This window comes from Artibeus jamaicensis, unplaced genomic scaffold (assembly GCF_021234435.1).
Source record: "Artibeus jamaicensis isolate MK-2021 breed Jamaican fruit bat unplaced genomic scaffold, CSHL_Jam_final contig_354, whole genome shotgun sequence".
Classification (NCBI taxonomy): domain Eukaryota; kingdom Metazoa; phylum Chordata; class Mammalia; order Chiroptera; family Phyllostomidae; genus Artibeus; species Artibeus jamaicensis.
In genome coordinates this window covers 6,424,237-6,668,029 of record NW_026521803.1, presented here as the reverse complement: position 1 = coordinate 6,668,029, position 243,793 = coordinate 6,424,237, and the positions used below count along the sequence as shown (strand labels likewise).

General features: G+C 39.8%; 4 protein-coding genes, 1 long non-coding RNA gene, 1 other non-coding gene and 2 pseudogenes across 14 annotated transcripts; 4 read left to right on the top strand and 4 right to left on the bottom strand.

Moving 5' to 3' along the window:
- The first annotated feature begins 271 nt into the window (after positions 1 to 271).
- On the top strand, positions 272 to 33,441 carry CLUL1 (clusterin like 1). 2 transcript variants are annotated; one of them, XM_037156572.2, is made up of 8 exons: positions 272 to 359; positions 1,263 to 1,375; positions 2,483 to 2,631; positions 9,196 to 9,363; positions 11,188 to 11,620; positions 18,677 to 18,814; positions 28,377 to 28,591; positions 33,253 to 33,441. In XM_037156572.2, exons 2-8 carry the CDS (start codon positions 1,270 to 1,272, stop codon positions 33,439 to 33,441), a joined length of 1,398 nt encoding a protein of 465 aa, XP_037012467.2. In that variant the 5' UTR covers positions 272 to 359; positions 1,263 to 1,269. The 2 variants fall into 2 exon arrangements, with proteins under 2 accessions (XP_037012467.2, XP_037012468.2); XM_037156573.2 differs by having other exon boundaries at positions 280 to 352.
- LOC119057694 (uncharacterized) lies at positions 12,962 to 47,524 on the bottom strand. 2 transcript variants are annotated; one of them, XR_008391388.1, is made up of 5 exons: positions 47,075 to 47,524; positions 37,117 to 37,159; positions 34,694 to 34,787; positions 15,618 to 15,735; positions 12,962 to 14,363 (listed from the first exon to the last, which is right to left on the bottom strand). It is a non-coding gene; the product is annotated as an uncharacterized LOC119057694 (long non-coding RNA). The 2 variants fall into 2 exon arrangements; XR_008391387.1 differs by lacking the exon at positions 15,618 to 15,735.
- A 41-nt stretch (positions 47,525 to 47,565) lies between these two features.
- TYMS (thymidylate synthetase) lies at positions 47,566 to 56,140 on the top strand. Its single transcript, XM_053664150.1, has 7 exons — positions 47,566 to 47,986; positions 48,988 to 49,061; positions 50,022 to 50,196; positions 52,455 to 52,556; positions 53,279 to 53,454; positions 53,827 to 53,898; positions 55,539 to 56,140. Exons 1-7 carry the CDS (start codon positions 47,779 to 47,781, stop codon positions 55,674 to 55,676), a joined length of 945 nt encoding a protein of 314 aa, XP_053520125.1. The 5' UTR covers positions 47,566 to 47,778; the 3' UTR covers positions 55,677 to 56,140.
- A 738-nt stretch (positions 56,141 to 56,878) lies between these two features.
- Positions 56,879 to 91,321, bottom strand: ENOSF1 (enolase superfamily member 1). Of its 4 annotated transcripts, XM_037156565.2 has the most exons (16): positions 91,167 to 91,320; positions 86,273 to 86,381; positions 81,459 to 81,574; positions 75,889 to 75,975; positions 75,526 to 75,552; positions 73,707 to 73,779; positions 73,550 to 73,588; positions 72,242 to 72,324; positions 71,374 to 71,408; positions 68,598 to 68,685; positions 64,355 to 64,489; positions 61,394 to 61,435; positions 60,469 to 60,598; positions 60,103 to 60,202; positions 57,611 to 57,692; positions 56,879 to 57,014 (listed from the first exon to the last, which is right to left on the bottom strand). In XM_037156565.2, exons 1-16 carry the CDS (start codon positions 91,248 to 91,250, stop codon positions 56,913 to 56,915), a joined length of 1,332 nt encoding a protein of 443 aa, XP_037012460.2. In that variant the 5' UTR covers positions 91,251 to 91,320; the 3' UTR covers positions 56,879 to 56,912. The 4 variants fall into 4 exon arrangements, with proteins under 4 accessions (XP_037012460.2, XP_037012462.2, XP_037012465.2 ...); XM_037156567.2 differs by lacking the exon at positions 73,550 to 73,588 and having other exon boundaries at positions 91,167 to 91,321; XM_037156570.2 differs by lacking the exon at positions 86,273 to 86,381 and having other exon boundaries at positions 91,167 to 91,318.
- An 8,040-nt stretch (positions 91,322 to 99,361) lies between these two features.
- On the top strand, positions 99,362 to 99,514 carry LOC119057697 (small nucleolar RNA SNORA67). Its single transcript, XR_005084127.2, has one exon. It is a non-coding gene; the product is annotated as a small nucleolar RNA SNORA67 (small nucleolar RNA).
- A 14,230-nt stretch (positions 99,515 to 113,744) lies between these two features.
- On the bottom strand, positions 113,745 to 192,701 carry YES1 (YES proto-oncogene 1, Src family tyrosine kinase). Of its 4 annotated transcripts, XM_053664229.1 has the most exons (13): positions 192,236 to 192,463; positions 153,588 to 153,683; positions 142,214 to 142,486; positions 138,955 to 139,054; positions 132,036 to 132,134; positions 130,458 to 130,561; positions 130,217 to 130,366; positions 128,660 to 128,815; positions 128,312 to 128,491; positions 122,328 to 122,404; positions 120,580 to 120,733; positions 117,681 to 117,812; positions 113,745 to 116,714 (listed from the first exon to the last, which is right to left on the bottom strand). In XM_053664229.1, the coding sequence occupies exons 3-13, from the start codon at positions 142,476 to 142,478 to the stop codon at positions 116,506 to 116,508; spliced, it is 1,626 nt and encodes a 541-aa protein (XP_053520204.1). In that variant the 5' UTR covers positions 142,479 to 142,486; positions 153,588 to 153,683; positions 192,236 to 192,463; the 3' UTR covers positions 113,745 to 116,505. The 4 variants fall into 4 exon arrangements, with proteins under 4 accessions (XP_053520204.1, XP_053520205.1, XP_037012453.1 ...); XM_053664230.1 differs by lacking the exons at positions 153,588 to 153,683; positions 192,236 to 192,463 and adding an exon at positions 192,528 to 192,701; XM_037156558.2 differs by lacking the exon at positions 153,588 to 153,683.
- Positions 192,702 to 206,236: 13,535 nt separating this feature from the next.
- Positions 206,237 to 219,405, bottom strand: LOC128627264 (U6 snRNA-associated Sm-like protein LSm3; annotated as a pseudogene).
- A 14,087-nt stretch (positions 219,406 to 233,492) lies between these two features.
- LOC119057695 (calmodulin-1-like) lies at positions 233,493 to 233,940 on the top strand (annotated as a pseudogene).
- Positions 233,941 to 243,793: the final 9,853 nt, after the last annotated feature.

Here is a 243,793-nt window from a genome sequence, read left to right as displayed (position 1 = left end):
TCCAGTAAGATTGGTTTTTCTACCTAGGAATATACATATCATAAATTTCAGGTTAAAAATATTTTTAAGGCTTTCGTAAGTCCTACCAAAACGTTCCTGTAAATGAAATACCTAGAGGTCACTGCTTTTGACCATGCGCACAGTCTGCCCTCTAGTGTCTCTTTCTAAATCCTACCGAGTTTTAAACCACACTCTTAATCCCAAAATGCTAGGTTAACAGGATTAAGAACTGTGTCATCAAATTCAAAGAACAAGGTTAAATACCTGACACAGATTCAAATTAAATTAGAGAAAAGTGAAGGTCCTTCCAGCAGCTGGCGGTAACCTCTCCAGAGAGATACTGTACTGCGAAGTTAGTGGTAAATATATTTAAGTTTCATTTGGTAAACAGGGTCAGAATAGAGAGATAAGACTTAGTTCAAATGATAGACATAGATGTATGTAGAGTGTGATAACTTTGTAACTACTAGTACTGATGTGATTTTATTACTATATTAAAAAATTCCAAATGTTGATTAATTTTAAATATTGATGAAATAATGGAAGGTCTTATTTTCCAAAATGGCAAATATACATAAAATAGATAAATATCCCTTTTGGAAAAGTTAAGATAATCTAACAGTTTACGGATTTAAATTTATTACAGCATATAGTTACTTCACTTTTTTTTGCAAAGTTTCAAACATTTGTGCTTGAAATATTTATAATTAATGTATATGAAATTATATCTAAAAGGAAATTCATTATCTGAGAAGAAAAACATTTCACTGTAAACTATTTTTATATATTGACATGTTTTATAAGTATGAGAAAATGTGTGAGACTGCTTTGCTTTCATAAAAAAAATAAGTTTAAAAAAAGGTGTTTAACCATCTAGGTGAAAATTCACTTGAGGATTTAGAATTGGAGGGGGAAATCCCTCTGATTTATTTTAACTAATTCTGTGTTTGGTGATGTTCATTGTTGACAAGGAAATAAAATGAAATTTGAATTCTATGGGGTTGCAAGCTCTACTATTCATTACTTTAAATTTCAAGTACGTCAGATGGTAAACTTATTTACTGTCCTAAAGAACGTAAACAGAGACTTGAGTTGTCTTTTTAAAAAAACATTTATATCCCAGGCCTATGAATTTTCTAAAGTCATAAAGAAAACTTGACAGAAAAATGCTGTGAGTCACCATGTGTTTTCGGTTAATGCCAACAGAAACTGACCTGATGGCAGGAGTTTGATGCAGGTTTATTTTTCCTTTGCACTAACAGCGGGAACATGAAGCTGCCACTCCCGATGTTTATTGTGTATCTGCTGTGGTTGAAAGGCTGTCACTGTGCACCTACTTGGAAGGACAGAACTGCCATCCACGGAAACCTGAAGGGTGTGTTTAGCTTGCTTATCTGTGCCACGTCCTGTTTGCGTGTCCTGCTGGTGTATAGAGTGATTTACAGCTGTAAGATAACTGTATTCATTACAACCCTCTAGTTTCGCGGTGAGACGTTCTCTAGGCACTTAAACCAAGTAGACGTGACGCCAAACATCTGGATAAAAATAGAAAATTCCAATCGAGTATCTGAGAACATTCTCATATCCAGATGTTTGCTATCATGCAGATAGAACTTGCCAACATTTTGACTGCATTTCTTGGTATCATCCAGATGTTTGGTGTCCTCTAAGCAGTTTTAATGAACAGTGAAATTCTTTTCTAGCATTTGAAAAATTTAAACAATTAAAGTAATCTGTGCTGTTATTCTTGAGATAGTGAGAGAATGGGTTATAATGACATTGAATCTGGTTGGCCTGTGCTCATTAACTTCGGACCTTTGCTTGACAATATATGCTTTGGGTACTTAACACTTAGAAAAATAAGTTAGTTAAAATGCTGCTTTGCAAGAGTAGTCTGTAGTTAAATTTGGAGGCAAGAATAAGCTCCTTAGGAAGCCACCTTGGCTATTTTGGAGAGAATGACAATGATTTTATACCCACTAAGGGATCATTAAAAGTGTATAAGACAAGTCCAGTAGGTTATTAAAGAATCTTGCACTATATGAAATACTTTCTAGGTATGATGCATCCTAGGAAGGTAATTGAAGTTGAGAGAAAAGGAAATTGTTCACTGGGTTTGAGGTTCCTAGTTGAGTGTTTAATATAAATTGTGACAAAAATTCAAAACTTTCTATAATACAAACACAGGTAAATGAAAACAGGCCCAGAGAAAATGGCAAGAATGAGGTTCAATGAACAGCAACTTGCCTAGAAGCTCTGCAGTGAGGAACAGGAGGGATTGCCCGCATGGCCACTGAGTCCATGAAGGCAGCTGACAGCTAATTCATTATGATCTGCTTTCAGAGTCTGATGCTATAAAAGAACAACTAAGCTTCTATGTAGGAGACATAAAAATAACTGAATTCATTGTATTTTGATGCAGATACCAATACACTGTAATGTGATCAGATCTTCAAGGAAAAAATTGCAACATATCTTTTAGGTTTTGCCAAGACTGGGGAGATAGATGTTGATGAAGAGGTGAAGAAGGCTTTGGTTGGTATGAAGCAGATGAAGATCATGATGGACAGGAGAGAGGAGGAGCACGCACATCTAATGAAAACCCTGAAGAAATGCAGAGAAGAAAAACAGGTACAGGAACTGAAAATCATATCTGTTCTTGAACATATCCAGACCATAAATATTGTACTTATAAAGGCAATTGATTAATTACTTATTTTCCCTAGTAATAGATTTTTTTTGGAGACCAGCCCTTATTGAAGGAAAAGTTTGAAGGGCATTTTTAATTTCTTCACAGAACATGTAGAATCTGTTCTGGAAGCCTGTGCAAGGCTCCAAACCAGGGATTTGGGGGATTCAGTTCTGTTTGGGAATGCTGCTTTCTTAGAAATGCTGCATCCCTAGTTCCTTCTGCGTTAGGATATTGAGTCAAAAGTGTCCAGGGACTTTTTGGCTAAATCAGTGGTCTCCAGAGTTTCTGCTCTCTATCCCTATTACTGAAATATTTGTTAGCATTCACTCCTAAACATATGCATATTAATTTATTTATAAATTAGAAACATGACTTGCTACCACTAATAGCTCAAGGCACAAAATATACTTCGGATGAGGTTTGTGGTTAACTAGTATGGAGGTAATTATATTTCAAATATTCTAGATATTTTGAAATTTTTTAGCCCACTTACCAGATCTGATTTGATCATCATATTTTTTTTCCTCTGTCACCTGGCCAATAAAGAGCTTAGAATGAAGAATTGTCATTTCTGCCCTTCGCTGCTTGTCCTTCTGAGCTGAAATTATTCACAACCTGCTGGGGGGGGTATTTTTTATTTTTTTGCCTTTTGTCCATTTAGTGAGGACTACTTTAGTTAAAAGGAGGCATTAGGACTTCCGCCAAGATGGAGGCATAGGTGGATGTGCCGTGCCTTCTCACAAAACCAAGATTAGAGAAAACTAAATATTAGCAACAGAAAACACAGCCAGAACACGGAAAATTGAACTTTTCGGAAGTCCGTTAACAACAAATTCTTCAGCCTGACCAGTAAGGGGCGAAACCAACGGCTGGCGGAGCGGGGTTGCACAGGAAAACTCGTCCAGACGGACTCAGGCCCGCGGAATCCAGGCGCAGGGTCGGACTTAGTGAGCGACCAAGCGAGCGACCAGGCGACCGACCATGGGGGAGACAGCGGTGGAGCGGTGCTGCGTGTTGACTGTGATCACCCATTTGTGCGCGGGTGGACAGGCGAGGGAGTGGGCGGTTGGACCGGCCCGGCAGGTCCCCACGACAAGCGGCAGTCGAGGGCGCCGCCATTTCCCTGCTCTGACCCCACCTCCACATACAGCGTCATAACCCAGCGACTCTGAGTGGCCCGGCCCAGGTGAACCACCTAAGGCACTGCTCCTCCGCACCCAGCTGTGAGAAGCGGCAGAGGGGGTCGCCATTTCCCCGCTCTGGCCACGCCCCCACATATAGCGTCACAACCCAGCGACCTGGGAGTCCAAGGCACCGCTTCTCACACTTAAAGGGCCAGAACAGACCAAGAATGGTGCAGGAGGATCTCAGAGCCCCAGAGCCAATAGATCTAAGCGATGAAGAAATAGCAAAACTCACAGACGCACAGTTTAAAACATTGGTGATCAGGATCCTCACAGAGCTGGTTGATTATACCGACAAATTAGACAAATATATGAAGGCGAAACTAATTGAAATGAATGGAATTGCACAGGACACCAATAGCAATGAAAAGGAAACTGGGACTCAAATCAAAGGAGTGGACCAGAAGAAAGCAAATAATGGCCAAACAGAAAAGAGTCAAGGAGCAAGAATTCAAAGAAATGAGGAGAGTCTTAGGAACCTCCAGGACATCTTTAAATGCTCCAACATCCGAATTATAGGGGTACCAGAAGGGGGAAAGGCACAGCCATCAGTGGATAACTTATTTGAACAAATAATAAAGGAGAACTTCCCCAAGCTGGGAAAGGAAATAGACTTCCAGGAAATCCAGGAAGCTCAGAGAGTCCCAAAGAAGTTGGACCCAAGAAGGAACACACCAAGGCACATCATAATTACATTAGCCAAAATTAAAATGAAGGAGAGAATCCTAGAAGCAGCAAGAGCTAAGGGGACAGTCACCTACAAAGGAGTCCCCATCAGACTGTCAGCAGATTTCTCAAAAGAGACCTTACAGGCAAGAAGGGGCTGGAAAGAGATATTCCAAGTCATGAAATCTAAAGACCTACAACCAAGATTGCTCTATCCAGCAAAACTTTCATTTAGAATGGAAGGACAGATAAAGTGCTTCTCAGATAAGATCAAATTCAAGGAGTTCATCAACACCAAGCCCTTATGAAATGTTAACATATGAAATGTTAAAGGGACTTATCTAAGAAAAAGAAGTTAAAGAAACATGAACAGTGAAAGGACAGCAAACTCACAGTTATTAACAACCACACCTAAAACAAAAGCAAACTAAGAGGACAGCTAGATCAGGAGTGGAAACATAGAAATGAAGATCTCAAGGAGGGTTAGCAACAGGGGAGTGGGAGGAGGAGAAGGGGAGAGAAGGTACAGAAAATAAGTAGCATAGACAGTAGATAGAAAATAGATGGGGGGAGCAAGAATAGCATGGGAAATATAGAATCTAAAGGACTTGAGACACATGGTCATAAACTAAAGGGGGGTTAATGGTGGGGATGAGGGGTAGGGTGGAGGGGAATAAAGGGGGAATAGAACAACTGTAACAGCATAATCAATAAAAAAAATTAAAAATAAAAATTTTTAAAAAAGGAGGCATTAAAAACCATCATTTAACCAAGTCCTCCTAAATGCAATTCATTGCAATTGGCTGCAAATGACCAGAGAAAGAGGAAGCCGGTGTCAGTGCTTCTGGAATGTGGAGGCCGCGCTTCCCCAGGGTCCTCACAGGCCCTTGGCCTCATGCAATCACCTGACAAAAGTACAGTAGACCAGTGTCTATGAAATAGTACACTAACCTAATCATTTTTTAATTTAAATACCTTTACCTTACAGCTGTGGCTCTAACTATGTATCTTACCAACGGAGCATACACATTATATTCAAATGTTCATGGAAGATGTTAAAAATTGTTCATGGTCCCTGGCTGGTGTGGCTCAGTGGATTGAGTGCCGGCCTGTGAACCAAAGGGTCACCTGTTTGATTCCCAGTCAGGGCACAGGCCTGGGTTGCAGGCCAGGTCCTCTGTAGAGGGTGAGGAGCACGAGAGACAACCATACACTGATGTTTCTCTCCCTCTCTTTCTCCCTCCTTTCCCTCCCTCTAAAAACAAACAAATATAAAATATTTTTAAAAGATCAATAAACAAAACATTTTCTAAAAAATTGTTTATGTTACAATTATAAAGCTCAGCACATCTCTAAATCATAGACATTTCATGGCTCATAATTTAATAGCATTAACCATCAACATAATACTCAAAACAATGAAAAACATTTTTAATTTGTTTTCCAAAATTACCCTTAAATCAAATAGAAAATCAAAACTTTAACAAATAGAACTTGGAAAATATTTTAAAGTTTAGAAGTGAGAGTAAATTACTTTTAAAATTTGTTTTCATTAAACAAGTTTTAAAATTGTGGTAAAGTACATATAAAATTTACCATCTTAATTGTTTTTAAGTGTACAGTTCCTTAGAGTTAAGTACATTCACATGGCTGGGCAACCAACCTCCAGAATTCTTTACATCTTGCAAAACTGAAACTATTTACCCGGTAAACAACTCCCCATTTTATTTCCCCAGAGCCAATTTTTAAATTTAAATATACAGGTAGAATTTCTAATATTTCCTTCCTACACCTATAAATTTGGGGGCCACCAAGTTTCAGATGGCTACTAGAATTCTCTTCACTCTGAGCACTGTGGCCTCCTGACATCCAGTGAGCAAAGGAGGCGGGGCTGTGGGAGGGGCTGAGCACAAAGCTGTGGCGAGGCTGTCACCGCACTGGTTGATGTTTTGGCCACACCTACAACCCCCCCCCGCATCCTGCAGGGTCCCTAGCAAGGAGAGGAGATTGCCTGACCAGCAGCTAAAAGCTCTCTTTCCATTTGGCAGCAATCAAAAGATTTTTAGGAAATTAAGAATAGCTCCTCATGAGGAAAGTGTGGTAGCCTCTTGAGCTGCATTCTTCCTTGGTGGGCTTGTGAGCCTGGCCACTGAGATTAATGACACCATTAGTTTCATTTACAGATAGGGAAACTAAGGCTTGAGATGTTAGTGCATATGTTAACCCAATGCTTTCATGAATGACCACGGAGAAAGTCAGCCGGTGCTCTGCCTGTGGGACCAAGTGACTTTCTGTTTTTCTCCCTTTCCCCAGCCTTCTGGCAAGCCAAGAGTGCAGCACTATGAAAAGAATGCTCCAGCCCTGGCTGCTGTGGTTCAGTGGATTGAGTGCTAGTCTGTAAACCAAAGGGTCACTGATTCAATGACGCACATGCTGGGTTGCAGGCCAGGACACACGGACACATGCTGGGTTGCAGGCCAGGTCCCCAGTAGGGGGTGCTGGAGAGGCAACCACACATGGATGTTTCCCTCTCTTTCTCCCTCCCTTCCCCGCTCCCTAAAAATAAATAAATAAAATCTTTAAAAAAACAAACAAACTCTAGTTATGGATGGGTCAGGCAAGCAAGTGTTGGTTTCATTCTGGCCATGAAGAATCCTAGGACCCGTAGAATTTTAATTTTTGTTAAAAAGTACTTATTATTTAAGAGTTCATTGATTCACACTCTTAATATCTAGACACTCAATTAAAAAGTTAATTTAAAAAAATTAAGAGTCTCCCTCTCTAAAATTAAACCTAGAATAGGAGATACTTTAGACAAGCTATGAACCGGCAAATAAGGGATCGGCACCCCCAGTCTCCCGGGACAGAGAACCACCCACCCTCAGGTGACCCAACATCATCATGGACTGCCCCTCCTCAGCCCCTCCCTACTAATATTTAGTGAGAGCGTAGGAAACATACTGAACTGGGAAACCCTAGTGTGGCTTAACGTGATTTGCCCCACTCCAGGTTTATATAAACTACTCGAATTGATGTGAACATTTAGGGGGAAATGGAATGGGCATTCCTAAACCAGAGATCTACTTCCCCCATGGCGCCATTTCCCACCAAAACTTGGGACGTGTGATTTGGTGTGGTTTTGTTATGCTCTTGGGTGTGAGTGGAAGAAAATTGGGAACTACTACAAATCAGTGCTAAGGTGAGGCAACCTTTCTTGAGATGTATAAGGTTCCAAAGTTGTTCTGTAAAGCCCAAGGAGACAGGAAAATCCTGTCTGGGTCACAGGGCACATTTGGTGGGCTGCGGCCCTGCCCGTTTTCTTTTATAGCACATCACAAATGCCACCTGGCTTAGCCTCAGGAATCTGCCATGAAGGCTGCCGAACCAGGTGAGCCCCACCAAGGAGATGCAGATTTTCAGTGCCCAGGTGTTCTTGGGCTTAATATGCCAGGAAAGGATGAATTATTTTTTCCCACTAGGTGAAGATGCACACTAAATTGGTTTTAAGTACAGAAACTTTGCTCCCTCTGATAATATTCACTTAAGGGTGTGGTCATTAGTTCTGGCGCTGTCTTCTTATGGGTGGGTCCATTATACCCTGTAATTCCCCTGAACCACATCTTGAGCATGGAGGGAGCCTGTATTCAGAAGTTCAAACTTGTAGGGATGCCAGGGGTCTTGGCAGGGGTGCCAGCCTGAGGGGAGCTTAGGGGTCAAAGCTGAGGTTCTTAGGGACAGTGTCACTTATGCTGGGCTCCTTAGCGCTCTGAGTGGGACCTAGCCAAGTACCGCCAGTCGTCACAAGGGGGAGTGCTCGGAATATGGACCAGAAGAATGAAGGTGCTCAAAACAGAGCATGTTGGTAATTAGAATTATTTATAGGAAGATCTTATTTGATATACAAGAATCGTGCTTTTTTTGCACCTAAAAACATACAAAAATTAAAAGCAGTATAACTGAAGTAAATAAATGCATCAGCTTTCTAAGCCTTAAAACTGCTTTCCATATCCCTCAAGGACTAGATGCAAAGGCAGACAAGTGAACAGGCGAATTATAGTCACTCCCCAGAGTGGGGACTGTGTCTTCATTGCCAGTTCAGCTGCATCTAGCAATGCCTGTCCCATTGTATCTACTGAGCAAGCAGTCAATAGATACCCAGTGAGTGAATAAATGAACAAATGGGTAAGATTTGCACAGTCTTCAAAAGGGATCAATCAGTGCTCTCTTCTTTTTTTAGAGAGAGAGAAGGGAATTGATTTTCTTTTTATTTCTAAAAATATTTATTTATTTATTTTTAGAGAGAAGGGAGGGGAGGGAGGAAAAGGGGAAAGGAAACATTGATTGGTTGCCTCTCTCATGTGTCCCAACAGGGGACAGAACCCACAACCCAGGCATGTGCCCTGACCAGGAATCCAACTGGTGACATTTCACTTTGCCAGATAATATGCCCAACCAACTGAGCCACACCTGCAAGGGCTCAGTGCTCTTAATCAAAGAGAAAGCTTTCTTTGGGTAGATCTGTCAGATGCTGGGGACCTGAAGGAGTGAAGTAGCTTAGAATACACATATTCTTATAGAGTGAAATCAAATGAGGTACACCATACATTGAGTCATGAAATGCAAATAGGACGTTTGTTTTTGCCTTTTAATTAGGAGGCCCTGAAACTTATGAATGAAGTTCAAGAATACCTGGAAGAGGGAGAAAGGTTATGCCAGGAGTCTCTGGCAGATTTCTGGGACGAATGCAAGTCTTGCCTGGAAAGTGACTGCATGCGATTTCATGCAACCTGCCGACCTAGTTGGTCCTCTATGGAAAATATGGTAAGGAAATAAGAGAGCATAAGATTTCAAAGTTAAGTACCTACTTCAGCTTACTTTTAAAACATTAATTTATATTAATATTTAGAATATAGATGCCTGATCTGATACTGGCCTTTTGCCAGTTAACTTTATAAGTTAAAACAACCATTCAGTATTTGTCCCACCATTTAATGACACTGTATGTATCTCTCTTAGAAACACCCTGACTCTTTCTGTCTTGTATTTATTACTGGTGAACACATTCCCACTAGATTGTAAACTCTTTAAAGGCAGGGACCATATCTCATCTATCCTCATTAAAGCATTATAGATATCCAATAAATGTTTGCTGCATTGTATTCTGAATAATAGTCTTATAGTCTCTGATTTCAAGCTGCTTTAATTTTTTTCCCTGGAGGCCAGACATCTGAAGACATTCTTTGCCTCCTGAATCTTTTTCAATGGGTTTGCCCTCTATGGCAGCATGCACACAAGTATGCACGCACAGAAATTCGTGTCCCCTTTGGGCTGTCCATGCATGTCTTACAGGACTGGCATGTTTTCTTTTTTGTCCCCTTTGGCTATCTTCTGGACAGAGGAAATCACAGAGGGGGGTGACCTGAATAGGTTGAGCTCTGCCCTATAAAAGTCTCCTACTCTATTGGCCTGAATTTCCTTCCCCTTCAAGAAGTGAGCTGAATATGAAATGGAGTGAAATTTCCCTCTCCATATTAGAGCACGCACTAATTGGAGTATGCTTCTGGCTTGGCAGTACCATACCCAATTACAGAGTGAGCAACCCTTAGGATGTTTCATACGCCAAGTTAATTTGCCTCCCCTGTTAATTGCATCTGCTCTATTTTTATTGCCACTCTGTAATACACCAGAATATGGTTGAATAAGCACTGGCTGGAAGTCAGGAGGTTTGGGGACCATTCCTATCTGTGTCAGTTGTATGGCCTTATGAAAATTTCTTGGGGCTTTAAGGTTTTGCTTTTGTAAATGGATTCAGGTCAACAGAAGCTGGCAGAGGGAAAGGCAGATGATCCACCCAGATTACTTTTTGAGAAAGGCATGAGTTCTCTAAGAATTTCTGGAGAACTCTTTGAACAGCACCAGGAGGCTGTAGCAGTGATGTGTATGTTCCATAACGCGCAGTGTAACCATACCACTATCATGTAAGGGCAACTGTGTTCTGGCACAAACTTATGTGTCATAAAGATGAAGCAGAACATTGTGTAACTGCTGGAAAATCTGCTCCCAATGAGTAGAGAATTCCATAATTAGAGCTTCATTCCTTTCACTAGAGCCAAGAAGGTCTTTGATGACTGCAAATGAGTAACATCCTAAGTAACCTATTTAGCTGTAATAGGCATCTACAGTTTAGTGTAAACATTTTGATGAGATGAGAAAGAGCAGAGCATAGACCCCGATGCAGTGTGCTGAAGGGAAAAAAGAAGAACTAAGACACTAAGCAGAGGTGAAAGACAAGAGCCTTATTCATAGTTTTCAGTCAATTTACATAGTACCCTTTGGACCAGGGTATGCCAGCCACCACTAGTGCATTAGCCTGTGGCTTGTCAAAAATATTGAAAACTTGGTCTTTTTAGGCCTTTTATAGGCTAACATAAACCAAAAGGAATTACAGATCCTATGTCTATAGTCAAAGTCAAAGCCACTACAAGAGTGTTAATAAATTATCTTATATTGAATTACTTTTTCCTAGTTTGCCCAGAATTGTTCTTGATTTAGAATGACTACTGTAAGTTGACTTTAAAATTTCCAATAAAAAATAGAACAGAAAGATAATAAATTTCTTATTCCATTCTGTCCCTGACCCCACAGATTGAACAGTTTTTCAGGAAGATATATCAATTTCTGTTTTCTTTCCATGAAGATAATGAGAAAGCGCTCCCTTTTGGTGAAAAGGTCACGGAGGAAGATGCACGAGTGACCCAGATAGAGCACGTGTTCAGCCAGCTGGTGGTGGACGTGAGATTTCTCTTTAACAGGAGTTTTCACATCTTTAAACAGATGCAGCAAGAATTCGACCAGGCTTTTCAGTCATATTTCATGTCAGATACAGATGTACTGGAGCCTTACCTTTTTCCAGCTTTATTCAAAGAGCCAGTGAGAAAAGCAGGTCTCGTGCGAAGCTGGCATGTTCCCAGCTTCTTCCAGCTGTTCAGTGACTTCAGTCTCTCCGTTTATCAAAGTGTCCGCGCAGCAATTACTGAGACACTGAATGCCGTGGACGATTCACCCAAACAACACGAAGGCGAGTATTAAAAGATTATTTTTACTTAGATGTTCATACTAAAGTCGAGTTTTATTAGCTTTGGGGATAATAGACCATTCTACGTCATTGTGCAGAGTTTCTGAGAATGACAATTTATGGACAAAGTTTCAGAGGCTCGTAGAAGCTCTGACGTCTGCCAAGCACTGTCCCTCTTTTATTACTGTTGAGAGTTCGGTGGGCATGTTCCGTCATTAAAGCAAATTATCAAAGCTGAAAAGGAAAATGCGACTAGGGTGAGAACTTTTGTAGGAAAAATGTTGCCTCCTTCACTAAAATTCCCGTGGATGTTCAGCTCCATTCTGCTGGAACATCATGGAGTTTCTTTAAAATAATAAGATCCTCAACTCCCGGTAGGGAAGAAACCCGGCGTTGCATAAAAGCAGGTCACATGTGGTACCCCCACGGCCTCCTCTGTGTCACTACTTAATTCCTTAACTCATAACAGTTATGCAGGAAGCCACAGAAACTTCTCATAGACAAACCCAAAACTTCAGAAAGAAGAATTTCTGTAAAACATATGAATTGCCTTCTATCACTCCCACTCATGCCCACGTTTCAATATTTCATGTTGGAGAAACAATTCTGCTTTGTGTTTCCAGACGGAAGGAGAAAACGTCTTCAGGCTTCTGTAGAGTGGCCGGGACGCAGCATCTCAGAAATGAAAGTTGCCTGCGAGCCCGCTGTAGGGCCTGCTCTTCCTGGGCCTTCTTCCCCGTTGACCACTGAGGCTGTTCCCCTCTGACGCGGAAGATAAAATGGGCTCCTTCCAAAATCCCGTCATGTGTGACAATGTGGATGACCCTGGAGAATATGATGCTAAGTAAAATGAGTCGAGCGCAGAAGGACAAATACAATAAGCTCTCACTTTTATGAGGAATCTAAGTCAAACTCACAGAAGCAGAGAGGGGAATGGTGGTTGCCAGGTGCTGAAGGGAAGAGGATATGGGAAGGCGGTGGTCAAAGGGTACAAAGTGTCAGTTCTGTAAGATGAGTAAGTGCTGCAGACCTACTGCACAGTTACCATAGTTACCGACACTGTATGTCGCAGGTGGCAAACACAAGGCCTGCGTGCTGAATCCAGCCATCTGCCTTGTTCCTACCCAGCAGCAGCACCGAGCTCTCACTTAACGTTAAGGAGCAGTTACATTTACATAGTCCTAAAATGACATTCAGCCCTTTGAAGGCAACCGCGAGGCTGATGTGGCCCCTGGTGAAAATGAGTTTGATACCCTTGCTCTACTGGATGCTTAAAAAAATTACCAAGAGTATAGAGCTTATGTTAAGAGTTCTTGGCAATAATAATAGTAATAATAATGACAGAGCAGGAGGACATTTTTAGAGGTGATGGATAGTTTTATGGCATAAATTGTGAGAATGATTTTATGGGTATATACTTATTTCCAAACTCATCAATTTGTACATACTAATTGTATATAGATATTTTTGTATGCCAGGGGGAAAGAGGCTCCTTCTAAATATTTCCCAATCATATCAGCTGTAGTTGGCATTTGAATCAAATTCTTAAAATTCCCATGACATCACATAACAGGCCTCTGTGTAGGCGGGGCTCACCTCACACTGTCAGAAACTGAAGCCAGGAAATAATGCATTACACCCTTCCCGTCCAATTGTTCCATGAGTGGAACAGTCATCATTCCTGGAATTGTTGTTAGGTTCTATTTCAAGGCCTGGTGGACTTTTCTGGTAAGTCAGGTGTTTTGTCTGGTATTCCATTCTGAGATTCCAAGCTCACCAAATATTCAAGAAAAGCATAAGGGCAACAGATTAATTAGGTCTGGCACAAATAACACCCTTTTTTTAATACGAAAATCTTTTATTACAAAATCATAAGCATGACATTCTGTAACATAACAATATCACATTCGAGCACACCTTGTGACATTTTAGGTGAAATGTTCGAATTGAAACTATAAATTATTACACCCATACTATTACCCCACCAACCACACTCAAGCAGGCCTTACTTCTGCCAGATCCTGTATATCAATGTGGGCATGATATTGGATAATTTTTGCCTGAAATTGTAAGTAGATATCAATTGCCTTGGACTAGTATTCCAATAATAAAGAACATGTTCATTAAAACAAAATTATGCACCCTTCCCACACTATATAGCAATCTTACACATAATTTGCTACATTCAGATAGATGTGCACAGGAATACTAGTAACTCCCGAAGTTGAAATGGAAACAAATTTCCAACCATTGCAACTCCCTTCTCCCCGCTAACTCAGAATGTGCCTTCCGCCAGCCTGCCAGGGCCCACTCCCCATTCACACACTCTCGGACCAGACCCTACTCTCAGCCGGTTCCTGGATCCCCGCTCCCTGCCTCTTGTACCACTTTCACCTCGGTGATAACTTGGAGATCCAGAGTTCCCTATAAATGCAAAAATTAAAGACAAAAAACAAAATAGCAAACAAAAAGAGCCTGTGTTACACCTTTATATTCTTCTTTATCCAGTGCCTCTACCCTAACCAGATGGTACACAGCAAACTCAACAGAGGAGACATTCTCTTCGCAGATGAACACATGAGGATGATTTATCAAGAATAGACAGGTAGCCTCGGCTGATGTGGCTCCGGTTGGAGCGTTGTCTCGTAGCAGAAAGGTTGCAGGTTCGATCCCAGGTCCAGGCATGTACAAGACACAACTGACACTTCACTCGCATCAATGTTTCTCTCTCTCTCCTTTCCTCTCTCTAAAAGCAATGAAAAAAGGTCCCAGATGAGGATAAAAGAAAAAAATAGGCAGGCAGGAGTTAGAGGGTATTTACAAGCAGTTTCCATCACTTTTCTGGACAGGTGATAGGTGAAAAATGAGCCCATTGCCCCAGAAAATCCATCCAACGAGAAGACATTTTGAACTTTACTTCTTGTGGTTGGAAGAACAGCAGCTTCCCCCAAGACTTCAGAGCCCTGATCCCTACAGCCTGTGATTGTGTGAGGTCACATGGCGAGGGGAAAGTAAGATTGCAGGTGAAATTTGCTAATCAGCTGACCTTAAAATAGGGAGATTATTCCGGATTATTCGAGGGCTGGAGGATCCTTCTAAGTGGGGAAAGGAGACAGAGAAGAATCAAGAGACGCAGCCTGAGAAGGACTCGACCCCACCTGGCTGGCTGTGAAGGTAGAAAACAGGACCACGTCCAGGTGGGCTCCAGAAACTGGAAAGGTGTGGAAACGGATCCTCTCTCAGGGTCTCTAGGGAAAGCCAGCCTTGCCAACGCCTTGATTTTAGCCTGGTGAGACCCATTTCAAATTTCTGACCTACAGAACTGTAAGATCACGTGCTTTAAGCCACCAAATTTGTGGCAATTTGTTACAATAGTAACAGGAAACTATCGCAAATGTCTGGCTCTGCACGGTGGCCGACATTCACTGAGTGAGCCCTGAGCACAGGCAGCCTCACGAATGGGCTCTCTTTGTCATGATCATCCGAAAAGCAAAATTTGAAAAACAGCTAAAATTGGATAATGGATACTATTAAAAGAAGAGCGGCAATAACAAATGCAAGAATAGCTTGTTTCATACTATTTTTATTTTATCGAGTGTTGTTTCATTTTGATCTCCATATGGAAGAATTTCTTTTCTACTTTGGTCTCTCAAGACCTCAGTTCCTGAATGTGTTGTAAGATAATAAAATAGCTTTTTCAATTGTCCTCACTGGCCTTATAAATCCCTGTGAAACCAGAAAAGACACTGGAGTTCAGGCTGCCTGTCACTACCAAACCCAAAAAGCAGAGACAGGGAGTGAATCTTTATGGCACTTTATTCGGATAGCCAGCGATCTGAGAAGATGGCAGGTTCATACCCTAACAGACCATCTTGTCTTTTCTGGAATTCCAGGCCAAGGTTTTTATAGCAGGGAATAAACAAGGTGTGGTGAGGGGTTTTGAAATTCAGGGAGGAGTTTTTAATTAGATAAAAAAAAAAAGGAACTCCAGCATTCCCACCCTGGGCGGTGGTCTTAAGCTGTGCCCCAGGCAGTGGTCTTTAGCTGTGTCCTGGGCGTGGGCATCTCACCCTGGAGTACAATGGCTCAGATATCACCTTGAGTTGCTTGCAGTTCTTCTGAGAAACAAAGGTAGAAATGCTTATTGTCTTCTGGATTCAGGGTGGGTCATACCTTCAGTTACCAGAACAAAAGCTTTTATATGCATTGATTACTAAGCTTATTACCTATTACTTAAACTAAAATTTTCCGACTCTTAAGTCCCTTATCACCTGGAAAGAAGAGATGAGATCCTGTTGAATAAAATTGTTCTGTGTAGTAGCTTGACATCGTGCTGGGTGCTGGGAGATCTGGGTTCCAATCCTACTTCAGACAGTGTTTGCTGACCTTAATTTTCCCTTGTGGGAGGAGACAGATGCAGATAGGATAGTAGCTGGTGTGTATGAGGGACAGCTGCGTAGAAGGGGCCTGCAGCTCTGTCACAGCGAGACTGAAGTGAGGTGAGTTACTGCTGTGGGTCTAGGATGAGGAATCCGTGTTGGGAACCGCCCTGTCTGGTTTCAGGAATTGTAACTGCCTCCCATGGCTAAGACTGAGTGAGCAACCTCTGGAATGTGAGCCACTCAGAAGACAAAGCTCGTCTCTGATAGCAAACGCTGCCTCAGCTTATTCCTCTGCCCCCAAAGCAGGGTTGATATCCATGACGGGTAAGACTCCTCACATTAAGGAGCAACCTAAACCAGACATGATCGCTTGGGAGGCCATCATGGAAGGACTCAGGGGGTTGTGACAAAGAGGGAGCGATGGACCCTCACCCCCTGGCCATTGTGACATAGCCCAAGTCTCCATGTCCTCTGAGAGAAGCGCTTCCTGGCTCAAATCCACTTAAGCCTAAAAACCTATGATGGGGAAGATGGTGCAGCCTTGTGCTGGAAAGGACAGATTCCTGGGGTGATCAGGCCTAAGAAAGAATATGTAAAAATCCTGTGAAACCTGCTTTGTTTAGAATGCTCTCATTTAAATGATAAGGGTCCAAGCAAGAAGTTTGTTCCTTAAAGTTTTATGGCTCGTTAGCTATCTGACGCTGACTGAGAATAAGCCCTCATAGTTCTTTGAATGCTATTGTTTGACCCTGACCTGTATTCTTGTTCAAACAAACTCAATAAAAGCCCCTTGAGCAGGGGGCTCTTGGCCCTTCCCTTTTGAGGAATAGGCCACCTTTCCTCCCCAAGCAGATCATGTCTTGGTAGTTTCACTTTCATCCATGGCAGATGGAGGGACTTTGAGGGCAAAGTTGCCCCGACAAGTCCATGTCCTAGGGACCTGAAGTTTGCCGTTCCTGGTGTATATACCAGGTATTCATCCAGATGCTGGAAATATGACAATGATTATGACATAGCCCCTGATGTTTAGGAGCTCAGTCCAGAGAAAGAAAAACAGACAGACTAGTGTGCGATTACATTACTACATCACAAGTGAAATGATAGAAGAAGGTGTGGAAGAATAAAAAGATTAAAAGGATAAGACCAGCCCTGGCTGGTGTAGCTCATTGGATTGAGCGTGGGCCTGTGAAGCAAAGGATCACAGTTCGATTCCCAGTCAGGGCACATGCCTGGGTTGCAGGCCAGTTCCCAGTGGGGGACACATGAGGGGCAACCACACATTGATGTTTCTCTCCCTCTTTTCCTCCTTCCCTTCCCCTTTCTTTGAAAATAAATAAATAAAACATTAAAAAATAATAAAAGGATAAGACCAAATCCCATCCCTCGAGGGGGTCAGAGTCTAATAGAAAAGATAAGCAAGTGAGCAGTACACAGAGCAGGAACGACTTGCACAGCAGAACTGCCCGTAGAGGTCATGGGGGGCAAGAGGAGATGGGACGAAGTCTCGGGCTGGGAGCTGGGAGAAGTGACTTCCGTCCAGCAGAAGAGATGGTTTCCTCGCACACCACAGGGCCTAAACAAATGCCTTGTGGGTTTGTAAGCAGTGGATTAAACACTTCATCTCCAGATGAAATGCTTCATCTTTAAATGTTGAGAATTAAATATAACAGAAAATCAACAGGTTATAAATTAATGATTTTTTCTAAACACTCAGTTGGGAATGTCAGCGTGCTGTTGGAGTGACTTTTTTTTACATCATCATTTTTATATAATTAATTCTTCCAGAAAAAAGTTGATCTGCTTTAGATGCTTTCTTCTGAACAACCCACTGTTCATAACATTATATATATGAAATGCAAAAGAAAAAAGGTATTAAAGTAAATCCCTACCACCTAGTTTAAGAAACAGACATTTTCAATATCTTTGAAACTCTAATGACTTCTCAATTATAGCTTTAAAAATTACAATAATTATTTTTTTAAGATTTTTATTTATTTATCTTTAGAGGGGAAGGGAAGGAGAGAGGAAGAGAAATATCAATGTATGGTTGCCTCTCATGAGTCCCCTGCTGGGACCTGGCCTGCAACCCAGGCATGTGCCCTGACTGGGAATCGAACCACGAGCCTTTTGTTAGGAGGCCCATGCCCAGTCCACTGAGCTATACCAGCCAGGGCAAATTACAATAATTATTAAACTTTTAAAATACATGTCTAAAGAGAAAAATATCTTTAAATCTCCTGTTTAGTTAACCCTATTGACATCAGAAATAATAAGGATGAATATGACACACTAAATTTAAAATAATTCATATATACAAAGAATAAAATTAATGAAAGCTGCCCTCTCCTACACCATCCAATCTCTCTCTGAAAGGTAGTTAGCATTAATAATCCCTCATGATTCCTTCCAAAAAATAAAAGTCTTTCTGGAGGTGGGGCAAAGGGAGTGTACTAATAATGATGAGTAATAATAGCAACGAGATTGCTGAATTAAAGAATATATGCAATTTTTAATAGATGTCAAATTGTCTTAGCAAATGGTTGCACCAACATGCATGCCTGTGATTAAATCCAGGAAGATTTTGAAAGTACCAGTAAGAAAAAAAACAGCATTGTATCCACTGCCTTAAAGTACAGACTCCAATGACACTGATGTGTAAATGCTGTGTTGCCTGCAGACGCTGACCCTGGAAACCAGAGTTCAAAGACAGTGCCTGTGCAGGACAGAGGGCTGTGTGGAGAACGTGGCCAGAATTTGTCAGAATGTGTCCAAGTTCATGCAAGATGCCAAAAATGTCAGGATTACCTATGGGAAGGTAAATAATGGAATTATTTTCTCAGGGTTCCAATAGTATCCTGGTGAGAAGTCAGAACTGTCGCTTTTACAAGCTTTGTGGATTCATTCGCTTTTCTGCAAGTACTTTTTTTACAAGCTCATTTCCAGCTGGATGTGCTCAGTGCAGGTTTATAAACTTTTATTATTCAAAAGTAGGTGAAATCACGCTTTCCCTTTTTAAAATTCCCTACCTGTTCCTGTGAAAGTTTTTATGTTTGGAGACCAAACAAATACAAAGGTGTACAAAAGAGAACTATGAACAAATCAGGACACCTCCATCTTTCTTGCTGCAAAAGAAAAGGCAACCCACCAATGACAGCAATCTGCCTATTATGTAAGCAAATTCGTAGCCAAGTGAATTTCTTTTTTCTTTTTGAAAGTGGCATTAGACTTTTTCCAAGTAATGGGTTAACTACTAATTGGTATTTTAAAATGGAAATGCCTTCTCACACAAGCTCCAAGCAGACTTTTTCCCCAGATCTGACCATGGCCTTTGTTTCACCCCCAGGAGAGAATTCTCTCCACCAGACTTTTCCTACATTTCTTCCTCCCCTCCCTCACCTCCCTTTACTTCTGGTAACTAGAGTTGCTTTCCCCATCCACTATGGTCTGAACACAAAATTTCTTGCAAACATCAAGAACTTATGATTCTGGTGCTTCTGGGTTTTTTGTTTTTATTTTTGTTTTTGTTTTTACCTTGCCAAAGCCCTAGAGGAAGGAAATTGTAAAAAGTGCGGCTATGGGCTTGGAGTATGAGATTGAACATATGAGTGGTAAACTGGACCTTTTTGTTAGAGCGAGAAAGATCTTACTTCTCTTGCAGTGCTAACTGGGTTACTCTCTGCCCCTGTGCTTCATCATTTGGAAAATGGGATTAATATAGCTGCTTTCTACTGGGGTTTTGTGGGTTAAATAAAGTGTCTGAAGTATTAATGATGCTTCATTATACAAGTGCTTGTATTTTAAGTCACAGTTGTAAGGCTGTATACAGAAACAGCAGTTTTCATAAGAGAAAAATATACACTACTATACACCAACCACTTACAAAAATAGTCCCACTCACGTATCTCATCATTAACTTTTTTTCATCCACTTAGAAGCTTTAATGAATAATCTCTCTCTCATTGTCATAAAACAACACAGAAGATGGGGGAGGGGATTGGACAAAGGTGGTCAAAAGACACAAACTTCCAGGTATAACGTTGAATAAATGCTGGAGATCTAATGCTCAGCGTAATGACTGGCTGACAGTGCTGTGCGTCATATGTGAAAGAAGTTAAGAGAGTAAATCAATCCTAAGAAGTCTCACCACAAGAAAAATTTTCTTCTTCTTTTTATTGTGTCTATAAGAGATAATGGGTAGTAACTAACTCTAATGCAGGAATCATTTTACAATATATATACATAAACCAAACCATCATGCATTATATTGCATGATGTATACATTGCAATGATGTGCTGACTTATACATTGATACACATCAGTTACTTCTTAATAAAACTGGAAAAAAGATAAAACAGAAATTAGGTAATACAGCATGAACACAATCAGTGTACAGCACCAGATGAGACTACATTGGCTAATGCCTCAGAGACAGTGCACAACACATACCTCAGGATACATGAAACACAAACTGATGCATAACATGCTGCAAAGGCTACGCGTAAAGGAAAGGATGTCCTGATGCATTCCAATGCCATTTAAAACTTTTATTATAAAATGCATGTTATTTTGAATATATAAAGAATAAAATAATAAAACTTAATGTGTCTACCACCTAGACTGAGAAATAAAACATTACCAAACAGATGAAGTCCCCACTCTGCCTCTTCTACATCACAGCCACTCTGTGCAGCAAAAGCTAGTGGGTACATATTGTCACACTTCAAAAGAGACACCTGCTAAATGGGGGTTGTCTTTCTCCTTTCTCTCAAAACATTTATTCTTATGTCTATGTGGTAACTAAAAATGCCTTAAGGTGCTGTGGGTCCCACTGATCTTATGTTAAAAAATAACAGCTTTATTGAAATATGGTTGACATACCACAAAGCTCAACCTTTTAAAGGATACAATTCAGTGTTTCTTAGTGTATTAAAAAGGTTGTATTATCATCACCACTACCTAATCCTAGAATATATCTGCCTGCACAGATACACCATACTCATTAGCTACCACTTCCCCTCCCCCTACACCTTCTCCTCCCCAGCCCTGGCAACCACTAATCTGCTTTCCGTCTCTGTGAATTTGCTTATTTTGAGCATTTCGAATAAATGGAATTATACAATACATGATCTTTTGTGACTGACTTCTTTAACTTAGTACAATGGCTTCAAATTTCAACCACATTGTAGCATATATCAGAACTTTATTCCTTTTTATGATTACATAATATTCCATTGTATAGATATATCATATTTATCTATTCATCAGTTGATGACATTTGATTTGTTTCAACTTTATGGCTATTATAATATTTCTATGAACATTTGTGCACAAATTTTGTGTGAAAAAAATTTATTGTATTTTATTAATTATGCTATTATAGTTGTCCTGGTTTTTCCCCTTTGGTCCACCTCCACCCAGCACCCCTCACTTCCTCTGGCAATCCTCGTACCATTGTTCATGTCCATAGGTCATGCATATAAGTTCTTCGATGACTCCATTTCCTTTATTGTACTTTACTTCCCATGGCTATTCTATATGTACTTATGTGTACTTCTTAAGCCTCTCATCTCTTCACCCATTCCCTACACTGGCTCCCATCTGGCCACCATCAAAATGCTCTCCATATCCCTGATTCTGTTTCTGTTCTTGTTTGCTTAGTTTGTTTTTTAATTCAAGAGTTGATAGAAATGTATTTATTGTCCTTTATTATTCATAGTTTTGATCTTCTTTTTATTAAATAAGTCCCTTTAATATTTCATATAATAATGGTTTGGTGATGATGAACTCCTGTAGTTTATTCTTGTCTGAGAAGTTCTTTTTATCTGTCCTTTGATTCTAAATGATAGCTTTACTGGGCGGAGCAATAGCGGCTGTAGGTCCTTGCTTTTCATGACTTTGAATATTTCTTGCCAATCTCTTCTAGCTTTGAAGTTTCTTTTAAGAAATCCGCTGACAGTCTGATGGGAACTCCTTTTTAGGTGACTGTCCCCTTATCTCTTGCTGCTTCTAGAGTTCTCGCCTTCATTTTAGTCTTGGGAAATGTAATTATGATGTGCCTTGGTGTGTTCCTCCTTGGGCCCAACTTCTTTGGGACTCTCTGAGCTTCCTGGATTTCCTGGAAGTCTATTTCCTTTGCCAAATTGGGGAAATTCTCCTTTATTATTTGCTCGAATAAGTTTTCCACTTGTTACTGTTCCTCTTCCCCTTCTGGTACCCCTACAATTCGGATGTTGGAGCGTTTAAAGATGTCCTGGAGGTTCCTAAGCCTTTCCTCATTGTTTTGTATTCTTGTTTTTTTATTCTTTTCTATTTGGTTGTTTCTTTCTTCCTTCTGGTCCACTCCATTGATTTGAGTCCCAGTTTCCTTCCCATCACTGTTGGTTCCCTGTGCATTTTCCTTTACTTTACTTAGTGTAGCCTTGATTTTTTCATCTAATTTGTGACCAAAATCAACCAGTTCTGTGAGCATCCTGATCACTAGTGTTTTGAACTGTGCATCCAATAGGTTGGCTATCTTAGTCACTTAGAAGTATTGGCTCTGGGGATTTGATTTGTTCTTCTGTTTGAGCCATGATATTTTGGTCTGTTTGCACCTATTATGCATAAAGGAGCCTTGGGTGTCCACTAGGGTGGGGCAACCTAGTTGCTCAGTTGTGATGCTGTATGTGGGGGCAGGGTCAGAGAGGGAGCAATGCGCTTGTTTCATGCTCTCTGGGATTTCTGTCCCTTCTGCTGCTTCCCACAAGCAAATTGGGCCCTTCTGGTTCTGGTTCCCGGGTGAGTGGGCTTGTGAATGTTCTAGGACCCTGTGAGTCTCTCTAACGAACTCTCCTGTGAGGATGGGATCCTCTCCCAGTACCTCAACCCTGGAAAGTTTTTTCAATCGGTGCTTTTAGGCTTTATTTCCTGGCTCTGGGGCCCTGGGTTGCATGGTCTGTCTCACTGCCCTTTTTTTTCTGCCTGGTTTATCTGCGCGCGAATGTGTGTCCACGGTCAGCCAACAACCTTGCACACCTCACTAGGTTTGCTCATTTCCTCCCTGCACCCGGGTCTGCTAACCACCACCTCTTCCTACTGCAACCCCTCTCCACCAGCCTCGGACTCTGCTCTGCCCTTCTTACCCATCTGGATGAATGGTTCACTGCTGCCGGACTTTGGTACAGTTCAATTTTGTGTCTGTTCTGGTTATGTTTTTGTTTCTAAATCTTCGTTGTCCTTAAATGGTTGTGCAAGCAGGTATCATATTTCCACCTATGCCTCCATCTTGGCCCTACTCTTTGGCATTTTAATAATGTGTCTTGGAGTGGGCCTCTTAGCATCCATCTTGTTTGGGACTCTTTGTACTTCCTGGACTTACATGTCTATTTTCTTCAAATCAAATCAAATTAGGGAAGTTTTCTTTCATTATTTTTTCTAATAGATTTCTAACATTTTGCTCTTTCTCTTCTCCTCCTGGCACCCCTGTAATGGGCCTCTTGAAGTTGTGCAGGGGCTGCTTATACCATCCTCATTTCTTTGGATTATTTTTTCTTCTTGTTCTGATTGGTTGTTTTTTATTTTTGTTTCTTTCTTATGTTCCAAATCACTGATTTGATTCTTGGCTTTATCTACTCTACTGCTGTTTCCCTGGAAATTGTTCTTTATTTCAATTAGTGTATCCTTCATTTGTCAGTGGATCTTTTTTATGCTGCCGAGGTCCTCACAAAGTTCCCTGAGCATCCTTACAACCAGTTTTGAACTCTGCATCTGATAGGTTGCTTATCTCCATTTCATTTAGCTCTTTTTCTGGAGTTTTGATCTGTCCCTTTAATATGGACCATGTTTCTTTGTCTCCTCATCTTGACGGCATCCCTGTGTTTGTTTCTATGTATTAGGTAGAGCTGCTTTGACTCCATGTCTCGATGGTGTGGCCTAATGTAGGTGTCCTGTAGGGTCCAGTGGCCCAGCCTCTCCTATTACCCAGGCTGGAACTCCAGCGTGCCCTTCATGTGGACTGAGTATACCCTTCTCTTAGGAGCCTTAGGTGTAGTTGAGCCTTGGTTCCTGTTGGTAGGTCAATAAGAGGAATTTACCCAGGCCGGTCAGCTTCAAGGACTGGCTGTGACGACTGACCACAAACCTCTGCACTCATGGAGGATCAGCTATACAGGGGAAGAGTGATGGTACTCTGACATGGTCTGTAGCTGTACACTGGGTACCCTGGCCCTGGGGTTTCTTTGGTGCTGCAGGCCAAGGTCATCCTACACTTAGGTTTTTCCTGGGGCCACCCTGCCTGAGCTATAAAGCAATCTGAGATGGCTGCTACTTGTGCTGTGTTTGGAGATTTTCAGGTGGAGGCAAGCTGTGAACGTAGGCTGGCTGTTGCTAGTGCTGGGCCTTGGGCTCCCTGAGGCCAGCCCTTGCTTGTTTTAGAGGATTTAGGAAGTTGTGAAACATGAGCCAAGAGCAGCCGTTCATATAGAAAAGCAACTTTGGTGGCCTGGTAAGTTGGGTGGGGCAGAGTCTCTGGGGATCTCCTACACAGGTCAAAATGTGTTAGCCAGGTTGATGGAGTCTCAGATATGGCACCAGCTTGCCAGCTGTGGCTCTGTGGGGGAAGGGTTTACAAAAGGGACTATGGCCTCTGCTCTTCTTGATGCCAGACACTTAAGTCTCTCCCTATGTGCCACTGGTACCTTTCAAGCTGCCACCTTGGTGCTGGAGCTCAGAGGGAGTGAGTCTGAGTAGGTAAGTCTATATGTGGGTTTTTGAAGAGGAACTGCTTGGGGATTCAGAACTTTCTTCCACTGACTCAAACCCTACTGGTTTTTGCAGCCAGAAGGTGTGAGCACTTACCCTCCTGGCACTGGAACCCTGAGCTGGGGGGCCTGGTGTGGGGCTGGGACTCCTCTCTCCCAAAATTTCTCTCCCAAATTTTTATCCACCTCACGATAATGTGGGACCAGCCTGTTCTGCATCTGGCCCCTCCTACCAGTCCAAAAGAATGTGGTTTCTGTAATTCTGTAGTTTTCAGACTTCCATTCATTTCTGATGGTTCTGAGTGACAGTTGTTCCATATTTTAGTTGTAATTCTGATGTGGTTGTGCGAAGAGGTGAGCTATGTCTGCCTATGCTGCCATCTTGATCAGAAGTGGACATATATTTTCAACACTCTTGAGTGTATACCTAGGAGTAGAATTGCGACATCACATGGTTACTCTATATTAAACATTTTCAGGAACTTCCAAACTCTCTTCCAACCTAGGGCCACCATTTATATTCCTACAGAAATGCATGAGGGTTCTAATTCCTCCACATCCTTGCTAACACTTGTTACTGCTTAACAGTTTTTATTTAAGCCAATCTAGTGGTTGTAAAGTGGTATCTCATTGTGGATTGTTTTGTATTTTCCTAATCACTAATAATGTCAGGCATCTTTTCATGTGTTTATTGGTCACTTGTATATCTTCTTTGGAGAAATGTCTATTCAAATCCTTTGCCCATACTTGATTTTATTGTCTTTTTAATTGTTGCGTTGTGAGAGTTCTTTATATATTCTGAATACTAGACCCTTATCAGATATATTATTTGCAAATATTTTATCCTGTGTTCTGTCTTTTTACTTTCTTAATGGTACCTTTGAAGCATGAAAGTTTTTATTTTGAAGTCCTGTTTACCTACCTCTTTTCTTTTTTTGTATTTTGGTGTCTTACCTAAGAGAATATCATAATCCAAGATTGCACAGATTTATACCTATGTTTCTTCTAAGAGTTTTATAGATTTAGCTCTTGAATTTAAGTCTCTGATACATTTTGAGTTAGTTTTTATATATAGTGTTACGCAGGAGTCCCAAATTCTTTCTTTTGTACTCGAATATCCAGTCGTCTTTGTTCCACTTATTGAAAAGATTATTCATTCTTCCATAAAATTGTCTTGGCATTCTTGTTGAAAATCCATTGACAGAAAGTGTAAGGGCTCTTTTCTGGACCCTCAGTTCTGTTCCATTGAGCCTTAGGCCTAACACATGCCAATACCTCACTATCTTGATTGTTGTACTTTGCAGTAAGTCTTGAAATTCAGAAGTGTGAGTGCTCCATATTTGTTCTTTGTTTTCAAGATTGTGTTGGCTATTCTGTGCCTTTTGCATTTCCATGAATGGGATCAGCTTGTTGATTTCTGGATAGAACCACTGGGATTTTAATAGGGATTGCATTAAATCTGTGCATAAATTTGTGAAGTGTTGCTCTCTTAACAATATTAAATCTTTCATTCCATGAACATAAATATTTTTTCATTTAAGTCATTTGATTTCTTTCAAAGATGTTTTTATTTATTTATTTTTACTCATTGGTTTGACAGAACAAGGAGAGAGAGACAGTGAGACATCGATTTGTTGTTTCTCTTATCTGTGTATTCATTGGTTGACTCTTGTGTATGCCCTGATCAAGGATTGAACCTATAATTTTGGCATACAGGATAATGCTCTAACCATGAATACTAGTGGGGTTTTCTAGTTTTCGTGTACAAGTCTTGCACTTGTCTTTAAAAATTTGTTCATAAGCATTTTTTTTTTCTGATGCCATTGTAAATGGAACCGTTTTCTTTGATTCACAGGCCAGCTCCCAACCCACTGAGCCACAGCAGCTGGGTGGAACTGTTTTCTTAATTTCATTTTTAATTTGTTTATTTTTAGTGTATAAAATGCAATTGATTTTTATGTTAGTCATGTGTTGTACAACCTTGCAGAATTGTTTATTAGTTTTAATAGCATTTTTCATCTGCATGTATAACTTAGGACTTTCTATATACAATATCATGAAATCTGTGAATAAAGTTTTACTTTTTCCTTTCCAATATGATTGTGTTTTGCATGAAGTTCTACTTTCATCCTAGGGAAATCTTTTTACTGGGTAGCACTCTTAAAAAGAGTAAATGAGTGTCCCTTGTAGAATTCTGCTTGCCTAGAATCATGTAGGGTCATGAAGACAATCACCACCTTTCCCCTCATGATTTAAAAAAAAAAATCTTTAAATTCTATTCTAAAATTAAACAACTGTGAAGTTGCAAATAAAGATATTTTAAAAGGATATCTGCATCTTCTTTTAAATGTATACTGTATCATGTTAAGTATGACTACATTTGTTTTCTTTCTTTTTTAAAAGATTTTGTTTATTTGTTTTTAGAGAGAAGGTTAGTGAGGGAGAGAGTGAGGGAGAGAAACATCAATGTGTGAGAGAAACATTGATCAGCTGCCTCCTGAATGCACAGCTGACAGGGGACCAAACCCACAGCCCAGACATGTGCCCTGACTAGAATCAGACTGGTGACCTTTTAGTTTGCAGGACAATGCCCAGCGCACTGAGCCACACAAGTCAGGACAATTTCACGTTTTCTTGAGTTACTTTTCAAACATACATTATTGCAAATGTGTTTACTTGCAAGTACAAAGGTCTTCCTCTCCTGAAGATCCCAAAACAATCTCTGCAAAAGTTGAGGCCCCAAAGAACCTTGGGTCATGTCTATGTATCAAAAAAAAAAAAAAAACAACCAATAAGTGGTATTTAAGATCTGAGATGAGGTAGTCACCTGGCTTCTGGTTGTTATATTTGTTCCCACTTCTATCTCGCTAAAGGCATGGTTTTTTAGTAAGTAGCAAAAGACATGGTTTATAGTGGCTGTGGTCTTTCTCCACAGCAATGATCTCTTATGATTTCAGATGCTCTAACACATGGACACTTCCACAGTCTACAGATAATCTTTACATAATATCCAGCAGTTCATCAGCATACTTATATAAGTTCCTATTACCCTGATGCCATTTGGATGGGCTGATGGGCCAAAATAACAAAGAACTGGAGGATCTTAGTGGCTTGTAAACACAAAGCTTTAGTTCTCACTCTACAGAGTGTCAGAGTTTGAACCAGGGCTTTACCGCACATCTCCTCATCCAGGATGACAGAGCCTCCACCACGTGGAGCAAAACCAGTTCCACTGTCAGGGGGAAGGGGGCATGACGAATCCTAAACTCTTCTCAAAGGCTTCTTCCAGGAGTGAGACATTTCTTTGAAGAAGTTTGTGCTCAACAACAAGGGGGCAGGGAAGCATATTCCCTGATGTGTCCTGATCAGAGTATCAGTGAGTAGCTCTAATGACCTTCAGAGACAGCACAGAAATAAGAAAGAGGAAGAGTAACATTTGCTAAATCTATACAATGTGCGCTATATGATCAGGCACTTTACATTATTTCATTCCTGCCCATTTTACCTTATTGAAACTCACTCAAAGTCAAAAGGCTGAAAATAATGTAGTAAGCTAAAAAGCTGGGATTTAAAACCACATCACCCAGTTCCAAATTTCTTGGACCTTTTCCTTTACCAAATACCTTTCTTCTTTACTAGACTGTCCTGATGTTCCTGAACTACACACAAAAGTGGATGAGGCCCTTAAATTGGTCAACATATCCAATCAGCAGTACATCCAGATCCTCCAGATGACTCAGCATCATTTGGAGGATACTACATATCTGATGGAGAAGATGAGAAAGGAATTTGGCTGGGTGACTGAACTGGCAAACCAGACTCCAGGAACTGAGAACAACTTCAATTCCATGAAGGTAATGGAGGATCCAAGAACCGATGTGGAGATTACATGTGCATACGTTGAATTTTCTGTTAATTTATGTATTTGAAGAAAGCCGTAGGAGAATATTCATATTTCCGTTGTGATTGTATAGAGGCTGACTTGATATGATGTACTACATGGTCTTTAGAAAACAAAAATTTGTATAAACAAAACCTATTTAAAACACAAAATAGTTTCTAATCCAGAGATGGCTCATTCTGCTTAGAGCAAAAGTGTTCTACTGATACAGGCAACCCTGAAGAAACTTGGCCAATATAGACTTTAAGAGAGAAGAATTTTAGGTTAAACAACCTGAGTTCAAAAGCTAACTCTGAAACTTGCCAGCTGAGTAAGTTTGGAAAAGTTCCTCAATCTTTCTAGGCCTCAATTTTTCCACCTGGAAAATGGAACTAATAATAGCACTTTAAAATGTGTATCTGTAAAGTGATTAGTATATGTTTTTTACACAAGGACTCTGTAAATTATAGTTCTTACTAGTTTTAACAGTGACTGAATTTCTTTCCTGACCACCCCTTCCCCACCATACCATTACATTAATGGGCAAGCGAGCCAGGCTAGTAATTCCTGATAAGGTCAGTATTGATGAGTTTCTTTAAAAACCAGATACAAAAACCATTGCAGAAAGCAACTGAAGATGCAGCATGTAATGTTGGTGGCCTATCCTGATCCCTGGGGATCCAGCTACCATCTCCAGCTGGTGCTGCTACTCACCGCTCAGCCTTGCAACCTTCTCCAAAGTTTTGTGCTTGGGGCTACCTATGCTCCAGAGCTCCCAGAAAGATCAGACTGAGGCTGGAGGTCACCTGAGGCCACATCCTCGACTAGCTTCCGCCTCTTCTCAATCTTGCTTGCCTCATCCCCTTGAAAGTTTTACCTGAAGGCACCCTTAACAATAGCACTTGTGTTAAAGTCTCAGACTCTGCTTCTAGGGAATCTGACCTATTAAATTTCTTTAAGATAGTGTTTCACTCTCTTTGAAACTGCAAGGTTGTGGCTCATGTGTAGTTTAATAAATAAGTTTAGAGAGACACAATCAGCAAACTAAAACAACAAACAGAATAGTTCAGACTATAAGAGAAGATATTACACTTAATTACACTTAATGTCATATGCCTGTCATGGAATTTTCATTTCCATTATGTGTATGTTTATGTGTGTATACAAATATGTGTATATACATATATGTAGACATATGTGTGCTTTGAGTTATGATGTAAAATGTATTTGCTACTGCAGACCGCAGTCAAAAGGTTCTGAAAGCCACAGTTCTGGTCCCTACTTACTCTCGGGTTCTATTACTCACTAGGTTACACCCTAGGAGGACAAAATAATTTAAAATATTTGATCATCCTCACAAATATATACTTTAATGAGAAAAAAGTTTTGTCTTGAAGAATAAAAATTTAAGGAAACATTTATCAGTGCTTTCAATCTTGACATAGGAACAGCCAATATTTAACTATTCTTATCATAGTATTTTCCATTTCATGCTACACTTTGATTTCATTCTAGTGTTTTTGAGTAACACTAATAGATTTGTCAAAAATTCTTTATGTTGATAATAAGGCACTTCAGTATAAAAACCTCCATATGAAATAAATTGTGGTTTTTAATGATATGTTTTTATAATAATCATCACCAAAGAGCACCTACTATGTGTCAGGAAACGTTCTAAGAACTTCTCCATATATGAGATCATTTACTATCCTCAATGGTCCTATAAGATGAGTAATTTTCTTTTCCAAATTTTTAGAATGAGGCACAGAGAAATTGAACAACTAGTCTGAGATCACAGCCAGTAAATGGAAGAATGGGGATTCAAACCCAAGCAACATTTTCTCCAGAATCAGTGGCTTACCCCCTTTGCTGATCTGCCTGTAAAAGTTATTTTTCTCAAAACAGTTCTTAATTCATCATGTAAAATAAAAGTGCAAGGCCATGTAATAGCTAGTACTGAAAAGGAACTTTGTGTGAAAAACATACAAATTCTAGCAGGTGAAAAAAGGTATGCCCTTTGGTTTGTAGTTACATGGTGTTAGCTATATAATTATTTATTAAACTAGACATACATGCTTTATGCAGTTTTTATATGTATTATATTTGCCACAAGGGAAAACCTGTGTTAGCTATTCTCTTATAAGCTAGAATTAAGAAATTAACAATTTTAATTTGTCTTTTTAACACTTTGATTTAGTTTTCTTTATAAGGGTATTTATTTGAAAACATTTCAAAATAGTTCTCTTTAGGTTACATCAAGTTGCATGTCAAAACAATTTCATTTAAAGTATTAAAATCAAAGTATGGACTTCCGCCAAGATGGAGGTATAGGTGGATGTGCCGTGCCTTCTCACACAACCAAGTTTAGGGACAACTAAATATTAGCATCAGAAAACACAACCAGAACGTGGAAAATTGAACTTTTCGGAAGTCCGTTAACAACAAATTCTTCAGCCCGACCGGTAAGGGGCGAAACCGGCGTCTCGTGAGGGGTTGCACAGGAGGACTGGGTCGGACCCGGGACCCGGGCGCGGAATCCAGACGCGCGAATCCAGACGCACGGGTTCCAAACGCAGGATTGGACCTCGTGAGCGACCGAGCAACCCACCGGGTGAGCGACTGCAGAGGAGACAGTGGGGAGGCGGTGCTGCGTGTTGACTGCGGTTGCCTATTTGCGGGCGAGCAGACAGGTGAGGGAGTGGGCGGTTGGACCAGCCGCCGCCGCAGTAGAGGGCGCCGCCATTTCCCCGCTCTGACCACGCCCCCACATACAGCGTCACAACCCAGCGACCTGGGAGTCCAAGGCGCCACTTCTCACATTTAAAGGGCCAGAACAGACCAAAAATGTCGCAGGAAGACCTCAAAGCCCCAGAGATAAATCTAAGCGACGAAGAAATAGCAAAACTCTCAGACGCACAGTTTAAAACACTGGTCATCAGGATCCTCACAGATCTGGTTGATTATAGCCACAAATTAGAGAAACATATGAAGGCTAAACTAATGGAAATGAATGGAATTCCACAGGAAACCCATAGCAATGAAAAGGAAACTGGGACTCAAATCAATGGAGTGGACCAGAAGAAAGCAAATAATGGCCAAACAGAAAAGAGTCAAGAAGCAAGAATTCAAAGAAATGAGGAGAGTCTTAGGAACCTCCAGGACATCTTTAAATGCTCCAACATCCGAATTATAGGGGTACCAGAAGGGGGAAAGACACAGCCACCAGTGGAAAACTTATTTGAACAAATAATAAAAGAAAATTTCCCCAATCTGGCAAAGGAAATAGACTTCCAAGAAATCCAAGAAGCTCAGAGAGTACCAAAAAAGTTGGACTCAAGAAGAAACACACCAAGGCATATCATAATTACATTAGCCAAAATTAAAATGAAGGAGAGAATCCTAGAAGCAGCAAGAGCTAAGGGGACAGTCACCTACAAAGGAGTCCCCATCAGACTGTCAGTGGATTTCTCAAAAGAAACCTTACAGGCAAGAAGGGGCTGGAAAGAGGTATTCCAAGTCATGAAATCCAAAGACCTACAACCAAGATTGCTCTATCCAGCAAAACTTTCATTTAGAAAGAATGGAAGGACAGATAAGGTGCTTCTCAGATAAGATCAAATTCAAGGAGTTCATCATCACCAAGCCCTTATTATATGAAATGTTAAAGGGACTTATCTAAGAAAAAGAAGTTAAAGAAACATGAACAGTGAAAGGACAACAAACTCACAGTTATTAACAACCACACCTAAAACGAAAGCAAACTAAAAGGACAGCTAGATCAGGAGTGGAAACATAGAAATGAAGATCTCAAGGAGGGTTAGCAACAGGGGAGTGGGAGGAGGAGATGGGGGGAGAAGGTACAGAAAATAAGTAGCATAGACAGTAGATAGAAAATAGATGGGGGGGGGGCAAGAATAGCATGGGAAATATAGAATCTAAAGGACTTGAGACACATGGACATAAACTAAAGGGGGGGTAATGGTGGGGATGGGGGGGCAGGGTGGAGGGGAATGAAGGGGGGAATAGAACAACTGTAACAGCATAATCAATTTAAAAAAATAAAATAAAATAAAATAAATCAAAGTATGTGCACTTGAGAAGTCATTAAGAGGTAACTGTCACACATTTCAGATGACTGGTTCTTACAAAAATCATAACACAACCATAAATTGTAAATTTTGTAGGAAAACTTAGTATAAAACTTGGTACATTATGTTAATATTTGCTCACTTGAATTTTCCAGCTCCTCTTACAGTTAAGTGGTACCATGTGGCAAGCTCTGATCAATGAATATGAACAAAAATGACAAGGGTTATTTCTAAACTGGGATAGTGAAGAGCTGTGTGCTTACCCATTCTTTTTCTCTACTGAGGCTACAAAGAGAGCCATGTTTCCATGAGCTATAACCAAGACATGACTCTGTCAATGAGTCTTGAATGTCTAGGTGGTGCAGAGCCCTCAATAGATATATTACATGAGTGAGAAATAAATTTTTGTTGTATGAAACTACTGGACTGTTGGGGCAAGTTTGTTACCACAGCACAACCTAGCCTATCCTGACTAATGTGGTATTAAATTAATCCTGATTGTGCACTGGTATTTAGTAATTCTTTACTGTATAATCCTTCTTCTCAGGTAGTTCCAGGTGTTCACCAAGGAAATTTTTCCAAACAAGATGAAACAATGATGGACTTCAGCATTCTGCCTTCCCCCAATTTCACGCTCCAGATCCCTCTTGAAGAAAGTGCTGAGAGTTCTAACTTTGTAAGTTACATGCTGGAAAAAGCTGTACAGCATTTTAAGGAACATTTTAAAACTTGGTAAGCAGAGTGCCTGATTAGGAATGTTGACAGACATATGATTCATTAAAAAAAAAAACTGGTTTTAAAATACCTGAAAAATATGTTCAACCTCATTAATAATCAAATACATGAAAACTAAAAAGACAAAATAGAATTTTTTGCCTATCAAATTTGCAAATTAGAAAAAAAAATACAAAATCCTGACAGGAGTGTGATGAAATGGGCATTCTTATATGTTGTTGGGGTGGGGGTGGGGGGATATAAACTGTTTTTGCCTTTTTAAAAAGCTACATGATTATACATGTCCAGAGCCATAAAATTTCTTCTTGATAAAATAACTTTACTTCTGGAGTCAATCCTAAGGAATAAATCTAAATTTGATTAAAAGTCTCTCTCTACCCCAAGTCTACATTTGAAAAATTATTTAAGATAGTAAAATATTAAAAACAATCTGTCTAAAAACAAGAAAATGGTTAAGTGGGTTATGGCTAAATAACTTCTAAATTTGTGGCACAATTAAAACTGTATATAATATACTCCTTTGGTAATATGATCTATCTTAAAGAATAATTATGATTTAATTCTCAGTTATTATTCATAAAGGACCCTGTTAGTAGGTCGCCATCAATGTATAATTAAGCTAAAAATTACTGGGTTTGCTGCCTCCATCTTCACCTCTGAGTTCTAGAGGAATGTTTTTCAACTGATATCAAACAACCAATATCAGAGCCATCTACTAAGTGAAGACACAGGGTGCAGGCACTGTGGAGTGGATAGTAGTGAATTCAATAAGATCCTTTCTCAAATGAGCTTTTTTCCAGTGGCCAGTATGGGGTTGTAAAAGATACACACAGGAAATAGTAATGCAAACCATCCCATGAGTGCCCAAAGGTGAGGGCCTCTGGAAGTTGAGGGGAGGGTCACTTACTTTCCTGAAGGGGGAGAACTTTCTCAGTTGAACATATTTCTTTTTTCTCTTCCTTTCCCACTCACCTTCTCTCCTTTGCTGTTTTTCTTCCCTCCCTCCCTCCCTGTACCATTCTCCTTTCCTTTCTCAAAATAGCATTATACATATATAGTTATTTTATATATAAATACATGTAATTTTATTATATAGAATATATTTTTATTTTATATGTATAAAATTAAAATGTGGAGGTGGAAGGGAAGGACGTTTCAAAAACAATTCCAAAAAAGGGAAAGTGTGAGCAAACAGAGCAAGAGGAGTGGAGTGTTTTGGTACAAGAGATGTTAAGAAGTCCCCTTAAACCTACCTCTCCCAGCAGGGGCCTCTGTGCTTCCTGTGTTCAGGAACCTCCACCTATGTGAGTCTGGGTTCTTTTGTTGTAATAACCAAGACCAGCCCCGCTGAAAGAAATGGAAGAATGCTGTCTTACTCACAAAATCGAAGGGGAAGTCAGACAGCTATATACCTGGGACTTGAACTCTATAGGGCACAGCGAAACATGATAGGTTTTTGAGAAGAAAACAATGTGCCAGTGCTCAAATAGGTATTGACTATGCACTTATATCCAAATAAAAATATTTTTTAAAACTTTTTTCTTTTATTGATTCTACAGAGAGGGAAAGGGAGAGAGAAAGAGAGGGAGAGAAACACTGATGGGAGAGATGGACCAAACCTGCAACCCAGGCATGTTCCCTGACCAGGAATTGAACCTTCATCCTTTCACTTTGCAGGACAACACGCAACCAACTGATCCACACTGGCCACGGCCAAATAAAAATATTTTCAATAATATCATCTGTTTGCAGATTTTGTAATGATGAGGGTGTAATGACAATGTAAAATAAGATATTGAGAAATTGAGATACTGAGCACATTACTTACTAATAAGGCTCATAAGGTGATCTTTCACAAAAGCAATCTTAATGTTTTTCTTTTTAATTTATAGTTTTTGAATTCTAAAAGTAAAAAGATCACAAAATCCAAAAATTTAGAAGACAAAAATTACCCATAATTTCACCATTTCAAAAAAACCTTTATTATCATCTTACTATTTTTTTCTTATTCACATTTTCTGCTGATTTTTTTAGATGGATTCCAAGAAATGGAATTATTTATTTAAAGGTTAACATTTTATTTTCCTTGCCTATTTGATAGTGGTGATGTCTGAAGTACCACTTTTTCATATCCTAACTAGCATTTTAATTTTTAAAACTTTACTAATAAATGAAAATTTTACCTTACTGTTATAACTTGTATGTTTTTGATTACTCAAGAGAATGGACATTCTTCCAAGTTTGCTTACCAACTGAATTTCTTCTTTTGTGCATCCTATTCAATAGAGTGAATAAGATTTGTCAGTATTCAGATTATATCAACTCATGAGGGTCTCAAACCTACCAACAGTGAGAGAGAAAAACACTAAGAAAAAGATGAAGAATTACCTCATCATTTCCAATTATGTAAATATTTTTGTGGTGCTGTAGTTGCAAGTATGTAGCTTGCTAAAACGTGAATTCCAATTTTATAGGGTAGAGTGTATATCTAGAACCTTCTTTTGGAACTCTCATCAAGTAATCTAGCTTCTTGAGTGCCTGACTTTTTTGATTGGTTTGCAAAGTGTTTTATTTCCATATACCAACTTTCACAGTTGCCGGGACTGGGATCAACATTTACAGGTTGTAACAGAACTTCTCGCACATCCCAAGCAGTCAATATGTACTTGTTGATTGGTTCTTACCTACATGATCATCATGAAAGGCATACATAAAAAACTCCTTGAATAAAGGAATAGGTCATGTCAATAAAAAGTTGCTGCCACCAAGCCAATGCCAACAGGAGTGCCCAGTCTGAAGTGAAGTAAATGGACAAACTTTATTCAGGTGGACAGTTTGCAAACCAGAGAAATGCAGTCTCAGGTTGAAGCTGAATGTGTGCTCCTCAGATATATAGGGGAGGCCCACTTATATAAAGTACCTGCCCTGCACAGACCATTTGCATGAAAATGGTCCCTTATTGGGGGCCATTTTCATGCAAATGAAGAATCCAAATTTGCATCATTTATTTGCAAACGATCTGGTTGAAATTGTGCATCCTGATTGACTGTTATGGAACTACTCTAATTGGTCTATAAAGATGCAAATGAAGGTGTAGCTGCTCAGCTTCAATTGGACAGGGCAGGTCTCAGCCCATTGGTTGAAACAGGATTCTAGGAACTCCTTTGTATGGGTGGGCGCAAACTGCAGGAACACAGTGGTGAAGGCTTGGCCGCTCAGTCCATAGGTTTTCCTGGACATGTAGTGTGCTTGAGAGGTGTGTGTCAGCAATGGCTGCTAGACTGGTTAGGGATTTGGGCCCAGGTACCATCGGGAATCATTCTTGGCAGATATATTCCTTCTCCGGGTCAACAGTCACAAGCAACAGAAGTTTAAGAGCAAACATTGTGTATACGCAGAGTACAGAACAAACACTAGTTTCACATCAGAGGCAGGGTCAGAAGTTCAGCAAACTAGGGGAACTGTGAAGATTCCTTCAAATGGTGCCATTAAAATTATCCATACATAAGGGTTTTGTTATTTTGCTATGTGTTAATTTTTTTAGAAGCCAACAGTGTTTATTGTATTATTCATCTGCACTTTTATTCCAAGAAAAAATATACTCAGTCTATAAGTAACTTATTAATATTTTGATTATTGTTTTTTTTTAAAGATAAGAAGAGCTGATGCATCCTACCTCCAGCAAGTAGAATCACGGCCTTAGCTGAGACCTGAAAACCCTGAAACACATAGGATAACACAATAAATGTAGTTGCAGGGATGTTTGTCATTTACATATTATGAAATATTGTTAATTATCTTAGGTTGAATGACAATTTAAAAACTATTCACGTTGAGTTACAATAAAAATTCATTTTCAAAATACCAAATGTATGTATTACTGTGTTCTATGGTACATTAATAGTTCTTTACATGTATTTGTGTATTAAACATTAAATCACCAAGGTATCTGTGTTCTATCACTTCTACTGTGCATATCCCAATTTCTAATTAACAAGGAATTCTTTCAATTTGCTTTTGAATTTAATGTATAATAATTTACTTTTTGAAACAATCTATGATTCATGCCTTTGTTTAGTAAAGACCTATCTATGGCATAAGGTTTGTGTGTGTGTGTGTGGTAAAACATACATAACAAAATTTACTAATTTAACCATTTTAAGTGCACATTTCAGTGGCATTAAGTATATTCACAGTATTGTACAGCCAACTCCACCATTCATTGCCACAACTTTTTCATTTTCCCAAACTGAAACTGTTACAGTTAAACTACAACTCTCCATTTCTCCCTCCTCCCAGCCCTTTGAAACCACCATTATACTTCCTGTCTCTAAACATTTGACTACTCTAGGTACCTCATATAAATGGGATCATACAGTATTTGTTCTTTTGTGACAAGCTTATTTTGCTTAGCATAATGTCCTCAAGGTTTATTCATGTGGTCACATGTGTCACAATTCCCTTCTGCTTTAAAGCCGAATACTACTCCATTGTGTGTATGTATCACATTTTGTTTACCCATTCACCTTTTGACACTTGGATTGCTTCCACCTTTTGGACATTTTGAATAGTGCTACTATGAACATGGCTGTACTGCTTAGTTTCTTTTTAAAATACACACAATAGTACATTTTTTTGTCTATACAATATGTCATACATATTTTATGGAAAACACAAGGTGTTTTTGACTGACACTTGTATAACCTCAAAATTTGGGCCTTGATTCCATGTAATAAATAACAGGAGAGTCATTTGCCAGCATATGTTAATAAGAATTACATCAGGGACATATTTATAATTAGTATTTCAAATTATAAAAAGAAATATAATTAAAGAGTGGGCTCAAAACCTTTAAAGTGTTTTTCAACCTAGTTTTGGGTGATTTGATAGAAAGGCTTGTAAGAGAAAGAGTTCACAGGCAGTCCATTCGATATAATCAACTTCAAATAAAGATAAAACCTTACCAATCATAACTGAAGGCTATAAAAAATGAATACACTATTGATAGAACCCTGGATTTCTTAATGTACAATAAGTCTTAAATAAATAGAGTCTATTCAGTCATACATTTTATATATTTGTCAGAGAAGGTGCCAAAAAGTTGTAAAGAGAAACTAATGTATGGTCAGTCAAAAACTTGTAGAGTGAAGAGAAAAGGGAGAGGTCAGATTCAAAGCAGTGAGGTGGTAAAACGCCTTTGCAGGCAGGCTGACCTGGCTTTTAATCCTGACTGCTGTATTTTCTAGGTGTGTGATTGGACCAGATCCTTAATCTACTGTGGATGAAAAGGGGCAACATACTAAACGTTACAAATTCAAGGGGGCCTGATTAAGTCAGAGACCTAAAGTAACCACAAAGGATGGTCTGAAATGAAAACTTATTAAGTAAAAGCAGTTTATGGCAGGTAGTCATGTCCTGGGCTAGAATCTTCCCTGACAAAAGTCAATCTTTATTTACCTTAATTAAACTCATCTATTGCCTTTTTGCATCTATGGTAACATTCGTTTACAATGTCAAAATAATTTCCTTTTTCCAGAAACCTCAAAGCACACATGCAAGACAAAGCATGAACATGGAGACCACAAATCCCTTCATTGGTATTGAGTTAATTGTTGACTGGTAACTATCCTGTTCCACCTATTTAAAAGAAATGTGGTCTACCATATTACTTTTTACTCAATCCCAGAAGTTTCCCCACTTTGCCTTCTCCTGCCTCCCTGATCAATCACCAACGGATTTCACGTAACCACTAATGCCCTCTCTTCTGACTGTAATGCATAAAGATGTAGAACTGCCATTCTCTGAAGCATTTTCTCAGTCCGTTGAGGTTCCTGGCAATTGTCATCAGTTTGGCTCAAATAAACTCACAAAAAGATTCTTACAGGTTTGGATGTTTCTTAATGTTGACAGTCTCTAAACCTCAGTGACTTTATAAAGTGGTGCAAGTAAGAATTTTTGTCTTATAAAGTAGTTGTGAAAACTACAGTTAATCATAATAATAACTATCAATAATAGTAACTTTGCCTATGTAAAGAACACTCTTATGAAGTACCTGACTCTCAAAAATGTTAATTTCCTGCTTTCCTTTATCTAATTATATCAACATTTTTTGAGAGTTTGTCATGCAAAGAAAAGCAGAAGATATCCCTAAAGCAATAATATTCAAGTGTTTTTCTTCTGATTCATCCTATAATGAAACTAAAAAAGTTACATATGCTCTTGTGTTTGTCATTTTTCAATATAAACTGAAACAATAGCAACTTTTAATTTTCCTGTGTATTTAAAGTAATATTTTTAAAATGAAACTATTTGGACTTCCGCCAAGATGGAGGCATAGGTGGAAGTGCCGTGCCTTCTCACACAACCAAGTTTAGAGACAACTAAATATTAGCAACAGAAAACACAGCCAGAACACGAAAAATTGAACTTTTCGGAAGTCCGTTAACAAATTCTTCAGCCTGACCGGTAAGGGGCGAAACCAGCGCCTGGTGAAGCGGGGTTGCACAGGAAAACTTGGTCAGACGGACTCAGGCTCGAGGATCGCAGGCACAGGGTTAGACCTAGTGAGCGACCGAGCGAGCGACCAGGCGAGCGACCGCGGGGGAGACAGCGGGGGAGCGGTGCTGCGTGTTGACTGTGGTCGCGCATTTGTGCGCGGGTGGACAGGCAAGGGAGTGGGCGGTTGGACTGGGCCGGCGGATCCCCGCGGCAAGCGGCAGTGGAGGGCGCCGCCATTTCCCTGCTATGACCCCACCTCCACATACAGCATCATAACCCAGCGATTCTGAGTGGCCCGGCCCAGGTGAACCACCTAAGGCGCTGCTCCTCACCCAGCTGTGAGAAACAGCAGAGGGGGTCGCCATTTCCCTGCTCTGACCACGCCCCCACATACAGCATCACAAACCAGCGACCTGGGAGCCCAAGGCGCCACTTCTCACACTTAAAGGGCCAGAACAGACCAAAAATGGTGCAAGAAGATCTCAAAGCCCCAGAGCCCATAGATCTAAGCGATGAAGAAATAGCAAAACTCTCAGACGCACAGTTTAAAACATTGGTGATCAGGATCCTCACAGAACTGGTTGATTATAGCCACAAATTAGACAAATATATGAAGGCAAAACTAATTGAAATGAATGGAATTGCACAGGACACCAATAGCAATGAAAAGGAAACTGGGACTCAAATCAATGGAGTGGACCAGAAGAAAGCAAATAATGGCCAAACAGAAAAGAGTGAAGAAGCAAGAATTCAAAAAAATGAGGAGAGGCTTAGGAACCTCCAGGACATCTTTAAATGCTCCAACATCCGAATTATAGGGGTACCAGAAGGGGGAAAGGCACAGCCACCAGTGGAAAACTTATTTGAACAAATAATAAAGGAGAATTTCCGCAATCTGGCAAAGGAAATAGACTCCCAGGAAATCCAGGAAGCTCAGAGAGTCCCAAAGAAGTTGGACCCAAGAAGGAACACACCAAGACACATCATCATTACATTAGCCAAAATTAAAATGAAGGAGAGAATCCTAGAAGCAGCAAGAGCTAAGGGGACAGTCACCTACAAAGGAGTCCCCATCAGACTGTCAGTGGATTTCTCAAAAGAAACCTTACAGGCAAGAAGGGGCTGGAAAGAGGTATTCCAAGTCATGAAATCCAAAGACCTACAACCAAGATTGCTCTATCCAGCAAAACTTTCATTTAGAATGGAAGGACAGATAAGGTGCTTCTCAGATAAGATCAAATTCAAGGAGTTCATCATCACCAAGCCCTTATTATATGAAATGTTAAAGGGACTTATCTAAGAAAAAGAAGTTAAAGAAACATGAACAGTGAAAGGACAACAAACTCACAGTTATTAACAACCACACCTAAAACGAAAGCAAACTAAAAGGACAGCTAGATCAGGAGTGGAAACATAGAAATGAAGATTTCAAGGAGGGTTAGCAACAGGGGAGTGGGAGGAGGAGAAAGGGGGAGAAGGTACAAAAAATAAGTAGCATAGACAGTAGATAGAAAATAGATGAGGGGGCAAGAATAGCATGGGAAATATAGAATCTAAAGGACTTGAGACACTTGGTCATAAACTAAAGGGGGGGTAATGGTGGGGACGGGGGGGTAGGGTGGAGGGGAATGAAACGGGGAATAGAACAACTGTAACAGCATAATCAATAAAATTAAAAAAAATAAAATAAAAACACAAACTCAAAAAAATAAAAATAAACATAAAATGAAACTATTTCACCCTCTTTAAAATCTACCCAATGGAATCTAAATATGACAAATTGATACCCAGCATCATTCATGTAAGCAAATATCCAACCAAGTTTTTTCTTTAACAGTAAGAAATTTTATCTCATTACATTTTCTCTTTAAACTCTTATTTCCATTCTACTTTCCTCAGAGAACTTTATCCTAATGTAATATATTTTTGTGCTTAAGCATCTTTCACTGATCAATAAAATATAAATATTTTTCAATTTAAAAAATTAAAAATTTCCTGGGACACAAAAATCTAAGTATCACATATTCATGCTGAATTGAGTCACCATTATAATTACTATTTGCACATAATTGGTCAAAATAACCAAGTTATCACAAGTTTTTATGACTATTAAACATAAAGAAAATTCTAATATAAATAGATCTTTTAATGAGGAGGAGCTATTCCCTTAATAAGCTGACAATTATTATTTCTTACTAGAATGACAGGGCATCAATACCACCCTTATTTTTCATTTTTGTTTTCCTAAGTGCTGAGAAATCTGTTGGCACAGCGCACTCCAGGTTGCAATGCGCTTTCTCTGTATCTTCCCCTGCTGGCTTCTTCTGACTGTTCAGGCCTCAGCTCCAAGGTGGCCTCCTCAGCAAGGTCTTGTCTGGAGATGAGATCTAAGTAGTCCCTCTGTACCCTCTGAAGCCCTTTCCACAGTTAGAAACCCTCACAGTACCTGTCACTATCTGCGAGTGTTTCATGCAGGCACTTATGCATTGTTCTCTGCTAGAATATCAGTTCTGTGAAACCAGGGACCTCGTCTGCTCTTTGTTGACAGGTGGTAGGCACTTGACATAAGTGCTTATTGGATGAATAAATGAATGACATGCTGCCTGAGATCATTCATTCTACCCTACATTTATTTATGGAGCAGCTACCAGGAAAGGAGGCATTCTCTATTATCATCACTCTAGTACCTCCAAGTACTGCAGTGGAAGAGGAATCTCTTTGTGAGCAGGGAAGCCTACTCTTATGTCTTGAGATTAACCTTGGGGTACAACCAATCTTCCACTGGAATAATTAAACAATCAGTTCAAAACAACAAAAAGGTAATAGACACAGAACGTAACTTTAACTGGGCAATCTGTGATATTTTCAGCCTGAGATCCTCCAATGGTTGAAAATGTGTGGAGACACTATTTGGTACCTGTAGTGTTGTAGACCGCTCTGCCTGATTTTAGGAATTGTATCTCTACCCCTTGTGGCTAAGGGCGAGAGACAACCTTTGGAATGCCAGCCGCAGGAAACAAAGCTTGTCTCTGGTAGCAAATGCTGCCTCAGTTCCTCTCCCTGCCCCCAAAGCTTGGTTGGAAGTCAATGACAGGTAAGACCCCTCACAGCGGGGGGGGGAACCTAAGCCAGACTCGATCACTTGGGAGGCCTTCATGGAAGGACTGGGGGCGGGCTGCAACTAAGAGCAAGGAACTCTCGCCCCCCAGCTTTGACAAAGCCCAAGTTCCCATGTCCTCTGGCAGAAGCACTTCCTGGTTCTAATCCTCTTAAGCTTGAATACCTGTTAGGGAGAGGTGCAGCTCCTTGCCTTGCTAGAGCGTGTCCTGAGGAAAAAATCTGGCATCACAAAGACTTGCTGATAAACCTGTGAAATCTGCTAAGAGTGCTTTCATTCATATGATAAGGGTCCGAGAGGAAATGAGTACCTCTCCCAAAGTTTCTGCAACTCTCTCCCTCACAGGCACTGACTCAGACTCTGAAGCCCTCAGATCTCTTTGAAATGTTATCTACTGTTTGATCGTTGCCGCCCTGTGTTCCTGTGTATTACAACCCAGTAAAAGGCTATGGAAGAAGGAGCTCTGGGCCTTTTTCTCCTCGGAGAAACTGGCCGCTGCTGACCTTTGTCTCCCCTGAGAAACTGGCCACAGCCCACTCCTCCGCCCCTAAACAGATCCAGCATGTCTTGGCCATATTTACTCATTCACAAGTGTCCGTGGCACTGGTGGGACTTACGGAGAAGTCGCCCCCACAGTGTAGGGTTGGATGAATACCTGGCATTTAGTTGACTTTCTACATACATGTTGAAACCTTGCGATAACATGCAGGGCAATCTCATGCAGCGAAGAGCTCTATAGTTCCCGGCCCACCAGGACTGCACCTTCATGTTTACCTTCCTAAATCTAGGGACACTCTCAAGCTAGTGCAGACAACACGAGTTCCCATGCTTCTATAAAGTCTGCTGTCTGAGTTTAGATTTTCTGACCAAGCATGTCTCTTCACAAACCACCATCAAAGAGAACGCCCACACACCTGGAGACAGCCCACTGTCTCCTACCTCATCCGAACAGTACAACAAGACACAGGAGGGCCATCATTTCCAAAGGAGATGCAGGTAACTTTTTAAAACTATTATGTGGTTGGGGTGGTGAATATGTTAGAGGAGGAATAAAATGAATCTACACTGACCTAGGAAAGGCCAACCTAGTATTGTGATGGGTTAAATACACTGAAAAAATCTGCTATCCTGTAAACCGGGGGTGCCTAACCTTTTGGCATCTCTGGGCCACACTGGAATAAGAGTTGTCTTGGGCCACACATTAAATACATGAACACTAACGGAAACTGATGAGCAAAATAAAGGTCCATGCATAATTTTCATGATATCTGCCACCACAGATAAGGAAAACAGCCCTCACATAAAAACCCTAATTCTATAGTGGCCCTTTCCATAATCTTTTAAAATCATTGAGCAGGTCCCAAGTTTGTGATCATTAATATAGAAAATGTACATACCTAAGCAATAAAACTTAGTATGAAACTTCGTAATAAAACTAAATAAGGTTTTAAGTAAATTTATAATTTTGTGTTGGGCCGCATTCACAGCCATCCTGGGCTGCGTGCGGCCCTTGGGTCGGACCCCCTGCTGTAAACCGATGCATGTCAGTGTTCTGTGGCCTCTGTGGGCACTCGGACAACCAAATAGCAAAAAAATGGGCTTTCAAGTATGAGGCTTTTGAAATGTCCTCTGAAACAATTCTTTAGTCTGTTCTTAGGTTAGTTTCTTTTTCTCTCCAATGAACCTTTTTCTCTCCCAAATACCCGGGGAGCCAAGAATTTTGTAAAGTGTCTTTGAGGTTCAATCTACTTTGTATAGGCTTTCTGCCACAAAAAGGCATGCAGCACTGTTTTTTCTGAACAGATTAGTCAGAGCTGCCAGTGAAAAATACTATCTCCCCCCACTCTGTTTTCCTGTTAAAAATGGTAACATTGAGTTTGGGAGGTGCACTTTAGCAGAAAGAATCCAGAAACTTGTGAGATGGGGAAGGGGTAACACTCACTGGACTACCATCTTGACTAAAAGAATCCCATCTTGGAGGCCTATGACTCCCTACTTTCAATAAAATTCTGTAGTTAAAAGTAACCTAACCACATCTTTAAAGGAAAGAATGTATAATAATAACATCATTTTTAACATGTTGTTCTGCAAAATAGTCATTTTGTCAATTTAATGATAACCAGAATGTTTACGCAAGCATTATTTTGCAGGCTCTTTGGGTGGTCCACTGACCACAGAAAACATCTTGTAACTAACTACCCTGGGATCAACAGCTACCTGCTGTGGATCTTGGGACAACTGACCTCATCTGAATTCTCAAGCCCCTACACCCTACCCAGGGCCCCTGTGTAAGCCAGCCACAAGAACCCCTCGGGGAGCTCCACTTCTCTTTTCTGGTAGACTTCCTAGTGCACAAGCTCTTTCCAATAAACTATCTGCTTGATCTTGTACTGAGTTCAGTGCTCATGTCTATGGCACTGAGACTCAAGAACCTGGCATTCAAGTTCCATTAATACTTGCACAGATAACAAACTTGAGATTACAAACAAACAAAAACAAAAAGACAATAAAAACAAACCACTGACTATTGAATGGTGAGAAATAGTGTTTAAAATGTGTCAGACAGAGCCCACATCTTATTCTTCATTACCCCAGACACAGCAATAAATTATTGAACATCTACGTGCTCAATGAACACTTGGTGATTTAAAGACTGCTTGAGTTATAGAACAGATGGGGGGGTGAATGATATATTATTACCAAAAAGACCCCCCTTTTTTCCTCTGAGGGTTCCCCTCCCTGTACTAGGTTTACTTTGCTGGCTGCCAGAGGAAAGATGTCTCTCAATGCCAGAGGTTGGTCAAAAGGAGAGGAATTACTTATTTAAAAGTTATATAGACTTAGAGTAATGACTTAATGTCATTAAAATACTAAAGTTCTTTAGAATATCCACAAACACACAGTCCTTCCTTCTCCCCTTTGCCCAGACTGGGGTACTTTATCCCAGGAAAAGTAGAAGTCCATTATTCAGGCTCCCGGCACCATCAGCTGTGTCACCTCCACGATCTCCAGTTATTCCGAAGCCACTTTCTCATGGCCCACCAGCAAGAATCCTTTCACCCCTTTTGTTCCAGCCGAAGTCTCTCCAGCTGCCCAAGCCACGAGGCAAAAGGGAGCACCCCAGATCCCGTGCGGTCCTAACTCCCACCCAAGACGCGTGGTGTCATTCTTCCAAAGCCTCCTAGACCTGACCTGGGTATGGCTGCTGCACCTGGGTTTAAATCCTCCACCTTAATCTTCCTCTGTAGCCCCATTTTCTGACTCCTCCTACAGTCGGCTACACTTGCCAGCAATCCTTTATCCTTCTAGCTTTATTGGGCTGCCCTAGTAAGTCTAGGCAGGCATGGCCCCATGGCATGGAGCCAATCATCTCCAAGCTTTCATGCAGGGGCTGTAACCAGGGGAAGTTGCTTCCCAGTTACATCCAGGGTTAGAGTCATTCCCATCCCCCTGGCTCAAAGCCTGGCCACAGCTACTTAACATATCTATGAAACCAGTTAAAGGTTATAGATATGTTAAATGCCCATGCCAGAGGTTAGCTTTAATGCTGCTCCTCTACAAAACATCTCTCAATGGCCCCACTCCTTGTGTCCCATCCCCCAACTCAGACTGGTGGGGGGCGAGGACATCATACATATATTTTTCTCTAATATTTCCTGATCATTCTGAGTTCTTATCCCTATTTGCTGCCCCCCTTGGCTGCACCCTGTTATACTTGTATGTACTTCCATATTAGTACATTTTAAACTCATTATCAACCAGTTCCCACCCACCATGTTTATATTATAAACATTTCCCTAAAACTGCAATTTTTGTATTAAAAACTTACAAACTCCTGGTTGTCATCAACCATGTAAATACGCTGCCTTATTATACTTGCTCCAGCTGGGCCTTCAATGAGGACGGGGAAGAATTGAAAATGCAAATCCCCTGTTAGCACGCTCCCTCAGTTTTAAGAAATCAGCTCAGATAACAAGGTTTTGTTCTGTTCCAGTATTTCACCAATACTTGGACTCACCAATACTTGGAGACTGTTCCAAACTCCCCTTTAATCAGTGAACGTTGGGTTCGATCCCGAAACTTTCCAACCGAAACTTTCCAAGTAGAGCGGCCTTTCCGGGCAAGATACAGGTTTGGGCTTAAAGCTCTCATTTATATATTTAAGGATTTTGTTTATATAGAGGGAAAGAGGAGAATCATCACATGGACCCCACTGGGGAACCTGGCCTACAACCCCGGTCTGTGCCCTGACTGGGAATTAAACCTGCGACCCCTTGGCTGGTAGGCCTGCGCTCAATCCAATGAGCTAGCTATACCAGCCAAGCAAAGTTCTCAACTTTTAAAACCGGTTACATTTATGCGGCCGTGGTGGGAAGCTTGTGGCTTCCCAAGCCCCACCCCCGCGCCATGGCTCCGCGACCTCAGGGGCTGAAGGACCGGACGTTACTGAGCAGGAAGGGGCGGAGTCGCTGGAGGGTCGGCGGGAAAAAAAGGCGCTCGGAAGAGGTTTGTCCGTTTTGCGCACCGACCGTTTTGAGCACCGACCGGTTTGCAAACCGAACGTTTTGCGCACCGACCGTTTTGGGAACCGAACGTTTTGCGCACCGACCGTTTTGCGAACCGAACGTTTTGCGAACCGAACGTTTTGCGCACCGACCGTTTTGAGCACCGAACGTTTTGCCCGCCGACCGTTGTTTGTGTGCCTGCCGCTGCGCTGGCGACATGCCAGCCTCTGGCTCCGAGCAGCCGCAGCCGCTCCCGCCATCGCCGCCGGCCTCACGGGAGCAATGCGCCGAGCCGCAGCCCCACGGGGAGCTGCAGTACCTTGGGCAGATTGAGCATATTCTCCGTAGTGGCTTCCGAAAGGATGACCGCACCGGCACCGGTACCCTGTCGGTGTTCGGCATGCAGGCGCGCTACAGCCTGAGAGGTGACATTGGTCTCGCCAGGGACGGGCTGGAGGGCGCCCTAGTGGGCTTGGAGCTGCGGCTGGGAAACCTGGGGGGGGGGGGGGGGGGGGGGCGGGCTAGGTTTAGTCCCAGTCTCCCCAGACGCCAAAACTGAGACGTGGATTAGAGAGCTGGTTTGCGTAGGGTCTTACGGCCTTAAATGAACCACTGACCTAGTTTCAACTCCAGCTCCTATTTTTAGACCTGGGGCAACTTACTTCGTACTTGGAGTGGGGGAAATAATGTTCAGGCAATAATGATAAAATGAGGTGCTTGAAAAATTTATCCTGGTTACATGGATATCAACTGTACAGCTGAGTAGAGACAAGCTTTTACATTTTTATTTTTCTGTTTCTTGGTGCAAACTTCTGTATTCCTTCCTGGTGACTGTGAAATGGAGATCACAAAGATGCCTCTGGGAGGATTGTTTTGAAGAGTAAATAGGATCATGTATATGAAGTCTTGAAACAGTTACTGTTTAGGTACACCTAAAACATAGAGGTTAATTTGCTTTGCAGATCTTTAAGAACTGTTCTTCAGTTTTGACCAGGGTGATATATACTATCCCTGGCCCCTGAGCAAGTTTTCTTTGGCAGGATAATCATGGGATAGCCCAGGGAGCCTACAGGCTCTCCGGAGGCATGCTTTGTATGTTGTCCTCACACCTCTGCGAAGGAGTCTTGCCAGCAGGGTAGTGGATGGTGCTCCTTCCCTGTCCCCATCTCACTGTGTGGAACGTCTGTGTCTGGTGGGTGCAGGGCTCAGGAGGGCAGTCTCGGTCTGAATTGTGTTGCTGACTTGCCCTGCAGCCTGGGAGCTCCACCCAGATCAGGGCTTCCCCCTTGGCGGGAGTCGCAGTTTTCCAGTAGTTCCTATAGTCACTCCAGGGCCTAAGGTTCTGGGGAAGTTTTCTTCCACAGAGAAAGTTGGATGGCCCGTGCTGCTCTCCCATCTTGAAATTATATGGCAAACTGTTTTTCAGATGAATTTCCTCTGCTGACAACCAAACGTGTGTTCTGGAAGGGTATTTTGGAGGAGCTGTTGTGGTTTATCAAGGTAAAGAAGGGAAGTTAGAAAGCAGGCACAGAGCCCAGGTCGTGTGGTGCCATTGTCTTGCTTGTAACCATTATGGCACATTATACCTGAAGATACCAGGAGCCAGTGGTGTCTGTCCTTGACCTAGATGCACAATCAGGATACAGGTTAGGATGACAAGGACCAAATCTAATAGGATGAAATATAAGAAAAGTGAACATGAGGCCTGTACTTGGCAAAAACAAATCAACTAGGCAAGTATAGGTTGGGATAAACATAACTCGATAATGGCATATATAAGATATGTGACATCCATTTGCCAGAAAAGCTAGTGCTGATTCGGCCAGTCACTAGAAATATTCTATATACCAGATCTAAGTTACTCCCAACAGATTGCATGTGAAACATTAAATTCACTAGTTAAATTCTTTATTTTGGGTATCATCCTTGGACGGAGAACACATCTAGTTAAGAAACACAGAACCACTAGATGGTGTGGGAATAATTAAAGGATTTGGAGGTGTGTCGTCTAGGAAATTTCATCGAGAGGAACAGGAAAAAAATTTTTCAGGGGGTGGTTCCAGAGAAGGGATCAGACTGACCGGAAGGCCCTCCAAAGTTTGGGGTGGGACCAGCCTACTTAAGGATAGGACAGGCTGCCCTGGCTGGGTGGCTCAGTTGGTTGGAACGTTGTCCCGTACACAGAAAGGTTGTGGGTTTGAGTCCTGGTCACGGCACATATTTAGGTTGTGGGTTTGATCCCAGGTGGGGGCATGTATGGAAAGCAACCAATCGATGTTTCTCTCTCAAACCAATAAACATATCTTCAGGTGAGGGTTTTTTTTTTTTTAAAGGACAGGCTGGGTAGGGATGTACTGAGTGCCTGTCGGCAGCTTGGTAGGTGTTCTTGGTGGATAAGCCTGGATGGTTCCAAAGTCCGGGTGAGTGAATTCACCTGCTCTGCTCTCCCATCTCTTCCAGGGGTCCACGAACGCTAATGAACTGTCAGCCAGGGGAGTGAAAATCTGGGATGCCAACGGGTCCCGTGCCTTCCTGGACAGCCTGGGATTCTCTAGCAGAAAAGAGGGAGATTTAGGCCCAGTTTATGGCTTTCAGTGGAGGCATTTTGGGGCAGAATACAAAGATATGGATTCAGGTGAGGAGACTGAGCTGCCTCAGATATTTGAGCGCCCCTCATAGCTCCAAGGTTTCAGGTGAAGTGTGGGGGAAAAGAAGCCAGTGTCTGGCAAGCTGATACATAACTTGAACCTTGTGAGAAGCTATTTCAGGTTCAGAAAGCTGCAACTACACCTTTATGGAGGTGAGGTCACATTCTCAGTGATTAGCATTATCGGGTGCTCGGCACTTTCTGTGCCTTGTTTCATTAGCAAATAATGACACGGTTGGTTGCGGTCTCAGGGAATAAGGTAGGAAGGTTATCTGGGGGACTAAACACCCAGAGATTGCCTTGCATTGGCTTTGATCTCCCTTTTCAACACTGAGCCACCCTTCACTGTAGGTGGCGCTGATGTGGTAACTCATTTCTCTGTCTCCATCTCCTCTCCACCCTGGTGGTGGAGGAAGGTGAAACATATCACTACTGAGTGTCCACCTCCCCCTGTCACTCGCTGGTGCCACTTGCTGAGTCCAGCTCGAGTCTGCCCCTTTGTCCCACTTATCCCTAAGAGGTTACAAAAGCAAATGTGTCTCTCTATGTATACATAGTGTGTGCAGGAGGTGACAGTTTGCTGGCTGGGCAGAATCCTGCCACCTGGAGAGCATGAGTCTCACCCAAAGGGGGCAGTCACATCTCCAGCCAGCTGAAGAGATGTCAGCCTGATACTGTCATTAATTCTTCAGTTAAAGCCTAAACTGCATTTTCTGTGCTATCTTGAGAGCTGAATGTTGGCAACTTCATTAAGTTTTGAAGTGCTGGGCAGACCTGGAATAGGCAAATTCATAGGGATAGGATGGTGGTGGCCAGGGGCGGGGGCTGGTTAATCTTGAAAGGTATGGAGTTTCAGTTTAGGGAGATGAAAATCTGGAGGTGGAGGCTGGTGATGGTTGCGCAACATTGGGAATGTACTTCATACCACTGATTGCAAGCCTAAAAATGGTTAAAATTGAACATTTAATGTTATGTAAATTTTAAAGAGTGCTGTGTGGGCCAAACTATTTCTGTAGGTAAGTGGTCTGCAACCTCTGTCCAAGACACCTCAGGGTATGAAGCTGCTCCCCTGCCTAAATCGTGCCTTAAATCCTGCCTAGTGTTCAAGTCTTTATTGTCGCTTAAGGGGGCCTAATAAAATCATGGCCTCAGTTTAACTTTGCATGAATGCTCAGCTTTTGGACTTCAGTAGGAGTGTGTGTACTTTTAATTTTTAATCTTTAAATAGTTAGGACTTCAAGTACAGAGAGGTCCCTGTGCCCTTTACCCAGTTTACCCCAAAGGTAACATCTCGTACAAATTGACATGGGCAGAGTCCACAGGAGCTCATCCGATTTCTCTAGTTTCGTGTGTATTCATCAGCACGTGTGGGTATGCAGTTTTAGCATGTGGCGTGTAACCACCACTACAGTCAAGATACAGAGCTGTTCCATCGCAGTTCATCTTTTTAAATTTTTTGATGCTACCTTTGTCGGAACTGATTGTGTCCAGCTTTCCTCCAAAAAATTAAGAACTGCAGGACTAGAACAGTGTGACCCCAATGAGTGGAGATTTAACCAGAGGAGAATGTGAGATTCTGCATTTCGCAGCTTTTAGTTCTGCTTTAGAAGGTAGGCCAGAAATTAAAGTCCAGAGACCAGAAATGGGAGAAAAGTACAAAAGTGGTACAATAATTGTAGGGGTTTCCTGATATGTACAGATGACTTGGCATTTACCTACTAAGTTGTAATTTTAGGTGCAAGTGTTGGAAGGATACTGTCAAGGTCACAGAAAGGAATCCACAGTCCTCTGTTAGTCTTTACTGTGTACAGAATTGTATGTTCTATTTAAGACCTAGTACTTTCTGTGGGACACAGATAAACAAGATCATGTCCATGAGGCATGACGAAAATGGTTGATGGATATAGACACTAAGTCCTCTGGGGACCACTGGAAGAAAGTGTTGACATGGGGGAGGAGGTGACACCATGACCAATCAAATACTTAAAGGACTTTTATATAGGAAGAAAAATAGACTTTGTTGTGGCTCCAGAAGGCAGACCTAGAAGCCTAGACCAGGCGTTAAATTCAACATACTCAGATCTCAATCCCAGTGAGATCTGGGAAATTATGGAGCCCATTGGCTGCTTTATAACCATGAGCGGAGGGGGACTGTGGAAGGACAGTGTGATAGACAATGTGTAAAGCCATCTCACAAGATGTTGTGATAAACGTGTGCACATACTCTCTTTTTGGTAATTCTACAGATTATTCAGGTCAAGGAGTAGACCAACTGCAAAAGGTGATCGACACTATCAAAACCAACCCTGATGACAGAAGAATCATCCTGTGTGCTTGGAATCCAACAGGTGGAAAGCATCCTGGTCATCCTCTCATGTCCTCACTGTATGATTAGCACGTAGGGAGGCAACGAGGCCTTGTGCAGGGGCCTCCAGTGGGAGGCGGGTCCTGGGAACTGATCCAGCCCCATGGCTGCTTGGGTGACCCTGGGCACGTCACACTTGGCCATGTTTTCACCTTCAGATAGCCTATAAAAAAAATACTTGTAAGGTGTTAATATTTTAAATTGGGGTAGATGAAGTTTTAGATTCCTTTACCTTGATATTAATACTTTTAGCAATGGTATTTTAAAATTAAGCTTTACCATGGTGTAATAAAGACTCCAGGTGGAATATCTACATACACAATAGAGATTTGGAATATGGAAGGGTGTTTCCAACACCCTAGTTTTCTGCAGCCTCTGCAAATGAGTTCATGCTTGTAAAGGTAGCGCAAATAGTTCATTCAGCTCTGGTGGGAGGCTGTTGCTTCAGTTGCAAACACACATCACAGAAAGCTCCTGCTAATGGACAGGTCCCTGTTAGGTTTGTGCCATTCCTGGGACTGGAACAGCCTGCTTTTGCCATGAGGGGAAGGTGGGTCCTGGGGGGCACTATGGCCCAGTGTCTCTTTCTCATGACACCCCCCCTCTTATGAGTAGGCTTGTGCATTGCTCCTGTTTTACTTTGTCAATAGCTGTGTTCTTTAAAACCACCACCTCTCCTTATTTTTGTCCGTGCCGGCTCCTCAGATCTTCCTTTCATGGCCCTACCTCCGTGCCATGCCCTTTGCCAGTTCTATGTGGTGAATGGTGAGCTGTCCTGCCAGCTGTACCAGAGGTCAGCAGACATGGGCCTGGGCGTGCCCTTCAACATTGCCAGCTACTCCCTGCTCACCTACATGATTGCACACATCACAGGCCTAAAGGTGGGTGATGCTTAGGAAGGGAGGGTTGTTGCTTGCTTAATGTGCTGAGCTCTTGGATTCTTTAACATGAAAAAAACTAATTGCACAGAATTCTTATTAGTTTTAAATAAGAAATGAACTGACTGACTTTGTAAGTCTACATGGAACTTTCCTGTCCTTGTGGTCTGTATGAACAGGTTTATATAGGTTATTTATAATATAACTTTTATGAGTTAACTTTTCTTAAAAGCAACACTAGTTAAATTCTTTATTTTCTGAAAAGCTTTGGGATGTCTGCCCAGTCTATATAATGTTTTTAAATGATGTGATGATGTGTTGTAAAGGGATTAAAATGAGAACACTTACCGTTTTGCTTCCTCCTGTGTCATTCAGCCAGGTGACTTTGTACACACCTTGGGAGATGCACACATTTACCTGAATCACATTGAGCTGCTGAAAATGCAGGTAAGAATTATTTATCACACTTTGAAGACTGGTTGAGTTTCTTGATAAAAGGTTGAATTCTTCTCGGTGCTATGACAGAGATAAAGTGACCTGCTTCGACTGCAGGGGTTCAGTTTAGGGACAGGTGGGCGTCAGGTGGCCAGAGACAAGGCAGTGACATGTCTCAGCAATCAAAACACCTAATGTGACATACAGGATGGGGGACTAAGTACCGGTGTCAGGGAGGGAGAGCCACATTCAGACCAGGGAGTTTGGGACCTTCCCAGAGGTGGCATGCAACTCAGATTTTTACTTGAAGAATTTAAATGCAAACGTTCTGCCTAAATTTTATGCTAAATACAATATTTAGATCGGAACTTTCAAAAATCTGTTCAAATCTGTAAATTGTAGCAGCCAACAAATGATTTTTTTTAAGTTCATTTTATTTTATCTTTTTTTTTTAAGATTTTATTTATTTATCTTTAGAGGGGAAGGGGGAAGGAGAGAGGGAGAGAAACATCAATGTACGGTTGCCTTTCATGCATCCCCTGCTGGGAACTGGCCTGCAGGGAACCTGCCTGCAACCCAGGCATGTGCCCTGACTGGGAATCGAACTGCGATCGTGTGGTTCGCAGGCCTGCGCTCAATCCACTGAGCTACACCAGCCAGGGCCCCAACAGATGATTTGAAATAGCAATACAATGAGTATCTGTGCATAGAGACCCAAGATTAAAATTACAAACCAGTCCTGGCTGGTGTGGCTCAGTGGATTGAGTACTTGCCTGTGAAATAAAGGGTCACTGGTTCAATTCCCAGTCTAGGCCACATGCCTGGGTTGCAGGCCAGGCCCCCAGTAGGGGGTGCACAAGAGACAACCACACATTGATGTTTCTCTCCCCTCTTCTCCCTCACTTCCCCTCTAAAAAAATAAATTAATAAAATCTTTTTTTTTAATTGCAAAGCAAAACCATTTTAGGCCCTTTCAGTTTAGGTCCAGGCTTAGGAAGCTCCTTTGAGGAAATGTGTCTGCTTTGACTTGGAGGGTGACTTCAAGGCTTACCCAGATGCTTCTCTCTGGCTGTCCCTGTCATGCTGGACAGAATAACGTAAGGACACCTGTGTCCACACCCTCATCACCCCTGTGCATCCCTTTCTATTGTCAACAGATGTCACCTTTCCTTGCCCTTTCTGCCAGGGACCGTTGGAATGGGGATTATGGGACTCATATAAACCATTCTGAGTGCCTACCAAGAATTACAGATAAAAAGTACAAGACTGTGTCTCATCCTTCATAAATTTACCAAGAGCAATCAGTCATAAGGACTTAACACTTGGTGAGCTACCAGGCTCCTGACACTGAATGATTCCACAAAATACTCTCTCCATGTGTGTGAGGGCATCGCTTAGTTACGCTCCAGCAGTACTGCATAACCAAGGGAAAGACATCTCCAGTATTACACTGTGTAGATAAAATGCTGTATACTTATTTCATGAAGGGACATGGGGAGCAGAATTAAAGAAGCGGTAGATACAGCAAAATAATGGTCTTATGTTTTTATCTTTTCTTTTAGCTTTGTTTTTTTTAGATGATTCCTTTTCTTTCTTTTTAAGTTTATTTTGATTGTCCCCTTTGCCTATCTCCCCACTTATGTTGTTTTTAGCTTCAGCGAGAACCAAGGCCTTTCCCAAAGCTCAAAATCCTTCGAAAAGTTGAGACAATCGATGACTTCAGGGCTGAAGACTTTCAGATTGAAGGGTACAATCCTCATCCGACTATTAAAATGGAAATGGCCGTTTAGACTGCTTTTAAAGGAGATGTTTGAAGGATACTGTCAAGTCTTCTTAGGGGTTAGTTTGGATGCTTTGGTGGAAGTTTTTTTTGCTCTAAAAGTAAGAAGAAACTAGGTGCAAGATCAGTTGCTAACTTGTCAGTTATTCATTAACTTAAGACTGGTGCCCCTGGCAAATACAGGTTCTGCTAAGTGATAAAAGGCCTTGAGTTTGGTTAACAACCCAGTGAGGGTATATGCAAATGCTGAGACTATGAATGAAGTGAGAAGAGTGAAAATGCACACACTCCTAACAAATCTACATGCATTTCAATCCCATGTTTGCATAAGGGTTAATGATTTCAAGAATTAAAGTGCTTCTCTCAAATTTGAGCAAGCTAAATATCAGTCATGATAATGTATAGTTGGTATGGTTATCAGTGTATACAATTTTATTTGTTTTATATATTGTTATAATAAAGATTTTTTCTGCATTCCTCTGGGTTTTTTGTTTTTACTTCTCTATTGTCATTCTGCACAGTTCTACTTAAAACAGGAACTGAACCTTCCTAAATAAACATGCTGTGTTCTTGTCTGGATGCTGCTGAGAAGGTTAGTTAGCATGTGTCTTAGAAATGCTCACTAAACTATTTTAAATTTTTTTCTATGATTTATCTAATTCTCACTACATTTTATTAGTAAAAGTGATTTCAGATAAAGGCTTTTTTAAAGGTTATAAAAAACTGTATGAAATAGCACTTGGACCTCATTCGTTCGGTGTGGTGTGGGTTCTGTAACGGGCACAGACTGAGCTGGAAGAGATGCACTGCCACTTCAGGCGCGTCTCGGGGTGTGTGTGGCAACCAGATTCCCCACGGTGCTGCAGAACTATTTTTATTCTGCTAATTTTTGACATGTTAGATAGAATAAGGAATCGTTCCAACAAATTAAGCAGATTCTTATTTTCAAAGTACAATTTAATGCCTGGGTACCAGCATTCGATAGAAATCTTATAAGAGCATCTTCCTGGATTTCAAGTTAGTTAAATCTAAATTGGTTTAAGGATTAAGTAAAAGAGTATGTGTTTATTTGCTAAAAGAAGTAGTAATAATTGCTGAGCTGATTCCTGAGGTTAATGTGACTTTCAGCTGAATTTGTTTTCATTGGTGTGATGATTTTCTTCCCCAATTTTTGTAAAACCATACCCAAGAAATTTTAAGCCTTTTCATTAAAAAAAAAAACAACATGGGTGTGAGGGTAGAACACTTAATTTCCTTGAGCAGCAAGGAGTTTCTTCCAGACTTCACCATCTGGATATTGGTGTTTCTTTACAGATTCCTCCTTCATTTCTGTGGAATAACCAGCTTCCTATGAGACAAAAATGGCGCAGTGCCAGTAACCATTCTGGAACAAAAAGCATTTCCGTGTTTCTGCTGCTTCTATAAACACTTTTAAATCTATGCCAGAGACAACAATTAATATTTTTAGGATAAATTTTCTGGTTGTTTAAAATTGAGAGGGACACTGCATTGGCCACTTCTCAGAACTGGTGGCTGATCAAATTTCCTCTGATAGGTCAACCCCTGTGTGTGAAAATGAGACCTGATCTAGACAATGTTGAAGATAAATGGCCCAGATAACACAGCTGTAGTTAAAACTCGTCAGTTGACTAATCTGCTGGTCGGTGCCAGGTTTTTTGGGGTTTTTTGCACAAGGAGTGCACATTTTAAGGTCTCAGCCTGTGAGGAAAGGCTGACATTAGAGAAGGCTTGTCAGTGAAAATTTTACTGACCTTGACCTCACACCCTGACCCTTCAGGTCTTGGGAATTTGAGGTTGACAGACTAAAGAGCCATTTGTTTCTAGATATGAAAATAAACGTTTAAAAAGTAAAAGCTTTGTGCTCTAGGGTCTAGCTCATGTGAACCGATACAGCAGTGGCTTCCTCAGGGAGACCTTCCTCACCTCAGGAGGCATGTAGGAAGCATTCTTGATTATCACAGGATACTTGAAATGTTCGTGCAGGTGGTCGACATATTCGCACATCCTAGGAGGGAGAGATCAGGTGGGGCAATAATGCCTCAAGTTAGATAATTCACTTCGTGCCATCTATTAAAGCAGAAAGGGTAGCCCTGGCTGGTGTGGCTCAGTGGATTGAGTGCTGGTTTATAAACCAAAGGATCGCCAGTTCCCGGTCAGGGCACTTACATGCCTGGGTTGTGGCCCAGGTCCCCAGTAGGGGACACAGAGGCAACCACACGTTGATGTTTCCCTCTCTTCCTCCTTTCCACTCTAAAAATAAAATCTTTTAAGAAAAGAAAGGGTGGACTTGGTCAAGCCTTGGCTTATGTTTCCCTCAACCTCTGTGCCTCAGGTTCTCATCTATGAAATAAAGCAGTGTGGGGACTTGGATGAATTGAACTGTGAAGTCTTTTAACTAACTAAAGGTTTAATGACCCCAAAAGGAGTCAGTTTAGACTCCATGAAGATCTGGGATTATTTGGGTGATTCCATTAGGATCTGGGATTATGTGGGTGACTTTAGCCAAAATTTAGATGAATAGATTAAAGTGACTAAATGGGGTATTTAGAAGAGCACAGGTTTTAGGATGAGACCAACCTGTTCAAATTTGCTGTCAGCCACTTTCTGGTTTTGTGACCCGGTTAAGTGGCCTAACTCTGCTGCCTACCCATACTCATCAGCTGATGACAGCTGCTGTGAGGGGCAGGCATGTGCCTGTGTGGGGGCTAAACAAAGGAATTGGCTAGAGAGGGTCTCGTGGTTTCAGTGGACATATGTGCTGAGTCATCGACTCTACTGTTTGCTGCCTATAATCTGTAGACAGATGAAGAACTAGCCCCCTGGAAGAGACACTCAGGCCTTGAGGGCTGAACAGCGGACAGTGTCCCACACAGAAAATTACAAAGCAGAGTTGTGGAGATGTGACAGCACAGTGTCTGCCTGTGGCTCTCTACTTGCACACTGACATTCCTGAGCAGTGAGGTCTGCTTTCAGGAGTGGCACGAGCCACTTTCGCCCACTCCCTTTGGGGTCACGGTGCATGGTGGTTCAGGGCTGACCCTTTGTTTCTATCTCTCAAGACTGGAACCTTGCAAAGTTGGTTGGAACCCACCTTGGTTCTGTCTTCAGGAACTGAAATGAGGGGCAAAATCAGAATAACTTAGGGATTTCTAAAAATGTAATCTTTATTGTATTTTTTTCTACTACCATTTAGTCCCCTTCTCCTCCCAGCAGTCACCACACTGTTGTCCATGAGTCATTTGGGGATTTACCTTTTATAGTTTAAAATACTTCTGACAGCCCTGGCTGATGTGACTCTGGATTGAGTGCTGGCCTGTGAACCAAAGGGCTGCCGGTTCGATTCCCAGTCAAGGGCACATGCTTGAGTTGTGGGCCAGGTCCCCAATAGGGGGTGCATGAGAGGCAACCACACATTTATGGTTCTGTCCCTCTCTTTCTCCCTCCCTTACCTTTGCTCTAAAAATAAATAAATAAAATTCTTTAAAAAGTAAAATACTGCCCTGGCTGGTGTAGCTCAGTGGATTGAGTGTGGGCCTGCGAACCAGACAGTCGTGGTTCGATTCCCAGTCAGGGCACATGCCTAGGTTGCAGACCAGTTCCCTGCAGGCCAGTTCCCAGCAGGGGACGCATGAAAGGCAACCATACATTGATGTTTCTCTCCCTCTCTCCTTCCCTTCCCCTCTAAAGATAAATAAATAAAATATTTTTTAAAAAAAAAGACAACTTGCTTTAAAAAAAAAAAAGTAAAATACTTATATTAAAAGGCAGCATGTGCCTACTCACTATCCAGCGTAGAAAAGAAACCAGTACTTTACAGCTGAAGCTCCCTATATACCCTGACCAGCCTCATTCCTTTCTCACAATCCTAAATTGTTTGGTGTTTACCTTTGCTATGCATGTTCTCTTGCTTTCACTATATATTTCTAGTGATCTTTCTGTGACACCGCATTTAATTCCAAGAGAAAAAAGTATAATAAATCCATATGTGTATAGACAACTAAAAGGAGACTGTCTTAATTTAAAGCTCACCTGGGGCCTGTTGATAAATCAGATGGAACTAAATAATAATGATGTGACCAAATCAGGGAAGACTCAGGAAGAGGAGCTTGGACAGAGTGGGGAACACACCTATGATGAGAGCGGGGCTTCAGGAAGAAACAGGCGCTGGTTGGGGAAGGAGTTCCGGTTTTCATCCGGTTGAAAGCTTACCTCCTAAACAGTGATTCTGCTACCAAGAACCTACCCCTCTAAAAGAAAATACTTCACTGCTAGGTCTCCTTGTTGCTGCCCCACGTGGAGAAGTGGAAGCAAAATGAACTTGGCCTTTGTTCTTAGTGCCTCCGGTCACAAGAGCAGAGTTAAAAGATCTGGCCTGGAGGGAAGTACACAGCCGAAGTCAATGTCATATTACTCACCTGTTTGTGAGGCTTGCGGAGACTGATATGAAGTCAAATATAATCAGGTGCTGCACCAATTCACAGAGGCCGACTCCACCAGCGTGGGGGCAAACAGGAACTGAAACGAAGGCAGGTTTCTACTGAATGCCGAGAGTTGGGCAGAGAGAGGGAAGGGGTGCAAGCTTACAGTATTTCTTACTGCCTGCAAGTGATTAAATCATTTGTTACTGTTTAGGGATGAAATTCCAAGATAAAAATCATCAAAGATTCCCTGATTAGGCCTAAAAGATAGAAAAAAAAAAAAATGGCAAACTACATAGGGAACCACAGGTGTCTCATGGCTGGGGAAATGGAGGTTTGGTCTGCAGGCTGCTGTGCCCTTACTTCCGAACTTTTTGGCCATCAGCAGTACTGAGAGGTTCTCGTTGACACTTCCCAGCCTGCAGCTGTCAATCTGGAGGAACTTCAGGGCTTTTGCCTGTAGGAGCTGCTTAAATATCACTCTATTGTGGCACTGGAAATAGAATTACAATAAAACCAACAGAAGAATCAGCCTTGGCCTTCAGGATTTCTAAACCTGGCAACACACCAATTCTAAGTCACTCATTAGTGACCTTCAGAACGCCTGCCCTGTGTGTATTCTTTGTTCTCACTTGGCATTAGGCGTGCTCTGATTGCGCAGGTGGGGACTTCCCTCTCACTTCTTACAAGTCTGCTGGTGGAACCGCGTGAGTCATGTGAAGTCACACCACTTACAATCTTTTAAGGAATAACCACCATAGTGAAATGAGGCATCAGGATGAAATACGGTGATGGCCATGAGCAGATGGCACGGACATCAAAACAGAGCCACAGCAGAGCAGCATTGCTCCTTCTGCTGGAAAACCGAGACTCTGCTCCCTCTCCCTGCCTGGCTCGTGGGCCGGCTGCCACAGGTTTGGACACACACTTGTGCTTCATTTGTAAGCACAAAATGTGAACGCAATAATGTTTACTCAAGTTGGAAGCTGGCTTTCTTAGAACCACACAGTGCATTGTATGCCCTTGCAATAATAGCAAGTTTAAATTGCTGCCTTATAAATTTCCATTAGACACTTTGATAAGAATGACCTTAGTCATTGAATTTTAGAATAATCCAGAAACTTGTGACTATATCTGATTCTTCACTCTAATGAAGTGCTATAAAATGACCCAATTTCTAGGATTATGAAAATTTCCCAATTCAAGATACAACGAGTGATACAGCCTAACATGACAACGTCATCACTAGGTGGCCAGGGTGCACTGACCCCAAGGACATGTCACTTACCTGTTCTCCTGTGGCAACACCAATTCCTAATGGGGCCAATGCCTATAAAATACAAGGCAACCTGGTGTTATTTTCCTAAGCTTTTGAACTGAACATTCAGTGATTAAAAATTTAGAGCTATTTATTTAATGTTGAACTATTCAGAGCTGAAGAAACAATGTCCTGCCTCGGAGTGGCACGAGGCAGTCAAGGGGAAGTGCGAGCACACAGGAGGGGCTGCCTGCATCTGCGGAGGGGAGAGACGGCACTTGTCACGTGCTGCTCCTTTCCTGGCTCTGGCCCTGCAGGTTCTAGACACAAGCTACTTGTGTCCTGTCACAGACACAAGCAGTTCAGCCCCTGGCTGAGTCCTTCTCATAGGTCACCACTCTCTTTATTCCCATCTTATTCCCCCCTTCAGTGGTTATTCTAGAATCCTGTCCCTTCAAGCTCAGTGGGTGGCTATAGATCTTGCTTCATAGGTTGGGCTCAGCGGGTGAGGCACTGGAATCTTCGGGTGATGCTGCTCTTTCTGTCCTCCCCCCTGAAGCCGCTTCACTCCCCGCCACCTGGGCTCTCGGCCCACACCGCCCGCCCCAGGCTCCACTGGGACTGCACTGCCACGCACTGTCCTCAGGCATCTTTGGTTTATCCCTGGCCTGGCTTTCCCATTGTTTAGGGAACAGTATCAATGCTAATGGCTAACAGTTTCTGGGCTCTTATTACCTGGCTTTGTACAAAACCCTGACTGAACTGATTCCTCATCACAACCCAGCGGGATAGAAGCCATCATGATCCCAATTTCACAGATGAGAAAAGGCACACAGGTGTATTAACCGTCTTAGATCAAAGCTTAGAAAGTTGTGGAGCAGGGCTTGAAACTTCAGATGTCTCCAGAGCCAGAGGTAGGCTGACTTCCCTGCAGGAAAATTCTTAATTTAGGAACCAGGTGTCCCCAGTTCCACTCCCTGGCCTGTCTCTTACAAGATGTGTGGACTTGAGTGAGTCACAGACTACCCACAAGTTAGGAGTTATAGCAGCTGGTCACCAAGGTGCCATTAGCACCAACAGCTTATGGTTCCCGAAACTCCTAATTTAAGTAGGCTGGGTCCTTTATCTCAAAAGAAAATGGGGATGGAGAGGAAGGAGGAATGCCGGGGAGGAAAAGCCATCTGACTTATTCATCCTACCATCTTTAAAGCATGTTTCTAACTCTGGGCAGATACCAAATTCTATTTCTCCTTTAACTATTTCCTTGACCTGCCCTATTCTAGCTGCCCTCCACCCCCCTTAATGCGAAAGCCCCCTGGCCCCTATCCCAACCTCCATTTTCTTTCTGCCCATTCCTCACCTCTCCTAGCCCCCATGTCACCCATCCTACACACTGCTACCAGTCAAACCGTCTTTATTCCCATTCTCTCATTCAAGACTGTCAGGTGCCGTGCTATGTTCAGCTGCCTCTTCTGAGCACGTGGACCCATAACCTGGCCCCCCCGCACCTGCCATCTGCACAGCCCTCACCATGCACTCCCATTCCACTGGTCCCTCCATGGCCCCGCTGTGCTGGCTCGCTCAGCTCCCCCCAGCCTTAGTTCCTCTCCTCCCCTTCTTCAGATGCGTCCTGAGGGCACGGCCTCCCCCATGTAAACAAACACTTGGAGGGTTGAATCCCAGAAGAGCTTCTGAGGAGACTCTCCAGGTGGCAGAGGTTCGAACCTTCTTTCTACTGCCCTCAGCACTCAGAGCCCCAGCCAGGCTGTAAAGTGGGGAAACTGGAGGGCATTCCTTAAACACAGGTTTTCGTAGTGTCGAAAATATGGAGATCTTATGTTGATTTACTGAGAGAAATGGACCCCACATCCCAGTAGGACCTGCGACTTCATGCAGGTACATAATGAGGCGTCGGTCCTGGAACTGGGGACTAAGACTGGGCTCAGAGGGAAATTTTAAGAGCAGCACATGCAGGGGGAAGGTAGAGCAATGCCAAGTCACCTCAAGGAGAAAAAAACTGTTCCCAGGCTCCTAAGCCGCTGGGACTGGCCTCTAAGCCAAAGGAATGTACTGACCCAATGGCACAGCGTGGTGGGAAAAGGTTATCAGATGGAAAAATAAAAGTGGGGTCAGAGGTGTATGTTAGTGGGGCCTGCATAAGTACTGTCTGGGGAGGTTTAAGCCTCAGCATGGCTGGGGCCAGACAGAAGCAGGTATAGCTGCACTGCAAAGATGGATGTGTTGGGCCACCTCAGTCTGAGGTCACCACATGCTCGAACCCCATAACCAGTTCCCGCCCCGATTCCTCACTCATCCAGTAGCCTTCAATTGCATATGGCTACTCATGGAGCTTGCTCTGGTCAGAGGACACAAGATCTAGGTCTCTCAGAAGTTACAATTTTCCTTCTAAATTAACCAGCTGGCATCCTGGTTTTACATATCAGTGCTGTAAGCTGGGCTAACGGGAGACTCTCTGAGAGATAAGATGTTTCTCAGATGTTCTGACAAATCAGGTTCTTCCTAACCCTGGAAGGGAGAATGGCCAGCCCCCAGTTAGGGCGGGTTTGTGGAAGAAGAGCCCTGGTGCATGGCAAACAGGCAGACAGCCTTCTCCTGGGGAGGCCTGACCTTGGCACAGCTGAGCAAGCCTTTGCTTTTGAGTCATCCAGACGAATCCACATTTTTTGTTTTATTCTCAGTGAGTGAAATACTTAATGTCAATACTTCAGATTTCTATTTGTAGTCATGAGAACCATGTCAACACTGACAGGATAGTTGGTAGCCTTTCAACTTTTAGCCATTTACTTTCTCCAAAATAAATAGAAATAAGGGCAGTTGATAAACTGAAGTGAACAAATATTTTACCTACTTCATCAGAAAAGGTGAAGGGGCATAGGCAAAAGAATTTTAAGCTCTGTTGTGACCATTCTGGAAAACCAAACAGAAAATAACGTGGCAGTGACAGGACAGCAGCAGCTGCCCTTTTTCTACCTTGGAGATGGTGGCGTGTCCCAGAATGTCATCAGGGGAGGTTGGCTCCTCAATCCACAGTGGCTTGAACTCAGCCAGCTTTGACATCCACTCCACTGCCTCGGGCACATCCCAGCGCTGATTGGCATCCATCATCTGTAAGGAGAGACCTGGGAGGTGAGGTCTGCCAGGGGCTGACCTTGCTGCAGGGGTGTGGCTCCCAGAAAGGAAACACTGTCACTAGTACCACCAACTGATGAGCAAGACTCCCCTAGGGAGGCTGACATTCCATCTTTGGAGGACCAGCATGCAGCCACGCTCCCAGAATTTTGGCTCCTGATGCTACAAGTCCTCAAATTATGAGATGCTGCAGGAACTTAACTCTTGTTTATATCAATTAGCCTTTGGTAAAGTTGGTTTCCTTACACATCGTCTCACCCACAGTCACAGAACCTACCGACAACGTAAGTGAGGACTTACTGTACTGTCTGTCTTTGGAGGGGATGTCCAGAAGTGCCCTGGGCTGGGCCCACGCAAGTGCTCACTGGCCCTGGAGCTCTCACCCAGTCTGCATTTATTTATTTTTATTTTTATTTTTTTGTTGACTTCTTTTTATTTTTTTAATATATTTTTTTAATTTTATTGATTATGCCATTACATTTGTTCTATTCCCCCCCTCTGTTCCCTTCCACCATGCACACCCCCTCCCCCACCATTCCCCCCCTTTAGTTCATGAACACGTGTCTTAAGTTCTTTAGATTCTGTATTTCCCATACTATTCTTATCCTCCCCCCTACTTTCTACCTACAGTCTATGCTACTTATTTTCTGTACCTTCTCCCCTCTTCTCCTCCCACTCCCCTATTGCTAACCTTCCACATGATCTTCATATCTATGGTTCACTCCTGATCTAGCTGTCCTCTTAATTTGCTTTTGTTTTAGGTGTGGTTGTTGATAACTGTGAGTTTGCTGTCCTTTCACTGTTCATCTTTTTTATCTTCTTTTTCTTAGGTAAGTCTCTTTAACATTTCATATAATAAGGGCTTGGTGATGATGAACTCCTTGAATTTGATCTTATCTGAGAAGCACTTTATCTGCCCTTCAATTCTAAATGAAAGCTTTGCTGGATAGATCAATCTTGGTTGTAGGTCTTTGGTTTTCATGACTTGGAATACTTCTTTCCAGCCCCTTCTTGCCTGTAAGGTCTCTTTTGAGAAATCAGCTGACAGTCTGATGGGCACTCCTTTGTAGGTGACTGTCCCCTTAGCTCTTGCTGCTTCTAGGATTCTCTCCTTCATTTTAATCTTGGCTAATGTAATTATGATGTGCCTTGGTGTGTTCCTTCTTGGGTCCAACTTCTTTGGGACTCTCTGAGCTTCCTGGATTTCCTGGAAGTCTATTTCCTTTGCCCAAATGGGGAAGTTCTCTTTTATTATTTGTTCGGATAAGTTTTCCACTGGTGGCTGTTCCTCTTCCCCTTCTGGTACCCCTATAATTCTGATGTTGGAACGTTTAAAGATGTCCTGGAGGTTCCTAAGCCTCTCCTGATTTTTTAAAAATTCTTGTTTCTTCATTCTTTTCTGTTTGGTCATTTTTTTCCTTCCTTCTGGTCCACTCCCTTGATTCGAGTCCCAGTTTCCTTTCCATTACTATTGGTTTCCTGTGCATTACCCTTCATTTCAATTAGTTTAGCCTTCATATGTTCCTCTAATTTGTAACTAAAATCAACCAGTTCTGTGTGAGCATCCTGATCACCAGTGCTTCTGAAAGTTTGAACTGTGCTTCTGAAAGTTTGGCTATTTCTTCATCACTTAGATTTATTGGCTCTGGGGCTCTGTGTTGTTCTTGAGTCATGTTGTTATCTGTTTGTGCCTGTTATGTATGAGGAGAGGTGCCTTAGTTGTTAACCAGGGCGGGGCCACCCAGGTCACCGGTTTGTGATGCTGTATGTGGGAATGGGGTCAGAGAGGGAGCAATGGTGGTCCTCTCTGCTGTCCTAGTCCACCTCACCTCTAGCTCCCGCCTGTTTATCTGCACGCAAGTGCGTGACCGACCACAGATAGCCAATCGCGCCTCTTCCCTGTGTCCACCCGTAGCTAACCTGCACCTGGGATCCGCGCCCTCAGCTGCCTGCGCACCGCTCGGGTTGGGGGATCTTTTTTGCCTGACCCGCTCCACTGCTGGCTTCGCCCCTCTCACTAGTTTAGCTGAGCAGTTGGTTGTTTTCAGACTCCGTATTGTCAATTTTCTGTGCGGTTTGGTTTCGTTTATTGTTGTTAAAACTTTATTGTTTTTAGATTTGGTTGTGCGCAGACGCAATGTGTTTCCACCTATGCCTCCATCTTGGCAGAAGTCCCCAGTCTGCATTTAAAGATGCCACCCAAATACATTTGCATTGCAGTGTTCATTGTTTGTGAGAACTGTCTGACCACATTCTAAATCATACACAGCCAATACTGCGTTTGGTCAGTGGTCATTTATCGACTACTGCCTGTCATGTGTCTGGCATAGTGATAAATAACCAGACTCCACCATTAGTTTAGTATCTATGTCACTAGGCATTTTATGCATTTTTCTCATTTAATATTTATAATAATTCTATGAAACAGTTCATATGAACCCACTCTACAGCTAAAACTGACATGCAGAAAAGTAACTTGCCTACGAATAATAAGTCAAGTAAATGGTGAGTGAGTTCAAGTCTAGGCCCCTGACTCCAAGGCCCTAGCTCTCTTTGTGCAGAGACCCTGCCTGGGAGCCAGGTGCTGGGTCTGCAGAAACTAACGAAGGGCTGCTCCACCCCTGACATTATCACACTTCCTTCAGAGAGACTCAGCAACAGCCATCTCTTGTACAGCAATATCACACCTTTTCCATCTCAAGGCACACACAAACTAATTACTAAAATCCCATGGGACACCAAAAAATAGATATAATTTTGATTAACTTATGAAAAAAATAATAGTAATTACCTACGCTTTTTGCTCCAAAGTGACTTTTTAAAAAATCAGGTGTTGTCTTGGCTGATGTGGCTCAGTAAATTGAGTGCAGGCCTGCAAGCCAGGGGGTCACTGGTTTGGTTCCTGGTCAGGGCACATGCCTGAGGTACAGGCTGGACCCCTGGTTGGGGGTGTGCAAGAGGTAATGGATCAATATATCTCCTGCACATTGATTTTTCTCTCCCTGTCTTTCGCCTTCCCTTCCTCTCCCTAAAAATAAATAAGTAAAAGCTTTAAAAAACATCAGGTGCCAATACTTGTACATAAGTATTTCTGGCACCAAGAATTAACCAATTAGACACAACCTTATTATGCAACATGACCAATAAGATGCAACTCTATTATATGACCTATATATTTCTGGTTCAAGACAGGGTATTCACACTAGATGGCTATTGTTGTGTTGGCTGTTGTCATTTTAATTGCCATTATTTGACAATCTAAGGGAAAAGAGGCCAGTGCCCCTGACTAAACAGTCAGTACTGTTCTTGTGGCACACCGGCTGAAAGCTGCTGCTCTAGGAGAATGTGCTGTGTGGTAAGAGCGCCCCATAGAGCACTGTGAGAACCAGAGGACAGTGCTCTATGGGACAGTGCCCAGAATCAACTATTATAAATAATTTAGATGATGATGACCTCATAAGAAAAAAAAGTAGCATTAATTCACGTATCAATAATGGGACATCTGATCCTAGGTCAAGGACTCCAAAATTCTATTTTAACTTAGGAAACAAGTCTCTGAAACATCATAAAAACATCTTATTGTGACTTCCTTTTATGAAAATATTTTACACATAGTAATATTTTTTCAAAAGTACACAGTTAGGAATACTGATCCTTTCATATATCTCAGTCAAATTTCCAGCATTTCTTCAACAATGGCTCCCTGAGACCCACTTACCTGATGAGCTACATGTGGGACTTGTTAAGAAAAGAAATTAAATGATTTATCTCCCTGGGGCACAGTGGGGCACCCATGGGAGAAGTATTTGCTCAGGTGCATCCATATTAGCAAGAAGGAATTATACCTAATCCTGATCTTAACTAGTTCTGAAGAATAAAAAAAATTTTAACCATGAGCCCCTGCAACTGTTCATTTTTAAAAGAATTCTCCTGCTGTAACAAAACCACAAAGCTGTATTTCCTCCGGCATTCAGTTTTAAAACTCCTAATGCTTTTTAATCCTTATTTGAAATCTATAGTTTGGCCCTGGACAAAGACTTCCTGTGAGCCTGCTTATTTCTCAATGGGAGGAGAAAATATTTACCAAAGTCTTCTCAGGTCCAATTATGTCTCTGATGAGTCGGCACCTACGGATGTCATCCTGCAGATCAGCACCAACTTTTACCTTAAACCTGTAAAATTTCGTTTGATAGTTCATGTGCCCTGACTTAGCAAGGATACCTGGATTCTCTGCAGAAGTGACCGTCTCTGTCAATAATTCATAGATCATATGTTCTAGTAACTTCTTGCTCCTTCCCAATCTTCAGGCAAGTCACTTGAGAATAATCCTACAAATAGTATCTCTTTTCTCACTGTCACAGGGCAATGACTATAAATTACCTACTGACCTGAAGTTAAGAAACTGGAAAGAGCAATTAGACTTTAATAACATTAACTAAGTTTTTGCTGTGCCATGAAAAAAAATTAAGGATGACCCAGCTGGTGTAGCTCAGTGGACTGAGCACAGGCCTGCAAAGCAAAGGGTTGCTGGGTCAGTTCCCAGTCAGTGCACATGCCTGGGTTGCAGGCCAGGTCCCTAGTAGGGGGCATGCGAGAGGCAACCACACATTGATGTCACCCTCCCTCTCTTTATCCCTGTTTTATCCTCTAAAAATAAATAAATTCTTCTTACAAAAGAAGAATTAAGGATGAGAAAGCCACAGACTTAAAGAGGAGAGTGCGGACTGAGAAGGAGAGCTGAGTGAGCCTTCCTGTCACACTCTGAATGAAAAGAGTAGAGTTGATAAAATATCCCAGTCAGTACGGTCCTTTACCAGAGGACTTCATCCCAAATCAACTCAGCGAGTAGTCGGCCACAGGGACCCCGTGGTGCAGGGGCCTTGCTCACACAACTAGGGAGCAGCAGAGGTCTCCTTTACATCATAGCTGGCCACTGCAGGGGCTCCCTTAGTCTGTTTTGACACCCAGCTACTCTCCAGACCTGGGCCTCCACACTGTCCCCGTGACTGCTGAAGTTGCTTTGTTCATCAGAAGAGGTATGGTCGGCCTGACTATGACACTGCCACATGCGAGAAGTGCCACCACCATAGGCGACGCTGGCACCCTCTCCCTTGCTGACCAGCCGCTCTGCCATGCACACTCAACATCAAGTCTGCTGCTCCAGACAGAACCTGAGGTCCTCCCTCTACTTTGTGCCCACCCTCTGGGCCAACAAAAGAACCTGCAGAACACCACACACACTCAGGCACCTGCTGCCACTCTCTCCCCTCCGCTCAGCACGAAACACCTTTCCATCCCAGGTGAGAGCTTCAGCTTCTGGGTGCGGGCTTCCTGGGGTGGGAGACCTTTGCAATCTGCCCTCAGCCTTCTCTGACTCACCAGATACGGCTGTGCCGACCTTTCCTGGGTATGTGCGAGAGGGAAGGTGCCAGCATGTCCTGAGCACCTGCTATGAATCCTGACTGCTGGTCCTTTTCAGATAGCAACTTTGAGGGGAATCACGAGTTAGTATTATTCCCTATTTATAGAGAAAGAACACGAGGATCAGAGGGGTCGAGCAATTTCCCCATGATCACACAGCAAATACTAGCAGGCAATGAGGGGTAAGATTCAATTTCGAATCCATCACATGTGTAAGCCTCTTTCCACCTCATCATGCTGCCTCCTTCAAATTCTCGGTCACCACCCTGTATTTAGCTGAGGGGTTCATAAGAATTCCGCCCCCTCAAACACACACGCATCACCCAGGAGTTGTGTTAAAATGAAGATTCCGATGCAGCAGGTCTGGGGAGAGGCCTGAGAGTCTGCATTTCTGACCAGCTCCAGGGGATGCTGAGGCACCTGCTGCACAGACCAGACAGACTTAGAGTCGTGTACAGCCTGGTGACTTATCCCAGGCAAACGCACCGCCTTTAGCTGCACTGATGGATTCACACTGACTAGATGAAGAGATGATGGTCCCTTTGCGTCCTGTACTATGTCAGAACCCAGGGTCACTGACAACCAGTCTACCCAGAGGAAGACACCAGGATTCCCAGGGCTCAGTAACCACGCGGGAGGGAGGCAGCAGAAAAGGGCAGGTGGTTAGTCTGGAGAGAACACGGCCCAGAGGAAGAGATGGGCTGTCTCAAGAGCCTGGCTCTGGGAAACTCTGTGAAGATTTGGGACCAGTGACTGAAAGTTATATGAAAACAAAGGGCTTCAGACATTGAAGCTCTTTCCAGCACTTGAAGCCTTCCAACAATGCAGAAGTGCCTTATAAAGTTAAGCTCGCTGCTTCTGGAGGTTGTCAACTAAAAGCTCAATCAATGCTTGTTCCTGGTAGTAAAGAGTGGATTTCCAGTGGAATCTGCTTACACACTGTGGCGCTTGAAACCAGTGGTCTCCAAGGTCTCTTTCAACTCTGATGTTCTATGATTCTTAATTAGGACTCATGTCTATCCTTTTTTTAATCCTCACCCAAGGATGTGTTTATTGATTTCAGAAAAAGATGAAGGGAGAGAGAGAGAGAAACATCGATATGACAAATACTGATCAGGTGCCTCGCGTATGCTCCCCTACCAGGGACCAAATCCACAACCCAGGTATGTTTCCTGACCGGGATCAAACCTGCAACCTTTTTTTGGAGTATGGGACTTTGGCTCCGACCAACTGCACCACCTGGCCATCACCTCACATCTTATCTTTGGAAGAAGAGCCTGGCCTAAGCTGAAATGCCTCTTATGTATCTCTACACCCCAGACTGCTCGTGAAAGAATTTTGGCCTTCTTAGTGCCTCTTGATCCTGGTTCCTTTCCATTGCTGAGCCTCTCGTGCTGCCAGGTGGAAGAGTCAGGTTCATTATCACACAAATAACTTACCTGGTCCAGCCGCTCTTCAGGGCTTCGGTGCAGAGCTGCGGAGAGAGGAGCACAGCCATCAGCATACACTGAAAAGCTCTCTCAGTCTATTGAGCACCTCAGTCATTTCTGATCTGGTTTCACAAACACTGGATTTAGCAGGAACCAGAAGAATAGCCATGTGTTGTTGAAATTCAGAGCAGAAACAGCTTAGCCAACAAGCATAACTCTTTGTACTTGTAGGGTGACTTTTTCCCTCGTTTCTATGGTAACTGTTTCTTTAATTGTCACAACATTCTTGGAGGGGGAGTGGAGCCTTTCTATCCCTCTTTTTAAAGCTATATTCTGTGGCATCCACAGAACTAACGGATGTAAGAGTAAGAAACGGCATCTAGCCTCTCTCTGACCCAGCTGGGGGTGAGTCCAGTACGATGGAAAAGAGTGGTGAGTCAGCCACACGATGACTGGATGCCATGCACCAGCCACTGTGCTGCAAACGCCACACAGTTTACAGCATTTTTCTGAATCCTCATAACCAGCCATGAGGTAAGAGATTATTTCTCCTTTTCACAGTGAGGAATCTGAGACTCAGCTTGACGATGTGTAACCTGCACAATGTTACGTTGCTGCTTCTGCCTGGGAATCAAATCCTAGGCTGTCACCTTTCAGAACCCAAAGTGGGAGTCACTGGTCACAGAGTCCCAGTTGTCCTGTGTCAGAGTCCTATGTCCACAAAGCAGATGGCTTTGCTTTTGCTTGAGCAAAAGTACTTTCAGAGTGAGGCTTTGCAGCCATAAGGATTTAGAAAGGCTAATAAGAAAATATTAAAACTCTTCTGGGGAAACCAGGAATATAAAACCTATCTACCAGACTGGGTCCAAATGCCCACCTGCTTCAGCGTGTCATCTGAGTACCCCAGCCAGGCGCAGGACGTGGTGTAGGCAGGGTAGCCATGCATTAGCATCTGCTCTTCTGTGGAAACACAATGCTTGTCAACACTCTGTTCTTTCCAGGGGCCTTCAGAATTAGATTGCCTGTAGCTAAGCTGCTGCTCTGTTGTGGACCGCGTTTTAGAAATTGTAACTCTATACCCTCTGTGGCTAAAGATGAGTTAGTGACCTCTGGAATGCAAGCAGCAGGAGACAAAGCTTGTCTCTGGTTGCAAATGCTACCTCAGTTTCCTCCCTGCCCCCAAAGCATGGTCAGAAGTCTTTGATGGGTAAGACTCCTCAGAGGAGAGGCAACCTAGGCCAGACACGGCCACTTGGGAGGCTATCATGGAAGGACTCGGGAGGCTGCAACAAAGAGCAATGGCTTTCTTGCCCTCCCCTCCCCCCCCACCCCCTCCAACCCCAGCTTTGACATAGCCCGAGTCCCCATGCCCTCTGGGAGAAGCACTTCCTGGCTCTAATCCTCTTAAGCCTGAATACCTGATGGGGAGAGGTGCAGCTCCTTGCCTTGCTAGAGCGTGTCCTGGGGAAAAATTTGGTATCACAAAGACTTCCTGATAAACCTGTGAAATCTGCTCTGCTAAGAGTGCTTTCATTCATATGTTAAGGGTTTCAGCAGGAAACCCTAAAACTCTGTTCCTGACAGACTCTGACTCAGACTAAGCCCTCAGATTTCGTTGAAATGTTATCTGCTGTTTGATCCTTGCTGCCCTGTATTCCTGTGTACACAACCCAATAAAATCCTTTAGAGGAAGGGACTTAACGCCTTTTTCCCCTGAGAAACTGGCCACTGCTCAAGGCCTTTTTCCTCTAGGAAAATGGCCACCTTTCCTCCCCAAGCAGATTATAATAAGTTTCAGTCATGTTTACTCTCATCCGTGGCACATGGGGGGGGTGAGGAAAATCGCCCCCACACTGCTCCTCAGAAAATCTCTTTCTGATCCTGCACCCAGCCCCTAGTCCAGCTCTAGGATGCATTCAAGATCATGCACATTCTGAAGCTGTCAAACAGGGGGTGGGAGTTTGGGTGGGGGGATTACAGGATACCCTCTAGGACTGCCCACTAGCCAGGGGTCTCCCCACATAGTCAAACCACACTCAGGAGGCTTCTCCAGATTCAACTGGCTGTTGAGGACCTGGCTGCTAGGCATGAGGCATTTGGGAGGACAATGTGAACCCCAAAAGGACAGAGACAGTCAAAAGTAAACAATGATAAAAATAATGCAGGAAATTTCCTCAAAACCCACCTCTCTCTTTTTTACCAACTTGACTTTTCTGTAGTATTTCTGGAAAAAGTAAAAAGCATTGTCACTCTCTTAGACAACAAATGCTGCACGCACTATGTTGTTTACACATCAGCATGTACCAGAGAGCTTCCAATTCCATCACTTAACTAAGACTCACCATAGGCTTCCTCTTCAGTCAGGACGTCAGTGATATACCTGAAATCGATGCAGGACAGCAGCGTCCTGGGATCCTGGCAGTGCGACAGGAAGGGGAAATGGCTGGAATCAATTCACAAGTAGATTGTGTTTCTAAGAATCCACTCACACTGCTACATGGGGCTTATCCTTTTGAGGAAAGCACCTTTGAGATTTGTGTTATACTTTTTGATTCCATCACCCTTAGTGTACAGTCCTGAAGGTCATTGCCACCTCCTAATGAAATCCTTAGGCCCTCATGCTCTGACTGACCCCTTGCTTCCTCCCCATCTCTCCTCTCCCTCTAAACCTAGACTCCCCATTCCAGGCTCTGGAAAGGGGACGGAGTGTGAGGCTAGCACTTAGCACAAGTTAAGTGGGTAGATGAGCGCATGATGTCACTCTACGTCTCTGCCTCCACACTTCAGGGCTGACCATCATACTGGTGCAGCTTAGCAGGAGAGGAAAGAAGGCTGACCTCAGGGCCAGGCCACTCAGTGTCAACCCCGTGCCCACTGTCAACCAGCAGCAAAACCTTGGGCAACTACCTCTCCTCTCAACTAGGGATGATCACCTGGCTGACAGGAACAGAGTGGAATGAGGGTGAGCGAGCCCAGTGTGCTGACTCCCTGGATCATCACCGGCTATACTCTCCCTGCCCCTTCCTGCCCCAGGCTTGGGCTCTGGCCACACTGGGAGGAGGACTTTCAGTTAGGCCTCTGGCTGAGACCTCCCCGAATCCCAGTGAGCAGACACTTAGGAAGCAACCGGTAGCTTCCTCACTCAGGTTTTACTGTGACCAATAATACTCACTCTAGTCATTAAAAATCGTAAAAGCTCTTTCTATGTTGAGATTCTACTTCTTTTATGAGTACTAGCACTGAAAGAGGGAACAGAATCTAAAAGAATGAGAAGTCCACAGGTGGGATTTCAGGCACCTCAGTTCATTCAGTTTTGGGGGCTTCCTCTTGCATTTCTCTGAAAGGCTAACCTTGAGCCTGAAGGTGGCTCAAGAGGTCCCACCCTTCTCCTTCAGATGGCTCCCCCATGCCACACATAGCCACGTCAGAAATATGGTATCATGTTCTCCTGACTTCACTTTCCTCCAGAGAAGGAACAGTGTCTGATGGCCCAACTGTCTTTAGGGCCATGGTGTCCTCTTTTCTCCTTAATTGTGATGCCAAATAACAACAAGGACCTTCATTTGTTGACTTCGAGAATTTTAGCGACCATCTGAAACATCACCCTGAGGCAGCTGGTGCTCAGAGGTAAAGCAACTAGTCTAAGGTCACCCAGCCAGGAAGCAGCAGAACCCAGATTCAAAGCCAGGTCTGCCCAATGCTGCAGATACTCATCCCTGCTACAAATAGGTGGAGGGGAATGTAGAGCGAGGTGTGAATCTTTCAGAGTCCGTGTTTGGCTCCTGCCCTGATGGAATCATATAATGCAGACACAACATTCTCATCCATCACTTTCTTTCAAAATCAAAGTGACCAAATAGTATCTTAACAATGATATCTTGCTCTTCAGGGTTTGTAAATTGCTTCTCACATTTAGTCCTTGAACCAATTCTTCCAGGTTCTCAGAGAAGGAATGATCAACCCTTTTTCATAGTTAGAAACCAGAGGCTCTGAGAATAATATGAAAGGTCCACAGTGGTGGGGGGGGGGGGACCTAACTCCATGCTTCCCATGGGACCACCCAGTAAGCCACACAGTCCTGACTACATCTATTGATTATCAAAGGCAAGGAATCTATAAAACCCACTTAAAAACAATTATAATATGAAAGAATTTACTTACCATGTCAACAAGTAACTTCCACAGAGGCTTAAAGAAAAAGAGATTTGTAAACCATATGCATCAAGTGTGAAAGTAAGTGTAAACTCCTGCCATCAAACACCTGCCCCCCTGCCCACCTGTCTCTAACACTGCCCCCTGGCCCCTCACCTCTGCCTTCCTCCCCTACTTCCTCCTCAGTCCTTCCTAAACTACTTCTACAATCTCCTAACTACTGCCAATATCTCTAAGGGAGAAAAAAAATGAAACAATTGCCTGTTTCCTTTGGGGGCCTGCTGTGTATTGTCTTTCAGGCTGCGTGTAGAGGAAGTGTTTATTCCTCTGCACATGCTGTGCTGCTCCACAGAAATGCCCCTGGTGAGTTACCTTTCTCTCCTGCTTGGCCCACAGGTCCCACACAGCATTGAGAACGGCTGCCGTAGCCAGATGCACAACCCCTTTCTCTGGGCCGATCTAGTTAGGAAGCAAAACACACAGCACATCTTAGAAATGAAAAGGATGTTTGGTCTCCTGGCCAGGTCACATTTCAAGAATTAAAAGGCAGCAATTAAAACTCAGTGAAAATGCTAACTTTTATTTTGTTTTGTTTTTTTTAAAATAGTGACTACAGAAGAAGAGTTGCATGAATAGTACAAAAAAGCCCCTCCAGTATCTGCAGGGTCCGGCAGAAGTAAGGCCAGCTAGAGTGTGGTTGGTAGGGTAATAATATGGGTGTAATAGTTGATAGTTTCAATTTGAACATTCCACCTAAAATGTCATATGGTGTGCTTAAGTGTGGTAGTGTTATGTTACAGAATCACATGCTTATGATTTTATAATACAAGATTTTGTAATAAAAAAGGGGCGTTATTTGTGCTGGACCCCTGTATATTTCTTGTCTTTCAGTTGTTTATATAAAAAAGAATATACTAATTAATAAATAATAACATAAGAATAAACTGTTACATGTACTCACAACTGTAAACCTACTTTCTCCCCACTCTGTGTGCATATATATATATATATAACATATTTATAATACATATTTTATCCTTTATAAGTATATTATAAATAACATTTATTTTACTGAGCAATTTTTGAGTAAGTTGCAGGTATCATGCCTCTTTAACCCTAAATGTTTCAGTGGGTAGTTTCTAAAAACGAGGATATTTCTCTTACATAACCACAGCACGATGATCAAATGCGGGCACTAGAACACTGGTAGAATTCTAATACCTGAAAGATAGTTCATAACCAAATTCCACCAATGGCTCAAACAATGTACTTTACTTTATTCACATGTTCCATTTAGTTGCCATGTCTCTTCAGTCTCTTTTTATCTGGAACAACTTGTATTTTAAAAATGCTATTGACATTTTAATTTTTTTTAACTTATATTTTATTCATTATACTATTACAGTTGTCCTACTTTTTCCCCCTTTGCTCCCCTCCACCCAGCATCCTCCATTCCTCAGGCAATCCCCCCGCCTCTTGTTCATGTCTGTGGGTCACGGGCCTAAGTTCTGTGGCTACGCCACTTCCTGTACTGTACTTTACACCCCCATGGCTACTTTGTAACTACCTACTTCTACTTCTTATCCCCTCACCTCTCACCCACTCTCCCACCCCCTCTCGCATCTCTTTATCTTTAACCTTTGGCATTTTAATGATTATGTGACTTGGGGTGGGCCTTTTTGCATCCATCTTGTTTTGGATTCTGTGCTTTCTGGATTTGCACATCTAGTTCCTTTACCAAACTGGGGAAGTTTTCTTTCATTATCTTTTTCAAATAGCTTTTTAATTTCTTGCTCTTTCTCTTCTCCTTCTGGCACCCCTATGAAGTGAATGTTGGATTGCTTAAAGTTGTCCTACAGGCTGCTTACACCATCCCAATTTTTTTCTTTGATTTTTATTTCTTCTTGTTCTGATTGGTTGTTTTTTGCTTCCCTGTATTCCAAATCATTGATTTGATTCTTACCTTCATCTACTCTACTGTTTTTTCCCTGTAAATTTTCTTTATTTCCATTAGTGCAGTCTTCATTTCTGACTGGATCTTTTTTATGCTGCTGAGATCCTCACAAACTTCCCTGAATGTCCTTATAACCAGTGTTTTGAACTCTGCATCTGATGGGGGGCTTGAAAGTTGGAAAATTTTAGTTTAAATAATAGCTAATAGGTTTAGTAATCAATGCAAGTAAAAGCTATTGTTCCATGTACTGAAGGTATGATCCACCCTGACTCCAGGAGACCATAAGCAGTTCCACCTTTGTGCCTCAGGGGGACTTGCAAGCAATTCAAGATAGTATCTGAGCCACTGTACTCCAGGGTGAGATGACCACGGCCCAGGACACAGCAAAAGACCATTGCCCAGGGCAAGAATGCTGCAGTTTTTTAAAATCCAATTAACATTTCCCTGAATTCCAAACCCCTTACCTATAAGGAGATACTTTGTTCTCCTTATAAAAAGGGTCATTTTAAAATGGAATTTAAGATGGTCTGTTAGGGTACAAATCTGTCATCTTTTCAGCTCACTGGCCATCTGAAAAAAAACACCCGTAAAGATTCAATTGGGTCTGGTAGGTGACAGGCAGCATGAAAACCAACTTTTCCAGTTTTTAATCTGAAAGATTGCTTATCTGTATTTTGTTTAGTTCTTTTTCTGGAGTTTTGACCTGTTCTTTCACTTGGGCCATGTTTCTCTGTCTCCTCATTTTGACAGCCTCCCTGTGTTTGTTTCTATGTGTTAGGTAGAGGTGCTTTTGACTCCATGTCTTTGCGGTGTGGCCTAGGATAGTAGGTGTCCTGAGGATCCAGTGGCACGGCCTCCCCTACCACCCAAGCTGAGTACTTGAGGTGCACCCTTCATGTGGGCTGAGTACACCCTCCTCTTATATTTGAACCTTGATTGATGTTGGCAGGTCAATAGGAGGAATTTGCCCAGGCCAGTCAGGTGCAAGGACTTTGTGACCACTGACCTCCAACCTCTGCCCTTTACGGAGTATCAGCTGTGCAAGAGCAGCATGGTAGTGTTCCTTCCACCCTGGGTGGTCTGCAGCTGTCCTCTGGGTGCACAGGCTCTGGGTTTCTCTGGTGGTGCTGGCCAAGGTCAGCCCCCCCCCCCCTGTGTTTTTCCAGGGCCATCCTGCCTGAGCTATAAAGCAATCTGAGATGGCTGTTACTTGTGCTGTGCTTGGAGTTTCCCAGGCAAAGCCAAACTGTGAACTTAGGCCGGCTGCTGCTAGTGCCAGGCCTGGGGCCACTTAGCAAGATGTACATGGACTGGGGGTTCTCTGAGCTTAACTGTTGCTTGTTTGAGAGGATTTAGGAAGTTGTGAAGCATAAGCCTAGCCCAGCCTTTCACATGGAAAAGCCACTATTCACAGCTCAGGTCAGCTAGTAAGTTAGGTGGGATGGGGAGTCTCAGGGGATCTCCAGGGCAGGGCAACCAGTGTTAGGCAGGTTGATGGAGTCTCGGGTATGGCACCAGCCTGCCAGCTCCATGGCTCTGTGGGCACAGCGCTCAGAAAAGGGACAACAGCCTCTTCCTGTTTGCCTTTCTGTTTGGGAGAAAGCTGTCCCACATCTCTTGCCATGATGCCAGACACTTCAGTTCTTCCCTGTGTGCCACTAGTGGCTTTCAAGCTGCTACCCCAGGGCTGGAGCTCAGAGAGAGTGAGTCTGAGTAAGTCCATGTGTGGGTTCTTTAAGAGGAACTGCTAGGAACTCCAGGAGTTTCTTCTGCCAGCTCAGTACCTGCTGGTTTTTGCAGTTAGAAATTATGAGGACTTATCGTCCTGCCACTGGAACCCTGGGCTAGGAGGCCTTGTGTGGGGCTGGGGCTCTTTCCTCTGAAGATATCCCTCCCCAATTTTTTTAAACACTTTTTGAAAGAGATGACCCAGTTCTTTTTTTTTAAGATTTTAGAGAGGGGAAGGGAGAAAAAGAAGGAGAGAAACAACAATGTGTGCTTGTCCCTCACATTCCCCCTACTGGAGACCTGGCCTACAACCCAGGCATGTGCTCTGGGAATCAAACCAGTGACCCTCTGATTTGCAGTCTGGCATTCAGTCCACTGAGCCACACCAGCCAGGGCTTTCTCCCGAATTTTTATCCACTACATGTGGATGTGGGACTAACCTGTTCCATATCTCCATTCCCCCTACCAGTTTGGGTGGATGTGGTTCCTTTAATTCTGTAGTCATCAGACTTCCATTCAACTCAGTTTCTGATGGCTCTGAGTGCCGGTTGTTTGATAGTTGTAATTTTGATGTGGTTGTGCAAGGAGGAGAATTTTGTTTACTTATGCCTCCAGTTTAACCTGAAGTCTCAGGGCTTTTAACTTTTAGCACTTGGGTAATTTAGCATCCATTTGGCTTCTACACTATAAGGTTGCCATGTTCCCTTTCTAATAAGGAAATTAATGTTGCCACCAACATTTTGGTACTCACTGAAATTCTTGCCTCAAACAATTATAGTTATGATGGTTATAATATGGTGATTGTGCAATATTATCATTCCTTATATTATTTTGTGTTCTATTGACAAGCTTTCCCTTGTTGTTTGTGTACTATCTAAATGGAGTCATGGATTCCTACATTATTCAAGGAGTTATAAGCCATTGCTATCACATTTATTTTGATGCTTGAATTGTCCCAGATTTGGCCACTGAAAGCTTCTTCAGGAGGATTTCTTTAAAAGCAAGTTTAACTTTGCAGAAGTTAAAAATGAAATCTGCGACATTGTGAAAGAGCATTCTCTTGTGCCTTTCTCCATTCATAGACAGGAGACTGAGCAGAGTTGGAATAAGACAGAGCCAGTGTCAGCAGGCGAGGGCAAGGTCCTGGTTACCAGACTGATCTTAATGTGACAGAATTCTTTCTTTTCACACTTTTTTCATGCCTTGAACTTTGGGTTCAAATAAGATCTAAACACATAAAAGGTGCTCTGGTCTCTTCTTTTTAAAAATTCTCACCCAAGGATATGTTTATTGATTTTTAGGGGGGATGGCGCAGAGAGAAAGAGAAATATCAATGCAATACAGAAACATTGGTTGACTCCACTACATGCTCTCATTGGGTGTTAAACCCACAGCCTAGGTATGTACTCTCTCACCAGAGATGAAACCTGCAACTTTTTGGTGTATGGGATGAGGCCCCTGATATGGGAAACTTTGAAAAACCTCTGTTTAACCTTTATTTGCCCAGGCCCCAGGCACCCTAGGGAGAATGATGGGGCTGTCTAGAATAAGTAAACAACAGTGCATTAGCTAGGACTGAGATTAACACCCCTGCTGTTAAAAACTGACCTTCGAATTTAGCCTTTGTCCTCTGCTTCTGCCCCATAGCTAGAACTAACTTCTGCATTCCGCTTCTGTATCCCACTTTGCTACATAGACAAGAAGACCCTGTAAACTATAAAAACCCCAAGAATCCTTTATTCAGAGCTCAGAATTTGGACACTAACTCCTCTGGGCCCGTGCACGTTAAATAAACCTCGTACTCCAGAAACCCTCGGTGTCTGGTCACTTCATTTTCCTGCAACACCCCAACCAAATGAGTCACTCAATCAGGGCTGGTCTCTATCTTCTTTTCTCTTAGGTTTCTGTCCTTACTCTAATACTACTCACACGATCTCTCCACCAGGAAGTTTGCCCATTCAGTGCTTAATCCTCTAGAAGGTCAAGACCACTTCTACCTATTCCGGGAGTGGGGATGAAGTCCAGAAGGGCTGATCCAGCTGTCAGTATTCAAACACGTCCAGATTCAAGTCTTACAGAAAGGAATCAATTGCCTCAAAACACTGATTATCTAAATGGCTCAAATCCTAATTTATCTAAGGTAAAAACATTTTACCTTAAAATTGTAAACCTGTCCTCGTTTTTACATTTTTCACAAAGGACATCTCAGAGACCTTAGCAACATTATTAAGAGTAACATTTTACAAACTAGACCCCTTACCCATCTGAGCTGCCCATCACTCGTGAGCTGTCTGTAGAAGCCTCTGAAATCACCAATGATGTCTCTGAGGTCCTTGTTCAGTACGTGGTGGGCCAGGGCATTCACAGCACAGACAACTGTAAACGAGGATTTAATTCTTATGTACGTTTTGGTATGAAGTCAACAAATTAAGACATGCAAGCACCACAAGCAAACTAATGTTGGCATTTTATGAAAATAATTTTAAATACAAAAGGTCCATGCTTTTACAAATTGCCCCACACATGGCTTCTGTGATTATCATAGTAATATCACACAGGTGGAACAGCTGTAATCTGCATACTGAACTTCATTTATGAGGAGAGAAAACACATTTTGATTGGTTTCCATGTGAAAAACAGACCGCAGATGTGAACATTTAAATCACGTTCCCAAACTATTTTCTTATTTACTTTGTGAAGTGTCCCAACAGTCAGATCAAAAACCAACTTTGCTAGTTCATTGTTCCAAAGGAAGAAGAGGACTAACTTACAGAATTTTTTAAATTGCCTTTTCATTATTGTCAAGTATAGAAAATATCTTGAATTCACAACAGGACACGCTATTAAAGATGAAATAAAGTGAATTTGCAATTAGCCTAATAGATGTAAAATGTTCAAGTACATGAAAACACTATTCATAAACATTAAATTTCTTACTATTGACTTGTAATATACTATATTTTTCATAAGTAATTTGAAGTTAAATTTAATCTGGGTCAGCATTACCATCAAGTATTTATTTTTGGTGTTTTACTTAAGAAGGCTTTAATTGTTATTTCAGATGAAAAATAAGTAAAGTAACAAATTGAACAGGAATTTCTATTCCTGATATCCTTTGCCCAGGAAAACACTTTGTTTATATGTACATGGCCAAAATAATCAAATCACCAACTTACCCCAAAGCAATTATTTTATTGAAAAAAAAAGTTGATAAACTTGTTTTCTGGTGTTGCCATTGTTTCAATATTAAAATTCTCAGGTAATTTAATAGGATAATTGTTCAGGAGTCGTTTTACTACCAATCATATCCTAGGAGAGGGACCCTTGGAAGCATTTGAAACATGCTCTTAGAATGTGCGTAGCCTCTGGGTGAAATCGCTCTCAGACAAAAATGCACTTGCTCTCATATGGACCACTTAGGGCTATACCAACCACGCTGTGTCCTCTTGGGGGTTTGTTAATGAGATATGGAGTCATTACAGTTCAGATAGTCATACCTCAGAGCTGTGGGAAGACAAAATCCTCCTCAGTGTTTGATGGTTGGTGCTTGGATTAAAGCCATCTAAATAGGAAGTCAGCGACTCAGAGAGAGGCATATCATTATCTCCATCAAACCTTCATCTCGTGGATGAGATGGTTGCTAGAAATCGTTGACCGAAGCACACCTCTGATTTGTGTTGCAAGGGCAAATGTATTATCCAAAGTTAAGGATGATCTCATCTCATGTCTCTAAGAGACGCACAAGCCACAGTAATATTCATCTAGAGTAGTGATTCTCAATTTCTTTCTGCTCATGGCACACATAAACTAATTACTAAAATTCTGCAGCACAGCAAAAATATGTTAATTTTTTTGCCCATCTGATCAAAACAAGGTATAATTTTGATTCATTCACATCAGACAGCTATTGTTTTGGCTGTTGCCATTTTTTTTCTAAAGTCATTTTTAAATTTGACAATCTAAGGGAAAAAAAGTCAGTGCCCCTGACTACTGTATTTTACCATCTATAATGTGCACCCATGTTTTTGGCCCAAACTTTCAGGAAAAAAAATCTTTCATTTTAATTTTTTGATTCAATTTTTTATGTATTTATATTTATAAAGAAAACTGATTCTCGTACTCCAGAGTATTATTTTGTACATGGATATTGTCCTTGCTTTCTAGAGTCACACTTTTAATGCATAAGCATAAGCATAAATCAAAGAATTAAAAACATGTATATAGAGACAGAATTAGTACTACCCATGTATAATGTACTTCCTTATTTTTCCCTTAAAAATTTGGGCAAAAAAGTGTGCATTGTACATGGCAAAATGCAGGTAAATAGGCATTGTATGTTTTAAGCCACGGCACACCAGCCAAAAATCGCTGGTCTATAGAATGTGGGTTTTCCTTGCTCAAACCGAGGCCCCTGCAAGAAGTTAATTAACTTTTGTGCATTTGATAGAAATTTGGGTTGTCATGGTCTGATTCTGTGTGGAGACAAAGTCCACTTCAGGTTTGAATGTTTGACGTGATGGTTGGGAAATTCATCTGGGAAAAAACTGGCCCTTGAAGTCAGCTTCTTGCCGACTAAACCCAAATGTTCCCTCCTGTACTACATCCACCCAGGACTCAATTCTGGGACCCTCCACCACGGGCAGTGGGACAAGTCAGCAAAGTCTGTGGATGACCACAGTGTCTGAACCTCAGTGCTGGTGTGAATGCTTAAGACCATTTCTGGTCTCTTTACAGACTTTTTCTCTTTTTCTTTTCCCACTTAAAAAAACTACATCAGTGTACTCTACACATTTGAAAAACCCACAACCTACCCACCCACTCTCCCTTCCTTTCTCACTCCATCTCTCTCTCACACACACACAAAGCACTCTCTTCACAGTAATGAGGAAAGACTATTTTCTGTTTTTTTTTTGAATCATAAAAAAATGATTAGGTAAGTAACCTGATAAAAACTCTAGGGGAACAGTGATAAGCTAATGGGATTTTTTTCATCTTTAATGCGAAAGCCCTGTAACACATTCAGTGAGACTGCAGTGAGTCACCTGATATACGCAGCAAGGTTAATGTTAAAATGGATTCTGTCATGTTGTGGTCTGAAAAAGGCAGAAGCCAACAACATCACCACAAAAGAGCCACTTATTAAAGTCATAAAGAGATGGAAATGGACGTACCCCTGCCTGAGACTTGTATCCAGACAGCTGGGTGGGGTCGGGGGGAATGGAGGAGTGGAAGGGCCGTGAAGGCTGTAAAGCACTGACCTCAGCAACCAGCCCACAGAGCCTCCTATCTGTCTTGGGAGCATGCAGCATTTGCAGGGACCCTCCACTGTGAGTGAGTCAGCAAAGTTCAAAGTCTTGGCTCTTAACAGAGAGTAGTTACAACGGTCCATCCCATAATGAATCTGACCTTACTGAGTTTTTCACACCCTTTGTGGACCGTGCTGTATAGTTTGCAGTATGGAGAAAGCAGCTTAGTAAAGTGCTCAACTTAGACCAGACACAAATAAAGTCATAGGAGAAGCTCACAAACCTACGAGGTCAACGGTCACTGCCTTGGGGGAAACGTTACTAATAAACCATTGACTTGATGAAGACCGGGACAGGCAATCATGGCCGATTCTCCTTATTCTGCCTGGCAAAGTTCCTGCTCACCCTTCAACACTCATCTCAAAGCTTCACCTCTGCTCTGAAGCCATCCCTAACCATCCTGAACAATGAATTAATTCTTTCTCCATGTAACTTGTACCCACTTTTAATGAATAGTTATTTCCACCTGCACTATTATTTTTTTTATGTGTGTGACCCTGAGAAGTTTATTCATTCCTTCTTTTTGTACGTTGAACTCTGCCTTACTTCCTCTCCCTCTCTTTTTAATCCTCACTTGAGGATATGCTTTTTATTGATTTTTTTTAAGAGAGAGAGGAACGGAGAGAGGGAGACATTGATGTGAGAGAGCAACATCGATTGGTTGCCTCCCGAATGCACCCGACCAACAGGGGATCAAACCTGCAGCCTAGGCATGTGCCCTGATAGGGAATCGAACCTGCAGCCCTTTCTTTAGTGGGCTCCAAGTTGCTGGACGATGCTCCAAGCAACTGAGCCATATGGCCAGGGCTCCTTTCTCTGTCTTATTAAAATTATTATCTCCAGTGCCTGACAAAGTTTTTGATACACAGAAGCACTAAAGAGAAGTTGCTCTTCCTTTTTTCCCCTCTTTCCTTTTACCTGCTTGACAATGTTAAAATCTTTTAGTGGGGCAAGACTTTGATTCTACAACTAAGAGAGAGCTGACAGTACAAATATCAACAGGACAAACACTATCAAAGTTAGAGAGAGACACTGTGTCTGCCCTTGCCGGACCCTGACTCTTCAACTTATCACAAGTTGGTTTTGTCCCCAATGATCCATTGCAATTGACCTTGGGAAGGTCATTTTTTGGTACTTCTTGGATTTTGTATCCTGTGCATGAATTATGCATTTAGGTAAAAAAAACCAAATAATTTGCATTTAAATGTTCTGGAGAGAAAGCACTTTGGGCAGTCACAGTTCTGTGTGACTCTCTGGGCCTCAATTTCCTTATCTCTGAAAAATGAGGGCCCTGGGGCCACCACTGAGCTCTGGTCCAGCTCTGAGAGAAGAATGACTAATTAATTCACACCTCAGTGTGCATCCTACACAATCTGTTCTTCCCAGAAGAGAGCTCTGAAATTGGGCAGGGCCAAAGAATTTGAAGTCGACCCACTATGAAGTATTTTGGAAAGTTAGACACAGTGCACGTTACCATAAGCCTTGCTATGTGAGTGCATGTCTGCACATGTGAGTGCATGTCTGCCCCTCTTGTGTCCCTTAGTCACTCACCTATTGTAGGTCCTCAAAGCTCTGCAGAGAAGTGGGTTGAGTTCAAGGATTTTCCTGCAGTCTATGCATGACTACAAGGAGAGCGACCAAATATGGTCACTTTTTAATTTCACCCAGTGAAATACTCACTTTGAGCGGTAAATACTGAGAAAAATAAGGTCAGAACTGAAATCTAAAATGTAAGCATTCTGGAACTGTAAGAAAATGTCCAACTCACCCACTTCAGTGCCTTTTCCCAGAGTGAAAGTAATCCCATGCCCCTTGAGTCCATCCTCTGCATCAGTCTCTAAGACGACATAGGCAGCCGAGTAGTCAGGGTCTGTGTGCTGCAGGGAGAATGCCCCCCCCCCCCATACAACACATGTGAGAAATCTGAAACCTGACAATGACATCACTAAGAATAGAAACTGCAATGGGAGACATGCAAGAAAAGCTCCAATCGGATGGAACCCTGGATTTACCCCAAAGAAAATGTGGGCACTCTGAATGGACAAAAGGGACATTCTCCCAAAGGAGTCAAATACTTTTAACGAGTGCAATGTGTACATTTTTAATGCTGTTTAAATGTTCTGGAGAGAAAGCCAGCTCAGTGTTACACCCAGGACTTTCACCCACAGCTATTCGTCTTTACCCGTTCGTCTTTTCAAATTCTGAAACCTAAGGTTTAAGAAAGTTCTCTTGTAAAACTGGAAAAGACAAAGGCATAAATTCAGAGATTACTGAGGAAAAATGAAGAATTAAAACTTGAAGACAAATTAACCTGTTTCGTATTTTGTTCTTTAAAAACCACTTGCTATCAAATGGCATTTTGATAATAAACATTTACTAACTGATGATTATGAAACCCTACACCACTCATCAATACAGGGGATGCAGAAGTAAAAAAATGCAAATCTATTTCTAGAAACTCCTCATACACTGGAGAGAAAAAGCTAACATACAAGAATCAGGTGAGAACAGCTGCGATGATGGTACAAGGCTATGTGCTGATGTGTGGTCTGGTAGAAGTATCACGGAAGTTTAAGGAAGAAGAGCAAAGATGAAGAAGGGGACCGAGACCATTGTGTGGGCAAAGGGGCAGGTGAAGGCATGTGGAGAAGAGATCGATATGAAACTCAGAGGTCTTCTGAGACAGAGAAGTAAAAGGCCCGTGAGGGCACTCCTTCGCAAGTGACTGAAGACAAGATTGTATGGGTGGAGTGGGGGCAAATAATGAAGACCCCCCTAAACCAGGCAGCAGATCTGAATGTGTTAAAAAAAAAATAGAATGTAGGAATGTAGGATGATGTGATTATTGAAGAAATTTGCATTGGGATTATTTATTACTATTTTGTTATATAATATTTATTATTCTAGGCCCAGTACTCTGAGAGCTTTATATCATTTAACTTAATCCTCACAATAATGTTATAAAGTAGGTGCCATCATCCCTACCTTACAGATGAGGAAACTGAGTTCACGAGGTGGGATCGAAATCCCCGTGTTCAGGAGGGAGAGGAGGCGCACGTGACCACAGGAGGCCTGTGGCTGGCGTGGAGGGCCCAGGGGAGGGCAGTCGGTGCGACGGTGTTGGTGAGCACCAGCTGCATCTCGGAGACTGCAGTTAGGTTGCTGAGGGGCAAGACGTGTCTGCCCTTGAAGAAGTTCTGGTTTAGAAGTCACGGTTACAGAAACTTTAATACTGCGAGGCAGAACACGGTAAGCCTCTGGGTAAGAGTTGAAAGATGAAAGCCAGCCAGAGAACTGAATGTACTGGGAGCTAGAAGAGCTCTATTTTTTTTTATAAAAAAATTTTTTAAAGCTCTTCTCTAGAAGAGCTCTTTATTTATTTATTTTTAGAGAGAAGGGAAGGGAGAAAGAGAGGGAGAGAAACATCAATGTGTGGTTGCCTCTCGCACGCCCCCTACTGGGGACCTGGCCTGCAATGCAGGCATGTGCCCTGACTGGGAATTGAACCTGTGACCCTCTGGTTCTCAGGCCCGAGCTCAATCCACTAGTCAATCCACTGAGCTACACCAGCCAAGGCTAGAAGAGCTTTATGATGAAAGCAGAGTCTGGGTTGGGCAGTGGAGGATGGGGAGCTTTGCAGCAATGGGAAGGGGCATGAAAAATCTGGGAGGAAAGAATATCGTATGTCAGGTGAAGATAGGGAAGGCACGGAAAAGGGGAAGGCTGGAGTATATTTAAGAGTCCTTAAGCTTTTGAGTCCTTATAACTGGCAGAATGATCCAGAAGGATTAGGAGGAAGATCCAGGCAGAGTATGGAAGGTGATAACTTTGGATTTCAATGGATGATGTTTAGCATGAAGGTGAAAAATTCAACAGGAGGTGCCCAGTGGTAGCTGAACTTGAGGAAAAAGGAAAGATGCAGAAATGGGATGTGAGCATTTTTGGCATAAAAAACGGTACTGAAACTGTAAACATGGAGGGGATTTAGTGGAAGAGTGCAGTGAAATTGGAAAGGCTGAGACCTGAGCCCTGGAGAGGAAAGAAGGGGTTCTGTAGGGGAGAAGGAGCAGCCAGAAAGGCAGGCGGCCAGCGGGGCAGAGAGACGGCAGGAAGATGGGCAGCCGAGAGTGAACAAGGGGCCCTGGGAGCAGAAACAGCAAGAGGATTCAACAAGAGAAATAACAAAAGAAGGAAGGACACAGAAGGCGACTTCAGATTAAGGAGGAAGCAGATGTACAGGTCAACAGGAATGGACCAGCAATTTAGCTTCGGTAAGGAAGGGGCAGAAACAGAAGGGGGTGGAGAGGTGTTGGGATCAAGTAAAGTCTGTTCCACAAGTGGCAAGCCCTGTCCATATGGATGGGGAAGAAACCACTGGAAAAGGAGAGACTAAAGATAAAGATGAAAATGCTGGAGGTGGAGGTGATAAGAATGGGGGTCAGGGGGTCAAGAAGGGTGGCAATGGGGACAGAGAAGAATAGATTAGTTTGTGAGGACACAATTTACTGAATAAAGGGGAAGAGACTAGGATTGGTTTGGAGACTGATGTGTGGAGATGGTGCCAAGGGTGCATTGGTCTTCTTGATGATGCCGTGGGCAATGTCTTCTAACTGCTGGAGGTGTAGGACTGAAGGCCGGAGGAGGAAGACAAGGGTCTGAGACAGCCACTCCAGGAAGCCCAGCAGACCTTGGGGATAGGAGAGGAAAAGTATGGCTGGGAGGTGGAGGGAGTCAGCTGGAGCTGGGCTGTCAGCCCATAGCCCTGGGTCTCTCGAACCTTAGAAAGGGCCTGGACAAGCAAGCAATGTGTAAAAATACACTGCAGGCTTGAGCACACCATGTTTCTCAAAAGACTGATAAGAAATTATAACTGGAACCCTTTGCTTGAACAGATTTGGGGGACAGTTTCAAGGCTCCTCCATGAAAATAAACTGCTTGTGATCAGGAAGGCTCTGCTACCAAGTGCTGAATGCAGCTGAATCGCCAAGTGCAGCATGCCATGAGGGCACAGGAATCATGCAGTGCCACCGAGAACTGCAAAGGAGCACATTCTCTTAAGAAGGCACTTGAGAATCAGCATACAACATACACCATATCTCCAGGGGATATATATACTTACGGATTATAAGTTTGCAACACAGGTGTCAGATACTTCCTGACCTATGGATATAGATCACTCAAAAGCAGAGATAAATTCCAGTCTACAGTAAACCAGGCCCTTTAACACTTCACAAATTCAAAGTGGAGGAAAGGCTCAGTCGGAGCCTCTTCTGCTTCAGTTTCTGTGGCAGGCTCTTAACAGGTATCTCATTTACACATGTGAAGTGGATCTCCTCATACAGATGAGAAGACCAGGCTGGGCCAGACTGAGTTGCCTCTCAGCTGCTGCTAAACCTCAGAGAGGCAATGGCAGTTGCACTAGATCAGGCACTCACTCGGGTTTTACAAGCCAGCAACATTGTAAACATTTTTCTGGAGATCCACAAAGGATTGCCAACTGGGAATTTTTTATGTCATTTACCATAATGCCATATAAGAAAAGACACATAATGATTTTTAAAAGTCAGGAAAAACTTAATCTCAGAATAAAGGATTCTTTTAAATGTATAACTTTGTTTAGATAGCATTTTTAAACGAGGCCTATTTTTAGAAACTATTTCAGGTACACAAGAACACAGGTAAAGTAATGAACACCAGTGTGCCCTCCACCCTCTTAAGAAGCGCTGTATTACACTGTGAATCAGAGCCCTCAGGGACCCATTCTCCTTGACTCAGGTGTGTCAGTCACCATTATTGTAACAGGAATGTTTCTCACTTCCCAGCATGTGTTCACACATTCATAACCACGCAACTTTGTTTCTCTAATGTAGCCATCTCCTTGGTGGACTGAGTAGGGCAGTGGGGATCCAGTGGGTGACAGGCCTCATGATACCCTGCACAGAACTCACATGTTTGGGAACCACTGCACTAGACGGTGGGGGTAGGGGTGAGGGTCCCTTTAACACTCTCAGTAAGTGAAACGCCCATCAGTATTTAGGTAGAGTCATTGTTCCTGCCTTTGCTGCATCTCCAAAGACTGATATTTGCATAACTCTCTACAGTGACATGTCCTTTCTAACCACATTTTCAGGTAGTTTCATGACAGCCCCTTCTCCCGTGACTCAGAATTACCAGGAGCTTGTTTGGTTTCCCAGCCAGACTGTGTCTCTTTCATTTCATAGATGGGCCCAGGAGGCCCAGAGACATGAGGGTCTGCTCTCGGTCACACAGCAGGCTGTGGCAAAGACACTGGCTTCCTGGCCTCTTTCACCAAGAACCCCAGTACATAAGAAGCCAGTGTTGAATTCTAGGGTTTTGTTGGTGGAGCCCCAACAAAACTACTTTGCTTTTGTTGCTTATTTTGCATTCTACCCTTTTCAACAAAATGCGAATTATAATCGGAAAAACGGGAAATATTAAACGCCAGCAAAAGCGAAATAAACTTAAGAAGAAAAACGTAGGAGGGTGGGAAGCTTCTGTATACTTTTATTCCTTTTTCAGGCCTCCCTTTACAAAACTGTCGCGAAGCTGGCAGCCTCCCCAGGACTCGCAGGGCTCCCCAGGCCTAAGCGAGCCCTGGCATCCGAGAGGCTGGAGGGCACCCCAAGTCGGTCAGCACTTACCATAGCGTCCGAGCCGTGGGCTCCGAGTGATGTGGGAAAGCGCACGTCGTGGACCGAGAGCCGGGAGATCCTGCCCTGCACCATGTCGCTGTGGGCACCCGGGAGCGGCCAGTAGAGTAAACTCCGAACGGGATCCAGGGCGCGCAGCGGGAGGGCGAGGGAAGCGGGCAGAGCCCAGCACGGTGCACGTTCATTGGCTGTGCGGGGCGGGGCGGGGCGGAGTGGGGCGGGGCGGGGCGGGGCGGGGCGATGCTGCCGAAAAAGCCGGAAGGAGCTGCAGGTCCTGCTCCTGGGTCCCCGAAACCCACGGGCAACCCCTGCGGCGTTTGCGCTGCGTGCGGGCTAGCACTTCCCAAAGTGGAGCGCTCAGGGTCAAGGCAGACTCGGGCCAGAAATACCCGGCAGGTCTCCGATTTGTCTGGCCTGCAAAATCTCGAACTGACCTTCCGAGAAAAAGAAACAAGCAGATTCTGGCAACAAGCTCCGCCCTGGAGTCCGCAGGTCCGGGGCAGGGCAGCCAGGGAATCGTGGGCTAGAAAATCCTCAAGCAATTTAAGCTTCAGGTTGCCACCTGAAAAATTAAGAGGCAGGTCACCATCTCTTACACCCATGCTAATGCAGATTTAAATACATTACCTCTTATCTGTCCGACCCTTCAAGGTAGGTAAGTCATTTTCATTTTGTTGGTGAAGAAATGGGGGTTCCGAGAAATTAAATGATTTAAATGACTTGCCTAAGGCCACACAACTAAGTGGCAAAGTGTCCTGGCTGCAAACTCTGGGTTCTGTCCTCTGTGTTGCAGGGACTCATTTTCGGAGCTGTAGGATCCCCCTGAGAATATGGTGAAAGCTATGAATAGTCTCCGCCCCAGCCCCCAACCTCCCACTGTTACGCCAGGTTTGCGCACACCTAAGTTTTTATATTGTAGAGTGCTCACTGATTCTTTGCTTTGCACACGGACTTTCAGTTCCTACTTGTGGGGAATACTTTGAAGATTAAATACAATGGGAAACGGTGCTACAGAAGTTTTATTATTCTAGTAATACGTGTTCCTGTGGGCATGGCAGGGATGTTTTAGGGGCACCCAAGTCCCCTCTGCTGCTCCGGGATGAGTGTAATAATCCTGTTAGATGAGTTTTTCTGTTAAAGGCTGAGATGGTCTCAACTCAAAAGCACTAGAAAAAAAGGACCAGTTGACTGTGGTCTTGTAAGAATTAGAGCCTTGGTTTGCTGCATCTTTTCATTTTCCAAGAGAAGTCTGAAATTTAAATGTTCTTTGTTTTTCCCTCTCCTGCACTACTCACTTTGTCATATAGAGACATTTAACATAGGAATTAATATTAAGTTAATTGTAAACTTTACTCATTTGTTCATTGTTTTCTTGATTTTTTTCTTTTTTTCACGTGGCTGGAATATGTGCTCTATTCATTACCGCGCCCCCCTTTTCCAGAACTAGTTTCTGGCCTGGTTGATATATTGAGTACTTTGTGTTCTGGAGATGTCTCTGTTTTTCTTTCAGATTTGAATGTTGGTTTTATTGTATAGCATTCTTAGTTCAAATTAATACTTTTTAAATAAGTGTTAAGTCTCATTCTTTAAATAATAAACTGTTTTTTCCCCTCTCTGGGAAATGTTTGGATTTTCTCTTTACTTTTATGATGTTAAAATATTCTAATATTCTTAGGACTAATTAAAATATTAATCCTATTTCAGGACTGGGAACCAAAAGATCATGCACGGTTCGATTCCCAGTCAGGGCACATGCCAGGGTTGCAGGCCAGTTCCCAGCAGGGGGTGCACCAGAAGCAACCATACATTGATATTTCTCTCCTTTTCTCCTCCCTTCCCTTCTAAAGATAAATAAATAAAATTTTAAAAAAATAGTGTTTAAAAAAAATTAATCCTATTCTACAACTGTTGGATCCTTTAAACCAGAAACAAAATTTCTCTGGAAAGTGTTCTCTATTTCTTTTGTTGGTTTTCCCCTCTTTATTCTTCTGTTTTCTTCTTTCTGGAACTTATGTTGGGTTGATATTGAACCTCTGAATCTATCATTCATACCTTATTGTTAAAAGTTTTTTGATTGTTCTTTTAATCTCAGTTCCTTTTTCTTTAATATTCTAGCTCACTGATTTCAGATCTCCAACTGCGTTCATTCTTTTATTCAACCAAATTGTTTAATTTTTCTTTGGTGCTATTTTAAATTTCCAAGTTTTCTTTTCAAAGAACTGTAACAGGGTGAAGCCAAGAGGGGGGGCCCAAAAAGGGATTTGGAATGGGGTCCAGAACTCAAGGTGTCCAGGAGTCAGAAATGGGGCTGCAACGGAGGACTGACGCGGGGATTAAAATCCCAAACACGGAAGCCATTGGAGGAGTAACCATGCAGTTTTGGCCAGAGTGCAGACCCCTGCAACTTTGGTAAAAGAGGCCCATGCCACTTTGGGGTGCTCCCTTTGGCCACATGGCCTGGGAAGCAGGTGAGACTTTGCCTGGAAAATGGGTACAAAGAACTCTTACCAGTAGGCCTTGAGAAGGTGCCACATGGCTTTGGACTAATTAGATTCTGCCTGGACGGTGACGCAGCTGAGAGTGCCAGCAACCTGAAACACGGACATGTGTTTCTTTTCCTGAGATATGGTACCCTGAATTGGGGCAGGGGGGAAGGAAGCTGTGTATGATGTATGTGTGTGTCTGTAGGTATCCTAATGGACTTTGATATCTTAATGAAGACATTAGATCACTACTTTAAGTCTGTACAGCTTTAAATAAACATTTCCTTTCCTTTTCACAAATCTCTGGCATTGAGAGACTTCTTTCCTATAGGGTGATGGACATAACAAACCTGTGTGTGTGTGCAGTAACAGTTTTTGGTGTCCCTAGGTGGGCCAAATATTGCACCCCCCAACCCCCCGCTGGACCTCTGTTCTGTAATAGAACCATCACCTTTTTTGAAAAAAATGGATGCTGCATGGTGGTAAATAAAGGTTTTACTTGGTTCCTTTATTATATTTGGTTCCTCAAGTGTTAGTTCTTGGTCGTTGAGTTCTTTTCCTTCATGGTGCTGATTTTCTTCACATTAGTGTTCATGTCTGTTTATACTCGGTGTTAAGAATCCCGTTTTGTCTTTCTATGAAGTTAGGTTTTGAAACCTTGTTTCTGGTGATTGTCAAGGGGCGGTGGGCAGGCGGCTGCACAGCTGTGCTGGCACTTCTCTGTCTGGGTGAGGAGGCTTGTGTCCACCCTGAGCTTTCACTGTAGAGTCCTGTTCAGGGCTGGATTCTGGGAGGAAATGTCAGAATAAACTCCACTTTTTGTTTTCCTTGTGATAATCAGGATTTACTTTAGGATCTGCCCTGCTTTTACCACCAGCCCCCAGGTTCCATCTAGGAGTCTCCCAAGGCAAATTGTGAACAGTTTTGGGGAAAATTGTTACTAATTGTATTAGCTTACTAATAGCGACAGGCCTGACTTAGCCATTCCAAATACTGTCATTTAATTAAAATTTTTAAAAACTATAATTAATAGCACCATTATTTCTAGGAAACATAACATGACAGGGACAGGATTTATACTCCCACGTTATACAGGTAGAAAACCAGCTAAAATATTTGGGAGGACTTCAGACACTGAACCATACAGACAGTGGGACTGTGATCTCAGAGTGAGAAAACAAAGGACCCTGCAATGGCCTCAACTTACTGTCCAGGGGCTGTTTGCAGGCCAGAGTGCAAAAGAGGTGACCCAGACAGAGCCCAGCAGTTTTGCTGAATTGAAGAGACAAATAGTAATGTTTCGATATATTAGAGGAGGCCAATGTGGCTATAGTTTGAGAAGCAGAGAACAGAAGGACCCCTCCTAATCTTTGACTGAGTACTGATGTACACACGAATTAGAGGAAAGTATTCAACATTACTAAACATCAAGGAATAAAGTCAAAATCACAATGAGACATCACTTCATCCCTGTCAGAATGGCTATTATCAAAAAGACAAAACAACAGCAACAACAAATGTTGGTGAGGAGGCAGAAAAACGGGAACCCTCGTCGCTGTTTGTGGGAATGTAAATTGGTGCAGCCACTATAGAAAACAGGTTGGAGGTTTCTCAAAAAGTTGAAAATAAAACTACCATATGGTCCAGTAATCCCACTTCTGGGTATTTATCAGAAGAAAATGGTAACACTAAGTTGAAGATATATACACCCCAATGTTCATTGAGGTATTATTTACAATAGCCAAGATATGGAAATAACCAAAATGTTCATCAATGGATGAATGAATAAAGACGTCATGGTACATATCTACAATGAATAATTAGCTATAAAAAGAAATAAAACCTTGTCATTTGCCATGACATGGTTGGACCTTGGGGGTATTATGTTAAGTGAAAGAAGTCAGATGGATAAAAGACAAATACCACACCTCATATATGTGCGTGTGTGTAATGTATATATATATGTATATATACATGCATGTATAATATGTATATATGTATATGTGTGTATACACACACACACACACATAAAACACCAAAAACTGAGCTCACAGATACAGAGAACAAATTGATGAGTGCCAGGGGTGGGGCAGGGAGGAGTGGTGGGGGGAAGAGAATGGTGAAGGTGGTCAAAAAGTTAAAGCTTTGAGTTATAAAATAAATCATGGGGGTAAGGCATGGTGCCTATAGTTTATAACACTGTATTGCACATTTGAAAGTTGCTAAGAGAGTAAATCTTAAAAGTTCTCATCACAAGAAAGAATTTTGTAATTATATGTAGTAATGGACGTTAACTAGACTTATACTGGTGATCATTTTGCCATATATACAAACATCAAACCATTGTGTTGTATACCTGAAACTAATATGATGTTATATGTTAATTATAGCTCAGTAAGAGAAAAATTAAATAGTTCTACAGCTATGAAGAAATTTAATAATATAATTTAAACTCTAGTCCATTTCAGCTCACCAAAGACCAAACAATGAGAACTATTTACCAAACGATAAGAAACAATAGCAATTCTAAGTAAACTCCTCCAAAAATATAAGCTGGGAAATATAAGCTATTTCCCAGCTTTTTAAAAGAGGTTTGTTAGCGTTACTGCCAAAACAAAGATCTTACAAGAGAAAAAACCCTGCAGACCAATATTCCCCTCATGAACATAGACAGAAAAATCCCTTATAAAAATGAATGACACCAGCAGTATATAAAAAGGACAATATTGAGTGGAATTTATCCCAGTAATACAAGGTTAGTTTAATATTTAGAAAAATCGATCAATGCAATTCTTCCTATTAATAATGACCTAAAAAAGGAGAAACTGTTTGATCATTTTTATACAGGCTGAAAAAGCATTTGACAAAATTCAACACTGATTCATGATTTAAAGAATAAAAAAAACTCACCCTGGCTGGTATAGCTCAGAGGACTGAGCACGGGCTGCAGACCTAAGGGTCACTGGTTCAATTCCCAGTCAGGGCACATGCCTGGGTTGCAGGTCAGGTCCCCAGTGGGGACCATGTGAGAGGCAACCACACATTGATATTTCTCTCTTTTTCCCTCCCTTCCCCTCTCTCTATAAATAAATAAATAAATAAATAAATAAATAAATAAATAAATAAAAACCAACCCTCTTAGCAAAATAGCAAAAGGGAAAACTCTCTCAGCATTTCCCTGTTACATTCGAAGAAGTAACTCCTAGGTAGAAAAATTAAGACACAGGGAGAGAGTTTTGAAGTTAAAGATGGAAACCAGCACTGGCTGGTGTGGCTCAGTGGATTGAACACCAGCCAGGAAACCGAAAGGTCATTGGATCGATTCCGTGTCAGGGCACATGCCTGGGCTGCAGGCCAGGTTCCTGGTTGGGGACATGTGAGAGGTAACTGATCAACGGTATTTCTCTCCCTTTCTCTCTTCTTTCCTGTCTCTCTAAAAATAAATAAATAAAATCTTTAAACACTTAAAAAAAATAGATGGAAAACAGTCTAGGAAGAGTGGTCAGGGGAAGAGGTATCATGTGATCAGAGACCTGAATGGAGTAAGGGTAGAGACAGGCAAAGGTCAAAGAGAGGAGGGATCCAAGATGACAGAATAGGAGGTAGATGTTACACTCACCGCCTCCCAGGACCAAACTGGAATTACAACTAAGAGTAACCAACCTGAGTGACCAACTGAAGACTGGCTGAGAAGTCTTATAACCAAGGATTTACAGAAGCCATATTGAGACTGGGAGGAAGGGCCGAGATGTGAAAAGGGCTAGCCCTGCTCTGATGGGTGACAGCTGAGGTTCTGAAGGGATATTCCCTCCAGAGAAGGATTCTCCTGAGAAGCATGAGCTCTCAACCCCAAATGGGGCTCCCTAGCCCAGAGCACTAGAGCTGGAAGAGGCACACACATAACATCTGGCTGTGAAAATCAGTGGGGAGTCTGTCTATTAGGGAGAGACAGCAGTCTGCTAGAGACACACACATAGCCTCTTAAAGGGCCAATGCACCATTCACCCTGAGCTATGGTGGGGGAAGGGAGGAGTTGACTAGAGCTGTGTGAGGAGAGACTGGGGTTTGTGGCACTAGGGAGTGAGCTACAGGGACGGCGGCCAAGATCCCTGAGCTGAGTCCTCCCCTACACCACAGACTCCATCTTCCACTAGCCCCACTCTCTGGGCTTCTGGTGGCCCCATCTTCTCGACTCCTGGTGGATTCACACTGATTAGGTTTGGGCAGAATCCAGGACAGACTGAGTTGCATTACTCTGGGACTGGTGCTACTTGCTTCTTTCCCCCAAGCTTGATCAGCAACTCCCCTTCATGGGAGAGCCACTAGCCCCTCTTCTGGACTCCCAGCAACCCACCTTGCTGAGAACGGGCTCTAGAATCTGAGACAGACTGAGTAATGTGACTCTAAGACAGAGGACATTATTTCCCTGGCACACTTTCCTTTCACACGGTCAAATCTTGGGTCTGTTTGGACCTGCAAAACTGCTGGCTTTACCCTGACTACTCCCTGAGACCCCACCCAACCACAGAGGCGTATGAGGACCCAGCAGCAGGTGGCAACTAGGCATCATATAACCTGGGACGTTTGCTGAGTGGCCTAAGAACCACTGAAACCCAAATTGAACCTGTATCAACCTGGTGACCAGCACTCACTCCTGCCCATCGACTGAGAACCTACCTCATGGAATTTGAGTACTGCCAGAGGCTCTTTTAGTGACTGAGCCCCACAGGTAGCATACAAGTGGATGCCAATCTCTGGTGCCTTGAGACTTTTGCTGACCTGTCCCTAGTAAATGGGTAGGATGGTGTTGGTAAAAGTCATCCCTGGTGCACAGCTCATTCATTTCTATGCACATTGAGCCCCAGCAAAGGCAGTGATGAACTATGGATTACTTTGTAGCTGCAAACAAGTTGCCAAGGGCCAATCACAGGCAGTGTCTGGCATAGCCTTGTCTGAGATTCCCTCTCAAAAAGCCCCTGAACCAACATACCCAGTGGCCAGCTTCAAACAACATCAGAGCAGGATGCAAGTAGCTTAACAAGCAGCTTATCTAAAGGGAGAACTCAGCAGGCACCACGCCCTACTGAGGTGTATTCTGCTTCATGTGGTCAGCATCTGCAGAGCAGCACATATACTGAGGTATGAGTTGATCTTCAGTCAGTCAGCTTGAGAATCAACCCCATGCATGAGAAGGCCAATAGAAATCAAGACTCAATTACAACAGGAGGGCCCACATAGTCCACATAAGAGAAATTTCTGAAGCACCCATCTCAGGTGATCAAGGAGACTGCACCACGGGGTCCCACAGGACACCTATTACGTAAGTCCACCCTACCAAGACGGAAAGTCATAGCAGATCTACCTAATAAATAGAAACAAACACAAAGAGGCAGCCAAAAAAATGGGAGACAATGAAATATGTCACAAATGAAAATACAAGAGAAATCTCCAAAAAAGAGCTAAATGAAATTGAGGCAAGCAATTTATCAGATATAGAGTTCAAAAAAATGGTTATAAGGATGCTCGAGGAACTTAGTGAAAACTACAACAGCCTGAAAAGGGACATAGAAACCATAAAAAAGAACCAGTCAGAAATGAAGAACACACTAGAGGGAAGAAACGGTAGGTTGGATAAAGCAGAGGGTCAAATCAGTGATTTGAAAGACAAGGTGGCAGAAAATACCCAATCAGAACAGCAAAAAAACCCAAGGTGATTCCGTCTCCGGGGCGGGGGGGGGCTAATAGTTGCCCCTCTTCAGGAAAGTAGCAACTTGGAATAAAATTTGGCATGCCTCAGCTCTTCAGGGCAGGAGGTCATGTGCAATTTCCTTTGCCTTCCTTTGGCTGCCTACATGTAAAAAAAAGGAACAGCAAAAAAAAAAAAAAAAATGAGGATAGTTTAAGGGAACCTTGGGACAACATGCATCACAACGGTACCAGAAGGAGAAGAGAGAGCAAAGGGTCAAGGAACTCTTTGAAGAAATAATGACTGAAAACTTCCAAAACCTGGTGATAGAAAAAGACACACAGTCCAGGAGGTGTAGAGTTCCAAACAAGATGAACCCAAAGAGGTCCACACCAAAGACACATCATAATTAAAATGGCAAAGGTTAAAAACAGAGAAATAATCTTTAAAGCTGCAACAGAAAGACAGTTATTTACAAGGGAGCTCTTGTAAGACTGACAGCTGATTTCTCAACAGAAACATTTTAGGCCAGAAGTGACTGGCATGGAATATTCAAAGTGAAAAAATGCAAGGACTTAGAACACAGACTACTTTACCCAGCAAGGCTATTATTTAAAATTGAAGGAGAAATAAGGAGTTTCGGAAACAAGAAAAAGCAAAAGGAGTTGCCATCAAACCAGTACTATGAAAATGTGAAAGGGCTTGCAAGAAGAAAGAAAAAGGAGGAGGAGGAAACGACATAGGAACATAGTTAAGAAAGTAGGCAGGGAGGCTATATAACATGTTAATTAAACAATTAATGGATTAAGAATGAAATCAAGAAAGAAATCAAAAGATACCTTGAAATAAGTGAAAATGAGAACACAACAACCCAAAATCTATAGAACACAGCAAAAGCAGTCCAAAGAGGGAAATGTACAGCATTACAGGCCTAGCTCAAGAAACCAGAAAAATCTCAAATAAACAATCTAAACTTACACTTAAAGAAACTAGAAAAAGAGTGGCTCAAGATGGAGACGTAGGTGGAGGAACCACCTTGCCTCTGTGCACAACCAAATCTAAGAACAACTATTTTTAACAGCAGTCACAACCAAGCCACATGGAAAATCGACAACACGGAGTCCAAAGGACAACTAGATACTCAGTTGGACCGGTACGAGGAGCGAGGCCAGCAGCGGAGCAGGTTAGCAAGAAAAAATTCCCGGGGTGGTGTGCGGTGCGCGCAGGCAACCGAGGGCGCTGATCGCGAGTGAGCTGGCTGCTGGAGCGCACAGGGAAGAGGTGCGGCAGGCTGTCTCAGTCGGTCGCGCGCATCTGCGTGCGGAGAAACCAATGAGAAGGGAAGCCTGCGCGGGGCAGCAGGCTCGCACAATTCCGATCAGATAAACAAGCCCGAGGCGTGGAGTGACTGGACGGGCTGGGCTAGCGGAGAGGACCGCCATTGCTCCCTCTCTGACCACGCCCTCACACACAACGTCACAAACCAGCGACCTGGGTCTCCCCTTCCTGGTAAACAACTAAGGCTTCGCTCCGCTTACTTAATGGCACGAATAGACCAAAAATGGCTCTAGGACAACTCAGAGCCCCAGAACCGATAGATCTAAGTGATGAAGAAATAGCCAGTCTTTCAGATGCACAGTTCAAAACACTGGTTATCAGGATCCTTACAGAACTGGTTGATTTTAGTCACAAATTAGAGAAACATATGGAAGCTAAACTAATTGAAATGAATGGTGATACAAAGGATACCAATAGTAATGGAAAGAAAATTGGGACTCAAATCAAGGGAGTGGACCAGAAGGAAGAAAAAAATGATCAAACAGAAAGGAATGAAGAAATAAGAATTCAGAAAAATGAGGAGAAGCTTAGGAACCTCCAGAACATCTTTAAACGTTCCAACATCCGAATTATAGGGGTACCAGAAGGGGGAAAGGCACAGCCACCAGTGGAAAACTTATTTGAACAAATAATAAAGGAGAATTTCCCCAATCTGGCAAAGGAAATAGACTTCCAAGAAATCCAGGAAGCTCAGAGAGTCCCAAAGAAGTTGGACTCAAGAAGGAACACACCAAGGCATATCATCATTACATTAGCCAAGATTAAAATGAAGGAGAGAATCCCAGAAGCAGCAAGAGCTAAGGGGACAGTCACCTACAAAGGAGTTCCCATCAGACTGTCAGCTGATTTCTCAAAAGAGACCTTACAGGCAAGAAGGGGCTGGAAAGAAGTATTCCAAGTCATGAAAACCAAAGATCTACAACCAAGATTGCTCTACCCAGCAAAGTTCTCATTTAGAATGGAAGGACAGATAAAGTGCTTCTCAGATAAGACCAAATTCAAGGAGTTCATCATCACCAAGCCCTTATTATATGAAATGTTAAAGAGACTTACCTAAGAAAAAGAAGATAAAAAAGATGAACAGTGAAAGGACAGCAAACTCACAGTTAGTAACAACCACACCTAAAACAAAAGCAAACTAAGAGGACAGCTAGATCAGGAGCAGAACCATAGAAATGAAGATCACATGGAGGGTTAGCAACAGGGGAGTGGGAGGAGAGGAAGGGGGGAGAAGGTACAGAAAATAAGTAGCATAGACAGTAGATAGAAAATAGATAGGGGGGAGGGTAAGAATAGTAGGGGAAATACAGAATCTAAAGAATTTGAGACACGTGTTCATGAACTAAAGGGGGAAATGGTGGGGGAGGGGTATGCAGGGTGGAGGGGAATGGAGGGGGGAATAGAGCAAATGTAATGGCATAATCAATAAAAAAAGTTAAAAAAAAAGAAACTAGAAAAAGAACAATGAACAAAGCCCAAAGTGAGTAGAAAAAAGAAACAATAAAGATCAGAACAGAAATAAATGAAATAAAGTCCAAAGAAATAATATGAAAGATCAATGAAACCAAACAATGTTTCCTTAAAAAGATAAACAAGAATGACAAACTTTTAACCAGACTTACCAAGAAAAAAGAACTCAAATAAAATTAGAAATGAAAGTAACAAATGACACCAAAGAAATACAAAGAATTGTAAAATAATATTACTAACAACTATGTGCCAACAAATTGGACAATTTGGACGAAACAGATAAATTTGTAGAGAACATACATTATTCCACAATTGATTCAGGAAGAATCAGAAAACCTGAGTAGACAGATTATAACTAAGGAAATTAAGGCAGTAACCAAAAAATTCCCAGCAAACAAAAGTCCTGGACTAGGTACCTTAACAGGTGAATTTTACAAAACATTCAAAGAGGAACTAACATCAATCCTACTCAAACCCTTCCAAAAAATTCAAGAGGAGGGGATGATTCCTAAACTCATTTTATGATGCCAGCATTATCATAATTCTAAAAGCAGATAAAGACACTACAATGATAGAAAATTACAGGCCAATATCCCTGATGAACATAGATGCTAAAATCCTTAACAAAATATTAGGTAACAGGATCCAGCAATACATTAAAAAAAAAAATCATACAGCATGATGTGTGTGATTAATTCCTGCAACGGAAGGTTAGTACAATATCTGTGAATCAATAAATGTGACACACCATATAAACTAAATGAAGGATAAAAATCACATAATCATATCAATAGATGCAGAAAAAACATTTGATAAATACCAGTACTAGTCCAGAGACTTCTGGCCAAGATGGAGGTGTAGGTAGACACACTTTGCCTCCTTGCACAACCAAAGGACAACAAAACATTTAAAAACAAAAAACAATCAGAACTGCCAGAAAATTGAGCTGTATGGAAGTCCAACAACCAAAAAGTTAAAGAAGGAACATTCATCCAGACTGGGAGGGGGGCAGAGTTGGGTAGCCAAGGCAGACAGGACCCAGCAAGGCAGCAGCTGGAGGAACAGATGGGTGAGGCAGCAGCTGACAGACCAGGCTGTCCCACATTTGTGTGCGGATGAACTAGGAGGAACAACTAGGGAGCAAGAACAGACCACCTAACCCAGGGTTCCAGCGTGGGGAAAAAAACTCAGAAACTCTGGCTGTAAGAACCCGTGGGGGTTGCAGTGGCAGGAGAAACTCCCAGCCTCTGGGAGAGTTCACTGGGGAGAACCGTAGGGTTCTAGAATGTACAGGGAAACCCACCTACCCGGGAACCAGCACCAGAAGGGCCCAATTTACTTCTGGGAAGCAGAAGACATGACTGAAAGCTGGCAGAGCTGATCAAGTGCCATTGTTCCCTCTATGACCCTCCCCCACATATAGTGTCACAACACAGTAACGTGGGTTGCCCTGCCCTAGCGAACAGCTAAGGCTCTGCCCCTTACAATGTTAAAGGTGTGCTAAGACAAAGAAATATGGCCCAAATGAAAGAACAAATCAAAGCTCCAAAAATAGAACTAAGTGATGAAGAGATAGCCAACCTACCAGATGCAGAATTCAAAACACTGGTAAATCAGGATGCGCACAGAAATGAGGAAGAAGTGAAGGCTATGCAAAGTGAAATAAAAAATATATATACAGGGAACCAAACATGAAAAGAAGGAAAACCAGGACTCAAACCAACAATTTGGAGAAGAAAGAAGTATATATCCAACCACAACAGAATGAAGAAACGAGAATTTGAAAAAATGAGGAGAGGTTTAAGAACCTCCAAGACAACTTTAAACATCCCCACATCCGTATCATAAGGATGCCAGAAGGAGAAAAGGAAGAGCAAGAAATTGAAAACTTATCTGAAAAAATAATGAAGAACTTCCCCAATCTAGCAAAGGAAATGGACTTCCAGGAAGTCCAGGAAGCTCAGAAAGTCCCAAACAAGTTGGATCCAAAGAGGGCCATTGCACCAAGACACATCATAATTACATTACCCAAGATGAAAGATAAGGAAAGAATCTTAAAAGCAGCAAGAGAAAGGAAGACAGTTACCTAAAACGGAGTTCCCATAAGGGCTATCAGCTGATTTCTCAAAAGAAACCTTGCAGGCAGGAAGAAGCTGGAAGGAAGTATTCCAAGTCGTGAAAGGCAAGGACCTACATTCAAGATTACTCTATCCAACAAAGCTATTCTTTATAATGGAAGGGCAGATAAAGTGTTTCTCAGATAAGGTCAAGTTAAAGGAGTGCAACATCACCAAGCCCTTATTACACAAAATGTTAAAAGGGCTTATCTAAGAAAAAGATAAAAAATATGAAAAGTAAAATGACAGCAAACTCGCGATCATTAACAACCGCACCTAAAACAAAAGCAAAAGCAAACTAAGCAAACAACTAGAACAGGAACAGAAACACAGAAATCCATTTTCTGTGGATCCACAGAAATCACATGGAGGACTATCAATTAGGGGAGTGGGAAGAGGAGAGAGGGGGGAAAAGGTACAGAGAATAAGAAGCATAATTGGTAGGTAGGAAATAGACAGAGGGAGGGTAAGAATAGTATAGGAAATGTAGAAGCCAAAGAACTTATATGTAAGACCCATGGACATGAACTAAAGGAAGGGAATGTGGGTGGGAGGGGGTGTACAGAGTGGAGGGGATTAAAAAGGGGGAAAATGGGACAACTGTAATAGCATAATCAATAAAATATATTAAAAAAGAGAATAAAGAACTTAAACTGCATGATATTAAGACTTACTGTAAAACTACTCTAATCAAGTTACTATGATACTGGCATAATAATAGAACAGTGAATTCATGAGTCTTGATATAGACCTGCACACACATATTCAAGTGATTATTTAAAAAGGTTCCAGAAAAATTCAGTGGGTAAAAAGAAAGTCTTTTCAACACATGGTTCTGGAATATTTGGATATTCATTAGAAAAATAAACACAACCACCACCTTACCTTACCTTACCTCAGATGCAAAAATTATCTTGAAATGGAACATACAGCTAAATGTAAGAGCTAAAATTACCAAATGTTTAGAGAAAACAGGAGAAAAAATGTTTGTGAACTCTTATTTTCTTATGACACAGAAAGCATGAATCATAAAAGAAAACAAATTATAAATGTGACATCACCAAGATAAAAAAGTTTTGTCTTTGACAGACACCATTAAGGAAATGAAGAAGCTGCAGATTTGAGAAAACTATTTGCAAAACATGTATCTGATAAGATACTTGTATTGAGAATACTGAAAGAATTACAACTCAGTAAGAAGAAAACAATATATACAAACGTGGGTAAAGGATTTTAAAGACACTCCGCCAGAGAAGTTATATGAATTACAAATGTTTGTGAACTCTTAACATTAGTCACTAGGAAAACTACACTAAAATCTCAGTGAGACACTATCATTCACCAGAATGGTTCAAAATAACTGGCAATAACAAGTATTGCAAGGATGTGAAGCCACTGAAGCTCATACATTGCTGATGGGAGTATGAAATGATACAGCTTCTTTGGAAAACAGGTTGTTAGTTTCTTAGAAAGTTAAGTATTCATATACCACAGAACTCATTAATCCTAATCCTAGGTATCTTTCCAAGAGAATTTAAAGCCTGCATTTACTTGTACTTGAGTGTTCTCATAGCAGCTTTTTTCATGATAGCCCCAAACTGGAAACCACTCAAATGTTCACCAAGTGGTAAATGGACAAAACCAGATTGCAGTACATCCATACAATGGTATTTTCATAAGAAGATGAATCTCAAAAGCATTGTGCTTAGTAAAAAATGACAGACACAAGTGGCTACATACTGTATGATTCATGTGAAATTCTAGAAATATAAAACCATAGTAACAGAAAGCACCGTTTGCCAGCATCAGAAACGAATGGAAGGGACTGACTGTAAATGAGCATGAGGGAGCTTTTTGGAATGATGGAAGAGTTCTGTTAAACGAAAACCTTCGAGACTGATAGTTGTCCTGAGAGGAAGTGCTTATTGAGCCGTAAGATAGCCAGAGAAAAGAACAGGTCCTGGGGCATGAGGTCTAAACCAGCAGCAGGGTTAGATGAAAACTAATGTGTCCGCCATCCTGGGTCCTGGGGTTAACAGGGCTTGTTCATACAATGAGATTTACTTATTTTTTTTGAAGAAAAAAGTTGGAAATGGTTTTGAAAGAATTTACATTGGCTATAAGTGAGGGGTGGGGTGGAGAGGTGAATTAGGGAAAGTTCTGGAATATGTGAATAGTCCATAAAGAAGTACTAGCTGCTGGAGTGGTTGTAGGCAACAGTTTGGAAAGTACATGCATAAGGATGTGATGTCATCTGATAGTTAGCTGTTTTTTCTAGATAATTGCTGAAATAGTTGCCTGTGAATTAATTCTAAATTTCAACATTCAGAAATGTGGGCAATTTTTTGCTGGTTTCAGCCCATGGCTGTGGTTAACTTCCCTTGTTAACCACAACCCTTCCCTTCCTCCCAACCTCCAGCCTACCAAAATTTAATTTAGGACATCTCAGAATTTTTTTCTTGTCAGTTCTCTATCATGATTTTGATAGTGTCTTCATGACTGTATACATCCATCAGAACTCATCTAACTGTGCACTTAATGGTGAGTTTTATTGTATGTAAATAATGAAACAAACAAAAATGTGGCTTTGGATATCCCTCTTCCTCTTTGTATTTGAGTTTGAATTCTCTGAAATAGCACTGAAAACTTCCAGGAATTTTCTTTTGTATGTGTATGGGACTGGGTTTCTTCAAGTTCCAAGAATTTCTGCTAGACTGATGCCACCCTTTCTAACTTTCTAGCAATGATAAGGATTGAAAAACAGACAAAGGACCTTCTGATCTTTTCAGGGACACCGATAAAGAGACATAAAAGCATGCATTTATTTAGCTTGCTGTCTGATTCCCTAGGATAGTCGCTCAATGTTGCACGAGACCAAGGCTTTCCCTGAAAACAGTGCAATTTTTTTTGTCTTGAATTTTAAGAGAAATACTGACCAAGTCGTATTTACATTTTAAATGCAAATCACATAGAAAGATGACTGAGCACAATACCAAACACAATAGAAAATAAAGGTAACTTACAGGCTATAATATAGGCTGGGATTATAGAGACTGGAGCTCAGATGTCATGAAAGATAAAAATGCTACTTGTGAAAACCCTGCCTGAACATGACATTCCCTTCTTTATGTTGCACTGGTGGGTTGGGGTTTTCTCAACTGGCCCTGAAACCCCATTCCTGATCTGCAAGCAGGTGCCCTGGACATAACGCTGTGCAACAGCAGTAACTAAGACCCCAACAATTTCCCTCATAATCCCAAATCAACAGGCTCTCTCTTGTGTGAGCGAAGTGGAATAGGTTTTATTCCTGGGAAAAGAGTAGGAATTTGATAGCCATGAAGGGACGCACCACCTTAACTAATTCAGTTTTGTTAGGATCACTGATCAATCCTTTTGGTCAACTGCAAAGTTTTGCTTTTATTTCATTCATCCCTATTACCACTTAACACTGGAGGCAATTTTTTACTTTAGATTCTCAACCTCTAGCTTGCTCATTTTAACCTGACTTTTAAGATGTCAGCAAAGCTAGACTGAATTCCTATTTCTTGTATGTGAGAAATCTGGTGTATTCTTTGTAAAGACGTGGTACTTTTTCCTTCCACTCACCTAATTCAGTTTATTTGAATTACTGCATTTAAACTGTTGTGTGAAATCCACTTCTCTTTTTGTATCTTGCCAACCCTTCTGGACATTACCCTAATCTCTTTACTTCCCTGTATGCCACTGACCCACGCCTGTGTGTAGCAGATATGAAGGGAGGTTGGTGGTAACAGAGCTGGGTGAGCATCCTTACAAATGAGTATTAGACATGTTTCTTAAGGGTCTGTGGACCGTTCCTGCCACTAGGGAATTTTCACATTCTCTTTAACTTACCTGCCATTGTCTTACCATGTTCCTAGATATTTCATTTTCTACTATTTCCTCTTTTTCTTAGCTCAGCATCCTCATCCCCTCATTGCTATTCCTTTTTTAATCCAATTCATGAATGGCTCATTGAATTTTTAAATTGGGGTGTTACAAATAATCATTCCATTTAAAGTTATAGCACATATGGTTAAACCAATTTTTGAAAAACATAAATTTAGTTGAAAAACTCTTGATTCCAGTTTTGAAATGGAAGTTTTGAATATTAAAATTTGCTATGTTCTTTCCACAGTGAATAAGCTGTTATGGTAATTTTACATTTAATATAATATTGTATGTTGATATTTTACCAAAAACTACTGTGCTGTATAAACTGTCAGCTTGACATAATGATGTAAGTTTCCTATTTTCTACTGATCCACCAGAATTAATGCGGTATCCAGTGAGTAGAAGCATCCATAAGGCAGAAAGATAAGGGATGGGAGCTGTTATCAGTTCCAAAAGGCAAGAGGAAGCCATATAGAAAAGAACCTTTGGGCAAGGAACAGTTAGCCCAATTTCACAGGGAGAAAAACCAACCAGGGAGATAAATACCTTGATCACTTTTTCAGGTTTCTCTGTTCTTCTACTAGAGCTCAATGGCCTAACCCAACAAGAAACCAGACAGTCAGGGGAACTCATAGAGAAGCACAGCATGCCCTTCTAGCACAGTGTGAACGTGGAGGAGTAAAAGGATGGTAACAGCACGTGCTGCTTATTTTAATTAGAAGTATTCCTTTTGGTATTGACGATTTTAGTGTTGATCAGGACTCCAGTTATGATGATAGAAACTCAGCTTGATGTCATTTAAACCACACACACACACACACACACACACACACAAAGAGAAAGAAAAAACTGGAGGAAGAGTAGGGCAGGATATTTTAAGGAAATAAATGCTATTTACTGGGGCAAACCCTCTTCCTCATCTCTGCATGTTGTTTTCTTTTTTAACAAAGTGGGGACCTGGTCTCCAACAGCACTGGGGCATCTTTCTTTTTTTTTTAACTTTTTTATTGATTATGCCATTACATTTGTTCTATTCCCCCCTTCATTCCCCTCCACCCTGCATACCCCTCCCCCACCATTTCCCCCTTTAGTTCATGAACACGTGTCTCAAATTCTTTAGATTCTGTATTTCCCCTACTATTCTTGCCCTCCCCCTATTTTCTATCTACTGTCTATGCTACTTATTTTCTGTACCTTCTCCCCACTTCTCCTCCTCCCACTCCCCTGTTGCTAACCCTCCATGTGATCTTCATTTCTATGGTTCTGCTCCTGATCTAGCTGTCCTCTTAGTTTGCTTTTGTTTTAGGTGTGGTTGTTACTAACTGTGAGTTTGCTGTCCTTTCACTGTTCATCTTTTTTATCTTCTTTTTCTTAGGTAAGTCCCTTTAACGTTTCATATAATAAGGGCTTGGTGATGATGAACTCCTTGAATTTGGTCTTATCTGAGAAGCACTTTATCTGTCCTTCCATTCTAAATGAAAACTTTGTTGGATAGAGCAATCTTGGTTGTAGGTCTTTGGTTTTCGTGACTTGGAATACCTCTTTCCAGCCCCATCTTGCCTGTAAGGTCTCTTTTGAGAAATCCGCTGCCAGTCTGATGGGAACTCCTTTGTAGGTAACTGTCCCCTTAGCTCTTGCTGCTTCTAGGATTCTCTCCTTCATTTTAATCTTGGCTAATGTAATGATGATATGCCTTGGTGTGTTTCTTCTTGGGTCCAACTTCTTTGGAACTCTCTGAGCTTCCTGGATTTCCTGGAAGTCTATTTCCTCTGCCAGAATGGGGAAGTTCTCTGTTATTATTTGTTCAAATAAGGTTTCCACTCGTGACTCTTCCCCTTCTGGTACCCCTATAATTCGAATGTTGGAACGTTTAAAGATGTCCTGGAGGTTCCTAAGTCTCTCCTCATTTTTTTGAATTCTTGTTTCTTCATTCTTTTCTGTTTGATCATTTTTTTCTTCCTTCTGGTCCACTCCATTGATTTGAGTCCCAATCTCATTTCCATTACTATTGGTTTCCTTTGTATTACCATTCATTTCAATTAGTTTAGCTTCCATACGTTTCTCTAATTTGTGACTAAAATCAACCAGTTCTGTAAGGATCCTGATAACCAGTGTTTTGAACTGTGCATCTGAAAGATTGGCTATTTCTTCATTGCTTAGATCGATCGGTTCTGGGGGTCTGAGTTGTTCTAGAGCCATTTTTGGTCTATTCGCGCCGTTAAGTAAGCGGAGCGAAGCCTTAATTGTTTACCAGGATGGGGGGACCCAGGTAGCTGGTTTGTGATACTGTGTATGGGGGCGTGGTCAGAGAGGGAGCAATGGCGGTCCTCTCCGCTAGCCCAGTCCATCCAGTGTCACCATTCACCCCAGGCCTGTTTATCCGATCAGAACTGTGTAAGCCTGCTGCCCCGTGCAGGCTCCCCTCCTCACTGGTTTATCCGCACGCAGATGCGCGACCGACCGCAGACAGCCCGCCGCGCCTCTTCCCTGTGTGCTCCCGTGGCTAGCCCTCGATCTGCGCCTTCGGCTGCTCGCGCACCACCCGTTCGGGGATTTTTTCTTGCCAACCTGCTCCATTGCTGGCTTAGCTGAGCATTTAGTTGTCTTTGGACTCCGTATTGTCAATTTTCTGTGTGGCTTGGTTGTGTTTATTGTTGTTAAAAATAGTTGTTCTTAGATTTGGTTGTGCACAGAGGCAAGGTGGTTCCACCTATACCTCGATCTTGGCGGAAGTCCTCAGCACTGGGGAATCTTTAGAGCATTATCATCAGACAAGAAATAAGGCTCATCTAACTCCATACAGAAAAGCCTTGAAGATCTTTACCAAGAGATGTAAATAAAGATTTGCATAAACTGGATGGGGAGAATGATTTGAAAAATGTTAATTTTTACCAAGTTAATTTATAATCATAATGCAATCCTAACCAAATCTCACTTGAAATTTTTGGGAATATCAAAAATAAAGTCTTAACTTTAAGAATCTACATGAATACCAAGATCTTAAAAAAAAATCAAAGCAACTTGCTTCTTAATTATTAAAATGCATTATCAAGTAATTAATAATGAAAAGTGTTGTACTGTTAGAAGAATGGCAAATTAATTGGACAAAACAGATGTATAGAGATATGCATAAATAAAGGAAAGAACCCAAACCAATAGGAATGAATTAACCAGTAAATGGTGCTGGGAAAATTAACTATAGGGAAAAATATCATGCTAGAACCTTTAGTAACATTTTACACCTATATAACTTCCAAATGCATTAAAGAGAAATGTAAAAAAAAAAAAAAAAAGCATAGCTTCTGGCCAAGATAGAGGCATAGGTAGACAGACTGTGCCTCCTTGCACAACCAAAATAAGGACAACAATAATTTAGAAACAAAAAGCAACCAGAACTGACAGAAAATTGAACTGTATGGAAGTCTGACAACCAAGGAGGTTAAAGTAGACACATTCAACCAGACCAGTAGGAGGGATGAAGTTGGGCCGCTGAGTGGAGATGACTCTTGGCAAAAACAAAAAACAAAAAACAAACAAACAAACAAAAAAACCAGTGGCTGGTGAACCCTGGATGCCCAAGGTGGCAGCTGGCAGACCCAGTGAGGCAGCAGATTGCAGAGGAGTGTGGCACACAAGGCAGCTGGCAGACAGGACAGTCCCACATTCGTGCACAGATAAACCAGGCAAAACTGTGGAGCAACACAGATAGTGTAATCCAGGGTCCCGGCACAGGGAAATAAAGCCTCAAAGGAGAGTTTGTTGGAGAGGCCCACAGGGTCCTAGAAAGTACACAAACCCACCCACACGGGAATCAGCACCAGAAGGGCCCAATTTCCTTGGGGGAAGCGGGAGAAGTGACTGAAATCTGGCAAAGAGCAGAGTAAGCACCACTGTTCCCTCTTGGACCCCTGCCCCACATACAGCTTCACAACCCAGCAACTGGGTTGCCTCACCCTGATGGAACACCTAAGGCTCGGCCCCTCACACGTAACAGGCCCAAGACCAAAACAATACATGGCCCAAACAGAAGAACAAATCAAAGATCCACAGCAAATACAACTAAGCAAGGAAGAGATAGCCAACCCATCAGATGCACAGTTCAAAACACTGGTAATCAGGATGCTCACAGAATTGGTTCAATTTGGTTGCAAATTAGATGAAAAAATGAAGGCTATGCTAAGTGAAATAAAGGAAAATGTACAGGGAACCAATAACGATGGAAAGAAAACTGGGACTCAAATCAATGGAGTGGACCAGAAGGAAGAAAGAAACATTCAATCAGAAAAAAAGGAAGAAACAAGAATTCAAAAAAGTGAAGAGAGGTTTAGGAACCTCCAGGACATATTTAAACATTCCAATATCTGAATTATAGGGGTACCAGAAGGAGAAAAGGAAGAGCAACAAGTGGAAAACTTATTTGAACAAATAATAAAGGAGAACTTCCTCAATCTGGCAAAGGAAACAGACTTCCAGGAAGTCCAGGAAGCTCAGAGAGTCCCAAAGAAGTTGGACCCAAGGAGGAACACACCAAAGCACATAATAATTACATTACCCAAGATTAAAATGAAGGAGAGAATCCTAGAAGCAGCAAGAGATAAGGAGACAGTTACCTACAAAGGAGTTCCCATCAGACTGTCAGCTGATTTCCCAAAAGAGACCTTATAGGCAAGAAGGGGCTCGAAAGTATTCCAAGTCATGAAAGGCAAGGACCTACATCCAAGATTGCTCTATCCAGCAAAGCTCTCATTTAGAATTAAAGGGCAGATAAAGTGCTTCTCACATAAGGTCAAGTTAATAAAGGAGTTCATCATCACCAAGCCCTTATTATATGAAATGTTAAAGGGACTAATCTAAGAAAAAGAAGATAGAAAACATGTACAGTAAAATGACACCAAACTCACAATTATTGACCACCACACCTAAAACAAAAACAAACTAAGCAAATAACTAGAACAGAAACAGAACCATAGAAATGGAGATCACATGGAGGGTTAGGACCACGGGAGGGAGAGAGAAGGGGAAAAAGTACGGAGAATAATTAGCATAGATGGTAGGTAGAAAATAGACAGGGAGAGGGTAAGAATAGTATGGAAAATGTAGAATCTAAAGAACTTATAACACATGGACATGAACTAAAGGGGGGTTAATGTGGATGGGAGGGGGTGTGCAGGGTGGACAGGAGTGAAGGGGGAAAATGGGACAACTGTAATAGCATAATCAATAAATATATTAATAAAAAAGAAAAGCATAAAATTTAACATGAGGTATTTAATCTTGGGATGCAAAAGACTTTCCAAGCATAAAAAAAGACAACATACAGATACACAACTGAAATGTCAAAAAATTATTTGCAAAATTAAAAGGTAACTAGCAAGCTAGAAAAATATCAAGGGGCTACTACTATACTATAAAAAAATTGATAAATGTCTACTAACTTATGTTTTTAATTAAATGTTACTCTTCTGAAATCATTAGGGAAACCAAAGCTAATGATTTTAGATAATAATAAGAGGTAATATTTATTAACATCTTATTGAAAATAACAAATGCCTTTGATTGCCCATTCATAATTTAGTATAACTTTATTTTCATTATACATATAGAAATTAAAACACACACAGAAATAAGGCTCATGTGTTTTCATTAAAAAAAATTAAATTCCTTATGATCAAAAGTTGTTTTTCTAATTTATATCCTTCAACACAGATTCTCTATGAATAGCTTAAATCACTTCAGTTTCTCTGTACATCACCTGTAGTTGCTGGTTTAACTTAAAAAAAAAGTCACCTGGAAAACTAAGCACATAGAATGAGCTCAATAATGTTCTGAACTTAATAAAGGATTGACTTAATTCTGCTCAAGAGTTGTAACAGAACACTTGTTTTTCTAATGAAAAAAAACTCAGAATATACTTTGCTTTAAATACCCATTAAAAAATCTGCTGAGAAAGTATGAACAGTGGCAAAACAGATAAACGGGAACATTCAATGAGAATTATTTCAATTATCCACAAAACAGTATTATAATACTTTATAAAAATATTAAGTGTTAGGCTACCATTATTCATTTAAAAAACTGTTTGTGCTAAAAGGTTGTTTTACCAACTTTTTTCCAGGGGGGTAAGGGTCAGGTTTCACATTAAGATATTGAAGGTGAAAAGGTGTTGAAAAAAAAATCTTCAAATGTACAAAGCTGTTTATTTTTCTTGGCAATTTAAAAATACATAACCATTTAAATCGAATACACATTGAGTTAGTGTTATTTCCTTACTACACAAGTGATGTTATAAGGAACAGCTCCCTTCAGTTAAAACCCAATAAAAACCTGATGAATACAACTTTTCTTGGCTTATTTTTCTGAACAGAATTAGTACATAAACATATCATTTTGTTATACTTTTTTAATGCTAGAAAAAATAAACCATAGTTCACATGAAGCCCTTTAAAAATCTGATGTCACAGGATGCAGACATTAAGGGCAGTTTTCATTCGATGATCCTCTTGGAGAGGGATTCAATACTAAGCAGGTTACGTAAACATAAGAAACCACTACAATTTTTAGTACCAGAACTGTTGCCAATTTGCATGAAGTTCAACTGTCACATTTTAAAATGGTCTGAATTTCAACACAGATACCATAGCACGGGATGTTAAATTTAATGATCAGGTAAGTGATAGTAGTTAAAAATTATATTCCTAAAATATGGGGACTGAATGTATTGCTTTATGTAGAGTATAACTATAAAAGAGTACTTTAAAACATAAAATACTAGACTTTAATTTGTCAGGTTCAGTTCCTTGCTAGATCCTTAAGCTAGTAATCCTGCTATTCGAATTCATCTTTTGGAATTTCTGTTAGTCATAAAAATCAGTCTTATTTTATATGTTTTACTTGTGTACTTTAAATGGGCAAAAACTGTCCCCCCTTTTCACCACTGTTATTATTCTGAATAAGCTTTCCTCTATAAATCAACTAATTCTGAAAGAAAAAATGCAACACCATTAAGTATATTTAAAAAGTGAATGCAGATTCCAACACAAATTTGAAAACTGAATTTTAAAAAATATTTTGCATAAAAGCTGCATCATTGAAATTAGTGGGATGCCTTAACTTATTTTGAGGCTGTACCAGTCACTTAGTGTTTATGGTTAGATTAGTCTTATAATCATAGTTTATAATTCTTAAAATTTCAAAAAATAGATAAGTGAGAAGCTTTGAGTGCCAGCAAAGCCATTTTGTCACTCCATAAATCAACATTAAATATAACATTCCACCTCTTCTACCTGTAAAACTTTCACATTTTTCTTTTCTCATATTTCTTTTAAATACATTTTCCTCTCTGTTAGTCTATATGCAGTAAGAGCAAAAGTGCATTCAAGTCCCTGATCTAGTGATATTTTACATTTGTGGCACCCATCACCATAAATACATATTTAGCAGTATCTCACAATACCTATTTAAATGTTGGGACTTATTTTTTTCATGCTATTCTAAAGATTAAAAGATTTCCCCTTGGACTGGATAGTATAATTTCAATTATATATTGCCTTTTAAAAAATCAATGCACACTTACAAAAGATTAACTTGCTTTCTAGTTAACCTTCATTATTCTAAACTGAGCTTTTCAGAAAATAAAGTGTAAAAGTTCTACTTGCCAGTTCCATGAGTTTGAGTATTAACATAGTGCATTATACTTTCAAATCCCACTGCTGTTAGGTAACCATTAATCAAGCTTAAGGTGTTGTTTATATTCCTTTTTTCTTCTAAAAATCTTGCTCATTTCCATGAAAGGGAGGCATATATTAAAACTGCACATTAACTTCAACTTAGAAAAACTTTTGAGAAGAATGAATGCAAGAAAAATTTTAAAATGGAATGGAATCATTTGGTCCCATGAAGTTCCTTGATTTTGGATTTCATTATGATATAACTTCATTCTTTCCAAAGTTTTGTCTCTAATGATAAACAATTTTCTCTTAGCAATTCTGAGTTTGGGGACTAAAATAAAGGAAGTGGCTTATGAACAGTAGCTTTGTTGCTCTTCATTGTCATGCTATCACACTCACTATCATCGATATCTTAGCCATACTTTCTCTGGACCCTGAAATAAGTTGGAAAATTCATCACTGGTACTTTAGAGTTTAACACTTGGAACAACAAAAAAGTGGTTTTGTGCAACCATATCTGGAATTCCAGTTTACCATTAAAAACATGCAGAGTGAAGAGGAGTTCCTTCTTTTGATTCCTGTACGTAAGTGAGGAAGTCTATACAAGTTCTTTACATTTTGGCAGGTTTGTGCATATAAAATATTAGGCTACTTGGATTATAAATTTTCTCCTGGTTGGTACTGTGGCTCTGTAGCAGTGAAGTAGTCTTCCAAGAAGGACTGGATATATTCAAATGTTGGTCTTTCATCAGGGTCCTTCTTCCAACAAAGATTCATTAATTCATGTAGGGATTCTGGACAGCCCTGAGGACAAGGCATCCTATATCCTCGTTCCACCTGTTCCAGTACTTCACGGTTTACCATACCTAACACAATAAAAAAACATCAAACATTAAAAAACAACGATGCCAAACACCACTAATACAATGAACCAACTGTGGCAATCATTCCACAATACATGTAGTTCAAACCATCATGCTGTATGCCTTAAATTTATACAGTGATTTTTAAACTAGGGGAAAAAAAAGAACAAATTCTCTAACCACAAACTGATTCAAAGTATATTAAGTTTACTTAGTGAAACTATTATTTTAACAAAGAAATAAATTTTCACTGTCAAATTATACCAAGAAAAGCTTAGAAAATGCTGGACTGTTTCACAATGTCTCATTTTTTTCATTCCACTTAAAACGTTATTTTCAACATTAAAGGCCTTCAAAAGCCTATTCCAATTGATTAATGAAAATTTAGGGTGCTACTTCAAAGTTCTGATATTAACAGTATTCTTTACCAAACTTGGGCTAATGAGGAAAAGTGGCAAGATAGTGTTTGAAAGGACTTTCACTGTGACTTTATATCAAGTCACTTTCATGAAACACTTTCTTTATCTAGTACCACCTGTTTGACCTTCCTCCAGTTATTACAAAGTTCCTTTATTGTATTCCTTTGTAACCCCCCCCCCAAATCCTCACGTACAGTTAACCCTGTGTTATCACAACTTATAAGACAGGGCCTGGAAGAGTGGGATTATGGGTGTGGGAAAGATTACCCAAAACACTGAAGATATATTTATTATCTGAGAGAATAGTAGAGTAAATAGTCCTTTTGGAAAATACCCTAAGGGAGAAAGTTTAGCTCAATGTGGGGCACACCTCATGCTTGCCCTATCAGTTTGCTGTCCATCCAATGCCAAAACAAAGAGAGGAAGGGAGGGAAGAAAAAAGAAAGACAAAGAGAGGAAAAAAGACCTTTCGCCTTACATTTCTGATCCTAATAAATTCCAGTTAAAGTCACTAATGGAATAACCAAGAGCTAATAAAATGCAAGCTTACCTGGATATGGCACCCTGCCCTTTGTTACCAGTTCTGTCTGTAGAATTCCAAATGACCATACATCAGACTTTATTGTAAATCGACCATATAGTGCAGCCTCAGGAGCTGTCCATTTGATTGGAAATTTTGCACCTAAAACAGTATTGACAATTTTGCTTAAGTAAATTGTTTTTAAAAATCTATTTGTATAAATATGGCATAAAAAGGGCTAATTTTCTGGCAATATTCTCATTATATGTATCATCAGTGTTAAATTCTTCAAAAGTACAAGACACACAAGAAACATTTTAATATTTAAAATTGATATTAAAATAAGTCACATTTCTTCCTGATAAGATATTCAATGACATAAAAGGAATACTGTTGGTGGGTACAAATACTATTCTAGAAAATGGACGCAGAAACTCCAATAAGAAGAAAGCAAAAACATGTTATTATAGGACTTACAACTTTTAAGTAAGTCTAGTAGTTACAGCTAACCACTGGTTGAAGAGGGTATATTCTGTTGGGTTCTACTGTCTATTGGTTTTCAACCACAATCTCTTTTTAATTTTGATATTTCTCTGGAAAATTTTATTGTACTATCATTTTTAGAAGCCTATATTAATTAACTCAAATTTTTATCATATATTTTTTATGCACAAGGCATTATAATTGTTATGGAAAAGAAAAACATAGACTTTGTGCAGCTTTTATACTTACAGTGGCGACATTAGGAGTCTTACAAACTTCAGGTTATTTCTGTATGTATGTATATAGTGCTGTAACACAGTTCTTTAGATATCAAACAGAAGATCAATTTTCACTAGCACAATCACAAAAGGTTTAATTAGAAAGGGGGCAACTAAGTTAAAATTTAAAAAATGGTTAGAATTTTATAGGTAAAGATTACAAAGGGACAGGAAGATACTCTAGCTGGAGGGACCTGCACAGAGGTATGGAGGTTGAAAAGAAAGCACTGTGCTGAAGGAAGAGTTTCTCAAACTGGCACTACTGGCATTTCGGGCTGGATAATTCTTCGGTGGGGCCTACCTTCTACACTGTAGGGTGTTTAGCAGTATGCCTGGCCTCCACCCACTAGATGCCAATAGCAACTTCCCAGTTGTTACAACCCCAAAATGTCTCAAGATAGTGACACTGCCAAACATTCCCTATGGGGCAAAAATCACCAGTTGAGAACCTGTGGTTTAAGACAACAGTTCCCTATAGTTTGTGTACCAATATAGTCATTGACAAAAGATCACAGTCTGATGGGAAAAAAAGATTATACATCAATTCAAAAAGGCCAAAATTGTTAATTTATAGGCATGTCCTTTATTCTGAAATTATTGTGAACAACAAGGCATCTTTTGTTGTAGGTATGAAGCATCACGGAAGGTTTCATGCAGGATGGACAACCTCTGTGGTGATGAGCACTGGACCTTACTTTACTTAATCTCTGCCTAACTTAAACTCTGTGAGGCTCTGCTCTCAAGCCATCCCCTCTGTGATGTCTTTCTGGTTCTCTCTGCTTTCCCGAAGTATTTTCCACATAGTCTTTTGACATTAAATTATGGAATGTTTGCTTTATAGTTATTTATATATAGGTCTACCTTCCCCATTAAAATGTAAGCTCTAGTACTTACTGAGCACCTGCTATGTTAGATAATGCCAGGCACTATACATCTATTACTTCATTAAAGCTTCATGACAACCTTGAAATGTAAACATTACCACCTAATCTTTGTAAGTGAGGAGACGGAGGCTCAGTCAAAAAGGTTTAATAACTTGTTTGAAACCTCTGGGCTAGTGAGAGATGGAATTGGAATTAAAAAACCCATACTCTTTCCATATGCGTATGCATATGTGTGTTCATTAAGTGTGTACTGAATGAGAGTTTAGAGAGGCAGATGCCAAAGAGAACAATCGACTTAGGTTAACTTCCACAAGCTTCCTTCCCTCACCCTTTTACAGTGTTAATTTTCAAATGCTTTTTATTACAATGTTATATACAATAAACACTTACTGTAAATCTGGCATAAAAGTGGTTTCCAAAGCCTTTATAAAATTATATGTTATTTAATATATTAGCTTCAAATAGACCTTTTCCGATCCTTGGTATAATAAAATCTGGATAGTTTGAGGTGGTTACAAAAGGAATTTTAAAATGTTCATTTGTTGGTGTGCCAAAAGAAGTGTAAAGATAGTGTAAAGGGAGCTATATTTACAATGCAAAGAATACCCAGTCAAATTCTTCCTCAGGGAAACAATTACCAGAAAGCTGTGGTATCATGTACTGTATATAATTTTACGATTAAAACCAATGTTGGATGTGCCCGAGGGATCTAGAGCTATTCTTATTCTGTTAAACCCTGTATGTTCAAAAGAATGGTAACTAAGAACATCTGTTGAACGTAAGGTTACAAGCACTTATTAAAAAATAATTTTAGCCTGCCTGGCAGCCTCCTACCATGACTGCCTGAACACTGAGATGCTTGACGGCAGTTGGTTCTACTGCCATCAATGAAGCTGCATTACCAAGACATTATCTGGGTTAAACTTGGGAACTATAGATGGTGGCTATCAGTAGTTTGCCATCCCCAAAATGTTTCCCTAAATACCCCAAAATTAAGCATGAGGCTGAAGAATTCCTCATGTCTTCTGGGGATCTAAACATTATTACTGGATGCATCAGGCTTGAGTGTTCCCACATATGGAGAGGGACCAGGGTAGCTCCTACCAGGGGCCAGAGGAAAAAAACTATTTTAAATAATAGTAATTTTAGGAAACTTGACTTGGAGTAGTGAACACACAACACAGTACACAGATGATGTATTATAGAACTGTTCCCCTGAAGCCTATTTAATTTTATTAACCAATGTCACCCCAATAAATCCTACTAAAAATATAGTAATTTTACCTTGTCTTGCCGTATATTCATTGTCTTCAATTAATCTTGCTAAACCAAAATCTGCTATTTTGCACACAAGATTTTCTCCTACAAGAATATTAGCAGCTCGAAGATCTCGGTGAATATAGTTCATTCTTTCAATATATGCCATACCGTCAGCAATCTTGGGGGAAAACAAGACATATAAAAAGGGAAGGAGAGATAAAAACAATTCTGGTTTATGTTAAGATGATCACTGAAAACTGCTACATCTCTAAAGGAGATAATGGTTACATGTAGGAGACCGTTCTTCGGGGCGTAGGCCCAGCTCCCACTCAGAGATTCTTCGGGGCGTAGGCCCAGCTCCCACTCAGAGATGGACAGAACCCAAACCCACAGATAGGTTCTCCTGTGAGGAATCAGGCCTGCAATATGCCTAGGCCACTTTGAATCTTGCTTTTACTAAAAACTCCCTCAACAGGAAGCCCTGGCTGGTGTAGCTCAGTGGATTGAGCACGGGCCTGCGAACCAGACAATCCCGGTTCGATTCCCAGTCAGGGCACATACCGGGGTTGTAGGCCGGTTCCCTGCAGGCCACTTCCCAGCAGGGGATGCATGAAAGGCAACCATACATTGATGTTTCTCTCCCTCTCTCCTTCCCTTCCCCTCTAAAGATAAATAAATAAAATCTTAAAAAAAAAAAAAAAAAAAACTCCCTCAACAGGATTAGTGGCAAACATTGACTGCAAAGTAACTTCTGAAAATCCATGCTAAACCTTCCAAGAATGAGTGTAACAGATGAACCACTTTTGCCTTTTTATTTGCAAATATCCCTCTTCTGTGATGTGATTAGCGGCATTGGCTCCTTTGTTGTCTGTAAAAGGTAACCCCCTAAAGTGAACTTGTGCTTAGTAAATGCGGACCATCATGTAATGTGCCCAGAAACCCAATAAAGGACAGTCATGGCAAGGGACGAGGCTTTTGCTCCCTTCGAGAGAAAAGCCATGCCGTCCCTTTTCCTCCACTGGACTCAGTGGTCCGTGTGAATGTCTCATTTCATCCATAATGAGACATGCACGCTAGTGTCCGAATCAGCTACAGGGCATAATCTAGCAGATAATAGAAAAAAAAAACAAAACACTATAATTGAGGAGGATAGGAAGGGTGAATGAGAGGGAAGGGGAAGAGGGGGAAGGGGACAGGAGAGAAGGAAGAAGGGGAAGAGAAATGTATGTAGTCCATAAAACCTAAATTTCTGGTGTTTTACAAAAACAGTTTGCCAGCCTCTACTATGAAATGTCTATAAGCCCCGAATTCAGGAGTGTGGACTAGGGCTGGCATATGCTAAAGTCTTATACATACAGTTTCTTCGTATAAAATTTCTCCATATTGCATCATATACTTTAGATTTCCAAAACTACTATTTCCTTTGGAATAGCAATCATTCACTGTTTTAAAATTTACCTGTTAAAATATAAATACATATAGACTTTATGTTTGTGGATGTAGTATGCTTCTGAAAGGCCATGTGATTCAGGACAGCAGTATAATGGTAGTCACATACCTGGTTCTAATACTAATGTTACCTGAATTTCAGATACCTCTAGTTTTCAGATAGTACATTAACTATAACCAAGAGATCAGACTGGATTATGTCTCTTTCAACTCCAAAATGCCATGATTTCATTATATAAACAGTAGTATTCTACTAAAATTATTTTTCATTTTGAATGCACTTTCAATTCAAACTAATGACACATGTACAGATATACAAGTACCTGAGCAGCCATATCAACCAACTGTGGGAGCTTCAAATACTTCCCATCTCCCTCCTTCAGGAAATCTAGTAAGCTCCCTATAAGAAACAGCAAAACATTCATGGGAAATAATCAAATAAATCACATGATGATATAAAACTTCAACTTTTCATTTTTTAACCTTTTTTTATAGCTTTGGAATTTCTGAATAACTTATCTGTAAGATTCTAGAAGAGGTCCCTAAACTGAAATTTTATGAACTTCTCTTGATAACATTCAAAAAAAGGGAAAATGCAATAATCTTACCAGATTAGAGGCATTCATTCATTCCTCACTTTGATCAAGAACAATTCTAATTTTTATTCAAAAGGTAGTATTAGATTCTTACATATTTTTAAGACAATCTGAATCAAGAGTTAAGATAACTGTGAATATCTTGGGTTACTTAAAACTAATTCCAGCTAACTCTACTCAATTTTAGCAGATTTCAGATAAAAGCAAAGTACTATGAATGTCAACAGAGAAAAAGGCTAGAAAGGAAACATCTAGCTGCTATTCCTCTATTATTGGTTACAATTTGCCATGTACCTCACTTGAATAAGGAGAAAATATCAGATAAACCCAAATTCAGACACATTTTATTAAAAAAATGGTACTGTTGTCTTAAAAAATAACAATATTACGAAAAACAAGAAAGGAGCCCTGGCTGGTGTAGCTCAGTGGATTGAGCACGGGCCTGCGAACCAGACGATCGCGGTTCGATTCCCAGCCAGGGCACATGCCTGGGTTGCAGGCATGTTCCCTGCAGGCCAGTTCCCAGCAGGGGACGCACGAAAGGCAACCATACATTGATGTTTCTCTCCCTCTCTCCTTCCCTTCCCCTCTAAAGATAAATAAAATCTTAAAAACAAACAAACAAACAAACAAACAAACAAGAAAGGCTGAGGGACTTCTCCAGATTAAAGTAGACCAAATTACTGGATCAGAAAAATATTGCTATAATTAGGGACATCACTGGGATGACTGGTGAAATCAGAAAATGGACTGGTATTAGACAACAAAATTATATCCATGTTATAGTTCCTGAACTTGACCATTATACTGTGGTTATGTAAAATGCTGTTCTTGTCTGTAGGAAACAAATATTGATATATTTAGAGGTAAAGGGAGCTTAATGTCTGTAATGTACTCTTAAATGTTTCAGAAGAAAACCCTTATATTTTATATATTGATAATATATCTAGTTAACAACTGACAAATCTGGCTGAAATACAGGAATTCTTTATATTATTTTTGTAACTTTTCTAAAAGTTTAAACGTATTTCAAAATGAAACTAAAATAAAACAAAGAAAACATGTTACTGTGTTTGTCCATGTATCTGCCCACTCAAATATTTACTGAGGACCTACTACATGTGAAGTACTGTAAAAGGGTACAGAGGTACGTCATGGTCCCTGCTCTTGAAAAGATCTGATCTAGTATGAACGTATAGTATATATATAATATATATACAGCAGTATATATATTATGTGTATATATACATATTGTAATATATACACACACAATAGTATATATATTATAGCAAACAATAGTGCTCAGTAGATATTATAAAAGTTACACAGAAGGCAAAGCATAAACAGACTTTATTCTTTTATATAAAATTTTACACTGAGAAGCAATAAGATCAGATTTATGTTGAAAAAGCAGTATCTCCAATAGTAATATGAAGAATGAAATTGGGCCAAAGTTCATAAAAGGAATAAGTTTGTGTTTCCTGCAACAGTCTAGCATAGACTATTATGTTAAAATCTAACAAAGAAAGTGGAAATGACAAGAAGGAAAAAGTTATTAGAGAGATTTAACAAATGGGATGAACAGCCGTCAGTAGACTATTACATAGAGGGTAGGAAAGTGAAGATTGTGTTTCTAACAAGTTTCCAGGTGACATTGCAGGCTTTGCACTACAGGCTTTTTATGTGCAAAAGGAGCAAGTACAAGGATATTCCCTGCAGCATTGTATATACCAGTGACAAACTAAAAGCAGCCTAATAAATGTTCACTGGGAAAGGAATGAATAAACAATGGTACACTCATATAGAATCTTACACAACAGTTACAAGTATATGAACTGGATTTTTCCCTCATCCACATGAATAAATCTCAAGAACATATGTTGAATAAAAATAAAGCTGCATTGATGTAAGTTAAAAAATTAAAAACTGTCAGTAGGTAAATATTTTAGTAAAAGTACTGAGTTGGGCAAAAAGCTCATTTGTTTTTTCCATAATACGGCTCTAGTAGTGCTTCATTGTCTTTAACTTCACTTAAAACAATTTTGTTAGATTGTATTGTGACAGTGTACACTTAAAAAATAACACCAAAATTGGTGAATTTTTTGTGTAGCCATTTTAATATTAAAGGTGGAAGAAAATATGCAATATTTTCAGCCTGTTATGTTTTATTATTTCAAGAAAGGTATATGTGCAACTGAAACACACAACAAAGATTTGTGCAGTATATGAAGAAGGTGCTGTGACTGATCAAATGTGTTAAGTGGTTTGCAAAGTTTCAAGTTGGAGATTTCTCACTGGACAACACTCCCTGGTCAGGCAGACCAGGTGAAGTTGATATGGATCAAATCGAGACATTAATTGAGAACAATCAACATTATACCACACTAGAGATAGCCAACATATTCGAAATATCCAAATTAATTAAGTTATTGGTGAAAATGAAACATGTCATTTTATGGGAAAAACCCTACAGATATTTTGGCAAACCCCATATATCGACAGGGATAACACAGGTGGGAAAGGTAAGCACCAATTTTAAAAACAAGGCTCCCTTTGAAGGGAAATATGTACGAAGGGGCTAAAAAGAAGGGCTAAAAAAAGAATAGGTCTCAAGGAGGGTTAAAAACAAGGATTCAATCAGATCATTAATATGATGTTTCTTTAGTAGAAAGATCTGAAGCAAATATGGAAAAATGTAGACATTCATTAAATATGGATGGTAGGGACCTAGGTGTTATACAGTATCCTTTATATGTTTGAAACACTCCATAATTCTTAAAAAATACTATGAAAACTGTTGACATTAATTAATCTAGAATAGCTTTAAAAAGAGTATATGACTGGTTAGGAATTGGAGACCGGTACTGCCTGTTCTATAAAAAATCTTGGCTGTGAAGGGAGGCAAAAAAGAAAGTAGAGTAGTAGGTAAAAAGCAGATGTTAGGGATAAAGGGAGGGTTTTGTTCTTTAAAGTAAGTTAAGGATCGAGAAGCATCACGGATGCAGTAAAGGAGCTGTTCTTAAACAAAGGAAGGGATGCTTCTTTTGAATGCATCATTTATATGAATGATGTCATATAAATACATGATAATGCAGAGTACATAGAAGGAAGAAGAAAATAGAATTCTTTGATTCAATACACTAAGTGGAACATCATTCAGTGTAACAACAGATAAGTGCTAAAATAATGCAAAAGAGCATAGAAATACAGGGATTGCCCTGGTTGGTGTGGCACAGTGGACTGAGTGCTGGCCTGCAAACCAAAAGATCGCTGGTTCGAATCCTAGTCAGGGCACATGCCTGGGTTTTGGGCCAGGTCCCCAGTTGGGGGCATGTGAGAGGCAACCAATTGATGTATCTCCCCCACTTATAACGATGTTTCTCTCCCTTTCCTTTCCCTAAAAAATAATAAATAAAATCTCAGAAAGGAAGCTTTCTACATGTGACATATAAATATATTTTAAAAAGAAACCAAGGATTAGAAATTGTATCATTTTGATAATTCTTCTCCAATCATTACCCAATCACAAAAAAAACCCACCCCTTTAAATGTTTAAGAAACATTTAAATGTTTCTTATATCCATTTATCACACAACATTTTGGATCTTATCAGTGGTCCTTAACTTTTTTTGGTTCATAAGTTATTGGAGAATCTGATGAAAACTATATACTCTTTCCAGAAAACACACATAAGTATGAAAAAACTGACACACAACTTCAAAGGAAGTTCAAGTACCCTCTGAAGCTCATTAGGAGTCTGGCAGTGAATCATAAATAATAGTGAAATCGATTCGAAGTAATCCTTCAGCTTGTCTCATTAAAACCCCTCTAAGCCTTATTCCCAACTAGTTTCTTCCACTACTTCTGTCTTTCTACCAGCTATGGTTGTTCCCCATTTCCTTAGTCCTCGTAGCTCTTCCCTTTACACAGCCATATCCTTCATAACCTTACAGGACAGTTCAAGACTTGTCTTTTGTACTATGTTTTCTTGATTTATTCCAGCATATGTAAACTCTTCCTCAATTTCTATTATACTTACTGAAATTTCAGCCTGTAGCTTCATTTGTTTATAAAAAACTTACTTTTATACTAAAAACTAACTCTTCACAAGTTTAGGTATTTTCAAATTTAATCTAGTTATTTGGGTTTCTTTAGTTCTTTGAAATAATAAATAACAAAGTGTCATATAGATATGAAGCATTCACATTTTGGTTGTTAGTAATTTGTAGAGTAGTTGACCACAAAGATTTCAGAGGATATAATGATCATGACACATTGATAGATTAGTACAAGGCTTCTAACACCTGACTTAAGTACAACCTGAAGGAAGTAGAGTTGATGGACTGGTCAAGAAATAGAGAACCAAATTCCAGGTAAAGGAAATAACATGAATAAATTCTTGAAAACAAGAAGCAACAAGAAGACCTATCTGGCCAGAAAAGTGGATTTATGGGGACGCACTTAAAGCAATGAGTTTGGAAGGATTATAGAGGGTCAGCTGCTAAACACCTGATTACATGATGATGATGAGAGTTTTAAAAGCTAGAAGGGACATTTATAATCCTACATCCTGAATCTCCTATCTAGAAATAATCCTAACCCAGCAACCTGACAATACAGATTTCTACCATGTTACCCCCAATAAAATAACTCTTGAAATCAATACAAAGTTAATGGATCATTAGCTTTACCACCATTATATTGTTACGCTATCAATATCTTGATTTAAACTTCCTCTTTGTTGTCTCTTTTCTTCCTTTTCTAGTTCATCTAATGCACTCTGAAATGAGATATTTGGCAGTGGTTTGTAGGAGTTTCCTTCCAAAAAAGTGCCTTGTACTTTGGGGACTTAGGTATGTTTTGGCTATCAATTACTAGGCTGTATCAGTTCTTTTAACCTTTGGTTCCTCTGTCCCTTTTAGGGGGAACATTTCCTATGGCCAATGGGTAGCTTGTAGTTGAACCTGTCACCACTAGATGGAACTATGCAGTTGGCCAAGGTGCACTACTGGAAAAAGATAACATGATCAGTGTTAGCTATGGATGAGTGACTTATTAAGAGGAAAAAATGTAGCTGAAATTTAAGAGGGTAATAAGCAAGCCTAGTGTCTATTTTATGACTTGTTCCTCTTCTACAGCACATCAGCAAAGGGGAAATAAAGGGAAGAGCAACAATTTTGCCTACCCTTTACCCCGGCCCTAACTAATCCTGTAACTAAAGATCCCACCTTGAGGTCCAGGGTAATGAAGCCATTTCAGTTGACAGTAGAAAAACAACAAAGTTTCTAGGAGCCCTGAGTATGAAGATTATGCTTGTATTAAAATGTTATAAAAATTAACTTTACCTGATTCTTTGCTTTAGTACCAAAGATATAAATATCTGATTGCATAATCTTATTTCAACTTTATAAAGACTTTCTCTTTTACTTCCTAGCTATTCCATTTTCTTTAGTCAAGTGGAATAAAAGACTATTTACTTTCAAAATAAATTCACCTTGCTTATTTTCCTTTTAAACTTTGTAATATCCTTTGGAATAACTGGAGCTAGTCATCAACTATTCCATTAAACAAAACGTCAGGTTTTCTCTTTTCAAATATCTACATAAAAATCTTAGAAAACACTATACAACAGAAATCTGCATGCATAAAAGACTTGCTTTTTAAAAATTCAGTAACATGGACACCATAAGAGATACGTAATATACACATACCTTTTGACATAAATTCAGTGACAATGTAAATAGGCTCTTCAGAAACAACAGCGTATAGTGGAACAAGTTTATCATGTCTTAATTTTTTCATTATCTGAGCCTCTTGAAGAAAAGCTTCTGGCATCATTGTACCTGGTTTTAGTGTTTTGATTGCTACTTTTGTGGTTCCATTCCACGTTCCTAGAGAAACAACACTTTTACTATTTTGCTCTGTATTTTAAAAAGTTCACACCAAATTTCAATGAGCAGCAGTTACCTCAAATATTTCAATATATTTTATAAATTGTGGCATTTTGATCTATGGCTAAAAAATGACCAAAAAAAAAAAAAAACACTCAGAGTTCTTACCCATCCAAACTTCACCAAAACATCCTTGTCCTAGCTTAACTTCTAGTCGCAGAGATTCTCGAGGGATCTCCCAAGCATCTTTTGCTAGACCTTGAGTCTGGGGTTTCACAGTTGGACATACAGTTGTTAACTTATGGCATAAACCATCAGCATGCTCTAGATAAATGAATAAACTATACTGTAAAATGAACTACAAAAATTAAGGTACATGTAGTATATCAATGTTTTTAAAAGTTTCAATTATAAAAAACAAAAATATATGATCACATTTTTTACATAAAAGCACAACACATGAAAAGGGAATTGTACCTAAGAAGCAAAACACACAGGAAATGAAACATTTTGTTAATTACATTTAAAAGTTATTATTTATTATTTATGTCCAAGCTATTGTGCTAATTCAGCACTTTACAGGTATCTCATATAAACGAGTCTTAGAAAATTAAGCAACTTTCTCAAGGTTGTCCAGTTACTAAGTGATAAAGATGGGATTCAAACCCTAGGTCTGGCTGTCTCAAAAGTTCTGCTTGTGGCTACTATACTTTATTTTTTTCCAACAAGAGTGCTAACATTAACTGTTATGTTTAATAACCACTAATATAAGAGGCACACCAAAAATCAAGGAAAAACTTCTTTTATGGAGCTAATTTTTAGATAAAGGAGACAGAAAAACAGGGAATCCCAAATTCTTAAGTTTGATTTGTGAATCCTGCTTATACAATCTTTCTCATTGTAAGAAAGACATGATCCCTCCCATTCTTGACAAGTAACCAACCATGCAAACCCACTATTAACAAGTGAATTTACAAGTGATGCCACTGCTTGGCAACATGTTTCATGATCAATGTTAATTAACACCGGAGGCTGATTTGATGTACTTTGAACTGTCAAGTGAATAAACTGCTATGGGAAACTTCTCCTCCCCTAGCATTAATCATCTCAAGACTTTCAGAAGCATTCAAGTATCAAATTAGCAATAAAACTTTTTAAGACAGACGAATCTAACATGAAATACCTTTCAAAGCTGGAAAATCTGAAGAATATCTATAGTTGCTATAGGTTAATTTTGCAGGAAAAGAAAAATGCATCTTCATTGGATTTATTTTAATAAATCTCACTGCATTTATGTGTTCTGGAAGTCTTATGTAGTCCAGCCCATGAAGAGGAAAATAAACCAAAAGGACATGTGATACAGCTTTTTAAGTGCTTAGCTTTACCTTCTTAATAAATGTAAGTATTTGTTTGCCTTTTTATTTACTGTCACAATCTATCTTTGTATTTAGCTGTCATGAATGGAACTCTCATGTAAACACTATACCAGTAAGATATAAAGACTCAAATGATGATAATCTGATTTTAGCACATCATCCAAGAACTCAACTTAGGTAGTAAGTATTACCTGTTTCTCATTTTAAAGCCAGAATATACCAAACATCCAGTGAGCTGATGCTGTGTGTAAAGCAGCATGCTAAACCTTAAGGAACATGAAGACATGGATTCTGTCCTCGTAAACTACAACATGAGGAAATAATTTTCACCTTTGAAATATTTACATACCTGTGTAGTGTTTTACCAATTTCTGTAAAGTATCAAATTGTGCTCTAGTTGTGATATAGTATCCACCATTGTCAAGTTTCCTGATTTTGTAGTGTTTCACATTGTCACCCCTTACTTCATCCCAATCACGAATAGAGAGGGAATAAGCACCTGGGGGGCAGGAAGAAATAAAACCTTTTATTATATCTTTCTCAAAATACTGCCTAAGAAAATTATATTTATATTAGCACAATATTCATACCTTTAGTAGTTTCACTTTCTCTTACTAAGAAAATACCTCGTTGATTCCCAGGATTCAGAAGTAATCTTTCAGCATCTTTTCTTCCCATTTTGCCAAAATACCACCTGGAAAAAAATAGCACTCAAAGTTAGAAAGGTGTAGGTTAAAAAAAGTATATGTAAGTATTAATAAGAATAAAGTGGATGGGGTGGATGACAAAAAATCAGCTACAGAACATAGCTTAAAGTATATGTAGACACAATAAAAGACCTTTATTGAATAGAGCTGTTACAAATATTACTCTCAGAATATAATCTGTCATAGTATTTTCATGTATTGACTATTCAACATGTCCCTTAAACTCTACCTGGCAGTCACAGGAACAGTAAATGGAGAAGAAAATACAGTAACAGACACAGCCTTTCAATCAGTGACAGATGGAAATACTTTGATTACAGTAAGAAGAATAAAAGTGGTTTCTGGCAACAGTGTGATGATCATCTATCTATATTCAGTAAGATGCAAGTAAACCATATCCAAATCACAAACTTCATGTAGACTTGACTTAATGCAGTTTTGTGAGTAAAAAATGATAGTCTCTGCCATGGAGGATCTCAGGATAGTGGAAAAAAAGACAAAAGAACAAAAGAAAGTAACAAACATCAAAGCAGACCAGAGAGTTATGGAGACAAATGACATATTGTTAATAAAATCAAACACCAATAAAATACCTACTATGTACAAGGCACTGTGTTAAGTGTTGTGATATAAAAATGAGTAGTGTTTATGGATCCCAGGTAAACTTGGTTAGACCTAAAAGTAATGTCAGTGAAGGTGAACTTTTTAAAAGTTAACAAGAATAGTAAGTACTCCCATATACCCTCCACTAGGTTTCCCAACTCAACATTTTGTTTTATTATATTCTCTTTCCATGTGTGCATGTGTTTTTCTGAACTGAGTAAAAGCAAGTTGCAAGCATGCTGAATCATTATCCCTAAATCTCTCAGTGTGTACTTCCTAGAAGACAAGGATACTCTCCTACATAGGAGCAAGTACTTAAGTCAACAAATTAACATTGATAAAATAAACCCACTGAGGGTAAATTTTTGGAGTGCTCAATAAAAAAAAGGGTTAACCTGGCTGGTGTAGCTCAGTGGATTGAGTGCGAGCCTGTGAACCAGAGTATCACGGTTCAATTCCCAGTCAGGGCACATGCCTAGGTTGCAGGCCAGTTCCCAGCAGGGGACACACGAGAGGCAACCATACATTGATATTTCCCTATCTCTTTCCCTTCCCCTCTAAAGATAAATAAATTAAAAAAAAAATACTGTTTAAAAAAAAAAAAGGGTTAATGTAATTTTTTAAGTGAAAAAATAAAGGCATAACAACAGTTATTAATGCAGATTCATTTATGATCCTGCTGTAAGCAAGTATAGTGGCATTAATTATTAATTTTCAAGTAATATCCCCTATTAATATGATACATTAGCTGTATTAAGACTGATGTGTAACTGTGTGTGTAAAGCTGTGGCTAAGTAGAATGTGCATTAAAACATTTTGAAATCAAAACAATTAATAAAATATGAAGTAACACCATACTCTTCTGCCTGAATGGAATCTGCAGGGGCTACATAATTGCTAGGGATATAGCCATTCTTTCCTGTAGCAATTGATCTCGCTTCCCACCAGTCTCCTTCCCTGCAACACATAAAACAACAGTTACCACAAAGTAGACTTCTGATCAAAACAGGATCCACTGCAGTGTTGTCTTGTATCTGAAGTAGACAAGAGATATTACTTTTATTTTTGAATTATGCATTAGTTTGACTTAGAATCAACTCAAAGAATACTAAAAATCAGGTTACATGAATTAAGGGAATAAAGCTAAGTGAAAGGACAACTGCATTTATGCTCCAAACCAAACCCTGCCTCAACAAATACAATTTTAGTTAAAAGATCACCTTTTTACATGACTCTTTTAACCTAAGACAATAAATTACACTAAATAAAAGTATTTGGAAGGTAAATCTTTCATATTACTTGGTTTTAAAAGCTTTACTGAGATATAATTCACATACCATAAAATCCCCCCATTTAAGATGTACAATTTAATGGATTTTAATTTGTTCAGAGTTGTGCAACTATATCACAATGAATTTGAGAACGTTTTCATTACCTCCAAAAGAAACCCTACACACATTAAGAATCCGCCCCTAACACCCTTCTCTCCCATTCCTAACTAATAATCTGCTTTGTTTCTATGGATACATTATTGTGGGCATATCATATAAATGTAGTAATTCAATATGTGGGTCTCTTAGATTGGCTTCTTTCACGTAGCATACTTTTTCCAAAGTTCATATATGTTGTAGCATGTATCATTCTTTTTTATTTCTTTTTAACAGTGAATAAAATTATACTTTCTTTTTAGTCACTTTAGGAAGAAAATCAACATGCTTTAGAACTCCTATAGCCAAAATATTATCAACAAGCGATAATAAAAATTTTAATTCTTAGAATAAAATATATACAAAAATGTTATCCACAAATATCCAGATAAGACTAAAAGCAATTGAGAACACAAGAACTGTATGTAATTTCTAATGCATAAGCCTTGACTCTTCCAATATTAATGAGAAAGGAGTAAATATTATCAGTCTGTAGTAAGAAACATACATATGAGGTCTGTCCAAAAAGTATCCACCCATGTGATATGAAAAAGACATTTTGAAGAAGATACAAGCAACATTGCATATAGCACAATAATGCCCCAGTCCCCTTCAAAGTAGGCACCTTGGGACCTCACACAGTTCTCCCGGTTTATCTTCCACTGTTCAAAGCACTTCGAAATCCTTTGTTGGCATCTCCATTAGTTGCCCAGTTGTATTTTCCTGAATCTCACTGACAGTTTGAAATCTCTTCCCTTTCAAAGGTGATTTTAGTTTTGGAAAAAGCCAGAAGTCACAGGGCACCAAATCTGGGCTGTAGAGGGGCTGAGTCAACTGAGTGATTTGATGTTTTCCCAAAAAACTCTGCATGAGATGTCATGCATGAGCAGGCACACTGTTGTGATAAAGCTGCCAATCACCAGGTGCCCATAGCTGTGGCTGTTTTCATTATATTGCAGCTCTCAACCAAGGAGAACATTTACGTAGTATTTCCTACTAATTGTTTGGCCTGGAGGAGTGTTCTCATGAGGGGACAACACCTCCTCAATCAAACACACAGTTAACATGGTCTTGATCTTTCTACGACTTTGCTGCATCCTCTTGGGGCATGGAGAATGGCAATTTTCATTGGGACAACTGGGACTTCATTTCCAGATCATACTCATAGCCACAGACCCATGATTCATCTCCGGTGATGACCTACTCAAGGAAATCTGGTTCACTGGTAGCGGTTTGAATTAAGTCATTAGCAATTGCAGCAGGTATTCCTTCTGCTCTGGTAGCAGAAGCCAGTGAATGAATTTTGCCATGACACATTTTACTTCAAGATCCTGCATCAAAAATCTAGGACTAGTTTTGCAAATCCAGAGATCAGTTTCCAGTTCTTGCATTGTCAGTCACCAATCTTTGTTAACTGCAGCCCGTACATGTTCAACTTTCTCAGGTGTTCTGCTTGTTGCAGGCCTTCCAGAACATGGATCACTTTCAACAGATTCTCAACCATCTTGGAAATGTTTGTGCCACACTTTTATTTCCACTGCACTCATTCCATCACCCCTGAAAGCTTCCTGAGTCATCTGAATAGTTTCTGTGGAGGACTCTTCAAGCTTAACGCAAAATTTGATGCAGATTCATTGCTCTACTTGGTCAGTTATTTTTAATGTAACAACCACACAGTACATACACCCACTCAGTGGCATCAACTCCCCTCAATGACTAGCACAGTAAAGTCATCATTGTTTATGCATGTACATTCTAGTCCACTCTCCTTAGCTGCCAAGTTACATCGATGTCATGCAAACCATTCTCATTATATTAACAATGGCTGGATTCTTCAGACAGATCCCATATATGGATTCCACTACTAAAGATTAAATGCATGCTTTGCTTTACCATAAAGTACTGAAAATATTTAATCTAAATTAGAATATTATAAATGCTTGAGGTGCATTTGCTTTCTAGAAAATGAAATGGAAAATCCTTTGGTAATTTGAATATTTACAAGTTCATATGCTTGGTTTGTAGTCTCCTAGTAATATTAAATCTTGTACTTTCAGATATACAAATCGAAAAGTCTGCATCTGATTCTGTGAACCATTCATTGATTCATTCAAGCATTTACTGAATACATTTTAAGTGACAGACTTTATGATAAGGTATGCTAAAAATGAGTAAAAGACAGTCCTGAGGGGGGGTATACAAGTAGAAGAGGGTAAAGGGGATAAATGGTGATGGAAGAAGAAACCTGACTTGGGGTGGTAAACAAAGTACAATACACAGATGATGTACTATAGAATTGTATTGACTAATTTTATTAACAAGTGTCACCCTAATAAACTGAGTAATAAAGTTTTTAAAAAGATAGCTTCTTACCCTCAAGAAACTCACAATCCAGAGTAAAATTTCTCAACCTCAGCATTAACACTTTGGGCTAGATAGCTTTGTTATGGGGGCATGTGTTGTGCATTGCAGGATGCTGAGCAATATCCCTGCCCTCTACTCACTAGATGACAGTAGCAGTGACCTGACTATCAAGCAAAAATATCTCCAGACATTGTCAAATGTCCCCTGGATGATTCTGACCCAGGATGAAAACCACTGATTTGAAAGAATGATAAGCATGTGACAAATTAAGTTCAAAATTGTGATGGAAGCTATGATTGAGGTTTGCATATGATGTTATGCGAACATGTAAGAAGGACGCTTAATGCAGCAAAAGACAGGAACCTGGCCAGGCAGGAGAGAAAGAATGTCAAAAAGGCTTTCTTGAGAAAGGACACAGGAAGACACATTTTGAAGGATGAGTTGGGTTGGTCAGATAAAGAGAAAAAATAGAGAGGTAAGAAGTTACATTCCAGAAAAAAAAAATCATATATGCAAAGGCATGGAGTAGGTGAGAAACCACAGTACATTCAGAAAATTATAAGTAATTAAACATGGGTAGGCAGTACAGTGAAAGGGGGAAGAAGCTCAATGAATAACAGCTACTATTATTGTTATTTGTCTTTTATATTGATGAAAACTGGAACTACTGAAAGATTTTAAAGCAGAGAGACATAAAAATAATTCACGTTCTGGAACAGAAACTGGTTGCAAATGGGAGTAAGAATGGCAGGAAACATGACTGGAAGACCATAAATGAACAATTATGTAATCTCTTTTCCATAATTATCATTGGATTTTCTATGGTGGGCCAATAAATAACAAAAAGTCTAAGAGGCACATAAGGTAAAAATAACTCAAGTTGGTCAGTTTGTAAGGGCTTCTTACCAAGCCTATGTTTCTTTTCCTTCTTTTAAAATATATTTTTTACTTGATTGATTATGCCATTACATTTGTTCTATTTCCCCCCTTCATTCCCCTCCACCCTGCATACCCCTCCCCCACCATTCGCCCCCTTTAGTTCATGAACATGTGTCTCAAGTTCTTTAGATTCTGTATTTCCCCTACTATTCTTACCCTCCCCCCTGTTTTCTACCTGCCGTCTATGCTACTTATTTTCTGTACCTTCTCCCCCCTTCTCCTTCTCCCACTCCCCTGTTGCTAACCCTAAATGTGATCTTCATTTCTATGGTTCACTCCTGATCTAGCTGTCCTCTTAATTTGCTTTTGTTTTAGGTGTGGTTATTAATAACTGAGTTTGCTTTCCTTTCACTGTTCATCTTTTTTATCTTCTTTTTCTTAGGTAAGCCTCTTTAATATTTCATATAATAAGGGCTTGGTGATGATGAACTCCTTGAATTTGATCTTATCTGAGAAGCACTTTATCTGTCCTTCAATTCTAAATGAAAGCTTTGCTGGATAGAGCACTCTTGGTTGTAGGTCTTTGGATTTCATGACTTGGAATACTTCTTTTCAGCCCCTTCTTGCCTGTAAGGACTCTTTTGAGAAATGCGCTGACAGTCTGATGGGAACTCCTTTGTAAGTGACTGTCCCCTTATCTCCTGCTGCTTCTAGGATTGTCTCCTTCATTTTAATCTTGGCTAATGTAATTATGATGTGTCTTGGTATGTTCCCTCTAGGATCCAACTTCCTTGGGACTCTCTGAGCTTCCTGGATTTCCTGGAAGTCTATTTCCTTTGCCAGAATGGGGAAATTCTCCTTTATTATTTGTTCAAATAAGTTTTTCACTCATGGCTGTTCCTCTTCCCCTTCTGGTACCCGATAATTCGGATGTTGGAACGTTTAAAGATGTCCTGGAGGTTCCTAAGCCTCTCCTCCTTTTTTTGAATTCTTGTTTCTTCATCCTTTTCTGTTTGGCCATTTTTTTTCCTCCTTCTGGTCCAGTCCTTTGATTTGAGTCCCAGTTTCCTTTCCATTACTATTGGTTTCCTGTGCATTTCCATTCATTTCAATTAGTTTAGCCTTCATATGTTCCTCTAATTTGTGACTAAAATCAACTAGTTCTGTAAACATCCTGATCACCAGTGTTTTGAACTGTGCATCTGAAAGTTTGGCTATTTCTTTGTTGCTTAGATTTATTGGCTCTGGGGCTCTGAGTTGTTCTTGAGCCATGTTTTGATCTGTTTGTTCCTGTTATGTATGAGGAGAGGTGCCTTAGATGTTCACCAGGGTGGGGCCACCCAGGTCACTGGTTTGTGATGCTGTATGTGGGGGCGGGTCAGGGAGAGGCCCACTGCTCCACACCTGAGATCCGCCCACGGCTGCCTGTGCCTCTGCGTCTCGGGCCTGGGTTGTGCGCCTGGGTTGATCCAGTGGATCTTTCCTGCCCGACCCCGCTCTGCTGCTGGCTCTGCCCCTCTTACTGGTTTGGCTGAAGTGTTTGTTGTCATCAGACTTCCGTACAGTTCAATTTTCTGTGGTTTGGCTGCGTTTTTGTTGCTAAAACTTTGTTGTTTTTAAACTTGGTTGAGTGAGAAGGCACAGTGCTTCCACCTACACCTCTATGTTGGTGGAAATCTCACTCTCCTCATTTTTTTTGAATTCTTATTTCTTCTTTCTATTCCAGTTTACTGCTTATTTCTTCCTTTTATTCCAAATTGTTGAGTACTGGCTTCCTTCCCTTCAGTGTTGGTTACCTGTAGATTTTTCATTTCATTTTAGATAGCCTTCACATCTTCCTTTATTTTGCAGCCATAGTCCAGCATTTCTGTGAGCATCCTGATTACCAGTGTTTTGAACTCTGCATCTAATAGCTTGGTTATCCTCTTATCACTTAGTTCTTTTTCTGGAGTTTTGATCTGTTCTTTCATTTGGGCCATATGTCTTTGTCTCCTCATTTTATCAGTGTGTCTGTTACATTGTAAGGGGGTGGAGCTCTAGGTATTTGCCAGGGTAGGGACCCATATCACTGTACTGTGGCACCATATGTGGGGGAGGGGTCAGGGAGGAAACAATACTGCTTGCTCGGCTCTCACTCATCTTTCACTAACTTTTCCTGCTTCCCCCAAGCTATTGGCACCCTTCCACAGTTGCTTCCCTGGTGCTGATTCCATGTGGGTAGATCTCTCCTGAGAGACCAGCAGTTTCTTCTGTTGCTGCAACCACCAGAGGTTTTTACAGACAGAAATTATGTGGAGGCTCAGGGAAGAAACAATGCTGCTTGCTTGGCTCTTGACCCATTTTCAATCACTTCCCCTTCCTCCTGAAAGCAAATGTTGACATTCTGTGTGCTGCCCTGGTGCTGATTCCCAAATGGGTGGGCTTATCTCACGTTCTAGCACCCCATGGACCCCTCAAATTGACTCTCATCAAAGACTGGTAATTTCTTCCACTGCTACAACTCCCGCAGGTTTTTACAGCCAGAGATTACAAGAGGCTTTATTTTTCCAGCACCAGAGCCATGAGTTGTGTGATCTGTCCTGGGCTGTGATGGCTTGCTCCCCAGTTGTCCCTCCTGGTTTTTATCTGCACACGAATGTGAGACCACCCAGTCTGCCAGCCATGCGTCCTCTCTGCCCCTCCTACTACTGTAGATGTTTCTTCTTTAACTCCTTGGTTGTCAGACTTCCTTACAAGTCAATTTCTGGCAGTTCTGGTTGTTTTTTGTTTTTAGATTGGTTGTGCAAGGAGGCGGAAGTATATCTACCTGTGCTTCCACCTTGGCTGGAAGTCTAAGAAACAGACAAGATCTTTAAATCATCTAATACTTAGATAAAGAGGGATACAGAATTCTCTTTAGAGAGTTTTTTAAAGTAATGTACTTACATATACTCCCTCACTCTTCATTCTTAAATCTCTATTGTTTATGGCAGAACCACAGCAGACAATCTGTAAAAGTAACTTCTGGCTACATCAGTAGTATTCTGTCACATGTCTAAAGAAAACAAATGCACTGTCCAACCCTATGGGCAGCGACCCACACAGTATTTCTCATTTGTAACACTTACGTATTGTTAATTATTTGAAATCTTTCGCCTTTCTTAAATGAAAGGTCTTCTGTAGTTCTAGCTTCATAATCATATAAGGCCACAAATATAGTAACACCACCTATTAGAGAAAATAAAAGGTTGAGATAAATTACACAGATACGTTAACAAAAGAGAAATAAAAAAATATATACCACCAGCAAAAAAGCTTAGGCAGCTTTTTCTCCAGTCTCCAGAATCTACTTTAAAAGTTTGGGATTTGGGCAGTTGGCATTTTCAAGTTAGTAAGATACTCTCCTAAGACCTTCCATGAAACTAATACAGTCTATAAATTCTAAAATTCTACAGACACAGAAAAACAAATTTAATTTTGATTCCTAGTAGTAACATCTCTGGCTTGACATGGAGTCAAATTTCAAACACTTCTTTAGCAAAAAAGCATTAATGAGTAGTATAAACTACTGGCATTGTCTAAATTTCTTATAAACAGTGAGTGAACATTTTGAGCCTGAAGACTAATCATTAATGGCAATAACTAGAATTGTAGAAAGATAATTTATTATATTTACATTCAAATATAAAAATGGTATATTTTCTTAGCAATTAAATGGTATGGCTAATATAAATTATAAATTCCATAAATAGGCCTGACTGGTGTGGTTAAGCCGGTTGGGCATCCTCCTACAAACAAAAAGGTTGCTACTTTGATTCCCAGTCAGGGCACATGCCTGGGTTGTGGGCCAGGTCCCCACTTGGGGATGTGACAAGAGGCAACTCATTGATGTTTCTCTTGCACATTGATATTTTACTCCCTCTTTTTCTCCCTAAAAACAAACAAACAAACAAACAAAAGCAACTGTATCATATATAGCATTGTGTACAGATACTGAAGAGTTTAGCACACTTAAAGAGCCAAACTATTATCTACAAATAAAAGAAAGAATAAAATAGATTATCTCATTTATCTGGCTGCCAGTCATATATTACTATCTATCTGACATCTTGACTTGAATGTCTAACAAGCACTCAAAACTTATTACGTATAAAACAAAGGTGCTGACTTTTCTCCTCTAACCTGTTACCCAAGTCTTCCCTACCTAAGTAAATGGCATTACTAAGCAATCAGGTACTCCAGGCCAAGCCTATCACCAGCCTGTCAGTTCTAACTCTAAAACATCTACTTTCTTTTCCATTTCTACTGCTACCACCCTAATACAAGTCCAAGGCTACTACTGAGAGTAGTAGCCTCGTAACCCACTTCTGTATCTGCTTCCCCACATCCATTCTCCACACAGTTGGCAGAATGAGTTCCTTTAAAAGAGTAATTCAATCATGAAAATTCTTAAATGTCTTCAATAGCTTGTTTCTGGTTTGAAATAAAACCCAAACTTCTTACTAGAGTCTATGAGGTCCTGAGTAATCCTGACTCTTTAATCCCAAATCATATAATTCTACCCTCTGCCCATATGGGCTTCCTCACTAGTCCTCAAAAACTGCTAGGTTCATGGGTACACTTTAAACTTTGCATCTGTTATTCTTTCTCCCCAGAAGGCTCTTTTCCCAGTTTTGCATATGTTTAGGTTATTCTCATTAATCAAATCTCACCTCAGATGATTCTTCTCAAGATGCCTTTCTTTGATCTTTAGTGATCACCTGAAGGGCCTTCACCAATATTCTGGTTAGTTCTTTCTTAGCATTTAAGAACTATTAATCATACTGTTCAGTTGTTTATAATTATTGTCCAACCTTCACTATAATGTCAACTCCATTAGAACAGAAACCCTTTTTCTCTTGCTTACAACTCTCTATGCCTGGCACATAGACACCCCATAGTTATTAATAAATCAATATCCATGAACAGACTATTTCACATAAATAACTAAACTATGTAACTAAAGTATGTTTTTACATATCAATATTAAATCATTTGGGATTACTTTCTTTCCCAAACATAAAATCCTGAAAATAATTTAAACTTTTGCTGATGGCTGAGAACCACCATCACAACCATCTATTACTGAAGAATTAGTTAAGGGGTTGGAATTAGATTGTAATTGACTCTTGAGGTCCATAACTCCCCACATGAACAGTGTATTAGAATTAGTGTATGGCATTCCTCTGGCCTCTATTATTATTACAGAAGCAAGCAGACTTGAAGAGACAAATTTACAGCCCATGCTTATAGAAGAGACTCCTCTTTTTTCCCCATTGGCTGAGAATAAGGATTCACGTTGCTCAGTTTGATGCTGGCAACTGTTTTGTCATGTCTAAAGATAAAGTGGATACTCCAAGGGCTGCAGGAGAGAGATAAGAGAAACTTGAGTTGTTGATGGTATTAAGGAACTGCTAAATGAAAGAATCCTGGGGCTCACCCTACCTTTTAAGCCAGCTGTGTTTTGTTGCTCAAGGGAAAAGCATCCTGCTGTGGGACCCTTCATAACAGAACTCCCTCTCTTTTAAAAGTTTGACTACTTTTTTTAGAGCATTTTTGGTTCTATTAAAGGTTATCAGCTTTCACTTCTTGCTATTCTCTGAATGGATATGATGCTATAAATAATAAATGCAGCTCTGGAACAGGGTATTAAATCTGGGCTCCCCTGCTTATTATCTGTGACTCTGATAAAAATATTTTAAACTCTGAGCCTCAAAACTATTCTTAAATCATTAGTACCTACCTATAGAAAAATTTTATTATCATCACTACTTTGCGTGTAATTAACATTTATTAATTACTGTAATACTTTAATAGTGGATAGCATTTTACAATCCTGAAAACTTGTAACATCCTTGAGAGAGAAGTATGTTTTTAAAATTTATTTTTAAATAATAGGTAACATACAATATTACACTAGTTTTAGGCATACAACATAGTGATTAGACATTTATATACCTCACAAAGTGATCACCTCAATAAGTCTAGTGTCCATCTGACATCATACATTATTAAGATGATATTCCCTATGCTGTACCTTACATTGTTTCAAATCTTCATATTCCCCAGGGCCAGCCACACAGTAGGCACTCAATAATTATTTGAAAAATAAATCAATGAAATTCTAACCCAGTATTTAATCACCATCAAATTATCACCAGATTTCCCAGAAAATATCCATGTATACAATGAGACTTTGATTTTTATGTTAGAGACTTTAATTTTCACATTAACTTATTTTAAAAGGCCCCCAGTAAGTTATTTTTCTTACAGCAGGCAAACCTTATGTATATATTGCCCAAGGTCACGTTCTCAAACTTACAACAGAATTGTCCATTTAAATCTCACCTGTTAAACCAGCAGGATATGAACTTGGCACCACCGAGAATGAGGAAGATGCTCCTCCAAAAGGTGTCACCCCTGAGGATCCTCCAAATGGTGTTATGGAAAGACTGCTAAAATTAACAGATGTTCCCTTTGCTGAAGAGGATGATGTCGCTGCAGTGTGTTCTGCTCCATAATGACCGACACTTGTACTGACAGGTTCTGGAGAGTTTTCTGTTCTATATTTAATTGCTGGACTTTTGTTCTCTTTACTTTTAATGCAGCCCATTATCAAATCTACAAAAGTAGTAAGGTAAATAAATACTTTGAGAAGCAGTTATCATAAAAGATACTTCAAAAAGATGCAATTCAAAAGTTAAATTTAAACAAGGCATTTTTGTCCCGCAAAAAGTAACATTAACAAAACAAACAAAAATAAAAACCAGATAGCTGAAAGTGAAGTTTCTTCCCTTATTATGTGCTATAGTTTCATTCCAATGATGTCTTTGCCAACTTAACTACTGTTAATGGTCCAATGACAACATGCCAGAGTGTATAGGGAAAATCATGGGCTCTGAAGCCAGAGAGAACTAGGTTTGAATCCTGGCTTCCTACTTATTACCAGAGTGATTTAGGTATATTGTGTAACCTCTCTGAACCTCAGTTACTTGAAAAGGAAGGATAATAATATCACCTACTTCATAAGGTTTTCTATGAGGACTAAAATTTATTACAAGTTCTAGATAATATCTGGCACATAGTAGGTATTAGCAAATACTGGTTATACTCCTAACTGTATCAGCATTGTGTAACAGAAATATAACCTGAGCCACAATATAATTTTAAATTTTCTAGGAGTCATATAAAAAAATAAACAGGTAAAAATAATTCCAATAATATACTTTACTTAACTCAATACATCTAAAATATAATTACTTCAACATATCAATATACAGTTTTTTTTTTAAAAAAAGATCTTATTTATTTTTAGAGAGAGGGGAAGGGAAGGAGAAAGGACAAAAATATCAATGTGTGGTTGCCTCTCATGTGTCCCCTACTGAGGACCTGGCCCACAACCCAATCATGTGCCCTGACTGGGAATCAAACCAGTGACCCTTTGGTTCATAGGCTGGCACTCAACCCACTGACCCACACCAGCCAGGGCTCAATATACAGTTTTCAATGAGATGTTTTATGTTCTTTTTTTGTACTAAATCTTAGAGATCTGGCAAGTATTTTAAACTTAGAGAATATCTCAATTTGTACCAAGCACATTTCAAGTGCTCAACAGCTGTATGTAGCTAGTAGCTACCACAGAGGACAATGTATGTAGCTCCACATCTTTCCCCTTCTGTATCAACAGACACTCGCCCAATGTTTACCAAATTTGACCCCAATCTGGCCTTCCAACTTCATCTTCTATTTTTTCCCATACTTATCTCATCATGCCTGAGGACAACAACAACAACAAAATCCTATTTCCCCAAGACCCACACCCGGTGTCTTCCCAGTTTTGTGGGGTGTTTCCTCCTAAAAATGCCTCTGTTCATAATACTCTCCTTACATCTTACCTGCCAAAATTTATCAATTCTCTGTTAAGTATCACAAATGTTACTTTTCCATTTAGGCTCTCCCCATAATTGATAAAATTTTTGTATGAACTCTGAATTCTCACATTAATCCTTTTTTGTGTGTGCTTACTGGCCTAATTCTCACCCTACCCCCAAATTACTGACAGTACATATTTTAAAAGTTACTCATCCCTTACACACTATAAGGCCAACCAATATGACATGCATATAGTAGGTTTACTAATACTACAAAAATCTGGATTTTTTCACTTCCTGAAGAGCCACTAATGGAGATTTCATTAATTCACTTACTTTTAAAAGTCATTCTTATTTTACAATTTTTCCATTCTTATATGGCATTCAAAAGAAAACAGGTAAGTCATAAGATGTCTGCCTCCTAAATTCTGAAAACCTTAGCTATATAACATTAATTTAAAATGTAGCTATAAACATTAAAATAGAGACAGCTTCAGAATCTCGGAGCTGGAAGGTTTTCAGCTCACCATCTTAAATGGGTATAATCTGAAGATATGACAGTTAAGCACAACACTGAAACATGACTTGGACTGGAAATCTAAATATCTACTGAGAACACTATGAGAGAATTATAAGCTAAACACATAATAGGCAACTGCACTTCTAAAAGTTTTAGAAGAAAGCTAAGTTGTTTAGTAACTTAGTGTTGGAAAATTCTATTAAAGAATAATGTAAAAGTAGAAACGTGAAAAGAAAACGCTAATAGACATATGATTATTGAACTTCCATGTGGGAAGCAGGGGTAGGGACAGTTTTTATAAAAAATTTACTCTTTATTGTATTTTTTCCCATTACCATTTAGTCCCTTTATACCCCCTCCCCCCCAGCAAGCATCACACTGTTGTCCATGAGGGACAAACACCCTTAAGTGAAGCTAAAGATATGAGAAATAGGAAAAGTATCTTTGAACTTGCTCATACTTTTACTTGCTCTCTGAACACACACACAAATGTACATATAAGGAAACTAATTGATTGACACAGGCAAATTGACAGTTGCCTTAACATAGGCAACTCTTCTTAAGCATGGGAAAAAAAGATAATCTCTCAGAAAAATAGTAAAGGCTATCAATAGGCGAAACAAAACTGTCACTGTTTGCCAATGACATGATAGTGTACATGGAAAATCCTATAAACTCTACCCCAAAACGGCTCAAACTAATTAATGAATTTGGCAAAACAGCAGGTTACAAAGTCAATATCTGGAAATCAAAGGCATTTTTGTATACTAACAATGAATCAGCAGAAGCAGAAATCAAGGAAAAAGTCCCATGTGATATTAGCAAAAACAAAAATATAATATCTGGGAATAAACCTAACTAAAGAGGTAAAAGACCTGTATGCAGAAAACTACCCTGAAGAAAGAAATCAGGGAAGACACAAACAAATGAAAACATATACCTTGTTCATGGATTGGAAGAATTAACATCATCAAAATGTCCATACTACCCAAAGCAATTTACAGATTCAATGCAATACCTATTAAAGTACCAATGGCATATTTCACAGACATAGAACAAACACTTCAAAAATTTATATGGAACCATAAACAACCCCGAATAGCAGCTGCTATTTTGAGAAAGAAGAACAAACTAGGAGGGATCACAATACCTGATATTAAACTGTATTACAAGGCCACTGTAATCAAAACAGCCTGGTACTGGCATAAAAACAGGCACATAGACCAATGGAACAGAACGGAGAGCCGAGAAATAAACCCAACTCTCTACAGTCAATTAATATTCGACAAAGGGGGCAGTAACATAAAATGGAGTAAAGATAGCCTCTTTAACAAATGGTGTTGGGAGAACTGGACAGCTACCTGCAAAAAAATGAAACTTGAGCACCAACTTACACCATACACCAAAATAAATTCAAGGTGGATAAAAGACTTAAATATAAGCCTTGAAACCATTAACGTCCTAGAGGAGAACAATGGCAGGAAAATCTCAGATATTTCACGCAGCAACATTTTTATTGATATGTCCCCTAGCGCAAGGAATATAAAGGAAAGAATAAACAAATGGGATCTCATCAAAATAAAAAGCTTCTGCATGGCTAAAGAAAACAGTATTAAATTAAAAAGACAACCAACTGTATGGGAAAACATATTTGCCAATGATACCTCAGACAAAGGTTTAATCTCCAAAATATACAAAGAACTTACACCACTCCACTCTAAGAAGACAACCAACCCAACTAAAAAATGGGAAAAAAACTTGAACAGACACTTCTCCAAGGAGGACATACAGAATATCCAGAGACACATGAAGAGATGCTCAATATCGCTAGCTATCAGAGAGATGCAAATCAAAACCATAATGAGATACCACTTTACACCAGTCAGAATGGCTATCATAAACAAAGCAACCAACAACAAATGTTGGAGAGGTTGTGGGGAAAAGGGGACCTTAGTTCACTGTTGGTGGGATTGCAGACTGGTACAACCATTATGCAAAACAGTATGGAATTTTCTCAGAAAAATAAAAATCAACCTGCCTTTTGATCCAGCAATTCCACTGCTAGGATTATATCCTAAGAGCCCCAAAACATCAATTTCAAAGAACCTATGCACCACAATGTTCATAGGAGCACAATTCACAATAGCCAAGAGCTGGAAGCAACCTAGGTGCCCGTCAGTAAATGAATGGATCAAAAAATTGTGGTACATATACACAATGGAATTCTATGCTGCAGAGAGAAAGAAGGAACTACTACCCTTTGCAACAACATGGATGGAACTGGAAAGCATTATGTTGAGTGAAATAAGCCAGGCGGTGAAAGACAAATACCATATGATCTCACCTTTAACAGGAAGCTAAACAACAAAACAGACAAGCAAGCAAAATAAAAACAAAGACACTGAAATAGAGAACAAGGGGAGAGTGACCAGAGGGGAGAGGGGAGGGAATTTAAGGGGAAAAAATGGGAGGGATTTAGAGAAACAAGTATAAAGGACACACGGACAAAAACTAAGGGGGGTGGAAATGGGAGGGAGGTGGGGTGCATGGGACGGGGTGGGCTGGGATGGGAGAAATAAACAAAAATCTGTACTTGAAAAGTAACTAAATAAAAATTAAAAAAAAGACTGCCAAAAGGCAATTCACAAAAAATCAAAAGGACAATGAGCATATGAAGATACAGCCAACCTTTCCAGTCTTCTAATAAATGCAAACTTTAAAAGATACCAGATTGACAACTCTTGACTCAATACTGAAGACTGAAGGGTGTATTTTAACCAACAATCAATATATTACCTACAAAATATGCTAATTGAAAAAATATTTAAAAATCTATAAAGAATTTTCAGTTACCTATATCCAAAATCTAAATATTAACAGAATGCTATTAACAATTACATGAATTAGCCTTTGAAAAAACAGCAGTTATATGGAGAAAAAATTATGAAAACAGTGACTGCTAATTATTTTAAATTTGGTAACTGGTTAATTGAAATACATCAATTCATAACGGAGTTTACAACAATTATTTACCCAACCCCCATATCCATTCCTAGCTTCCATAATCACCTTTTCACCTTTTTGTCCACTCATGATCTTTGCTTAGGCCTTTTTCTCTGCAAGAAATACCCAACTTCTCTTCACTCCTGATTTCAAAAGTCATACCTTCCCCTGCTCACCCTACCAGTTTTCCATTGCTACGCTAAATTCCCCCAACCCAGTTTCTTAATCTTAGTCCAACTTTTAGTGCTACCCACTTACCCTTTCTAATAGAGTTCCAGGATAAACCATAATTTTCAGTCCAGTTCCACTAGCCCCAGTATCAAGCCATCACTGTCGCCCACCTCCTTTAGAAACCTCACTATGGGCCTGGCTGGTGTGGCTCAGTGGATTGAGTGCTAGCCTGCAAACCACAGTCCTGGGTTCAACTGCAGGTCAGGGTACGTGTCTGGGTCAGGACCCCAATAGGGGGTGTGCAAGAGGCAACTATACAATGAAGTTTCTCTCCCTTTCCCTCTAAAACTAAAAAATTAAATTTTAAAAAACATTATAATAAATGTAGGATATGATTTACATTTTAAAGTAAACTTCAGATGTAATGAGTTAAACAAATCTTTATTAACTGTCTTACAAATATAATTATCATTGAAAACAATGGGAAAGTTCCAAACTACTGACAGATACATCTATATCTATGTATAGATATAATATAGATATTAAAAACACATTTATTAGATACTATAAAGGGAGCTGGGGATTGCAAGAAATGGTCCCCTTTCTTTAAATAAACTTTCAGGTAAGTGTAGGAAACAAATACAGTCTTGTAAAATGCTGAAAATGCTGAGTAAAAGAAAAAAAAAAAAAAGCCAGAGTGGAGGTATATACAGAACACCATGGGAATACAACAGAAGTCCGCGGCTCTGCCTTGAGTGCTTGGGAAACAAAATTTTGTGAAGACAGTGGCATATTAGCTAGGTCATGAAAACATGGAGATTTAGGGAAGAAGAAATAGGATATTTCAGAAAGAAAGAAAAGTATGCAGAATGGCTCAGATGCTTCAAAAAGGATAATACACTGGGGGAACAGAAAACTTCTCTGTGATAGGCAGTGTTTTGAGATGGTGGGACAGATGGATAAAGTGGACAATTTCCAGATAAAGAGGATTATGTGCTGTGCAATAACTTTTAGACCTCATCCAGATAGCAATGGAAAGTTATTTAAGATTTTTTTAAAAAGGTGAATAGCAAAATATAAGCGTTTTAGAATAACTATGGCAGAAATATAAATTATAGACTGGAAAAAATAACAGCAGCAGAAAATTTACAAAACCACTCAGTGACCCATGTGAGAAAGGATAAAAGTTAAGAACACCGTAGGGACAAACACGAAGGGGTTAAGGGGATACGTATTAAGTAGAATAATCATGTTTATATGATCAGTTAAATAAGAGTAGAGGAGATACGAAGAAAAAGGAGTCATATATTCACTGTCCAGCATATTACTGAACACTTTAAAAGGAGTTACTATGTGTGTTAAGGGCTGGATAACCAGAAAGTTTCTAGTTAATTTCTCCCATAACTGAGGAAGAGAAGAGACAAACAGGTTTTTCTGGACCCACGAGTTCAGTTTCAGATGTTAGTTATAGACGGCTGTGGGACATCTTGTTGACAAGTCTAGTAAGGGGTTGATAATAAGTCTAAAGCTCAGAGAAAGGCACAAACCAGAGAATGATTAAACAAAAATATCCTCATAGTTTAACCACTCCTTTTGGAGATAAACTCATCCAAGGTACAGATTCAGAAGGGTGTGAATCTGCAGGACATCTATATATAAGGAATAGACAGGCAAAGAATTAGGAAGTAGCAATTTGAGTCAGGAATACTTTCATAAATATAAAAACATGGTTGGAAAAGATAATCATCAATTTAAAGACAGCAAAATGGGTTGGGGAAGAGTTCTAACTATACCTGTGGCGCTGTTTTTTCTTTTTTGTTTTTTGACTTTTATTTACTTTTAGAGAGGGGGGAAGGTAGGGAGAAAGAGAGGTAGAGAAATACCAATGTGTGGTTGCCTCTCATGTGTCCCCCTACCTGAGGACCTGGCCTGCAACCCAGGCATGTGCCCTGACCGGGAATCAAACTGGCAACCCTTTGGTTTGCAGGCTGGCACTCAATCCACTGAGCCATACCAGCCAGGGTGCATTGTTTTTTCTTAAAAGAAATATAAAGCAAGTAGAAAAAATATTAATGTGCTTAATGTGGATAATGATATAATTTTTTGGTTTGAAGTATTTTATAATTTAATACATTTTTAGAATAGTAGAGTAGGAATAAAGAGACAGACTTTCAGGAGGAAAATGGCTTATAATGCCGATACCAAAACAAAGGCAAGTAGCATTTAAAATTATTTTAAAAAGCCAAATACCAGTAATCAGGAGCTCACTAGCAACTATGGCAAGAGCATTTCTTAGCATCCTGAGGATAAAAGCTAGATCATATTAAGTTTAAAATAAATTAATGACTAGTTCATGAAAATATGGAGAATTTTTAGAATGCGACATTTTATAAGTTGGAAATATATACCTTTTACCAAGATCTTTTCTATGATTTATCTAGTTCACTGATCTTGTCCTTCACAGTCTTAGTGTAATCTAATACAGCACAGACTTAGTTTACTCAATAATTATTCTCCCCTGCTTTGATAAAGGAACCCCGATTTTGTTTACCTTCCTTCCATTTGCCAAGTCCTTCATCTGTTCGGCTCTAGGTAGTAAGTAATGATTGATTTAAGCCACTCATGGTCTTACTTCTTTTGCCAGTTAACTGTGTAAGCTATGAGCATGGGCTTCCAGGAAGTTTTCCTCACATACACATGTCCAAGGAATCCAAGACAGGAATGTTCCATTTTCTTTCCCTAGATGTTATTCACCTAAGATACTCAACTCTGAGGCAGTCATCTAGAGACTACAGAGCACCCATCTGAAAGGAGACCACCAACATACTGAGAGAATGATAGGAAAGAAAGATGAAAGGAACTTAGATGCTTGATGATGTTGCTCATCTATTAAGTTATATAACCTTAGCACACACTTTGCTCCAGAAATCTTATTATGTGGGATAACAAATATCTATTTTACATAAGGCAGTTTTAGTTTGGTTCTGTTACTTGCAGCTGAAAGGATCTTAAATAGTAAACTGCTTACTATCAGCATTCAACAGTTTAACAAAAATACAGTCATGCACTACATAATGTTTTGGTCAACAAGGAACTGCATATAACACAATGGTACCAAAACGGAGCTAAGAAATCCTAGTGATGTCTTAATGTTGCAGCACAAGGCATTTACACATGTGTTTGTGGTCATGCTGGTATAAACAAATCTACTGCCAGACATATAAAAATAAAGCACATATAATTACATGCTGTACATAATACTTGATAATGATGATAAGACTTATGTTACTGGCTTATACATATATTATGCTATACTTTCAGTAGTTAGAGTGTACTCTTTCTACTTAGAAAAAGTTTGCTGTAAAACAGTATACCATGTTACACCACTGGCAGCCTCATATACCCGGTGCTTATGGTGTCTCTTGAATGCATCATTTTCTCTCAAGTCTGATTTAATCTTGCGCTGTTTTGTATAGTAACATACTTTATAAGCCTGTAGCCTATGAGCAAAGCACTATACCATATAGCCTAGGTGTGCAGTAAGCTATACCATCAAGGTTTAAGTCATTCTATGATATGTTCACACAGCTACAAAATCACCTAATGATGAATTTATCAGAACATATACCTGCCATTAAGTGATGCATGACTATAGAACCAAACTTCCCTCAAAGTATATACAAAACTCTGAGATACCGTTAAGATCGTAAAATTTGTCACCTATAAAGAACTATTTCATACTGATATTCGGTGGAGCATAATGTGCATGAACATTTGCTGAAAAAAATGAGGGTTTTAACTCTTAATTTGAATATTACTGCTACTTCAAAATTTTTGAGAAAAATGAACTTGTTTAAAATTAAAATTAAGAAAACTTCTTTTCTAAGACACTTTCAGAAATACTTTCCTGAATTTTTTTTAAAGCAAACTTTGAGGTATAATTTACTTACAACAAAATGTAACCATTTAAAGTAGATAGATCAATGACTTTGAATATTTATTACTGTACAAACAGTACTACAATTCTAATACAGAATATTTTGATCACCCCCAAAACGTTCTGTTGTAGCATTTTCCCAAGCAATACTCAAACCCAGACCTATGCAACCACTGATTTGTTTTATGGATCTAAAAATTTATCTTTTCTAGAGTTTCATGTAAATAGAATTCATACTATATATTGTCTGACCTTTTTTTTGCTAAGCATTGTATATCTGAAACACTTCTATGTTGTTACATACATAGGTAGTTCATTAATTTTTATTGCTTAGTAGAATTCAATCATATGATTTACTACAATTTGTTTAGCCATTCACTTGTTGATAGGTATTTGAATTGCTCCAGTTTCGAGCTATTACAAATAAAGCAGTTATAAACGTTCCTGCACAAGTCTTTGGGTGGGCAGATATGCATTTCCCTGACATATACCTAGGAATGAAACTGCTTGATCATATGAAGTTAAGCATACCTTACCTAAGAAGCTATTAAACTGTTATTCATAGTGGCTGTACCATTTTGCATCTCCACCAGCAATGAATGTGAATTCCTGTTGCCCTGCATTCTCCACAACACTTCTAGGTCATTCACTTCCCCTCATAGAAACCCATCATGTGTTTACTTGTGATTGGATATAATCCAAATACTCTAATATAACTCTTTTTACATTTTATTCTATCTAAAGAGCTTTGACAATTACAATCTACTGATATCAAAAGGCAGTTCGCAATATAAAATGATATTGATGAACTGATGTTACACACATTTATAACATGAATATTATCAAAATCATTAGAACTGCAAATTAACCACTGACAGTTTATTGACTGAAATAATGGTCAGGACCTAGTTAACTGCCGAACACCTTTATCACCATTTAATTTACAAAAGTTATCAAGACCATTTCAACACCAAGTTTGTCCTCTATAGTCCAAAATTATTTCTACACTTAGAATAGGTTAGATTCAATGGCAATCTAAGTAAGACCACATAGTTAGTAAGACACCATGATGATTTTTTCACATCTGCAATGCTTCAATAAGTTGGTTTCTCACTCTTTTAAAATTTCACTTAAAAAATTAAAGCTAAATATACAAAATTCGCTCTTATTAAACAGGTCTGCATATTTTGGCAAATGTATACACTGTGCAACCACCTCCTCCATGAAAATAAAGAACAGTTCCATCACCCCCTATGAACCCAAAGAGACCCACACCAAAGACGTAATTAAAATGGCAAAGATCAAGAAACAATCTTGAAGGAAGCAAGGAGAAGACAACAAATTACATACAAAACACCCCTAAAGGGCTATCAGTTGATTTCTCAGCATCAACTCCGCAGGCCAGAACTGCAGATGTATTATTTATTTCAAGTGCAAATGAAACATCCAGGATAGATCACACATCAGGTCACAAAACAAGCCTCAATAAATTCAAGAAGACTGAAATCATACCAAGGCATCTTTTCTAACCACAATGCATAAAATTAGAAATCAACCACAGCTCTGACTGGTGTCACAGTTGGTTGGGTGTCATCAGCAAAGTGCAAGGTCACCCACTGGTCAAGGCACATGCCTGGGTTGCAAGCCTGGTCCATTTGGTCTATGGCTGGCGTGCATGTGAGAGGCAACTGTTCAATGTGGCTATCACACATTGATGTTTTTCCTTTCCCCTCTCTATAAAAATAAATAAAATCTTTATAAAAAATAAATAAATAAATCAACTACAGGAAAAAACAGAAATGGAGACTAAAACATTAGTTTTAGTGTGAAGACTAAACAGGGTACTGAACCAATGATCAAAGAAGAAATGAAACAGAAAATTAAAAATTTATCTGGAGACAAATGAAAATGTAAACTCAACTTTTCAAAATATGGGATGTAGCAAAAACGGTTCAAAAAGGAAAGTTCATAGCTATACAGAACTACCTTAAAAAAACAGGAAAAATCCCAATTAAGCAATCTAACTTCATACCTAAAGGAACCAGATAAAGAACAAACAAAACCAAAACAAAAAGTAAACAGGAGACAGTCAATGTAAGAGCAGAAATAATATAGAAATTAAGAAAACATCAGAGCCCTGATTGGTGTGGCTCAGGTGGTGGGAACATGATCCTGTAGCCAAATGATTGCGGGTTTTCAATTCCCAGTCAGGGCACATACCTAGGTTGTGGGTTCCATCCCCAGTCTGGGTGCATTCGGGAGGCAATCAATCGATGCTTCTTTCCTGCATCGATATTTCTCTCTCCCTTTTCCTCTCTAAAAGCAATGGAAAAAAAAGTGTCCTCGGGTGAGAATTAAAAAAAAAAAAAAAAGGAAAACAAAATTAACATTAATTAAGAGCTGTGTTCTTTAAAAAAGATAAATAAAATTGTCAAACCTTTAGCCAAACTCATAAATTAAAAAAGAGCCCAAATAAAATCATAACTGAAAGAAGTTACAATTAACAGCACATAAATTTAAAAAATCATTAAAGAATGAAACAATTATATGCCAATAAATTCAATGATCTAGAAGAATGTTTAAATTTCTAGAAATATACAACCATCTAAGACTGACTCAGGAAGAAATAAAAAATTATTTCAAGTAATGGAAGAGGACGAAACACTACCAAAACACATTCTACAAAGCCATCATTATCCTGATACCAAAAGCAGAAAAAACATTATAAGAAAAGGAAATTACAGGCCAATATCCTTGATGAGCATAGATTCAAGGATACCGAATGCTATGAGCATGGATTCAAGGATATTGAGTCTCAACAAAACTATTACCAAACTAGATTCAACTATACGTTAAAAATATTATATACCATGACCAAGTGAGACCAAGCACAGAGCTGCAAGGATGGATCAACATCTCTAAATCAATCAATGCATTACATCACATAAAAAAAATAAGGAATATGGGCCTTTGGCTGGTGTGGCTCAGTGGACTGAGTGCTGGCCTGTGAACCAAAGGATCACCAGTTCAATTCCCAGTCACAGAACATATAGGTGTTGCAGGCCCAGGTCCCAGTTGGGAGTGCGGAAGAGGCAACCACACGTTGATGTTTCTCTCCCTATTCCTCTCTCTAAAAACAATAAATTAAATATTTATTTAATAAATACTTAATATATTTATTAAATATTTGTCTCTAATAAATTAAATATTAAAAAACAAATAAGGAATAAAAACCATATGACCATCTCAGAAGATACAGAAAAAGCATTTGATAAAATTCAACATCCTTTTATGATTAAAAGCCTCACAACAGCTAATACTCCAGTCAATGGTGAAAAGCTGAAAGCTTGTCCTCTAAGATTAGGAACACATCAAGGATACACAGTATCACCATTTCTATTTAGTATTGAAAGTTCCAGCCACAGCAAACAAACAAAAAAACAAACAAAAGGCATCAAAGTCAGAAAGAAAAAAAAAAAGGAAAACATTATTTGCAGTGAACAAGATACTACTATACATAGAAAACCCTAAAGACTCTACAAAAAAAACAATTAAAAATAATAAATGACTTCTTAAAGTTGCAAGATATGGAATCAATATACAGAAATCTGCTTTTTCTATATACCAACAGCAAACAATCAGAAGGAAAAATTTAAAAAATAATCCCATTCACAATTGCACATACATGAAACAAAAACCATAAAATTCCCACAAATACTTGTAAATGATGAAAGACCTGTACTCTGAAAACTATAAGAGATTGCTGAGTGGCCCCAGGACTGGTACTTGTAATAGCCTCAGTTCAGTGTGGCATCTACCACCTGGCTCCAGGCCCAGAACATGCAGCTACCAACCACAGATCTGGAAGTCAATGTAGCAGAAAACTCCCAATCAGAACAGGAAAATGAAATAAGCATTTTAAAAAATGAGGATAGTTTAAGGGACTTCTGGGACTACATAAAGCACAATAACATTTGCATCATAGGAATGTCAGAAGAAGAGGAACATCAAGGGATTGAGAACCTATTTGAAAAGGTAAGAATGAAAACTTCCCTAACCAGACGAAACCATTTAAAACTGAAGAAGAGATAAAGAGATACCCAGACTAGAAGAAGTTAAAGGAGTTTATCACCACCAAACCAGTATTATAAGAAATGTTAAAGGAACTTCTTTAGGAGTAAAGGCAGCTGGGGGTGGGGGGTGGATGAAAAAATATGAATAATAAAATGGCAATAACGTACCCATCAATAATCACTTTAAATGTGAATAAATACTCCAATCAAAAGACATAGGGCAGCTGAATGGATAAAAATACAAAATCCATACAAATGCTGACTACAAGAGGTGACTTCAGATAGAAGGACACACATAGAGTTAAGTAAAGGGATAAAAAAAAAAGATGTTTCATGTAAATGGGAAAAAAAAAAAAAGCCCGAGTAGCAATATTTATATGAAATGAAATAAGACTTTAAAACAAAGGCTATATAATGAAAGACAAAAAAGGACATGACATAATGATAAAGAGATTGAGCCAATGAAAAGATATAAGCCTTGTAAACATTAAACAGGAACACCTGGAAAAATAAAATAGTAACAAACATAAAGGGAGAGATGGACAGTAAATAGTCATAGATGGAGACTTTAATATCCCATTGTCATCTACGCATGAATCTTCCAGACAGAAAATCAAAAAGAAAACAACAGCCTTAAACAATACACTATGTAAGATGTATTAATTGATATTTCAAAGCACTTCATTCCAAAGCAGCAGAAAATATCCTTTCAAGTACACATGGAATGTTTTCTACTATAAACTACATGTTAGGACACAAAAGAAATCTCAATAAATTTAAGAAGACTTAAATCATAACAAGCATCTTCTCCAACCACAATGGTATGAAAGTGGAAATCTACTATAAGAAAACAAAGTGAAAAACACAAACACAGAGGCAAAATAACACTCTACTGAACAATGACTGGGTTAACAATGAAGATCAAGGAAGAAATCAAAATGTACCTTGAGACAAATGCAAATAAAAATGCAGCAACCCAAAATCTAGGGAACACAGCGAAGGCTCCTAAGAGGGAAATTTACTGTAATACATGCCTACCCCAAGATAAAAGAAAATTATCAAATAACAATCTAACCTTACACCTAAAAGAATTATAAAAGAACAAGAAGCAAAGCCCAAAGTGAGTAGAAGGAAGGAATAATAAAGATCTGAGCACAAATAAACAAAATAGAGTCTAAAAGAACAATGCAAAAGATGAATGAAACTAAGACCTGGTTCTTTGAAAAAATATATAAAATTGATACACCTTTCACTAGACTCATGAGAGAGACTGCAAGAGTGAGAGGGGACCCAAATAAATAAAATCAGAAATGAAAGAGAAGTGACAACTGACACTACAGAAACACTAAGGATTGTAAGAAAATACTACAGGCAGTAATATGCCACAAAAGTAGACAACCTGGAAGAAATTAATAAATTCCTAGAAACATATACTTTTCCAAGACTAAATAAAGAAGAAACGAGCCCTGGCTAGTGTGTCTCACTGGACTGGGTGATGCCTGTGAACCACAAGGTTGCTGGTTAGATTCCCAGTCAGGATACACACCTGGGTTTTGGGGAGGGTCCTTGGGGAGGGGGTAAGGTGGGGCAGGGACATGCGAGAGGCAACCACACATTGATGCTTTTCTCCCTCTCTTCCTCCCTTCCCCTCTCTCTGAAAATAAATAAATAAAATCTTTTTTAAAAAAGAAGGAAACAAAATCTGATCAGACCAATTACTACCAATATAATCGAAACAATAATCTAAAATTCTCAATAAACATCCTAGACCAGATGGCTTCACAGGTGAGTTTTACAAAACAGTCACAGAATTAACACCTACATTCAAACTATTTTAAAAAATTCAAGAGAAGGGAAAGCTCCCAAACTCATTTTTCATAAGGCAACCACCACCCGATTCCAAAATAAGACAAAGACATTATTACAAAGAAAAGTATAAGCCAATATCCCCAAAGAACATAGATGCAAAAATATTAGCAAACTGGATTTAGCAATGTATTAAAAATATCATGCACCATGATCATCTGGTATTTATTTCAGAGACTGAAACTTGGCTGAACATCAGAAAACCAATTACTGTGATATACTACATAAACAAAATCATGTGATCTTATCATTAGATGGAGAAAAAGCATTTGACAAAATCCAGCATCCATTTATGATAAAAACTCAGCAAAGTGGGAATAGAGGGAATATACCTTAACACAACAAAGGCCATACAAGATGAACCCACAACTAACAACATACTTAATGGAGAAATGCTAAAACCATTTTCTTTAAGATCAGAAAGTAGACATGGATGTATATTTTCACACACCATTTTTATTCCACACAGTATTTGAAGTCCTAGGCACAGCAATCAAACAAGAAATAAAAGGCATTTAAAATTGAAAAGAAAGATGTAAAACTGTCATTCTTTACAGATGACACAATACAGAGAGAATACCAAAGATTCCACCAGAAATTACTAGAACTGATAAATGAATTCAATAAACTAGCAGGATACAAAATAAATATTTAGAAATCGGTTACGTTTTTATACAGAAATAATAAACTATCAGAAAAAGAAATTAAGAAAACAATCCCACTTATAATTTCATCAATAAAAAAATACCTAGGAATAAATTTAATCAAGGAGGCAAAACACCTGTGCTTAGAAAATTTTAAGTCAATGAAGAAACTGAAGAAGATATTAATAAATGGAAGCATATACCATGTTCATGGATAGGAAGAAAAAATGTCCACACTATGCAAAACAACCTACATATTCAATACAATACCTATCAAAATATCAATGACACACTTCACAGAAGTAGAATGAGTAATCCGAAAGTATATATGGAACCACAAGATTCAGAATAACCACTGCAATCTTAAGGAAGAAAAAAAAGTTGGAAGTATCATGCTACTTGTTATCAAAGTATACTACAAGGCTATAGTAATCAAATCAGCATGATACTGGCGAAAAAATAGAGAACATGGAATAAAATAGAGAACCCAGAAATAAATCCATGCATATGGTCAATTAATCTATGACACAGGAGGCAAGAATATACAATGGGCCCTGGCTAGTGTGGCTCAGTGGACTGAGCCTACAAAACCAAAGGGCTGCTGGTTTGATTCCCACTCCGGACACATGCCTGGGTTACAGGCCACATTCCCAGTATGGGGCATGCAAGAGACAACCACACATTGATGTTTCTCTCCCTCTCTTCCTCCCTCCCTTCCCCTCTATCTACAAATAAATAAGTAAAATCTTAAAAAAAAAAAAAAAAAAGAATATACAATGGAATATCAGTCTACTCAATAAATGGTGTTGGAAAAATTGTACAGATACATGCAAAAATATAAAACTAAGCCACCTTCTTACACCATATTCAAGAATAAACTCAAAATGTAAAGAGTTAAATGGCAGACCAAAAACCATAAAAATCCTAGAAGAAAACATTGGCAGTGAACTTGCTGACACTGCTCTTCGTAATAATTTTTCTGTTACACCTCTTCGGGCAAGGAAAACAAAAAAATAAACAACTGGGACTACATCAAACTAAGGTTTATCATAACACAAAGGAACCACCAACAAAATGAAAAGACAACGTACTGAATGGGAGAAGATATTTGCCAATGAAACCTCTGATGAGGGGTTAATACCCAAAATTTATAAAGAGCACACACAACTTAAAACTAAGAACTAAAAATCAACAACAAACAAGCCAATAAAAAATTGAATGGAGAATCTGAATAGATATTTTTTCCAAAGGACACACAGATGGCCAATAGACATATGAAAAGATGCTCAACACCACTAATCAGACAAATGTAAATCAAAACCACAATGAAGTATAACCTCACACCTGTCAAAATGGCTATCATGGATAAAAAAACATGTATTGGTAAGGATGCAAATAAAAGAGAATCCTTGAGCAGTGTTGGTAGGATTGCAAATTGGTCCAGAAACTGTGGAAAACAGTATGGAGGTTCCTCAAAAAGTTTAAAACAGAACTTACCTTATGAACCAACAATTCTACTCCTAGGCATTATCTCAAAGAAATCCAAAATACAAATTAAAAAAGATATATGTATCCCTAGGTTCACTGCAGTGTTATTTATAATAGTCAAAATGTGGAAGAAACCTAAGTTCCCAGATACTGCGGTATATATACACAATGGAATATGACTCAGCCATAAAAAAAACCTTACTATTTGCAACAAGGATGTAACAACATGAATGGACAACAGAGGTATTATGCTACGTGAAATAAATCAGAGAAAGAAATTTACTATATAATTTTACTTATATGTATAATGTAAAGAACAAAATAAACAGAAACAGAGTCAGATACAGAGAACAGACTGATGGTTGCCAGATGGGAGGGGGAATGAGGGTTCCAGTAAAAAAGGTGAAGGCATTAAGAAATATGAATTGGTAGTTACAAAATAGTTATGGGGATGTAAAGTACAGAATAGGCAATATAGTCAATAATTTTGTAATAACTGTGTATGTTGCCAGGTGGGTACTAGATTTACATCTTAAATTATATAAATGTCTAACCCACGGTGCAGTACATCTGAAACTAATATAAAATAATACTGAATGCCAACTGTAATTGACAAATAAAAATACAAAGCAGCAGACAGATCCATAGATATAAAGAACAAGCTGGAGGTTGCCAAAGGAGAGGGGCCAAAGCTAGGAATAAAAATAAATTAAAAACAAATTAAGCATCATTTTCTATGTACCTGCTTGGTAAGTCTAAAATTTCTACTCAGTTTAATGTCAGTTAAGCTTTCTTGGACTCAAGAAGTTTTATTCTTGAGATAAAAATGGTAATAGGGAAGAGAAAAAATATTAAAATCAGAATTGATATTTTAATAAACAGAACAATCTGATCATACAGAAAGGCTGGTGTTTAAGTTTGAATGCAGGTGTTGCTTTATTATTAGGAGTTTACTGCTTCCCTAGCATAACATGGATTCAGTATCTCTACCTCCATGTTCCTGGTGCTTTAACCTACTACCTCCCATCCTGGTAACGGCTACTTACTTATAATTTTGATTTACTTGTTCTATTCCAGGTTCCCTCAATCTTCCACAGCTACTATCTGATTTGCCTTTTTCTGGCATTAACAAGAGTAAAAACAACAGAATATAAAATGCTATCAATTATAATTGCCCTAACCAACTGCCATCAGTTACGGTTTAGCCATCAGGTACTACCTTATGATCTCCTTAAGAGACTGTAGGCCTAGATGGTACCATAATGACTGGCCTGTTTAGCAAAAGCTCTTGCTTTAATAGTTAGTATAGATACACATTTTTGCAACATGTACTAGAAGTAAAAATATTTCTAATTGAAACAAATTTCTGCATTAGACTTTTCTTCTTCAATGGATAAGTCAGAGATCTGGAAGATTAATGTTTAATGCTGATCTAGCCCCACTAAGTCACCTGCCATTACCAGAAGATAAAGTCAGGTTAACACAAGCAAAGTTTTACCCTAGATCCCTCAGCGCATCTGAACTACTTTCTCATCTTCCCTGGAAAATGAACAAGAGAAGGTAGAGTGGAACTAAAAATATCAAAAGAGCTTTGCTGATGGGACAAGGTCTCAGGAAAATGGTCTCTTTCCTATTTCTTATATGGCTGTCTTACCATCCCCAAAGAGAATAAATTTTTATACTTGAAAAATTAGACCATTACAGTCAATAATACTGCTAATAACTGTGTGATACCAGGTGGGTACTGGAAATATCTGGGGGAACACTTGTAAAATATATGATTGCATAACCACTATGCTACACACCCAAACTAATACAAAAATAATACTGAAACTAAACTGTAATTGAAAAAGAAAAGAAAACCTAGACTACTATGTTTAAGTTTCTTTCAAAATCATATAGGATATCAAGGATTAATAAGGTTCTGACAACAGGAAGAAATGCTACCAGCTATTTAAGAGAGTCGGTCATTCTCTTTTCAAACCTCTGGCCTTTCCACAATCCAGTCCATTTCAACTTCCCGCCTTTCTTTTTTCTTCTTCTTTTTAAAGATTTATTTATTTTTAGAGAGGGGAGAAAGGAGGGAAGAAAGAGAGGAAGAGAAACACCTATGTCTGATGGAAACATCAATCGTTGCCTCTTGCATGCCCCCAACTGGGGACCTGGCCTACAACCCAGGCATGTGCCCTGCCAAGGAATTGAACTGGCGACCTTTCAGTTTGCAGGGCAAAGTTCAACCCACTGAGCCATACTAGTCAGAGCCCCACTTCTTTTCTTTCCACATAACCTACTTACATTAGAAAAAATTATTCCAACTTCCTTGTGTTTCTCAAACTCACTTACAATATAATCTGGAATTCTTGATTTCTCACCTTGCTTCCCTGCTTCTACTGGATTAGAAGTGCCCATTATGATTCTCAGTTAATGCTAAATCCAATGGTCAATTTTCAGCCCGTATCTTACTTGACCCGTCAGCCACATTCAATACAGGAATCATCACTCCCTTTTCCTTAAAGTACTTTCTCCACCTGGTTTCTAAGACACACCCTGTTAATTTCCCCCCTTTCAGTCTCTTCTGCTGGTTCCTCCTCACCTCCCTGACATCTAAACACAGAATGCTATTGGAAGGACTTCTGTATCTACAGTCGTTTCTTTATCATCCACTCATATCTTTAAATATAACTTATATATCAGTGTTTACCAAATTTATATTTTTATAAATTTCTGGTCTTCTCACTTAAACTCCAGATTAGTTTTTTTAAAGTATCTACTCAATATCCCCACTTGCATGTCTAATTGCATCCCAAATCTCACATTTCTGAGACTACTAATCTTCCTCCTCAAACCAGCTTCTGCAACCTTCCCCATCTCAGTAAGTGTTAATACCATTCTTCCAGTTTGTCAGGTCAAAAACACTGATCTCATCCTTATAATCTCTTTATTTCACATCCTAAATCCAGTTTCTCGACAAATACCTTGGTACTATATATCCAGAACCTGAAAACTCTACACCTCCACTGCTATCCTGGTCTAAGTCACATCATCTCTCACTAATTCAATATTCAATTACTGCAATTAGCCTCAAAACTCTCACTGTTCTTGCTTTTGCACCTGTTATATACTCTTTTCAAAGTGTCAGAATTATCCTTTTAAAACACAGATCATTTCATATCATTCCTCTGCCAAAATCTGTCCAAAGACTTCCCACTCTATTTACAGTAAAAGTCACAGCTCTTACAAAGGCCTTTGAGATCTTAGTGTGCAGCACCCATTACTTCTCTAACCTCATCTCCTACTACTGTGCCCTTACTTGCTCCACTTCTGTCACATGGCCTTCTTACTATCCTTCAGACAGGCCCAGCACACTCCTGTCTCAGGCCACTGCACTTTCTTCTCTCTTCCTGAAAGGCTCTGCCAGATACCAGTATGGCCCATCCCCAGAAGCCCATCTGTGTGCTTCTTTAGGTCTCCGTATTATTATCACCTCCTCCTCAATGAGACCTTCTCTGACCATCCTATATAAAGCAGCACGCACCGTTCCGTGAGTGCTGCCTATTTTCCTTTAATCTACTTTATTGCTCTTGATACATTTATCACTATATGCAGCATAAGGCTTGAGAGTACAGGCTGTTTTTGTTGGATATACAGCATAGTGGTTAAGAACACAGACTTAAGATAATGTCTGGATTTAAAATCTGAGTCTACCACTCAGTAGCTGTGTGAGCTTGCTGAACTTACTGAACCTTTCTGTGCCTATTTCTCATCTGTAAAATGGCAATAATAAGAGAGTCAAGAACTGAGAAGATTAAATGAGTTAATATATATAAATGCAACTAAAATAGTACCTAGCATATATTAATCACTAATGTTTGCAATGATGGTGATGACTCTGATAATAATGATGGCTCTCTTTTGCAAACTGTAGGAAGGGACAACTTTTATTTTTTCCTTCTATTGAAGTACAACATATAGGTAGAGAAGTAAACCAAACAAACATATAGCTCAATGAATTAGCACAAAATGAACACCATTTTACTACCCACCACCTAGTTCAAGAAACACACTACTTCCAGCAACCATTCTACTGAAAATATACCTTGCAGAAGATTGTTGGCTCATGCAGTATGCACCACTAAACCATTTTCCAGGGAGGCTGTGCCAGGTTATACTCCCATCAGCAGAATATGAGTTATCACTGTTTCATGTCTTCACCAACACTTGGCATTTTCAATCTTTTAAAATTTATCTGTTCTGGTGAACTCATGGTTGTGTCTCTTTGTGATTTTAATTTTACGTTCATAATTACTAATGAAGTGAGCATCTTTACATATGTTTATTAGCTGCTTTCTTTTGTAAGATGAAGACACATTAACTTTTCATAAGGTTGTTTTTTTCTTACTGACTTTTTAAGGCTCTCTATACTTTATAAACATCAGAGTAGAATTTTCATCTCTTCACTCCTCTATCCCCAGAACCTAGAACAAAACTTGGAACATAGTAAGTATCAAGAAATATTTTTAAAATAAATGAATGCTTGATCAATTTTCTTCAGATCCTTATCATCCCTGCTTTGACAACTCTGCCTCATAATCTGACACTATATGGTGATTCTCAACCTCTAATCCAAACCAAGGTGGTTCTAACGTGCTGACTGTCCAATAATCTTTAGTCTGCAACATTAAGATAAATCTTTCAACAGCCTCCAACTACCTACAGAGTAAAATCCCAGCTTCTTAACCTGGTATATTTCAAGTTAACTTCCCCAATTTACTTTCCTAACCTTTTTTCCCTATCACCTGCTACTCTTCCAAAACATAGATTTGTGGTTGAGGAAGGAAAAAAAGCCAATTAGATATTAACTATGCAAATCAGGGCGGCAGAGATTATCTTTCAAGCAGAGATTAACAGGATCTTCAAAGCCATAGACAAGAGAGACCAAAGTGGGCTTTAAAAAACCCTATGTAACTACATATGTGTTCAAGTACAACATGGACGTATAAGAAGGAAAAGATGAGGCCAGAATACATAGATAGCAACAGGGAACAGAGCCTATGCCACAAAGATCTTGTATTTCTCCTTTAGATATATGAGCATTTGTTTAAATTTTGTTGAAATAACAAATCACTGACTTGTAACTTGATTCTAATTCTTTCCAACAACCTGCTTAACATTTGTTTCTCCCCCAAAAAGGTGAAACATAGCAAGATTTCGACAAATACTTGTAGGTTTTCCAACCATTTCTTAAATTTTCAATTCTGTAAGTCAAATGAAAGTTTTTCAACTTTTTATCAGTGGTCATATTAGAATTTCTTATACTGTATCAATATAGGATACTTTGTGACAGTATAGTTAGTAGAGCTGGGACAAATCTGATATAATTTTTTAAATGCATCTGGCTCAATCATTAGCTGATATTATTCTATACTGTATGGTGTGTTAAAAGTATTGTAATTTGTTTTAAAAATACTTTACACTTTAACAGTGCTTTGTTGCCAAAGTACTTTAAATACAGGTAAGCTCTACATATTTTATTTAATAAAGAACCTAAAGCCTGGGGAAGATTAAGTCACTTGCTCAAGGAGATGAGGTTTAAAATTGAGCACAACTGGGGAACTGGGTTTTCTGAGTTCTATGCTGCATTATTCCCATATGGCCTTGCCTATAACATTTTCTGTTCTTTGGTAAGCTGTTAAATATTAGCCCTTCAGATGTTATAGCCTGGTAACATTATTGGCACAACACAAATCTAACTGAAAACACTATCCTGCCTCTCTCTGAGATGACGATGTTGCCTTTTAAGTAGTAACAGTGATGAAAAATTCTCAAATGTTTAACATACTTTTGAACTCTTAAAAAAGCATTTAAATGTACATTATTTCTATGTATTAACTCTATCAAACTAACTGTGACTTTATATGCAATTTTCAACAGGGGAGAAAAGGCCTTAGTTAGGCATTTTGCCCAGATTGCTCCAATTTACTACTAAAGGTTTTAAATTTTTAAGAAATTCTAGAGAAATAATAAATTTGCAGACAATTTCATAAGACACAACATGATCACTCTCCATAGGTCACAGTGCTCTACAGGCCACAAACATAGCCAATGATTTTTCTCAAACTTTCATTTCTAAATCTCTTTAGCATAGAGCACAAAGGACATGCTGAACCATTAAAGAGTAAAACACAAAGCAAAGTGGAGGAAATAACAGAGTACTAAAGGGCGGTGTGCACTTTGTCTTGTATAAGCAAACAAAGAACTTAATTTTCCAAGAGTCAAATGAGTACAGAAAATGTGAGCAATGGAAAACAGCTTGCAGGGCTCACTGATAGTGATTTTCTACCATCATTCTCTTTCTTCTTTTCTTTCATTTTATGTATACAAACAACTGACCCTAAAGAAAAGGTAAGTCAACTCATTCTAAATTCCTTGGGGTTCCTCATAGTTTCTTCAATGAAATCTGGCATAAAATCAGCCATACTAAGTACAATACCTAGTATAAAATATGTAAAAAATTGTAAAGAATACCTAAAATTTATTGTTAGGAATTATAGTATAAAAAGTCACTTATATATCAACAGCCCCCATTTTCCTTTTTTTTAAATATGTATTTTGATTATGCCATTACAGTTGTTCGATTTCCCCCTTCCTTCCCCTCCACCCTGCACACTCCTCTCCCACCATTCCCCCCCTTTAGTTCATGAACATGTGTCTCAAGTTCTTTAGATTCTATATTTCCCATACTATTCTTACCCTCCACCCTATCTACTTTCTATCTACTGTCTACACTACTTATTTTCTGTACCATCTCCCCCCTTCTCCTTCTCCCACTCCCCTGTTGCTAACCCTCTACGTGATCCTCATTTCTATGGTTCACTCCTGATCTAGCTGTCCTCTTAATTTGCTTTTGTTTTAGGTGTGGTTGTTAATAACTGTGAGTTTGCTGTCCTTTCACTGTTCATCTTTTTTATCTTCTTTTTCTTAGGTAAGTCCCATTAACATTTCATAAAATAAGGGCTTGGTGATGATGAACTTCTTGAATTTGATCTTATCTGAGAAGCACTTTATCTGTCCTTCAATTCTAAATGAAAGCTTTGCTGGATAGAGCAGTCTGGAATATAGGTCTTTGGATTTCATGACTTGGAATACTTCTTTCCAGCCCCTTCTTTCCTGTAAGGTCTCTCTTGAGAAGTCAGCTGACAGTCTGATGGGAACTCCTTTGTAGGTGACTGTCCCCTTCTCTCTTGCTGCTTCTAGGATTCTCTCCTTCATTTTATTCTTGGCTAAGTAATGATGATGTGCCTTGGTGTGTTCCTTCTTGGGTCCAACTTCTTTGGGACTCTCTGAGCTTCCTGGATTTCCTGGAAGTCTATTTCCTTTGCCAGATTGGGGAAGTTATCTTTTATTATTTGTTCAAATAAGTTTTCCACTGGTGGCTGTTCCTCTTCCCCTTCTGGTACCCCTATAATTGAGATGTTGGAGCATTTAAAGATGTCCTGGAGGTTCCTAAGCCTCTCCTCATGTTTTTTGAATTCTTGTTTCTTCATATTTTTCTATTTGGTCATTTTTCCTTCCTTCTGGTCTGCTCCCTTGATTTGAGTCCCAGTTTCCTTTACATTACTATTGGTTTCCTGTGCATTTCCATTCATTTCAATTAGTTTAGCCTTCATATGTTTCTCTAATTTGTGACTAAAATCAACCATTTCTGCGAGCATCCTGATCACCAGTGTTTTGAACTGTGCATATGAGAGTTTGGCTATTTCTTCATTGCTCAGATTTATTGGCTCTGGGGCTCTGAGTTGTTCTTGAGCCATGTTTTGATCTGTTTGTTCCTGTTATGTATAAGGAAAGGCGCCTTAGCTGTTCACCGGGGGGGCCCCCAGGTTGCTGGTTTGTGATGCTGTATGTGGGGGCGGGGTCAGAGAGGGAGCAATGGCAGTCCTCTCAGCTTGCTGGGTCCACCTCACCGCTCGCCCTTGCCTGCTTATCCAAGCGCAAATGTGTGAGTCTGCCACCCTGCGCCGCTGGGGCCTGCACGATCTGTCTCAATGCTTGCCTCTTCACTGGTTTATCTGCGCGCAAATTCACAACCAACCGCAGACAGCCAGCTGCGCCTCTTCCCTGAGCCCGCCCGTAGCTAGCCTGCACCTGGGATCTGTGCCCTCGGCTGCCTGCACACTGCCCGGGTCTGGGGATCTTTTTTGCTTGACCTGTTCCACTGCTGGCTTCGCCCCTCTCACCAGTTTAGCTGAGTGGTTTGTTGTTTTCAGACTCCGTATTGTTCAATTTTCTGTGTGGTTTGGTTGCATTTATTATTGTTAAAACTTTGTTGTTTTTAGATTTGGTTGTCCAAGGACGCCAAGTGTTTCCACCTATGCCTCTGTCTTGGCAGAAGTCCCCCCCTTTTTCTTAAAGAGAGAGGTGAAGGGAGGGCAGAGAGAGACAGAAACACTGACCAGTGGCCCTGAGACCCGGAACCAAACTCACAACTTAGGCTTGTGCCCTGACCAGGAATTGAAGCTGAGACCTTTCAGTTTGCGGGAGGACACGCAACTAACTGAGCCACACCAGCCAGGGCAAGAAAGCCCACAATTTTAAAAACAAAATTACTAAATTCAACATATAACACATCTGAATAATGAAGATTCCCACGTAAAAGTCAATTACCTTTGGCCATGATAGGCAATTACTAAAAACTTTTTGTTTGTAGAAAGGCACCTGTGAAATATTTATTAAGCATCATTTTCTCTACAAATTTAGTCAATTGCTTGAAAAAATAAACTGATTTTATACCTATCTATAGAGTTTTTATCCTCTCAGATTTTCAAATTATGTACTTTCCTTTATCAAGATTTTTGACCTGTGGGGAAAAAGGGGGAGGGAGTTTGAGGAACAAGTATGAATGACACAGAGATGAGGACTGGGGGGGGGGGGAACGGGAGGGAGGGGGGAGACCGGGCGGGGGGGGGGGGAAGAGGAAAAAAAAATGTACTTGAAAAGTAACAAAAAAAAAAAGATTTTTGACCTGCAAATTACAGTAAACAATTAGATACTTTCAAGTCCTTATGTCTATTAAATGCTCCTCTGACACTGTATAGATGAGTTCTTCTTTAGTTTTAAATCTTAAAAACATATCACACAACTACTTCTATAATAATGCATATATCCCTTCTGTTTTTTAATATATTTAAGATTAAAGAGCAAAAGAAATAAGATTCACACATTTTTTAAAATGTCAACTTATAAATTCACCCTAGGCTCTTTGATTTTTTCCAAATTCCTGTGGTAACTACTTTATTTCCACCATATTTTTCTGTAACAATATCTTGAGTTTAAATGTATGTTTTAGTCAATAGATTTAAAATGTAAAAGTTTAATTGTTATATAAATCAAATACATAACCATAAGCATGAAATTAATGCAGAACATCTGGGTAGAGGGAGAATTTGGCAATATGAGCAACAAGCAAGGAATTAGGTGTGTTTCAGAAACTAAAATAAGCCACATGACGGGGAGCATGGCTGGAGAGAAATTTAGGGAAGCAAGACAAGAACTAAATCAGTTTAATCTGTTACAGCTCTCAGAGACTAGGAACCTTTCTGATTTTTGATACCTTTTGGTGCAGGTACTTTATAATATTGCTAGCCTTTTCTCAAGAACTATCAGAAGCAGTATCCTGTCGTAAGAGGGATAAAAAACAAAATTTAAGTGAATTATTACTGGTATCCAAGAATTTAACTGTAGCTTATAAATATTATGTTATGTTTAAAATCACTTTAAGATGGCAGCATAGAAAACCACAGCTCTCCTCCTCACAGCCACATCAAAATTACAACTAAAGTACAGAACCACCGTCAAAATCCACTCTCCCTTCTCTGGCACCATGTCTCTGAATGGTAAGTACAGTACTCCCATCCACCTTGCTGCCTTAGTCAGAGATCTGATAATCATGAACTCAAACCCCTTCTATGCCCCATATATCTAGTCAGTCACCAAGACCTGATTATACTACCCTATTATTTTCAAAATTTTTCCACTTCTGTCAACTAATTACTACTTCCCTCGACTACTAATCATTTATTGTCTAATTTATTGAAAAGGCTTCCTGAACTGATCTACAGCCCCAGTGTTACAGTTTTTCCAGTCTTTTCTGGGTGTAGTGTGAAGAATGTTTGTTTTCTAAAAAGAAAACCTGATTAGGAGCCTTCAGTGTCCCACCCCTTCCTGTTCCCAATATGAAGTCCAAACTCTTTAATATGAAATAGAAGGCCCCACATGACTCACTTTATTTCCCTGTCTTGGCTGGACTCTTTCCAATCATCTTCTTGCATTCTATGCTCTCTGCATAATGAATTACTTTGAGATCGTCAGCAGTGGTCCACAACCTTTATTGGCACCAGGGACCTATTTCACGGAAGACAATTTTTCCACAGATGGAGGAGGGGAGCATGTCAAAGGGATGGTTTGGGGATGATTCAAGGGCATTACATTCAAGCTCACCTCCTGCTAGGCAGGGCCAATTCCTAAAAGGCCCAGACCAGTAGGAGTCTGACCTCTCCCCATATGCACCATGTTCTTTTCAGTTAGCCCAGACGCCATTCTGCAACATCCGCTACATAAGAATATAATTACTAAATCTTCATTAAATGATTCCATATTTGAAAATTAGCCCACTTGCTGAGATTTGTAAATCCCTCCTCCCACTGCCAAATCAATGCTCATGGCACTTTTATGGTCATTTGCACAAAGTTATGAAAAATTTGAGTTGCTCGATCCACACTTCCCCAAGCTCAGGTCAAATAAGGCTTTCATATTGTAAACAAATGTCCATCCCATGAATGATCTATTGGGTTAGCGAAGAAGTTCATTTAGTTTTTTCCATACGATAGACTGAGTAGTGCTTATTTGTCTTTCACTTCACCCAAAACAATTTGTGTTAGACTGTATTGTGACAGCTGTCATATCAGCATGCATTAAAAAAAAATCAAAATTGGTGAATTTTTGTTCAGCCATCTTAATACTGAAGACGGAAGAAAATATCCAACAATTTACTACAGCAACAAGAAAAATAAAATACTTAGGGATAAACTTTAACCAAGCAGGTAAAAGACCTGTACTCTGAAAACTACACAACACTGAAGAAAGAAATTAAGGAAGACACAAATAAATGGAAGCATATACCGTGTTCATGGATTGGCATAATTAACATCATTACAATGTCCATACAACTGAAAACAATCTACAGATTCAATGCAATCCCTACCAAAACACCAATGACATATATCACAGATACAGAACAAATACTTCAAAAATGTTTATGGAACTATAAACAATCCTGAATAGCCTCAGCAATTTTGAGAAAGAATAACAAGTACGAGGGATCACAATACCTAATATCAAATCAAACTATATTACAAGACCACTGTAATCAAAACAGTCTGGTACTGGCATAAGAAAAGGCACATGGATCAATGGAACAGAATAGAGAACCCAGAAATCAAGCCATGTCAATACGGTCAGTTAATATTTGACAAAGGGGGCAGGAACATAAAATGGAGTAAAAAATAGCCTTTTCAATAACTGGTGTTGGTAGAACTGGACTGATACATGCAGAAAAGCGAAACTGGACCACCAACTTACACTGTGCACCATAATAAACTCAAAAGAGATAAAAGACAAAAAAAGTTTTGATATCATAAATATCATAGAGGAAAACATAGGCAGCAAAGTTTCAGATATCCCATGTAGCAATATATTTACTGATAAATCTCCTAGGGTAAGGGAAATAAAGGATAAAATAAACAAATGGGACTACATCAAATTAAAAAGCTTCTGTATGGCTAAAGAAAACATCATCAAAATGAAAAGGGAACTGACTGTATAGGAGAACATGCCAATGATTTATCGGACAAGGGTTTAATATCTAAAATATATAAAGAACTTGTAAAATGTAAACTAGGAAGACAAGCAATCCATTAAAAAATGGGTGAAAGTCCTGAATAGGTACTTATCCAAAGAGGACATACAAATAGCCTATAAACATATGAAAAGATGCTTAACATCACTAGCCAAAAGAGAGATGACCTCACACCTGTCAGAATGGCCATCATTAATAAATCAACAAACAACAAGTGCTGGCGAGGATGTGGAGAAAGGGGAACACTAGTGCACTGTTGGTAGAAATGAAGACTGGTGCAGGCACTATAGAAAACAGTATGGCATCTATTCACAAAATTAAATATGGAACTGCCTTTTGATTCAGCGATCTCACTGATGGGACTATACCCCAAGCCTGAATCACCAATTCAAAAGAACCTACTACATACCCCTATATCCATGGCAGTGTTATTTACAATAGCCAAATGCTAGAAACAGCCTAAGTGCCCATAAATAAGTGAGTTGATTAAAAAATAGTGGTACATTTACACAATGGAATACTGTGCAGCAGTTATAAAAAGAAAATTACTTTAATACTTTAAGATAAAAGGAAAACATTAGACAAAATAGAGAAAAACACATGGGGAAAATATTTGTAACAAAAAGATAAATGATTAATATCTGTACTATACAAAGGATCCCTACAAATCTGTAAGAAATAACCTAACAGCGAGACTTCCGCCAAGATGGAGGTGTAGGTGGAAGCACTGTGCCCTTTCGCAAAACCAAGTTTAAAAACAACAAAGTTTTAGCAACAAAAATGCAGCCAAGCCACAGAAAATTGAACTACACGGAAGTCTGACAACAACGAACCCTTCAGCCAAACCGGTAAAAGAGGCAGAGCCAGCAGCAGAGCGGGGTCGGGCAGGAAAGATTCCCCCCGACTGACCTGGGCGTGCGACCCAGGTGCACCAGCAGCTGTGGGCAGATCCCAGGTGTGGAGTAGCAGCAAATGGACCCACTGAGGGTGCAAGGCGGTGGACTCAATGAGGGCTGACCACAGTCACACATTCGTGTGCAGATAAACCGGCGAAGGAGCTAGCAGTGAGATGGACCACAAAGGCCCCAGTGGCAGGAAGCGGCAGAGGGGACCGCCATGATCCCTCTCTGACCCCACCCCCACATACAGTGTCACAAACCAGTGACCTGGGTGGCCCTGCCCTGGTGAACACCTAAGGCTCCCCTCCTCATACTTAACAGGCATGAACAGAGCAAAACATTATGGCTCAAGAAGAACTCAAAGCCCCAGAGCCCATAACTCTAAGCAACAAAGAAATAGCCAGATTTCAGATGCACAGTTCAAAATACTGGTGATCAGGATGCTCACAGAACTGGTTGATTTTAGTCACAAATTAGAGAAACATATGAAGGCTAAACTAATTGAAATGAAGGGAAATGCACAGGAAACCAACAGTGATGAAAAGGAAACTGGGACTCAAATCAAGGGAGTGGACCAGAAGGAAGAAAAAAATGATCAAACAGAAAAAAAGGAAGAAACAAGAATTCAAAAAAAAGGAGGAGAGGCTTAGGAACCTTCAGGACATCTTTAAACGCTCCAACATCCGAATTATAGAGGTACCAGAAGCGAAAGAGGAAGAGCAGCAAGTGGAAAACTTATTTGAACAAATAATAAAGGAGAACTTCCCCAATCTGGCAAAGGAAATAGACTTCCAGGAAGTTCAGGAAGCTCAGAGAGTCCCAAAGAAGGTGGACCCAAGAAGGAACACACCAAGGCACATCGTAATTACATTAGCCAAGATTAAAATGAAGGAGAGAATCCTAGAAGCAGCAAGAGATAAGGGGTCACCTACAAAGGAGTTCCCATCAGGCTGTCAGCACATTTCTCAAAAGAGACCTTACAGGCAAAGAGGGGCTGGAAAGAAGTATTCCAAGTCATGAAATCCAAAGACCTACAACCAAGATTGCTCTATCCAGCAAAGCTTTCATTTAGAATTGAAGGACAGATAAAGTGCTTCTCAGATAAGATCAAATTCAAGGAGTTCATCATCACCAAGCCCTTACTATATGAAATGTTAATGGGACTTACCTAAGAAAAAGAAGATAAAAAAAAATGAACAGTGAAAGGACAGCAAACTCACAGTTATTAACAACCACACCTAAAACAAAACAAACTAAGAGGACAGCTAGATCAGGAGTGGGCCAAAGAAATGAAGATCACATGGAGGGTTAGCAACAGGGGAGTGGGAGGAGGAGAAGGGGGGAGAAGGTACAGAAAATAAGTAGCATAGACAGTAGGTAGAAAATAGATAGGGGGGAGGGCAAGAATAGTAGGGGAAATATAGAATCTAAAGAACTTGAGACACGTGGTCATAAACTAAAGGGGGGAATGGTAGGGGAGGGGTATGTAGGGTGGAGGGGAACGAAGGGGGGAATAGAACAACTGTAATGGCATAATCAATAAAATATATTAAAAAAAAAAAGAAAAAAAGAAATAACCTAACAGCAAATTGGGAAAGGTTAGGTATAAGCAGTTCACCACATGGAAAAATGCATAGCAGCCTTCAATCAAAAAGCAAACTAAAATAATTTTAAGGTGTCTTTCTTCACATGTGTAACAAAAATAAAAAAATGTCTGCAGATATTATGGGCTAAATAGGCATGTTTATATATTTCCTGATTCAATCTTACTTGTAAAAAATTTGAAAATACATAAGGAGAACTTTGAACCTGTTAAAATCCCTGGTTCTGAGTATCATCAAAAAGATAAAGCAATGTCTGTTATGACATTAAAAGACAATTACAGAAAGGGGAAAATAAAACAGACCAGAAAAGAAGGTAGAAAAAGAACTCACTCACCCTTACTGTTGGAAGAAAGCTAAGCTTATCAGATCGGAACATTCAACCAGAGGAAGGTAACATTGACAGATCATCTTAATCCAGCATGTACTCAAACACCACAGATGGGAAAGGGGAGTTTAATGATTCAATAAAGCATACTGGACTATTAAAAATTACTTCTTCATAACCTCTACTATTTATAAATGGTAACTGATTAATACATTGTTACGATATTTTTTTCAGGAATCAAAGACAACTTTCAGTGTCTGCATTTCTTAAAACTCATCTTCTAAGGAAACGATTTTCAACCTTTTTCATTTCACGGCACATGTTAATTACTAAAATTCTGACAAACCAAAAAATACATTTTTTGCTGATCTAACAAAAAGTAGGCATAATATTGATTCATTCACACCAGACAGCTATTGTGTAGACAGTTGTCATTTTTTAAATTTGACAATCTAAGGCACAAGAGGTCACTGCCCCAGACTAAATAGTCAGAAATTGCATGTTTTAAAAAATTCTTGTGGCACACTCGTTGAAAATTGTTGTTCTAAGGCATCATTTAATCAATTTTCTTATTTTGAGATGTCTGTCTCCATGATTACTGGTGGCACCCAGGAGTACCAGAAAGTCTTACAGAACCTTCAGATAGAATTCTTCTAGACCAAGACGTTTAAAATTAGTGAAAGCTAGATGCTCTCTTATTATCTAGTATCTATTTTCTTATTCTTTTTATATATTTTCTAACTTAAAAAGCCTCCTCTTATATAGAAGTTAGAAGATAAAAAAGACACGCTACATGTTCCCTGTTATTTATTATTTCAACTTTCCTAGGCTGTGGATTGATTTGTGACTTCCTTCTCACTTCTAGATGTTAACTTATCTCTAGAAATCATCTATGAGATCATTAGTTTTTCCCACTTCTAAGCATCATTCTAAAAATCTCATTCATTCTCTGACAGTATCCAAAGAGCTCCCTGATGCTCTCTTTTACTTGACTTTTACTACACATTCCTCCTAAGTTCTATTCATTAACAACAACAGCAAAACAAAAACTAAGTCCTAGTAGGAGTGGCTAAGGGGGTATGGGGAAAGGGAGGTATGAAATGAGATAGAAGGGGGAGGGGCTTTAGTGCCATCATAATTTCCATCTCCACTGTTCCCACTAAATTCTTTTATTCCTTTAAAAGATTCTCCTGGCTGGCGTGGCTCAGTGGACTGAGCACTGGCATGTAAACAGAAAGGTCACCAGTTAGATTCCCAGTCAGAGCACGTGCCTACGTGGTGGGCCAGGTCCCCAGTAGGGGGCATGTAAGAGGCAACCAATCAATGTATCTCTCACACATTGATGTATTTCTGTCTCTCTTCCCCTTGTTCTCTCCCACCTTCTCCCTTTCTGAAAATAAGTAAATAAAATCTTTAAAATTTTTTTATTTATTTACCTTTAGAGAGAGGGGAAGGGAGGGAGAGAGGTAGAGAAACATCAAGTGTGTGAGAGTATAGATGCCTCTCACAAGGCCCCTAGTCAGAGCCTTGGCCTGCAACTCAAACATGTGCCCTTACTGGGAATAGAACCAGCAACCTTTCAAGTCACAGGCCAGTGCTCACTCCACTGAGCCATACCAGCTAGGGCCCCACCAAATTCTTTCACACCATCTTTTCTCAAGTACTAAAAGTGCTATGTAAATACAGGTACTATGATCCCCATTTTACCCTGACCCCTCCCCTAAAGAGTGCTTCCCAAGCTTTTTATAACAAAAGGTTTGAGGCATTTTTAGAAATTTTATTTCTTTAGGTGGCATATTATCCATTAGAACCTTAAACCACAGACTCTTTACAGTATGTTTCCTAAAGTCTAGGACATACATCTCCTTAAAGTTCAGAATTACCTTTCTTGTTAACTTTTAATATAAATCCAAGGGGGCAGGAACATAAAATGGAGTAAAAAATGGTAGAAATAGCAAATATTTTGTTTCTCTTGGTGGTGGTTCTCTCTCTTTTTATTAAAGTATAGTTGACATACATTATTACATTAGTTTCAAGTGCACAAAAGAGTCCTTCAACATCTACGAAGTCTGTCCAGAATGTATCCAGTCATGTAATATGAAAAATTGAGACATTTATTGAAGAACAATGACGCCTCAGTTCCCTTCAAGGTAGGCATCTCGGGGACCTCAAACAGTTCCGATAGCCATCAGCTACACTGTCACATTTTCTTGAATCTCATCAATGGTCTGAAATCTCTTCCCTTTCAAAGTTGATTTTAGTTTTGGGAAAAGCCAGAAGTTATAGGCACCAAATCTGGGCTGTAGGGGGGCTGAGTCATCTGGGTGATTTGATGTTTGGCCATCAGCGGGTATACTTCATGATGAAGCTGCCAATCACCAGCTGCTCATAGCTGTGGACTTCTGAATTATCTGAATAGTTTCCGCCAGAGGAATGTCCAAGCTTAATGCAAAATCTGATGCAGATTCACTGCTCTACTCGCTGTCATTCTGAATGACAGCCACATAGTACACATGCTCACCCGACAGTGTCTACCACCCTGATTGACTAGTAGAGTGTGAAGTCATTATTTTTCACGCAGGCTCATTCCAGTCCTCTCTTCTTGGCTGCCAGGTTACATCCATGTCTCACAATTCACAACAGCTGGACTTTTTCTGGACTGACCTTGTATACACCTTAAAAAGTGATCATCATAAGTCTAACAATCTTCTGTCACCACACAAAATTATTACAATATTACTGACTATCCTCCTGATAGTGTACATTACATCCCTGTGACTTATTTATTTTATAACTGGAAATCTGATCTTCTTTACCTTATTTGCCCAATCCCCTCCACCCCATCCACTCTGGCAACCATCTGTTCTGTTTCTATAAATCTGATTGTTTTGTTTTGTTTGTTTGCTTTGTCCTTCAGATTCCACACATAAATGAAATCATACAATATTTGTCTTCTCTAAGTTATTTCACTTAGCATAATACCCTCTAGATCCATCCATGTTGTCGCAAATGGCAAAGTTTTATTCTTTTTATGGCTGAGTAATATTTGACTGTATATACAAATACATACATATGCCACATCTTAATCCATTCATCTGTTGATGGACACCTAGGCTGCTTCCCTATTTTGGCTATTATAAATAATGCTGCTGGGGTGTGGGCATATCTTTTTGAATTAGCTTCTTTTTATTTCTATGGATAAATACCCAGAAATGGAATTGCTGGGTTGCATGGAAATTCTATTTTGAATTTTTGAGAAACCTCTACACTGTTTTTCACAGTGGCTGTACCAATTTACAATCTTATCAATGATGTATTAGGGTTCCCTAATACATGCCTAATTAGGGTTACTCCACATCCTCACCAACACTGTTTTACTTCTTGTCTTTTTGATAATAGCCATTCTGACATGTGTAAGGTGTTATCTCACTGTGCTTTTGATTTGCATTTCCCTGATGATTAATGATGCTGACCATCTTTTTATGTGTCTTTGGCCATTGTATGTCTTCTTTGGAGAAATGTCTATGGCAAATATGCTATAGCTTCCTTTACTGTTTAAAACACGAAATTAAATTTTTCCAGATACTCTGTTTATAAAAAACAAACTTCCAGAAGGTGGTGGGATATGGGACATTTTCCATTATAACTAGTTTGCCTATGGACAGATATTGTTGCCTTAAATTAAGAACTTACCATCAATGTCCATACAGTCAAATGGTCTAACCATGTTTATACAACCAAATAGTGTATTCCTATACACAATAAATGTCTAGCTTCTTTATTAGTAACTTCCTCTCCCTTTCTGTGGCAGAGACAGCTACCTTTCACCAAAAAGTCATCCTCCCCTTCTATGGTTGTCACAGTTGCCCTGCTAAGAACTATTTTCCCAGCTCTACTTACAATCAGCTACATTCATGGCTTGTTTATATCCATGCAATATAAGGAAAACTGACGTGTGCCCCAGTTTTTAAGAAATATGGTTGCTAGAGATATATTTACAGAATAACATATAAAGAAAAGGAACCCCCTTGCTATGAGTATGTACTTTTCTTAGTGCTCCTTAACATTTACAAGTCACTGCCAAACCTCAGTATCTCTACCATATTAAAGTAGAAATTTTATGTAATTTCATCCTAAGTGTTAATGCCACTAGTTTAGCACTAGGCCTGCCACTCCTTGGAGTCTTGAGGAAAAAATATGTGTGGTTACTACATGAATTTTTAGTGAGAAGCTAGCTATTTATTTGCTGACATTTCTTTCTTTCATGCCCATAGTAGGCAAATATTACTAACAAACTGCTGCATTTTCCTACATAATAGGCCCTTTTCAAGCTATTATTCTAGATGCTTGGAATTACCCCCATAACCAAAACAAAGACCCCTGCCTTCATGGACCTTACATTCAAGCAGCAGCCACTCCCATCATTCAGACTTGGCACAACAGTTTTAAAGAATCTGCCAACCATTCATTTTATAGACCAATAAAGGTAAGCAATGACAGAACTATTGGAGTTATGTGTGAAGGAGTTGTATTGTAGATATTCTATGGTGGGATAATAATGCTACAAAACCAAGCTAATATTCCCACTAGAAAACAACAATCCAGCTTATTAGAGGACAAAGGGTACATTCTTAGACATAACTGGGAAAAAAGGAAAAAAAGGAAGCCAAGAAGAAAAAGCTTCCAAAGTGATGAAGCAAATCATTGTTAATGGAACGTTACACAGTGACAAGAGTAGCCAACAAAATCTCCATTTGGAGCTTTGGATGAGGCTCTTCATGGAGTGAGAATTTCATGTAACAATAAGATTTATAGGAACATGCCAATATGGAAGAATCCTGTTTCCTCCAAAAGGAAGAGAAGCTATGAATGATTGCTGCATCTCTGCCAAGGTATAGGAAATTCCATCCCACTGAAAGGGCAAATTAGAAAGTATGCTCTCTTTCTGGTGCATGTATCTGAAATGTGATAGAGGACCATTTAGCCAATGCAAACCTTCCATCTATTTCTAACTCATCTAGGAATAAATTATGTAATTAGTAGAAGTGAAAAAAAATATTGTACAGAAGTTTGAGCCAGCCTTCGAGTCAGAAGACTCAAATTTGAGCATGGGGGGCTGACTATATATATATATATATATATGTGTGTGTGTATATATATATATATATATATATATATATATATATATATATGCAGCCTCTATGTACACTTTACAAACCCAAACTTTAAAGTTCTAAACTTACCTACAGTAACCCAAACTTGCTGTAATTTGCTACAGTTAGTATAATAATCCATCTTTTGTGTGTTCCTTTGTTCTTCTGAGGAACTAAATTTGGATAGAAAAAAAGAAACCTGACCGGAAAAAGATCCGAACATTGTGTCTATTAGTCTGGGATTGACATCTTATTTTATAAAAAGATAAAGAATACTTTGGAATTTGTATATCAATTTTCCATTACAAACCAAAACCTGAAAAAAAGAAAGTGTTTCCTACTGTTTAGTTAGTGTGATAATCCATCTTTTTCGGTTCATATAATATCTGACCTTGATACCTAACCAGAAAGTTACTTCCATTAAAAAGAAAAGTTTAAATGGCTAAAAATTCTTATCCCCAATACAAATGTACAGTTTAAGGAAGAAGGAAAATGTAAGAAATTCCCTTTTCCATCACTGTTCCTTATTCCTAAGAAAGGTGTCTTACAGAGAAGAGACTTACTGTCAGTTAGCCTTAGGCTCAAATTCAGTTCCACCCAATCATTTGGTCACAGAACCTTGGTAAAGTTATATATACCTTCTGATCCTCAGTCTCTTCATGTATAATAAGCACCTACCCCAGCCATGATTTTTCTGTGTATTTTGGAAAGGTATTTCAAAGATTTAAGTTAACTTGATAATGTATATAAATGTGTACCATAGCACTTGTCACAGAGTAGGCTTTTTTCCATAATCAATGTCTAAGAGAAGGAATGAATTGGGTAAGAAATAGAAAAAAGGACACAAAAGAAAAAATTACAAACTCCACATTATGTCCATTCCTTTTTCCCAAGTCCTTCTCTATTGTCCTCATTTTAATTTCTAATTCCTAATCTTTTGAAACTTTCCCATTCCTCACACTGTCCTATAGGGTTAGAGTAGGAAGAAGGCTTCAAAGTGCCCAGCAAGCAGGTGAGAGAAACTAGGGAACCTTCTGTACTTAAATTCAGCTTAACAGCAAGGCCTCATTAGGAAAGTTCTAGCATCCCAATATGGAACTCGTAACAGAATGATTAGAGTGAGGAGCTAGGAAGATGGGGAGGGATGGTGACTGAAAAGGCAATGGATTCACCCACTATATAGTTAAACCATCTTGTCTTATAGGCCAAATATTTCATCTGTTCAAGAGGTCAGCAAACTTTAAAGAAACAAAACAACACAAAACCTGAAAAATCAATTAGAATACCTTTACCAATGCAACACTGTTATACCAGTTAGGTTTTTATAGATAAACTGTAATGGGCTGCTAGAAATCTAACTCAAAAGGCTAACCTTAAAAAAAAAGACTTTCTCTGGGAAAAGATTTTGATTTTTAAGTGACTGACAAACTTTGGGAATACAATCTACTTATAATTTTAGTTTATTTTTACAAAATTATCTCACAAAACTTAAAAGCTAACCATTGCAGGTGTCCACACTTATTTTGTTCTAAATATTAACTATACATCTTAAAGAAAAAATATCCAGAACAATTACCCTGCACTTTTGTTGATTCAATTAAATGTTTTTATTTTGTGGAATTTATTTTTTTCCACATTTTTTATCGTTCAAGTATAGTTATCTCCATTTCGCCCCTCACCCCAGCCATCCTCACTTCCCATCCTTAATCTTACCACCCTTTGACTCTGTTCATGTGTCCTTTACACATGTTCCCAACCCTCACCCCTTTTGCCCCACTATCCCCTCCCACCTCCCTTCTGTTTACTTAATTTCCCTCCCTTCAGTGTGTTCTTAATTTCAATGCCTCTGGTTATATTTTGTTTGCTTGCTCGTCTGTTTAGTCAATTGGGTTCCACTTACAAGTCAGATCAAATGGTGTTTGTCTTTCGCCACCTGGCTTATTTATTTCACTTAGCATAATACTCTCCAGATCCATCCATGCTGTTGCAAAGGGTAGGAGATCCTTTCTTTCTGCTGTGTAGTATTCCATTGTGTAAATGTACCATAGTTTCTTGATCCACTCATTTACTGATGGGCACTTAGGCTGTTTACGGCACTTAGCTACTGTAAATAACACTGCAATGAACATTGGGGTGCATAGGTTCTTCTGAATTGGTGATTCAGGATTCTTGGGGTAGAGTCCCAGCAGTGGGAATGCTGAATTGAAAGACAGTCCTATTTTTAGTTTTTTAAGGAAATTCCACACTGTTTCCCACAGTGGCTGCTCCAGTCTGCATTCCCACCAATAGGGCACTAGGGCTCCCCTTTCTTCACAACCTCGCCAGCACTTGCCGCTTATTGTTTGTTGATTTGGTGATGATGGCCATTCTGACTGGTATGAATTGGTATCTCATTGTGGTTTTAATTTACACTTCTCTGATGACTAGTGATGCTGAGCAACCTTTCACGTATCTCTGGGCCCTGTGTATGTCCTCCTTGGAGAAATATTTCTTTAGGTCCTTTGACCATTTTTTAATTGGATTGTTTGTCTTCCTGGAGTGGAGTCGTGTAAGTTCTTTATATAATTTGGAGATCAAACCCTTGTCTGAGGTATCATTTGCAAATATATGTTTCCATACAGTTGGTTCCCTTTTCATTTTGCTGATGTTTTCATTAGCCATGCGGTAGCTTTTTCTTTTGATGAAGTCCCATTTGTTTATTCTTTCCTTTATGTCCCTTGCTCTACGGGATATATAGGTAAATATTATTGTGTGGAATATGAGATTTTCCTCCTTATGTTCTCTTCTAGAACTCTTATGGTGTTGTGACTTATATTTAAGTCTTTTATCCATCTTGAATTTATTTTGGTGTATGTCGTAAATTGGTGGTCTAGTTTCATTTTTTTTGCATGTAGCTGTCTAGCTCTCTCAATACCATTTGTTGAAGAGGCTAGTTTTACTCCATTTTATGCTTCTGCCTCCTTTGTGAAATATTAATGGACTGTACAGACTTGTGTTTATTTCTGGGCTCTCTATTCTGTTCCACTTATCTATGTGTCTGTTCTTATGCCAGTACCGGGCTGTTTTGATTACAGTATCCTTGTGATACTTTGGTATCAGGTATTGTGATCCCTCCTATTTTGTTCTTCTTTCTCAAAATTGCCGAGGCTATTTGGGGTCATTTATGGTTCCATATAAATTTCTGAAATGTTTATTCTGTAACTGTGAAACACGTCATTAGTAGTTTAATAGGGATTGTGTTGAATCTATAAATTGCTTTGGGTAGTGTGGACGTTTTAATGATGTTTATTATTCCAACCCATGAACATAGTATATGCTTCCAGTTGTTTGTGTCTTCCTTAATTTCTTTCTTCAGTGCTGTATAGTTTTTGGAGTATAGGTCTTTTACCTCCTTGGTTAGATTTATTGCTAGGTACTTTATTTCTCTTGTTGCTATAGCAAATGGGTTTTTTCCCCTGATTTCTGTTTCTGAGATTTTATTGTTGGTGTGTACAAAAATGCATTTAATTTCTGAATATTGACTTTGTAACCTGCTGTTTTGCCAAATTCACTTACTAGATTGAGTATTTTTTGGTGTAGTCTATAGGGGTTTCTATGTACACTATCATGTCATCTCTAAACAATGAGTTTTGCTTCCTCCTTTCCAATCTGGATGCCTTTTATTTCCTTTTCTTGTCTGACTGCTGTGGCTAGACTTCCAATACTATATTGAATAGAAGTGAGGAATGCAGACACTCTTGTCTTGTTCCTGATCATAGTGGGAAAGATTTTATGTTTTGCCCACTGAGTATGATGCTGGCTGTAGGTCTCTCGTATACGGCCTTTATTATGGTGAGGAATGCTCCCTCTCTTACCACTTTGCTGAGTGTTTTTATTATAAATGGGTTCTGTACCACATCAAATGCTTTTTCTGCATCTATTGATATGATCATGCAATTTTTGTCTTTTCTTTTGTTTATGTGATTATGTTTATTGATTTGCAAATAAAACAATTAAATGTTTTAATGTGGCTATTTTCCTGATACAATGTGGCAAAGCTGTCACCCAAACAGTCGTGATCACTATTAAATGACATCACAACTATCTGCTTCAATGAATAAATAAGTCCTTAGTTTTCCAATATTACTGCAAAAAATCTTGCTTTTGAATGTGTCTTCTTATAGTAAAACTTCTATACAGGTGTTGTGAAACCTGTGTATGTGAGCCACAAATGCCTGTAATACACTAATATCTAGAAAAACATCAAATCAAGTCTTCTTGCCTAAAGAATTAATTAAGTTTACTTGAGGCTAAACCTATCTAGTGCAAAAGGATTTATTAAAGTTTCAGAGGCATCACCAACTAATGTTAAAAACCAGAGAAGTACTGTAAGGGATTCACCCTAGAAAAAGTTACCAATTTACAAAAATTGTAATGGCCTCATAATCATAGCTACTTCTGCACAGTGTGAATTCCTAAAAGGCAGCAGTTTTTAATCTCACCTTAAGACATGCTTATTGATTTTAGAGAGAGGGGAACGGAGGGAGAAAACCATTGATCAGTTGCCTCAGACATGGGACCAAACCTGCAACCCAGGCATGGGTCCTGACTGGGATCGAAACCTGAGAGAGACCTTTTGGTTTGCAGAATGATGCCCAGCCAACTAAGCCACACCAGCCATGGTGGTGTGATCATTTTCATAACATCAAAACTAGCACAGTATTTGTCATACCACATGGTTAACACTGCATTTGCCTGAGAAAGTCCAATGCCAAGTCTATGTATCAGTTTCTTACTATAACCTTTCACCTAATTTTATTTCAAATTCTAGATTCTAAAACATTTCCTTAAATTGTTATCAATATAAAAACTAAAACTGTAGCAGAACCACACATTTATATAAGGCTTAAAAGATATTAGAAACCATCTGGTCAAACTGCCTCCTATTTCAAATAGTGAAACTAAAGCCTAGGGAGTTTACTGACCAGGGCTGAACTGACCAGGGCTACTTAGCTCTTCATTGTCAGAAGTGGAATTAATCCTTACAGGTGGCTCAGTTGGTTGGAGCATTGTCCCATAGACTGAAAGGTCACAGGTTTAATTCCTGGTCAAGGCACATACCCAGGTTGCAGTTTTGATCCTCGGTTGGGTAACGTACAAGAAGGCAACCCATCAGCCCTGGTTGCTGTGGCTCAGTGGACTGAGTGCTGGCCTGTGAACCAGAGGGTCCCTGGTTTGATTCCCAGTAGGGGCACATGCCTGGGTTGTGGGCCAGGTCCCCAGTAGGGTGTGTGTGCAAGGCAACTACACATTGATGTTTCTCTCTCTTCCTCTTCCTCCCTTCCCCCCTCTAAAAGTAAATAAATAAAATCTTTAAAAAAAGAAAACAACCAATTGATGTTTCTCTCTCACATCAACGTCTCTCTCCCTCTTGCCTGCTCTCTCTAAAAGCAATGAAAAACGATGTCTTTGGTGAAGATAAAAAAAAAAAATGGAATTAAAGTACAGATGATCTTCTACCTTTTAGTCTTTTCCTTATTACACTACAGTTGGGTTCTCTGCTCCTTTTCAAATGCCTATTATTTATAAAGTATCTTTATCCATAAAGTACTAACTGCATCAGAATAAAATTTAAAAATAATAAATGTGCCATGGAACAATTATATGTATTAACTTATGCGGCAAAAGCCACCCCACTTTCTATTTAATGCTAAAAAACAGAAAGTTACATTAAAATAATTAAGTGGTTAGCCTCCATAATTAGTTTAAGAAAACCTGGAGTTTACATACTGCTAGGAACAGAGGCTGAAACCAGGTAATTTTTAAATTTCAGTGGTCAGGCCTTTCCTGTCTCTGTCCCCAGCAGATACATTCTATGAACTACCCATTCTTTACATTACATCATGAAAACCAGAACTTCTTTTTCTTTTGTCCTTGGAAGATATGAACATAGAAGTTATAATTAGCCCTGGCTGGAGTAGTTCAGTGGACTGAGCGCAGGCCTGCGAACCAAAGGATCGCGGTTCAATTCCCAGTCAGGGCACATGCCTGGGTTGCAGGCCAGTTCCCAGCAGGAGACACATGAGAGGCAACCATACATTGATATTTCTCTCTCTCTCTCTCCTTCCCTTCCCCTGTAAAGATAAGTAAAATAAAAATCTGAAAAAAAAAACTCTGTCAAAATATAATTTTAAAAAAAGTTTTGTGTATGTGTGCACACAGGTAGGCCTTCTATATTCACTAAAATAGTGAAAACATTAAAAAAAATTTTATCAAGATGACTTTTAACTTCACACGTGCAAGCGTTTAAACAGTTCTATAAAATCATTTTCTAGAACAAAACTTTGAGGGTAAAAAATGTAAAGAATTTAACATTAGTTTATAAAAAAGCATTAAGATTGTTTTAGAAAATTTAAGTAGAGGTGTTATGTGTGGAAGAAGTCTGTATATGTAAAGCCATATGTGGAACCATATCCCTGGATACAATTAAAATTTTATTAAGTATTTATTCTACTAGGGACTGTTCAAAGATTCATATTGAGTCCCTTGCCACAGTGAGCACTAGATCAAGTAGATCAGTCATATAAAGACAAAATTATAATGCAAGGAGAAATGTACTTTTACATAGGAGTTTTGTGGGAGCACAAAGAAGGGTCAATACTTCCATGTCTTGCTAAGTATGTGCCATAATGACAATGTGTACCTGTTACTGTTCAAGAGTATACAGTCTTCTACACCTCTCTCTTTTGGTTACATTCCTTCTGGTTATACAAGTTTGAGTGCTGCTTCTCCCAATACCCTATTATTCTCCATCCAAAATTAGCCAAACCCTGAATCACCAAGTTTCAAAGCCAGGATCAGTATAAGAAGAAATTGTCTTTGTAGATTTTCCAACAGTACTGGTAAAAGAGAGGACAAGATGCTGAGGCTCTTGGCTTGACATGTTTTTAAACTTAGCAACATTTCAGAAACAGAAAAAATTGCCGACAGCATCTTTCAGTCTGGGGCTTTCCATATTTAGATGATACTGTATCTGTGTTTAATAATGTCCATCTTCTCATACCCCAGGAATAAAGGAAGAGCAACAGGAAAAAGAATCTAGGGTTGCTAACAGGCAAAATTCAGACAGCCACAGGGGATATGCCATGTGCAGCTAGTTCTAGATCTCTTGAAAGTCTTCCATCCATTTTCTAAAAAAAAGTCAGAAATCCAGAGACTTCCACCAAGATGGAGGCGTAGGTGGAAACACTATGCCTTCTCGCACAACCAAGTTTAAAGACAACAAAATTTTAGTAACAAAATATGCAGCCAAAACACAGAAAATTGAACTACTCGGAAGTCCGACAACAACGAACCATTCAGCTAGACGAGTAAGAGGGGCAAAGCCAACAGTGGAGTGGGATCAGGCGGGAAAGAGCCACCGGACCGACCCAGGTGCGCAACCCAGGCACTCGACCCAGGCACTTGACCCTGCCCAGGCCCGCAGGCAGACGTGGGCGGATCCCAGGTGTGGGGTAGCAACAGGTGGATCCACTGAGGACACAAGGTTGCAGGCTGACCCAGGTCACACATTTGCGCACAGATAAACCAGCAAAGGAGCAAGCAGTGAGACAGACCGCAAAGGCCCCAGAGGCGGGAAGCATCAGAGGGGACCACCATTGCCCCCCTTTGACACCGCCCCCACATAAAGCATCACAACCCAGCAACCTGGGTGGCCCCGCCCTAGTGAACACCACAGGCTCCTCTCCTCATACGTAACAGGTGCAAACAGATCAAAACATGGCTCAAGAACAACTCAGAGCCCCAGAGCCAATAAATCTAAGTGAACAAGAAATTGCCAACCGATCAAATGCACAGTTCAAAACACTGGTGATCAGGATGCTCACAGAAATGGTTGATTTCCGCCACAAATTAGAGAAACACTTGAAGGCTAAATTAACTGAAATGAAGGGAAAGGCACAGGAAAGCAATAGTGATGGAAAGGAAACTAGGACTCAAATCAAGGGAGTGGACCAGAAGGAAGAAAAAAATGATCAAACAGAAAAAATGAAGAAACAAGAATTCAAAAAAATGAGGAGAGGCTAAGGAACCTCCAGGACATCTTTAAACACTCCAACACCTGAATTATAGGGGTACCAGAAGGGGAAGAGAAAGAGCAAGTAGAAATCTTATTTGAACAAATAATAAGAGAACTTCCCCAATCTGGCAAAGGAAATAGACTTCCAGGAAATCCAGGAAGCTCAGAGAGTCCCAAAGAAGGTGGACCCAAGAAGGAACACACCAAGGCACATCATAATTACATTAGCCAAGATTAAAATGAAGGAGAGAATCCTAGAAGCAGCAAGAGATAAGGGGACAGTCACCTACAAAGGAGTTCCCATCCGGCTGCCAGCACATTTCTCAAAAGAGACCTTACAGGCAAGAAGGGGCTGGAAAGAAGTATTCCAAGTCATGAAATCCAAAGACCTACAACCAAGATTGCTCTATCCAGCAAAGCTTTCATTTACAATTGAAGGACAGATAAAGTGCTTCTCAGATAAGATCAAATTCAAGGAGTTCATCATCACCAAGCCCTTACTATATGAAATGTTAAAGGGGCTTATCTAAGAAAAAGAAGATAAAAATATGAACAGTGAAAGGACAGCAAACTCACAGTTATTAACAATCACACCTAAAACAAAAGCAGACTAAGAGGACAGCTAGATCAGGAGCAGAACCATAGAAATGAAGATCACATGAAGGGTTAGCAACAGGGGAGTGGGAGGAGGAGAAGGGGGGAGAAGGTACAGAAAATAAATAGCATAGACTGTAGGTAGAAAATAGATGGGGGGGAGGGCAAGAATAGTAGGGGAAATATAGAAGCTAAAGAACTTGAGACACGTCATAAACTAAAGGGGGGGGATGGTGGAGGAGGTGGTGTGCAGGGTGGAGGGGAATGAAGGGGGGGAATAGAACAACTGTAATGGCATAATCAATAAAATATATTTAAAAAATAAAAAGTAAAACAAATTTTAAAAAGTCAGAAATCCAAAGAACCTGCTTTATAAGCTTTCCTGCCACCCCCAAACAACAGTAAAAGCAGCAGCACTTCTAAGAGACACAGCTTAAAGCAGCATGTAGTATATGGCATATGCTTTATATATGCACTCAAACAGGGGGAAACTAAAGGGCACTGCTATCCTGGGCATAGAGGCTTATAACTCAGGGAACCACTACCTCGTTGATACATCATCCTACTCTCTGAAATTACTCTTTCCTGGAGTGAACTTCAAGATCTTAAAGAGTAACACCAAGTAAACCCAATCCAGGCCAGGATATGTTGCCATCAAGTCTGCCACTTCCAAGACAACAGTAGTGCTGCAGCAGCCAATGATTCCTTAGTATAGACAGGTTAAAATTATATTGGCAGTAGCATCGGCTCTTCTCTTTCACCCTGTGCTGTTACTATAGCTCCTTTTGCTAAATCTGCCTCTGAGTTTAGACAGGCACTGGATGGTTCATAATCACCCAGCAGCTGCAGCTGAGCAATACTCAGGCTAATTGTGGCGCTGCAGCAGCTGAGAGGAAGAAAAAAGATAATACATACCCTGCCACAGAAGCACACAAACTGTCTGTACACACTACCAATAAGATACCAAGATCCTTTAATACAAACGGATTATCTACTTTAAAGAAAGGCAATTGTACCTCGCTAGAGGAACTTGTATTTGTATCATAGACCCATTTAAATGTGAACCGAAGGTGACCTAAGCCCTGTAGGGTTTTGAACAATGGAAGATCCTAACTAAAACTTCCTGTAAATATTCATGTAACAAAACCAGCACCACAAACATCACCTTTACAATGACTGAAAGTTCCTGTGATATAAAAATTTGGCACAGATGTGATCTCTTCTTCAACTCTGCATTACAAAATGCAAAGAGACCAACAACTAAAACAGCAAGCCATTATTACTTAAAGCAAGAAAAGTAGCACAATGCAATGATTTTCAGCATTTTTAAAACTCCAGCACCATATGGTTATCTGCTTACTTTTGAAACAAAACATACTCTTCCTTTAGGTGCTATATGACACGTCTTCAAAAAACCTAAGTAAACAGAAGCATATCTTAACACTCAGAATTTCATGACAGTCTTAAGAATATCAAAACTAAGGATGAAATTATTGATCCAAAGAATTACTGTTCCAGAAAACTAAAAATGGATACAAGTAAACATTTTACCTTTATGCCAAAGTTAGTTTTAACTGTAATGTTACATAATTTCCTGTCAAATATATTATATATTATTCTTGATGACCAAAGAATACCCATTAGTTTAGTAAACATATTGTCATTACTTACTGTCACTTACAATATAAAAGCTGAAGAGGATTTAAAGTTCATAAAAACCTGGTGTCTTCCCTCAAAATATCAACATGTTATTTACATGTCAAAGTAGTTACATGCACTAGCTGGTTTACGATAATTATTATTTCATAAGTCTAACCCTGTTTGCACCGGATAATCCAGGCAGTACTCCACAGTCAGTCACCACATATTAAGTTCTTTATTTATCTTATATAGTACATTACAGACAGGCTTCTTTAAAAAAAGAAGAAAAGTTTTATGTTAAACTGCAACACATACAGAAAAACACACAAAAGAAATGTATGGCTTAATGATTTATACTAAGGCCAACACCCTTGCAACCACCACCAGGTTAAAAGAACTTTACCACCAATTAAGAAGCTGTGTCCAAATCACAACTTCCTCCCTCCCACACCATTACTTTTGTAGAAATCACTTCCTTGTAGGTTTTAAAAAATATATAGTTTTATTACCCAAGCATGCATTCCTAGACAGAGTTTAATGTTGCTCTTGTCAATTACTTGAATATTAGGCTTCTTTTTAGTATAATGCTAACAGAAACTAATAAATGTCTACATTCAAATGAGATTGAGAATTACATATATTTATAAAGAAATATTACTCACATAAATAATTTATTTACTACCGAAAAAGATACAAAGTTAAACTTTATATAAACAAGTCTTACTCCATGGGTTGGTAATAGTTCTCTTATACTAGGTCATTACTATTCTTTTAGAATATTTATTCTTCTAACATTACAGACCATAAAGGAAATTTGTGTGGATACTGATTTTGTGACTTAAGAATTTACTGAATTAAAAAATAAACAACTTAAACCATGTATTAATATTATACTTCAGCCATAAGACCAATTCCCTATCCCAGGAAGATAGGTCAAAGCTGTAACTTCACTTTTAGTTCAACAGGAAGGAGTCAATTTTGTGGTTTATGAAGTCAGCAAAAATATACTGCAAAATTAAAGCTAATATAACCTTATGGTGGTTATACCAGAATACATATTTTATGAGCCCTTTTATCTTTTATTCTGGAAACATGGACATAAACTGTCTTGTATTCAGATTCAGATAAAAAGCAACTTTTTTCTTCAAATTCAGCACCCTATGAACTGTCAACAAGCATTCAAAATCTCCACTGAGGCTTAGCTAATGTCTAACAGTTAAAATACAATGAAACTTTCTTTCCTTAAATGTCGACTATGACAGAGGTCTCATATTTTAGTAAAACAAATGTGTGATTTCGTGAAAAACAACTTTCTTACAGAACGACTCATAAAAATCATATATGATGTCTACAAGATCCTTAGTTTCTAATACAAAACCATCCTTTATTACCTGTCCATTCAAAATGTTTCCTGTCCACTGTGTGCCAAACACTGTGCTAGTTAAGATAACTATATCTACCACCAACTTCGTCTTAAATGCATAGTCAAATGCACTTAGTAATATTTTCCTTTGTGTATAATTTAACATTAATAATTTTAACAAGATAGTTTAAATACACTTAGAAATGTCAAGATACCTTTAGCACTGTAATCCTGCAGTTACAATGCACAAATATGCCACTATCATATACATGTATATGTGAAAGCATCTATGTGAAAACACACCGGTGGAACATATAACCCTAAAAAACGGCATGAACATAACGTTGTGATTCCACTAGAGGTTTTTCATTTCTTTAATAATTTATAAACTGTTGGTGGATTACTACAAGCCTGTTTCAATTAATTGCGCAGAAAATAATTCAACCCAATCCAAACGATGTTGTGCCTCACTCACTAACAAAATTAAACCAGTCCCTACAACAGACGTGATTTTCGAAGAACTTCCTAAAACAACGCTCACCCATGCCCAATAAAGCAAAAGCTGGAAGCGACTGTCAGGAAAAATACGCTTTAAAACAAATTTTTCTGTAACACACGTTGACAGAGGACCGAACTAACTGGGAGGCGAAGTGGCATAGTAGTGTAACAGGGGATGCTGAGTGGCTTATTTCCCAACCCCCAACACAAAACAAAGGAAAACTTTTAACATGTTGTGGTTTTCAATCAAACCAAGTGAAGCGAGAGGCTCACCAACTCGCCCCTTACACACACGCTCGCCCGCTCTCCCGACACAGCTGCCGCCCGGCGTTAAGTCAACACTTAGACCCCCAACCTCTGGGACAGAAAGGGGCCGCTGCCCACGCCGCTTACTTGGGGATGCGAGCCAAAATAAACCTCGCCCCCGCCCCGCGCGGTGGCCCACACAACCCTAAGGACCCGGGTGGTGGGACGTCCTAACGCTCCGGGGACCTTAAGTCGGACTTGGGCGGGACGGAGTAGAACTGGGGGGGGGGGGGGGGGGCGCGAGCAGGTAGCGCGGGGAAGGAGACACGCCCTCCGAGCCAGCCGGGTCGGGGGAGGGGAGAAGTTTCTCCTCAACTTCCCGACTCCGAGCTGGCGGGGGCAGGGAACGGCAGCGCCTCCGGGCGCGGGCGGGCGCCGGGGCCTAGCACTGCTGGCCCGAGTCGACTACCTACGCCCGCCCGCGGGGCCTCGTCGGATCCTTACCTGTCCCCCGGTCGCGCTCACATGGGTCGCCGCTGCTGAGGCTCCAGTGGTGGGGAAGGGGCGGCGGGCGAAGGCGAGGCCCGCAGAGCCCTCTCCCTCCTTCCACCTCCTCGTCCCGGGAGCCCGGCAGCAGCAACGACCGCACAATCAACCCAACTCTTCACTTCAGGAGGAGGGAATTCCCGGGTTCCTCCACCCCAAATCCTCACTCTCCACCTCCTCTCCGCTGGGCGCCCGCCCTCACTCCTGACCCCGCCCCTCCGAGCGGGGGCGGGGCGGGGGCTGCAGCTACCTGCTCGCGCGCAGGCCCGTTCACCGGAACCCGTGCCGCGCCCACTCCGTCTCAGCTCCCGCAGCCTTCCGGCACTAGCGGGCGCCGCCGCCTGCTCCGGACCTCTCCAGTCGAGGTCATCCTAGGTGGCGAGTCCGAGTCACTTATTCCGACTCAACATGGCGGCGGGGTCCGGGGCGGATTCCCGAGACGAGGCGGGCTGAGGGGGCGTGAAGAGGTGGCTCTTCTGCTCCCGGAGAGCCGACCCACAATGCCCCGCCCCTCTAGCGGACCCTGCGACTGCCGACTAGGCGGCCTCCGGAGATGGAGCTAGGACAGCAGATTTCCCCCCCCCCTTCCTTTCCCTTGATCCCGCTCTCTGTAGTGCCGAGGGCTTTGGGGTTTTGTTTTTGTTTTAGAGAAGGATGGAGTTGAGGGTTTTTTGTTTGGCAGTTTGCTTCTCCGTACTATGCTTCCGCACCCACTGTAGTTGATAGTAAAATCTCAGCTGGGCTGGGAAATCGGAGGGCGGGTGGGGGTGGGGGGCTGGCGGGCATGTTAGTAACATCCTCATCACTACCTAGATCGCAGTCCAGGAACACTCGCGTCTGGCCTCCTTCCAAGTCTATCCCAACCCCAGGAGCTTCCTGTTGACTGTAGGTCAATCCAGCCTTGTCCGGAGAGGGAACCGAAGCTGAGTTTTGTTGGCGACTGTCCCAACGATGGTAGTTTTGGCTAATTTGGAACAGCGTATTTTATAAACGACCCTGGCAACATACAAGGGAGGGAACAGGAACAGGTATCACTACCGTGTTTGACAGCTATGGAAACAGGCTGCGCCCCCTGAAAGTGCGGTACACAGTACAAAAATTCTGCTCATCTGCATCCAAGACTTTTTTTTTTTTTTTGTCTTGTTTCCAGTCTCTAGAAAGGGAGAGGATCCAGAAGGAAATGGGATAAAGATGAGGTTTTTCAAGATGGGAATGAGCTGAATATTGAGGCTTTTTTGTATTGAAATCACTTCTCTGTCACACTCTTAGATTAACTTCCTTTTTGTATTTCCTCTTTGGTGGGGTTATCAGAACTATGTGGGACTGTTGGTTTCCTTTGTCTGTGGTTTTTAAGCGAAATCCAATCATCTTCCACAGATAAATAGTACAATTATATGTGTCAGTATTCTGGTGTTGTAGCAACTCAGGAATTGCATATAAAAGTTTGAATCAGCTCACTAAATGAACCAAAGGTAGGCACAAGCTTTCACATTAATGAAAAGGTACACTTAACATGGAAAGATGCTTTATTTGATTTAGCTCCTAAAACTTCATTTGCCATTGACTGTCTTGGGCATTAAAATTTTCATGTAGGTTTATATTGAGTTTTTTTTTAACTAGAAAAATTCCTTGTGCTGTTTCTTTTCTAAACTAATAAATAAACTAGAGATAATGTTTTTGTTCTAAACTCTCAGCCTCAAAATCAACTCTAGAATACTAGTTAACTCCATGGTAGACTCTTCACCACGTAGGACTAGGGGTAAAGTAACTGAAAAAGTTCTGTACTTAGTTTTAAACATGGGTGGTGTCAAAATCTCCTCTACATGTTATAGGTTATATTATTCATCAAGTTTTTTTCTCTCCACTCTCATTTTGATTCTTTTTATTCCCGTCATTCCCTGTTTTCTTTTTGGAATAGTCTCTGCAATTCCAAACCTCAGTATGTAAATAACCTGGATACTTGTCAGTCTTAGACTCAATGGCTCCTTTATTTTCAGGGATACTTAAAACACCAAAAAGCAAGCAAACAAACAAAAACAGAGAAAGAGTGTTTTAAAGTCTTGCTGAGTTTGGTAGAATATAAATTGCTTTTAAGTGAAAATCTGTTCATTCATAAAATAGACAAAAGAAGCACATCCATGTCTGTTCCATATAACATAGAAGTCTGGGATGTGTGTGTTAAAGAGTAATAAGGGACCTATGTCTTAGAATACCTGGGAAAATCAGCTAGATGAAAAAGGGAGGGGAAAGCTTGTAACAAAAATGAGGGAAATGTGTTATGCCTACAAAAGTGAAATGCATCATTTTAATGCTTAAGTTTTTTTTTTTTTTAAGTTTAAAACAATTGGAATTTAGCTGGGGCATACTTGCTCTAATCCTGGATGTGTGATTTTTGCCAGGAAATGTTTGTGTGTAGAATTAACCTTTGCTACCTGCTGTCAGTATCCTGCTGCTGCTGCCTTCATCACTGAGGCTGTGATGATGGTTTTTCTCTTCCTGTTAACTAGAAAGCCTGAAGTATTACATAGGGTGCATGCACTGGTCTCTGGTCTCTAATAACTATTCCACTACCACACCACACCCCCAACATGCTCTCCACTGGACTTGTACTAACCGCTCAAAGCCTAGATCTCCTCACTTCACTCAGGGCCTAAAGTTACCTGCACCACAGTAGCCTTGTCCCTTCCACCTGACCAAAACTTCTGGTAGGCTCATTAGGAAGACTACCAAGAACATTCTAAGCAAAGATTTGGAGGATCAGGCAAAAGTAAGGTCCTCACCCTTGTATGTTAGACTCATTGTGCCAATGCTAGTGGAGAAGTGCAGTAACCCATCAGTTTCTGAATGTTCCTGATGCCTTCATCACCTCAAGGGCTGGTGCTTGTGTATTATAGTTCTTACTTCTCTCTCAGCTCTGTGAGGGCTGTCTAACAGAACTAATTCACTGGATGTATAAGAATACATCCTGCAATGAATATACGTAACAAATAGCAATCTTACATGAGCTTTAGAAATTCCAGTCCATCTTTTTGCTCTTTTGTGTTGTACTCTCTAGCTTCTAACTTCATGGCTATTTGGTTTACAACCTTAGAATTTCACTGGTGCCTGCTGTGTCCTGCTAACTATTTTTTTTGGAAGACGCATCTCTGCTGTTGGAATCTACTTCAGGGTCATCTCTTCAATTCTTTCTGGTTCTACAATTTGCTCCCAGACCTGTTTTATCTAGCAAAGTCTTTGATTTCAGTTCTAGCTCCTCCTGGTATCTATTTATTTGCTTACTCTTAGGTAACGTTACCTATAAATTCAAACTTTCATACACTGAACCTGGTTCCTCACTCTGTTCTGGGACTGCAGTTTCTAAGCTGGATGATATTTGGCATCTTCTCACATGCCCTCTGCCTAGCAGAACATAGCATGCAATGAACACCTTTTGAGGGTATCGATTTTAACCAAGTCCCTCTTCTCAGAGAAGTGACCCTCTACCGATAGCTGGATTTGTGGCCTATGATCTGTGTACTGCTACTCCCAGGAATTTTGAATTTTGTGGGAGTGACACATAGGTGGCTCTGATTATTCATGGTGGCTAGAGTGGAGTTGAGAGGCCAATGGCAGAAGATGAATGTTCAGGGTCGGGGAGTCCAACAGCAGTAAGCAATAGGTGTTCTGTGTTGATGGTGCCTGTGTCTAAGCAGACGATCCCTGTAGCAGAATCTGGACTCTGTGTCCAGTCTTCCTTGGTTCCTACCTGAGCCCATTCTACCAATCTGCCTCTCATTTCTCTGAACTCCTTCCATTCTTTTTCAGTTTGAATTTAGTAGAGACTGTCTCTTTGCAAGTGAGAATACAATTTAATTTCTGCTTCTTACTTGTACTGACATTAAACTTATAGGTGAAATGAGGGCACCATCTTTTGCCTTGTACACAGAGTTGGTGTAAGTATGAGGTGGAAGGGACAAGTTTTTACAGAGAGGATGAAGCATAAGCACAGCAAGAAGCAAGGGTGTGAGATGGTAGGACCCCAATGCTGAGATTCCAGTTGCCTTGAGCTACCTGTAAGATCTCAAACCTAGAACAGAGCTGGCATATCCATCCCTCTGTTACTGAACCCAAGGGGTTAACCTTGGGGTGTTCTATTCAAGAACAAGACAGGTTGTCACAAAGTAGTTTTATATACTTGCAGCAAGTGAAGGAGACTGAGGATTCACATCCAAAGCTCTGTCTTTCTGAATGGAAGTTTAGCCATTGCTTATATATGCTACTTGGTTATTACACTTTGATTTCTTCTTTGCAGTTGGCTACACTTAACCTGTTGAGTTCCTATCAAGCTCATTCTGTTTACAGCTTCATCTGCAAAACACTGTACTATATGTTAACATTTAGCAAAAGTAGCATTTAGAAAGAACTGCCCAGACCTGGAGACCCTTGTCCTATCTAACACCTCCTGCGTCCCCAGGAATCGTTGCTTTTAGATCACAGCATAGCACATGCTGTTTCTCACAGAATGCTAACTGAATTGTCAAAATTCTCAACACAATCATTCGGGTAGCAAATACCTAAAATTGGTCTTATATGGTGAAACCCATTTGATATCTCTGCCCTATAGTTTTGTACAGTAATTTCCACCCAAGACACATATTTACGATACCTGTAGCCATTACCAAGTTTTTGACCTTTACTTTTCTGATATATTAAACTGATATATGGCCATAAAACATCAGCGTCTCTGACACTGAGTTTAAACACCACTAAAATTGTTACCAGCTTGCTACTGCCTGGAGATCTTTACAACTGGGTTATGAAAAGTAGAACATAATTTTGCTCGAAGGCAAGAAATTGAAGTTAGAATGTTTGCCTACATCATAGGTTTAGAAAAGAAACTATGAATCAATCATGCACTTATCTTTTAAGTTAACTGACATCAGATCATGAAATATAAACCATCGGTATAAAGAACTTTTTATTAGATATTTTATAAGCTTACATTGTGTTGCGTTTAAAGAAATGTGTTTAGAATGAATCTATGCATTTGAAAACCCATCTTATTCTCCTTTCAAGCTAAATCTTTTTGTATTTTCAGTGGTATAGATCATTATTTTTATGTAGATCATTATTACTATTCAGTGGTATAGATCATATTTGTGTGTAAACAAATTAAAAGCTGACCAGATCTTATTATATGTTATAAACTATAATTCCTCAGCAGTATGTATTTGTTTCTTTGATCTGCATATGAACAGGTATTTTGATTACTTGAAATAGCTAATTTTTCTTCATTCTAAGGAAACAATATAACAACAAATATTTAACATAAGATCTATGCCTTGATGAAACATTTTAGGTCATCTGCATGAACTAGGCAGGTTGGCAATACAGAACTAGGGTTGATGACAACAATGGCTATCTTTTCTTGAGCACTCGCCATGTACCTACATCATTCAGTGAACCCTCATAATAATCCTGGGGTTAGTAAGGCTATCCTCATTGACAGATTGGATTCCTCAAGGCTTGGGGAGGTTAAGTACTGAAAGTCATTGTGATAACAGAAAAGAAATGCTCTTTAAATGTAATTTCAATGGCCGTGTGGAATAGCATTTATTTGTTCAAATTCTGGAATAATTAAAGTTAATCAGTTGCTTTATAACCAGGCAATTGATTAATTTTTTAAAAATTATTCAACTATTTAAATAAAAATGTGATATTTTAAAACTTTATAGAAAATTCTTTATTTTAGAATCCATATTTCTGAAAAAGAGTTGCAACAAACTTAAAAAGATGTATGAGACTAGACTAAAAAGAACTAATTCAGAAAAAGACAGTAAGTATTAAATATAACACTTGAGATTAGAATTTGACATCTATCAAGTCAGTCTTTCAATGACACCTTCCCTAAAACATGGTCTTTAGACAAAAAACCAAATCTCTGAGAAGTAACTATGTATATATACAACATAAATTGCCAAATAAAAAATATCTAGGTTAAGTCAGCTAGGTAATCACAGTAAAGCTTTCCATGGTAACCATAAATCAGTGATTAGATTCAGTAAACAGCTAATAACACAAAACTGGATAAGGTGGTTTAATATTTTTATTTATCTAAACTAAGCATAATAAAATGGCAATAAATACAAGTGTATTAAAAATTTAATCTAAAAACCAAACTAAGCAAAAAAAGAACAGGGACAGAATCATGGATACAGAGAGCCTTTTGGTGGTTGCCACATGTGAGGGGTGTATGGGGGACTGAGTGAAGAGGTGAGGAAATTAAGAAGTACAAATAGATAGTTACAGAATAACCATGGGGGTGTAAAGTACAGTACAGGAAATGGAGTAGCCAAAGAACTTACATGCATGACCCACGAACACGAACGATGGTGTGCGGATTGCTTGAGGGAGTGGGGGTGCTGGGTGGAGGGAAGCAAAGGGGGAAAAATTTGGACAACTGTAATGGTATAATCAATGAAATATAATTAAAAATTAAATAGATACCAAGAAAGAAAAACAAAAAAGAGCTTCCTGTCCCTGCATGTGGGTGTGGACTAAGCCAGGGGGCTTTATGCAGCTATCACTCAGGTCTTCCATGAACGTCTCCAGGTTTCTGCCTCTTGATTCCCATTGCTCCTTCAATATTACTACAGTGCCTATTGATCGTAAAACTGTTCCAAGACCACTTGACAAATGATTTCATTCTTGCTGTGTTTTTCTGGCTGCAGCCACAAGTAAAATGACTTATAGAGTCTTTGCAATTCTTGCCTGCCCATGAATTATTGCTGTTTTGAAATAAGCTGAGCGGAGTGTTCTGGAACCCAGAGACACCCTCATTCTTTCCAGAGAGCAGGTCTTTGGCCAGGTTTAAAGTCCATATTTTTCTGAACCCCACTCATTCCTGCATATTTCAGATAGAAATGAGGTTCTGAGGTCTAAATCCATTCTTAGCAATATTTGTCAGAAACTCAACATCTAGGATTCAGTTTTTTAACTCCTTTGTTGATAGTGGTGGATGCTTAAAAGACCATGAGCTCCCCTAGAAGATTAAATTTCAAACTGGGTAATCCTAGACCAAAGGCCAAACTGCTTTGATTGGCTGTCTGCACAGGCGGGGGAGGGGTCACCTGATGGTTGTTTAATATTTAAAAAATCAGCTTATTTATTCATTCATAAAACATTTGTAGACTATGTCCTGATAAATTCTGTATGTTTTAGTTTATATTGTATTAAAAGCGATCTTATGACTTTATTAACTAGAAAAACGGAAATTAATAGCAGGACACTCTTTTTATAGAAATCCAAAGAATGTAAACATTAATTTCAAAGATTCTAAGCATAGATTTTCAAAGATTTAATTGGGATTTTTTTCAGAGGTAAAGGAATTAATATCCTACCAAATTAATGTTAAAATGCAGGGTTAGACACACATAGGTTTACAGTTGTATGTAAAACACAGAGTTTATTCTTATATTAAATTATTTATTAATTATTGTATTATTTTCCATATGAAGAACCTACTTTTGCCCCATCCTGTATACAGTTTTCTTTTGGACATTTTAATTAGATAGTAATAGAATCAATTTTTACAGTTTATACCTAATTTATTTTTTGTTGTATTTTGTTTTGCTTAAAAGAAGTAGCCACTTTTTTTCTCAAATCTCACCCAAAGATATATTCATTGTTTTAGAGAGAGAGGAAGCAAGAGAGAGAGAGATATCTATGTGAGAGAGAAACATTGATCAGTTGCTTCCAGTATACACCCTGACCAGGGATCTAACCTGCAGCCTACATATGTGCCTTGACTGGGGATCGAACCTGAACCTTCTGCTGTATGGGACAATGCTCCAACCAGCTGAGCTCCTTGCCAGGGCTCAGAACTAGCCACTTTGGAAAAAAACTTATCTTTCAGTTTTATTGTCATTACCATCATTTTCATTTATTTCATTGGTTAGTCTACAACCATTTCAAGTGACTTGAACCCTGAGTTCTAGTCATTAATTTGTATAGACTTATATTCTTCTGAATACTTGAAACCATGTTTCAACAACTCTTCACTGAAGGATCTAGTGTGTACATACTCACATTTTAGAGGATGTTATTTAAGTAATCCAACTGTGCATAACCTTAGAGATTTTTCTTTTGGAGACCTGGTAATTCTGGCATAAAATAAAAAATTGCCCCTCATGTTCATGTTATAAAGGATTAATTCCAACAACTTAAAATCAAGACAAAGCTAGAAACCAAGGAATAGAGATGTGTTAAAAACCACAGACTAGAAAATTTGGTTTATGTTATGGTGATGAACTTTTAAAATTTATTCAAACTCCTATTTAGGAAAATATGTAGGTTCTCCTTAGATGTCTTAAGGACCTATTGTCTAGTTGTGGATTTTATTTGAAAACCTTGAAATAGAAGAAAAATATTTACTTTTGTAAAAGTTCCAAAATAAATAACTTTAAGCTTTTCTCTAAAGTCTCACATATTCTCTGTAAAAATTACCAGTCTCATTTCCTTTGAGATGATGAGCTATACATCCAAAAAACAAAGTATTTCCTGAGTCTGTCTAAAGAACCTAAGATCCTAAGTGTTCCTAAGTGTTTGCCATGTACTCTCAAGAATCTGGTAGACATTAAAAAATCAAAACAAAGAATACAGAAATTTGTAAAAATTCTTGAGATGGTTAACAGCACAGAATTATGCAAAGCTTTAGCAAATACTTGATAAATTTGATCATTTAGATACATAAACACTTAGTCAACTTAATTTACCTTAGGATAATCAGATTGCAAATCCATGTAAAATTATGACAGGGGAAAGATCTTTGGCTTGATAATTAATATTAGTCCTGATCCTTCTACTAGTGGGTATTAGATTTCTTTTGAGGGTGATGAAGGGATTCTGTAGTTAGTGGTATGGTTGTATCTATCACTTTGTAAGTATACTAAAAACCACTGAATTATACATGTTAAAGGTTGAATTCTTTTGTAGGTAAATTATATCTCAATTGAAAGAAGATTCTGGTTCCACAATTTTATCCACTTATGTAGCTATGTAATCCTTTTCTTTCTGTCTTCTTTGAGATATAATTGACATGCAACATTGTGGAAGTTAAGGTGATGGCTTGATACATGTATATCTTGTGAAACGATTACCACAATAAAGTTAGCATACCCGTCACCTCACATAATTACAATTTTTTTGTGTGTGTGTAGTGAGAACATTTAAGATCTCTCTTGGCTACTTTCAAGTATCTAGTACAGTATCATTAACTATGCTGAACATTAGATCTTCAGAACATATTCATCCTATAATGGGAACTTTGTACCCTTCAGCCAACATTTCCTTATTTTTTTTCCATCCTCCAGGCCCTGGCAGTCATCACTGAGTTTGGCTTTTTTTTTTAAGTTCCACATAATAAATGAAATCATACAATATTATTCTTTCCCTGTCTGACTTATTTCGTTTAGCATAATGGCCTCAAGGTCCATCCATATTGTCTCAAATGACAGGATTTCCTTCTTGTTATGGGCAAATAATGTTATATAGATGTTTGCACATCACATTTTCTTTATCCATCCCTCCATCAATAGACACTTAGGTTGTTTCAGTGTTTTGGCTATTGTGAATAATGACACAATGAATGTGAAGGTACAGATACCTCTTAAAGAGAGTGATTTCATTTCCTTCAGATATACGTCCAGTGAGATTGCTGGATTGTGGCATAGCTCTGTGTTTTATTTATTGATTTATTTTATAGAGATGGGGGAAGGGAGAGAGAGATTTATTCTACTTATTTATGAATTCATTGGTTGATTCTTGTATGTACTTTGACTGGGGGTTGAATCATCAACCTTGGCATATAGGGATGATGCTCCAACCAAGTGAGCTAAGCAGCCATTCCTGATAGCTCTATTTTTAATTTTTTGAAGAACCTCCATACTGTTTCCAGTAATGACTATGCCAATTTACATTCCCACTAACAGTGCAGGAGAGTTTCCTTTTCTTCAAATCCTTGCCCACATTGTTGTCTCTTGTCTTCTTGATGCTTCTTGATGTTATTCTAACAGATGTGAGGTAGTATCTCATTGGGGTTTTGATTTTCATATCTCTGATGATTAGTGATGTTGTGCCTCTTTTCAGGTACCTGTTGGCTGTCTATATGTCTTCTTTGCAAATAAACATTTTTGTTTCCTCTGTCCATTTTAAAATCCAATTATTATAATTATAGTTATTATTTTGCTATTAAGTTCTATGAGTTCTTTTTGTATATTCTGGATATCAATCCCTTATATGATATATGGTTCACAAATATTTTCTCCTATTCCATAGGTTCATTTTGTTGTGCAAAACCTTTGTAGTTTGATTTAGTCCCATTTGTTTATTTTTGCTTCTGTTGCCTTTACTATGTGTCATATTCAGAAATCTTGCCAAGATCTGTGTCAAGGAGGTTTTTCCCTATGCTTTCTTCTATGAGTTTTATGGTTTTAGGTTTTACATTTAAGTCTTTAATTCATTTCAAGTTAACTTTGGAGTGGTGTAAGATAGGAGTCCAATTTCATTCTCTTACATGTAGATGTTCGATTTTCCCAACACTATTTATTGAAAAGACTATCTTTTCTCCATTGAGTATTCTTGGTCCAAATATTAGTAGAGTATATTTGCATGAGTTTATTTTCTGAGCTCTCTATTTTATCCACTCATCTTTATGTCTGTTTTTATCCCAATACCATACTTTTTTGATTATTGTAGCTTTGTAATATAGTTTGAAATCAGGAAGTATGATGCCTCCAGGTTTGTCCCTTCTCAAGATTGTTTTGGCTATGTGGTTCCATATAAATTTTATGATTATTTTTTCTGTTTCTATGAAAAATGCCATTGAAATATTGATAGTGATTGCATTGAATCTACAGAGGGCATTGAATAGTATAAACATTTTAACAATATTAATTCTTCTGATCTACAAACAAAATATTTTTCCATTTATTTGCATTTTTAATCTTTCATCAATGCCTTATCATTTTCAATGTATAGAAGTTTTACCCTCTCGGCTAAATTTATTCCTAAGTATTTTATTGTTTTTATGCTATTGTAAATGGGATTGTTTTCTTTATATCTCTTTCAGATATTTTGTTGTTAGTGTGTAGAAATGCAAGTAAATTTTATGTTGATTTTTGTATCCTGCAACTTGATTTTATTTATTAGTTCTAACATTTTTTTCATAGTCTTTATGGTTTTCTATGTAAAAGATCATGTCATCTGAAAACAGAGAAAATTTTACTTTTTTCTGACATGTATGCATTTTATTTCCCTTTTTTGCCTAATTGCTTTGACCGGGACTTTCAGTACTATGTTGAATACAAATTTCGAAAGTAGGCACTCTTGTCTTGTTCCTGATTTTAGAGAAAAAGCTTTCAGTTTTACACCATTGATTATGATGTTAGCTGTGGTTTGTCATACATAGCTTTTATTATTTTGAGGTATGTTCCTTGTATACCCAATTGCTGAGAGCTTTTATCATGAAAGTGTATTGAATTTTGACAAATGCTTTTCTACATCTATTGAGAGGATTACATAATTTTTATCCATCATTCTATTAATGTGGTGTACCATGTTTTATAGCTAAGTAATTTTAAGTAAGTTTCCCAGTTCTTAAGACTTCAGTTTTCTCCACTGTAAAGTGAGGGGATTTTATTAGAGCAATGTTTTTACACTGTGGGTTGCAATTCCTTAGTGAGTAGCAAAATCAATTTAGTGGATGGCAGCCCACACCTTTTTAAAAAATGGAACAAAGAACTATTAGAGCATACTGCATATAATAAGTATTATTTTGCCAAACTTTTGTTTCCCTCATATATGTGTACATCTGAGTCATGATGTGAAATGTATTTTTTCACTGTGTGTTACAACAGAAAAGTTTGAAACTTACTGTATTACCTGATCTGTAATGTTTCTTCTTGTATAAAATTTTGTCAATTTACACAATTCAGTTTGGTAGTAGCAAAATCTCCATTTGATCTTATAATAGTTGCAGGTAACATTCTTTGAACATTTCCTCTTTGTCAGAGGCTGTTCTGAACTCTTTCCTATTAACTTATTCCTCACCAAAAACTCTGAAAGAGAACAACTATTATAATCCTTCCCATTTTATGGGCAAAGAAAATGAGGGGAAGGGAAGCTAAGACAAAAACATATAGCTAGAAGTGATGGAGCTAAATATTGAATGCAAATAGTTTAATTTTAGAAGCATCACTCTTTTTCTTTAAAATCCTTACCCAAGGATATATTCATTGATTTTTAGAGAGAGAGGGAGAGGGAACATCAATGTGAGAGAGAAACATGGATAGGTTTTCTCCCACATGTGCCCCCTCCAGAAATCAAACCTGCAACCCTATCTAATGCATGGGACAACACTCCAATTAACTGGGCCACTCAGCAAGAGATTGAGCCATCACTCTTAACCACTATTTCATTCTCTCTCAAATTCTGGCAATACATTTTTAAAAGTTTTAAGTCAACCTACAATCTCATAGCCCTTCTCTAGTCATGCTACTATGAAATCATGTACTTTGATGGTGAATATTGGTTTAAAAAATAAGAATTTCCTTGATAGTCAATTAACCACATTAACAAAAGCGTTAAATAGGGTAGGGGAGAGGTAGTCAACATATCACTTCAGACCATCATCTTTCTTCCCAGTGCCCTCTGTAGATCTCAAGGTTTTGGCCCAGTAGTAGAAGCTGTTCATTTAGAAAAAAATTAAAAAAAAAGTCTGCAATAAAGATTCTTATCTAGAGAAAAAAAAGAAACTCCTATAATTCCTTTGTTCCATTCTATTAATGTAAAGGTTTTTTCAACTTTAGTTCACATGCATTTGGCTACAGAAATGTCTATCTTTTTTGTCATATCAGAATTGTTCTAGTTACCTTCCAATGAAGACAAATCATACTAACATGCATGAGATAATGAGAAACAGAATTTAGAGGAATGGCTAAAGTCAATGCAATTAAAAGTACAACAAAAATGCCAAAATCTGTCTTCCTATCTTTTCTCTTTTGATGATAGCTGTATTCTGTGGCATACACACATACTGACTATTCTACTAATTCAACAAACAAAAGTTATTTTGACATGGTCCCTGCTTCTCATGGAACTTCCAATCTCTTGGCGGTTAAAATATATGTGTGTGTGTGTGTGTGTGTGTGTGTGTATAATTTTGAGTGTTCTTTACTTGGTACTTGCCCTGGCTTATATGCTAATTAATTTAAATTTGTTTTCACCACAATCTGTGAAGTTATCCCCCCTTTAAAAAATTGTTTTTACTGTGAGTACACTGAAACTCAATTAAAATAATTTGGTATGAAGAGATCCAGCTTGAGTTAAGCCCCAGTTCCTTTGAGCCAAGACTGTATTCCCGCCCCCACCCCCCGTACGGCTGTAAAGTGTTACTTTTTCTTCAAATGCCCCCCTGTACATAGGCAACATGTATTTAGTATGTTTTCCAGTGTTGCAATTATTTGAAATAAACAGAAAATATCTACACAGACATTTCCATTCTTTAGCTCCATCTGTTCTGGTGTCTGTATTTTACTATTACACAACATTTAGAAGATTTAGTTTAACCACAGGGACTGTTTATTTATTTATTTATTTTACCTTTGATTCAGTTCAAATCTTGACTATTTTCTCTATATTTAACAGTCACATACAAATATTTCACATTTGCTTTTTAATGTTTCACTATGAATTATTAAATTAATTATTTTTTTCCTTGGTGATCATATTTATTGAAAAGGTTGGAGAAAAAATGCCAATTAGCTTAAGAATTTTCCAGCTATCTCTAAATCAGCTCATTTCAGGAGTGGAAGAATCCTTGGTCATTTCCTAATATCAGAATTTACACAGGGTTCTCTTCTGAATATCTTCTGCATATAAAAACAATCATACAGTCACCTAATAGAAAATATATTATTTGTTTCAACCAACTGTCAGTGGAGGGGCAACTAGTAAATACCATCTCACTGAACAAAGAACATCAGAATATTGTTCTGTTGATTAATATATGTCCTCATATGTTTATCAGTTTTTATAATAGTCACAGTTTCTTCCACAGCTCCAAATATCATATTTAATTATTGATCATAAGCATGTAATCTACCTGGAAGCTCTCTGTCATTTCTCGTCTTCACATAAATTCGCTCATCCAGGCTGATCCTGATGAGATCCAGGGACTCTCCTACGGTTGGCAGTTTGTTCCTGGTCCACGTAGTCTGCCTGTTTCAAACCCTGTGCTATGAACTGTTAAATTTAAATCCTGCTGATAATACCTAGTGGGCCAAGAACAATGTAGCTATTTAGATAGAATTTTGCAGATTCATCGTGGAATTTATATGGGAATAGAGACTCATGGCTGATTTTTTTTTTTTAAACAACTATAATCCTATTCTTAGAGTAACGCTTGAGATAATGATCTCCACAAAAATGTGATAGCAAGAAAAAGCATTTGATGAAGCAAAAAGTAACAGATCAAATTTCTAAACTATAAAACCTATTTTGGAAAAATAAGATTATAAACTTCTTAAAGGCACATGAAGAGCACATTTAACAGAGATTTTAGCCAAGTAAGAATAATGCAGAACCAGTATGATGAACTTAGTGTGATTAGCCACATATAAGCTTTCCGGCTATTTAATTTCTAAGGTACCATTTGTTTCACTATTACTATGTGCCAGGCAACTTACCAGTACTTTACAATGTCATAACTCATTTAATCTCTCACAACAGCGTGTAGATTTAGGTATTAATGAAGTGAGAATCTCCTGAAAATTAGAAATACTCTCTTACAATGAGTATCTTTTTCGAGTTATACCAGATAAAAAGATAAAGAAGAAAGTTCTAACTTATGAATTTGCAAGATGAGAAAATTGAGACTTAGCAAGACTAATGTGTCTAAGTTTGTGCAGTTATAGCAGGTGGCATCATGGTTTTAATCTGAGTCTCATTCATAATTACTGTCCTCCTCTGCCTCCACAAATTAAAAAGGTGCTCCCAGCTCTGCCCTTTTTTTAGATAGTTCAGTTCCTCAACCACATAGAAATAAATTTCAACTGCAAATTGTATATGGCTTAGGCATTTTCCCAATGTTAGAATTTAATTATTGACTATAGATTAGAATCCTCACTGTTGACATAAGGAACGTCTAAACCTGTAGAGGAATTTTCATAATTTTATTTGAGCCAAACTGTTGACAGTTGCTGAGAAACAAAATCTCAATGGATTGAGGAAATGCTCTGGGGAATAACAGTTTTGCAGATTATTTTATACTGTATAGTCAAAGGGGGCATAAGGAGGGTTACATAAAATCCATTGGTGGTACATTAAGGGGGCAGGGGAAGGAAAAGTAGATTAATTTCTGGGATTGGATAAAAGTAAAATGGAGTCACCCATACTTTACATTGGTGGGTACAGGGTAATTAATAATTAACAGTAACAGCACGTAGAATGGTGTTGGGTGTGGGGAAGATAGCAAAGAGAGGTTCTGTGGTCTTTTGCTCTGGTAGTGCCCTGAGGGGTCAGGGAAAAGCAATTACTCTGACATTTCAAAGGTTTGTTATCTTAGATGCAAAAAGATAATAGACAGTCTCACTTCTGGTAATGATTACCTTTGTCCAGGAAGCTACAGGCCTGGGATATGAGCCATCTGCCCAACTCACTTTTAGTTAGGAATTTTGTTTAGACCATCTTATGTGGTTACTTTCAGTCTCTGAGTCTGTAAGGCTTGTCATGCAGACCTTTTCTAAATTTGTCAGATTTAGTGTGTGGCCTTCCACATTACATAGTGGAGTACTTTTGCATATTTTTTACAAATATATTTTATTGATTATGCTATTGCAGTTGTCCCATTTCCCCCTTCACTTCCCTCCACCCTGAACCCCCCTCCCACCCACATTCTCCTCCTTTAGTTCATGTCCATGTGTCATACTTACAAGTTCTTTAGCTTCCACATTTCCTACACTATTCTTACCTTCCCCCTGTCTATTTTCTACCTGCCATCTATGCTACTTATTCTCTGTACATTTTCCTCCTCTCTCCTCCCACTTCCCTGTTGCTAACCCTCTATGTGATCTCCATTTCTGTGGTTCTGTTCCTGCTCTAGTTGTTTGTTTAGTTTGTTTTTGTTTTAGGTGTGGCTGTTAATAATTGTGAGTTTGCTGTCATTTTACTGTTCATGTTTTTTATCTTCTTTTTATTAGATAAGTCTCTTTAACATTTCATATAATAAGGGCTTGGTGATGATGAACTCCTTTATTAACTTGACCTTATGTGAGAAGCACTTTATCTGCCCTTTCATTCTAAATGAGAGCTTTGTTGGATAGAGCAATCTTGGATGTAGGTCCTTGCCTTTCATGACTTGGAATACTTTTGAACCCCTTCTTGCCTATAAGGTCTCTTTTGGGAAATCAGCTGACAGTCTGATGGGAACTCCTTTGTAGGTAACTGTCTCCTTATCTCTTGCTGCTTCTAGGATTCTCTCCTTCATTTTAATCTTGGCTAATATAATTATGATGTGCCTTGGTGTGTTCCTCCTTGGGTCCAGCTTCTTTGCGACTGTCTGAGCTTCCTGGACTTCCTGGAAGTCTATTTCCCTTGCCACATTGGGGAAGTTCTCCTTCATTATTTGTTCAAATAAGTTTTCCACTTGTTGCTCTTCCTTTTCTTCTTCTGGTACCCCTATAATTTGGATGTTGGAATGTTTAAAGATGTCCTAGAGGTTTCTAAGCCTCTCCTCATTTTTTTCAATTCTTATTTCTTCATTCTTTTCTGTTTGGTTGTTTCTTCCTTCTGGTCCACACTGTTGATCTGAGTCCCAGTTTCCTTCCCATCACTATTGGTTCCCTGTACATTTTCCTTTATTTTATTTAGCATGGCCTTCATTTTTTCATCTAATTTGCAACCAAATTGAACCAGTTCCATGAGCATCCTTATTACCAGTGTTTTGAACTGTGCATCTGATAGGCCATCTCTTTGTTGCTTAGTTGTGTTTTTTGTGGAGCTTTGATCTGTTCTTTCATTTGGGCCATTTTTTTTTTTGTCTTGACCTGCCTGTTACATAGTGAGGGGAGGAGCCTTAGGTGTTCACCAGGGCAGGGCAACCCAGTTGCTGGGTTGTGAAGCTGTATGTGGGGGAGGAGTCTGAGAGGGAACAGTGGTGCTTGCTCCACTTTCTGCTGGATTTATGTCACTTCCACCACTTCCCCCAAGCAAACTGGGCCCTTCTGGTGCTGATTACCAGGTGGGTGGGTTGTATAAGTTCTAGGACCCTGTGGGTTTCTCCAATGAACTCTCCTGTGAGGCTGGGAGTCTCTCCTGGCAACTCAACCCTCCATAGGTGTTTTCATTTGGTGTTTTGAGGCTTTATTTCCCCGCACTGGGATCCTGGGTCATGTGGTCTGTCTCGCTCCCCAGTTTTGCCTGGTTTATCTGCAAATGTGGGACTGCTCAGTCCACCAGCCACAGTGCCCCTCCATAATCTGCCACCTTGTTGAGTCTGCCCGCTGCCGTCTTGTGCCCCCTGGGTTCGACAACCACTGCTTTTTTTTTTTTTTTTGCTGTGACCCCTCTCTACCCAGCTGCCTGATTTTGCCCCTCCTACTGGTTTGGATGAATATTTCTTCTTTAACTCCTTGGTTGTTGCACTTCCATACAATTCAATTTTCTGTCAGTACTGGTTGATTTTTGTTTCTAAATTTTTGTTGTCCTTATTTTGGTTGTGTGAGGAGGCACAGTGTGTACCTAGGCCTCCATCTTGGCTGTAAGTCATTACTTTTGCATATTTTTCATGAAAAGAAAATACTTAATCCCATAATAGATGTTGATAAATTTCCTTATAATGAAATTATAAACAAAAAATGCCTGTCTCTCTCATCATAACATTATAAACATTATATTTGCAACTTTCTTGGTCTTAGTTTACCACTTAGGAACCAAAAATATTTTACACGGAATTTCCATTATGAAGTATTTTCTTCATTATGTATGAAAAATCAAAGCAATGAAACTGAGGAAAGAATGAAGAAACAAAATGGAGTTACAATAGCTGAGCTGACAAAATTACTTAAATTAGAATGGGCTGAAACATGAAGAATAGATTTTATTTTACCTTAAGTATCCTGAGGACTAAATATTTGAAAGTTGTGTAATATTTTCAGTTGTGCATTAATGCTTGGAGATATTTATAAATCCTCCAGATAGCCCTCTGAAGAACTTAGGAAAGAATGTTCATGTCTTTGCAGAGCACCATCTCAGACCATTCCAGAAGCTAACAGTGCAGGACTGATTCTTTTCAAGAATGTACTTTTTATTATAAGAAGTCTCTACTTTTTTTTTTGAACACTCTGGGTGTTACCTGGTAGTGTTAACAGATTTGCAAATCTTATAACCCTTCAATATTACTTTGTTATTTAATTCTAGGGCAATCTCTTGATTTATTTTCTTCTCTCAGTCAGCAAAATGAAGTGATTTTGTTACTGAACCCACACACAGATTCATTATGTCCTCTGCCTTATAGGAAAGACGTCTCTCAATGCCAGAGATTTGTGAAAAGGAAAGAAAATGTTTATTTAAAGCTATACAGATTTAAAGTAGTTACCTAATGTCTTCATTAAGATATCAAAGTTTTTTTGGATACCCACAGACACCCACAGTGCTTCCTTATCCCCCCGCCCTAATTCAGGGTACCATAACTCTGGAAAAGAAGCACACATCTGTGTTTCAGGCTGCTGGCACCGTCAGCTATATCGCCATCCAGGCAGGATCTCTAATTAATCCAAAGCAATGTGGCACCTTCTCATGGCCTACTGGCAAAGAGTTCTTTCACCCTTCTTTCAGGCAAAGTCTCTCCTGCTTCCCAGGCCACGTGGCCAAAGGGACCACCCCAAAGCTGCGTGGTCCTCTTCTACCAGAGCTGCAGGGGTCCCCAATCTGGCCAAAACCTCATGGTTCTTCTTTCCACCAGAGCTGTGGGGGTCTGCACTCTGGCCAAACTGCATGGAGCTCTCCTTTCCTCCAAAGCTATGGATGGGAGAGAGGAGGTCGCCACTCTGCCAAAGCTGAGTGGTGGTTCTCTGCTAAAGCTGCATGGTGATTCTCTCTACCCCAGCTGCGGAAGTCCCCATTCTGCCCAAAAGCACATGGCTCCCTCAATGGCTGCTGTGTCTGTGCCAGTCCTCCTCTGCAGCCCCATTTCTGACTCCTCCCACAATAGGCTACACTTGCCAGCACTCCCATATCCTTCTAGCTTTACTGGCTGCCATAGTGAGTCTGGGCAGGTGTGGCCCCATGGCATGGAGCCAATCTTCTCCAAGCTCTCACACAGGCACTGTAAACAGGGGGAGTTGCCTCCCAGTTACATCTTGGGTGGAAGTCACTCCCTTCTCCCTGGCTCAAAGCATGGCCACAGCTATTCAACATATCTATGAAACCAGTTAAAGGTTATAGATGTGTTAAATAACCATGCCAGAGGTTAGCTGCAAAGTTGCTGCTGTACAAAACAGCTCTCAGTGGCCCTGCTCCATTTGTCCCTTCCCCCAACTCACTCCTGTTGGGGGGTGGGGTGAGGACATCCTAATATTTTTTGGACACTTTGAGTTCTGCACCCCCTTTTTGGGCCCTCCTCTTGGCTGTGCCCGGTTACAATTTCCCAGTTTCTCTTACTGAGTCAACAGTACTAAGTCATATTGTTACTAAAGTAATGCTTACTGTACTGAGTGAGACAAAGAAATAAAAGAATATATCCTACTTTTAGAAGTTTAACAGCTAGAGTATTAAATGTAAGTAAGAATTCATCTTTGATATATGCTAATAAAAAGCATAGAAAATAATATCTTTGGAAATTTAGATGAGAAGGAGATCTCAGTAGGTGGAAGCAGTTGGGAAGAGCTTTGAAAAGTTATGTAATAGAGTGGTCAGGCCAAATCACTGGAGAAAGCATGGGGCAGGGAGAAAACCCTGAGGCGGGATTGAAGATTATAAGCAGTTTTCCCTTCCCGAAAAGGATGGAAATTGCCTGGAGGCAGCCAGACAGCTCATGGTTGGGCAGAAGGGAGCTTGAACAGAGCATGCTTGAGTGGCGTCTTTGCCCCCTTTTGCAACGTGGTGGCCAGAAGAGGGGCAAAGGCAAAAATGGCTGACAGTGGCTCTCATTGGTTGAAAAGCTGGACATTCCTATGGCTTCTGGAGTGTATGGAATAATGGAAGAGGGCTTTTAAACAGAAGGCAGACAGAAGCTCACTCTCTTGGCTTGGGGGCTCTGGCTCTCTTGGCTTCTTGGACTCTTGCTTCACTGCGCAGGAATGGGAGCACTCGTGCCAGGCCCACCTGGGGCTTTGGCCCCACAAGGTTGGAAGTCAGCTCCCCAAGGCAGGCTCCCACACTGGGATTTGTGCCTCGCTGGGCTCTAGCCTTTGGGACACTAAGACCTAGTGTAGCAAGGCACATGGGTCCTGGATTACTTCCTCTCCCTCACCCTGACGGCGGCACTCAGAGACTGAGAGCATCACAAGGAGGTAGGAGGTGGGAAGTTCCTCACGGATGGATATTCCCCTGCACAACCATCTGCAGGGATCTAGAAGTGTACTCCTGACCCTGAGCAAGAGTGAGAGAGTGAGAGCAAGATGATGGTGACTCTGAAACCCACAATTACACACCCCAGAAAGGAGGGAGACTCAATTACATGGCTAGTTTAAGCTCCAAAAGGATAGATAAGCAATAATGGGGAACGTTTTGGTGTGGCTTTGATTTGCAATCATTTTGGGAGCAAGGGGGTTCTGTGTCTTTCAAAAGAGAAGGGTTCAGAGCATGAATGCTCCCAGCAACACCTCCCCAGAAATTGGAAACCTCGTTAATAAAAACCGATTTCCTCCCACACAAATCTTTGTTATGTGTATACACAGCAACAAGTGGCCGGACCCCACGCTGCCCAGTGCCTGGTTATAGTTTGTGGGACATAACTGGGAAAGACAATTTCATAAAAGCATTCCCCAAAGAGAAAGTGATGGCTTAGGCAGTTTCAGAGCCCCAAATATCCCTAATAATGGAGTGCTAAACAAGGCCAGAAGTAAAGGGTTTGTGCTGAGGTAGAGTAGGAGATAAAGGTGCCTGATAATTCAACATTTATAACTTTTGAACAAGCTTTTCTATCAAATGCCTCTAGCTCTCATTCTACTGAACTTTTATGGGTGGGGGCCTTTATCTTTTCTGCTCTGCTATTTTCAGTGCCTCTCACAGTACTGAGATAGGGTATGTGGCCAAATAACTGTAACCAATAAAGGCTACAGGGACTAGCAAGGAAGACCCACCCAAAACACATTATAGGTTAGAATTTGCGGAAGACCAGCTTGATCTAATTTCACCCTGTGGTCACCCCTAGCCTCATTATACACTCCTTACTACGCAATAGCATAGTAAAGGATGTGCCCCACGCTGCTGTGATAGGAGACAGAAAGCCCATGTAAGGACACACATGGCAAACAGGGCTCTTCCAAGGAGTCTCCACTTGTCTCTTGGAAAATTTCTGAATACTCCTCCCCATTATTGAATGCCTTACTCTTCAATTAAATGAAACTCAATAAAGAAGTAAATCAGACTAGGGAGTAGCTGCTCTGTGGAGTAGCTACTTTCTGTTTCACTGCTTCACTGATAAACTGCCTTTCACTTTAAACTCTATGCTGGCTCAATTTTAAATTATTTCCTGGGCAAAGCTAAGAACCCACTGTGGCTCACAGACCTTTGGGTCCGCAGACCGCTGTAATACCTGAATCAGTACATTCTGTCCTGGTAAAGAAGAGGCACTCTAAATTTTGTTGAATGAATAAATGAGCCTCATTTGTTCATTAAGTGAATTACCCAAGATCAAACAACTAGTAAGTGTTAGTTTTGACTGGAGTAAACCATTGTTTTTACTCTATTCAGATATGAATTTAAAATATTACAGAATCATTATTTCTCCATTCTTATCTTTTGGATGGACCTTAAGAAGTTTGTATTAGTCAGGGTTCTGCAGAGAAATAGAATCCATGGGATGTGTGTGTGCGGTGGTGCAGGGGCAGATCATAAGGAATTGGCTCATGCAAATGTGGAGGCTGACAAGTCCCAAGATCCACAGGGTGAGTCAGTGAACAGGAGACAAAACAGCCAATGGTGTAGTTCCAGTATGAGTCTGAAGGCCAGGGAGAGCTGATGTTTCAGTTCTAGTTCAAAGAAGAGAGCCAATGTCCCAGCTTGTTCGAAGTCAGGCAGGAGGAATTCTTCTTTACTTGGGGGAGGGTCAAGTTTTATGTTCTATTCATGTCTTCAACTGAGTGGATAGGGCCCACTTACATTAGGGAGGGCAATCTGCTTTATTTGTTCTAATTATTTAAATATTAATTTCACTAAGAAACACACTCACAGACTCACCCATAATAATGTTTAACCAACTTTCTTGGCATCTCATGGCCCAGGTAAGTTGACACATAAAATTAACCACCACAAAGCTTTACCATTCACAACTAATGTGACCAAATTTTTCCTATGAAAACATCATGTTCTATATAATCCTAAACATGTATTTATACAAGTTCCTTTTGTTGAGATAGTACAGCATGGTGATAAAGAACACCTCTGCTTGGGTTCGAATGCAAGTTAGCAGATATACGAATCTGACAAGTGACTTCTCTGAGTGTCAGTTTCTTTATGTATAAATTGGGAATAAAAGTTGGCTACTATTTGTAAATAAATAAAGCCACTTTAAAATGGAGTCTGAGCTGCCATCCCACAACTGATGTGCACATCTTATACCTTAAACCTCTATACTGGGCCTAAGGCAGCACTGTGTCCCAAAGAACTGTTTGCAAGGATAACAGGAAAGCAGGTATTGTGACTACTGGACTGATGACAATGGGACTAAAAATTAAAAAACATTGTTTAGGATTAAAGTCACCATGCTAGTTTATCTGCACCAACAGGAATGCCTTCCTTCTATTGCTGTAATTGTTCCCCTTCCCTTTCTCACTAACACCCCTTGCCTTGGTTTCCTAATCACAGCACCTGTGGGTTTCTGCCTGACTCTCTTCTTAAATAGCTTTTCTTCTCTTCTGCCTCCTCCTCCCACTCCCCTTTCCTCTTCTTTCTCTGCTTCTCCTTCTTCTTATTTCTCTCCTTCCTCTACCTCTTCTTCTTCTTCCTCATATTTTTTTATCTCAAAAAGATGCCGGTTGCCTCTTACTTCAGGTTATTTTTAGGTCATCATATCTAATAGGAAATATTGATAAAAATTTCATAAATGTGGCATACCACAAATAAATATTCATTTAAAATAAATATTCATTTAAAATACCAAGTTATATTTTTAATTTTAAACACTCGAAATAATAATACTCTTCCAAGGCAGATGCCTTTTATTTTATTTATATTTCTACCTTTTAATTCCTACTTTAATGCCTGATACATAGTAAGCATATGATAAACATTTTAAGAATACTTAATATTATTGAGTCAGGAAAAAATATAACTTATGGTATTTGAATTCTATAACCCTAAATATATTAATAATATTAAAACTATTTTTTATTCTTAAAAATGAAGATTTTATAATAACGAATTGCTTCTTTTGCACAAAGTTTAACTTGATTTGAAATGAAACATTTGGAGAAGTTGTAATAGCAGAGGCAGATAATTTCATTAACTTAATATTTGTTAATTAGGTTGCCTTGTAAACCTAAAACAGTTCCCCTAAACAATTAAAGATGATGTGAACTTTTAGTTAATCCAATCACTAATCAATTTTTTTGCAACACATCTTTAAATCTTAGTGGCATAAATATAATGATAATAATGCCTTACATTGAACAACTTTATAATGTTCAAATTATTTGAACATGCTATCATGTATGATTCTTACAACAATCTTAAAGAGTGGGTAAGTAGATGTCACTATCCCCATTTTACATGTGAGCAAACTGAGGAGTGAGAGATTCAAACTAGTATGCCCAGTACCAAGCATCAAATGAATGACTAAGCTGGAAAGTTTTATCTTAGTGTACTTTCTAATAAACCAAATCTAATTGGACTAATTAAAAACTCCTGAGTAAAAAATCTCAGCAGGTTTGTTAAGAAGTGATTTTCTTTCAATACATGTGACTGTTAGGCAGTATTTATCCTATGTTAAAGATCTCAAATTTTTATGGTAATAGGAATGCAAAATGGGCCTTTTTTAATAACACATCAATACTGGAAGATTATAATCACAGTAACTAATTTTATACTCTTGAGTTTGGTTCACTAAGTAATATCATATACTCTAGATGAGAGTTTTTCTCATATTAAAGTTGGAGTCTTGGGTTTGACACAACTACCTTTTTCTATGGTAGTATAATACATTTTCCTTATTGACATTATACTATTTACTGTATTGTCTTAAATTCACTCAAAAATATATTTTTAAAGGAGTGTGGTTTGCAGTAGAAATAATAGTTTTTGTAAGTTGGTGTGGGATTTATATCCTTAATACCGATTTGACTCAAAATTTTTTATTGAAGTTGTAATCTTAATAAAATGATGAAATAATTAGAATTACCCCCAAGCCTGCCACTCTGGTGGTGAAGTTATTTGATATCATTGAATAATTTTCTCCTATTTCTTCAGTCTCTAAAAAAGAGTAAATCCCAGTAAGTTTCCCAAAGCCCCAAACCGAATGGCTTCCTGGTAATTTTGAGTTTAACGACCATGTCTTTCACTTCTTTTATATCCCTCTTACAATATTCAGAACAATGCTGTGCCTGTAGAAGGTGCTTAATGTGATCTAGAGCAATGAATACACACCTGAAGTTGGTTTGGAAGAGACCTGGGAAAGTCTGGGTTAGAGGAAAGGGAGTACTCTCTTTGTTCAAAGTACAGATGAATAGATACCTGAACACTGAGACATCAGGAATGACAATGCCATGTAGCAGTCGGTGAAAAGAAGCAGGCATAAAGGGAAAATGACAGAGAGGCAGGCACAGAGGCAGTCCAAGGAAATGAAGGCAGGCTTTGACCATGAGACAAGGAAGAGCTGGGGAAGCGAATGATGTCATCAGAACAACAATAGAGGAAGATAGTTTTGGCAGCAGCTTTTGAATAGACTTTGAAGAAAAAAAATTAGAGAGAGGGGAAAAAGGAAACGGGAAAAGGAAGTCTGCTCAAAACTCAGCATGACATTTGCAGTGGGTGGGGAGCTTCCTGTCACAGCTTGATGTTTGGAACATCTGGTCACCTTGAATAATGAGACCTTGGAAACTTCAGCTTTCTCAAGTGATCAGATTAGAATATGCGTGGATTGCATGGCCTAACAGTTGCTGCCAGTAGACAGGCCTATCTGAAGAAAGAAAAAAACCAAACAAATGGAAAACGGTTACATCGAGAAAACTCCTGCTAGTTTTCTGATGTAAGTATTGAAATTTGTTAATGTACACACATACTTTACGTGTTTTCGGAATTTACTGTCTTTGTGTTAAATAAAGTGTTATAAATTCTCTTTGAATTTAATGGTCTCAAATGATGAATTTGCGCTAATAGATTTACAGATTCCATACCTTGCTTCATTTACAATATAGGCCAAGGTTTTCCACAGCACAATTATGCCCTCTAGTGTTCTTAGCATTTTATGAAGGCTACTTTGGAGTTAAAAACTGACTTCCAACGAGTAGAAAAACTAACTATGCACCCACTTTATCATCTGAAGGCTAACTACTGTACATAAGTCTAAGCCTGTGGCTTTGTTATGGTGACAAATAACCCTCCTAATCTCAGTGGCTTAAAAAACAAAACTATTTCTCAGAAGGTCCAGTGCAAGCTGGCTGGGTCTCAATATAAGCAACTTTTTGGGGATCTGGACTTCCTGTATCTTACGATCTCTCTCACCTTCTCACCCGCCAAAGTCACGAGGACAGGGAAATAGATGGACCAGGCACACTCGTTTTTAACTGCTTCAGCCAGGAAGCAGCACATGCCACCCTGTTGCGTCCTACTGGCCAGAACTAAGCTTGTGGCTCTGGCGGAAAGGCAAGGGAGCCTGAGAACGGGGAGAAGCACTAAGATGTTCTGGGAACACAACTGCCTCTGCTGAAGCTTCTACAAGAACAACCGGGGAAGAACATATCAGATATTCTAAATTTATTATTTTGGGAAATGTTTTTGATTTGGAGTTTTCCAGTAGGAAGGTAGTCAATCAAAAAGAGAATAGGGCAGCAACTTTAATAGTCATAATTCTTCATTTTTTATATGACACTCAAAATTAAATATCTTGTTTGTGTATAACAGCAGAAATGTAGAAATAGATATTTATATCAGAATTTCTATTCTGGTTGACTTTTGTATTAAAATATCTCTTATACCCCTGTTGTTTAAGAAAACTATCTTCCTCCCCTGCATCTATTCCTTAGATGTGTTATAATTTTATTTTTAAATATTCTTTCTAACTTTAATTTGGATATATTTGAAAGCTATTTCCTAAACTGTTCTTCTTACTGATATTCCACCCTTGAGAAGTATATTACATGTATTTATGAAAGTTTATAAATTGTATATATTAGCAGACAAATATGGGGTAGAAAAAGTAGGTTTACAATTATTCATGTGGGAAATAATACAATAATTAACAAAAATAATATAAGAGGCACTTCCGCCAAGATGGAGGCATAGGTGGAAATACTTTGCTTCCTTGCACAACCAAATCTAAAGACAATAAAGTTTTAACAACAATAAACGCAACCAAACCACACAGAAAATCGAACAATATGGAGTCCAAAAATAATAAACCGCTCAGCTAAACTGGTGAGAGGGACAAAGCCAGCAGCGGAGTGGATTGAGCACAAAAGATCCCCCAACCAGGGAGGTGCACAGGCAGCCGAGGGTGCAGGTGCAGGCTAGCTACCAGCGGGTCCAGGGAAGAGGTGCAGCTGGCTGTGTAGTCGGCCGTGCATTTGCGCACAGATAAACCAGTGAAGAGGCAAGCATTGAGGCAGATCGTACAGGCCCCGGCGGCGCAGGGCGGCAGACTTATGCATTTGTGCTTGGATAAGCAGGCAGGGGCGAGCGGTCAGGTGGACTGTGCTAGCAGAGAGGACCGCCATTGCTCCCTCTTTGACCCCACCCCCACATACAGAGTCACAAACCAGAGACCTGGGTAGCCTCACCCTGGTGAACAACTAAGGCACCTCTCCTCATACGTAACAGGCACAAACAGATAAAAACATGGCTCAAGAACAACTCAGAGCCCCAGAGCCAATAAATCTAAGTGACAAAGAAATAGCCAAACTTTCAGATGCACAGTTCAAAACACTGGTGATCAGGGTGCTCACAGAACTGGTTGATTTTAGTCACAAATTAGAGGAACATATGAAGGCTAAACTAATTGAAATAAATGGAAATACACAGGAAACCAATAGTAATGGACAGGAAACTGGGACTCAAATCAAAGGAGTGGACCAGAAAGAGGAAAAAAATGACCAAACAGAAAAGAATGAAGAAACAAGAATTTAAAAAAAAGGAGGAGAGGCTTAGGAATTTCCAGGACATCTTTAAACTTTCCAACATCTGAATTATAGGGGTACCAGAAGGGGAAGAGGAACAGCCACCAGTGGAAAACTTATCCGAACAAATAATACAAGAGAACTTCCCCATTCTGGCAAAGGAAATAGACTTCCAGAAAATCCAGGAAGCTCAGAGAGTCCCAAAGAAGTTGGACCCAGGAAGAAACACACCAAGGCACATCACAATTATATTAGCCAAGATTGAAATGAAAAAGAGAATCCTAGAAGCAGCAAGAGATAAGGGGACAGTCACCTACAAAGGAATTCCCATCAGACTGTCAGCTGACTTCTCAAGAGAGACCTTACAGGCAAGAAGGGGCTGGAAAGAAGTATTCCAAGTCATGAAATCTAAAGACCTATATTCCAGACTGCTCTATCCAGCAAAGCTTTCATTTAGAATGGAAGGGCAGATAAAGTGCTTCTCAGATAAGATCAAATTCAAGGCGTTCATCATCACCAAGCCCTTATTTTATGAAATGTTAATGGGACTTACCTAAGAAAAAGAAGATAAAAAAGATGAACAGTGAAAGGACAGAAAACTCACAGTTATTAACAACCACACCTAAAACAAAAGCAAATTAAGAGGACAGCTAGATCAGGAGTGAACCATAGAAATGAGGATCACGTGGAGGGTTAGCAACAGGGGAGTGGGAGAAGGAGAAAGGGGGAGAAGGTACAAAAATAAGTAGCATAGACAGTAGATAGAAAATAGATAGGGTGGAGGGCAAGAATAGTATGGGAAATATAGAATCTAAAGAACTTGAGACACGCGTTCATGATCTAAAGGGGGGGAATGGTGGTGGAGGGGTGTGCAGGGTAGAGGGGAACAGAAGGGGGGAATAGAACAAATGTAATGGCATAATTAATAAAATAAAAAAATATATTAAAAATATAACCAAAGACACTGAAATAAAGAACAGGCTGACTGGGACCAGAGGGGAGAGGGGAGGGAATTTCAGGGGAAAAGGGGAAGAAGGGTTTACAGGAACAAGTATAAAGGACACATGGACAAAAAGTAAGGGGGGTGGAAATGGGAGGGAGGTGGGGAGCACTGGGGGGTGGTAAGCTGGGATGGGAGTAAAAGGCAGAAAACTGTACTTGAACAACAATTAAAGTAGATAAATTAAAAAAATAAATAATATAAGACTAGACTCTGTGTTTTACAACTGTAAACCTATCTCTGCCTCACCCTATATATACTTAAGGAAACTACAGTGGTTTTTAATTATTGAGCTTAGTGGATCTTATTTTGATTTTTTTCATTATGGTAAAATATACATAACATAAAATTTACCACTGTAACCATTTCTTAAAATCTTCACCTGAGTATATGTTTGTTTTAGACAGAGGAAGGGAGAGAGACAAACATTATGTAATAGAGAAACATCAATTGGTTGCCTCCTGTGTATGCCCTGACTGGGGACCAAATCCGTAACCTAGGTATGTGCTCTGACAGGGGGTTAAACCTGCAACCTTTTGGTATATGGGGTGTTCCAGCTCACCTTAACCATTTAAAAAAATTTTTATTTATTTATCTTTAGATAAGGGGAAGGGAAGCAGAGAGAGAGGGAAATATCAATGTATGGTTGCCTCTTGTGCATCCCCTGCTGAGAACTAGCCTGCAACCCAGGCATGTGCCCTGACTGGGAATCGAACTGCAGTTGTTTGGTTTGCAGGCCCGCACTCAATCCACTGAGCTATACCAGCTAGGGCGCTACTTATTTTCTGTACCTTCTCCCCCTTTCTCCTTCTCCCACTCCCCTGTTGCTAACCCTCCATGTGATCTTCATTTCTATGGTTCTGCTCCTGATCTAGCTGTCTTCTTAGTTTGCTTTTGTTTTAGGCGTGATTCTTAATAACTGTGAGCTTGCTGTCCTTTCTTAGGTAAGTCCCTTTAACATTTCATATAATAAGGGCTTGGTGATGATGAACTCCTTGAATTTGATCTTATCTGAGAAGCACTTTATCTGCCCTTCCATTCTAAATGAAAGCTTTGCTGGATAGAGCAGTCTGGAATATAGGTCTTTGGATTTCATGACTTGGAATACTTCTTTCCAGCCCCTTCTTGCCTGTAAGGTCTCTCTTGAGAAGTCAGCTGACAGTCTGATGGGAACTCCTTTGTAGGTGACTGTCCCCTTATCTCTTGCTGCTTCTAGGATTCTCTTTTTCATTTCAATCTTGGCTAATATAATTATGATGTGCCTTGGTGTGTTCCTTCCTGGGTCCAACTTCTTTGGGACTCTCTGAGCTTCCTGGATTTTCTGGAAGTCTATTTCCTTTGCCAGAATGGGGAAGTTCTCTTGTATTATTTGTTCAAAGAAGTTTTCCACTGGTGGCTGTTCCTCTTCCCCTTCTGGTACCCCTATAATTCGGATGTTAGAGCATTTAAAGATGTCCTGGAAATTCCTAAGCCTCTCTTCCTTTTTTTTAAATTCTTGTTTCTTCATTCTTTTCTGTTTGGTCATTTTTTTCCTCTTTCTGGTCCACTCCTTTGATTTGAGTCCCAGTTCCTGTCTATTACTATTGGTTTCCTGTGTATTTCCATTTATTTCAATTAGTTTAGCCTTCATATGTGCCTCTAATTTGTGACTAAAATCAACCAGTTCTGTGAGCATCCTGATCACCAGTGTTTTGAACTGTGCATCTGAAAGTTTGGCTATTTCTTTGTCACTTAGATTTATTGGCTCTGGGGCTCTGAGTTGTTCTTGAGCCATGTTTTTATCTGTTTGTGCCTGTTACGTATGAGGAGAGGTGCCTTAGTTGTTCACCAGGGTGGGGCTACCCAGGTCTCTGGTTTGTGACTCTGTATGTGGGGGCAGTCAGAGAGGGACGATGGCGGTTCCCTCTGCCGTTTCCTGCCACTGGGGCCTGCATGGGCCGTCTCAGTGCTGGCTCCTTCACTGGTTTATCTGTGCGCGAATGTGTGATGGCAAACAGCCCTCAGTGGGTCCACCTGCTTCTCCACACTTGGGATCCTCCCACAGCTGCTGGAGCACCTGGGTTGTGCGCCCGGGTCAGTCCAGTGGATCTTTCCTGCCCGACCCTGCTCTGCTGCTGGCTCTGCCCCTCTTACAAGATTGGCTGAAGGGTTCATTGTTGTCAGACTTCCATATAGTTCAATTTTTTGTTGTTTGGCTGCGTTTTTGTTGCTAAAACTTTGTTGTTTTTAAACTTAGTCGTGCGAGAAGGTGCAGTGCTTCCAACTATGCCTCCATCTTGGTGGAAGTCCTCAAAGACTGACTTTTTAAATAAGTTACTTCAAATATGGAGATGCTGTGGAGTGGTAGGCACTTCACCAGCAGTTTTACCATGTTTCTAAAAGTTTTTTCCTATTCCTATTATAATTTTATCACTAATAATGTTATTAGCCTTCACATAATAACGGGAGATACTAAGAACCATTCTAAGTATTTGATACACATAATACATGATGAGGCTAGTTTTTGAAACAGAAAACACAGGAGAAAAAAGAAGGGTAGAAAGAAGGAAAATGGTAACTCAGGTTTTGGACATGTTGGCTTTGAGGTGCCAGAGGAAAGAGGATGTCTCATGGGAGACAGTGGTGGGAAATGCGAACTTGAGTCAGAAGTCAGGAGCACTGCTAGGGCTGGAGGTGGGTTGGGAATGAATAATATGTGTGGAAGAGCTGCAGTTGTGGAACAAATGAGATTGCCAAGGGAGAGAGAGAGAGAATGCAATGCCCACTTAGCTCAGCACCAGCCCCGAGCTGAGCTCGAGGTAGGAGTAGGGATTCATCAGGCAGGAAGGCAGGAAAAGACATTTCTGATGAAGGAGATAGTGATGGCATGGAGCCTGCATGGTCCCTGGTAACCTCTGTGGTACTTTTGTCTCCCTGAATTTGACTGGGTACCTCGCGTGAGTGGATTGTGCATATTTCCCTGCCATGTCTGGCTTATTAAGAGCAGTGGTTCTTTCCCAAGCTGTGCAGCCAAATCGCTGGAGGAGCTTTGAAAAAGTACAAATGTCTGAGCCCAGAATGAGTCATGTGGTCTGAGGTAGGTAGGGGTCAAACTTCTGCATTGAAAAAACCAAGAGCGAACACTTGCTGGGGAAGGAGAAGACCAGAGGAGAATCATGTCCCAAGGAAATGGAGGTGAGGCTGAGGGTCAGGGGAATGGCCATTTGGGAAAAGGTGCCCCAGGAGAGGGTTAGGAGGAAGAGCAGCCACTAGGTTTGACAAACAAGATTTTATCAGAAGCTTCAGTGGAGCAGCTTCGGTAGAGGGATAAGGAAGAACAATTGGTGGAGCAATCCTCTGGGACACTACAGAAATCAGGGTCAAAATTATGGATAGAAAGGGGAAGGATGCAAGGATGAGTGGAGATACAGATACATTATTAAACAGAAGGAATGCAGTGGAGAGACTGGATGCCTGCTAGTTGCAATTTTCCAAGCAAATTTGCAGGCACACTCATGGGAGGCCACAGCTTCAGGAATTAAGAACACAAGGTCTGGGGCCAGATCACGAGGCTCAGATTCTGGCTCTGCGATCTTTATGCTTCAGTTTTTCATCAGTCAATGGGGATCTTTAAATACTATTTTCTGTTCTGTATGGCTGTTGTGATAGTTAAAATGAGAATACAGTAATGTTCTTCAGCCAGCACCTGGCACACAGTAGGGATTCAGGTTTGTTGACAGCCACAGAGGTGAAGATGGGGCTTGATCCCCAGGCACCTCTGAGGGGAATGGAAAAAGATGCCAGCTGGAGCTGAAAAGGGGTTTCGAATCAGTCACTGAGTTCCTTGGCACAATTCACCAGCAGCAGCAAGAGGCAAAGGAAGGGAATCAGCAAGGTGAAGGTCCGAGAGGTTTAGTGGCTGTGAAAGAAGTGTAAATGCAGTGGAGAGAAAGTTACGGGTTGAGGGAGAAATTCAGTAGGGCAATCGCTTTTTATGCCTCCTGCTTCAAAGTTGATTCCACCTCATGGATAGGTTTCAAACTCTGAGGAGCCCGGTGATTCCTCAAAGACGCCTCAGGGAAAATTCTTTCCACCAGAGAGACTCCATTATCGTGTTGGAAGGGTTGGGGGAAAAGGGTGTGGAGGGGTGGAAGAAGTCTGTGTTTCTTTGTAAATTTTCATTGGAAAAGAAGGGCGTTTCTGTTGTTTGCCTACTTGTTTGTTTCGGTTTGTGCCTTTTGGTGGAATGAATCTGGGATTGACAAGGTGGAGATACGGACTTTGATCTTGTGCTAGCCAAAGCAGCCCTGTGGTTTGCTCACTTTCTTTCAGTCTCAGCTTTCTCATTTGTGAAAGGAGTGAGTTGCACTAGATGATGATTTCTCCTCTAACACCCTCTCTTTCTGGGTGCCGAGCTCTGGGACTCACTCAGCCGGGAGGCATTTCTGGAGGTTTGTGTGCGCCACCCTGTGGTAAAACGGATAATGCTGTCAACAGGCTGGAGGAAACTGAAAAAGCCAAGGAGTCGAGGCAGCTTTCTAGGCGGCTTTAATTTATGTACAGAAAAATCTCTCTCCAGGGACAGGCAGCCCTATTCACGGTAAGAGTGCTCTTTTGTTAAAATAAGTTGAGGGTGAGCTAGACATGGAGCAGTAACCAGCATCTCATTATGGCAACCAGAATAACTCATCAACACGTGAATAATTTATGATATGCTCGGCCTGTTGCAGAGAGAAGGCTGATACCATTAGCAAAAGGCTGATACCATTACCATCTGCTTACTTCAGCTCAATTTTTCGTTATTGAAACAGTGACCTTGAAAACGACTCCATCCTCGTATTGAGGCCCATCTCACGAGTTTCCCAGTGTAGTGGTAAAACTGCTCTCTGTGTGTGCTGTTTATGTCACTGCACTTTTGAGCTAAAATAAACTCAGGGTCACTTCATAATGAGGCACAACAGCTTCTTTGTCCCTAAAGTATTTTTTTAAATGACTGATTAGTAATACTGGAGATCCAGGTACAATTTAGAAGGTTATTGGAACAAAAGCTTCTGGGGGTGGCCTTGGACGAGGAAGTTCCTGCCCATGAGTGGAGAGGGTGTCTGCAACGAAGCTGTTGGGAAACAAATACGGTGAAATGGTAATACAGCAGCAGTCAGAGGGAGTTTTTCTGTCGTGCTAATCTCCCAACCCTTGAGAAATGAGACCCGTGACTTTAGTTGTGGACTATACAAAGGGGACCCGCCCCCAAAATGGAATTTATTTAAACATAATAATAGTGTATTTACTCTTACATGTTTAAACTTCAGTCATCTTCAAAGTACAAAACTCTCCATTTGATGCAATACACCCATCGAGACATTTTTTCCACTGCTCAAAACAGTTTTTGAACTCATCGATTTTGATGACTTAGACCTTTGCTGTTTTTTGTTTCACCTCTTCCATGCTGGAAAAATGCTTCCCTTTGAGGACTTTTTTCATCTGGGGAAATAAAACAAGTTGCTAGGGGTGTGATTGGGTGAATAGGGAGGTTGGGGTACATGGGTCATGCTGTTTTGGGTCAAAAACTGCTGAACACTCAGTGTGGTGTGGGTAGGTGCACTTGTAAATTACCCATCATGAAATGGGCAAAAGCTCTGAAAGTCTTAAGAAAAATTCACTGAGGCCAAACACAGCCTTTCAAAACAATGCCAGCTGGAACACTAATACAGAGGGGTTCCTAGAACACTCACCCAGTAGGGGAAGCCTGTATTACAAGAGTCCTGCCCTCCAGAAGATAATTCCATTTATTTTGCCTCCCCTCTTACATACCCACCCTGTAATTTAAACCCTGCTTGTCTTTTTTTCCCCCCAGCAAAGCTTCAGACTGAAATTTTACCCTCCAAAGAGCTAGTTTCAAAAATTGCTCAGAAGAACTCCTCTTTTTTACTTAGTAATTTTATTTACTCTATGACAAGATTTGTGGATTTAAAGCTATAGCATCCAAAATTTATTTTGGCCAATATCAAACCAATCAACCACTTTTCTAGGTCAATTTTATAGGTCAATCTTATATTCCTTTCCTTGAACGTCTCGCCCCTCAATCTCAGCTGTAACTGTTCAGAGCAAATATAGTACAGTACATCATGAGAAATTTAAACTCTCCACCCCCATTCTTAAAAGTTTATGACATTTATACTCATTCTTATTTCCTTCTCATTTCACAGCAAGAGGGGTGCATCCTCCACTTGTGTTCTGGGTCCTACAACCTCTTGCCTTACATACCAACTATCATTCTCTTCTGTATTTTCAACTTTTCCTCCTAAGCATGCAGTCATGTGTGTTTTGCATCTTTAAACAAAGAAGCAAACTTGATCCCATGCTCCACTTTAGTTACTGTTTTGTGTGTCCTCTTTTGGTCCGAGCCAACCCTCTAACAGAGGAGGTATGTTCCGTATCTCTACTCTCAAATCTTATCATTTCTCAAATGATAGTACTAAAGCTTTCCACATCAACCATGCCACTGTAAGTATTCCTCCAAAGTTACCGCTGCCAGATTCAATGGACACTTCTCAGGCCCCTCTTACTTACTCAGTGTAATGATGCCGGAACTACCAGACCCTCATGTTGTGATTTCCTTTCCTGAAGAACACTGAGCTCAGACTCTTATAATTACATGTCTCAGAGGGCTAATCTGATATCTCTAGTGACATCACATTAATGAAGATCAGAAAGTCAAATCTTAATTACTGCGCTAGATGTCAAAATGTAAAATTTAGCTTAAAAAAGCACAACTCCACAAAAACCTTTTTGCGGCATTTAACATCACAGACTATGCTCATCTTTTATTTGTTTGTTTATTTATTTTTATCCTCACCCAAGGACATGCTTGTTGATGTTAGAGAGGGGGAAGGGAGCAAGAAAGAGGAGAGAAACATTGATGTGAGAGAGAAACATAGATTGGTTGCCTTTCAAATGTGCCCAGACCAGTAGCTGAACTCGCAACCTAGGCATGTGCCCTGACTAGGCAGGACAATGCCCAACCAATTAAGCCACACTAGTCAGGGATACCTTCATCTTTTTTTTTTTTAAGATTTTATTTATTTATTTTTAGAGAGAGGGGAAGTGAGGGAGGAAGGGAGGGACAGAAACATCGATGTGAGAGAGAAATGTTGATTGGTTGCCTCTCAAATGTGCTCTGACCTGGAACTGAACCTGCAACACAGGCATGTGCCCTGACTGGGAATCAGACTGGTGACCTTCAGCTGTGTGGGTGATGCTCAGTTAGCTGAGCTGCACCTGTCAGGGTTACTTTCATCTTTTAACTGTTTCCTCAATTGGCTTCACTGACACAGACTTTTCTCTGTCTGCTTTAGAAATTCCTTTCCAGTTCCTTTTTAGGGATGTGTGTATGTGTATGTTTGAAATTTATTGAGTACCTTCAAAGTGCCAGACACAGTAATAGTTTGCACATGTTATCTCATATAATCTTTAGAACAAGTTTATAAGGTAGGTGTTTTTAATCCTCATTTTATACCATGAACTTAAAACTCATAGAGGTTAATAACTCTCTGAGTAACAGATTCACACCCGGGGTCATCTGTCTTCGGAGGTCAAGCTCTCCTGCTGTTGCAGTGCTCTTTTTAATCATGCTTCTTGGAGTTCAACGTGCCCAGAGGCGCTGTCCACAGTTCTCTTACTTTTCCCAGGGAGTATCATTCCCAGCTGGGATTCAGGGACTATTTTTATGCTCACACATGTGAAGTCACTTTGTGCACTGTCACTCCACATAAATCACTGTCCCCTGGGCACATCTCAATCCATTTCCCACAGGCCTCTCAATCTCGACGTGCTCAAAGTCTTTTTTTTCTTAATCGTGGAAAGAAAATCTAACATGAGCCTTACCCTCGTCAAAATTTTAATTTCACATGTCAATTATATCTCAGTAAAACTGGTGGAAAAAGAGAAATGTCAGCATATATATTGGGTTGGCCAAAAAGATCTTTTTTTTTTTTTTCCTGTAAGATGACTAACGTACTGCTTAATTATCTTTAACTTCATTTGAAACAATTTTGTTAGATTGTGTAGTGACAGCTGTCACATCGGTGTGTACTTAAGAAGATTTATCAAAATTATTAAATTTTTTGTAGCCATTTTAATATAGAAGATGGAAGAAAATATGCAAACACTTCCAGAGTATTATGCTTTATTATTTCAAGAAAGATACTACCTTTTGCGAAAACCCCAGAGCGACAAGGAGATACACACCGGATCTGTACGAGGAGCGAGGCCAGCAGCGGAGCAGGTTAGCAAGAAAAAATTCCTGGGGCGGTGCGCTGTGCGCGCAGGCGGCAACCGAGGGCGCTGATTGCGAGCGAGCTGGCTGCCGGAGCGCGCAGGGAAGAGGCGTGGTGGGTCGGTCAGTCGGTCGCGCGCATTTACGTGCAGAGAAGCCAGTGAGAAGGGAAGCCGGCGGGGGCAGCAGGCTCGCACAATTCCGTTCGGATAAACCCCAGGCGTGCGGAGTGACTGGATGCGCTGGGCTAGCGGAGGGGACCGCCATTGCTCCCTCTCTGACCATGCCCCCACACACAGCGTCACAAACCAGCGACCTGGGTCTCCCCGTCCTGGTAAACAACTAAGGCTTCGCTCCGCTCACTTAACAGCACGAATAGACCAAAAATGGCTCTAGGACAACTCAGAGCCCCAGAACCGATAGACCTAAGTGATGAAGAAATAGCCAGTCTTTCAGATGCACAGTTCAAAACACTGGTTATCAGGATCCTTACAGAACTGGTGGACTTTAGTCACAAATTAGAGAAACATATGGAAGCTAAACTAATTGAAATGAATGGTGATACAAAGAATACCAATAGTAATGGAAAGAAAATTGGGACTCAAATCAAGGGAGTGGACCAGAAGGAAGAAAAAATGATCAAACAGAAAGGAATGAAGAAATAAGAATTCAGAAAAATGAGGAGAAGCTTAGGAACCTCCAGGACATCTTTAAACGTTCCAACATTCGAATTATAGGGGTACCAGAAGGGGGAAAGGAACAGCCACCAGTGGAAAACTTATTTGAACAAATAATAAAGGAGAATTTCCCCAAGATGGCAAAGGAAATAGACTTCCAAGAAATCCAGGAAGCTCAGAGAGTCCCAAAGAAGTTGGACCCAAGAAGGAACACACCAAGGCACATCATAATTACATTAGCCAAAGTTAAAATGAAGGAGAGAATCCTAGAGGCAGCAAGAGCTAAGGGGACAGTCACCTACAAAGGAGTTCCTATCAGACTGTCAGCTGATTTCTCAAAAGAGACCTTACAGGCAAGAAGGGGCTGGAAAGAGGTATTCCAAGTCATGAAAACCAAAGATCTACAACCAAGAAAAGAAAGCACAACTGAAACGCAAAAGATTTGTGCAGTGTACGGAAAAAGTGCTGTGACTGATAGAATATGTCAAAAATGGTTTGTGAAGTTTCATGCTGAGTATTTCTCTCTGGACAATGCTCCATAGTTAAAGTTGATAGCGATCAAATTGAGACATTAATTGAGAACAGTCAACACTGTACCACATGGAAGATAGCTGACATACTCAAAATATCCAAATCAGTTAAGTTATTGGTGAAAATGGAAAAAATCTGTTTTTTATTTTATGAAAAAAACCATACAGTTGTTTTGGCCAATACAATATTATATATATAAAATATATAATATATATAACATATTATATATAATATAGTTTATAATATATAATATATAAATATGTATTTCTGGTACCTACTGCAGTGCCTGGCCCATAGTAGATTGTTGGGAACTGCCCCCCATGGATAAGGCTGAGGGAGCAACCTTTGCACTGTAAGCCACTGAGGAGACAAAGCTTATCTCCCTGGCAGGAGCGCTGCTTCTGCTTCATCCATCTCTGGCCCCCAGTGCTTGGTAGGTTAGTCAATGATGGGTACGACCCTTCAGAGGGGGGGCAACCTAAGCCAGACACAATCTCTTGGGAGGCCCTCAAGGAAGGACTTGGGGGGCTGCAGTAGAAAGGGGGCCCTCACCCCCTGGCTTTGACGAAGCCTGAGTCCTTAGTCTGTCTTCAAGAAGCCTCTGAGAATTCCTTGGCTATCTGCTTCCTCTGCCTGTCTTAAGCCTGAGAACAATGACTGAGGGTGGTGCAGCTCTGTGCTGGGAATGGCAGGCTCCCTGGATGATCAGGCCTGAGAAAGGATATGTGAAATCCTGTGAAACCTGCTTTGCTAAGAATGCTCTCAGTTAAATGATAAAGGCCCAGGCAGGAAATGAGTTTGTTTTCCCAAAGTTCTGTAGCCCGTTAGCTAACAGACCCTGACTCAGAAGAAGCCCTAATGGTTCTTTGTATGCTATCTACTGTTTGCTGCCTGACAATGACTAATAAGTTGTATCTGAACTCCTGTGCAAAAAAAAAACACAAAACAATAAAAGCCTGTCTAGGCAAGGGTCGGGGCGCTCTTCCCTTGAGAGGGTAGCCAGGCCATTCCGAGGCGCTCCCCCATTGAGGGAGTTGCCGTGCCATCCCTTTTCCTCCACAGGACCTGGCAGTCCGTGTGAATTTGCCTTGATTTTCCATCCATAATGCCGTGGGCACTGCAGGCCAGTGCACACGTCAGTAGATGCTCAATAAATATTTACTGAATAAATGAATAAATGAGTAAAAAACAATTTAAGCATATACTTATGTTGACTATAATCAACGTCTTATCAAAGTCCACAGAATCCTATTGGTAGAGACATTACCACCCCCAACCTCGCTGCATCCTGCTCTTCCACTCACTCACAGCAGTCCAGCCACCTCAGCCTACTTTCTGTTCTTCAATAATGCCAACTGTATTTCTTCTTCAAGGCCATTGCATATGCTGTTCTCTTGTACTGCAATGCTCTCATCACAGCTTATTTCACAGCTGGCTCCTTCCTACTTCATGTCTCAGCTTAATTGCCACCTCTTCAGAGAAGCTTTCCTGACCGTCCTATCTGTAGAAGTCTTTCTTGATTCAGATTTTTTTATATCGCATCATCCTTTATAATTATTTTGTGTTTGCTTGGTTACTGTCTGTATGCTCCCACTAAAACATAAGCCCCTTGAAGTCAATTCACTTGCCTGGGGCCACCATATCAATACATAGGTGCCTAGCTGAGGTGGGTGAATTCCCTGAAGTCGGTCTACCTTTATTTACTCACCAGAAGCACTGTCTTTAAAAACAATTGTCCCAAGATATCATCCAGGCTGGAAATAGACATGGTTTTTTTCTCACTTGTTCAATAGTTCATTTCCAGAGTCTAGAACGATGAATGATACTTATTGGACTTTCACAAAATATTTATTGAATAGATGAAAGGGAGTTATGTCACTACAGTACAAGCTTATATGAGAGGGGCTCCCCAAAACCCAGAACTATCTTCTGGAGGATGGCCCCCTGTAGTACAGACTTCCCTCACTAGATGAGTGTTCTAGGAACTCATCTGTATCAGTGTACCAGCTGGTGTTATTGTGAGAGGCTGCATTCAGCTTCAGTGAATTTTTTGAAGACTCTTTTAGCATGTTTGCCTATTTCACAATGTGTGATTTACGTGTACACTTGCCCACACTGTGTTGAGTGTTCAGCAGTTTTTTCCCCAGAATGGCATGACCCCTGTGCCCCACCCTCCCTATTCACCTAGTCTCACCCCAAGTGACTGTTTTTTGTTTCCCCAGATGAAATAAAGTTCTGAAAGTGAAACATTTTGCTGATGTGGAAGAGGTGGAACAAAAACAGCAGGAGCACTAAAAGGCCTCAAAATTGATGAGTTCAAAAATGTTTTGAGCAGTGGAAAAAAGCGTCTCGATAGGCGTATTGCATCAAATGGAGAGTACTTTGAAGGTGACTAAAGTTTAATCATGAAGAATAAATATTCTTTCTACACAGTTTTTTATAAATAAATTCCAAGTTTTTTGGTTTCCCCCATATTAGAAGATAACCAAATGAGTCCTTAACATTGAAAAGTCTTCTGCACTCCTTAAAAAATAAAAAACCAATGACCCAGTGATTTCACATCTCAGACTATATCCTAAAAAATCCTGAGACACTAACTTGAAAGAATATATGCACCCCTGTGTTCACTGTAGCATTATTTATAGTAACCAAGATATGGGAGCAACCCAAGTGCCCATAAAAACATTGTGATACATATACACAACAGAATACTACTGGGCAATAAAAATGAATGAAATCTTACCTTTGTAACAGCATGGTGGACCTAGGATGTATTACACTAAGTGAAATAAATCAGAGAATGGCAAAAGCCATATGGTTTTATTTATATGTGGAATCTAAAAAACAAACAAATAGAATAGAAATAGACTCATAAATACAAAGAGTGGACTGACAATTGATGGAAGGGAGGGGGTTTAGGGCTGAGTGAAAAAGGTGAAAGGATTAAGAAGTACAAATTAACCCTGGCTGGTGTAGCTCAGTGGATTGAGCACGAGCCTGCGAACCACACGATTGCAGTTTGATTCCCAGTCAGGGCACATGCCTGGGTTGCAGGCCAGTTCCCAGTGGGGGACACACAAGAGGCAACCATACATTGAGATTTCTCTCCCTCTCTCCTTCCCTCTCCCTCTAAAAATAAATGAATAAAATCTTAAAAAAAAAAAAGAAGTACAAATTAGATTTCCAGTGTGGGAGTGAGCTGAGGTGTGTCCAGTGCGCTTGCAGCATGGCTGACCAATGGACTGGTGAGTAGATTGTACAATGAGAAGAATCTTTTTCACTATTTGACAATGATAGGGATGGAAATATAACAACAAAGGAATTGGGAACTTTAATGAGGGTCTTTGGCAGAACCCCACAGAAGCAGAGTTAATGTACATGACTAAGAAAGTGGATGTTGATGGTAATGGCAGACTTGATTCCTGGAATTCCTGACAATCATGGTAAGAACTATGAAAGACACAGACAGTGAAGAAGCAATTAAAGTAGTATTCCACGTGTTTGATAAGGACAGCATTGGCTATATTAGTGCCACAGAGCTTTGTCATGTGATGAAAAACCTTGGAGAGAAGTTAACAGATGAAGAGGTTGATAAAATGATTAGGCAAGCAGATATTGATGGTGGTGGTCAAGTAAACTATGAAGAGTTTGTACAAATGATGATAGCAAAGTGAAAACCTTGTACAGAATGTTAAATTTCTTGTACAAAAATGTTTATTTGCTTTTCTTTGTAACTTATTTGTAAAAGGTTTCTCCTACTGTCAAAAAATATGCATGTGTAATTCAGCAAAGGGGGAATAGAAGGAGCATACCTCAACATAATAAAAGCCATATACAAGACACCTACAGCCAATATTATACTCAATGAATAAAAACTAAAACTTTCCCCTTAAATTCAGGAACAAGACAGGGATGTCTGCTTTCACCACTCTTATTCAACATAGAATTGAAAGTTCTAGCTACAATGATCAGATAAGAAAAAAAACATACAGATTGGAAGGAAGAAAGTAAAGATGTCATTGTTAGCAGATGACATGATATATACATAGAAAACCCTATAATCTCCACCAAAAAACTACTCAACCTAATAAGTGAATTTGGCAAAACAGTAGGATACAAAGTCAATATTCAGAAATTGATGGCATTTTTGTATACCACCAATGGAATATCAGAAACAGAAATCAGGAAAAAAAATCCCATTTACTATAGCAACAAGAAAAATAAAGTATCCAGGAGTAAATTTAACCAAGGAGGTAAAAACCTGTACTCGGAAAACATAGAACACTGAAGAAAGAAATTGATAAAGATACAAATAAATGGGCCCTGGCTGGTGTATCTCAGTGGACTGAGCACAGGTTGTTAACCAAAGGGTCACCAGTTTGATTCCCAGTCAGGGCACATGCCTGGGTTGTGGGCCAGGTCCCCAGTGGGGGCCATGTGAGAGGCAACCATACATTGATGTTTCTCTCTCTCTCTCTTTCTCCTTCCCTTCCCCTCTGTCTAAAAATAAATAATAAATAAGTAAAATATTTTTAAAAAGATACAAATAAATGGAAGCGTATACTGTGTTCACAAATTGGAATATTTAATATTATTAAAATGTTCATAATACTCAAAGCCTCTATAGATTCAATGCATTTCCAATGAAAATACCAATGGCATATTTCACAATCTAGAACAAATGTTTCAAGAATTTATATGGAACCAAAAAAGACCCCAAATAGCCTCAGCAATCTTAAGAAGGAAGAACAAAGTTGAAGGGATCATAATACCTGATGTCAAACTATACTACAAGGCCACTGTAATCAAAACAGTCTGGTACTGGTAAAAGAACAGACACATAGATAAATGGAGCAGAATAGACGATCAAGAAAAAACCCATATCAATACACTCAGTTAATATTGGACAAAGGGGGCAGAAACATAAAATGGAGCAAAAATAGCCACCTTTAATAAGAGGTGTTGAGAGGACTGGACTGGGAGATGAAAAAAATGAAACTAGACCACCAACTTACACTATACACCAGAATAAACTCAAAGTGGATAAAAGACTTAAATAGAAGCTGTGACACCATACAAGTCCTAGAGGAAAATATAGGCAGGAAAATTTCAGATATCCCATGTAGCAATATATTTGTTCTAGGGCAAAGGAAATAAAGGCAAATATAAACAAATTGGACTATATAAACTTAGAAGTTTCCGCATGGCTAAAGAGACCATCATCAAATAAAAAGGAAACTGACTATATGGGAGAACATATTTGCCAATGACACATTGGGCAAAGGTTTGATCTCCAAAATATATAAAAAACTCATACGACTCAACACCGGGAATACAAATCATCCAAGTAAAAATTAGGCAAAGGCCCTGGCTGGTGTGGCTTGGTGGACTGAGTGCCAGCCTGTAAACCAAATGGTCACGAGTTCATTTCCCAGTCAGGGCACATGCCTGAGTTGTGGGGCAGGTCTCCAGTAGGGGGCATGTGAGAAGCAACTACACACTGATGGTCTTTTAAAAAAATGGGCAAAGGACCTGAATAGATATGTCTCCAAGGAGGACATTGAGATGGCCCATAGGCATATGAAAAGATTCTCAACTAGCCATCAGAGAGATGCAAATTAAAACCACAATAAGATATCACCTCACACCTGTCATAATGGCCATCATAATAAACGAATAAACAACAAGTGCTGGTGAGGATGCAGAGAAAAGAGAACCCTAGTGCACAGTTGGTGGGAATGCAGATTGGTGCAGTCACTGTGGAAAACAGTATGAAATTTCCTTAAAAAACTAAAAATAGAACTGCCTTTTGACCCAGCAATTCCACAGTTGGAAATATACCCTAAGATTCCTGGATCGCCAAAAGAACTTATGCACCCTTATGTTCATAGCAGCACAATATACAATAGTCAAGTGCTGGAAACACTGTAAGTACTCAGTAAATGAGTGGATCAAAAAACTATGGCACATTTAAACATAGGAACACCCAAATATATCAAGAAAATCTTAGAGGACTTCAAGAAAGATATTGACAGCAACACAATTATAGTAGGGGATTTTAACACCCCACTGTCAAAAATGGACAGATCTTCCAAACAAAATATCAACAAAGACATTGCAGCATTAAACAACACCCTAGAGGAAATGGACTTAACTGATATATATAGAGCCCCTCATCCCAAAGAAGCTAAATACACATTCTTTTCAAATGCACATGGAACATTTTCAAAGATAGACCACATGATAGGACACAAAACGAGCCTCAGAAAATTCAAGAAAATTGAAATCATACCAAGCATCTTCTCTGACCACAAGGGACTGAAATTGGAAACCAACCCCAAAGGAAAAAACCCAAAGCACCCAAAATCATGGAGACTGAATGGTATGCTATTAAACAACGAATGGGTCAAGAATGAAATTAGGGAAGAAATCAAAACGTTTCTGGAAACAAATGAAAATGATCTCACAACAACCCAAAACTTATGGGACACAGCGAAGTCAGTCCTGAGAGGCAAGTTTATAGCAATACAGGCCTACCTAAAGAAGATAGAAACATTTCAAACAAACAACCTAACCCTACGCCTGCAAGAGCTCGAGGAACAACAACAAAGACAGCCCAGAGCAAGCAGAAGGAAGGAAATAACCAAGATTAGAGCAGAATTAAATGACATAGAAACTAAAAGCACAATTCTAAGGATCAATGAATCCAGAAGTTGGTTCTTTGAGAAGATAAACAAAATTGACAAGCCTTTAAGTAGGCTCATCAAGAAAAGAAGAGAGAGGACCCAAATAAACACAATTAGAAATGAAAGAGGAGAGATTACAACTGATACCACAGAAATAGAAGGGATTGTAAGAAATTACTATGAAGAACTGTATGCCAAGAAATTTGAAAACCAAGGGGAAATGGACATATTTCTAGAAAAATACAATCTTCCAAAACTCAGTGAAAAAGAAGCAGAAAATCTAAACACACCAATAACAGCAAAAGAAATTGAAGCAGTAATAAAAAAAACTCCCATCACACAAAAGCCCTGGACCAGATGGTTTCACAGGAGAATTCTACAAAGCATTTAAGGAAGCGCTAACCCCTATTCTCCACAGACTATTCCAAAAAATCCAGAAGGATGGAAAACTCCCAAATTCTTTTTATGAAGCCAGCATCATCCTAATTCCAAAACCAGACAGAGACACAACAAAGAAAGAAAACTTCAGGCCAGTATTGCTGATGAACATAGATGCTAAAATCCTCAACAAAATATTGGCAAATTGCATCCAAAAATATATCAAAAAGATCATACACCAAGACCAAGTGGGATTCATCCCAGGGATGCAAGGATGGTTCAATATTCGCAAATCAGTAAATGTAATACATCACATAAACAAAAGCAAAGACAAAAATCACATGATCATATCAATAGACGCGGAAAAAGCTTTTGATAAGGTACAACACCCATTTATGATAAAAACACTCAGCAAAGTGGGAATAGAGGGAGCATTCCTCAATATAATAAAGGCCATATATGAGAGACCTACAGCCAATATCATACTCAATGGGAAAAAAACTAAAAGCTTTTCCACTAAGATCAGGAACAAGACAAGGATGTCCACTTTCACCACTTCTATTCAATGTAGTATTGGAAGTTTTAGCCACAGCGATCAGGCAAGAAAAAGAAATAAAAGGCATCCAAATAGGAAAGGAGGAAGCAAAACTGTCACTGTTTGCAGATGACATGATAGTGTACATGGAAAATCCTATAGACTCTACCCCAAAAACTGCTCAAACTAATTAATGAATTTGGCAAAACAGCGGGTTACAAAGTCAATATCCGGAAATCAAAGGCATTTTTTGTATACCAACAATGAATCAGCAGAAGCAGAAATCAAGGAAAATATCCCATTCGATATAGCAAAAACAAAAATGAAATATCTGGGAATAGACCTAACTAAGGAGGTAAAAGATCTGTATGCAGAAAACTACACAGCCCTGAAGAAAAAAAATCAAGGAAGACACAAAAAAATGAAAACATATACCTTGTTCATGGATTGGAAGAATTAACATAATCAAAATGTCCATACTACCCAAAGCAATATACACATTCAATGCAATACCTATCAAAGTACCAATGGCATATTTCACAGACTTAGAATAAACACTTCAAAAATTTATATGGAACCATAAACAACCCTGAATAGCAGCTGCTATTCTGAGAAAGAAGAACAAAGTAGGAGGGACCACAATACCTGATATCAAACTGTATTACAAGGGCACTGTAATCAAAACAGCCTGGTACTGGCATAAAAACAGGCACATAGACCAATGGAACAGAACAGAGAGCCCAGAAATCAACCCAACTCTCTACAGTCAATTACTATTTGACAAAGGGGGCAGTAACATAAAATGGAGTAAAGATAGCCTCTTCAACAAATGGTGTTGGGAGAACTGGACAGCCACGTGCAAAAAAATGAAACTTGAGCGCCAACTTACACCATACACCAGAATAAATTCAAGGTGGATAAAAGACTTAAATATAAGCCATGACACCATTAAAGTCCTAGAGGAGAATATTGGCAAGAAAATCTCAGATACTTCACGCAGCAACATCTTTACTGATATGTCCCCTAGAGCAAGGAATATAAAGGAAAGAATAAACAAATGGGATCTCATCAAAATAAAAAGCTTCTGCATGGCTAAAGAAGACAGTATTAAATAAAAAAGACAACCAACTGTATGGGAAAACATATTTGCCAATGATACCTCAGACAAAGGTTTAATCTCCCAAATATACAAAGAACTTACACCACTCCACTCTAAGAAGACAACCAACCCAATTAAAAAATGGGCAAAGGACTTGAACAGAGACTTCTCCAAGGGGGACATACAGAACACCCAGAGACACATGAAGAGATGCTCAATATCGTTAACTATCAGAGAGATGCAAATTAAAACCACAATGAGATACCACTTTACACCTGTCAGGATGGTCATTATAAACAAAGCAACCAACAACAAATGTTGGAGAGGTTGTGGGGAAAAGGGGACCTTTGTTCACTGTTGGTGGGATTGCAGACTGGTACAACCATTATGGAAAACAGTATGGAATTTTCTCAGAAAAATAAAAATTGACCTTCTTTTTGATCCAGCAATTCCACTGCTAGTATTATATTCTAAGAACCCCAAAACATCAATTTCAAAGAACCTATGCACCACAATGTTCATAGGAGCACAATTTACAATAGCCAAGAATTGGAAGCAACCTAGGTGCCCATCGGTAAATGAATGAATCAAAATATTGTGGTACATATACACAATGGAATTCTATGCAGCAGAGAGAAAGAAGGAGCTACTACCCTTTGCAAGAACATGGATGGAACTGGAAAGCATTATGCTGAGTGAAATAGGCCAGGTGTTGAAAGACAAATACCTAATGATCTCACCTTTAACAGGAAGCTAAACAACAAAACAAACAAGCAAGCAAAATAAAAACAAAGACACTGAAATAGAGAACAAGGGGAGAGTGACCAGAGGGGAGAGGGAAGGGAATTTAAGGGGAAAAAAAGGAAGGGATTTGGAGGAACAGGGACAAGAACTAAGGGAAGCGGAAATGGGAGGGAGGTGGGGAGCACGGGGTGGAGGGGGGGCTGGGATAGGAGAAATAGACAAAAAACTGTACTTGAAAAATAACTAAATAAAATAAAATAAATTGCCTTAGGAAGGGGGAAAAAAGAACACATGTAGGACAACTGGAGAAATTTGTATAAAACTGGATAATAGATATTATCATGATGGTATTCAATTTCTTAGCTATAAAAGTGATATTTTGTTCATTTAAAAAAACTGTGGTACATTTACACAATGAAATACTATGCAGCAGAAAGAAAGAAGGAACTCCTACCTTTTTTGACAGCATGGATAGAACTGGAGACTATTATGCTAAGTGAAATGAGCCAGTTAGTGAAAGACAAATACCATATGATCTCACCTATAAGAGGAATCTAATGAACAAAATAAACCAATGAACAAAATAGTATCACAGGCAGTGAAACATGGAACAAACTGACGGTTGACCATAGGGAAGGAGGGAAGAGGCTAATGGTAGAAAGAGGAAGAAGGGACCAGTCAAAGAGCATGTATGAATGACCCACGGACATGGACAACAGTGTGGGAATTGACTGCAGGAGTGGGGGGTGAGGTGGGCAGAGGAGGGCAAAGGGGGAAAAATTGAGACAACTGAAATATAATAACAACAACAAATGATAAAAATATGCTTGTATAGTAATTAGGACTTCATTCCTGCATGTTTTCTTTCCTTATCTTATTGTCATTTTCCTGAAACCTTATTTTAGAAAACTGAGTAACATGTAACATGTTGCATGTGGCTTACTCTGACTATATCTAAGACCTTCTGCACACCTAAACTTAGATGGAGTTGGTCAAATGAGGGAACATCTGGGTTATGCCTTTTTTAAAGTAGTTTTTTTAAGGAACTGGGAGCATGCTGTTGAAGTGTGGAGTCGGAACTCTGTGCGGCCTATAAACAGTCAACAACATATTTTGCTGTGTATAATGCATACCCATGTTTTGTGCACATGATACACAGGATTATCATATTCTTATTATACCCATGGTATGTAATCATTGTGCCAAAGTATAATGCGCATCCTTATTTTTCCCTAAAAAATTTGGGTAAAGTGTGCATTGTCACAGCAAAATACAGTACTCAAAATTTGCATTATTGCAAAATGGGTGTACTTTCCAGGTACTCATACACTATTTTTTTGTACTGTTGGTCCTATACCAGAAACATTTTCTTTTATTGTTACTTGATTTTTAAGTATTTTTTAGTCACTGAAAGAAAATCAGCTTATGTTTGCCTCAAATCCATTCCAAGATGTGTAACTGTTTTACAATAATTTTTTTTTACCCTCAGTCCCCAAAGAAGTATAAGTTTGTAGTTACAGAATAGTCATAGAGCTGTAAGTTACAGTGTAAGGAATATAGTTAGCAATGTCCTAATAACTATGTATCAGGTCAGGTGGGTACTTGAAATATTGGGAGAACCACGCTGTAAAGTGCATGATTGTCTAACCACTATGCTGTACATTGGGAACTAATACAGAAGAGAAATGAATGTAAACGGCAACCGAAAAAAATGAGTTTTCAGATGGGTTCTGCTACAGGTACAGTAAAATAAAAAATCTTAACATGGCCCACTGGGTTGGGCAAGCCCTGCCTCCAGCCTGTAACGACAGCCACATTTCATGCCACCCTACTCCTTGATGGCTATTATAAATTGCAATAGTTCTCACCCACTTCACAAAAGACAGCCCATCCCAGATATCTTTTGATAACCAAACTCTGATTACATGTCCAAACTCTGATTACAAAACACAAGGGATACTATTTCTTGCTATGAAGAGATAGTTTGTATTTCAGGACTCAAAGATGCCTTGAACATGTGCATTTTTCCATGTATCATAGGATGGCTCTTGATGAGACTTTACAAAAATACTGCCTAGAAACATTAGTTTTCTCAGGTCATGTGATCGAATTTCCCCATGAATGGTTCCTTGTCAATTTTTTTTTTTTGTGGATACCTACTTAAATGGGAATTTTGTATGAATTCTGGAGCTTTTTTGACATATTCTTTGATAGTTATCTCAATCACTTAGTCCGCTAAAATAATTTCTCCTTAGATTTACTAGATTCTCACCCTCACCTAATCTGATTTTGCCAATCATGTAACTGTTGGGGACTGCTCTGCCTGGTTTCAGGAATTGTAACTACTTCCCGTGGCTAAGGATGAATGAGCGACCCCTGGAATGCCGAGACACAGGAGACAAAGCTTGTCTCTGGTAGCAAATGCTGCCTCAGTTTCCTCCCCCTGCCCCCAAAGCTTGGTCGTAATTCAATGACAGGTAAGACTCCTCACAGCGGAAGGGGGGGGGCGACCTAAGCCAGACTCCATCACTTGGGAGGTCATCATGGAAGGACTCCAGGGGGCTGCAACAAAGAGGGAACAATGAACCCTTGCCCCCTGGGTATGTGACATAGCCCAAGTCCCCATGTCCTCTGGGAGAAGTGCTTCCTGGCTCTAATCCACTTAAGCCTGAAAAGGGTTAAGTGGGGGGAGGGCTGCAGCTCCTTGCCTTGCTAGAGTGGAGCCAGGGAAATCTGGCATCAGAAAGAATTCCTAAAAGTCCTGTGAAACCTGTTTTGCTAAGGGTGCTTTCATTCATATGTTAAGGGTCCAAGCAGGAAATGAGTATGTCTCCCAAAGTTTCTGCAAACCCCCTTTCCTGACAGACACTGACTCAGACTAAGCCCTCAGATTTCTTTGAAATGTTATCTACTGTTTGATCCTTGCTGCCCTGTATTCCTGTGTATTACACCCAATAAAAGCCCTTGGAGGAAGGGACTCAAGGCCTTTTTCCTCTGAGAAACTGGCCACCTCTCCTCCCCAAGCAGATCATGCCTTGGTAGTGTTTACTTTCATCTGTGGTGGACGGGGGGACCTTGAGGGCAAAGTCGCCCCACATATAACCACCTACTTCTGGCTGATTTCTTATTGTGTCCTTTTTCCTCTCCATTTTTACAAGTGGTGGCCACCAGTCCAAGGGAGACCTCTGATCCTGGTGGCAACAGTATTGCAGCAACAGTATTTCAGCAACAGTGGAATCCCTTTCAAGCTCCCTGGGCAAATTATATGTTTTTTTTCTAGTTATGAGGGCGATTGGAAATTCATTTCCTAATGACTCAACTTCCTCTCTGCAATGTGGGAGGAGGGGAGGCAAAGGCAAAACCCTGGCCTCTAAACTCTCTCTTAGGCTTAAACAAGGTGTGTTTACTAAAGAAAAAATTTAGAATGTCAAACCAAGCCAAACAAAACCCCAGGGCTAAAGTTAGGTTTTTTTCTTTTTCACTTATCTGGAAAAGTGAGTGGTGGCAGTTGTGGAGGGCCTGGTGAAAATGACCCTAGTTTACCTCGAGAATATACAATGTCTCCAAGTTCATTTCTGGTTAGCCCAGTTTGGCCTGCTTTACCACATACTTGCTCTTACTGATGTTCATTTAGAACCATCAGGACTTCCGCCAAGATGGATGCATAGGTGGAGACGCTGTGCTTTCTCACACAACCAAGTTTAGAGACAACAAAATATTGGCAACAGAAAACACAGCCAGAACACAGAAAATTGATCTTTTTGGAAGTCTGATAACAACAAATTCTTCAGCCTGACTGGTAAGAGGGGCGAAGCCAGCAGCTGGCGGAGCGGGATTGCACAGGAAAACTCGGTCAGACGGACTCAGGTGCACAGATCCCAGGCTTTGGGTTGCAAAGGGCCGACCCAGTGAGCGGCCTAGTGAGTGCGACCCAGTGAGTGACCGGAGGATCCGGAGAGGGTGAAGGGCAGTGGGTGGACTGTGCTGGCGCATTCCTGAGCAGATAGACCAGCGAAGGAGTGGGCAGTGAGACAGGACCGAGCAGGTCCCAGCAATGGGTGGCAGCAGAGACGGCTGCCATTTCT

Coding starts and splice junctions, on each gene's coding strand:
- TYMS (XM_053664150.1), top strand. CDS start 47,779: ATGCCAGCCTCTGGCTCCGAGCAGCCGCAGCCGCTCCCGCCATCGCCG. Junction 47,987..48,987: donor GGCGCGCTACAGCCTGAGAG/GTGACATTGGTC, acceptor ACTGTTTTTCAG/ATGAATTTCCTCTGCTGACA. Junction 53,899..55,538: donor TTGAGCTGCTGAAAATGCAG/GTAAGAATTATT, acceptor TGTTGTTTTTAG/CTTCAGCGAGAACCAAGGCC.
- CLUL1 (XM_037156572.2), top strand. CDS start 1,270: ATGAAGCTGCCACTCCCGATGTTTATTGTGTATCTGCTGTGGTTGAAA. Junction 11,621..18,676: donor TTCACCCAAACAACACGAAG/GCGAGTATTAAA, acceptor TGTTGCCTGCAG/ACGCTGACCCTGGAAACCAG. Junction 18,815..28,376: donor TCAGGATTACCTATGGGAAG/GTAAATAATGGA, acceptor CTTCTTTACTAG/ACTGTCCTGATGTTCCTGAA.
- ENOSF1 (XM_037156565.2), bottom strand. CDS start 91,250: ATGGTGCAGGGCAGGATCTCCCGGCTCTCGGTCCACGACGTGCGCTTT. Junction 75,553..75,888: donor GGGCCAAGCAGGAGAGAAAG/GTAACTCACCAG, acceptor TTTTTCTTTAAG/CCTCTGTGGAAGTTACTTGT. Junction 60,599..61,393: donor GTGTTGCCACAGGAGAACAG/GTAAGTGACATG, acceptor TTCTATTTCCAG/TGCCACAATAGAGTGATATT.
- YES1 (XM_053664230.1), bottom strand. CDS start 142,478: ATGGGCTGCATTAAAAGTAAAGAGAACAAAAGTCCAGCAATTAAATAT. Junction 130,562..132,035: donor GATTCCATTCAGGCAGAAGA/GTATGGTGTTAC, acceptor ATTTTTTTCCAG/GTGGTATTTTGGCAAAATGG. Junction 128,816..130,216: donor ATTGGTAAAACACTACACAG/GTATGTAAATAT, acceptor TCATTTATCTAG/AGCATGCTGATGGTTTATGC.